At 43.3% G+C, this 288,358-nt stretch overlaps 2 protein-coding genes across 21 annotated transcripts in view; both read right to left on the bottom strand.

Annotated features, from left to right (window-relative positions):
* Positions 1 to 126,148, bottom strand: part of RIMBP2 (RIMS binding protein 2) — a 598,797-nt gene extending 472,649 nt beyond the window's left edge. For 17 of the 18 annotated variants that reach the window (XM_033956341.1, XM_033956346.1, XM_033956345.1 and 14 more), the window contains exons 1-5: positions 126,056 to 126,148; positions 84,777 to 84,887; positions 47,280 to 47,384; positions 18,348 to 18,536; positions 11,531 to 11,665 (exon numbers count right to left, since the gene is read on the bottom strand). In XM_033956341.1, the coding sequence (XP_033812232.1) occupies positions 11,531 to 11,665; positions 18,348 to 18,536; positions 47,280 to 47,384; positions 84,777 to 84,887; positions 126,056 to 126,058 (543 nt within the window). In that variant the 5' untranslated portion in view covers positions 126,059 to 126,148. Of the gene's footprint in view, positions 1 to 3,465; positions 3,577 to 11,530; positions 11,666 to 18,347; positions 18,537 to 47,279; positions 47,385 to 84,776; positions 84,888 to 126,055 lie in introns of those variants that run through there. The other variant, XM_033956356.1, reaches the window with a different exon arrangement.
* Positions 126,149 to 147,882: 21,734 nt separating this feature from the next.
* On the bottom strand, positions 147,883 to 257,781 carry STX2 (syntaxin 2). Of its 3 annotated transcripts, none has more exons than XM_033956379.1 (11): positions 257,426 to 257,780; positions 234,618 to 234,695; positions 218,773 to 218,872; positions 191,966 to 192,040; positions 191,207 to 191,280; positions 185,565 to 185,673; positions 177,001 to 177,074; positions 176,740 to 176,877; positions 170,361 to 170,471; positions 155,063 to 155,191; positions 147,883 to 151,225 (listed from the first exon to the last, which is right to left on the bottom strand). In XM_033956379.1, exons 1-10 carry the CDS (start codon positions 257,453 to 257,455, stop codon positions 155,108 to 155,110), a joined length of 873 nt encoding a protein of 290 aa, XP_033812270.1. In that variant the 5' UTR covers positions 257,456 to 257,780; the 3' UTR covers positions 147,883 to 151,225; positions 155,063 to 155,107. The 3 variants fall into 3 exon arrangements, with proteins under 3 accessions (XP_033812270.1, XP_033812272.1, XP_033812271.1); XM_033956380.1 differs by lacking the exon at positions 147,883 to 151,225 and adding an exon at positions 152,512 to 152,650 and having other exon boundaries at positions 257,426 to 257,781; XM_033956381.1 differs by lacking the exon at positions 155,063 to 155,191 and having other exon boundaries at positions 257,426 to 257,779.
* Positions 257,782 to 288,358: the final 30,577 nt, after the last annotated feature.

Genomic DNA, 288,358 nt, shown 5'->3' with positions numbered 1-288,358 from the left:
GATCATGGGTATGTTTTAGATGTAGGCACCTGTTTTGGACTTAGACACCCTCATTTAGGCCAAGAAAACCTAGGATATGCCTAATGTTAGGACACCTATCAACACCTAGGACAGGGGTAGGCAATTCCGGTCCTCGAGAGCCGGAGCCAGGTCAGGTTTTCAGGATCTCCACCATGAATATGTATGAGATGGATTTGCATGCACTGCCTCCTTGAGATGCAAATCTATCTCAAGCATATTTATTGTGGATATCCTGAAAACCTGACCTGGCTCCGGCTCTCGAGGACCGAAATTGCCTACCCCTAACCTAGGGCCAGTTTAGGTGCCACTAGGTATGATTCTATAAAGCAGGGGTGTCCAACCTTTTGGCTTCCCTGAGCCGCATTGGCCGAAAAAAATGTTTCTGGGGCCGCACAAACGCGCAAACGCTGCAGCAAAACAGAGGAGGGAGCTGGTAAGATGGTAAACACCCGGAGGCAGCAGAGGAAAAACTGCATCGCCCTCGACCGGGGCCACACAAAATACTTCACGGGGCCGCATGTGGTCTCGGGCCACAGGTTGGACACCCCAGCTTTAAAGTGAGCCTAACATTTATAGAATCATGCCACACTATTTGGTGCCTGAGTTTTAGGAGCCATCAATAGAATCAGGGCCTAAGGGAGCAATTCTATGCAACCAAAAAGGAGCCGCTGTTTTCTCTTCCATGGTACCACATAACTCAATTCTTTCAGTGTCTTCTCTCCTCTGTACAGTGTTGTACAGAGAGACAGAAAGGAAAGGCCAAGATAAGACAGACAATTCCAGGATATTTATTTACTGGAACAAACATGATTAAAATACACAAGGTTATGATTAAATTATGCAATCATAAGAGCCAGGGATAAAGATATAAAAGCAGCCTCAAAAAGATGGGGTTTTAGATGGGATGTTGATGTGGCCAGAGAGAGGACATGATAGACCAGGGTTACCAGACATCCGGGAAAACCCGGACACGTCCTCATTTTAGAGGACTGTCTGAGATCCCGGATGGACTTTCCAAAATCTGATGTTTGTCCAGGTTTTGGAAAGCACCTACAAGGCCTCCATCTGGAGGGCCTCCGAGCATGCACGGATGACGTAACATGCATCCACACATGCTCCAGGCCCTCCAGATGCGGCTGGAGCTCCTCGCAAAGAGAGGAAGCTTTCTGGGGCGTGGCTGGAGGGCAGAATGAGGCGTGGCTAGAGGCGGAACAGGGCAGGGCTGGAGTCAAAATCAGGCGGGGTTATGTGTCCGGGGTTTGTTTGTTTGTTTAATATGGTAACCTTATGATAGACCAGCTCAGGAGGACTTTTCCAGGCATATACACAGCAATGTGGAACATGCAGTCAGAAGTTGGCAATGGAGGAGGAGGGTGGCATAAGTAAGAACCACTTCCCAGTGAAGGAAGCTGCAAGGAGGGCTGCTGGGGTGGAGGGTTGGGGTGGAGGGGTGGGGTGGAGGGTTGAGATATGAGAAGGCTACCTTCATGCCTGCTGCACTTTAATTTTGCAGAGAGAGTTCACATCGAGCTCTTGAGAAAACTCCTTGAATAGACTGAGACGGGTTACCAGGTATAAACAAGCCAATGACCAAAGTCACCAAAAAATGAAATTTTAAAAAAACCCAGAATTCAGATTCTTCCTTCCTTAATGTCACTCCCATGGCTGTCCTTGTTTCTAAGGAACGTGCATTATGCTAACTGCTGTTAACTTTTCTTTCACATGAATATCGGACTGGCTTAGTTATTCTCTGGTGCCGAGACATTTAGCTTCACTTGAATCATTTGTCAAGTGACTGCATCAAAGGGAAATTTTCTTTATTTCTTGGCATTTCCTGCCACAAATTATCTTTTATTTTTCACACCGTATTTAAGAACATAAGAACATAAGCATTGCCTCCGCTGGGTCAGACCCGAGGTCCATCGCGCCCAGCAGTCCACTCACGTGGCGGCCCAACAGGTCCAGGACCTGCACAGTAATCTTCTATCTATACCCTTCTGTCCCCTTTTCCAGCAGGAAAATGTGCAATCCTTTCTTGAACCCCAGTACCATACTCTGCCCTGTTCGTATAATTTGCCTTCAGTTTAGCCCCCCATCTATTTAGCCCAATGGTTCTGTACCACTGATCTTCTCCTAACTATACATCTGAACTGTACTTACCTCCTTGGCTATCTACTAAGATATTTAACTGCATTGTATAGACAGCGTTAATATCACATCTATGTTATATGACTGTTATAATGCATGCCTATTAAAGTATTCCATTTGTATTGTGTTGACACTGTGAATATCATAATCTATGTTATATGAATGTTCTTCCATGCTGTCTATTATGGTATTATTTGAATTCTGCTGACATTTATCATATTTCTGGTATATGGTTGCTTTACAGCACTATTAAATGAGTGTATTTCTGATACTGTATCATAGTAGTCTTATTACTAGGATTCAATTTACCATCTCCACATTTACCTCGTTTATTGAATGTATGTTTATATTTGGTCATTTTATTATCGTCACGCTGTTAATAAAATTATGCGTTTTATGTCAGGTCGTACCTGCTGTACACCGCCTTGGGTGAATCTCTTCATAAAGATGATTAAGCCCCAATAAATAAATAAAATCTTATATTAAGGACCTACTTCGTAGTCTCACAGTCCCATACTTTACGTTAGGATTATAATTGGGATTATTAGCATTTAGAAGCGGGTCTTGTCTGGAACGACAGAACAGCGAGTCCCATCCTTATTGTGGACAACCACAACTTTAAACAGAGGTGAGCAACATTACAGCCAAGTTGTCCTCCTGTGCAGTGGCCATGGCACATTACACTCCCATGAATAGCCTGAAGAGATGCTGCTGTATACCAAAAGCAATTCTTTTTTTTTAAAAAAAGGTTTATCAACAGTCCCTTACACCTTTATCAAGATTATTCCTAGCAAACAGGTTTCCCCAAGCATTTCTTCTCCAGATATCACCTTCTGTAGACAATGAGAAACACCGACAACCATAATTTTTACCCCCACACTGAAAAGTCCTTAACCTAATTTTCCAAACCATGATCAGAAGTAACTTTGCCCTCGAGCCATTTCGCAGCACAGAAATGAAACATTCAGCAGCTGCAGGGCCCCGACTGCCAGTCTGTAGTCTATTTTATACCACATCATCACAAGGCAAAGCCATCAGAGCAGAGGCCAGAATAATCTGGTTTAATCCCCTCACCTCTGTGATCTACCACTGTGCGGTAAGGCCCCTGCTATTACTCCCGGTACCTGAAAACCACAGACCCGTATCCTGTCGTCCCGAAGTTCCTCTTCCAGTGCTAACCTGCTCAGCTATTTCTAACATTTTTCTTCCCCACAGAGACAAGCTTGTCACCAAAAGTTGAGGCACATCATAATTTGTAGGTTGGGAGGCAGAACAGAAATAAACGTTTTCACGTACCTTAGAACGGAGAGCTTTCTGATAGCTGGGAAGGACTGCAGTCTGCTGTGTCAAATTGCAGCCTGGCAGAGAGGCGCGGCGGCAACGGCAGCAGTCAGAGCACTGGTGTGCCCGCCTCGCTTGTGCTTAGCTGAAAATGATTCATTAATTGTCTGCAGGCAGGCGAGGAAAGAAAGAGGAGAATGAGCAGCCGTGCAGCAGCTGTTCAAGCCTATGAAATAGCTCTCCCTCTCATACACACACAAACACACACGCACGCGCACACACACACACAAAGATGGCCTGTTCCTTTATTCACCAATTCCTTCTTCTTGCTCTCAGTGCCCCAGCTTGCAGTTCAAGAGAAATCATCAAGAAGCAGAGAGAGCGTCTCGTAACTGGATTTCTCTATGCTGTAGTTAAAAAAAAAAAAAAAAATTGTCTGATTTGTTTTATCTCCAGCAATGACAGGATCTCTGCAGCAGGTCATCAGTGACCTGCTGGGATGAACCAATCAGCTGGAAACGTGGGCTGTCAGTTCTTTCTTCTTCACTCTATCCAATGGAGGGCTCTGAGACACCAGTGCAGAAGGGCATTAAGAGGGATTACCCAGTCCAATTTAGGCATTCTGACCTGCTCTTCTTATTGATTTAAATGAGACTGCATCTCTGATGCAACCCTGTTCTCATATGTAAAAATAATTACAGAAACTCTAGCCATGGCATAGATACGAGACTCTGAGTTACCTGGCACCAGAGCAGCATAGATAAAAAAAATACTATGACTTTTATTTTATGATTTATACCCTGTTTTTCTCACAAAAATTTAGAACAGTATACAAAATCAAAAAATTATAATTTGCAATAACATTATGAAACCATAAAAAAGTCAAAATACTAAAAATAAATCACATTGATTGCAAGGGGTTTTTTTTTTTTTCTTTCTTTTTTTAATATCCTCATCAGCCTTAATTTAATATGCATAATCTGAAATCATGCTGTGGGAAGGTATCTACAGACCCCTGCTCTGTAGGTTGGGAGGTAGGGGGAGCAGAATGGTTTTCCAGGTAGGAATTTTGCACTTGCTGTTATGAGATCCAACACAGTGACAAAATTCATCACTGTTCCCGTCCCTGCGGATAACCATGGGACACCATCCTATATCATTCTTTTGGGTCTATCTCAACCTCAGTCCTACACCAGCATTCTTCAATACAAGGCTTGAGGGTCAGTGGTTGTGACCATTCAGAATAACATGGAGATGGTATCTTTGGGGACAGGAACGGTGATGAATTTTGTCACATAGAAACATGGTGGCAGATAAAGGCCAAATGGCCCATCTAGTCTGCCCATCTGCAGTAACCATTATCTCTTTCTCTCTCCAAGAGATCCCACGTGCCTATCCCAGGCCCTTTTGAATTCAGACACAGTCTCTGTCTCCACCACCTCTTCTGGGAGACTGTTCCACGCATCTACCACCCTTTCTGTAAAAAGGTATTTCCTCAGATTACTCCGGAGCCTTTCACCTCTTGCCTTCATCCTATGCCCATTCCAGAGTTTCCTTTCAAATGAAAGAGACTCGACTCATGCGCATTTACATTACGTAGGTATTTAAACGTGTCTATCATATCTCCCCTCTCCTCCAAAGTATTCAGATTGAGATCTATAAGTTTATCCCCATACGCCTTATGATGAAGACCACATACCATTTTAGTAGCCTTCCTCTGCACCAACTCCATCCTGTGGTCTCCAGAACTGTACACAATATTCTAAATGAGGTCTCACCAAAGTCTTATACAGGGGCATCAATATCTCCTTTTTTCCTACTAGCCATACCTCTCCCTATGCAACCTAGCATCTTGCTAGCTTTCACCGTCACCTTTTCAATCTGTTTGGCCACCTTAAGATCATCACATATAATCACACCCAAGTCCCGCTCTTCTGTCGTGCACATAAGCTCTTCACTCCCTAATCTGTACCGTTCCCTCAGGTTTTTTGCAGCCCAAATGCATAACCTTGTATTTCTTAGCATTAAATTTTAGCTGCCAAATTTCAGACCATTCTTCACGCTTTGCCAGGACTTTCTTCATGTTATTCACACCATCTGCCATGTTTACTCTATTGCAGATTTTGGTATCATCCGCAAAGAGGCAAATCATACCTGACAACCCTTTAGCAATATCGTTTATAAAAATGTTACCATGTCATTCTCTCAGGATCATTTTTCACAAATCAGATACAGTGGATTGTAGAAATGCACCTTTTGCTCACATATCCTAGCAATATTTCTAAGACAAGTTATGGGGGTCTTAAGACTCAATGCGCAAAACTTACTGCGCCTGTTATGTTGAACGCTAAACAAGTGCCCTAACTGGCCAGCTGACCAGTGTAGGGATCAATGTCCCCCCTCTCAGCCCCCCCAGATGTGACAATAAAAGGCTGTACGATAGCTCCAAATATTACAGTCATTCCTAAGAAAGCAGTAGCCTAGTGACCAGTGAATAAGGGTACCTAGGTTCAATTCACACTTTAACTTTCAAATTTCAGTACAAATATTTGATCCCTCCTGGAACATAGAAATACTTCCTGTACCCAAATATATAAGTGACCTGCAAGTCTGAAGGCTACTCTAGTGGTGGATATTTAGGTATAGCAGGTTTTCTCACCATTCAATGTAAAGAGGTTTAGGTAAGTTTTATACCTAGGACCCTTTATGCGAAGACCACTTCTGTGATGTCTGTGGGACCAGTTTACTAGGAATGCTTCCAGACTCTTTTCCCTGGGTCTTTTTTTTATGGTACTTACAAAGACTAGAGGACACACGATGAAGTTACAGAGTAATACTTTTAAAACCAATAGGAGGAAATATTTTTTCACTCAGAGACTAGTCAAGCTCTGGAATGCGGTTAATGTAGCTGGTTTTAAAAAGGGGTTGGCCAAGTTCCTGGAGGAAAAGTCCATAGTGTGCTGTTGAAACAGACATGGGACGGTAGCATGGAATGCTGCTACTGATTGGGTTTTTGCCAGGTACTTGTGACTTGGATTGGCCTCCATGAAGATGGGCTACTTGACTAGATGTACCATTGGTCTGACTCAGTAAGGCTATTCTTATATTCTTATAATCGACGTGCTGAGCCTGAAACCATTTAGCTCAAAACCATAATTGAACCAGAAAGTTAGACATTTTTCTGGTTCGGTAATGGTTCTGATCTGCAAGTTGATTGCTGCTTGCAACATTGTATACATAGCTGATTACAAGTTTGAAGGTTATTGCAACTTAATGGTTTAATGTATCCAATCAACTCCACTATAAAAATTCTCGGAGTCATCTTGGACCGATGCCTCACTTTGGCAATTCACACCAATGCCCAGGTCAAAAAATGCTTTTCCACCCTTTGGAAACTCCGTTCTATCAAACATTACTTTGATTTCCCCACCTTCAGTTTGCTGGTCCAATCCCTAATCCTAAACACCCTGGATTACTGTAACATCGTATACCTGGGCTCCTACAAGAAAACCATTAAACGACTAAGATTCATCCAGAACACCGCCGTCCGCCTCATCTATGGGCTCAAAAAGTCAGACCATATCAGCCCTTTCTACAGAAAACTTCATTGGCTACCTTTTGAAGCAAGGGTCATCTTCAAATTCGCCTGCCTCTGCTTCAAAACCCTAACTGGCTCAGCCCCGATATACCTGTCACGCCACTTCGTCTTCCCAGGCTCTAACCGTACACGCAATGCCCACCTGTTTGCCTTCCCCTTCCCAAAAGGATGCATCTACAAAAGATTCTTGGACAAAACCCTCTCTTTCCAAGCTGGCAAATGGAATGACTGCTTGACCACCCTCATCTCTCTTGCCCCAACTTATCTATCCTTCAGGAAATCTCTCAAATCCTACCTCTTTGATAAATTCCTCTAAATCCCGCCCTCCCAACCAAACTACTAATCTCAACCTCACCTCCCTCCCTACCCTTCCTCCCCCTCTTCCCTGGTTGTTTTTCCTTTTCCCCTTTCTGCACCCCCCCTTGCAACAGTTATTGGATCATTTTGTAATTGCCACTGGTTTATACCATACACATGATAACTAATTCTCTGTACCTTCATTGCATATGTACAGTTCTCATCTCCTGTAAACCGCTCTGAACTGTTTTGTGGTATTGCGGTATACAAAAAATAAAGTTATTATTATTATTATTATTGTTCTCGGATTATTTGACGCCCGACAGGCATCATTGCTGAAACACAGCTGTCTCGCGTCTGTGCCACCCACTTGTGTATATTATTTGTACTTTGCTCAATAAAGGCTCTCTTGAGAGCACAAGGCCCTTGTGTTCTTTATCGCCATAGGGTCCGTCCTCCCCCCCCCCCCATTCTCTTTGTGCTTCTACTCTCTCCTATAACCATTTGTTCAGAACAGGTGTATGTAAAATTTAATGTTTTACATAAGACATGCTTTCTTTTGATGCTGTTTTCGGGACTTGACCCTATGTTGAGGGACCCGTCCATTGTCTGATATTTTGTTTCTGTTTATTAAAATTCTTGCTATACCGCTTAAACTATAAATAAGAACAAAGTGGTTTACAAAATAATATAATATAGTAATAAAAGAATAAAAGAATCCCATTTAGATAGGAAAGCTCAATCATACACAGCAGGAACATTCATATGCAGACAATCTAATCTAATCTAATCTAATCCTTAGGTTTGATTACCGCATCATCTCCACGTTTGTAGAGCTCGACGCGGTTTACAGACAATACCAAGGAATTCAGACTGTCAAGTCTAGAGAGAAGGCTAGCTTAAAATAATGTCTGCATGTTGTGACAAATCTAACTCTCTTCCTAGTTTTGGCACAGGATTTATGGAAGAAGAGCAGGAAACCCTGAGGCAGGAGAGTTGTCCAGGGTGGCTCCACGGTTTGCTGAAAGCGCTGACTTCACTCGGGCTAGCTCAGGGGGGTTAAGAAACTACAGCTCCCAGAAGGCCAGCCTCAGCACAGGAAGTTGTCACTGAGGCAAGCTCAGCTGCAGAAAGTTTTCTCTCCCTTCCCCCCTCTTCAGAGCAGGGCGGGGCGAGTTGATTGGGGTTAAAAGTGAGCAGCTGAGACAGAGATGGGAGGAGCCCAGGAGGCAGGAGAGCACCCTACTGTTTTACCTTAGGCGGTTGCCTAAGAAGGCCTGAAGGATTCCCTTGTTAAAGGGTTCACGCTGGGAACAGTTAAAGTCACGTGGACCACAGCTCGCTGCAATGATCAGGAGCTCGTGGGTTGTGACAAAGTTGATTGTTTTCTTGTATGAATGATTCTTTTCTTTTAATTTGTTGGGGTTCTTTTCTATTTTATTATACAGTATTATATTTAATTGTATACTGTTTTGATCTGCCTGGTCATTAAAGTTGGTACAGTCCAGACATCCGGATTTCCCTGAACATGTCTTCTTTATGATTCAAGTGTAAGTGCCAATGCTAAAAGTCCAAATCACAATTAATAGTTCATTGGTTAACTTTATCTAAATGGCAACAGATGGTTATCCCAACTCAAATCACAATTCATTCAGAGGAATTCAGTGTAATTCAGTATATTTCAATATCCCAACAAAAATAATCACAATTCAGGTCAAATCACACTTGAATTTTTCTATGAATGAATTTTTGAATGATAAATCATTTTTTACATACATTTATATATATTTTTTTATTTTTTGCACTTTTTGATTAATGCACTTTATGGGCGGGCTTTGTGAGCCATTTTTTCCATCCCTTTATTATTTTTTCTCAGAATTTTTCACTGACCGCTTGTGCATATTAATTATTTGTGGTAATTGAGACCAAATGATGTACGAGGCAGAGCTTATTTAGGTCTAAAACCTGGTGCTGGTCACCTATGGGTTCTGCCCAGGGCCAAAAAAAGCCACTTGATATACATCCAGGCCTGTACTGAGGTGTCTCACATTTATTCATTTATTTATTTATTATTTTCATTTGGACCTGTGAATATTCTTTGAGAATCTAATAATGGACACTGTCAATTTTTGTTTTATAACATAGTTTCAAAGCGAATTACAAATGTAAAAAAAGGGGTAAGAAAAACAATTTTTGTACATATCTTTACAAACAAACAGACTTACAGACAACGATGGGATAGGGGGTGGAACTACATAATTTTTAGAAAAAGGCAACTTTGAAGAATCACATAATGGGAGGGGGATAAAAAGCAGGAACAGAATGCTAAAAACAGGAAGTCTGCAGAGATACATTCGATTAGTGAATTTTAATTTTCAAAAGCATCTTTGAAAAGAAACTTTTAAACTTGTCTAGAGCAGTGGTTCCCAACCCTGTTCTGGAGGACCACCAGGCCAATTGGGTTTTCGGGATAGCCCTAAGGAATATGCATGGAGCAGTTTTGCATTCCTGTCACTTCCATTATATGCAAATCTCTCTCATGCATATTCCTTAGGGCTAGCCTGAAAACCCGATGGATCTGGTGGTCCTCCAGGACAGGGTTGGGAACCACTGGTCTAGAGCAATTTCTCCTCTGATATATCTGGGCAGTGAATTCCATAATTGAGGCGCTGCTACTGAATATATTTCTGCTCGTCTCGCACCGATAACAGAGTTCTGGATGGAGTGTAAGGAATCGTTAACCTGTCTAAGAAAGAAGGAAGATTAGCTTGGCGGATCTTAAATGAGAGTAATGCTATTTTATAGGTGATGTGGTGGGATATTGGCAGCCAAGAAGTGTTTTTTTAAAAGACGTGTTACATGGTCATACTTTCTTGAATTTGTTTTGATTTTTATTGCAGCATTTTGGATAAGTTGAAGTCTCCTTATTTGTTTTTGGGTGATGCCTTTTAGTAGAGAATTACAGTAATCAAGTTTTGAAATAACAATATAAATAAGTATATTGAGTGCCAACGGTTCCAATACATTTGTTAGTGCCCTGATCATGCGTAATTTGTAAAAGCAGCTTTTTACTGTTTGGCTTATGTGATCTTCGTATATTAAATAGAGGCAACCAAACCAAAGAAATTGACCCTGAAATATCCACAGAGAAGAAATTCCAGAAGAAAAACCAAAAAACACTGTGGAGTGACGATGTTCCTGAAATGGACTTTATTGAAAATTTAAAAGTTCCACAAGTCAATATAACCAATCCACACAGAAATAAAACAATCCACATAGAAACCTTGAGAACCTAATCCACTGAGAGAATGGGACCTAACACGGTCCGTGTTTCGACAAGATAATCTTCTTCAGGGGTCCCTGATAGTCCTAATGTAGTAGATACGTGGAATAAACAGTCCAAAAGTGCAAATGTGGTCTCTGTAATTAGCATGTCTATGTCCACTCTCCGCCCATGACATGCCTCCTCAAAAAATAACTTTATAAAATAATTTATGCGTAATTATTATGCGCAAACAGGGAAATTACCACAAGATGCTTTAGCGTGTCCTGCAGTAAGCCTTTTTTTTTGGCATGCTAAGCCTGTGTTAGGGCTTAGCACATCTTAGTTAAAGGACACCTTAATGTGTACAGCACTGTACTGAGCTATAACTGGCCATATGACTCGTCCATGGGCATCCCAAGCACCCCTCCACATTTGGGCCCTGTTCAGCCACACCATTAACACCACCACTGGCTATGTATAATTTTCATATACCTCCAGATTTCATAGAATATAAGCCTTTTATTCTGGTGTGCCCAAATAGATAAGCAGACGGGTGGAAACTTTTGAGGAAAACCCTTACAGCTTGACCGCATGGTAGATATGGCTTTATAATGTGGTGTTTTCTGTTGAGCACGCCCTCATTGATGCAGTAGGTTAAAAATTTGGGAACACTCACATTGTTGGCTTTATACAATATTGTATTATCTTACAAAATCAATAAAATACTTTGAACTAAAAAAAATAAAAAATAAAAAAAATTTAAATAAATATATGCAGCCAAGTCTCTGAAGGGGGTACAAAGATTTTCAGGCTCCAAAAAATACAGTAAAGTATATCCAAAGAAAACCAAGCGTGATTCCTTTTGGTCTTTGGCATAAGAATGCAAATAAGCCAGAGTTATTGGCATGAACAGGACTCACCTTGCTTGAAGGCAGAATACAGGTTGGCCCTCCGGTTGAAATGAAGGACAGCTGTCTCTGAAGCCACAGTAACTCTTTCTGGGACTGTTTCAGCAGCTGCTCCACATCACTTGGCCTCTGGCCCATCAACCCTTCCTGCAAGACACAATTAGCTTTTCTTTCAGCGCTTGTTCCCTTAGGAGTGTGCTAATAAGCTAATTCTTAATCAGCATTACTCAAAAACGGTAATCTATTACAATTTATTAATTGCCCGTAATCCGGTCAGTTTTCCCAGAATAAGTTACAGAAATGGATACTTTCTGAAGTCAGCTAAAATGAAATGTCCCACCTCCCACAAATCTCCCAAAAGAAGAGAATGGGATTGGTATTCAAAGTGATTTACCTGACCAGAAACGGCTCCTTGCTGGTTAAATTGTTTGTTTGGGCTAACCGCTAATTTTCAGCAACGCTTAAACTGGTTAGTGCCAAACTGAAAACCAGCTATTTGGGGAGGCATTCTGGGACAGAGTTAGCACTTGACCAATTAAATGCTGATATACTGCATAAAATGGAACAACATAACAGTCATCCCTATCTATGGCCCCCCTTTAACTAAGCATCAAAATGAAGTGAAAAATTTGATTAACCAATCAAAATCAAGATCCACACAAGGTTATCCTACATATATTGGATGACTAAATGAAAGCAAGAATCTCAGAATTACCGCTCCAAATACTTAAAAGAGATATTGGGTTTAGTAAATTCTGATACTTTTCCTGTACAAAATTGTTACTATATTCCACAGAAAAAGCGGGTATCGCTAGATCAAGGAGTAGACCAGTTAGTTTTCACCAAGTTTGATTTAATTCATTTTCATGAGGACTCTCAGGAGGTAATTCAAACTAGGGCTATCCTTTTAATGACTTGCCTAAGTGAACTAGATAAGAATTTAATTCTGAAGCTATATTTTAAAAATAAAGCAACAAAGTTCTGTGGAGACAATGTTCTCATATTTCCAGATGTAGCTAGAGCAACTCAGATGCGTACAAAGCCATTTTTATTGTTAAAACCTAGGGTGTTGGCTCTGGCAGCTACATTTTTTCTAAAATTTCCATGCAAATGTATAATTAAATTACAGGAGAAGGAATTTATTTTTGGGGATCCTAAACTAAACTAAACTAAACTAAACCTTAAGTTTATATACCGCATCATCTCCACAGAAGTGGAGCTCGACACGGTTTACAGGAATTAAAAAAAGAAGGGAACTCCAATAGAAAGAGGAAGGGAATTGGTAAACAGGAAGGAAATGGGGGACTTAGAATAATGGAGAGGGAGGGAGTTACATTTTGGAGAAAAGCCAAGTTTTCAAATGTTTTCTGAAGTGCTGGAGGGAGGTCGAACTCCGAAGATGGGCAGTAAAGCTGTTCCACAGCTCGGTGATCCTGAAGAGGAGGGATGTTCCAAGTTTTCCTGTTTGGGATATGCCTTTTAAAGAGGGGAAGGATAGTTTGAAATTTTGAGTGGATCTGGAGGAGTCAGGACTCGAGGAGAGCCAAGATAGTGGAAAGAGGGGAGGAAGGATGCCGTGGAGAGATCCTACACAGCTTCAGCAATTTTTAAGTTTTCGTGAACAAGGAAAGAATATAGAGAAATAATTTGAAATAGGTCTTTACAGAGAGTCAAAGATATAAAAGGCACTAAGGAATTTTAACTTGAGTTTTCTCAAGTTAATTTAGTTATTATCTGTATTATTTGAAGTAATTATGGTAGCTCCTCCAACTTAGGGATCCTTTTACTAAGCCGTGTTAGGGCATTAGCGTGCTAAATTGCCAAGTGCGCTAGACGCTAACGCCAGCATTGAGCTGGCATTAGTTTTAGCCGCGTAGCGTGGGTTTAGCGTGCTCTAAAATGCTGCGTGCGCTAAAAACGCTAACGCAGCTTCGTAAAAGGAGCCCTTAATGTGGGCTAGAAAGATTTTTGGTAGAGTTTAAATTTCCTTTTCATGTATGATGTATATCTTTATCTTGTACTGTTTTGAAGAATTGTATATTGAATAAATTTAAATAAATAAATAAAAAAAGAATTACCACTCCAAGGATCATAATAATATTCTCCTTTTAGGAATTGTGGCACGGGTGTCTTTCATAGATCCAAAACCTTCATATTATTTTGACTTATATAATATCAAGTCTATTTCATTTTAATACTACTAAAAAATTTCTTTTATATTTTATAATTTTTAGGTTTTTTTCTTTTTTTTTCAATTTTTCTTATACGCATAATTTAACAAAATGTAAAATCTCAACCATCCTTAACGGTTGTAGACAGAGAAACACTTGGCTCTTGCTTCAAATGATTATCTGTGTCTCCTATGAGAATAATTTAACACCATACTGTAGGATATACAAGCTCAACCAGCATTAACAGTTGTAGGCAAAAAAAAAAGCACTTATCTCATGCTTCGGATGATAGTATGTGTCAGTGAAGCTGCATGAAAGATACCCGTGCCACAATTCCTAAAAGGAGAATATTATTATGATCCTTGGAGTGGTAATTCTGAGATTCTTTTCTTAATTTAGTCATCCAATATACGAGTACATAGGATCCCCTTTAACTAAGCCACAGTGAGTCGGCGTTTTTTTTTGTAGCAGAGACGCCAACGCGTTTACACGCACCGTTTGCAGCATATTACCAGTTTACAATTGTCCCCTGAGGAAGGCTACGGAGTCGCTGAAACTTGGATCCTAGTTGGGACTTTGTTTGTTTAGCATTTTAAGGATTCATCATTGAATTTTAGTACAAACTTTAAATAAAGCATTGGTGACTGCAGGTTGGATTTGACATCTCCGGTGTCTCTTTGTTCTTTTGTTTTGCCCCGAGGTTTGGCATCTTCTTTTCTTTTTTTCAGACTATCCTTTTGGCCAAGCAGAAATTATTCTTCTAAAACTTGAGCAATGAATAACACTGACTTTAAAGGTAAACTGAAGAGAAAATTGGTGCTCCCCACCACTACGGCATGCCGTTGTCTCCTGCTCTGAGCTGCTGCCTCTGTTCTCATGCAGGGCTGCCCTTGTGAAAACAATCCACATATAAGCTTTTGTCTATAACAGATTATTTTCTAAAAGACATTAGCAGTCTCGCAGCACACTTCATTTCTTTCGTAATACAAGGAAGCAACACTTCACCGACAGGATGATGGATGCACAGAAGAGCCTCCCAATTGAGACTGGGTAAGCCGTGCAACTGAACACAAGTAGGCATGCTTCAAGCGCACAGGATCCTGACAGTTGAAAGAAATCAAAGATGGAGTTGGAAATCAACAGGGTCTGCATGATTGCTGCAGATACGAATTTTTTTTTTGTTTTTTTAAAAAGCAGATAGCTAGGTGCTGTGATCATTATCTGCCATCCTCGTGTATACAGGTCACTTTAACTTGCTACTTTGAGAGTTGGCAAGCATAAAAGCTACTTTTGAAAGTTCCTTTCCAATAGGTAACCCGGACATGTCCTCTTTTTAGAGGGCTGTCTGGGCTCCCGGACAGACCTTCCAAAACCCGGCATTTGTCTGGGTTTTGGAAAGCCCCAGTGAGCTCTGGCTGCATCTGGAGGGCCTCTGAGCATGCGCGGATGACGTCACACACAGAAGAGAGGAGGCTTTGCGGGGGAGGGGGGCAGGGCTGGAGGCAGAACTGGGCAGGGTCATGTGTCCGGGGTTTCCCAGAGAAAAACAATGGTAACCCTATATAAAGTGCACAACAATTGAGGCACCAGAATGCAGTGTTCTGAGTGTAAATTCTACAACACATTCTGAGCACCCAGATTCCATTACAGAATACTAGCGTGATGGCATTTATGTGCTAACGTTAGGTATGCCCACTTATGTATGCCATGTCAATAGCAGGTATCAATTTGTGCACCTAACTGCAATATTTATCATGTTGTTGTTGTTTTTTTTAAATGATTAAAAGTATTGCCTAGCCTGCCAATTGGCAGTTAAGCCATTGAATGTATATTTGTGATATTTTTTTATTATTATTATTATTTCTGAAGAGTCAACAACAATTAACAGATGTTTTTTGAGAACTGTACTTAACATTTCGACATTAGTATTGGAAATACTATGCCCTGAGGAAGCCTTGGAGGTGAAAACGGCTGAATCACTGTAGGGTGAAAGCTTTTATTTCTGAAATTTCAATTATGCAGATGTTAATGTATTAGTTGAGTACCAGTATTTGGACATTTATTATTTATTTAAATTTAAATTTTTACAATGGGTGCTTTATGTCATATAACGAGGTTTTTTTAAAAATAGGATCAATGATAGTATACGTTACCGAGGGCTGGCTCAACCATCGACCAGGTGAGGCTCTGGCCTAGGGTGTCAGAGATACAGGGTGGCAAAATCCCTGGCTCCTGAGCTCACTGTCAGTGCTTCACTTAGTTCAAAGTTTTCTCCCCCTTCTCTCGCAGTCCAACATTTCTCCACTTCTCTCTCCAGTTCCTAGTCCGGTATTGTTCCCTCTCCTCTCTCCCTCCATCCTCCTTCCCTCACAGCCCACTAAACATTACCTTGCCTGCCGATACCTTGCACAGCCGGCTGATTTCGCTCAGCCCTAGGTCTTCCCTCTGCCAAATCTCTCCTGCAATTTCCTGTCAGCAGGACATGGTAGAGGGAAGACCCAGGGCTGACTGAGCTTGCTTTGCATGCTATTGCTACTGGCAAGCAGGGTAATCTTTATGAGACTGCAGGGGAAGGAGGAGGGAGGGAGAGGAAGCAATGCCAGACTAGGGGCTGGAGAGAGAAAGGGGGAAAGCTTAAGCTTTGGGGGCAGGGGCACCACCATCAAAGTTAGCTCAGGGTGCCATAACCCTTTGAGCTGGCCCTGTAGTTATCCCAGTAATAGGTGACTAGTTCAGTGTCTGGGAAGAGAAGATGTGAATCGCTTGTTTACTCTTTCCAAAAATACTAGGACTAGGGGGGCATGCGATGAAGCTAAGTAGTAGATTTAAAATAGACCGGAGAAAATATTTCTTCACACAACGTGTAATTAAACCCTGGAATTCATTGCTGGAGAATGTGGTGAAATCAGTTAGCTTAGCAGGGTTTAAAAAAGGTTTAGCTAATTTCCTAAAAGAAAAGTCCATAAGCCATTATTAAGATAGACTTTGGAAAATCCACTCCTTATTCCTAGAATAAACAGCATAAAATCTGGATTGGCCACCACGAAGACAGGCTACTGGCATCGATAGCATGGAATGTTGTTCCTTTTTGGGGTTTGCAGGTAATAGTGACCTGGATTGGCCACCGTGAGGATGGGCTACTGGGCTAGATGGATCATTGGACCGACCCAGTAAAGCTATTATTATGTTCTTTACTTTTTGGAATCTTGCCAGATACTTGTGATCTGGGTTGGCCACTGTTGGAAACTGGATGCTGGACTTGATAGACCTTCAGTCTATCCCAGTATGGCAATTCTTATGTTCTTATGTTCCTCATTTGTGTACAATACCTTATATAAGTACTTCCCTCTAACAATTTTGCTTTTGGTATTTGAGTATGCTATAACCTACATGTGTACACTTTCATGTACCTCCCCCCATTTATGCCCTCTTTGATTTACGCACTATGGACTGGATTCTATAAATGGCACTCAAAATGGGTGCCAGAAAAGATCAGCGCTAAGTGCAGTTCTATAAAGGGATTACTGTGAGCACCAATTCCCATGCCCTAATTTTGGGTTCCAGATTAAGCCTGTCGAATCTGGTATAAATGCTGGTGGCCAAGTTGGAAGCACTGACTCATTACTCAAGAGCAACGCTTGCAACGTTTTCAAACACCCTTAATACACTAATGCCCCTCCCATGGCCACACACCCCTTTTGAGTTGCGTTCTATGGGATTTGGGCACCTGGCATTATAGAACAGTCAGATGTGGATGCAAACCCCAAATGGTGCCAATTAATGTCAATAATCGGCTGTTAGCATCCAAATATTAAGATGTGTGCACATCTCGGAAGTACCTCCAAGTGTGGGCACTCAAATCTGGGCACCATATATAGAATCCGGGGATATGTGACTTGCTTGCTGATATTACTGTTACTAACAAGAAGAGTGGCCAAATCCAACTTGGGAGAATGGAGGCCGACGTCGGACAGATGTGTACAGCCTGTGTTCCGCACATGGCAAGGCACAGGAGAAGGTTCGACAACTCCAATGTGTTGATCATTTTACTGTCACATACTACGAGTGGGGGGCAGCAGCTTGGGAGGGAGGGGGAAGGCATCTTGACTGTCAGCAATACACCATATATCATCCCCATCATGTTTGGCTGCATATACTGTATGGTTGGCATGGCAGTGACTTCACAACCAGCATTTAAGCATGGGTGACCTGAGCCTACATGGAATGATAGGTGAGGCTCTGGCCATCTTGTTGGGCAGACTGGATGGACAGCGAGGGTCTTTTAATGTCATTTACTGTGTTACTGTGTAACACTGCTGAGCACACACTTAGTACTTATATGTGTTAATTTTACATTCATGTGCGGAAGTGGTAGCATTCTAGAATCTTAGCATGCAAATGACGCCTACATTTATGTGCTAAGCTTATAGATGTAGTAGGGAAAGTGACTACATACAACCAGTCACAAAAGGAATGAATCCAGAGATTTCCTGGAACAGGCTTATGACCCTATCCTGCTTTTACTTCATTGCATCTACAAACTTGTAGTGCTTGTTCTCAGCGTAAGAGTAACTGGCGCTAGATGCAACAGAAGAAAAACGAAGGCTGGCCTCTCCTGCTGCTTAAGACATGGAACATGAAAGTAGATTTAGATTTACCTTCAGACAGCACAGCCGGTTTTTGAGCTCTTCACACTCCACTTGCAAAAGTTTAATTTCCATGTCTTTTTCAGTAGCCAGATCTTTGTTGATGCCTTGGAACTGTCCTGGCCCCCCATTGACGGAACGCATCCTCTGCTTTGCTGAAGGCTTTTTAAGAGCTGCTGCTGGTGAAATACGGCTTTCTGGCTGAAAAACACATAGTCCATTTTTTTTTTTATTCTATTCTACCAAAAACCTACTCTTCTTCTTATCTCATCTCACCACCACCTTGCAGTAGACACCAGGATACTGGATCCTTTTGTCACACATGATACTAGTGGTATAGCCAGAGAGCCAATTTAGGGTAGGCTTGAGCTCTCTCTGCCCCCACACCCTGCCCTCCACCTGTCAAAAATGAATACTTGAGCTGGTGGGGATTCCTAAGACTCGCTAGAAGAAGACCTGCTCTTCCTTTGGCAGCCGAAGCTTCCTCCGAGTGGCAGTGAGTGGAGGTTTTTCCTCATGCACAAAAACTGAGCCATGCATGGAGGGACTGGTGTCAGCATTGGTTTGGGGACACTGATGTTGGCTGCCTCTTAGAAGAAGATCTGGCTGCCAGAGGGGAAAGAGACTTTCAGCTGATGGGGATCCCCACCAGCCACAGGAAGAGTGCTACACTTTCAGGTGGGCCTGAATCCAATGGCTACATTACTGTGAGACACACAAAGACATAACTGTTTCGTATTCATGTAATTTTAATTCTCTTTCCTTACTCCCCCTACATTTCTTCACAGTGCCCTTTTCCCCTTCCTTCCATCCCTTACCTTTCATTCATTGGCAGCAAAATGGAGTAGGCCACAGGGACCATGGCCTCACCAATATTCTGCCCAACACAGCATCAATAGCTAGAGAACTTGAGGGCGGGATTGATTTGTTTGGCCCCCTTCAACCAAAACAATGTCCTGCTGTCTCTGTCTTTTCTTACTGGAGCTTTTTACCCCTCCCAAAGGAGCCTTTTTCTTCTCTTCTAACTCTTCTCCCTGTTCTAACTTCGTCTCTCCCCCTTTCAGCCTCTCTTCCCTCTTTTTTCTGCAATATTTAAACATCTGCTATATCCTGACCAGTAGCGTAGCAAGGGAAGTTGGCATCTAGGGTGGAGGCATCCAGCATCACCGCGCCATGGGCCCCTCAATGCGCTCTTCCCTGCTGCATCAACTCCCTCCCCCCCAATCCCCTGTATCTCTTCAAATCTTGACCAGCAGCAAACATGTTCTCCTATCTGCTGCTCGCGCTGGCTGAACATTCCTTCTGACATCGCTTTCTGTTCCTGCAAACAGAAAGTGATATCAGAAGGAGGGATGAAGCTGGCATGAGCAGCGAGAAGGAGAGCCTACTCACTGCAGACAAAGATTTGATGAGGTGGGAGGGAACAGTGCATTTCAGAGACCCCCCCCCAATGCTGGAGGGTGGACAAGAGGAGAGGTGCTAGCTCCGCCCCCCTTCCGCTTATTACAACATTGGTCCTGACCATAAACAGACTACTTATATACTGCCTCTCAAGGTTTATCTAAGCAGTTTTTACAATCAGGTACTCAAGTATTTTCCCTATCTGTCCTGGTGGGCTCACAATCTATCTAGCACCTTGATATTCAGAATAGTTTAACTAGGCAGGAAAGACACCAGCCCAGTCAAACTACTCTGCCCATTCCAGTTGCTGTTATTTAGTGACATGTAACCAGATAATGATCTTAAGGTAGCCAAACAGGTTACAAAGGTGACGGTGAAAGCTAGAAGGATGCTGTGGGTGCATAGGGAGATGAATGGCCAGTAGGAAAAAGAGACATTGATGCCCCTGTGTAAAACTCTGGTGAGACTCCATTTAGAATATTGTGTACAATTCTGGAAACCGCACTTTCAAAAAGATATAAACAGGATAGAGTCGATCCAGAGAAAGGCTGCTAAAATAATTGATGGTCTATGTCATAAGGTGTATGGGGACAGATTTAAAGATCTCAATATGTATACTTTTGAGGATAGTTGGAAGAGGGGACATTTGATAGAGATGTTTAAATACTTACATAAATGGACTTTATTTGAAAGTGTCAAAGTTCCAAAGGTACACTGAAATCATCCACATAAAATAATGTCATCCATATAAAAATAAATCATCCACATAAAAGCCTTAAAGGACCTAGTCCGCTAGGGATATAGGACCCAACACGGTCCGCGTTTTGACAAAAAGAATTCTTCAGGGGTCCCTGGGGGTCCTATAAAGGTGAATACGTGAGAAACAATTGTGTGGTGAGCCGGAAGTGAGACACTGCTTGCATTTGCAATAGAAAAGGCAGTGTCTCACTTCCGGCTCACCACACAATTATTTCCCACGTACTCACCTTTATAGGACCCCAAGGGACCCCTGAAGAAGACTTTTTGTCGAAATGCGGACCGTGTTGGGTCCTGTAAAGCTTTTATGTGGATGATTTTTTTTAATGTGGATGATTTCAGTGTACCTTTGGAACTTTGACACTTTCAAATAAAGTCCATTTAGGAACATCGTCACTCCACAGAGTTTTTTTTTGTTTTCTCTGGATTTTCTTCTATGTGGATATTTTGGGGTCAAATCCTTTTGTTAAATACTTACATGTCAAGTCTCTTTCAATTGAAAGGAAACTCCAAAGTGAGAGGGCATTGAATGAGATTAAGAGTTGATAGGCTCAGGAGTAATCTAAGGAAATACTCTTTTACTGAAAGGGTGGTAGATGCGTGGAATAGTCTCCCAGTAGAGATGGTGGAGATAAAGACTGTGTCTGAATTGAAGAAAGCATGGAACAGGCATATGAGATTTCATAGGGAAAGGAGGCGATAGTGGATGCTGCGAATGGGCAGACAGGGTGGGCCATTTGGCCTTTATCTGCTGTCATGTTTCAATTGATTTATTTTAAAAATGTATATACCATCTACAACTAAGCAGTTTACAAAATACAAACATTAAAAAACTTAGGAATAAACATTACAAAGCAAAATCCTAAAACCAACTACTCTTAAAATAGCCCACCCTGGCACTCTTTGCTTAGTTCCTTTCCTAAGGTTAGGTCATGTAGTCTAAAGAGATTTTGGACTACATGAGCTAAGCTTAGGATAAGAACTAAGCAGGAATGCCAGGGTTAATTTCTTTAATATATTACCATGATTATAATACAACAAAACATCAAAAAACAATTAAAACCTCAGAAAATCATAATGAGCCATATGTGAATCAAATCATCTCATGGAAGCACCTGGTCTCCATCATAGCCCCACTGTTCTTTAATTTTCTCAAAACCTATTTATTTTATGATGGAAACCAGGTGCTTCTGTGAGATGATGATTCACATTCGGCACATTATGATTTTCTGAGCACATGTTTCACACAAATTTTTTAAATTTTTTGTTTTATTATAATCATGATAATATATTAAAATAAATTCGATTTTAGATTATATGGCCTAACCTTAATATAACACATATAGCATCAATAGGCTTCACTTTATCAATAAAAATAACCACTTCTCTTTACACAATAGTTCAAATGGTTATAGACTTGAATTTATTATTCATATAGATTTAAAAAAGACCTCAGTGACAACACTCAAAACACTATTGACTTGCGGGGTTTGTTTGTTGGTTTGTTGTTGTTGTTTTTTTTTTGGGGGGGGTTGTATCAACATTTTATTGAAATTTTTCAAAAAGTATACAAGAAATTATAAGACAAAAACAATGCACTAGTAAGCTACAAACTCACAAGTCAGAGATATAAAGGAGTCATATGAGATTAACATTCAAGACCTTACAGAATGCATCAAAAGGAGCCCAAGTCCCAGTAAAACTGGCAGTGTTATTTTGTTTGAACGCTATTATTTCTTCGTATTTTCTGATAGTGCAGAGATGATTCCACCATTCGTGAAAGTTAAGTTTAGAATTATCTTTCCAATTACATATACAGTGGTACCTCGGAATCCAAACTTTTTTGGGGAGTAAATTTTCTCTTGGAATCCGAACTCTGCTTTGGAATCCGAACACCCTGCACATTGTATGTGTGTGTTTGTGCCCCAGAATCTGAATGCTGCTTTGGAATATTTAATATTTTACCTTAAAACCCAGTGTATATCCTGTTAAAATTTGAGTTTGTGGGACCCAGGAACGGATTAATCCAATTTCTATTATTTTCAATGGGAAAAATTGTCTTGGAACTCGAATGCTTTGGAACTCAAACGGGGTTCTGGAACGGATTCCAAGGTATCACTGTACAGTCAAACCTTGGTTTGCGAGTAACACAGTTTGTGAGTGTTTTGCAAGACGAACAAAATACACGAGCAAACTTTAACTCGCAAAACAAGTGTTGACTTGATAAGCGAGCGCGGCACACCTCCAAACCCTTACCTCCAGCAGACACCACCAATCTACGCCGGCACCACCGTCTTGCATCCAACTCCGCCAGAAATGGGAAGTGCAATCAAAAGGGCGTGGAGCTTGAACGACAGCATGGATGCAATGGCGGACTGGGATGCAGAGATCGACAAGGAGGCCGGGCACTGGGGGTCCTCTGTGGGAGAAAGCCCTTCGTCGTCCGCTTGGAGAAGCAGCGAACAGTGGCAGAGTCCTCCTCAAGAGAACTGGAGGAGCCGCACGGATAGGTCTGTGGCCGAGGCCGCGGTGGAGGCGTTGCTAATGGTAATTAATCTATTAAAGTTTTTGGGTTGTGGAACAAATCGTCCGAGTTTCCATTACTTGCTATGGGTAAAGTTGCTTTGGTATACGAGCATGCTTCTGGAACGAATTATGCTCGCAAATGAGGTAATGTGATGAATAGCTAAAGCATAAAGCAATTATCATATCAAAAATTTTTGATATGGATTTGAAGAGCGCAATATGATGGATTTATAGGACATAGGTAAATTGCTATCCATATGAATTCTAGAGAGAAGTCTTGTCCATATGCCCAACCAATACATTTGTAGGTTAGGACATGCAAATCGCCCTGAAGATGAATGTGAAAACTTGGCAATTTTAGTAGGGGATGCAGTAGGCCCTATGCAAAGTAAAATATGTAAATTGACATAGTGGGTCGAGCTGAGAATGACCAAAAGGAATTCCAATTTATTACTCCAGGATTTAGATTCAGTTCTACCGGCCAAATATCATCAAAAAGATTGCCTCCTCACTATGAATTTCACGTGTAATTTTATAAAGCTTTGATGCTCTTTTATTTCCCAAGGATAGAGAATGTGCAAACTTAGAGAAATTAGATAGAACAGATGCCCCCATAGAGACAATAAGGAATAAAGAGATTCTGAAATCATTTGCCAAAAATGTGAATCAATACCAGGATAATCCAAAGTATGCTTCGGGTCATTCACAGAAAATATTTTACCATCTGTTTTGGAGTTAGACAACGGTATTTAGGCCACGAAAACCCTGACATAAATATGGTACGCCTCAGGTTCGGGCACCTAAGTCCACTTTAGGCACCATGAGGCCTGATTCTATAACCAGCGCCTAACTTAAGATTGGCATGTGCTAAGCACGGTGTTCCTACTATGGTTTAGGCGCCGTTTATAGCCTCAGGCCCTCTGTTTATAGAATAGCGCCTGGCACTTACACGCATAACTGCCAATTGTTAGTACCAATCATGGCACATTCGAATATGCTATTGGTTTCCTAAATTTAGACACCCTTTACAAAATTCCCTTTCACCTGCCTTAACCTCCACTTAACGGAGGGGGAGATAATTGAACCGTGGTTTTATGCAGGTAAAACACGTTTGGTCACATAATAATCTGTGAACATTGTGATTTTGTGAATATTGTGATTTAAATCATTCCTGATTGCCAGTCAGCAGTCCCTTGACAATTAAAGTGCAGTTTTTGTATTTTAGTAGGGTTATGTGTGATGTGTTGTTTTTGTTGTTAACTTCCAGTGGTTCTTAAACCAGTCCTGGGAGACCCTCAGCCAGTTGGGTTTTCAGGATATCCACAATGAATATGCATGAACTTGATTTGCATACACTGCCTCCATTATATGCAAATTTATTTCATGCATATTCATTTTGGATATCCTGAAAACCTGACTGGCAAGGGGGTACTCAAATTTCAAGTTTCAAGTTTCATTAAAATTTTGTTATACCACAGGACTGATTTGAGAAACACTGGCCTAGAATAGTAAATTGTGTGGTCTAGAAATGTCTAAATCAATAAGAATCATTTGTTCAAGTACCTTTGAAGTTTGTAGTCATTTTGTCTGTCCATTGCAGGATGTTAGCGCTGGCTTTTGCAAGTTCAGTCCTTAGGGCTGCATACAGGCCAGGTTGTCAGGATATCCGTAATAAATTATGCATGAAAAAGATTTGAATGTCCACTACCTCCATTGCATGCAGATCTCTCTCATGCATATTCATTAGGGATAGCCTGGAAACCTGGTCTGCTTGCAGCACTCAAGAACTGAACTTGGACAAGCCCACGCTAACTAATAAAATTCAATTATATGAAGCACCATCTGCAAATCTTCAGCCATCCAGCTCAAAACCTTCCCCTGAGATTCTGATCATTAAACTCAGCAAATATAAGGATCCTATCACTACTCCTCCTATAATGGTGCTGCAAAAGAACATGTCATTGGATTTCGAGAGCACAATTTTCAAAAGCCATTTACCCAGAGGAAAAATGATTTATTTATTTGTTTCTTTGTTTAATTAGGCCGTTCTCCCAAAGGAGCCCAGAACGGGTTACAAGTTACAATCACAATATGTTCGAGACATGACAGAGATGACATGAGTGACAATATAGACATCCACAAACCCTTTAAGGAGGTTTATTAATCTATACCAATGTTCAGAGGCTGTGACAACTTTTTCACTGTCACTTTATATACCCCTTATAAATCCTTCCCCAGATCCTCTATGGCACCAATTTGGGTTCAAATAGTTTCACTGCCCAAAGCTTTGCGTGTCAAATCGTCACCGGATCTGTTAACCTTACTATAATGGTAATTTTAAGCTGTCTGATTTAACTATTCTTATTTAATATGATCTTAATTAATTTCAAGCAAATACTTAACATAGTGGTCTCTGGCTGGGGATACTTGCACCAACATGTTTCACAATAATGCTTTATCAAGGCATGACCCTCTACCACATCCGCGTCAGTTTCTGGTGATTATGTGGCCACGGAAACTGATGCGAATGTGGGGCTGAGGGGTGAGGCTGGGGCGTGACTTGGGCAGAACAGGGTGGCGCTGAGTGGAACTGGGCAGGCCTGGGGGGGGCGGGGCCATGGGTAACCCTAGCCATTGCCAGATCAAAGGTCAGCCCAGTCATTAGGTATAACTAGGCAGTAGCCTAGGATGTCAGCTTCTTGGGGGGTAGAAAAGGAGCAGCTGCAGTCCAAGAAAGCAATATGTCCTGACTGCCAACAGCATATATTTTAACTTGCATTTTATAGGATTTTTGTGTGATAATTGTTGAGCTTAATTATCAAAACCTTAGGGGGAGGCTGCAGACTAGGGATCTGGAAGTTATTTGAGAAGGGTGTGAGGCTCAGGATTTGTCTGGGATACCCAGTACCCTTGTGCCAGCTCTATTCAAATCCAGTTATAAATCTAATCTTTTTGAAGTTACTTTTAAATCTTACCTACTTGTCAATAAGAAACACATGCTTGTGGACTCTCCTGTTTGCCACGACCCCCTGTGTATATATGTTGAATACTGGCAGATAACTGGCTAGGTGCCACTCGTATTTAACTGGCTGGGAGCCGTTTCCAGCCTGCCAAATAGTGCTGTATATCAGGCCCTATTTGTTTTAATACTAGTGAATTATATTACTATTAAAACAATGAAGAGCAAATACTGTATTACAGATGAAAGACAAATTCACTTTGCATTTTCAATCACTGAGCATTGCTTTGTGAAATGTCAGATGAAGACCGCTGGAACTGGAAGTGGCCACCCAACAAGAGAAGAAAATCTGAAATGGGTGGTGATGGAGGTAACCCAACTTGGTCTTGTCTCCCTTCTAAATTAATATTTAAAGGCAGCATGAATACTCTGCGCTTCTGTCTTGTCTTTTTAATATAAATTGTTAGAAAGAAGCTGCAGTTGTTCTGCAGCTGAGAGTCGCGAGGCTGATTTTCTAGTAAAGTTCTTTGCAAAACTGGTGGCATTCACTCTGTATTTCATTTCTAAGGCACATTTTTGTTGCATCTGGTTGCACTATATGTGGTTGCCAAATTGCAAGATCTATGCAGTTAACATATTCCTGTTTTCACCCTGCTGAGTCAGTGAAATCCATTTTGCTTTTCACTGAGGGACGAGAGATGAGGCAGCAGCAGAGAGGGTGGATATGAACCTGTAGCAGTTTCCATGGCAACTTGTTCAAGTCAATGCAGAGTTTGGGTTGCAGGGGAGGAAAGGCCGCAGTCGGAAAGCAGAATCACCAATATCCCATTCAAAAGTCCATTAATAGAATCCATTAAGCACTTTACCCCTTGCACTCATTCAGTTCCATCTTCCGGATTCAAACATGCCCAATCGTTGGATAATAACCGTCCTTGATATTAGTCTATGCTGGAAAATACACTTTGCTGTGGAATCATCTCTGTAAACTGGGGCCTTCATCCCTAGACTAATTTTGTAGCAGGGAAATCTGGAGGATAACAAACTCCAAGTTCTAAGTTCCAAGATTATTAAAATTTGATATTCCGCCTTATCAAAATTCAAAGCAGTTTTACATAAAATTTAAAGCAAAACATAGAAACAGCATACAATTTAAAAGATTACAGGAAAACAACAAAAACGAGATTACAAGACTAACAGGCAGACCTAGACAAACTGGCATGGGAGGAGAGGGGAGAACTACAAAAGTTTGTATAGGAAAGAACAAAGACAGGGAAAACCAGAAGGGAGGGGGAATACAGGTTTTAGCCAGAAAGGCTAGATTGGCATTGACCTAAAACGTCCTTAAAAGGACGGTCATAATTCAAAAGCGTCTTTTAAAATAAATGTTTTTAGGCTGGACTTAAAGTTATCTAGCGATGTGATGTCTCTTATATAGTTTGGAGCCGAGTTACAGATTAGCAGCTTACAGTTGTATGGGTGGGTTTCAGTGCGTGAAGACTTACTGTATACTCAGATCCAGTGGCATAGCCAAGGGTTGGCCCAGTAGGTCTGAGCTTACTAGGGTTGCCAGATTTTCTAAAAAAAAAAAAAAAAAAAGAGCACATCGACATCTGCGCATGTGCACAGGGCCTCCAGACACAGCCCCAAGCTCAGGGACTTCCAAAACTCAGACAAACTGATGGGTTTTGGAAATCCCTCCGGGTACCCAGACAGTCTTTTAAAAAGAGAACATATCCAGATTTTGCTGGATGTTTGGTAACCATAGGGCTTACTTACTTTGGACTCAGGCCCATTCACAATTGTGGCACCCTTGTTAAGGATGGCGAGGATTCCCAAGCCTTACCAGCTGAAGAGGTCTTGCTCTGGCAGCCTAGAACACTCCCATACTCATTGCAGCTTGCAGTACTCTCTATGGGCCACTGCAGCACTGGCTCACCTCCCTTTGCACATGCTCAGTTTATGTTCAAACACAGGAGGGAGGAGAGTTTGGTGATGGCCCATAGAGAGTGATGCTGGCGGCAGCGAGTACAGGAGCATTCTGAGCTGCTGGAGCAGAAGCTCTTCATCTTAGAGGGCTTGGGAATCCCTACGAACACAGGTATTTATTGAATTTAGGGTCATGGAAGGTGGGTGAAATAGTGTGTACTCAGGACCACCCAACCTGGCACGTCTGGCTATGCCACTGCCGAGATCTAAATGATCAGCCAAGTCAGGATTTTAAATTAATGGGTTGAAATACAAAGTGAATTAACTTGCCAGAAATTGCTCCTGGCTGGTTAAATTGCTTGTTCAGGGCTAATCAGTCATTTTCACTGGCACTTAATCAGCCGGTGATGCTGAAAATGTCTGGTTAGCGCCTAACTCAAAACCGGCTATTTTGGGGGCGGAATCAGCACTTGGCTAGTAAAGTGCCAGTATTCAGCCATTTACTGGCCAAGGTAACCACATAAAGAGGTCCAATCTAAATGCAGTGCCCCATAGCTGAATATCGTACTTCACTGGCTATGCTTTTGTGGGCCCTGCAAACCTGGAAATTCAGTGCCGAAGCCTGGACATGCCCTGGGATTGAATTTTCGGGCATAACATGAGTGGTGGTCAGCAAATCACTGAGAGATACCAGCTGAATATCGACCCCTAAGGAATTTAACTGCCCTGCTCATTCCACCATGATCCAGTATTACAGTCCTGAAAACAATGGGTCCAGCGTGGGTGAGGCGGGCAGTGCTGAGATTAGAATGGTCATATGTTCACTGTGAACCCAAAGTTATATAACTGCAAAGATCTCTGATAGCAGTTCTTACTCAAGAAGTCGGCAAATTAAGATCCTTAACAATACATCCAACAAAGATCCGTTACTGAATGATTGATGGTAACGAAAGATTATGGCAGATAATGACCTAAATGGTCCATCCAGTCCTCTCAACAGTCACACTCATTATCAGTTTACAATTAAACCTTACCTGTACATGATCCTGGTATCCTTTTGCCATTTTTGGGACCAAGACAGTAGGTCAGCTCAACATCGTTCTTACATTTTAATAATAATAACAGTTTATATACCGCAATACCGTTAAGTTCTATGCGGTTTACAATAGATTAAGCGAGGTACAAATTGATTGAATTTAAGAGGGGAGAAGAGGAGAGTTAATAGGACCGGAAATGCGTTGTTGAGGAGAAAGAGATTAACAGGACAGAGGAAACACTATAGAGGAGAAAGAAGATGAGTGGGTCAGTTGTCTAGATACTTTAAGAACAGTTGAGTTTTTAGACGTTTTCTGAATTCCTCATAAGTAGTGGGCGAAAGCAGTTGATCTAGGTCTTTACCCCACAATGCTGCTTGATGTGAAAGAAAGTGTTCATGGTGTTTTTTCACTTTACAACCTCTAACTGGGAAGGAAACAAAATAGGAATGAGAGCTTCTCTTGTGTCTGTTGGCAGAGAAGGAGAAAAGGTCAGTTATCAAGTTTCAAGTTTCAAGTTTATTCATATTATTTGATTGAATGCTTTTCCAAATTACAAAGCGTTGTACAGAAGATAAAATAAGATTTAAAGAAATCACTTATACATAGTATATTAATCAAACATACAAGGGTAACTACTTTTAAAAACCACTAGAAACAATAGGAAAGTGGGGAAGAAATACAATTTTTAAAGAAAAAGTACATAAAAGGGAAGTACATTAGGGGGGTATGAGGAAAAGGATTGGTGACAAAAAAAAGATCAAATGAGAGAGCTATTAGTAGTCTTGATTTAAGGGAGGTTGGAAACTATAAGATTTTACCGTGGAAATGAACTTTCAGTTAAAGGCTTCTTTAAAAAGAAGGCACTTTAAACTTTTCTTAAATTTTTGCAAATCCTGTTCGAGTCTTAAGTATAAAGGAAGATAGTTCCAAATCGTTGGAGCAGTTACAGAAAAGACAGAAGCACGGCGTGTTCCGATAATTTTTAAAGAGGGAACATTAAGAGTAAACTGAGAGGATGATCTAAGAACTCTTGACGAACTATGTGGAATCAGAAGCCTATCTATAAATGCAGGTGTATTTGTCTTTATTGTCTTGAAGACTAAAAGAGCTATTTTATATGTAATCCTATATGTTATTGGCAGCCAGTGAGCCTTTTGAAGTAGAGGTGTGACATGGTCAAATTTTTTTGAACCTGAAATTATCTTTATTGCTGTGTTTTGTATAAGTTGAAGACACCTTATATCCTTTAGATATGCCCCTTTTAATAAGGAATTACAATAATCTAATTTTGATATTACTAGGGAGTGAACTAAAGTATTAAGGGAAAAAAGTATCAAGAAGGGGGACAATTGAACGAATCATTCTCAACCTATAGAAACAGTTTTTGACCAATGCACTGATGTGTGAACGGAACGTGAGATTATTGTCTATTAGGACTCCCAAAATTTTTGTGTTGGTAGTTTGATTAAGGGGTTTATTGTCGATTACGATTGGGTTAATGAGTTGTACTCCTTCTTTCCCTGAAAAGAGCACAGTAGTAGTTTTATTGATGCTTAGAGATAGCTGATTGACATTAAGCCAGTCATGGATTTTGGCCAGCTTTTGGTTAATATTAGATATGTCCTGGGAACTTGTGGGATCAATGGTATGCAAAAGTTGGAAATCATCTGCATAAGCATATACTGTGAATCCGATGGATTGACAAAGGGTTAAGAGAGGGGCCAAATAGATGTTAAACTGTATTGGAGACAATATAGACCCTTGTGGTACTCCGTAATTTGTTTGATAAGGTTTTGAAAAATAATTTTTAAAGCACACTATAGAGAATCTATCTGTAAAATAAGATCGAAACCAATCTAGTACTTGGTCTTTTAGACCGATGGAAGAAAGTCGTTGGAGTAATAAATGATGGTCAATTGTGTCAAATGCTGCTGCTAAATCTAAGGAAATGAGAATGACAGATTTATGTTGGTCCATATAGTAGTGGATAGATGTGACGAGACCTACTAGTGAATGTTCTGTTGAATGATTTTTACGAAATCCTGATTGGTTGGGATGCAAAACCTGAGTTTTATCAATGAAATCTGACAGTTGTTGAAATACTACTTTTTCAGTAATTTTTGCTAAAAATGGAAGACTAGCTATTGGATGGTAATTTGAACAATCGCAAAGACTGATTTTTGAATCCTTAATAATTGGAAGGAGAACAGAGTGTTTCCATTCAGTCGGGAGAGATGAAGTAGACAGACTTTTATGAATAATTTGGAGAATAACTGGGCCAAATATTGAGAAATAACGTTTAAGAAGGAAAGGAGGAAAGGATTCAGTTTTAGAACCTTTTAGTTTTATAGTTTGAAATAGATGTTCTATTTCTGTTAAAGTTGGAAGAATAAACTTAGAACATGAAGCTTGTAATGACATATAACTTTTTTGATCTTCATCTGAGATATCAGTAATGGCGCTGGATAAGGATATGCTAGTGCTATGCTTGTCTAGACTAGTAGAAACATTATTAGTTATATTTGCTCTAATTGACGTAATTTTAGTATGAAAAAAACTTGCTAAACAGTTGGCAGAAGGAGTGTCTTCTATTGAAATTGCTGGTTTATGTTTGAAAATTGTTAATTGTTTTAAAATTTTGAAAAGTGATGAGGAATTCTTAGTCATAGAAATTTTTTTAATGTAGTATTTTTTCTTTGTCTTGTTAATCATTTGACGGTAATGTTGAGAATGTTGTTTATAATTATCCAGGTTGTTTTGTGTAGGTTTGGAGCGCCATTTGCGTTCTGCTGAACGCAACTGTCGTTTTAGTAAAGCAAGAGAAGAATTATACCAAGGGTTTTTTTGCTTTTTAGGAGAGATAGTTTTGATTGTTATTGGAGCTATTTTATCTAAAAGAGATTGACAAGTATTATTCCAAATAATTAATTGGTCATTTATTGTTAAAGATTTAAATTTATCTAGATCAAGTAATGGTGAAGTAATAAGCGAGTCATCAATATTTTGGAAGTCTCTTACCTTGATAACTTTGGGTGACCTAGGGGAGTCTTGATGAGGGTGTAGTTCTAGAGTTGTTTGGATAAGACTATGGTCGGACCAAGGAACTTTGAGTATTTCAGGTTCAGAGAAGTTAGAAAGTAATTCACAAGGGGCAAAAATCATGTCTAGTGTATGACCTTTTATATGTGTTATGCCGGTTTTTAATGGTATAAGGTTGAGATCATTTGTATAGGTAAGAAAGTCAGAAGTATATGGGTTAGATTTATCATCGAAATGAAGATTAAAGTATCCTAAAAGAGGAAATGGAGATGTGGTGACAAAGTTTGAAACAATTGATAATAACTGAATGAATGTAGACTGGTTGATTGGTGGTGGGTTATATAATAAAAGTAACTTAATGTTTGGGTTTGTATTAATTTGTAATCGAATATATTCAATGGAACTTACGGCTTGGGTAATTTCGACTACTAGTGATAAATTTGATTTGTAAATGATAGCGAGACCACCACCCTTCTTACCTGTGCGATGGTTGAAACAAAAGTTGTAGCTAGAGGGGCTAGCATAAGAAAGATATGCTTCGTTGCCCTCTGTGAGCCAGGTTTCTACAATGCAGAGAAGATCAATTGATTGATTAGTTAAAAGATCTTTGATAATATGATGTTTGGTTCGTAGAGATCTGACATTGATTAGGCCTATTTTTAAAAAATTGGGTAGTGATGGAGTGATGCATTTAGATGGGGATAAATTGGACAACTGAAGAGAGTTGTTTGGGGCTAAGTTAATCAGGTTAGTAGGGTTAAGAGTGGATAAGGTGACTGCAGGGGGAAATCTGCGGCCCCATAGAGCAGGGATTTGAGATAAATTTGGGTCCATTGACAAATAATTGGTAAGTGAGCAAACTATTATTAAATAAATGTAAGATTTAAATTGAATCTTTCTGAAAATGAATTGTGAATTTAAATTAAAGAAGAAATGTAATAAATAAAGAGAAATGAAGATATTGAATAACTCATAGAGTTGCCCGCAAAGTTATGCACAAAGGAGCGCAATAAGGAGCAGGACCTGCTCCTTATTCGCGCTCCTTTGGCGCGCGCCTTTGCGGTGTGCGCCACAAGAGGGGGAGAATTTATCGGCATGTACCAGCTGATGTGGAGGTGTGTCCAGCGGGCCGCCGCTTTGCGGCGGCGATTCAAAATGGAGGGGAAAGACTGAGGGAACCAAACACAATAAAATTATACATTAATCAGATAACTAAAATAAAATCAAGTAGTTGATAATACAACTTATAAATTAGCAGTAGAAGATAGACATTGAAATTTCAAATTATTTAAAAGAAACAGCGTTGATAAAATCAATTAAAACAACTAAAACAGATAAAAAGGTTAACTTACAGAACATCAGTTAAAACAGATGAAAAAAAAAGGATTAACTTATAAAAAATCAGCTAAAACAGATAAAAGAAAGCAAAGACTTACATACAGACCAGTAAAGTAAACGTACTCTAAATTAGAAAGTGCTCTCTACAGCCAATAGTGGAGCAGTGGATTTAGCGATATTGGTTTAAGAGTTAAGTGCCTAAAGCATTAGCAATACTTTGGTGAGACAAACTAAGGTCCTTATGCGGGATAGGCGTGTGCCGCAAGAGGGGGAGAATTTATCGGCATGTACCAGCTGATGTGGAGGTGTGTTCAGCGGGCCGCCGCTTTGCGGCAGCGATTCAAAATGGAGGGGAAAGACAGCTGATGTGGAGGCGTGTCCAGCGGGCCGCTGCCTTGCGGCGGCGATTCAAAATGGAGGGGAAAGATCTAAATTAGAAAGTGCTCTCTACAGCCAATAGTGGAGCAGTGGATTTAGCGATATTGGTTTAAGAGTTAAGTGCCTAAAGCATTAGCAATACTTTGGTGAGACAAACTAAGGTCCTGTATTTAGGGGCAAGTCCATTTAGCGCTTTAAAGCAGAAGCAGGCGAATTTAAACTTTATGCGTGCTTCCATCGGTAGCCAATGTAACTGCCAGTAGTAGGGTGATACATGATCGAATTTCTTTAGTCCGAAGATTAATCTGACCGCTGCATTTTGCATTAGTTGTACACGTCGCATATTTTTTTGGGAAATGGCTAAGTAGGCAATTTTACATTAGTCAAGTTGACTTAGTATGAGGGATTGGACCAGGGTTCTGAATGCCGACATATCGAAATAAGCCTTAATGGATCTGAGTTTCCAGAGAGTGAAGAAACCCTTTCTGATTAAGGAGTCCACTTGGTCTTTCATGGTTAGGCATTGGTCTAGAGTTACGCCTAGTATCTTTATGGTGGGCTGGATGGGGTGATTAAGTTCATTGATGCATAGAGGTGTTTTGATGTCAAACGGAAGTGGTGAAGCAATGAAGAATTTTGTTTTTTCTGAATTAAGTTTGAGCTTGAAGTATGTCATTCATTGCTCCATCATGTTTATGGCTTCTGAAGCCTTGGGAATAGTTTCCGAGATAGAGTCAGCAAATGGGATTATAATCGTGAAGTCATCTGCATAACTGAATAGTTTTATCCCCAGCTGAGTTAATTGCAAGCTCAGTGACAACATGTAGATGTCAAATAGCAGTGGAGACAATGGTGACCCTTGTGGCACACCGGATGGATTGCTCCAGGTATCGGAAAGCTCATAATTGAAGCGTACCTGATAGGTGCGGGATGTAAGGAAGCCACGAAACCAGTTCAGCACCTCGTCTTTGATACCAATGGCGTCTAGGCATTGTAGCATTTTCCTGTGGTCTACCAGGTCAAAGGCTGAACTCATATCGAATTGCATAACCAATGCATTGAGGCCCCTGCTAAACAGTAGGCGCAGGTTGTCTAAAATAGCTGCAATTACTGTCTCTGTACTGAATAAATGTCTGAAACCGGATTGGGTTTTGTGTAGAAGAGAGAACTGATTAAGATAGTCCTTCAGTTGGGTGTGCACTAGTCCCTCCATGATTTTTACAATAAACGGAATGGATGCTACCGGTCTGTAGTTGGTTATTAGGGCTGAGGGTTCTTTGCAATTTTTTAGAAATGGGGTTATTATTATGTGACCGTTATTAGAGAGGAACTTCCCATTTTTTAGGTTGTGGGCCAGGTATTATAGCAGCGATAGTTTGAATTATAATGGTGCCACTTTCATAATATCTGGGGGGCATGAGTCCAGAACGCAATAAGTTTTAGAGTATTTGTTGTATAGTTTGGTGTAATCATTCCATTTTAGGTCTTGAAAGGAGCTCCAGATCATGTCTGCTGGTATGTCATTTCCTTGGGTGTTAGCTATTTGATGATCATTAGGGTCGTTTGTTGAGCAGTGGTTTCTAAGGTTTTTAATTTTTGAATCGAAGTGCAGCGCTAAGTCATTCGCAGAGGATAACTTAGTGTGGTGTGTGGGTATGGTGTATTGAGTGGTGTCGAATAAATTTGTGACCAGGTTGAATAGCTCTTTTGTATTGATTCCTTGCGAATCATTGCAAGATGAATTAATTTTAGTGGAGAATGCTTTACGTTTGTCTTTTATCATTTGTTTGTAGATTTTTATATTAGCTCTAACTACTGGAGTTGCCGCCCAAGTCTCTCCTACATATCCTAATCTGTCTTGCCATACAAGGAACACAGACCGTAGAAGTTTGGTTAAGGGGTCAGGGCCAATGCATGAGATTTTTCTGCCCTTGCCATCAAAACTGGATAATTCTCTCTCCTATGACCTCTACTGCCTTGACCCTAGCACACCTTCTTTTGCTTGCAAGACAACAGGTCCCAGTCCCAGTCCCATCTCCATTGCTAAAAGAAAGCTCTGTGAGGAAGCACCTCTTGACTGCTTTTGTGATGTTATCCTTCAGATTCTGTTCTAACCAGGCCAGTCAGAGAAGAAACAGAGAACCAGGAGGTCACACTACCTCATAAGTCCCAGCCTATAGGGAGGAAGGCAGTCATCAAATCACCCCTTAAGTACAGCAGCAGAGTCCTTGACAAACATGGTATATTACATTAGTTTTTTTTATTCGATCAATACATTGTGGTTCTAGGCGGATTACAAAAGGATGAGATTATGGTCATATCCAGAAGATTACAGGGAAGTTATTGGTCGGAACCTTTACAGTTTGGTGATGGAATGAGGTAATTGGTTGTTATCAGGAGTTTGTCTTGACATATTTCTTGAATAACCTGGATTTTATTTCCCTCCTGAAGGCTTTGTAGTTTGGTGCTGAGATCAGTAAATTGGAGATGTGGCTGTCTAGTTTTGCTGCTTGCATGGCGAGTAGTCCGTCATCTATTTTTTTACGCTGAATTTCTTTGATTGGGGGTTGGGTGAAGGGTGAGTTCTCCTTGGTCTGGAAGAGTTGTTCCGAGTTAGGCAAGTGTTCAGGTAGGATGGCCCGTTGCCATATAGGGTTTTATAGAGCATGCAGAACAGTACAGAGGGGCAGCAGAGACAGGAGAATAAGCTTAGAGAAAGTAGACTAAGGCAGAGCCACTTGGAGGAGCAGAAGTAATGAAGTCCCACAGGAATCTTCTTGCAACCAAGAAAGTCATCTGTGCTGCCTGTTAGGAAGTGTCAGCTCTGTCCAGGACTGGAAAATGACCTTTCTTTTATTACTTTGAGTGGAAATTTTTCTTAGGTGAAGATTCTAAGTGCTATAAAAGGGAAGGTTAAGGAAGCAAGCACAGAAAACCTCTCACCTTTCTTCTGTGTGACACTTTGATTTATAAATGGGAAAACAGCTCATTTTTCTTATTCGCCTTACACCATAGCTGGCCAATTAAAGCATCAGAAAGCCAAAGTTCAGTCTGGCAGATAACTGTGATGAGATGGATTCATTTTAGAGAGGTAAGCCAGCTTAAAACACTAGAACTAATAAATATGTTAATGAGACCAAGTATGTTCAGCCAATCAGATTGCAGACCTGGTTGCCTAGCCATCATGTTTGTTGATTTATGGAATGAAAGTGGTACAGCAGTAATGAGATGACATTTAGGAAGAAGAGAATCTCTGTGATCCTCCAATTTATTATACAACAGTGACTGCTGCAAAGTGAGGGGGGGGGGAGAGACAATCGATGGAGAACTTTACAGATGACCCTTCCTCAAAATCTTGCCACTCATCTCTGCTGAAGACAAGTGTTTGGGTTACATGGTATTCTCATGTTCTTGCGCTCTTGAACTGTTCAGATCCCATTAAGCTTTCATCCCAGTGTCTGTTCTAATACCTGTGGTTGATGCCAACAGTTCGACTGCTCCTGAGCCACTGTAAACCATCCTGCCTGTTGCGACCAACTCACCCCACAAATCTTCCCAACCCAAGGTTTCATAACACCTTATTAACTGCATTGTACCTTTCCTCACAGTGTTATGTCACTAGTCCCAGGTTTCCATGAATCACTGAAATATCCAGCTCAGTCTGTTATCAGTTTGAGCTGAACGTTTTTGTATATTGTTCTACTTTGTATGGAGCTCCAATAAAACCTGTCACTCTTCACCCATTGCAGGGTCCTGCCATCTAGTGGTCAGTTTTAAGAACATAAGAATAACCTTACTAGGTCAGACCAACGGTCTCAGTCTGCTTTTGGGATTCCTGACTAAAATAAAGCGGCTGTAAGAGCAAGCGTGAAAAGCAGTTATGCCCATTTCAGGATAAATTTTCAATGGGCCAAACACAGAAACAGAGAAAATAAAGGCAGGTAAAGATCATATGACCTATCCAATTTGCCCATCCATACCATCTACTATCTCTTCCTCTCTCTAAGAAATTCTACAGGGCCGATTTTCAGAGTGCAGGAGGCAGCCCAGCTACCTCACACGGTCAGCGATGAACCCGGAAATTCAATGCCAGGACTGTACTAGGCGACTAGCATTGAATATCCAAACTATTTTTAGTTGCGGTTGACATTATTGGCCAAGCCAATATTCATTGTAGGTCGTGAATTGTGAACTTTTGAATCCAAACGTTCATATATTTCAGCATTCAAGAAGTTGAACAGCATTTCAGGACTTTTGCATCTTATAGCTTAGCAATATTGTTTTGAAGCTTCAGATTCCTTTTAAATAGGGTTGTCAGGCGTTTAGATTTACCCGGACAATCATGACTATATATGGACTGGAGATGATATAGTTTGTTTCAAAAAAAAATTTAACAGGAAAAATATGGTTCTCTAGGAAATTATTGCAGATTTTAGGTAGGGTCAGTAATATGTGATATGTGATTTATATTTCTCCATTTTAAGATAATGTATTTTGTATGTTATAATTGATGAAAATAAATTATACAGTAAATTACTGAAATGTTTCTGTAAATATTAAGCTTCTATTTATGTGGAATGAAACTCTAATTAATAGCCAATTATTTAAGTTGTGCTAACCCCCCAATTCTACATATGATGCATAAAATATTGGCGCTGATCAGGATGTGGCTTGGCATGATACTATACAGTATAAAGCTCCCAATATATATAGAATCATCCTTAGTGGCCATATACAGAATAACCTTTACAATCACCAAATACTTAAGCCCTATATATAAAACTTATCTTCTGAGTGAAGCAAACACTGTATAATAGTCTCATAAATAGCCACACTCTTGTATCTAAAAAAGTTGAAATGAAATTCTTCACAATTATATCATTTATCATATTCACCACAGTTCAGCAGTGACCTCAGCGGCTACACTCAAACATCATATTTCATGTAAAGTTCGAGTATTCAGTGGCAAGCCTCCTCATCGGTCAACTTTCATCTTTGCTTCATCTTTGCAACTTAATGCCATCAATATCTTATCTTAGTTAGCAGACTGAATGGGACTCTGACGTGAATTCGTGTTTTGCAAATGAGCTGTCTCAAGGAGCATTCCCATTTAGAGCATATTACTACATTCTCCGTGCTGTTTACGCACACCCATTTAGGCCAAGAAAAACCATGCGTAAATACTTGCGCCGAAGTTGCATGCAGATTGGGCATATTCCATTACAATACACCTAACTTTGAGAAATGCCTATGAACCACTCTTGCTCCTCCCCTGGCCACGCCTCCTTTTGCAATTCATGCACTAGAAGTGACGTGCACCAGTTGTGCGTGCAACTTTTAATTAGTGGCAAATAGCATTGATTGTTAGCACCAGTTGACTTGTTAAACGATTAACTTACATGTGCAAATTGACTGTGCATAACAATTTGTGTGCACAATTTATGGCGCTGTATAAAAAATTTAAGGCTAAGTGTAAAGTTGAGAGCTCATGCTTATACAGAATTAGTGGACTGATGTCTAAATTTAGGTGTAGCTTATACAATTGCCTTTTTTTGTTCTACAGACATTAGGTAAGGCTCACATGTATACTTTGGAGAAAAGGCAGGAGAGGGGAGATATGATAAAGATGTTTCAATACCTACGTGGCATAAATGCGCATGAGGCAAGTTGCATAAGAATTGCTATACTGGGACAGACTAAAGGTCCATCAAGCCCTGTATCCTGTTTCCAATAGTGGCCAACCCAGGTCTCGAACACCTGACAGAAACTCAAATAGTAGCAGATCTGAGATTGTGATATCATAATGCCTCATTCCACCAATGTCTAAGCGCCAACCTCACCAGTGATGTCACAATGGCTTGATTGTCCTGCACTTGGCTCACATAAAAACATAAGAATTGCCATACTGAGACAGACCAATATCCTGTTTCCAACAGTGGCCAACCCAGGTCTCAAGTACCTAGGCAAAATCCCAAAAATAGATTTCATACTGCATATCCTAGGAATAAGCAGTGGATTTCCCCAAGCCATCTCAATAATGACCTATGGACTTCTCTTTTAAGAAATTATCCAAACCATTTTTAAACCCCGCTAAGTTGATTTCAACACATTCTCCAGCAATGAATTCCAGTGTTTAATTACATGTTCTGTGAAGAAATATTTTCTCTGCTTTGTTTTAAATCTACTACTTAGTAGCTTCATCGCATGCTCCCTAGTCCTACTACTTTTGGAAAGAGTGAGCAAGTGATTCACATCTACCCTTTTCACCCCACTCAGTATTTTATAGACCTCTATCATATCACCCCTGAGCCGTCTCTTCTCCAAGCTAAAGAGCTCTAGCCACTTTAGCCTTTCCTCATTGGGAATTCATCCCAAACCTTTTATCATTTTCATTGCCCTTCTCTGTACCTTTTCTAATTCCGCTATATCTTTTTTGAGATACGGCAACCAGAACTGCACACGGTATTCAAGTTGCGACCATACCATAGAGCGATACATGGGCATTATAACCTATTCCTCTTAGTTTTCCATTACTTTCCTGATAATTCCTAACTTTCTATTTGCTTTCTGAGCTGACACTGCACATTGAGCTGAAAGTTTCAACGTATCCTCAACCCTAGATCCTTTACCTGGAATGAGGGGGCATAGGATGTAGGTGAAGGGGAATAGATTCAAAGTAACCTTAGAAAATACTTTTCATGGAACAGGTGGTGAATGCTTGGAACGGCCTCCCAGTAGAGGTGGTGGAATCAAAAAAATGTATCTAAATTCAAGAAAGCTTGGTACAAGGATGTTGGATCTCTAAGGGAGAGGAGGGGATAGTAGAATGCATGGTTAGGTAGACTTGATAGGCCAAATGGTCTTCATTTGCCTTCATTTAAAAAAAAAATATATTAAAAAAAATGTAAGAATTGAAATGTTCCATTCTTTTTCCACACATTGTCTTTTTTTTTTTTTTAATAAATTCTTTATTGTTTTTCAAACTTTAACAGTGCATTACAAATAATATAACATTAGAAGATTACATAAAATGCACCACAATACACAAATAGAATAGCAAAAACAACCATTTCCCCCACCCCCTCTCAATTATGAATACATTAAATCATATTATTTATATAGCATTACACTCAATTAACTCCTCAAAATATCCTAACCTCCCCTCCCCCCACCCTGGATGTCTAATGAACGGTGCTGCACTGCAAAGATGAACAATCTCTTCTCAACCACCCTGTTCCTGCTAGTTACCTGTGTTAAAGTTTCACTCTCTGCTCTATCCTCTCAGATCCCTAGACAATGTGGAACTGAATACTAGTGACCTGGATTGGCCACTGTGAGAAGGGCTACTGGGCTTGATGGATCTATGGTCTATTCTTATGTTCATAATATGTAGAATAGCTATAAACAGTCTCACCATTTTCAGATCCTACTTCATATAGTGTGGTGTAAGAAAGTTTGAACACATAAGAACCTAAGAATAGCCTTACTGGGTCATACCAATGGTCCATCAAGCCCAGTTGCCAGTTCTCACGGTGGCCAATCCAGGTCACTAGTACCTGGCCAAAACCCAAGGTGTAGCAATAGTCCATGCTACCGATACAGGGCAAGCAGTGGCTTCCCCCGTGTCTTTCTCAATAACAGATTATGGACTTTTCCTCCAGGAACTTGTCCAAACCTTTCTTAAAACCAGCTACACTATCCACTCTTACCACATCCTCTGGCAACTCGTTCCAGAGCTTAACTATTCTCTGAGTGAAAAAAAATTTCCTCCAATTGGTTTTAAAAGTATTTCCCTGTAACTTCATCGAGTGTCCCCTAGTCTTTGTAATTTTTGATGGAGTGAAAAATCGATCCACTTGTGCCCGTTCTATTCTACTCAGGATTTTGTAGATTTCAATCCTATCTCCCCTCAGCTGTCTCTTTTCCAAGCTGAAGAGCCCTAACCATTTTAATCTATCCTCATACAAGAGGAGTTCCACCCCCTTTACCATCTTGGTCACTCTTCTTTGAACCTTTTTTAGCGCCACTATATCTTTCTTGAGATAAGGAGACCAGAATTGAACGCAATACTCCAGATGAGGTCGCACCATGGAGCGATACAGGGACATTATAACATTCTTAATCTTGTTAACCATCCTTTTTTTTTTTTATAATTCCTAGCATTTTATTTGCTTTTTTAGCTGCCACCACATATTGGGCAGAAGATTTCATCATATTGTCTACGATGACACCCAGATCCTTTTCTTGAGTGCTAATCCCCAAGGTGGACCCTAGCATCTAGTAACTGTGATTCAGGTTATTCTTCCCAATGTGCATCACTTTGCATTTGTCCACATTAAATTTCATCTGCCATTTGGATGTCCAGTCTTCCAATTTCTTAAGGTCTGCCTGCAATTTTTCACAATCCGCATGCGTTTTAACAACTTTGAACAGTTTAGTGTCATCTGCAAATTTAATCACCTCACTCGTTTCAATTTCCAGATCATTTATAAGTTAAATTGCACCGGTCCCAGTACAGACCCCCTGCGGCACTTCACTGTTTACTCTCCTCCATTGAGAAAGATGACCATTTGACCCTACCCTCTGTTTTCTATCCAATAACCAATTCCTAATCCACAATTGAACTTTGTCACCTATCCCATGACACTTTAATTTTCTCAGGAGCCTCTCGTGAGGAACTTTATCAAAAGCATTCTGAAAATCAAGATACACTATAGCAACCGGCTCACGTTTATCTATATGTTTATTCACACCTTCATGGAAATTTGTGAGGCAAGATCTCCTTCGGCTGAACCCATGCTGACTCCATCTCATTAAATCATGTTTGTCTACGTGTTCCACAATTTTATTTTTTATAATCGTTTCTACCATTTTACCCGGCACTAAAGTAAGGTTTACCGGTCTATAATTTCCCGGATCTCCCCTGGAGCCCTTTTTAAAAATCGGCGTAACATTGGTTGAAGAAAGTCCAGTGGCTACCTGTGCGCTCACGTATTATTTTCAAAACATTAGTACTGGTGTTCAAAGTCATTTACCAAGGGATTCCCTGGTATTTATCGCAGACTATGGCAATCTACCGGCCGCTTAGAACTTTGCAGTCTGAGGGCACGATATGATTGTTGTTGATGGACTTCTCAAAAGTATGCTATGAGAACACAAAATCTACTGCTATTTCCATCATAGGAGTAACTCTGTGGAACAAATTAACTGGTCTGCAAAGAGCTCTTCCTGATATTCAGAAGTTCAAGAAAATGCTTAAGACTACACTTTTTTGTAGAAGCATTCCAATGAATGATGATTCTGGTTTATTTTTGGTTTTTGGATTGACATATAATTGAGCGCTGCAAATTAATTGTTCTTATTGAATGCTTTGAAATGTTTGTTGTTTGTATTAGTTTTGTTTTCCTATATGTTTTTATTTTCTGTATGCTGCTATTTGTAAAGCCGCCTAGGAATAGGTGGTTGAAAATTTTTTAAATAAATAAATGCAGCCATACTTTCAATGTGTTGATATCCACACTAGTCCTTGGGGATTTCTTTTAGCCAGTCATGTTTTTTATAAAATCCACAAAGAGCTTTTAGGCCTGGATTGGCCACCGTGAGAATGGGCTACTGGGCTTGACGGACCACTGGTTTGACCCAGTAAGGCTATTCTTATGTTCTTATATGAGCCAAGTATAAGACAATCAAGCCATTGTAGCATCACTGATGAGTTGGTTCTGAGGCACTTTGGAATGAGGCATTATGACATCACAATCTGGAATGTTGCTCTCATTGGGGTTCCGGAATCTTGCTATTCTTTGAGATGCTGGAATGTTGCTACTCTTTGGGTTTTGGCCAGGTACTAGTGACCTGGATTGGCCACCATGAGAACGGGCTACTGGGCTTCATGGACCATTGGTCTGACCCAGTATAATTATTCTTATGTTCTTATATGAGCCAAGTATAAGACAATCAAGCCATTGTAACATCATTGATGAGGTTGGATCTGAGGCACTGTGGCATGAGGCATTATGACATCACAATCTCAGTTCTGGAATGTTGCTCTCATCGGGGTTCCGGAATCTTGCTATTCTTTGAGATTCTGGAATGTTGCTACTCCTTGGGTTTTGGCTAGTGACCTGGACTGGCCACCGTGAGAACAGGCTTCTGGACCATTGGTCTGACCCAGTATGGCTATTCTTATGTGAGCCAAGTAGAGGACATTTAAGCCACTGTAACATCACTGATGAAGTTGGTTCTGAGGCACTGTGGAATGAGGCATTATGACATCACAATCTCAGCTCTAGAATGTTGCACTCATTGGGGTTCCGGAATTTTGCTATTCTTTGAGATGCTGGAATGTTGCTACTCTTTGGGTTTTGGCCAGGTACTAGTGACCTGGATTGGCCACCATGAGAACGGGCTACTGGGCTTCATGGACCATTGGTCTGACCCAGTATAATTATTCTTATGTTCTTATATGAGCCAAGTATAAGACAATCAAGCCATTGTAACATCATTGATGAGGTTGGATCTGAGGCACTGTGGCATGAGGCATTATGACATCACAATCTCAGTTCTGGAATGTTGCTCTCTTCGGGGTTCCGGAATCTTGCTATTCTTTGAGATTCTGGAATGTTTCTACTCCTTGGGTTTTGGCCAGGTACTAGTGACCTGGATTGGCCACCGTGCAAACGGGCTACTGGGCTTGATGGACCGTTGGTCTGACCCAGTAAGGCTATTGTTATGTTCTTATGAATATAAAGAAATCTAGCATTGGCAAGGTCCAGTGCCTCACACAACAGAGCCGCTTCCAGCTTTAACACTGTACAATCTGACAAACATACTGACACACGCATTCTACAGACTGAAGCAGCTACAACCCAAACATACTCTCTATCTGAAGAAGTGCCTGCAGTCAAGCAAAGCCCAGAGTTGCTTTCTCTCTATTTGCTTCTCTCCTGAATTTGTATTTCTCGTTTGTGATGTCAGTTTTCACATGCCATGTGTTCAGAAGCGTTGCGTATGGCATCCGATATGAGCGGTGAACTCTAAGCTGATATGTTGTATAACAGAGGGATATATTGGTAGCATGTGCAAATGAAGCTTGCGTGATAAATCGATTATTGACAGTGCTGCGTAGTGGGGGGGGGGGAATGTTTTGTTTCATTTCTTTTTAGTTTCACTGGTTTACCAAGCGAAAATTCTAAATCATGTTAAAAGGAAACAAAACAAATGTTAGAGATATTTATGGAAAACGTTCCAAATTCATTCTCAGGTCTTTTTGAATTTTGGCTCATTTCACACATTTGTTTGAAGAAAAAACAACAACAGTTTAATACTTATAAATCCATAGATTAGCGCCTGCTAATCTGATGTAGTGCACAATGCAGTTTTAAAGACATACCAATGTGTACTACTACTAATAATTATTTATTTTCTTATATACCGCCCTACCAGTAGGTCTGGGCGGTTCACAACAGGAAAAAGCCGAAACATTTCAGCACATGATACAATTTCAAAACACACAGACTAATATTATAAAAAAATTAAAAGATTAAAACATGCATTAAAAAGAATAAGAACCGAAACACCTCATTCTAATATCAAAAACAGCATTCTTGTTTTTCAAATAGTTGGGTTTTTAATGTTTTCCTAAAGGTAAGGTAAGAGTAGGATTGAACAATCATCGGACTTAACCAGGAGTTCATCTTCCCTGCCTGGTACGCCAAAGTCCTGTCCAAGAAAGTCTTATAACTACAGGCCTTTGGGGTAGGGAAGATAAACTTACCCGAATTTCTAGTACCTTTCGTTGAATAAGAGAATTTCAAATAGGAAGTCAGATATGAGGGCAGTAATCCGAAAAGCGCCTTATAACAGATGCACCCAAACTCTGGCCCCAAAAGGCAGCCATTTCAGTTTGGTATAAAAAGGACTAACATGGTCGTATTTTTTAAGATCAAAAATCAGACGAACTGCAGCATTCTGTACCAGACGAAATCTTAATAGAATCCCTCGTACTGAGTCAACTTGATTACTGTAACATCGCCTATTTAGCAATTTCCCAAAAGAATATGCGACAATTACAATTAGTGCAAAATGCAGCGGTCAAACTGATTTTCGGGCTGATGAAGTTTGATCATGTGACACCTTACTACCGACAGCTGCATTGGCTACCGATGGAGGCACGCGTAAAGTTTAAGTTAGCCTGTTTCTGCTTTAAAGTACTATACGGTCTAGCCCCTAAATACATAACTGACCTTTTCTCCTTCTCAGCCAACAGACATAAGAGAAGCTCACATTTGAACTTCGTTTATCCCCCCAGTTAGAGGATGTAAACTCAAAAGACACCATCAACACCTTCTCTCTCATCAAGCAGCATTATGGGGTAAAGATCTAGAACAATTGCTTACGCCTACTACTTATGGGGAATTCAGGAAACGCCTAAAACATATCTGTTCCTGAAGTATCTAGGCAGCTGACCCGTACAACTCTTTCTCCTCAATAACTGATCCCTTGAGCTGTTAATCACTAGCTTCCACCCTGTTAAGTTCAATCAATTTGTACCATCCTTTAATCTTTGTAAACCACATAGAACTTCACGGTCCTGCGGTATATAAACTGTTATTATTATTATTTTTACAAAACTGCAGAAGCAGTTTTTAGCGCAGACTGGTGCACTCAATGCTCTGCATTGCTTCCAACATTCATAGGAACTCTATGAGCATTCAATTGTAGGCGGCGATAGGCATCCTACCGCTGTCTAACCAGCCAGTCGGGATGCACATTAAAAAAAAAAAAAAACAGGCAGCCTACATTGTGGGCATTTTCGTGAGCCTAGGGAGGTGCGTAGGGCCGCTTAAGCTTGCACAAGGCTAGGTATAGGCATGGTTTTTCCCGGAAGTAGTCTTAGGTGAGCTTAGGCAGCCCTAGGTCTCTCCCTAGGGCCGCAATAGGTGCCCAGGGCAGGATTAACCAATAAGCCAAGTAGGCACGTACCTAGGGCCCGGAATGGTCATGGGGGGGGGGCCCGATGAAGGAAGGCATCAACACTGTTTTTTTCCAAACGGCGATGGGTCACTCCAGCATCGATCACCAATGCGGCCCCCCCTCCCCAATCGACAGAAAGTAAGACAAGCAAGCGACGTGGGTAAGAAAGGCAACGGGAACTCTCATTGTGCAAGCGGTGCTGCTTGCCCAAAGCTTCCCTCTGACGCAGCTTCCTGTTTCCGCCTGGGCGCATGGTGGGGTGGGGTGGGGTGGGGCAGGGGGGCCCAGTGTACTTGGGTGCCTAGGGGCCCTCGACAAATTAATCCTGTCCTGTAGGTGCCTGAGATGTAGGCCAGCAAAACAGACATGGACGCTGAGACTATTGTGGCAAGGGAACCTCCCTGCTGTGATCAGTTTAGTGGCCATAGCACGGAACCCATCCCCCTGCAGAGATGACCAGCAGGAGGGATGTCCACTCCCTCTTGCTGGAACTCCCGAATGTCTACAGCAGAAGGAGTGTCCAATTATACTTATTATAAAAAAAAAATTACAGACCTTCAACGGTAAATAGACATCTCATATTTGAATCTAATGGGTCTCATTATCACTAACCTTGATCTCTTTCCTTAACCTCACTGCATGTGGTTTCTGTGGGATCTTGGCTTCTGATCTGTGGTTCCGCTCTTTTTTTGTGAAGTCAGTTCTCTCTTTCTTGTGCTGCAAAACAGAGTAATCACTGGTTAGAAACCGTGAGCGCCATCATTTTTTCCAGCTACATTATGACCTCTGGTATGCCTCTAGGCATTAGGGTCCTTTCTGAAGTTACAGGTACAGTTATTTTATTTGATATATCGCCATTTGTAACAAGTCCATAGTCTGTTAATGAGAAAGACATGCCCTGTATCAGTAGCATGGAATATTGCTACACCTTGGGTTTTGGACAAGTACTAGTGACCTGGATTGGCCACCGTGAGAACGGGCTACTGGGCTACATGGACCTCTGGTCTGACCCAGTAAGGCTATTCTTATGTTCTTATATGAGCCAAGTATAAGACAATCAAGCCATTGTAACATCACTGATGAGGTTGGTTCTGAAGCATTATGACATCACAATCTCAGCTCTGGAATGTTGCTCTCATCGGGGTTCCAGAATCTTGCTATGCTTTGAAATGCTGGAATGTTGCTACTCTTTGCGTTTTGGCCAGGTACTAGTGACATGGATTGGCCACTGTGAGAACGGGCTACTGGGCTTGATGGACCATTGGTCTGACCCAGTAAGGCTATTCTTTTGTTCTTAAAAAGTCAAATCAAAGCGGTATACAATTAATAAAAACAGTAGGCAATATTTAAAATAAAAAACATAACAAGGGGGAACGTATACGAACAAATTAACCAAACTAGACACAAGAGGACAAAAGGGCAGGAAAGGTTTACAATGTCTTAAGGGAAGAAAACCCCAAGCAGGATAGGAACAAAAGGGTAGTATAGAGTAAGAATAAGGAAAAGAAAAGTAAAGATAGTGACTACCTGATCACTAGTAATATGAAAAAAGTTACAAGGAAATCAACTACCGAGTCAGAATTATGGGAAAATATTGCAGAGATAAAGGCTCCCTAGTCTCAAGTCATGGCAAAAGTTGTGAAGTGACAAGTTCAGGGGACAGTGGGAATCCTTCAGAAATTACAGCATGGGGTGGGAGAAGAGAAGTCTATGCCAAAGACGTACCATGATCACCAGGCAGTTGACCACTCTAACTTTTAATTGGCCTTCCTTAAAGCGTCACCAGTGGGGTGCCGCAGGGCTCGGTGCTTGGACATAGGTACGACGAGCAAGGTGATTAAATTTGCGGATGATACGAAGTTATTCAGAGTAGTAAAGACGCAGGGGGATTGCGAAGATCTGCAACGTGACATCATCAAGCTCGAGGAATGGGCATCGACATGGCAGATGAGGTTCAACATGGATAAATGTAAAGTGATGCATGTCGGTAACAAAAATCTCATGCACGAATACAGGATGTCCGGGGCGGTACTTGGAGAGACCTCCAGGAAAGGGACTTGGGAGTTCTGATCGACAAGTCGATGAAGCCGTCCACACAATGTGCTAGGAATGATAAAGAAGGGGATCATGAACAGATCAGAGAAGGTTATCATGCTGCTGTACCGGGCCATGGTACGCCCTCACCTGGAGTACTGCATCCAGCACTGGTCGCCATACATGAAGAAGGACACGGTACTACTCAAAAGGGTCCAGAGAAGAGCGACTAAGATTGTTAAGGGGCTGGAGGAGCTGCCGTACAGCGAAAGATTAGAGAAACTGGGCCTCTTCTCCCTCGAACAGAGGAGATTGAGAGGGGACATGATCAAAACATTCAAGGTACTGAAGGGGATAGACTTAGTAGATAAAGACAGATTGTTCACCCTCTCCAAGGTAGGGAGAACAAGAGGGCACTCTCTAAATTGAAAGGGGATAGATTCCGTACAAACGTAAGGAAGTTCTTCTTCACCCAGAGAGTGGTTGAAAGCTGGAACGCTCTTCCAGAGGCTGTTATAGGGGAAAACACCCTCCAAGGATTCAAGACAAAGTTAGACAAGTTTCTGCTGAACAAGAACGTGCGCTGGTAGGGCTAGTCTCAATTAGGGTGCTGGTCTTAGACCAGAGGGCCGCCTCGTGAGCGGACTGCTGGGCATGATGGACCACTGTCTGACTCAGCAGTGGCAATTCTTAGGTTCTTATGTTCTTGTTACCTTCTCAACACTGAATACCCTTTGGCAGAAGCTTTTTTTTGTTAAATGAGGATATCCAGCCTTGGAAGCATCTTCCAAGGGGTTAATTGCTCAGAGGCTGACACAGGAGCCAAACAGGGTCAGCGCAAGTCACCCTAGGCAAAATTTGTGCTTTGCCACCCTCTCAATACACTTTTGGACCCCTTGCCCCCTACGTTTCGTAAATTAAGCTCAATAATCTTGATTATCTCAACACCATCCCTGTTAAAGTGCCTAAATGGACACCTTGCTTTTAAATGTTAAACCCTGCTATATATTTATCACGGTAGTTTCCAAAAGGGCAAAGAGTTGAAACCAAAGTGGTTTACATATTATGTCCAGGTACTTTCTCTGCTCCTAGTGGGTTCACAAATCAAGGTTTTGTGTCTGGGGGGCAATGAAGAGTTAAGTGACTTGCCTGGGATCACAAGGCACTGCAGTGGGAATCAAGTCTGGTTCACTGGTTCTCAGCCCACTGCTCTAACCATTAGGCTACTCTTACTCCAGGGACATGGGCTGTTTGAAACTTCCCACCTTCCCTGTGGGTTCAGGGATGGGCTGATGAGTCTTTAGGGAGTGTGTGTATCAGGATCTATTGTTTTACTTTGATTGCTGCTGTTTTATTGCTCCACCCTCAATAAATTTTTTTTAAAAAACCTACCACCCTAGGCAATAGCCTAGTCTTCCTGATGGTTAAGCCAGCCCTGCCTTCAGGATACAGAATGAGACAGAGACATATTGTCATCCTCTTGCATTAGGAATCTGTACAGCCTCCACAGGCTTAAAACCTGGTAAGGTCAGCTTGACAGTAAATAAAATAAGCCTCTGTCATAAATGGATAATAAAATAATTATGCAGCCATCACATCACACCTTCTTTCTTCACAATAATGATCTGAAAATAAAAGCCTGGTTTATAACTTGAGTGCAAAAGAAGGGATTTGCTCATTTGCTACTGTATAGTATTTTTGCCCATTGCTACCCTCTAGTGGTTGCTTTACTGCACTGCATATGAAACAAAGACGACATAATGTCTCATCACAAGAGCTTTGTTGGAAGAGCCCAGCTACACCTTCTCTTCCAATCAGTAGGCAGAACTGATATAAGGCATGGTGGGACTCAGAGTGACAGGGGGACTCAAAGGCTATAAGCAGGTTGTGCCTCCTTTGTGTTTGGGCTTACAGCCTCACCTGTGGCTCGAAAGCCTTAATGCCAGGCAGTAGGTGTCAGCTTCATGATTTAAGAGTGACTGGAAGTCAAGTTGACTATAAATAAGGAGAGGCAACAGATGTAAATCATATCTCTGCAAGACAACTCTGACATTTATTTATTTATTTATTTATTTATTTAATTCGTTTTCTAACCCGTTGTCCCCAAAGAGCTCAGAATGGGTTACAGGTTTAAATAAGGAGATTTTCTGTGTAGCAGAGTAAATGATAGTAAAAAAAAAAAAGCTCAACATGGCCCATCTAATTTGTCCAGTATGGTTTTTAAGGTGAATTACTTTTCCGTACAATTATTCCCCTTTTTTATTTGGGATTGTAACTGCCACTCTGTATAGGCTACACCCCTCTTCTGTTTGGTACCACTCCATGTGTGAAATCTTATGTGCTACAAGTAAGCAATAATTCAAATCACTGCACTTTATCTGTAAGGTAATGCTACACATTCATTCATCAATAAACATATCTGAGATCAGTGGCGTAGTAAGAGGCACCGGTATCCGTCCTCCTCTCCACTCCCCCACTACCCGGCACGCGCGCCCCTTCCGTTCCCCTGTACCTCTTTCTTTAACATTCCCGGCGTAAGCAGCAACCCCCAACCTGCTGCTCACACCAGCGTCGGCTCTTCCTCTGACATCACTTCCTGGACACCTGACCCCTGATACAGGCATTTTGTGCCGAAACACAACTTACATGTAAGCTGTGTTATTCATAGTTACTGGAAACACTGGGTGCTAAGCTGAAGCCCAATCCTCCCAAGCATGTCTTAAAGTAGGCCTGCACAACTTCGGCCCTCACCAGGCCAGGTTTTCAGGATTTCCCCAATGAATATGCATGAGATCTATTTGCGTGCATTGCTTTCAATGCATATTCATTGGGGAAATCCCCGAAAACCCGACTGGATTCGGCCCTCGAGGACCGGAGTTGTGCAGGCCTGTCTTAAAGCGTAAAACAAAACAGTTATTACAAACTACACTTAATACGTTCCATATCACATCTTCTGCTTCCATCAGCCATTAATATTCTTGTTCAGTCACTCATTATCAGTACACTTGATTACTGTAATTCTTTGTACTACGGTATCAAACAAAAGGACGTAAATCGTCTCCAACTGGTGCAAGATACTGCAATAAAAATGATCGCCAGGGAAAAGAAATTTGATCACATCACCCCCTTATTAAAATCTGCGCACAGGTTGCCCGTCAAACATCGTCTAACATATAAGATCTTACTCTTTGTTTTTAAAACCCATGTTTACGGATCCCCGTCCTGTGTAGAAAATTACCTAATTCCCTAATTTTTCATGTTTTTAAGATGGAACATAATATGGCCATACATCAGGGATATTATAAGAAGTTTCTGAAGATTTGGGAGCCATTGACAAAATTTTGCGAAGAGTGATTGCTGATTATGCCCTTTGGTCATACATGTCCAGGGTGGGTGGGTGAGAGGGCGGGTTGGAATGTATTTTTCAATTTCTCAATTTGAGTGTAGTTTTTGGATATAATTATGGGGGGAGGGGGTGATATATCTTTTTGTCATAGATTATAATTATAATTGTAATTGTATTTAAGTGCTTTTATAGAATTATATGATTGTATTTTATTTTGCACTTACTTATGGCTTTAAAATGAATAAAAAAATAAAATTACCTAATTCCCTACACACAACCTCGTACCCTTCGTTCCCTCCAACAGAATTTACTTACCGTACCATCTCAAAGACGTATTACTTATACATCCATCCGAGATCGCATCTTTTCAGTTGTTGCTCCACAATTATGGCATGCGCTTCCAAACCATTTTCGAATTTGAAAGATTTTAAAAAAATCACTTTTCTGCTATCTATATAGATATTAGTGTTATGACTGAATGCAATAATATACTGTTCTTATATTTATATAACACTGTTCTTGTTTAAAAATCAATAAAGAATTATTTTTTAAAAAAAAATAAAATTTCACTTTTCATGGATGCTTATAGATAATGGGCTAAAAACTTCGATATGACTTCGAACAGTCCTGGACTGTTCCTGTTGGGAACAGTCCAGGACTGAGCAAAAGAAACAACTTTGAAACTATTTCTTTCTTTCTTTCTTTCTTTCTTATTATCGATTGTATTTCTAATTTCTATTAGATTTTTTAAAACTTTATTTTAATATGTAAATCGCATAGATGTTATTACTAATGTGGTATATCATAAGTAAATATAACTTGGAAACTTAAAGATGCTAGCACAAATTTAGCAGCTGCCCCCATTCTCTCTTCTCCCCTCCAATGGTCTCCCCGCACATTTCTCTTCCCCTTGACCCCTCCCCAAAGACCCCCTCAATGATATTTCCCCAGCCCTAAAGACTCCCACAGTCACCAAAAGCACCCCCACTTTCCTGAAGGCCCCCCCCCCCCTCCAGCCTGCGTTTAGTAATTCCAGATGTCTAGTGGGGGCAGGGCAGGGCAGGAGTTAGCCTTAGTCACTCTTGCCCCTTGCTAGCACTTGGTTAAAAATGGTGCCAGGGACCCCGAGTAGGTGCTACATAAGGACCACAGTTTGACCCCCAAGAAGTAATATCATCAGAATCATTTTGAACCTGGGGGGTGGAGGTGACAGGGAAGGGCTATGCAATTAGGGGGTATTGAGGAAACGAAGAGGGTGTAGCATCCGATTTTGAGCGCCATCTCCTTTAAGAAGCGCTGGGAGCATTGGGCATTAGACCTAGATCAAGTTCAGCACCTGCTTATAAGGGTCAGCCATGATAAACCCCTTTTACCATGAAGAAAATGAATAGATACTAGAGATTTTAGAAGGCAGGAGCAAGAATCTTAACTGTATTTGCATTAGCAGCCCATGATGTTACTGGGATCATCTCAAGCAAATAGACTGATGATCAAAACATTTTTATTTATCATGGAAGAATTATTTATGCAACTTAAATATAAAAATTGCCTCAGGGATGTTTTTAATAGCTGAGCAAGATGTTAAATTTGATGCCTCCCACCAGGGCATTGAGGCCTAACCACTAAACATGCAAAGTGTATCTTAGCGAAAGCAATATAGACCTACTCACTATTTTGTTTTATTAAACCTTGAAAAGACTGTCGCATAATATTGAGAAAATGTAAAGCATATTCTCAACAGTATCTGTACTAAATTTTTTATAATCGTTAGTGTATATTTTTCTGAATGTTCCACAGATTTACATAGACACCCATTATTTCAATCCACTCAAAACATCATTATATTTTTGATTTTTCAAAATGAAATAACTTACTTTGGAGACCCTTTTACTAAACGGTGCTAGTAAACGGGCTTAGCGCATCCTTACCCAGGTCCGTCGCATGCGCTGAGCCCATTTCTAGCATGGAGGTCAATTTTTATTTGTTTTATTTTTGACTGTGCACTAATGTTGTCAATTATGGAACTCCGTGCCTTCTCCCCTTAGAAGTGTGTCATCTCTGGATAAATTCAAGAGTTCCCTGAAATCTTTCTTATATAAAGATGCTTTTGAAGTCTAAATTTAAGATCTGTGCTTTACTTTTTCAAAAGGATAAGTATTTTTAAGATTTGAAGTCAAAAGAGGCTCACGGTTTTTTCCCCTTATAATCTTAATTGTACTTTCTCATATATTTTGCTTTCCTATAATTAATGTCATTCTACCCAGTCCCTTTTGTATCAAGTTAGTCCTAGTCCGACTCTGTCTACCGTGTTTCCCCGAAAATAAGCCCTAGCAGGATTTTTGGGGTAGGTCTTAATATAAGCCCTACCCCAAAAATAAGCCCTTGTCCCGGGATTGACCAACAGTTCCCCTTCCCTCCCTCCCATCCCTTGTGAAGCAGAACCCTTGAGCGAGCACCACCCTACCCTTCACGAACACCCCCACCATGCAACCGAACCCCCATCCTTCCCTCCTTCCCATTCGAACCCCGCCAACTACAAGCGAGCCCTATTACATACCTCCCTAAGCAGCTTTGGGCCGGCAACACTCTAAACAGGCTGCTTTGGCCTTGTCCACCCATGATGTCATCAGTAACGTGTCAGAGTGAACTCACGGGCGTACAAGGCTGAAGCAGCCTGTTTAGAGTGCTGCTGGCCCGACGCTGCTTAGGGAGGTATGTAGGCTCGCTCACGGTCACGGGATTCGGATGGGAGGGAGGGAAGGATGGGGGTTCAGCTGTGAGGGGGTGCTCAGAAGGGTTGCTCGCTCAAGGGTTCTGCTGCACAAGGGATGAGAGGGAGGGAAGGATAGAAGCTAGGTAAGGGTCCTGCTGCATAAGGGATGGGAGGGAGGGAAGGGAAGCTGGGCAAGGGTCCTGCTGCAAGAGGGAGGAGAGGGAGGGAGGGGAGGAAAGATGCTGCACATGTGGAGGAGAAAAAGGAAAGAGGAAGAACTGGGGCGGAGGAGAGTAAGGGAGAAATGATCATGTACATACCCCGAAAATAAGACCTAGTGCGTTTTTGGGGCCTAAAATTAATATATGATACTGTCTTATTTTGGGGGAAACACAGTAGTTTTTAAGCTGTAATGTAATGACTATGTTTAAATCATGTACATCGCTTAGAACTGTTATAGGTGATATCAAATTTTAAATAAACCTGAAACCATTGGTTCCAGTGGTACCGTTGAAGATTAACTGTGGGAAAGGATAAACAATATTGCAGTTGTCTAACCTAGTTGTAAAGAGCGAAATAAAAAAACGTGTGAAACAAATTCTTATTGAAATACGTCCTAATAGAATGAAGCTGTCTCAGAAAAAAGAAGCCTGGCCTACATATGACAGACATTTGGGGAATAAAAGAAAGTACAGAGTCCAAGATAATGAAATGAAGTGAATGGGATAATAGAAATGCCAAAGAGTGATAGTGTATGGTTAGTCCTCGAGTTACAGACACCCGACTTAAGTATGACTCGTACTTAAGAACGTGGTTGCGGCTTCATTTGATTTCACTGAGCAGTATTTCCAGTGGCCTAGACTCCTACATTTCTTCTGCAGAAGATTCAGGAATGATGCACAGCCACATTAAGAACAGTGTGGTTGTGCATGCTTAGGGGTTTGTTTTTTTTAAAGAGGACATGTCAGGGCGTCCGGACAGCTTTTCCAAACCTGGCATGTGTGTGTGACATCATCCCATTGCATCCATGGATGCGAAGGTGCCCTCACGACACGGGGCTGAGGATAAGAATAGGTTGAGGAGAGGCAGGGCTGGGTGAAACTGGGTGGGCCTGGGGCGTGCTGTGTGGCTATGGGTCTTAATTTTACAGGAGTAAAATCTGGTAACCCTAAGCATGCTGATAGGGACAGCTGACCCTTTTGTCAGTTGGGAGCAGAGAAGTAAGCAGCAAGAATCCTAAAATCTACAAGTTCTGAGTTACATACAAATTAGAGAATGACACGGTGACAAAATTCATCACCGTTCCCGTCCCTGCAGATAACCGCGGGAAACCATCTTCATGTCATTCTTTAAGGAGAGAGGGAAGAATCAGAGTATGAATGGCCAAAACCACTGACCCTCAAGCTTTGCTTTGAAGAATGCTGGTGTAGAAGGACTGAGGTTGAAACAGACACTACAGAATGACAGTCTCTGGTATCCAGAGCAGATATTGTGATGTCATAATGCCTCATTCCACCAGTGCCTAAAAGCCAATCACATCAGTGATGTCACAATGGCTTCATTATCCTTGGCTCACATAAGAATCAGAGTATGAATGGCCACAACCACTGACCCGCAAGCTTTGCTTTGAAGAATGCTGGTGTAGAAGGACTGAGGTTGAAATAGACACTAAAAAATGACATGGGATTATTTCCCGTGGTTATCCGCGGGGACGGGAACGGTGATGAATTTTGTCACCGTGTCATTCTCTAATACAAATCCGACTTAAGAACAGCTTTAAAAACGTAACCCGTTCTTAACCCGGGGACTGCCTGTATATTGTGAGGACAGTGAAGATGAGCGACACATCTGGAACCCGCTGCAGCACACAGTTTACGATATACTGCTTTACGTGCTAGCTGACTAGGGTTACCAAATGTCTGGATTTCCCCGAACATGTCCTCTTTTTTGAGGCCATGTCGGGGGTCCGAACGGCTTTTCAAAACCTGGCACTTTGTCTGGGTTATGAAAAGCTTGGAACAAATCACTGTTGGGCAGGAGGGCATCCACGCTTTATGAAAACTATATTGTTTCAGAGCCGACTTATTGTCTCAATGTGAATGAATGAAACAGAACCCTACACAGTATTTAAAAGACTCACGACCAATCAAGATTCAGCACATCTGTTATCCTGTTCGGCCAATCAAGTTACGTCGTACCTGCCAAGGTTAAGTCCCTGTGGCAGGAGAGAGAGATTAGTCAGCTGTTTTTAAGATGCACAACATTACAAATAGTTGAATTTTGATTGTTCGTGGGTCTTTTAAATACTGTGTTGGGCTCTGTCAATTTGAGGATACATCCCTGAAGCAGATTTCACAGTGAAACCCACTGTGTCAGAAGTACTGTCTGCAATTGTGTGAAATTAAATAATTTTATATGTATTTTGAAAAATCATTTTAAAAAGAATTTAATAAAGTTGTCAGAGGATTGGGTATCTGTCTAAACTTATGAAACATTTATTACATTGTGAAACAATGATTATGAAAATTATCGTAAGTGCAGCTGGTGGTGAGAATCTGACACATGTTTATTTAATATTATATGACAAAACTTTCAAGATTTAATAAAATAGTAGTGAGTAGTGACTGTGATACAATTTCAGTAGCGAAAAGGTTCTCAGGAGAGGTCTATATTGCTTTTTTGTTTTACTTTAATCCTGCCTTAACATTTTGAATTTCATATATTTTAGTGTCATACTAAAATCAGCATTTGCAGCAGAATACCTAAGAATGCCTAAATTAATTAACCCTCTCCTTTACAAAGCCGCGCTAGCGTTTTTACCACCGACCGCCATTGTAACAGCTCAAACGCTCATAGTGAGCATTGGAGCTGTTACCATGTCGGCTGGCGCTAAAAACGCTAGCATGGCTTTGTAAAGGAGGGGTCTATGCAGTGTGAGCACATGACAAAGGCCCAGAGTAAAGGGATTATGGCAGCGATTCCCAAACCTGGCCCTGGACGCACCCCAGCCAGTCAGGTTCTCAGGATATCCACACCAGGGTTACCGTGTGGCTCCAGAAAATGGAGGACGGATTGAGACATCCGGGTTTTACTTCCACTGAAAGCAATGGAAATAAGGAGGACAGATAGAGACAACTAGCAATTGAAAGCAATGGAAGTAAAACCCGGATATCTCAATCGGTCCTCCTTTTTCTGGAGCCATATGGTAACCTATGAATATCCATGAGGGAGATTTGCATGCACTGCCTCTACTGCGTGCATGTGTCTCATGAATATTCATGGTGGATATCCTGAAAACCTGACTGACTGGAGTGTCTCCAGGACTAGTTTTGGGAATTGCTAGAATATGGCGTACATATGAAAATCCCCAGGAAAGGATATAGGATTTGGTTAAGGTTACCAGATGTCCGGATTTTCCTGGACATGTCCTCAGGGTCGGGAAATTTCATGGCGACACCAGGAAATATTTCTTCACCGAGAGAGTGGTTGATCCTTGGAACGAGCACCCGGTGCAGGTGATCGAGGCAAACAGCGTGCAAGAATTTAAGAGCAAATGGGATGCCCATGTGGGATCCCTTAGAGGGTTAATCCAAGGGAACCTGTCACCAGGAGTGGGATCCCTAGGATAGTAGACTTGGGGGTGGGTCAGTAGAGTGGGCAGACCTGATGGACTATGGCCCTTATTTGCCGTCATCTTCTATGTTTCATTTTGAGGACATGTCCGGAAGTCCGGATGGCTTTTCAAAGCCCAGCATTTTGTCCGGGTTTTGAAAAGCCTCCTCAAATCGCGTTGGGCAGGGAGGAAGTCCGTGCATGCGGAATTAGTGTGTTACAGGGCGGAACTGGGTGAGCCTGGGGGGGGGGGCGGGTCTAGTGGTCCGGATTTTCCAATTGGAAAATCTGGCAACCCTATATTGGGTGGTACAGGGATCTCTCCCCCTATTCTTCCCATCACAAAATAAAAGCCTTTCCAGAATACCGCCTAATCTTCCCCCGCCCTCCTCTTTCAGGGCAAGAAAAATCCCCTTAGGATACCACCCAAATCCCTCTCTTCTCCAACGCAAGACAAAACTGAGTCAAACCCCCACACCTTCTGAATGGTCACTTGCTATTCTGAAGATCTCCTCCTCCCTCCCCTTCCCCCCAAATCTCCGCTAGCAGGAAGGAAAGGAGAGTTTGCCTGCTAGTACCTGGGCTGCATGTTCTACATTAAATGGCGCCACCTGCTGACATATCATTATATATCAAGTCATGCAAGTGACCCCAGGAGAAATTTTTTCTGTATCAATAAGGTGAAAAGGAGATTTGGAAAGGAGAAGAAAGGGGCTTGTATTGGAGCAGGTCCCGAGGGCACATCTTTCCCTGTGTTAACTGCCAGAGGTGCACGTAAAACTTTAGCAGCCAGATGACACCTTCCATGCTGATCCTCTCTCTCCCCCACCCCCCTTCTTTTCAGATCATGAGGACATGAGATCAGATGGATAATGATGATGATGAGCTAAGCCTACGATGCAAGGCTCTGGAGCTGGAGTCATGGTGTCAAGAGTCAGAAGCAACTTCTAATCTAATCTAATCTAATGCTTGACTTTATATACCGAATCATCATTCAAGGAAAGCTCGAGTTGGTTTACAATAGTTAAGTTATTGAATAAAAAAACCATAAAAGAATAAGACTAAGTTTGATTAAGTTAATTTTCAAAGTGTTTAGCAAATAAAGTAGTTTTTAGGGATTTGCGAAAAGGTTGAAGTGAGCCAGAATTCCTTAGTATCAGGTCAAAAGCGCGCCGGGACAAAGGCGCGCGCAGACAATTGAGCGCAGTGCGGAGGCGCACGCCGCAGAAAATTACTGTTTTTAGGGCTCTGACGGGGGGGCATGGGGGGGAACCCCCCCACTTTACTTAATAGAGATCGCGCTGCATTGTGGGGGCGTTGTGGGGGGTTTGGGGGGTTGTAACCCCCACATTTTACTGAAAACTTCACTTTTTCCCTGTTTTTAGGGAAAAAGTTAAGTTTACAGTAAAATGTGGAGGGTTACAACCCACCAAACCCCTCACAACGCCGGCGCGATCTCTATTAAGTAAACTGGGGGGGGCTCCCCAACAAAACCCCCCGTCGGAGCCCCTAAAAACTGTAATTTTCTTCGGCACGCGCTTCCGTCTTGCGCTCAATTGTCAGTGCGCGCCTTTGTCTTTCGCGGGGTTGTCTATGAACCGAATTCCTTAAAAGAAGTGGAAGGTCATTCCACAGTTGAGATAGCTTAAAAATCAGAGATTGACTGAAAAATGTAACTCCCTTAATCCCTTTTTTGGAAGGAACAGATAATTTGAATTGTTGATCACCTCTTGCAAAAGAAAATCTATAAACATTCCAGGATAGAGGAAGGAGAGGAGTAAAAATACCAAGTAAAATTTTAAAAACAACACTGGCACACTTAAATTGAACTCTAAAACAAACTGGGAGCCAATGAAGACTCTGAAGCAACGGCGTTACGTGATCAAATTTACGTTTCCCAAAAATCAATTTCGCAGCAGCGTGTTGCATTAATTGCAATCTATAGAGGCAAGTTTTTGGTAACACCAAGGTAATTGCAACTTCAACTTCATAATAAAAACATACAACTGTTTATTGCATATTTTTATATGACAGCACTCTTCACTTCATCGGAGGCAGGCAGCCCCCGCAGCAGTCCCGGCGTCCAGCGCGATGGAGGGGTCCTTTGAGGCTCTATAAAAACCATGACAGCATTTTTTTTGTTTGTTTATGTTCTTCATACTTCGAATAAATGTATTTTGTGGTCTTTTAGTCTTAATTTTGTACATAAAGTAATATCCTATGTTTCTGTAATTACGGTAATCAAATTTCTCTTAGATTTACTATACATAATGGGAATTGGAGATGAAGTTGGGATTGGAGAATAGAAAAATAGAGGAGACAGAGTCAACAGTTTGGTACGCTGACTCCACCCCCCTGGTACAATAGAGAGGGGAATGCTGGGTATAAGGAGAGAGATGAAGAGAAAAATTAAGTGCAATATGGCGCTGAAGCACTTGCCATCATTAAGAGGGCAAGAGGTGCCAACTTCAGTCTCCACACAAGGCACCAGACTGGTTGAGCGGCCCCCGAGGACTAACTCCCTCAGTAAAGATTAGGTAAATGCTACAGTCAAGCTAACGCAAAGTGAGAATGTGGCTTTTTTTGAAAGTATTGTCTTCCCGTGGTGGCTGTTTCATCTCACTGCTTCTATTTCCCTTTACATCGGTCTAGCCATTGTGGAATCCTTTTGTAAGACATCGTTTCATTATTAATTACTTTACAGCACTTCTGATGAGCAGCAACTTAAGAACTCTAGCTGTGAGCTTGGCTCTAATTGACAGTGATTTCATACATGAAAATAATTTGTGAGTAATGCAGTTCAATCGTGCGTCAATTTCCTTTAATGAAGATGGGCTTACTGCTCTCCACTGTCTTCACAGCAAATGTAATGGGCTCTTTTTCTGTTGGAAGCATTCCTCATTTACTTTAGCTCTAGATGTAGTGTCCGTCATTTTAAACCCCTCTGAGGTCAACCTTTGAGGTCAACCACACTCTACCTAATAGAGACCATTTTGCAAAAGAAAAGCAGTGGAGATCTGGGCACGTGGAGTGGTTGCCAACTCATGCAGCATCTTCTGATCATCACTTGGTAATTCTGCTTAGTATATTTGTGCTACCGGTTTGGGGGTGGGGAGTTATTAAGGTGCGGTAAAATCTGGGCTTTATCTGCACCTTAATTTTCCACAGGAGTGACTAACCCAGGGGTGGGCCACTCCAGTCCTCGAGGGTCAAAATCCAGTCGGGTTTTCAGGATTTCCCCAATGACTATGCATTGAAAGCAGTGCATGCAAATAGATCTCATACATATTCATTGGGGAAATCCTGAAAACCCGACTGGATTCCGGCCCTCGAGGACCGGAGTTGCCCACGTCGGGCAGGTTAGTCATTCCCACAGTGTGTGAATAATGCCTGCTTGCAATCAACCTCACAAGCAGCATCCTTCAAAGGGCCAGGGAATATTCGACTGCATCTTAAAGGGCTCTGAAGAATTTTCTTTTCAGAGATACCTTTGAGAACTGATCTGCTTGTCTCCTAAACCGTATGCCACACAAGTCACAATATTGAAATTTGCATCTCGGACTCCAAGCGGCTGTTTTTAGCCCTTTTTTGTTCATCTTTACTATAATGATTTGTAGTTCTATCCCTCCTTTCCTGAGCCTGATGTCAGTCTGCATATGTTCTTTTACCCCAGTTTTTATTATGGAACTCGCTTAGAAATTTTATAAGTGTTGTATCAAAATTTTTAATATAACTTGAAACTAATCAAACTGTTGATAACTGATAACTCCCCCCTCCCCACAATGGCCCCAGTCCTTTTCCCCCAGCCTGTCCCAAAGCCCATCCCCCACATCCTCCTGTAGGCCCAGTGACATCCCTACTCCTGAGCCTATCTTAATCAATCTCTGTCCCTAGTTGCTTCTGCCAGCACTAGATTCAAAATGATACCAGCAACCCTTAATGATAGTCTTATATGGCAGCTTAACCACGAGTGATAGTACCACAAGATTACTACTAGGGGTGGCTGGCACCAGAGATCCTGGAAGGAGGTCTTTAAGGAAAGAGCTGCCACCCTGCCCCAAGGTGCCAGCTGTAGGCTTACACCAGCCCCTTAAGAAGCTTCTGAGAGCCTCAGACCATACCTTTGTGGTTCAAAGCTTCTGGTACAGAAAATATAGAAACATAGAAGCATAGAAGATGACGGCAGATAAGGGCCATAGCCCATCAGGTCTGCCCACTCTACTGACCCACCCCCAAGTCTACTATCCTAGGGATCCCACTCCTGGTGGCAGGTTCCCTTGGCTTAACCCTCTAAGGGATCCCACATGGGCATCCCATTTGCTCTTAAATTCTTGCACGCTGTTTGCCTCGATCACCTGCACCAGGAGCTCGTTCCAAGGATCAATCGCTCTCGGTGAAGAAATATTTCCTGGTGTCGCCATGAAATTTCCCGCTCCTGAGTTTGAGCGGATGCCCTCTTGTGGCTGAGGGTCCTTTGAGAAAGAGAATCTCTTCTTCCATCTCGATACGGCCGGTAATATACTTAAACGTCTCAATCATGTCTCCTCTCTCCCTACGTTCCTCGAGTGAGTACAGCCGCAAATTTTTCAGCCTTTCCTCGTACGATAGATCCTTGAGCCCCGAGACCATCCTGGTGGCCATCCGTTGCACCGACTCTACTCTCAGCACATCTTTTCGGTAGTGTGGCCTCCAGAATTGCACACAGTATTCCAAATGAGGCCTCACCATGGTTCTGTATAATGGCATTATGACTTCAGGCTTCCGGCTGACGAAACTCCTGCGGATGCAACCTAACAACTGTCTTGTCTTAGATGAAGCCTTCTCCACATGATCAGCAGTTTTCATGTCTGCGCTGATGATCACTCCCAAGTCTCGTTCTGCTGAAGTTCTAGCTAAGGTCTCACCATTCAAGGTGTAAGTTCTGCACAGATTTCTGCTGCCGAGGTGCATGATCTTGCATTTCTTAGCATTGAAGCCCAGCTGCCAGGTCAAGGACCAAAGCTCCAACAAATGTAGGTCCTGTGTCATACTATCGGGTGAATTGCCATCTCTCACTATATTGCATAGTTTGGCGTTGTCAGCGAATAATGTTACCTTACCTTGAAGCCCCTGAGTTAGGTCACCTATGGATGTGTGGTATTTTTCCAGGAATAATGTGGCTTGTGGTATTTTCCACAAACCATGCTGTTTGAGTTACATAATGATGAGATGTTTTGCAAACTTATTTTAATGTGTGTTATGGTAATATAATCACACATTATTATTGCCCTTTAATAAGTTTTAACTGCCTTGGCCATAATCACACATCCATAAGAATCTTATGTCCCTCTTCGCAAACATCACTGAGGCGCAGATGCACTAAAGTCAGCGATCGTCTAAGCCAGGGATAGGCAATTCCAGTCCTCAAGAGCCGGAGCCAGGTCAGGTTTTCAAGATATCCACAATGAATATGTATGAGATGGATTTGCATGCACTGCCTTCTTGAGATGCAAATCTATCTCATGCATATTTATTGTGGATATCCTGAAAACCTGCCCTGGCTCTGGCTCTCGAGGACCGGAATTGCCTACCCCTGGTCTAAGCTACACTAGTTTTGACTGGTTTAGTGATGATCAGATTTGCCGACCCGATGCAAAAAACGGCTCACTGCATGGTTTTCTACATGATTGTTCATTCTCCGATCTGGCCATGCACATAAGGTCATAAATATTGAAATGCCTGTAAACTAGCAGAGCGAGTGATGCTCTAACATGGCTTCATGATGCACATAAAAAAGTGATCGCTTTTAGCGATCTGAAAAAAGCAACTGGTCAAAACCAGTTGCTTACCTGTCCTACTGATAGTTCAGCTCTGAAATTAATATATTTATAATATACCATATCTCTTTTTTTAATGGGTACAGATGCTGTGCGTGTGTTACACATGCACAATATTTGCCCCATTAAAAAAAAAATATGAACTGAGCTACCCCTCCCCCTATGATGACCTGCCGCATCCCTCCCCCCAACAACCATGGGTCCCCGAATTCCACAACAATGATGGACGCCCCTGTGACAGTGCTGCACCCATTCCCTCCTGCCTCAACAACCCCTTTGTGCATCTGGGCCACCTGGACCCCCCAACACTTCCCTGGCAGTGCCCCACACTCCCCTGACACCTCCCTACATGAAGATCACCCCTTCCACCAACCCACCAACAAGACCCCAAAAGACAGGTCTGGTGGGCTGGGAGGTCAGCTCAGGAAAACAACCCCATCCCCCCCTCCAGTTCAAGCAACTCCCCCAGCCCCTCCCCATACCTTGTTGTAGAAGCCAGCAAGAGGGATGCCCACTCCCTCTTGCCAGCAGGCCCACCTCTTCGAAATGGCAGGCCTTCTACTTCCCTGATTGGCCTGGATACCTTAAGCCCCTTCTATGGGATAGGCCTTAGGTACCCGGGCCAATCAGAATCATAGGTCCCTCCCTAGAAAATGACATAACATCCAAGATAATGAGAGCTAGAGTTGTCCAACAGAAAACACAAATGGCCTTCTTGTACCCCTGTGATAGATTATTCCACCTGCTGATAGCCTGCTGGTCGCTTACTGCTCAGGATCAGGGATGTGGCCAAAGCAAAAACTGTCAGCTCATTTTCAATTTGTTTAACTTATTATTATTATTATTATTATTTTTAAAGGTCTTTTTATTGAGCCCCTATGATGCTCGATACAACAACAAGTATTTACATGTCAATAAAATCATATGGGCTTCACAAATGTGAAAAAAGTTAACAAGTCCTATTTCTAGTAGTATAAACCCAAACAAATATCCTCAATCCAAACCCCAGCAAATTCCACACTACTAATACAAGAAAAGAGAAGGAGAAAAATAAAAACAAAAAAAATCCCTTTGTTACATCCTCCCCTTATGAATATTTGAATTGTGCTGGGCCATTAACTTCTGCTTTTCACAAATGAACCATATTTTAGTAATCCAATATTTGGCAGGTTGTTTGGGGTTTTTTTTTGTTGAAAGGAGAGGAGTTGTTTCACATATTTATTGTATCAAAACTTATTTAATCCATATTATAACTTTTAGTGTGCCCTAATCTACTTAATGAACATCTATTTATAGTTTAATGTGTTAAATCAATTTACAGTGCACACAATTTTTTTTTTTTTGAGGAAAGCTAATATGTGTACACCATATGTGTACTAACAAACGCATGTCCCTACTCAGAATCAATTTCAACTCACCAGATGGCTGCAGGTCATAAAAGACATCTTTTAAAAGAGTATTATTTTTGCTTCATTTCATGTATGGGGCTGTCGCCCACCTTCTCATAAAGAGAATGGAACTGTTAAATGCATGCACGCTATTATGTCCTGAATAAGAGCTTCAAAGAGAACTAATAAAACCGAGAATGAGACTGCCTGCCTTGAATAATATAATCCGGAGCTAATGAGTAATCCCAGCTGATTACCACTTGCTCTTTGTGGGATGTGCACATGGTACCATTTCAACTGGAAATCTTTCTTGTTGACTCTCGGTAGTAATCAGAAAGCTGCTTTCTCATCTCCTACAGAAAGAGCAAAATTGCTCGTCCCAGCCATTGCTATGCTGCCAGCATCTCTAAATCATCTCATTAATTGTTTGCTGTCTCCAGTTTATAGGTAATTAACTCTCAGGCCAGCACTATGGCAACAGCCCGGCCTACTCAAAAAGGCTGCAAGTCTGTGAGATTTGCTGTTCAACAAGTGCAAGACTGACTCATTTCCTTGTAGCGTTACTATGCAACTATAAAATGGGTTTGGGGATCTAGTAGAGAAAGAACACATCCTGAGCTTTGAATTCCGTTTTCTCCTTGCAGTAACCGAGGATGTAAAAAAAGTGATTGTAGTAGATATAAACTGTGATTCATGAATAACTTAAGGAGTTCATTTTTATCCCATGCTTTTTACTGCCAAAAAAGCTTTTCGAAGTGTTTTAGGTAACACATGAAAAAAATGAGAAATAAAAAATAAATAACTTGAATCTTTCGAAGCAATACAAGTCATAATACAACATTTAATTTTAAAAATGTATTAAAGTGTTAGAAGACAACATACAAAACTAATAGACAAGATTACTTGGCCCACTCAATCTGCCCGTTATGGTGCTGTTACAATTTTTGTCCAATAGGTATTATTTTTAAAAACATTAAAACCAGAATTTGATACTAGATAGTGCAAACACTTAACTTTATTGAGATGACCTACGAGTATCAAGGGGCCAAACACACATTAAACACACCAGCTGTGTACCTTTTTGGAAATTCTTTAACCCCAAGAGCTAAGTTTCCAGGAAAAAGGTTCATCAAGTTTCAAGTTTATTGAGTTTTTAATATACCGACCATCAACAGGTATCTGGCCGGTTTACAATAAAATTATAAAAAAGAAAAGAGTCATAAATATAAAAAGCAGTTGGGTGAACATCAAAAACATAACTTGACTAACATGAAAGTGAGGATAAAGGGGAAAGGAGGGGGAAAGTTACATATTTTGGAGAAGAATGGGAGAAAACATATTGGAAAGGGTCGTTTTTTTAAAGCGGTTGGTTAAATAAATTAGAATCAGCGGAGTGAAGGAGAGAAGAAAATAAAAAAAATTAAAAAAAAAAAACCCAAAGAAGGGAAATAGAGAGGAAGAAAAGAAGAAAAGGAAGAAGGCTTTAAGGATAGGCGAAAGCGTCACGAAATAAGAACGTCTTCAGGTTAGTCTTGAATTTATCTAAATGTTGTTCTTCTCTAAGTTGTTGTGGTAGGGCATTCCATAATATAGGGGCGACAACTGTAAAATTTATTTTCCGGGTATAGTAAAACTCTTTTACGGAAGGAATTCGTAAAAGTTTTTGGTCTGTTGACCTCAAGGCACGTGAGGAACATTGAGGAATGATGACCTTGTTGCAGAGCAGTGGTTAATGATGTCGACATGTAATCCCTTACCCAGGGGCAATGCAAGGGTTTCAGGTTCTGTAGGCAAACCCTTTGGGCTAGATTCACTAAGTAAACCGATCGTGTACCGATCGGTTTGCGACCCCTTTGTGACCCCGACCCGATTCACTAACTTTGTGGTCAATCCGATTCCGGTCTGTGCATGCAAATGAGGGTAAACGGCATGCAAAGTAGGAAGGACATGATTCACTAAACTTTTCCAGGAACACCCACTGGGCTGGCCGATATAAAAAGGAGTGACTGGTGGGGACTAATCAATCACGACCTTTCCTGCTCTCTGCCGACTTCTCCTGCCTTTCAGCCCCAACTTCTCCTGCCTTGCCGCCCGACTTCTCCTGCCCCGATTCTCCTCTCTCTGCCCTGCGCCCCAAATCTCAAGTCTTGCCGCCCTGACTCTCCTGCCCTTCCCTCACAGTGCGAGCCCGTGGTTTTAACCCGTGGGTTTAAAGCGGGTTAAAACCACGGGCTCACAGGGGGTCACGTGATGGCAGGAACCTGAACAGATGCCTGAACGCGGAGCTCCGTCCTCCCTACACCATTCGGCTCCCCGATCGCCTGCCGCCGCCGGTAATTTATTGATTTTTTGCGGCTCCTGCACTTCCGGGTTCGCTCCCGCCGGTCTGAAGAGCGTTCGACGCGTGACTCACGGTGGTGGCGCGGGGGATGCCGACAAGAGCGTCGAAGGCCCCAAAAAGCAGCGTGGCGCCGATACTTAAAATGGCGGGGACCCAAACGGAGGTGACGGAGATGCCGGCGGAACGCACCTCGGATGAAGTGCTACAGGTATCCATGCGGAACTTATCCCAACTACTGGACGACAAGCTGACTAAGCTGCATGCTTCAATGGACGAGATTAAGGATGTGCTGGCTGGACACGCGACGCAGATTCACCAGGTGGAGGAACGTGTTTCGGCGCAGGAAGACAGAGCCGTGGTCGCGGATAGCAGGATTGATTCCTTGGAGACCCGAGTATGTCAACTGCTCGAGAGAGTGGAGGACCAGGAGAACAGGGCCCGCAGAAAGAACCTGCGTCTGATAGGGCTCCCGGAGTCAGTGAAAGATTCTGACCTTCTCCACATGGTGGAAAGATGGCTGCCGAAGGAGCTGGGTCTGGCGGAGCAGGCTGGCCCTGTAGTGGTAGAGCGGGTCCATCGTGTTGGTCAACGTCGCGATGGAGACGGGCCGGGCCGCCCGAGGCCGGTGCTGGCCAGATTCCATAATTATGCAATCAAAGCGCGCCTGTTGGACCTGTTCAAGAAAACCAGATCTCTGTCCTATGAGGGGGCCAAGCTTATGCTATTTCAAGATTTCTCCAGCAAAGTTGCGGAGCAGCGCAGGGCCCTTACGCCGTATTGCTCACAGCTGGTCACGAGGGGAATAAGATTTGCATTTCTTTACCCTGCTAAGGTGAGACTGACTCATGAAAATCGGACTGTCACTCTGAGCACGGCGGACGATTTGAAAAAGTTCCTCGAGAAGCTGCCGGCACCTTAGGAGTGCTGCTGGGCGCCGGCCGTGAGATTTCTGGTGGTTTTTCTTCTATCGAGCTGTTTTGGTCATCCGACAGTGTGGTGTTGATCCTGTTCTACCCGGGGACGCTGGGGGCATTTGCTTTGCCTCCGCCTGTGTGAACTGCTTGCGTGGCACGACTCCAGTCTATACAGTCTCCTTGAGTTAATAGAAGCCATGCTGCCTTGACTTCCATCGGGAGAAGGGGACCTGCACGGCAAGGATTTCTGGCCTCTGGATACTTGGTTTGAGAGTATGATGAACGCCTGTCTGAGAGTTTTGCCAGTTTGATGATTATGTAGTTCTTTTTGCACTGTTTTGCTGTGTTTTCCTTATACCTGGGCGTTTTAGCCCTTTGGAGTTTTTGTGAGGGTTCTTACTCTAGCGTCCAGTTGGGAGGCTGGGTGGTGGATTGGGGGGACGAGAGTGTTCGTGTGAGAAGGGAGAGAGTGGGATGGAGGTGGTGCTGGGGTGTTGGATGTGTGTGTGGGGATTGATTGGTTTGAAAATGGTTGAGATGCGAGGGGAAACTGGGGGTAGGGTTGGGGGGACGAAAGAAGTCGGGATCGGGGTGGGAGGAGGGTTTTGGTGGGGCGGGGGTGGGGGGTGGAATGCACCTGGGGGTCTCTGATCGGTAAAGTAATGACAATTCAGTGGGTGGCGAGCTGGTTTGGCTGGGAGACCGGCGCTGCTGCCCCACAGGCCGGTTGTCTTTGGGGAGACTTACTTCTTACCAACTGCTCTTGTGAGTTCTGTTAAGATTGCCAGCTTCAATAGTGATGGCTTGCACTCCCCGGTGAAGCGCAGCAAATTACTTCAATACTGTAAGAACTTAAAAGTAGATGTTTTAATGCTGCCGGAGACTCACCTCAGCGTGTCAGAACATATTAAATTAAAGAGAGACTGGGTAGGAGAAGTTGCTTTTGCTTCCTATAACTCCAGACAGCGAGGTGTTGCTCTCCTCTTCCATAAAAAGCATCCCTGTAGTATGCACAAAGTGATCCAGGACCCCGAGGGGCGATATGTGATATGGGCAGGAGTTTTCCTGGGGAAAAAGTATGTGTTTTGTTCTCTTTATGCACCTAATGTATACTCTCATAGATTTTTTTCTGTATTAGTAGCGGCTCTGATGCCTTTTTCTGAATACCAATTGGTCTTAGGTGGGGATTTTAACATGACTGCAGACCCACTTGTTGATTGCAGGCCGCCTAAGCCTCGATTGAAAGGGGGTGACCACAAGGGGGTGAATTTTGTGATGCAACAACTGGGTCTGATTGATGTATGGCGCACACTGCATCCTACTGAATCTGATTTCACTTTTCACTCTCAAGTTCATGATGTTCACAGTCGCTTGGACTATCTGCTGGTGGCTCCTTCTCTGCTGGCGGGTATTCCACGAGTGGTGATTGAAGATGGTGTTTTGTCAGATCACCACTTGGTTTGGCTGGAACTCATTGATAGGCCGGGGTCACAGGGGTCGACTATTAGTTGGCGTATGAATCCCACGCTCTATGAAGATGCTGAGTTTAAGGATTTCCTGGAACAACAATGGGATTTCTTTGTGAACGAAAACCCTGCTTCTGATGTATCTGAAGTGGTGTTTTGGGAGGCAAGCAAGGAGGTCTTGCGTGGTAAAATTATTGAGTATACTACCCGCAAGCGCAGAGCCCAAGATAAGACACTGTTGGACTTGGTACAACGTTTGGCCGCGCTGCGTGGGAGTTTACATGCTCCGGGTGCCACGTCAGCTCGATCTCAATATTTTGACCTACGTAGACAAATTAATGATTTATTGGCAGATAGAGCCCTTAGAGATATCAAAATGTATAAATATCGCCTACATCGCTGGGGCAACAAAGCGGGTAAACTGCTTGCTTCTTTGGTAACCTCAAGGGCTCCGAAGCGTATTATTTCAAAGATTCGGGCGCCTGATGGTAGAGAGGTAACTGCCCAAGCAGGGATACAGCAGAGTTTTGTTAATTACTATAGGGCTCTATATGACCGGGGGACTTGTGACACTGCACAGAGGACGACTTTCTTTCAGGACCTACAGATTCCGTCCTTGGGACATGAGCAGCGAGAGTTATTAAATGCCCCGGTGCGAGGGTTGGAAATTCAACAAGCTATTCGGGCCCTAAAATTGGCTAAAGCCCCTGGGCCTGATGGGCTGGGTTCTGAATATTATAAGTTGTTGGGGGCACGTGTGGTGGGCCCATTTCAAGCCCTATGTGGGGCTCTTTGCAGAGGCGACCTGCCTCCACATAGACTAACTCACGCTAATATTGTGGTTCTACCGAAACTGGGTCGGGCGGAAGATCAGCTGGGATCCTATAGATCTATTTCTCTGCTCAATCAAGATATCAAGTTGTTTGCTACTATTATGGCAGCTCGCCTGGGTCGGGTTTTGCCCAGCTTGGTTCATTCGGACCAGGCAGGTTTTGTGCCAGGCCGCTATTCATCTGCTAACGTGTTGAGGGCGCTTTCGGTGCTGCAGAATCCTGGACTTGTTGGGCAACACCCGGGACAGAAGAACGCTCTTATAGTTAGCCTAGACGCGGAAAAGGCGTTCGATAAAGTGTTATGGGATTATCTTTTTGGGGTTCTTCCTCAGTTCGGCATTCTGGGGAGCTTTCTGACTGGGATTCGATCATTATACGCTCATCCTACGGCCTAGATTCTGATCAACGGGGAGCTTACCTCCTCTTTTGAACTCGAGAGGGGGATGCGCCAGGGCTGTCCCCTCTCCCCGATGCTCTTTGTCTTGGCGCTAGAGCCACTTGCGGCTAAGCTACGTCAGAGTCCCAATGTGCGTGGTATTCGGTTGGGTTCCCAGGAATTTAAAATTAATTAATTTGTTTGCGGATGATATGCTCATCTTTCTGGGAGACGCTGAAGTGGGGGTTCCTCGATTAATAGATCTTATACAGAGATTTGGAGCTTTTTCTGGGTTGCGCATTAACTTTGATAAGTCGGAGGCTCTGGCGATCCGCCCCCCATGTGCTCTGTGGCATGATTCTTCCTTTCCCCTGCAATGGTCTAAGGGTACGCTCAAATATCTGGGAATATATCTGCATGCGGACCCGGGGGTGGTTTACCGGAAAAACGTACTTGATAAATTAGATGCAGTCCGAGCTTTGTGTAAGCGGTGGATGGAATTTCCCCTCTCATTCCTGGGGCGCGTTGCCCTTATTAAAATGGTCCTCTTGCCGAAGCTCCTGTACCCTCTACAAATGGTGCCCCTTTGGATCAAACAGAAAGATGTGCAGGCTTATAGGGGGGTTGTTTCGTCCTTTATATGGTGCTCCCGCCGGGCGAAAATTGGCTATAACAAACTGATTAGGGGGCGCGAGCAAGGAGGTGTGAACTTGCCCGATTTGCGTCTTTATAATGTTGCTGCTTTGTTGAGATGGGTGCATGAATTATGTACGGGTGTTGACAGGTTTGCTCCGGCTGGATTCTGGTACCTTTTGTCAGCTCCGGTGTCAGTTTTTAACCTCCTGTGGCATGGGGCGGGACCCTGCCCTTCTTTGCTTCGACCCTTGCGAATGGCCTGGTGCTGGTGGCGGTCTTCATTGGGGGGAGCGGTGGGACCTTCGCCTTTCACGGAATTGGTGGGCAACCCTAAGTTTCCTGCTGGATCGTTACATGCATTTTTTGCTTCGGTTCGGACGTCTGGGTATCGTTTTGTGGGGCAGGTTGCTGAAGTTGAGTCGGGATCGGTTCCCTCTTTTCTGGCATGCCGGGACCGCTGGGGTTGGACCGCAGGGTCTCTGTTTGCATACTTGCAGCTGCGTAGCTATTGTTTGGCGCTTCGTTCACCAGAGGGCAGCTTACCCACTTTCACTTCCCTGGATCAACAGTTTTTGTCCGCCCCATCTGAATTCAACACGCTCTCGGAGTGGTATAAAGTGGGGAGGGAAAGACGGTCTAGTAGGTTTCTTGATGCTATGGCAACGGATTGGACTCTAGCTTTGGGAGAGCAGGTTACTGCCGATGAATTAGTTCTGTGTTTTCAGGAATGTGCCTCTGCCTCCCCTAATGTGAGTCTAGGGGAAGTACATCTGCAGATTCTGCACCAATCTTATTTAACGAGATGTAAGGGGCGACAGACGGGGTTATGGCTTGATGACTGCTGCCCCCGTTGCCCGGCTCGCCGGGACACCTTGGTACATCACTTTTTGGAATGTTCACATGTAGGGTCCTTGTGGATATTTGTGCTTCGGGAGCTGGAGAAAGTTATAGGATTATCTATAGACTGGTCTTATAAGACGTTGCTGTTGGGTGTCACAAGTCCCCTGGTGGAAGCAGGTGTTGGCGAGCCTGGAAGGTGCTTTCTTTTAGTGGCCTTAGGAATCACAAAGAAACTAATTCTTCGCTACTGGATTGGCACCACGCGGCCAACAGTCCAACAGTGGCGGGCCAATATGTCTTTGATGGCTGGTTGGGAGCGACAGCACCGCCGGGGTGTTGCGAGCTGGAAATCTAGGACCTATTTGGATTATTGGAGTTCCTTTTAGTGCTGGTTAGAGATCATGGGTGCTGGGGGTGGGGGGGGTTGGGTTGGAAGGGGTGGGTTTCACTTAAAATTGGATCTGCATGGGAGCTGATATGTTGTGGATTTGTCTATGTTTATTTCCTTTTTACATGTACCTTTGACTTTTGTACATGATGTCTTTCTTGGATGGTTGCATTTTGTATTTTCTCGTATGCATTGATCCTTTAATAAACACATTTTCAAAAAAAAAACAAACCACGGGCTCACAAAGTAGAAAAAAAAACAGAAAAAAAGCAGCTCGCAGCTCTGTAAGCATGTGCAGCCCATTTACAGATGGTCTACACATGTTTCAGGCTCACTCAATCGATCCGTGTGGTTGGTGGGGGGGCATTCCTCCGATCGCCCCAATTTGCATGCTGGCCTTTAGTGAATTCGTCAATTTGCCTGCAATTGCCCACGGATCGGAAACGGATCGAAGGTTAGTGAATCTAGCCCTTAGTCCTTTTCCCCAGCTCCTCCCATCCCCCTCCTAGATTCTGATGTTTAACCTCAAATATCAGGATCTTACTAATAGTCCTTTAAAGCCACATGTGGACAATCTGGACATAAATATTGTGTTCTTATATATAGACTAGTCTTTAAGCCCGTTACATTAACGGGTGCTAGAGATTCCTCGGCTTCCTTCCCCTCCCTTTCCCCTTCCCGTCCCGTCAACCCCCTTGTTTCCCTTTGCACAGTCTCCCTGCTTCATCCGCTCCTTCTCCTGCGCGGGCCACAAGAGCAGAGAGGACTGGGCAGAGGGGGCTGCCAGCCGGGACCAGCGGAGAGGAGCTAGGCGGCTGGAGGAGTAGCAGCAGCCGCTGCCGATTGCAGCCTCCGTCCCGCCTTCGCCTCCCTGGATTTGCTAGAGCGGCCTGCAAGGTTCACTACAGTGGCTTTGAAGAGGACCGGCAGTGGGAGGGAGAAGTCGCTGGCACTTGCGCGATAGCGCAGGCGCTGTGAGCACTGGCACGTGAGCTCACGCCACCAGGACTCACGGATTTTCGACAGCGTATGCGCGCTTAGCCTTTTATTATTATGGATTTAAGGACCCTTTTAATAAACCATATAAAGTGCTATTTATTGTGCGTTTAACTTGGAAAACAAGGCTTACCGTAAGATGCATTAAAGCGTTTTGCAGTAATATGCAAATCACATATTATTTACTTTTTATAATTTGGGGGGGAGGGGAAAGAGGCGTGTCATGGGCAGGGATTGGGTGTGGAAGTGTTAGCCAGTTAATGTACTGACAACAGCAAACGCGATGACATGCAATTTTACAGAATCATGACGATCTTCATGTCATTTAGACGTGAGAATTTGCACCATGTTTTACTTGCTGTAAATCCTCACGCCCAAAGCTGGACACTGATCCCGGCACCAAATGCTATTCTATAAATGGTGGCCAACTCTGAGCGCCTTTTATAGAATAGCGCTTGGCGTGATATTTTATCCGTACTGATTTTTCAGTGCCATGCATAAAATTTTGGTCTTAGTGGATAATAAGCCACTTCGACTTCTCAGTATGAATGCAATTACCAAACCATTTCTGGTTACAAAGGAAAAGTTTGCATTAGTCCTGGGTTTTGACCCTGGATGGACACTTATGCTTACACTTAACGGGGGGAAAAAAAAATCAAAGCTGCATGGGCATGCATAATTACAAAATAGACAAACACAGGACTATAACCTGTTCCAGCAAATAAGCAAAGACAGAGACTGTCTGCAGATCCTCCGCAGATTTGTTTCTAAATTCGACTTGGCCACATAGATTGGCATCTCACCCTCTTCTGTTCCCTTAACCAGCAATAATAGTTTCTTGCTCTTCCTCCCCTCCCACCTCCAGCTCAGCCCATCGCCCACCTCAAATATGTGAGCAATAAAACAATTCTGGCAGTGCGCTTAATTGAAATCTATCCTATCTTCCTCCTTTTGCAGCCTGTAACAGAAGTAGGCACCATATGGCAACACAAAGATGTGGGCAAGAGGCAGCGCTCAAATGCTTACAGAGTGGCTGCTTGGCTGAACTCCAGACGTGCAGGGCAGGATTAATTCATCGAGGGCCCCTAGGCACACAAGTACACTGGGCCCTCTGCCCTGCCCCACCCCACCATGCGCCCAGGCGGAAACAGGAAGCTGCGTCAGAGGGAAGCTTTGGGCAAGCAGCACCGCTTGCACAATTACAGTTCCCGTTGCCTTTCTTACCCGCGTTGCTTGCTTGTCTTACTTTCCATCGATTGGGGGGAGGGCTGCGTTGCTGATCGGGCGGGGGGGGGGCATTGCCGATCGATGCTGGAGGGGCCCATCGCCATTTGGAAAAAACAATGTTGATGCCCTCCTTCATCGGGCCCCCCTGACCATTTCGGACCATAGCCACGTGCCTACTTGGCCTATTGGTTAATCCTGCCCTGCGTAGGTGCTCTTTTACTAATGGGTTTAGCGCAGTGGTCTCAAACTCAAACCCTTTGCAGGGCCACATTTTGGATTTGTAGGTACTTGGAGGGCCTCAGAAAAAATAGTTAATGTCTTATTAAAGGAATGACAATTTTGCTTGAGGTAAAACTCTTTATAGTTTATAAATTTTTCCTTTTGGCTAATTCTTAATAATAATATTGTAATTTATAGCTAAAGAGACATATGATCAAGAAACTGTTTTATTTTACTTTTGTGATTATGATAAACACACTGAGGGCCTCAAAATAGTACCTGGCGGGCCGCGACTTTGAGACCACTGGTTTAGCGTGTATACTAACAATTCATGCACACCGAGAACCTGATCCTATAAACAGTGCTATACATTGTACATGCAAGAGACGGTCCCTGCTTGGAAGAGCTTACAATCTATTTATGACAGACACATGGGGGTGGGGTGGGGTGGGGGGGCTTATGGTGGTAGGGAACTATTAAGGCAGGGGTAGGGAAAGCCGTATTTCAGTCGGGTTTTTAGGATTTCCCCAATGAATATGCATGAGATCTATTTGCTTGCACTGCTTTCAATGCATATTCATTGGGGAAATCCTGAAAACCCTACTGGAATACGGCTCATGAGGACCGGAGTTCCCTACCCCTGTATTAAGGGAATGACAGACAGATACGTCGGTTGGGTCTGTGTTTAAATGCAGCTTCAAATAAGTGGGTTTTTAGTCTGGCTTTGAATACCGCGAGAGACGGAGCCTGACGTAGCGAGCCAGGCAGGTTGTTCTGAGCAAGTGGCGCAGCAAGGCAGAAAGGACGGAGACGGGAGCTGGCGGTAGAGGAGAAGGGTACAAAGAGGAGGGACTTGTCTGACGAGTGAAGAAATAATTTTATATGGACTTAGGCACCGATAGGGTTTCATGGCTTAAATATTGGCACCTAAGTTACATGAGTTCCAGTGCCTGAGTCTAATTTAGGCACCTGCACACACAACACGCTCATGATCCATCCAAAACCATGCCCACCTTCTGATAAGCGCCTTAGACTAAGCACCTACCTGAAAGTGGTAGGTGCCTACCATCCAATTAATTTTAATTTTTGCCAATTATGAGTTGCTAATTACTTGTTATCAGCACCGATTAAGCTTTTCATAACTTTTCATAACTTTCATAACTTTTCATAACTTTGGTGCCTAGATCAGCTAGGCCGTTGGGAGATGACCCGGTACATAAATTGAAGACTGGATTACATTAAGTATCAAAGAATTGACGACAATCCAGCTTTTTTATTTTCTTTTATGCTCAAGTTCAAGTTTATTAAGATTTGTTATCTACGCAATATCATATATTTCAATGCATATAACAATTTAAAAAATAAAAATAAAAAAGGGGGAGGACAAAACAAGACATTACATACAAATTATATACGTTCTAATACAAACTGGTACAAAAGGCAAGGGGGATGAACTACAATCTTTAAAGAAAGAAAAAGAAACATTTAGGGTAGAACACATATGGTGGGAGCACATAAGAAGAAAATAAAGTAAAATAAAGAATAATTTGGCGACCTACTCATAAGATTCATTAAGGTCTAAAGATTTAGTACTTGGTAAGTTATGCTGTCTATGTTTTGAATGCATCCTTGTACAGAAAGCTTTTTAATGAGCACTTGAATTTTTCTAAGGAAGGCACTTAGACAATCAGTGAGACAAGTCGTCCAAGTGCCGATAATCGAACCAGGTTTTAGACGTTTCTAAAAATGACTTAGGACTTCACAGTTCTGCAGTACGCCCAGAGCTAAAAAGGGGCATTTCAGGAGGAGTGATGAGGACGGGATTTGGGCGGGATGTGGGCCATCCTAGATTTAGTCGTACTGCATGTATAACCGAAAGTTTAACAACACTGCCTAGACCAGGGGTCTGCAACCTTTAAGACATAAAGAGCCACTTGGACCCGTTTTCGAAAAGAAAAAAAAAACTTGGAGCCGCAAAACCATTATAAAACAAATCTAACACTGCATATATTGTTTCTTATCTTAATGCTATATACAGGATCACTAAATTGAAAATAAAATCATTTTTCCTACCTTTGCTATTTGGTGATTTCATGAGTCTCTGGTTGCACTTTCTTCTTCTGACTGTGCATCCAATCTTTCTTCCTTTCTTTCAGCCTCCTGTATGTTTCCTCTCCTCCAGACCTCATTCTCTCCCCCAACTTTTTCTTTCTGTCTCCCTGTTCCCCCTTCTTTCTGTCTCCGTGCCGTCCCCCAAGCCACTCGGTTTGCTGCCACCGCAATCGGGGAACAGCCCCCAAGCCACCACCGTCCCAAGCTTTCCCTGCAGAAGTGTTGCGCTGACCAGCATTCCGCTCCATGACGTCAATTCTGACGTAGGAGAGGAAGTTCCGGACCAACAAGGCATTTCTCCTCATTCCATCCAGCCTGAGCCCCATCTCTCCTTGATCCAGCATTTCCCTTCTGTGTCTGTCAGAATTACCATTCCACCTATTTTCCAGCATCACCCTTCTTTGTGTCCATCTCACCTATATCCCTATCTCACCACTTTTTCAGAATCTTCATTTGTCTCTGTCCTTATCTTTACGCCATGTTCACCATTTGCCCTTTCAATGTCTTTATCTCCCCCCACACACTTTTTCAGCATTACTTCTATGTCTCTATTTCACCTCCTCTTCATGTCCCCTCTGTATCTCTATCCTTATTCAGTAGGTCCTGCTTACCCTTTCTCTTCTTTGTGTCACTATCTCCATTTTCAGCTTCCCCCCCTTTTCCTTTGTTACTGCACCCTGTAGCCAGAATCTTTCCACCCTCCCTCCACTCCGGCCCAGCCCAGTATGAAATATTTCCTTTTGTTTCCCTCCCCTCTCTCTTTCTCTCTCTCTTCTGCTCCCTCACCCACGAGTCCTGCATCTGGCCCTCTCCCTTCTACCTGCACCTGGCAACACCCCCCTGCTCCGCGGCTCTCTTCAGCAACTCGTCAGCAGCGGTGATCAAGACAAGCTGCCGACATCGAGGCCTTCCCTCTATGAGTCCCGCCTTTGTGGAAAAAGGAAGTTGAAACAAGCGGGACTCGCAGAGGGTAGGCCCCGACGTCAGAAGCTTGTGTCGATCGCTGCTGCTGAGTTGCTGAAGAGAGCCGCGGAGCAGGGGATGTGGCCGGAAGCAGGTAGAAGGGAGAGGGAGATAGGAAGGCTGTAGATCTCCGGAGCATGACACCGACCCCGGCCAGGATGATTTCTTTTTCAGGCGTGCAGCTCACAAGTCCGGCGTCGCGGCGGGAAATAGCCATGCTGAGCAGTGAGCTCAGCACTACACAGATGAAAGCCTTGCTTGCTGATTGGTCCGGCGGCACGGCGGGGCGGGGCCGCCGGACCAATCAGCAAGCAAGGCTTTCATCTGTGTATGTGCTGAGCTCACTGCTCAGCATGGCTATTTCCCGCCGCGACGCCGGACTTGTAACTGCATGCCTGCGTGACACACTACCGGAGCCGCAGCAAAGGTGGAAAAGAGCCGCATGCGGCTCTGGAGCCGCAGGTTGCCGACCCCCGGCCTAGACGGAACTTGGACGTTGTGACTTAGGCCCTGTAAAACCAGGTCTAAGTCGTAAGAAGGTATCCAAAGTGACCGGATAACCACTGCAGGACAAAGTACAGACCCCTATACACTCCCCCAGGGATCACTGACCCCCCCCCTCCAATGCCATAAAAATCGTAATAACAACTTTACATATCTGCATCCAGAATATCAGCACCTGACAGCTTGGCACAGGAAAGCCTAATAGAGCTGCAAAGAGATGGCTTAAGTGGTCTGGGGTGTGGGCTAGCGAGCCATGGAAAGGAAGACCCAGGCCCATAAGCCACTCTAACCACTGCATGCATGGTGAAACATGTGCACCCCCCAAAACTCTTATGTAAGTGGCACCTGCAGCCATAAGGGCTATTGGGGTGGTAGACAGGTGGGTCTAGTCAGTTCTGGGAGGTGTTTTGGGGGGCTCACTATGACCTATAAAGTTGTTGTGGTGAGATGTGTATGTGGCACCCTTTTTGTGAAGTTCACAGCAGTGCCCTGTAAGGTACCCCACTACTCTGGTGCAATGTTTGGGTGTCCAGTCCATCACTTTTGCTGACCCCGCCCCACGTCCAAAAGGTCTTTTTCTAGGCATTTTTGACTTGGACAAATTTTGGGACGAAAATGGGGTATAAAGATAGACAACTTAGCAGTCTGGACAATCAGATGGCTGGATGTACAGTTAGACGATTTTCGGGAAAAAACAACATGCTGGACGTATTTTTCGAGCATCAATTACAATCCTAATCAAAGCATGAAGGGGGCATATGTATATGCTGCGATTTCTGGAGGGCGAAATACTCACATGGATTAAAAACTAGCTGGCAGATAGGAAACAGAGAGTGGGAGTAAATGGACAATACTCGGACTGGAAAAGTATCACCAGTGGAGTGCCGCAGGGTTCAGTGCTTGGGTCCGATCTGGAAACTGGTACGATGAGTGAGGTGATTAAATTTGCAGATGATACTAAGTTATTCAGAGTAGTGAAGACGCAGGAGGATTGCGAAGATCTGCAACATGACATAAACACACTCAAGAAATGGGCCGCAACATGGCAAATGAGGTTCAACGTGGATAAGTGTAAGGTGATGCATGTCGGTAACAAAAATCTTATACACGAATACAGGATGTCCAGGGCAGTAAGAGACTTCGGAGTACTGGTCGATGAAACCATCTGCACAATGTGCGGCGGCTGCGAAAAGGGCGAACAGAATGCTTGGAATGATTAAGAAAGGGATCACGAACAGATCGGAGAAGGTTATCATGCTGCTGTACCGGGCCATGGTACGCCCTCACCTGGAATACTGTGTCTAGCACTGGTCGCTGTACATGAAGAAGGACACGGTACTATTCGAAAGGGTCCAGAGAAGAGTGACTAAAATGGTTAAGGGGCTGGAGGAGTTGCCGTACAGCGTCGAGATTAGAGAGTTGCGCGGGGACAGAAATCCCACCCGTCCCCACCCGTCCCCGCCAAAGTCCCACCCGTCCCCACCCGTCCCCGTGAGGAATCCCACCCGTCCCCACTCGTCCCCGTGAGGATTCCCTCCGTCCCCACCCGTCCCCGCGAGGAATCCCCTCCGTCCCCACCCGTCCCCGCGAGGAATCCCCTCCGTCCCCGCCCGTCCCTATAAACTTCAGAAATAGTTATTTCATTTAATTATGCTACTGAATTAAAGGCTCTGGTAGAAACCCATTTACAAATAAGCAAAAAGACTTTATTAATTTGAAAATATTAATTGGGAAGAATACATACTTTGCAAATGGGTTTCTACCAGAGCCTCTAATGTTTATAAATTTTTATCAACACAACTAATATACTACTTTATCCTGAAGCAAAATAAAAAAAAAGAAATATAATTATTTTCCTACCTTTGTTGCCTGGTTTCTGCTTTCCTCATGTTCTCATTCAATTCCTTCCATCCACTGTCTCTCTTCCTTCTGCATCTTCCATTTGCTCTGTTACTGTGCCTCTCCCTTTCTTCCCCCTTCCAAATTGGTCTGGCACCCATCTTCTTCTCTCCGCTCCCCCCATAGTCTGGCATCTGTCTTCTTCCCTGCCAGCGTCTTCTCCCTACTCTCTCTTCCCCATTTCCTTTCAGCGTCCTTCTCCCCCCATCTTCCCCATGTCCTGTCAGCGTCCTTCTCCCCCCTCTGTCTTCCCCATGGCCTTTCAGTGTCCTTCTCCACCCCCCCCGTCTTCCCCATGTCCTTTCAGCGTCCTTCTCCACCCCTTTGTCTTCCCCATGTGCTTTCAGCATCCTTCTCCCCCCTCTGTCTTCCACAAGTGCTTTCAGAGTCCTCCCCCCCGCCCTTCCCATGGCCTTTCAGCGTCCTTCTCCACCCCTTTGTATTCCCCATGTGCTTTCAGCGTCCTTCTCCCTCCTCTGTCTTCAAGTGCTTTCAGAGTCCTTCCCCCCCCTCCCGTCTTCCCCATGGCCTTTCAGCGTCCTTCTCCCCACTCCTTCTCTACCGCCCCGGGTGCAGCACAGCCGGCCAGGTCCCCTTACTTTTGTGGCACTTCCCCGACCGACTGACAACAGCCCCGGTCCGACAAACCTCCCTGCCCTTAACTGCGAATCTAAATTACCTTATTACAGCTGCTGTAAGAAGATAATTTAGATTCGCGGCTACAGGGCAGGGAGGATTGTCGGACCGGGGCTGTTGTCGGTCGGTCGGGGAAGTGCCACAAAAGTAAGGGGACCTGGCCGGCTGTGCTGCAACCGGGGCGGGGTGTGGCGGGGCGGACCGCCCCCTCCCTTGGTAGCCACTCGAACCGCGAGGCTACTCTACTCCTTACCTGCACTGCCTGCAGCACAGAGCCAAACGGAAGTCTTCCCGACGTCAGCGCTGACGTCGGAAGGAGGGAGGGCTTTGTTTAAGCCCTCCCTCCCCTCCGACGTCAGCGCTGACGTCGGGAAGACTTCCGTTCGGCTCTGTGCTGCAAGCAGAGAAGGTAGGGAGAAGAGCCGCGCGACTGAGTACATCCAGCCCCGCAGGAACCCCGCGACCCTCGGAGGCGTCCCCACGGGATCCCCGTGACCCTAGGGGGCATCCCCACGGGATCCCCGCGACCCTAGGGGCATCCCCACGGGATCCCCGTGACCCAAAGGGGGAACCCGCGGGATGCCTGCGGGTCCCGCGGGATTCCCGTCGTCCCCGTTCCCGTGCAGCTCTCTAGTCGAGATTGCCGTACAGTGAGAGATTAGAGAAACTGGGCCTCTTTTCCCTTGAAAAGAGGAGACTGAGAGAGTACATGATTGAAACAGTCAAGATAATGAAGGGAATAGACTTAGTAGATAAAGACAGGTTGTTCACCCTTTCCAAGATAGGGAGAACGAGAGGGCACTCTCTAAAGTTGAAAGGGGATAGATTCCGTACAAACGTAAGGAAGTTCTTCTTCACCCAGAGAGTGGTAGAAAAATGGAACGCTCTTCCAGAGTCTGTTGTAGGGGAAAACACCCTCCAGGGATTCAAGACAAAGTTAGACAAATTCCTGCTGAACCAGAACGTACACAGCAGCGGCAAGTCTTATGTTCTTAATTATTGTCATGTATGTGTTTTGGATTATGTATGTGCTATGTTGTAACCCGCATTGGGATAAAAATAAATAAAAACAAAGAAACAAGTGGAAGTTGCAGTCCTAACCATCTCACTGGACATTCTGGATGGGCGATTTCTGTCTTTATCTGCTATCATCTACTGCATTTCTATAAAATACACTGTTTAGGAAATAATCGAGGAAATCATTCAGTTCATTATTTCAATACATTAATTTCATGAAAGTGATTGAGCGAGGTCAAAACACCATTCAGTCACCTTCCAGCCAGCCATGGCTGGTTCAATTTTTCATTAAAATATCGGAAGCTCATCCCAGTTACGCGGACACTAGTGTATTTATTAGTTTGATGTGAGGGAAGTAATTACATTTTGACTGACTAATGTGAATTCAATAATTATCATAACCATTACAGACAACTATTACTTCTGCATGGTTTTCCTCTGCTTAGCTTCCTTCATCTGCTTTCTCAGTCCTCATCATACAGCCATCAAGTGAAGCTTCCGGTACTTTCCATGTCCTCCAATACACTCTCCCAATTTGTGACATTGCAGGTCAATTTCTCAGCAAAAAGCACTTTGATCAAGTACAAAAACAATAGTTTTGCCAGAAAAGATTGCTCTAGAATTAGGGGCGTGCAAGAGAAAAATTTTCATTTCATTTTGCTTTGTGCTCTGTATTAGTCCGTTCCCCTCCCCCCTTCATTTCCTTTACTCTCTGGGGTTTCACTAAAACACAGAAACTAAGAAAGAAAAAATCTCCACTTTGTGCGTGACAACAAATTTGTTTGCACGGGCTTTTGTGCTTTAATTGTAAAATTGTAGCTGATTTTATGTACTAGGGGGGTAATTCTCGTCAGGCTACCTAAAGTTGGGCACTGGGATGATTCATGCTAGGGTTACTATACGTCCGGATTCCCCCGGACATGACCGCCTTTTGATCTCGATGGCTTTTCAAAAATGGCACTTTGTCCGGGGTTTGAAAAGCTTCCCACAAAATTGTGTAGGGGCAAGAGGGCATTCGTGCATGCGCAGATGCCCTCCTGCCTGACCAGAGCAAGCAGTGGGGGCGGGGCTAGGGTGGGAATAGGGACAGGAATGGGGCATAACGGGGCAGGGATGGGCGGGTCTAGGGGGTCCGGATTTTACTCATGTAAAATCTGGCAACCCTAATTCATGCAAACCACTGGATTCTATATTTGTACTGAAAGTTGCGCAATGAATTATGGGCATATGCACGAGGGCCTTGATTCTATAGAAGATGCTTAAATTTAGTCGCCTAGTTCAGAGTGTCTAGCCTATCTAGGTGCCTAGCTTTATTTTACTTTTAATTGGCTTAATCAGCACTGATAATTGAAAGCACCATTTAAAAAACAATTAAAAATGATTTTAAAAATGAATTAGCCGGTAAGCATCTACCACTTCAAGGTAGGCGTCTACACTGAGGCACCTACGGGCAAGTAGACATTGTTAGGGGCGGATTTGGGCATGGATTGACCTAGGCACAATCATTTAGGCCAGGAAAACCCTGGAATAAATGTCAGCATGCCCAAGGATTTAATGCCTACTGGTGTCTAAGAATGTTTAGGCGCTACTGGCACAATTCTATAAACTGCGCCTAGCAGATGATTAACAACTGCGCCAAAAAGTGCCTAGGAGTTAGACGCTGTTTATAGAATCAGACTCAAGATGCACACACAACTGAATTGATTAACAAGCTCCTAACTATAGGGTTACCAGATGTCCGGGAAAACCCAGTCATGTCTTCTTTATAGAAGACTGTAGGAATGCTGTCTAACCTTGGCATGCCTGACGTCTACTGAAGATGACTTGACTTACCAGTTTTCCCTCTTCCTCTTGCTGTTTGCTGCTGTGGTTTTCCACCTTGGTAATTGGTTGAGAGATTTTGGAGGATTCTTGGAGGACGCATTCATGGTCGTCGGCTTTTTCCTACGGCAGAGCAGGACAGTACTGTGTATCACTTCAGCATTTCTCTGATTCCTTCTCCCAACAGACAGTGAGTAACAAAGGAGATTAGACAGAGAGATACTTCCTAGTATCACTAGCCACTGATTATGTTTTAATGATTTTTGCTTGTAGCAATCTCCAACATCTCTCAGATATGAGATCAAGTAAAAATAAACACAAAAGTCGACCCATATCACAGTACCAGTGGCGTAATAAGGGGTGCGGTCTACCCCGGGTGCCATCTTGGTGGGAGCACTGGCACCTGTCCTCTCTGCACCCCCCCCCCCTACTACCACACACGTGCTCCTCTTCCCCATACCTCTTTAACGTTCTCAGCATGAGCATCAACCCCAACCTGCTGCATGTGCCAGCGTCAGCTCTTCCTCTGACATCACTTCCTGGACCCGCACCTAGGAAGTGACATCAGAGGAAGAGCCAATGCTAGCGTGAGCTGCAGGTTGGGTTTGCTACTCATGATGGAACATTAAAGAGGCACGGGGGATGGGAAAGGGCATGTACACATGGCAGGAGGGGGTAGGGAAGGAGCGGATGAAGGTGGAGAAGAGGGCAGGGGAGGGGCAGCACTTCCCTGGGCGTCTCTCACCCTTGCTACGCCACTGCACAGTGCATTACACCAGTGCTTCTCAACCTTCTTCTAGAGATACACCTAACCAGTTGGGTACTCAGAATTACCACACTGATTAAGCATATACAGAAGACTCATTGTATGCAAATCTATCTCATGCATATTCATTGTGGTAGTCCTAAAAACCCAACTGGCTAGGTATGCCTCTAGGCAGTGGTGTAATAAGGTGGGGGGGGGCGATACACCCCAGGTGCCATGTTGGTGGGGGTGCCAGCACTCCTCCCCTCACCACGCACACACACCCTTCCCACGTACCTCTAGTTGTTCACCACTGCGAGCAACAACTTTAACATGCTCCTCATGACCACATTGTCTCTCCCACTGATGTCACTTCTTAATGCCTCACATAGGAAGTGATATCAGCGGGAGAGGCAATGGGGTTACGAAGAACTTGTTGAAGTTCTTGTTGTTTTCAGTGGTGAACAACTAGAGGTATAATAGAATGGGGTGCACATGTGGTAGAGGGGGATCGGGGAAGGAGCAGGGTAGAGTCAGAGATGAGGGTGGGGGAGGGGTGCCACCGTCCTGGGCGCCTCTCTCCCTCGCTATGCCACTGTCTGCAGGTGGAGACCCACTGAGATTACTGTGACTTTCTAGTAGGGCTGTACCAAATATTCGCATTCAATTCTGCCATGAATAGTGCTCCAAATACATTACAGTGTTCCCCCGCGAATTCGCGGTTCGCGGACTCGCTCATTCGTGGCCTGCTCCGACCGCCTCTTCCTGTAGTAAAGTCGGGCTACACCAATCAGGAGCTGCGTGTCAAAGCAGCTCTTGATTGATGTAGCCCGACTTTACTACAGGTAGAGGCGGTCGGAGCAGACCACGAGTGATTTTCTTCACCCGCCGGTGCTCCAGCTGCCCTCTCCTGCCTCCCCTGCCTTTTGACAGGCGAAAAACCGCATTTGTGGTTTTTCAAAATTTGCAGGGGTTCCTGGAATGGAACCCCCATAAATTTCAGGGGAGTACTGTATTTGTATTTGGTAGAACAATGGTTTCAATTTGAATATGAATAACCTTAGGCTCTAAAGTGCTAGAGAAAGGTTATTTTTCTGGTTAGCACCAAATGCTCTATCCAAGGAAATTAGAACAGAAGTAATTTTTTTTTTAAAGACTCTTATAAACATTCTTTTTTAAGGTGGCATTTGAAGATTGAAGAATGATTGGAGGGGAGGTCAGCAGAAATCTCCAAGAAATGAGGGGATACATTATATTCTTAGTCTTGGTTATACCTTAAAAATGTTGACAAGTAATACTGCTCACATTTATTGAACGCAGTTCCCCAATAGTGAGATCTTCCTCTTTCTCTTAAATTTTTGGGTGGTATTAATTTACAGTGTTTTACCTTATCTCCCCTTGTTTTACATCAAATGTTTGAGCTTATTGGCTTTTTCATTCTATGTTCATATATTTACCAATTAACACGATATTCTATGAAACAGGTTTGGTAAATCTTGGGTTAGGTTTAGGCCACGTAATAGGAGCGTGAATGGATTTCTGGTTGAATGCCTATCTTTCTGGATATGGTTAGGTCTTTCCTATTATTTTAACGCAGTTCTTTTATTTCTTTTGGTTTTTTTTGTTGTTTGTTTTTTGAAACTGTAAACTGCCCTGCTCCAATATGGCTTGGCAGTATATCAAGCTTTTAAATAAAACTTGATCTCTGATTTTACGTTGCTTCTTTTATTATTTCTCGTCCGTTATTTGTAATTGGACAAATAATATTTTCCATTTTTCATATTTTGACAAACAGTAAAATGTGCTATTTGGTACAGCTCTACTTTCTAGTCCATATTGACAACTACCTCCATTCTTTCCAGGTCTTAAAGTCCTGCCTTCTTACCAACTGAAAATACTGTATATCAGTTAAAAGTTGCACACATGGAGATAGTCTGTAAATGGCACCCGGAGATAGGCATAGCAATGGTGTACATTAAGCTAATATTCTGTAAAGGGTGCTCTGCATGGAATAGCTGTTACAGAATACTAGCTTTAGTGCAGTGGTCTCAAACTCGTGGCCCAGGGGCCACATGCGGCCCGCCAGGTACTATTTTGAGGCCCTCGGTATGTTTATCATAATCACAAAAATAAAATAAAACAGTTTCTTGATCATATGTCTCTTTAGCTATAAATGACAATATTATTATTAAGACTTAGCCAAAAGAAAAGATTTATAAACGATAAAGAGTTTTACCTCATGCAAAATTGTCATTTCATTAATAAGACATTAACTATTTTTTTCTGAGGCCCTCCAAGTACCTACAAATCCAAAATGTGGCCCTGCAAAGGGTTTGAGTTTGAGACCACTGATTTAGTGCGTGTTTTGTGCTTAACTAATTTATTTAACATTTTTTATTCTGCATATCCTACAATTCTATGCGGATTCCAAGATAACATACATAATAAAATCACAAAAAAAAACATGACAAATGCAATTAGTACCTCAATACAAGAACACATAAATCATTTCAGCAAACTCACTCTGTCCCCAAACTAATTTACACATATTACTGGGAGAAAAGAAAAAAAAAAAAACAACAACAACAACCCAGTTAATAAAGCCTAATCAAACCACATGAAAGCTCATGAACAACAGTCTTCAATTCCGTCCTGACCTGCAACACACTGCTCGCCTGCCTCAAATCCAACGGTAGCAAATTCCAACAAGCAGGCCCCTGGGTACGAGTGTGTATGCCTGCCAAAGGCTGGTGTAAATGCTGGCACCCAACAGAGTCCAATTTGTTTGGACTCTAGATTTTTCTGACTTCCACTAGTTTTTAACTAGTATTACCCCAGTGATATCATAAGGCACCCAACAGATGGCATTTAGGCGCGCAAAGGCAAGTGCTTTATAACATTGTGCCTAATTTTGGGGAACTCCCCTGACCCACCCATGTCCTTATCCTACTGGGGTGGTGCACTATGAAATTTAAATGCCAGCAGCCTGAAGATTTTAAATTATAGCAATGGGGTGGAGCTCATACCCTATTGCTATTTTAAGTCGGTTTTTAGAGACCTACTGGTATTTCACATTGGCTTTTCAAGTTTTATGGACCCCTGAGGCAGGCGTTTCCATGCCGAAACACAGACTGTGTCGGGTCCGAGAATAAAACTTTTCCCAGATTCTGGAGTGCTTTTTTGTGTCTGTTTGGGAGTTTTGTACTTTGACCCTCTCCTATACACTACCACTATAGACTAGTTTAGGGCAGATATGTGCATAACACCAAATTACAATAAGTGCTTGTTAACACCAATAATTATCATCTAAATAGCTCATTAATTTGCACACAGAGCTGTAATCTATGCCCAAAAGTGATCATCCAAACACCGCCCCTCCCCTGCCGCATGCATGCACCCCTTCCCTCATACCTCTTTAATTTTTCTTGCGTGGGCAGCATTATGAACTTGCTGCCCGTGTTGGTGTTGCCTCTCTCTGATGTCACTTCCGGGCCCTGCACCTAGGAAGTGACATCAGAGGGATAGCCAACTCGATGCGGACAGCAAGTTCGTGCAGTTGCTCTCGCCTGGAAAATTTAAAAGGCATAGGGGAAAGGAGCACACACATGGCAGGGGGATTAAGAAGGAGTGGGGGGGGCAGAGAAGAGGGTAGGTGGGGCACCAGTTACCCTTGCTATACCACTGAACTGAAGGTCTATCAAGCCCAGTATCCTGTTTCCAACATTGGCCAATCCAGGTCATAAGTTCCTGGCAAGATCCCAAAAAAGCAAAAAAGCTGCTTATCCTAGAAATAAACAATGGAATTTATCAATGAAATCACAAATAGTAGTAGTTCAAAAATGATTTGTAACACTATTTTGAACCTTATCCAATCCAACTATTGGTGCAATCTCTGTTATTAAGTATTAATCTCTGTTATTACGTATTACAATATAATATACTTAGGGGTCCTTTTATCAATCTGCGTAGGGGTTTAACGTGCGTAATACTACATGACTAATGTAGTAAACCACCTGCTGTGCTAGCCGCTAACGCCTGCATTGAGCAGACGTAAGTTTTTTAGCTGGCCGCGGGGGTTAGCGCATGATAAAATGTCCGACGCACTAACCCCGCTAGCGCGGCTTGATAAAAGGACCCCTTAGTGGGTTCCTATAAAAATTTCTGAAAGTTACAAATTATCCAAAATTCTGCAGTGTGTCTGATATTTAATCTGAAGAAATTTGATCATCTTTCTTTCTTTCTTTTTTTTTTTTTACCCGAAATTACATTGGCTCCCAATACAGGCCAGGGTATTATTCAAATTGGGATATATTTGTTATAAGATCATGTTTGGTTTAGTTCCTTCTTAGCTATAAGCTCATCTTTTATTTTCTTTACCATAACTTATTTTGCTTTTCTGTCAGTAAAGAAATGCAAATATAAAAGATATGTAACCAATCAATTTTCCTACCAAGTGACCAAATGGGAGTCTATAATTCGACTGTTAATTTCACTATTATTCTCTTACATACATTATAGAAGATTAATGAAAACTTGTATAGTAAATTTGGAAAATGGTTATTGTATGGTTTTAATTAATTGTAAATTTAACAGTTAAGGTGCTCTTTTTATCTTTTGTAAATCACATAGGACTGTGCGGTATCTGCGATTCATAAATAAAATTTTATGTTATGTTATGTGGATCTTAATAATGGCTTATGGACTTTTATTTTAGGAAATGATCCAAAACCTTATTTAAACCCGGCTATGCTAACTGCTTTCACCACATTTTCTGACAACAAATTCTAGAGTGTAATTACCTGAGTGAAGAAATATTTTCTCCACTTTGTTTTAAATTTGATGCAGTCTACTGTGCTATCTCCAGCTGTATCTTTGAATATGCATTTGAATGCCTTTTTATTTAAGCAGCACCATCTTTTGAGGTCCAGTGTGCAAAGTAGTAATTATGAGCCAGTGAATTGCTTGCTCAGAAATGAGTAAAGAGGAAAATGAAAAAATAGGTCTTGAATTTTTAAAACTGAATTAAGGCCCTCTTTTATCAAGCTGCATTAGGTTGGGGGGGGGTTTTTACACTTTAAATCTTTATTAAGTTTCAATTTTTTATGACAATAATAATCATACGAAATCAACAGTATCCAACTTATATCAAATCAGAAAAGAAATATAATAATAAGGTAAATTGGTCAAGTTTCAACTGTTTGTTAGTCCACAATAATATCAAGGAGGAGTTCTATAAAAATCAAAGATTAATTTATTCCCTCACTTATTAAGGAAAATGATGGTTGTCTGAAGTGGACCTAATCTAAACTTCTTCGAGCATTCATTCCTGAATATTGACAGGGGTACTTGCAGACCTTACCTCATTTTCTAAAATCTCGTTATCTGTGTAGAGTCAAAAAAGGTATACCTGGCCCTCTTGAAATTAATCAGACATTTGTAGGGAAACCTTAATACAAAGGGAGCTCCCAGTTTAAAAACCTGGGGTCTCAATAGCAAAAATTGTTTCCTCTTTTTTTGCATTAATTTAGACACATCTGGGTACATTCTTATTTTTTGATTCAGAAACAAAACATCTTTATCTTTAAAAAAACAACTTCAATAACCAATCTCTTTCTGAATCTAAGGCTAATTGCACAAATAATGTAGCAAATGTAATCTGTTCTGAGTCTGATTTTTCTATTAAATTCGTCAAGTCCAATAGATCTAATTCAGGTTCCTGATGCTCTTCCAGAGTTTTCTTCTTTCCCAAGGAAATATAGTAAAGCTTTAGAGGTTTTTTTTAATCATCGGCTGTGGCAGTAAAAGCTCCGACGCTCATAGGGATTCTATGAGCGTCGGAGCTTTTACCGCAACGGCTGGCAATAAAAAAAAAACGAATGCAGCTTGATAAAAGGGGGCCTAAGTGATTTTTTTTTTTTAAATGTACATACTATGGAAACTGTGTGCTTAAATCTATTTTCTATACATGAAGGACTGAAATCGATAAATGGTGTGAAAAATCAGAGCCAGCTAAAAAAAATATGTTAAGCATTCTTCTTTAAGTGGCACTCAAAGTTCGGTGGCATTTATAGAATAACGCTTGGTGCCAGGAATCATGCCTAATTTTAGGTGTGACCATTTACACTAACTAAACCCTGGTGGAAATCCTCATGCCTAACCTCCCGCACCCCACCCCCTTTTTACAAACCGTGCAAGAGGTTTTTAGCGCCGGCCAGAATGCTGAATGATCTGCGCTGCTCATACAGTCATAGAGTTCCTATGAGCATCAGAACAGCGCAGAGCATTCAGCGCGCTGGCCGGCGCTGAAAACCTCTTGCATAGTTTTGTAACACGGGGGAGTAAATTAAGCACAGATTTCTTTTATTCTATAACTTACTATAATTCTATAAATTACAGGAATGCCCTCCAACCCCACCCCCATCCACCCATGACCCTCCCAAGGCCACATCCTCTTTTGGGGGCTGCACGCAGATATGCGCGCGTGACTTTTGTTTCCAATTAGCACTGATAACGGATTGTTAGAGCCCAGTTATCATACTGTTTGGGAAATAGCTCTATAATTTGACATTCAAAACCTAAATCGTTCATTAGAGAGCCCAACTATCAACACTAAGGGGAGAATTCAACAAGAGGCGCTAACCAGTTTAGTGCACGCTAAACACTAACCTCCCTCGACTACGAAACTGCGCTAGCAGTTTCTAGCGCAGAGAGCCGCGCTCAATGACCCGCGCTACTCCCGACGCTCATAAGAACTCTATGAGCGTCGGGAGCCGCGCGGGCCATTCAGTGCGGCTCCCCGCACTAGAAACTGCTAGAGCAGTTTCGTAGAAGAGGGGGTAAGATGCCAATTAGGAATATAATGGGTGTCTTAGCATTTAGCGCATGCTAATCATTAGTGTGTACTAACACAGTTAGCACGCGCTAAATCGGTTTGCGACTCTTGATGAATTCCGCCCCTAATTGACTATTCAATTAAATTGTGCTCACAAATTGAGCATGCTCCCCAATTTCTGAACACACTATGTAGAGCCACTTATAGAATTTGTGGGACAGGAGGCAATTCCAGGCCCATAATAAGCACAGGGCACATAGGAGGCGGGGGTTCCAAAATTGCGTCCCATCCATTGGCTTCCCCACTTGAGTACGTTGCCGTGGGTGAGATAGGAGCTCTAGGAGTTCTGTCACAAGGGGCATGTTTCTGGCTCGGGATGGTCCTGGATAATTCTGTAACTGTGCACCACAATTTAGACACATTGATGCTGCACATTGAATGCCAATTCCATAATGGTATCTGTGTGCCAAGATGCCATTATCAAATTTAGGTACGCCCACGTATGCCAGGTCTATGGCGTTTTCTGCAAGTCGTCCACATAGGCCCTGATTCTATAAAAGATGCCTAAAGTTAGGCACCTAGATTAGCACTCTAGCCGATCTAGGCACTTAACGTAATTATTTGATAAGCCTTAATCGGCTATTAAAAAGCAATTAAATTGCCGAGCTCCACAACTATGGAGATGGTGCGGTATACAAACCCAAGGTTTAGTTTAGTTTAGTTTAAATTACAATTAATTTGATGGTAGGCACCTAACACTTTGAGGTAGGCGTCTACTCCAAGGTGCCTACTAGAAAGTAGGCATAGTTAGTGGTAGATTTTGGGTGGGCCATGGGCATGCTTTGACATAGGCATCAGTAGGCATCTAACTTAGGCGCACTCATTTAGGCTAAGAAAACCCTGGCATAAATGGAGTGCGCCTAAGGTTTCAATGCCTACCAGCACCCAAGACTGCTTTAGGCCACTTCAGGTGATTGAGGCCAGCAGCGTGACAGATTTTAAAAGGAAATGGGATACACATGTGGGATCTCTACGGAGGTAAAATTAAGGGAGGTGGGTCATTAGAGTGGGCAGACTTGATGGGCTATTGCCCTTTTCTGCCGTCATCTTCTATGTTTCTATTCTATAAACGGCGCCATAATGTCCTGGATATTTGTTTTGCAGTCAGATAGTTTAAGCTAATGGTGCTGAAATAGTGCGCGTGTTACTCCTTTTCCTTTTCTTCTGCGTTTTTAAGGAACCCATGATTAGAAGATTATCGTTGATTACGTATCAAAATTATCTTCTTTTTTTTTTCCCAGCAAGCTAGTTATTAGAAGGGAACTCATTGTAACATATTAGAGCCAATGAGATCAAAGGGTGCAAGCTATGGGGCTCATAATAATAATAATAAAAAAAGTCTAAAAACCCACCTAAATCGGTACTTGGATGATCAAAAAGACAGGTCGTCCAACTGCCCATAATCGAAACGGGTTTTAGACATATCTAAAAACAGCTTAGGCCTTTTCAGTGCTGCTGTACGCCCAGAATGAAAAGGGGTGTTTTTGAAGGAGTGGTTAGGGCGGGAGGTTTGCGGGATGTGGGCCAACCTAGACTTAGTCATACTGCAAGTATAACCAAAGTTTAACGAGACTGCCTAGACGGAACTTATACGTAGTGACTTAAGCAATCTAAAAACAGGTCTATATGCCCCGAAGGTATCCAAAGTGTCCAGATAACCACTACAGGGACAAAGTACAGACCTCCACACATTCCCCCCAGTGATCAATGACCCCCCCCCCGCCATAAAATCAGAATAAAAATGTACATATCTGCCAGCAGAACATCAGCACCTGGCATAGGAAAGCCTAGTAGAGCTGCACAGAGCTGGCTTAAGTAGTCGGGGGAGGGGGGGGGATTAGTGAACCATAAAGAAGACCAAGGCCCATAAGCCACTCTAACCACTGCATTCATGGTGAAACATGTGCACCCCCCAAACCCTATTGTACTGCCATATTGGTGCCACCTGCAGCCATAAGGACTATTGGGGTGGTAGATAGGTGGGGGGCTCACCTTGACCTATAAGGCAGTTGTGGTGAGACGGTTATATGGCACACTTTTTGTGAAGTTCGCAGCAGTGCCCTATAGGTGCCCCACTACTCTGTTGGCATGTCTTGGTGGCCAGTCCATCATTTTGCTGGCCCCTCCCACGTCCAAAAGGTCTTGTTCTAGGCGTTTTGGACTTGGACAAATTTTTGGATGAGAATGAGGTATAAAGATAGAAGACTTAGCAGTCTGGACGATCAAACGGCTGGACATATAAGTAGACAATTCTTGAAAAAAGAAATATTTTGGACGCATTTTTCCAGAATGGACTTTGGACATTCCCAACTCTGGCGACTAGCGACTTAGGCCCAAAACGGACATAGACATTTTTTTTTTATTATGCCCCTCCACATATTTCTTTTTATGTAACAGTGAGATTTTTTTGATTTGGGGGATTTTTTTGATGGGATTTTAAAGTAGTATTGCACCTCTGCCAGTAGTAAATCCTGGCCACCCTTGAGGTAGATTATGGCTGGTTCCATATTGCAATGCTGGTTTTTATGCCCTGGAAAAGAGGTTGGCACTATTGTAGTTTATGGAAACACATAGCAAAGGAAAGTGATGGCTATAGCCACTGAAATCTGTAGCGATCAATAACTTAGGAGCCCTTTCAATAGGCCACGGTATGCGCTACTGTGCACGCACTACGGCTTACAATGGCGTACTGCAGGACACACATCACAGATTTACCCGGACATGTCCTCTTTTTACAGGACTGTCCAGGCATCCAGATGGCTTTTCAAAACTCGGCATGAGAAGAGGTTGGAGGGCGGGGCTGGGACAGAATGGGGTGTGACTTAGGCAGAACTGGGTGGGGCTTGGTAGAACAGGGAAGGCCTGGGGAGGGGGGCAAGGCCATGGGTCTGGATTTTATGATCATCAAATCTGGTAACCCTACACTTAGGGATCCTGCAGTAATTTCCAAATCTGCCCGTGCTAACCTACAAAATAAGTGTTGGTAAGTACCCATGGGGTAAGTTTTTTTTTTAATGGCAAGATTAGTACATGACCATTAATAATCTGCTATAATAAAACTCTTAGCGCGCATGCGCAGTTGAAACATCGTGCGGCCGTGATCCCTGATCCGTGGCTCCGTGTTGCTGCATGCGCAGTAGGAGCCTTCGGCGGTTTGCAACGCGTGCAGCGGTTTCCCCAGCAACGTTCCTGCCCTGATCTCTGACGCCGGCTGACTTCTGACGATGTCTCTCCTTCTCACCCCGGGACCGGCAGCGACAGCAGCCGAGGGGCATATGCTATGCCGGCCCACTTTGATAATGCGAGGCGGGCTGGCCTAGCAAAAGCCCCAAGGCTTCCCGGCCTAGCAGATGCTGGTCAGTGAGCAGGTAAAGAGAAGGGCTACTGCTGGACAGGGGGAGCAGGGAAGGGGTGCTGCTGGACATGGGGGAGGTAAAAGTAAGGGAGAAGGGAAGACAGACAGGGGGGCCGAGAGAAAGAAAGAAATGCCTAAGTTTACACATCTATTCTAGCACCCGTTAATGTAACGGGCAAAAAAACTAGTAATAATAATTTTTAAAAAGGTGGGTTGTTTTGCTACTGTGGTAAAAATGGCCTTAGCACATGGGAAAACCCATACAAGGGTGCAATAAGGCCACTTTTTACCACAGCTTAAAAGCTGGACAGTGATCCTGTTTCTATGCAGGTATCACCTCTTGAAAAGCATGTCAGATCCGCTACAAAGTCTTCCCAATTCTCCTCTGAAAAGAATAAACCTAAGGGTGCCCACTTTTATTTAATTTAGAGCTCAAATAAGTTGGTGTTCACCCATTCATTTTCTTGAAAGGGCAGCTGGGCAAAGCTAAGAAGGACATCTCTTAGTGTGACAGCGAAGGCAAGGCATTTTTACAAGACAGAGAGGCAAATCTGTGCTCACAGAAGGAGAGCTGAGCACTTGGCAGCCGGGAGAACCGTTTCCACCTGCACTACAGCGGAGCCAGGGTGACTGAGCTCAAAAGGACCGTGATAAAACCCAGCAGAATGAGAGTTAAACTAGGCAAATGTTATGGCTCATGAGGCTATAATTGCTATGTTTTTGTGTTACTATGGAACAGTGTATCATATTCCTACAGTATATGGTTATTAAGTGACTCAGCAAAGAAAAGGCCTAACATCTTTGTTCCTCCCTCCCCCCCCCACCCTTCTTGCTGGCCGAGCAACAGACTTCCTACTCCTCCGTCCTCATCCTGCTCGTAGTCTGTCATGGCCAGGATCTTATGGACGGGACCGTGTGGTTTTGCAACCTGAGTTATTTCACTGGGCTGTTGTATTTGTTCGATTTATATCAGCCTTGCAAAAGCAAAATGCCCAAATTAGAGCTTGTCCCAGCTATGCCGCCTAATATCCATGAAATGCCAATGACGTTTCTGGCTAGAGATGATTTTTTTTTTTTCCTTTCATCAAACCAGAAATAAGAGCTGAACAGCGGGACAACAGGGATCAGAAGAAAGTTCATTGCCCTTGTAGATCAACTCGACTCTATATTCCCAGTTGCGGAGGAGAAGAGAGGGCTATGGTTAAGATATGGCATCTGCAAGTTACATTTTAATTGTAATTCTGTTTTCCAGATGCACCTTGCAGTGTTTGATTCCCCTTAGAATAAGAACTGGACAGGCCACCACTTACCTCCGTGCTCCATCGTGAACTACAGGTGCACTGTCCCATTTACAGACAGAAGGGCTGAGATCAAAAAGGCTTCGTATGTACTGTGACATCTCACCCTGCATCTGAGAAACGAGCCCTCCTCAAAGACACGACAAGCACCTTCCATTCTTTCCATATTATGGAAACCAAAGCCAAAGATTTTGCTCCTCAATTTTAACATTTGTTTTATTCAATACTAAATACCTTCCCCCCCCCCCCACACACACACAAAAAAGCTTTCTCACCCTAAAGATGAGCAACAGCGGTGGAATTTCAAGTGCCCAAGTTAACAGAAACTGGAAAAAAATAATTCATATTTGATTCATAATTATAGAACCCCTTAATACTTCAATGTTGTTAAAAGGCAGGACAATCATCCAGTATCCATGAGTCTCCAATGCCCTACCTCCTTTTTTCGTCTTTGCCAAGTTCTCTTTTTCTGTGCCAGATAAAATTCCCAAATCACCGATGCTTCAGTCACTACCAAGACAGAAGAGTCTCTTCACTTGCTTTGGAAAAAAGATCCGCGCGGGGCACTTGTGTTATGAAGAGTGGCTGCTTCACCTTCAAGGCCGTGCCAAGCTAAGAAAGGAAATCAGAGGCCTTTCGGTGAGATGTGTCGCCCTGATCTGCTTGACTGCAGAACCCCCTCCCTGAGCTCCATCTCAGACCCTTGTGTGCACGGAAGGAGACGAAACATTGGAGGCAGTCTAAAAGCTCGTTGGATGCTGTGAGCAATTGAACTGAGCAGAACAACAGATACAGCTCTCTGACTAATGCATTTCTGGATGCCCATATGGGATTAAAAAACCTGATGACTGTGGGATACAAATTAAAGACTCACTCCAAGGATACAAGCTCACTAATACTTTATGTCAGAGAGTGTGGGTGTAAACACACTTACTGAGTTCCATCTGCAGACACTGTTTAGAATGCATAAATATAGGTTGAATCCATTATTACATGAAAATCAGCAAAGGCTCAGGTAAGGGAGAATAATTTTATTCACAGACTCCACCAAAGGGGGAGTCTTCCAGAAGCCTAGATGAGGGATGGGCAACCTCGGTCCTCGAAGACCACAACCAATAAGGTGTCCTGGATTTCCTCAATGAATATGCATGAGATCTATTTGAATGCACTGCCCCCTTTGCATGCAAATAGATCTCATGCATATTCGTTGGGAAAATCTGATTGGGTCGCGGCCCTCGAGGACCTAAATTGCCTGCTTCTGCCCCAGATGCTAAAAAGAGAAAGAACGAGGAAAATCATTTTCATTTCATCTCTTCTGGGAAGCTGAGTTAAATGATTTTATTTTTTTTAAATTTATCTTTATTGATTTTCATATTAATATTATTACAACTGAATGACAGGAATATATAAATTCCAAAAAACAACAAAATATTAACAAAAGGCAATGTCAAAACACGTGTAGTCCACAAAAAGAGCCATACAAAGAAACAATAATGAAGTATAAAAAGGGTCAGTGAGGGAGGCATGTCATGAAAGCCGGCATGCATCAATATCTTTTAACATCTGGACCAAAAAGACTTGGAATCACTTAAGTAAGTAATTAAGGACGCCTCAGCCCCACCACTCCACCGCTGTAATTTTGTTTAGTATTACACCGGGAAGGCTGTGTGGTGCCTCATCATCGGCAGTCCATTAATATTTATTTTTTAGCAATTTTATTTTTTGTAAATTTTTTTCAATCCCTTATTTGTGTAAATGTTAAATTTAGTAAAAATATAAATAAATATTTTTATTATATTTTTACTAAATTTAACATTTACACAAATAAGGGATTGAAAAAAATTTACAAAAAATAAAATTGCTAAAAAATAAATATTAATGGACTGCCGATGATGAGGCACCACACAGCCTTCCCGGTGTAATACTAAACAAAATTACAGCGATGGAGTGGTGGGGCTGAGGCGTCCTTAATTACTTACTTAAGTGATTCCAAGTCTTTTTGGTCCAGATGTTAAAAGATATTGATGTTTGATTCAGTTACACTGGACTCAAGTGTTTCTATAAACAAAGCCAGTGTTATTAATACTAGATGAAAGCCGGCATGAGCAGGACTAAACTGGGCTGTCCATTAGACTGCACTAAGGGACAAAAATTTTAAGCTGGTCTTTTCTTCTTCAGTTTCTTATCTTCATTATAGGAAACACCTTAAGACATTCTTGTTCTCTAAGGGCTCCTTTTACAAAGGTGCTTTAGGGCTTTAATGCGCGGAATAGCGCATACTAAATTGCCGCCCATGCTAGACCTTAACGCCAGCATTGAGCTGGCGTTAATTCTAGAAGCGTAGCGTGAGTTTAGCACGCGCTAAAATCCTTCCTGCGCTAAAAAGCTAGTGCGCCTTAGTAAAAGGAGCCCCAAGGTTTTTGGTTCTTAACAGTAACGTATTCATCATTCTGAATTTTGTTTAGTAGCTAATCTTTTGTAACCCGCATTGAACTTTAGGGTAACTACAATCAGGGCAGGATTAATTCGTCGAGGGCCCCTAGGCACACAAGTACACTGGGCCCCCCCTGCCCCGCCCCACCCCCAACATGCGCCCAGGCAGAAACAGGAAGCTACATCAGAGGGAAGCTTTGGGCAAGCAGCACCGCTTGCAAAATTACAGTTCCCGTTGCCTTTCTTACCTGCGTTGCTTGCTTGTCTTACTTTCCATCAATGGGAGGGGCCACGTTGCCGATTAGGGGGGCCCGTGTTGCCGATTGGCGGTGGGGGTGGGGGGCCCGCATTGCCGATCGATGCTGGAGGGGCCCATCGCCGTTTGGATAAAACAATGTTGATGCTCTCCTTCATCGGGCCCCCCCTGACCATTTCGGGCCCTAGGCACGTGTCTACTTGGCCTATTGGTTAATCCTGCCCTGACTACATTACCTGTTAAGGGAAAAGAGGGAGGAAATGATTTGGTATATATTATCCAATTTCAGACCCATAGCAAACATTCCCCTTTTCACAAAGTTACAAGAAGGATTGGTCAACCTTCAACTAGTAAACTACCTGGACAAATTTAACATCCTTAGTGAACACCAATCAGGATTCAGGAAAGGATACAACACAGAAACTGTCTTAGCCTCCCTACTAAACCACCTTTATGATCTCTTTAGCAAAGGCAAAAGCGCACTAATTCTACAATTAGACCTCAGCAGCGCGTTCGACCTGGTAGACCATGATATCATGCTACTGTGCCTTGAAATAATAGGAATTTCTGGAAAGGCAAAGAAATGGTTCCAAGAATTTCTATCAAACAGATCCTACCGAGTAATCAGCAATGGAAATTATTCCAAACCATGGAAAAACCCATCAGGCGTGCCTCAAGGTTCCCCCCTATCGCCCACACTTTTCAACATCTATATCGCCTCCTTAGGCCACCTCCTACAAAAACTAAACTTAATACACTACATTTACGCAGACGACATATCCATCCTAATCCCCTTAAACGACATCACAAAAGAAATTGTAGACAATCTCTCAAACGTAATGACCGAAATCGATAAATGGACCACCAATTTCAAACTAAAATTAAACGCAGAAAAAACAAAAGTCTTTCTGGCTAGTCCTAATGACAAAATTACGAGAACATCGATAAAAATAAACAATCACGAATACCCAATTTCTAATAACATAAAAATACTTGGTATCACCCTAGACACACACCTAACTATGGCTGACCACACAAACTCACTAGTGAAAAAATGTTTTTACACGCTATGGAAACTAAGGACCATAAAAAAATACTTTGACCCAACATCATTCAGGTTACTGGTACAGGCACTGATCTTATCCATTCTTGACTACTGCAACATCATCTACCTGGGCATCCCACAAAAAACAATAAAAAAAAACAACAAAAAAACAAACAAACTGAGATTAATACAAAACACCGCCGTTCGACTAATCTTCGGACTAAGAAAAAACGACCACATCAGCCCCTACTATAAAAAGCTGCACTGGCTTCCAATTGAAGCGCGAATACTATTCAAATTTGCTTGCACCTGTTTCAAGCAAGTCTGGGGACTAGCACCTTCATACCTACAAACTCACTTCATCCTACACAACCCCACACGAGCGACCAGAAACAAAAACATATTTGCATACCCAAAGATTACGGGCTGCAGATACAAATCATTCCTTTAAGTTCCAAGCGAACAGACAGCAAGTTTGGCTGAAAAACTACATAAACGAACCCAACCTGTCTTACAGTGCATTCCGCAAATCGATCAAAACCGCCCTATTCGAAAAATTCACGGACTAAAATCGTCCCCTCCCACACTAGGACTCCCCTCCCTTTAAACGCCTTTCTTTCTTTCTCAAGATGCCCCTCATGTACTCAGATATTCGCTATCCATAGTACTCCAATTCAAATGGAAGTTCTAAAGAAATACTCAGTTACTCATTACCCATTGAACCCCAATCTGTAACTTTCCCCTCTTCACTATTGTATTATATTTAGACTCATTGTACGATACTGTATTAGACTTATGTATGGTGTTGTCTTTAGACTTATTGTATTGTATTATATTTAGACTCGTTGTATTATATTGTACGGTGTTGTATACACTCATTGTATTGTATTGTATTGTATTGTTTTGTTTTGTCTTGTATTGTATGTTGACTTATTGTATTGTATTGTGACCTTGTTATTCGCTGAATGTCCAGCCTTCTTACAGTGTGAACCGCCTAGAAATCACCTGACTATGGCGGTATAGAAAAATAAAGTTATTATTATTATTATTATTATTATAAAGTGCTTTTACTGCTTTGTTCTTGTTAATTCTTTGAAGTGCACTGTTATTATTTAAAAATCAATAAAGAAGTATAAAAAAAAAAAATTTTTATGCTATGCTTATGTTATGTTATGCCCACAAGAAAATCCAAAAGCTGTTTGGGATCAAAGAACAAAAGTTGATTTTCCCCAAAACAACAGATAACATTGGCAAGGAATTTTTTTTTAACTTTTATTTTTATTCAGTTTTTACATTTTCCAATCCTTTTATCTACGGCAGGAAACTTTTAACATGGAATTAGTACCTAAGGCCAGGACTTGGCTTCAACCTCAAGAATTCTTTCCACCTTTTCTCCACGTCATGGGAAAAGTCAGGAAAAATTTGAACCTTAGCACTCAACAGCAGCTCATTCATATTCCTAAATTAAAGATACGGTATAGTATTCTAGTCTGCTCAAAGGCAAAGCCATCTACTAAAGCAGTTCTGTTATGTCAAGGGAACGCTTCAACAACCCAATAAGATTCGTGGAGGGGCATAATTAAAAAAAACGTCTAAGTCCCCTTTTGGCCTAAGGCCTTAAACGTTGAAAGTAGAAGCAGGGAAAATGTCCATTATCAAAAAAAAGGTCCAAAAGGAAGATTTTTTTGATAATGGCCTGCCTCTATGTTCAGCTGTTTAATCGCCCAGACCACCACTACGTCTAAACTTATACCATATAATCAACCTAAAAAAGCCTAAGCCCCAAACGCCCAAAACAAGGGCTTTTAGGCGAAGGAGGAGCCAGTCCTTCACCTAAAAGCTGGATTCTGTAACCGGTGTCTGTCAAAAACAACACCGGTTACAGAATCCATCCCCCTCCAACGATCCAGGCAGGAGGGAGCCCAAGCCCTCCTGTCCTGTTGAATTGCGACCCTCCCCGATGACATTGGGGCAGGAGGGAGCCAAGCCCTCCTGCCCCACGGCACCCCGACTCCCCGATTAGGTTAGGGGCAGGAGGGAGCCCAAGCCCTCCTGCCCCACGGCACCCCCAAACCCCCGATTACATTCGGGACAAGAGGGAGCCCAAGCCCTCTTGCCCCGCGATCCTCAACCCCCCCCCCCCCCCACCAAGTCCGATGGGGCCAGGAGGGAGCCCAAGCCCTCCTGGCCCGGTGACCTCCAACCCCCCTCCCCACCCACACGATACAGCCAGGAGGGAGCCGAAGCCCTCCTGGCCCGGGGACACCCTCTAACCCCCACCTCCCACTAAAATACGGCCAGGAGGGATCCCAGGCCCTCCTGCCCTCGACGCACCCCCCACGACCGCCCCACTGAACCCCTGATCGCCCCCCCCCACTGATCTGCGACCCCCCGCCCACAGGAGGAGCCTAAGGCTCCTGAGCCTATTCTGGTTGGCCCAGGCACCTCAGGCCCCACCTGTGGGTGGGGTTTGAGCAGCCTGGGCCAATCCAGCCCTATTCCTGGATTGGCTGGCCTGCCGGGCGGGCGGGCTTACACCTGTCCATCTGGCCAACGATTGCAAGGTATGGGGGTGGGATTGGGGGGGTGTCGTGGGGTCGGCGGGGGTGTCGGGGGTCGGCGGGGGGGCAGTCATGGGGTGGTGCATCGAGGGCAGGAGGGCCTGGGATCCCTGCTGCCCATATTTTAGTGGGTGGTGGGGGTTATGTTCTTATGTTAGATGGTGTCCCCGGGCCAGGAGGGCTTGGGCTCCCTCCTGGCCCCATTGGACTCAGCGGGGTGGGGGGTGGGTTGAGGATCGCGGGGCAAGTGGGCTTGGGCTCCCTCCTGCCCTGATCGTTGTGGAAGGGGGGGTGGATCGCGGCAGGGGAGATGAGCCATCTCTTCTGCCGGGATCATTGCTGTAGGGGGTAGGCAGGTTGCTGGGGCCGCTGAGCTGTTCGCAGCAGCCACGATCAGCTCAGCGGCCCCTTTTCGGCACTTATACCTGTTTTGACTTGGTCTAAATCAAAACATATAAGTGCCGACTAGGCAACCTGTCACAATCTTTGGTTATATGTGTTGTACGCCTAGATGTAGGTCGGCCCACCTCCCGCCCACCGCCTGCCCTTTCCCCTCCTCTAAAAATGCCTCTTTTCTCTCTGTGCATTTAGAGGCAGGGGAAAGGCCTAAGCTGGTTTTAGATACATCTAAAACCAGCTTTGATTATGGGTACTTGGACGATCAGGCTTTTTGATCGTCCAAGTACCCTTTTAGGCCACTTTTTAGAATTTTTTTTTTATCATGAGCCCCATACTGTCCGAGTCCTGTTTTAATCCTCTACTGCAGGGGTGTCAAAGTCCCTCCTTGAGGGTCGCAGGATTTCCCCAATGAATATGCATGAGATCTATTAGCATACAATGAAAGCAGTGCATGCAAGTAGATCTCATGCATATTCTCAACCAAAAATTTGTCCAAGTCTGAAACATTCAGAACAAGACCTTTTGGATGTGGGAGGGGCCAGCATTGTGATGGACTGGCCATCCAGACATGGCAACAGAGTAGTGGAGCACCTTATAGGGCACTGCTGTGAACTGCACAAAAAAGGGTGCCACATAAACATCTCTCCACAACTCCCTTATAGTTCATGGTGAGCCCCCCAAAACCCACTATACCCACCTGTCTAAACCACCAATAGCCCTTTTGGCTGCAGGTGGCACCTATATGGAAGTACAGTAGGGTTTGGGGGGATTTTGTTTGGCTCACATTTTTCACCATTGATGTAGTGGTTACAGTGGCATATGGACCAGGGTCCTCCTCTCTATGGTTCACCAGCCTCCCCCCTCCTCTGAGTACTTAAGCCACCTCTGTGCAGCTCTTCTATGCCAAGTGCTGATGTTCTTTAGGCAGGTATGTACATCTTTATTCTGAACTTTGTGGGGGTGCGATGGGGTCCCTGGATACATCTAAAAAGCCATTTCGATTATGAGCACTTGGAAAACATAGAACTGACTGCTGAACATCCATTCCAGGCCCATGTGAGAGATTCTTTCTTTCAAGATGAACCCTTTCACTAAAGCACCACAGCATCAGCTTATATAGGTTAAGGGAATCCCATCTACTCAAGCCGTAAGCATGTTATGCATCATTACTCTTCAGTTGCTATAACAGTGCTAATGAATAAGCCAGATGTTGAGAACCAACTGAGCATGTTTCAAGTGCAAGTAAAGCCTTTTGGGATCCCTGTGTTCAGCAACTGGATCAGTGCTCATTAATCGGGGACACTCTTTCAATCAGCTGACAGGAACATGACATCCACTAATATGGAAATATCATTTAAATGTTAAGCTTAGAATGTTTGGGGGTGTTTTAGCCTTTATTATCTACTATTAGAAAAAGCTTACAGCCACTATTCTGTATCTATTCATCTGACAACATGGACATTTGTCTTAGTAAGCTTATGCCTCAATAAATTGATAAGGCTATAAGATACCATCAAGCCTCTATATCTTCAAGAAGCATGAGACAAGTAAAGATTATGCTGGATGAAGGATTATAGAGCTAAACTGGTGTGATTGGACAGACTGTGTAACAACATTTTATTGAAATTTTTCAAATACAAAAATGTACAAATAAACAATGCAATAACGCAATACAATAAGCTGCATATTCTCAAGTCATATATAATAGAGCCATATGAGGTTATCATTTAAATCCTTACAAAACTCATCTAGAAGGGCCCTGATCCCAGTAAAACTGGCAATATTATTTTGCTTGAACACTATTATTTCTTTATATTTCCTGATGACACAGAGGTGATTCCACCATTCATGAAAGTTAAGCTTAGAATTATCTTTCCAATTACAGACAATATGATGAATAGCTAACACAATCATAAAATCAAAATTTTTTGGGAATCATTATGGTAACAAGCTAAGAACCCCTCACATTCAATCACATAAACCAGTGTTTTTCAACCTTTTTTGGGCAAAGGCACACTTGTTTCATGAAAAAAATCACGAGGCACACCACCATAAGAAAATGTTAAAAAATTTAACTCTCTGCCTATATTGACTATATATAAAGTAATTCTCTTGAATAGGAATCAAATAAACACAAAGAAAGTATTTTATAATTACTTTATTATGAAATAAAAATTATAAAATACTTTATTCAGTGCGAAACCTGGGCCTGTTTGGCTGAACACAAAGCTGATATTCTGGCTGGAATCGAAGAAAGACACACACGTAGCTCTTCGTCAACAGCTCTCAGTCTCTCTCTGTATTTGGTTTTTATAGCATACAAAAATAGACAAATATACCCTCCATCCTTTTTATTAAACCACAATAGCAGTTTTTAGCGCAGGGAGCTGCGCTGAATGTCCAGCGCTGCTCTTGACGCTCATAGGCTCCCTGCGCTAAAAACCACTATTGCGGTTTAGTAAAAGGTGACCATATTGTAAAATATAGACAGCAGATATAAATTCAGAACTGTGCATAGTAAGTGAAGGGAAGTTTTCATCTCTGGGAATTTACCCAGTTAACTATTAAGTTATTTGGGCAAATTCCTTTGAAAACTGTGGTAATACTGCCTCCACTTTGCTAAATTTAAAATAAAATCATTTTTCCTACCTTGTCTGGTGATTTCTGGTTGCACTTTCTTCTTCTGACTGTGCATCCAATCTTTCTTCCCTTCTATCAGCCTGTATGCTTTCTCTCCTCCACACCTCATTCCCTCCCCCAACTTTTTCTTCCTCTCTCCCTGACCTTTCTTTCTTTTTTTCTGTTTCTCTTCTTTCCTTCTGTTTCCCTGCCTGCCCCCTTTCTTTCTTTCTCCCTGCCGTTCCCCAAGCCACTGCCACTGCCATCGGGGAACAGGACCCACCAATGGATAACAGGCCCCAAAGCCGACGCCGACGCATGCTCTCCCTGACGTCAATTCTACAATCGGAGAGGAAGTTCCGCCCAGCCAGGCAGCGATTGGCTGGCCCGAACCAGGCAGCGATTGGCTGGCCCGAACTTCCTCTCCGACTGTATAATTGACGTCGGGGAGAAGAAGACTTATCGGCTCCATAGATTAGATCGCCAAGACAAAGTGAGTCCTGGGTGATCGACTCACTTTGCCTTGGCGAGCTACTGGCGCCCCTGCCTCAGGCCCCCTGTCAGCTCCGGGCCCGGCGGCCCTGCGGCACACCAGGCAACATCTCGCGGCACACTAGTGTGCCGCGGAACAGCGGTTGAAAAACACTGACATAAACAGTATAAGTGTAACAAGCGTTGATAACAGACAAAAAATATATCTAAATGAGCTTATAAACAATTATCAAAACTTTTATTCATCTCAAAATATCACAATATAATATAGATTTATATAAAATCAATTATCATCAACATATAAACATATAAGACAGACTGGAGAGGCCATATGGTCTTTGTCTGCCATCTTGTTTCTTTTTTTTAATACAGTCAAACCTTGTTTTGAGAGCATAATTCGTTCCAGAAGCATGCTTGTAATCTAAAACACTCGTATTATCAAAGCGAATTTCCCCATAAGAAATAATGGAAACTCAGACGATTCGTTCCACAACCCAAAAACTTTAATACAAAATTGCAAGACGTTTAATACAAAATTGCAAGACCTCACTCGTTTAGAACAGTCACTACACTCCCACAGCGTCAGAGAGAGAAGAACCATCAGCTGAGTTGTGATGACGTGACGCGTGTATACCGTATGTACTCGTATTGCAAGACCTCGCTTGTTTAGAACAGTCACTACACTCTTGCAGCGTCAGAGAGAGAAGAACCATCAGCTCAGTTGTGATGATGTGACGCGTGTATACGGTATGCACTTGTATTGCAAGACATTGCTTGGGCGACACATTGGCCTCCAGTGACCACAACATGGTATGGTTCAATATCAGGAAAGGTTTCACTAAATCTACTACACTAACCAAAGTCCTCAAATTCAAGGACACAAATTTCAAAGAAATGGGAGACTTCGTTCACCAGGCGCTACAAAGCCAAGAAGAAACCGATAACGTGGAAGACATGTGGTCGACCACCTTTTCTTATTGGACAATTCCACTTGTTTCTACTATACAACTTTGAAAGCAACCATACAAGAAGCAACAAACCGCTATGTAAAATCATTAAGTAAACGGCGAAGGAACAAGAAGCCACAGTGGTTTACTGCGGAGATCTCAGACCTGATCAAGGAGAAGAAAAAAGCATTCATCTCTTACAAACAATCAGGGAAGCAGGACTCTAGAGCAGACTACCTGGCCAAATCAAAAGCCGTCAAAACAGCAGTCAGGGAGGCTAAATTCCTCATGGAGGAGTCTCTAGCAAAGAACATCCAGAAGGGAGATAAATCCTTCTTCAGGTATATCAGTGATAGAAGAAAAAACTCAGGCGGGATTGTACGTCTTAGGAAACCAGACGGAGACTATGTGGAAAAGAATTCGGAAAAAGCCCAACTATTAAATGAATACTTCTGCTCAGTCTTCACCCGAGAAGCGCCAGGGCTCGGCCCTCAGCTACAGACAAGGGTTGGCTCAGTTGACCCGTTTAGTAACTTTGAGTTTACGCCCAGCAGTGTCTACGGTGAGCTGTCAAAGCTCAAGGTTAACAAAGCAATGGGGCCGGACAACCTGCACCCCAGGGTGCTTAGGGAGCTGAGTGATGTCTTGGCGGAGCCACTGTCCGCGCCCTTCAACCTCTCCCTTAGTACAGGCAGCGTCCCGTTGGACTGGAGGACGGCTAACGTCATTCCACTCCACAAGAAAGGCTCAAAGATGGAGACAGCAAACTACAGACCAGTGAGTCTAACATCGATAGTGAGCAAACTAATGGAAACTCTAATCAAACACCAATTAGATAAGATCCTGGATGAGGAGAATCTACGGGATCCCCGACAACATGGATTTACTAAGGGGAGATCCTGCCAATCCAACCTGATCAGCTTCTTTGACTGGGTAACGGGGAAGCTGGATATTGGGGAGTCCCTGGACATCGTGTACCTGGACTTTAGCAAAGCATTCGATAGCGTACCACACCGCAGGTTACTGAGCAAGATGAGTTCTATAGGATTAGGTAACACATTGACGAAATGGGTTGGGAGCTGGCTTGGAGGTAGGCTCCAAAGGGTGGTGGTGAACGGCACCCCCTCCGAAATGACGGAGGTGATTAGTGGAGTACCACAGGGCTCAGTCTTGGGCCCAATCCTATTCAACATCTTTATAAGAGACTTGGCAGAAGGGCTTCGAGGTAAAATAACATTATTCGCCGATGACGCCAAACTGAGTAATGTAGTGGGCAAATGCACAACAGACGAAGATTCAGTGCCCGACAGCATGATGCACGACCTACTCCTACTGGAGCGATGGTCTAGGACATGGCAACTCAACTTCAATGCCAAAAAATGCAAAGTTATGCACCTGGGCAGCCAGAATCCATGCAAGTCTTATACCCTTAATGGCGAGATCCTAGCAAAAACGGTAGCAGAACGAGACTTGGGGGTAATCGTCAGTGAGGACATGAAGTCTGCCAATCAAGTGGAGCAGGCTTCGTCCAAGGCAAGACAAATCATGGGCTGCATACGAAGGGGTTTCGTCAGTCGTAAGGCGGAAGTCATTATGCCATTGTATAGATCCATGGTGAGGCCCCACCTGGAATACTGTGTGCAATTCTGGAGGCCGCATTATCGCAAGGATGTGCTGAGACTGGAGTCGGTGCAAAGAATGGCCACCCGGATGGTCTCGGGACTCAAGGATCTACCATACGAAAAACGGCTTGACAAATTACAGCTATACTCGCTCGAGGAGCGCAGAGAGAGGGGGGACATGATCGAGACGTTCAAGTATCTTACGGGCCGCATCGAGGCGGAGGAAGATATCTTCTTTTTCAAGGGTCCCACGACAACAAGAGGGCATCCGTTGAAAATCAGGGGCGGGAAACTACGAGGTGACACCAGGAAATTCTATTTCACTGAAAGAGTGGTTGATCGCTGGAATAGTCTTCCACTACAGGTGATTGAGGCCAGCAGCGTGCCTGATTTTAAGGCCAAATGGGATCGGCACATGGGATCTATTCACAGGGCAAAGGTAAGGGAAGGGACATTAAGGTGGGCAGACTAGATGGGCCGTGGGCCCTTATCTGCCGTCTATTTCTATGTTTCTATCAAGTCAAAATTTAATAAAATGTTTTGCTTTTCTTGCAAAACACTTGCAAACCAAGTTACTTGCAATCCAAGGTTTTACTGTATATATCTTTATTCATTTTCATTCTAAAAACAGTGCATACAAAAATTGCATAACAAGTTACTTGAAAAAAAACAGCACTTATATCCATCAGTGAAATACATAAGAATAATTTTCACCCCCTCCCCCCTGATTTCAATATATTCAAGATACCCATACAATAGTACTAACAACTCATAAATAAACCAGTCCTTATACATTATCCTTCTCCCTCCCACCCACCTCCCTTCCCTGGATGTAAAAAAATATAACCAAAAGTAAAGGGAAAAAACCAATCAATTAGAATCAATAAAATTGATCAATGGACCCCACGTCAGATTAAACCACTTAATATTACCCCTTTGTTCAGACATCATTGTCTCATAGCGATGACACAAGCATATCGAATTCCACAAAAAAGTGAAATTTAAGCGGTCACAATTCTTTCAGTTTTTCGTAATAATTTTGGATGGTTACCCCAGTCATTATACCCAATAACCTGTTTTTATGCCTGTCTACTGGAGATGTAGGAGATAACAGCATCCCACATAATACCGCTTCATATGACAGCGGAACCACAGTCTCCAGAATCAGAGTAATATGCCATCTTGTTTCTAAGTTATTCTGCAGTATCCATCACTCTGCTTCTTAACCTACTACAGTATATGTATAAGGTGCTTCATTGGATGTGTAATTCCTTTAATATTCCCAAGATGCATATTCAGCTGCTCCTCTGGCTGGCTAAGGCTGGCACTTTTGTAGCAAGGATACTCACAGCCTAGTAGAAGTGAGTTGAGCTCCTCTCCCACCCATCCCCTCCCCTCCCAATTCTGTCAACCAACAGTAGGTCAAAAAGCAACAAAGAAGGAAGCTGAAATTTTCTCTGTCCTCACAAGGCGTGAGATTTAGCTCAAAAATGGGAGTGGGGAAAAGCAGAAAGGCTGGGCTAGATTTTTCCAGGGCCCTTTTGATGAGAGATGAAGAACAGAGTGCATGCAGAGGAAAAAAGGCTGTAACCAGTTCTGTACTCAAGTATTCTCCAGCTACCTAGATGCTGGGATTTGTCTAGGTTACCATATGTCTCCAGAAAAAGAGAGTTCAAATTGATATATCTGGGGTTGGGGTTTACTTACATTAAAAGCAACGGAAATAAGGAGGACGGATAGAGACATCCAGTTTTACTTCCATTGAAAACAACGGAAATAAGGAGGACGGATAGAGACATCCGGGGTTTACTTCCATTGAAAGCAACGGAAATAAGGAGGACGGATAGAGCCCAGATGTCTCAATCCGTCCTCCTTTCTCTGGAGCCATATGGTAGCCCTAAATTGTCTTAGAGATATGCGACACATTACTCGTCTGTTCTGCAGCATGTTTAGAACAATATCCAGATTAGAATCCAGTGCACACTGATTCTTTTATATATAATCTAATTTTTTTTAAAAATCACAAAAGGCATTCTGGTATACCTGCTAAGCAATCTAAATTTAAGACCAAAAAAGTATGTACAAGGCACTTTATATATTTATTTAAGTATTTAGATACCACTTATAGCCTAAGAGGTTTACATTCAGGTACTCAAGCACTTTTCACTGTCTGTCCTGGTGGGCTCACACTATCTAATGTACCTGGGGCAATGGGGGATTAAGTGACTTGCCCAGAGTCACAAGGGGCAGCATGGAATTTGACCCCACAAACTCAGGGTGCTGAGGCTGTAGCTCTAGCCACTGTGCCACACACTCCCCAGGATATTGAAGCAGGGCCAGTTCAACCTATTGAGTGGGTGACACACTGACTCAGGGTGCTGGTGATAAAATGTGCCAAAATTCTGGTTCAGCATCCCTCCCTTTCTCTTCCCTTGCTGCTGCAGGGAAGGGGCAGGAAAGGAAAAATGCCAGACCCAAGATCTGGGATTTTGGCACCCTTTATCACCAAAATAGGGGAGTGGGGAGATATCTGATCAGGAGAGTGCTCATGCAAAACTTGGCTTTACAGTCCCTTCCTCAAACCCTGGTCATGAGATAACATCATTGGTAAAGATCACATTACCAGATGCAGATTTAGGCAGTAACTTCGTTACAGGAATCTTATGTGCCTTCCTGTGCTTTGAGATCTCAATCTAAGAACTTGCTGGTTGTTCCCTCTATTCGACTCATATCCAAGGCAACCAGCCATTCTTGTGTTTTTAGTGTAAACAGACTATCAATTATGGAATTCTCTTTCTGAATCAGTTCGTTTTATTTCCACTTATCTTTTCGGAAAAGCTTGAAAGCTTATTTTTCATTAAGGCTTTTTATGATGTGTGATAACTAGCTGTGATGCTTTGTTTTAAATGTATCATGGGTCTTAGAAGTTATGTATGTATATATTTTTTACTCTGATTTATAAATGGTTTTTATATCACCCACATAGAGGGATCCTTTTATGAAGGCGCACTAACCAATTTAGTGTGCACTAAAGATTAGCGCGCGCTAAATGCTAAGGTGCCCATAGAATATAATAGCATTTAGTGCGCACTAAATCAGTTAGCACGCCTTAATAAAAGGACCCCAGAATTATGGATATTCAGGATATAAATGTTTTAAATAAATAAATATCAACACAATAATCTGAGGTGTTACCATTAAGTATTCTGTGATGCTATATGGTAATTCTCTAATATCACAGTTTTAAATAATTTAAATAAATAAGTAAAGTACTCAGACCCTACAGCCAAGAGGTTGCAGCAGCTATTTTAGAAGGCAGCTGCGAGGAGGCAGGAGCGAGAGGGCCACACTTCTGCCCCCAAAACATCCACTAGACCAGGGGTGCTCAATAGGTTGATCGCGATTGACTGGTAGATTGCCAAGGCAAAGTGAGTCGATCGCAGAGCCCATCCCGTGCTCCGTGATAGATTCATTTTGCCTTGGTGATCTACCGGGCCGATCAGCCTTCCTGTCCCTGACGTCAATTCTGCCGTCGGAGAGTAAGTTCAGGCCAGCCAATCGCTGCCTAGCTGGGCTGGAACTTCCTCTCCGACGGCAGAATTGATGTCGGGGAGAGGAATGCTGGTCAGCCCGACACAGAGAAGCAGGGAGAGCTTGGGGGGGGCGGCGGTGGCTTTGGGGCCTATTACCCGATGGCGGCGGCAGCTTGGGGGGCCTGTTCCCCGATGGAGGGCATAGAATCATCTGCCTTGACCTCTTTGAAAAAACCCCAGAATAGGAATGATAATTAACATTTTCTCAGGGTACAGTGTGCTTTGTGTTTTTTTAACATTTTATTGTTGGTAGATCATTTTGACTTGGTCATTTTAAAAGTAGCTCGCAAGCCCCAAAAGTGTGGGCACCCCTGCACTAGACCATCAGGTACCTTGGTAGGCCCAGGAGGGGGGTCATGGGGTTGGGTGGGAGATTAAAGAGTCAGAACCTGGAGAGTCGCAGCCACCTGTACGAAGAGTCGCATGTGGCTCACGAGCCGCAGGTTGCCAACCCCTGCCTTAGCCAGTCAGGTTTTCATGACAATCATAATGAATATGCATGAGATAAATTTGCATGCACTACCTCCATTGTATGCAAATCTACTGAATTATCATGCATATTCATTGTGGTTATCCTGAAAACCTGACTGGCCAGGCATGTCCCATGGATTGAGAACCACTGCTTTAGAATCAGGCACGTTTAAAAAAGGAGCCATTATAACACTATGGTTGTCATCTGTTCCTTTTTCAGCTCGCCAAGCTTTTGGATCTCCGACATTCTCCCTCCACTTGGGTGCTGTTGTCTGGTCTAGCCTAGAGGTACCAGCCCTTGTTAGCCTCTTGGTGCCCATTATTACTAGAAACCAAACATTCTGACGCAGGATAGGACATCCCATGAAAGATTCACGTCCTGAACAGTGCAGTGCTGGCGAAATCAAACATTCGGCAAGTTAATGCACAAGTGTGTGAAAAAATGATATAAAAGGACACCAGCAAATAAGTTACAGGAGCAGAATGATTTACTTTTCTGGAACATGAGAAAGCATTCATCCATTTGCACAGCTCAGGAATGAAGACAGTAAAAATGGGGTAGACAGGAATGACCGTTATGAACTCTTTGAACCTGCTAAAGATTCAAAATATGTATTATTTTGGTTTCTGAAAGGGAGATTAAGGGAACAGGGGGTTCATTATGAAATAGTCAAGCTAGTTATTCTGGATCCATTTCCTCCTCTTCCTTCTAGCCAGACATATCCAGATAAAAGGGATTGGACAACTTCTCTATGAAGAAAGGATAAAGCTGCTAGGGCTCTTCAGCTTGGAGAAGTGCCAGCTCAGGGGAGATATGTCAGAGGTCTATAAAATACTGAGTGGAGTGGAAAGGGTAGATGTGAATTGCTTGTTTTCAAAAATACTAGGACTAGGGGGTATGCAATGACGCTACCAAGTAGTAGATTTAAAACAAACAGGAGAAAATATTTCTTCACTCAATGTAAACAGTGCCATTATCGACAGCTGCCTAAAAAAAACGGCCGATCGCCTGTCATGAAAGATGAACATTTTGAAAGAAACGAACTTCTGATAACCAGCCAACATGGTTTCTGCAAGGGGAGATTGTGCCTAACAAACTTATTGCACTTCTTCGAAGGAATTAACAAACGGATGGACAAAGGAGACCCCATAGACATCCTATATCTAGATTTCCAAAAAGCCTTTGACAAGGTGCCCCATGAACGCCTACTCCGGAAACTGAAGAACTATGGGGTGGAAGGAGACGTACATAGATGGATCAGAAACTGGTTGGCGGGTAGGAAACAGAGCGTAGGAGTGAAAGGCCACTACTCGGACTGGAGGAGGGTCACGAGTGGGGTCCCGCAGGGTTCGGTGCTCGGGCCACTGCTATTTAATATATTCATAAATGATCTAGAAACAGGGACAAAGTGCAAAATAATAAAATTTGCAGATGTCACCAAACTATTTAGTGGAGCTCGGACTAAAGAGGACTGCGAAGAATTGCAAAGGGACTTGAACAAACTAGGGGAATGGGCGACGAGATGGCAGATGAAGTTCAACGTTGAGAAATGTAAAGTATTACATGTGGGAAACAGAAACCCGAGGTACAACTATACGATGGGAGGGATGTTATTAAATGAGAGTACCCAAGAAAGGGACTTGGGGGTAATGGTGGACATGACAATGAAGCCGACGGCACAGTGCGCAGTAGCCGCTAAGAAGGCAAACAGAATGCTAGGCATAATCAAGAAGGGTATTACAACCAGAACAAAAGAAGTTATCCTGCTATTGTATCGGGCGATGGTGCGTCTGCATCTGGAGTACTGCGTCCAATATTGGTCGCCGTACCTTAAGAAGGACATGGCGTTACTTGAGAGGGTTCAGAGGAGAGCAACACGTCTGATAAAGGGGATGGAAAATCTTTCATACACTGAGAGATTGGAGAAATTGGGTCTCTTTTCCCTGGAGAAGAGGAGACTTAGAGGGGATATGATAGAGACTTATAAGATCATGAAGGGCATAGAGAGAGTAGAGAGGGACAGATTCTTCAAACTTTCGAATAATAAAAGAACAAGAGGGCATTCAGAAAAGTTGAAAGGGGACAGATTCAAAATGAATGCTAGGAAGTTCTTCTTTACCCAACGTGTGGTGGACACCTGGAATGCACTTCCAGAGAGCGTAATAGGGCAGAGTACGGTACTGGGGGTTCAAGAAAGGATTGGACAATTTCCTGCTGGAAAAGGGGATAGAGGGGTATAGATAGAGGATTACTGCACAGATCCTGGACCTGTTGGGCTGCCGCGTAAGCGGACTGCTGGGCACGATGGACCTCAGGTCTGACCCAGCAGAGGCATTGCTTATGTTATTATGTTCTTAAGAGGCCGATAATAAAAACGAATGCATAGTTTTAAAAAAAACATGTAATAAAATAAACATAAAAACAATCTTCAAGGAGATACCATGATGTGGCTAAAAAGATCATGAAGAGTTCATCAACTTTATCAAGAGTAACTAAAAAAAGGCATCTACAAACAGCTGCGTCTTTAGTCATTTTCTGAAGCTCCCCTTTTCACTGCAATTTCGTATCTGACCCACCAAGGAGTTCCACAACTTAACTCCTGCACAGCAGAAGGTCATTTTACCGGTCTCCACAAGTCTTGGGTTCGAAGACGTTTTCAGTAGCGCTAAATTCTCAGAATGCAAAGATCTTTTGGGTATATAACTGGCTATATTACTTTTAAGCAATTCTGGGATGTTGCCACACATAAGTTGATGGCAAATCATCACTGCTTTATACTGGACTCTGAATTGGTTTTTGACGCAGCCATTAGTGCACCGATTAAACCAATTAAGTTAGGTGGCGGTAGGGCACCTACAGTCACCTAATTTCATGCGCCGTTTACAGAGACAGGGCCAATAGGTGCCCACATCACATTTTGGTAAATAAGAAAGCAAAGCCATGAATTTGGAATTGGAGGATGAGATGTACAGCGTCAGCATCTATGAGACAATCCTGGTTTTTCTTGTTATATAGATCTTTATGGACCCCCTGTTAGGTTACAAAAGTTAGACAGTTCTAAATCTAATAGATGCTGGCACTGTCATCTCGATATAGGGACACTGGATCATTTGCTATACTATTGTCCCTTGATACTTAAATTCTGGAAATCCGTTTGGCGTCAAATTATTGCGATATTGGAAGTCCCATTATCATTATCATATGACGTAATATTGTTTGAAACGATATTATTCCCCAAGAAACCAATCAGTGCAAACCAGAATAAACTGCTCCTCATCATGACAGGAGTAGCCATGCAGCTGATAATGAAAAATTGGAAAAGTTGGGATATCTTATAGTTTCTGGTGGGAATCCATATGCCAGATATATAAGTTTGGAAAATATTAATTCTTTACAGAGGGGACACCATAGCAAATTCAAGGAAATTTGGGGCCCATTAACAAGGTATTGTAAGATATAAATGTGAATTATTAACATTATTTCCCTTTGATTCATGAAAGATTGTTATATACATCCAGGAGGGGTGAGGGGAGTTAAACAGCTGTGTATCAATTTGTTGGAATAGAGTGCAATAATTTATTACACTTGATTGTTCATCTGTTTTGCACTACGTAATTGATTTCAAAAACGAATAAAGAATTTATATAAAAAAAGGGCAAAGCTTTTGTGTGCTTTCATTTTATTTTAAGGTAGCACACTGTCGCTCTATGAAGCACTACTCGGAAAAAGTGATAAGACAGGATGCTTCTAACAGCAGGCTGTTCAATGACCCAGCTTCCTATAAATCAATGGATCCATCCTTCATAAACATAATTGCCACACCTTTGTTATGACTCTGCTTTAATGCTAAGTGTATGTGCTGTATCCTGTGGTTTTGTACTTACAGATTAGAATTGCAAGAATGACCTCTGTTGAATACTTTGAGGCACTTAAAATATAAATTATATATTCAATTACCACTATCGCAGTGTCTTCTTAAGAGGAAAAACATCCATTTGAAACTTGCTATTCCAATAAAGGAGTCCAAGGCTATGGAAAAGACAATACCAAAATTCGACCCTTCCTCTCAGAGCATACCATCAAAACCCTCATCGCCTCATGCTTAGACCACTGCATCTTGCTACTCTCAGGCCTTCCGCTTAGACATCTTGCTCCCTTCCAGTCCATCCTGAATTCAGCTGCATGACTCATATTCTGTGAGAGCCGCTATATTCACGTTACCCCTCTCTTAAAGTCATTTCATTGGTTTCCCATCCATTTCCGAATACAATTCAAACTCCTCTTACTGACCTACAAATGCACTCACCCAGCTGCCCCTCATTATCTCTCTTCACTTACCTCCCCTTATGTTCCCTCCCTGTGAGCGCCACTCAGCTGGTAAGTCCCTCCTGTCTGTGCCCTTCTCGTCTTCTGCCAACTTGACTCCATCCCTTCTACTTTGCTGCGCCATATGCTTGGAACAAGCTGCCCGAATCCCTATGGTGGGCTTTGTCACTGCCAGTGCTCAAGGCCCACTTAAAAGTCCACCTCTTTGAGATTGCTTTCAACTCCTAACTCCTCTCACCTTCGGTTCTGCATCCTTAACCCTATATGTTATGTCTGTCTGTCCAAGTTAGATTGTAAGCTCTTCAGAGCAAGGACCATCTATTAAATGTCAAAATGTACAGGGCTACATAAGTGATAAATAGTAGTACTAGTATTTGTGGAAGAATACATTCAGCACATCCTTGCATACCTCAAAGTATCACAATGCCTAAGTTTCTAACCCCATCTTTCCATAAAGATAAGAGAGCAAAACCACTGAATACCTTTGGATGAAAAATATTGTTTGAATACAGAACTGGAAACAATTATGCTATTGACGAAGCACAACTATTAATGGTCTCAGATGGAAAGAAAGCCAGAGGCTTTAAGGAAAAAATTACCCCTACCTGATAATTTCCTTTCTTTGAGTCCTGCCAGTCCAAACTGACAGGTTATATGCCCTTACCAGCAAATGAGGCAGAGACTTGAAGTTTCCAGTGATACCATCATACCTAGTGCAGCCAGGAGTATTATTGGTATTCTAATGAGAAAGCTAAGAATTAAAGGATATGGAAGGATGTTCCTTAGCAGTAGTGCCACGGGACTACCACTAGAGGTCATGATTATCATTTTGGATGCCAGTGCGGATGATCTCCACCCCCTCTTCAAATCTGGGACCCCTGAACTACCAATGATGTCCCAGAGGGAGGGGGAAGTACGCTTGGTATCAGTGGGAGCCTTTCCAGGGGAGCTGAGGGCCCAGAGTATGTATATGTGAAGGGCGGAGGAGCACAGCTGAACTTCCATTTACAGTACATTGGACTTACCACTGCCTCTTGAAGTAGCAATGAGTTCAGCTGTACTAAATCAGCAATCATGACTAGTGCCCCAGTGCCAATCTGTGTGCTGTCACAATTTGCCACACCCATCTCCCACCCTCTCCCACATTAGGCAGCTAATAGGGAACTTTTACCACATGCTGCTTCTTATAGCACAGCAGACAGTATTGCAGGCCTGTCTACCATGTGTTAACTGTGTTAAGCTGTTAATACAGCTTTTATTAAAAGGGCTCTGTGTGATCTGCTGAATTGTTAAAATAATGAATAGAAGCTCAAGAACCTGTATAGAATGGCACATGTAACTCAGGGAGGGGAGGCCCGCGTGCACATTTGACGGCAGGCTCATGTGGGTGACGAGGGCTCCGGCAGGACTTTCCTCGCTGAAACAGATTGGGTGGCCACAGCCATCGGGGGATGATGGGAGGGAGGTTTCAAAAGCCGGGACCCTGGAGGACTCAGAGCTTACCTGGTCCTCCGAGGTGGCTTTTCCTGCCCGCCCTCCCTTTTTTCTTTTGGGTTGGATGGCTGGGTGGGTCCTGGAGGACCACCAGCCAGTCAGGTTTTCAGGATAGCGCTAATGAATATGCATGGAGCAGATTTGCATGCCGTTAACCTCCATTATATGCAAATCTCTCTCATGCATATTCATGAGAACCCGACTGGCTGGTTGTCCTCCAGGACAGGGTTAGGAAACATGGGTTAGAGTAAGTCTTGGGAGTGGTATCCTTAGTTACTGGCTGTCGGGCTCATCGGGGGGGATGAGCTGCGGGCTGGTGGGGAAGCTGTGCCGGGGGGGGGGGGGGGGGTCAGGTAACCCTAGTGAATGGGGCATATGGGGTACATGCAACAAATAAAGTCAATGGACTCCATATTTTTTTAAATAAAGCACTAAATCCTAAACATTCCGCGTTCATTCTCTCATACTGATATGTATTACATACATTTGTCCACCAAAATGTATAATTTACTCTATCGTGGCTTTTCCAATTCTTTGTAATCAATTGAATCGCAATTCCAGTCAAAATCAAGAAAAGACGGCTTTTAAATTTATCAAGGAGAGGTTTGACTTGTAACATAGTACCACAAATTATTACTTCGTATGTTAATGGAATATTCGATTCTAAAACTATATACAGTACTGTATATTTGTTTTTATATCTTAAACTTATTTGCATATTTTTGTATTTTAATCTATCTGTGGATGTTCTTATTCCAATAACTATGGACTCCTTTTACAACGGCGCGTTAGGGCCTTAATGCCACTTGCGCCAGCCGCTACCGCCTCCTTTTAAGCAGGTGGTAATTTTTCAGCTAGTGTGCACTAATAACACTAGCGCACCTAAGTAAAAGGAGGCTATGGAAAAGACTATGTGTGTAATTTATTTGCAGACTCCTGAAGAAGGTGCAGTTTTCTGTAGTGAAATGCCTGCAGTGTTGAGTCTTTTTTTTACATTTATAGACCTGAATCTCTACTTTTAATAAAAGTTTGGAAAAGGGATTTCTATACCACCTTTTTTGTAGTCATGCAACCACATTCAAAGTGGTTTTATATACAGGTACTTCAAGTATTTTCCCTATCTGGCCTGATGGGTTCACAATTTATCTACTGTGACGAAATCAGGGGAGGGAAATTTCAGGGTGATGCGAGGAAGTACTTCTTCACTGAAAGGGTGGTAGATCATTGGAACGAGCTGCCTCAGAGGGTAATTGAGGCCAGCAGCGTGTTAGATTTCAAGAGAAAATGGGATATTCATGTGGGATCTCTAGGAGAGTAAGAATCAGGGAGTGGGTCATTGGTATGGGCAGACTCGATGGGCTATAGCCCTTTTCTGCCATCAATTTCTATGTTTCTATGTTTCTAAGTTCAAAGAAGCGTGGGATGAACCCAGAGGATCTAGAATCAGAAAATAATAGTAAATATTGAACTAAGGCCAGTACAGGGCAGACTTGCACAGTCTGTGTATGTATATGGCCTTTTAGTTGAGGATGGGCTGGGGAGGGCTTCAATGGCTGGGAGGGTGTGGATGGGCGGGAATGAGCTTTGACGGAGACTTCAGCAGTTGGAACCCAAGCACTGTATCACAGGAGTGTCAAAGTCCCTCCTCGAGGGCCACAATCCAGTCAGATTTTCAGGATTTCACCAATGAATATGCATGAGATCTGTTAGCAATACAATGAAAGCAGTGTATGCAAATAGATCTCATGCATATTCATTGGGTAAATCCTGAAAACCCGACTGGATTGCAGCCCTCGAGGAGGGACTTTGACACCTCTGCTGTACCGGGTAGAGCTTTGGATTCTTGCACAGAAATAGCTAAGCAGAAAAAAATTAAACTTGAATCAGGTTGGGCAGACTGGATGGACCATTCGGGCCTTTATCTGCTGTCATCTACTATGTTACTGTTCCTGTGGCAGTGGAGGATTAAGTGACTTGTCCAGTCACAGGGAGCAGCGTCGGATTTGAACCCGCAACACCAGGGTGCAGAGGCTGTAGTTTTAACCACTGTGCTACACTCTCCTCTCTTGTTTCCCTCTTGTTTTTTCTTTGATATACATTTTCATGGGAAAATTGTGATGCTTTGTGGGCTTACCCTAAGTCTACATTGATAACAGTTATGGGACTGTTTCCCCAGAATTTGTCTAGATCTCTTTTTAAATTCAGCTATGGGCAAGATGGACCTTTTTTTTTTTTAATCAAAATCAGATTTGTAATTATGTTATGCATCATCATGGTTTCACTCATCAGCTTAGCTGATAAGAATAATGAGCAGATGCTTTAAATATGTAAGGGACGAGGCAGGAAGGAGAAACCTGCCTGTCCTGGGCCCGAGGGCTCTTTCTCTAACCAAAAATACCAGTATGCACCATAAACTAATCTGTGAAAGGTGCTCCAAACCACAGCTGAGATCTACCAAGTCAGAGAGGAATAAGACGGTTGCTGGTGCCATGATGGGCCAAGCCCCTTTCAATTTGCAGTCTGGCCTCCCTAAGTCAGCATGCAACAAGCAACATAGGCTAATCAAATGTGGAGTAGTCGCCTGTTGCATAGAGCAGCAGGCTGAGATCCAGGGAAAGCCCATTTCAAATGCCATGCACTGCAGCTACTTGTGGTTTGGGGAAAGTCCTGTAAGCATCCATTGCCTCATGAACAGATTGTGAACCCTTCAGAGCAGGGCTGCCCAAATCCAGTCCTCTAGATCTACTGGCAGGCCAGGTTTTCAGGATATCCACAATGAACATGCATGAGAGAGATTTGCATACCAAGAAGGCAGTGCAGGCAAATCTCTCTCATGCATAGTCATTGTGACTATCCTGAAAACCTGGCCTGCCAATAGATCTCAAGGACAGACTTGGGCAGCCCTGCTCCAGAGAAAGAAAAATACCTACTATAAGGCCTTAATGCTCTCCATTTCAATAGCTTTTAGGTAAGAAAAATAAATATGCAAACAGAACTAGAGGATGGTACCAACAGCCACAGTATCATCTCTATAATAAAACCCTAAGCCGCGCATGCGCACTTCCACTTGCATGTTCCATATGTCCGTGGCCTGAAGAAGTGCGCATGAGCGACTACAACTGCCCCACACTCGCGGCCCTGTGGGGCAATGGCAGCAACTGAGTGGTGGAGAGCAGCCCCGCTCCGCCCGTTGACCCTCCACAAACCTCCCAGCTCCAGCAGCGTAGGCAGCACTATAAACATGCTGCTTCGCGCCCTTCTATTGCCGATTTCCTCTGCCGAGTCTCTGATGACATCATCGGAGACAGACGCGGGAGAGGAAATCGGCAGTAGAAAGCCGCGAAGCAGTGTGTTTAAAGTGCTGCCTACGCGGCTGGAGCCCAGAGGTTTGTCGGCGGTGGAAGGGTCAGGAGCAGGCCAGATCGAGCAGAACAACGCCACTAAAAGAAGGGGGGGGGGGCCGAAAGGAGCAGCCCAGATCACGGTAAGAGAAGTGAAAGGGGGTGGGAGAAAATGCTGCTACCGCTATACAGGGACTTGGAAGGGAAGGGAAATACCGCTGCTGCTTCTGCACAGGAAAGGGGGGATAGGAGGGAAATGCTGTTGCTGCTGCATAGGGAAGTGGGATGGAAATGGGCTGCACAGGGAATTGGGGAAAAATGACAGACAGACAGCGGGAGGGAGGGAGACAGAAAGAAAGAAAGACACAGGGGCAGGGAGAGGGACACAAAGACAGACAGAGAAAGGGGGCCAGGGAGAGAGAGAGAGTCAGTGGGAGGGAGACAGACAGACATATATTCTAGCACCCGTTAATGTAACGGGCTTAATGACTAGATAATAAAACCCTAAGCAGCGCATGCGCACTCCTACCTGCGTGTTTCGTATGTCTGTGGCCGGAAGGAGTGCGCATGCGCACCTACAACTGCCCCACACTCGCGAAGGGAGAAGATACAGAAACAAAGAAAGACTGACAGACAGCCAGGGAGAGAGACAGTAAGACAGGGGGCCAGGGAAGAGACAGAGACACACAGGGGGACAGAGAGACAGAAAGAAAGGGGGGCAGGGAGAGAGATAAAAAAACAAAGTAAGAAAGAAAGAAACACCTCAGCGACCCATTGTGCTAAAAGTCTACACATCTATTCTAGCACCCGTTAATGTAACGGGCTTAAATACTAGTAATAATAATAATAAAAAATTTATTATTATATACCGCCCAACCACAAAGTTCCAGGCAGTTAACAACTAAGAAGATCTGTACAATCAGCGAAAAATACATCAGATTAAAAAAAGATAAAAAATGATAAAAGAAAATTACATAATTATTTGACCAACTACCAATTAGAGAGATAAATTTCTTAGTAATCTGTGACACTATTTACTATATACTATTATAATCACAGCTACATAATTATTTGACCAACATAATTATTTGGCAAACTTATCAAACAAGTGAGTTTTTTAACATGTTCTAAAAACATTATAAGAATCTGTTTGACAAATAAGCGGAATTAACCAAGAATTCAATTTGCCTAACTGAAAGGCAAATGTCTTATTCAAAAATTTCTTGTAACGACAGCTCTTGATTGAAGGATACATAAACATTAACTTATTGCAAGTGTTTTTTTTTTTTTATAAGATATAAAAATTGAATTGAGAGGCTAGATATCCTGGAGCCAAGCCAAAAAGAGATTTAAAACAGACAATTTGGGACCCCTATATACAAAAAATTATCCTCTAGAGCAGGGGTCTCAAAGTCCCTCCTTGAAGGCCGCAATCCAGTCGGGTTTTCAGGATTTCCCCAATGAATATGCATAAGATCTATGTGCATGCACTGCTTTCAGTGCATATTCATTGGGGAAATCCTGAAAACCCGACTGGATTGCAGCCCTCAAGGAGGGACTTTGACACCCCTGAATTACAGAATTTGAGCAAATGACCCCATATTTGGTCAGATCTCTTCAAATTGTCACACTTAACTGCAAACATTTTTTCATATTTAGCAAATCGACACACCAATTATTGTATTCCAGAGATCTCAAAGTCCCTCCTTGAGGGCCGCAATCCAGTCGGGTTTTCAGGATTTCCCCAATGAATATGCATGAGATCTATGTGGATTGCGGCCCTCAAGGAGGGACTTTGAGATCCCTGCTCTAGAGCAAGAAGTATGATTCTTAATACTTTACATTGAAGCTTTGGAATCGTTCTTTGCATTTTTAATACTTGGTAATTGATGTCACCTTTCATTCTAGGGTTGTGGTGGGAATAGGGGGATGATAGTAATATATGTGGAGTTATTTGAATTGTATTTTGTTTAATTCATTTATTACAATGTTATAATTAAAAATAATGGGGGAGGGAGAGGTGAATAGGGGGAAAGGAAATAGGGGAAGGTATTGAGAGATGTAATGGGTAATTTGGAAATATATTTTGAAGAAATGAAAGACATTTGATGGAAATTAATATGGTGAATTTAATTGTAATGACTATTTTATTGTATTATATTATTGTATATTTACTGGATTTCTTCAATAAAATGTTATAAAGTAAAACAGACAACCAAATTTTTTAAAAAAAATGCATGCCTCAAAGCCCACCCACATAAACTTTGGGCCTCACAAAAAAAAAAAAAAATCATTTCAAACTACTCCAGTGACTGGTGCTTAGCTACCAGAAGACACCTTTTGTCTGATCTAGTCCAGACACTGCTGCTCCAGCTATAGGCTGGTGTTCTAGTTTTGGTCAGTTAATTCCGCTGTGTTGCGGTACAGTTCTTAAAATGCAGCACTTTGCACACATATCAAAAGCCATTAAGAAGAAAAGAGCATCTTTCCAAATTTTGGAATTGAAGCTAGAAACATCAACTGCTTCCTGCAATAAGTGAACTCTTGTTTCTTGTACACTTCTCCCTCCATATTCGCTGTGATAGGAGATTAACAGAACCGCAAATATAGAAAAACCACAAAAACCATTATGAATATAGTGAAACCGTGAATAACATGGTGGGAGACCTGGTCTGTTCCTGAAAGAGAGGCAAAACACGGTGAAGAAAGTGCTGGGAATCAGCAATTTTCTCTGTAAACACTTGGAATCAACAATTTCTCTATGCAAGCTGATGTAATTTGGGGGAGGGAGGAGCCAGCATGCTAAAAACCATGAATAATTGAAACCGTGAATATGGAGGGAGAAGTGTACTTCTCATTCACAGCCAATGAGAATCTCTCACTTATCTGTTTAGACAAAAACCAATGTATCCAATACAGCAGAAAAAATTTAAAACAGCAAGAAAAATGGGAAAAAAAAGTCAATGAAATTTTTTATTGTGCCCTTTATAAGTCATCAATCTAAAACTGCTCATTCACTCTTCTTGCTGTTTTGAAAGAACAGCAACTTCCAGAAAACTGGTCAAATATCTTCAACATTCATCTATCAACATTGTACAGCAGAAGTACTGAACTTGCTCCTGTCCACAAAATATGTGGAAACACAATCTCTGAACAAACATTTTGGAATCTGATAGCTCTGAGGACAAAAAAACAACAACCCACCACCACAATGCCCTTTAATGCATAGTATAGAGCTGTCAAAACAAACAACAAAACCTCATACAGCACACCATATGCCATCTGAACATGCAAAGTTTTCAAACCGGAACTCACCAAAGCAGTAACAAATTCATGGACCCATCCAGCTACTGCTCTTCATTATACACTCACCGTGTAAGAATTAATTTTATAGCACTTACCATTTAGTCTGTAGATTTATCTTCTGAAAACAGACCGTGATGAAGTAACAGAGTTTGGAAGACGAGAGAGTTGTGCTTTGGTGTTACTGAAATAGACTCACTCATGCCCTACAACTGAATAGCCAATCACAATCTATCACCCCTTCCCCCCATCCCAAAAAATAATTTGAGCTACTGCACAGGTGCAAAGCCTCAGCAGTTGACCTACACACAGGGAACAGTGTCACCCATTTAAGAAGAGATTTTTGCATACATGCAGACATATACAGAAGCTAAAGCTGGATTAAAGCATTGTTTGAAGACTGAGGTGATTCTGGTGTATCTTTGCTCTTTTCGAGCTACGAACAGTGGAGATGACTAGAGCAGTGTCTCTCAACTGTGTGCCAGGGCACAGTAATATGTCCCTAAGACATTCCAGGTGTGCCACGAGAGATTCCAGAATTTTACTTTATTTTTTTAAAAAATTCCCTTCATAAGTGTACATTAGAATAGGCAACATATACGTCACGCATGCAAGAGTCTGTCAATGTTACGAGCATCTGTGTGTGTAAGGATACAATCACCCAGACAAGCATCGTTCTTTGACATGATTGGTCCTTGAAACTAATGGCAAGTAAATCTAGTTTTATTTTTATTTTTTATGCAGTAGTTATCCTAACTAGCGCAACAAAGCAATCAAGGCTTTGTTACCGTTTGAATTGTCTTATCTTTGCGAACTTGGATTTTCAGCGCTGACAAGACTTAAATTAATAATAATAAAAAAAAGATGACTCCAGATGGTGGATAATGAAATGCATGAACCTTTGAGCCATGTTTCGAGTTAATTGGCACTCAAAAAACAAGCACATCCATCGCATTGATTAGCAATTCTTTTCTATCTACTTTAGTTTCACCATTGTTACAATTATCCATAAGTAGCTTAAAGAACTTTAAACAAATAACTCTCAAATTTAATTTTCTGTTGGTTTTTCCATTTTATAATTCCAATTATAATGTGCCACAAAAAAACAAAACATTTGTTCCCTTTAGTGTGCCCCACTAAAAAAAGTTTGAGACACTGGACTACAGAATAGTTGCAAAAGCAGCTTTGTCTCAGCTCACATTGCTCTCCACAGATGCAGCTCTGACCATAACCCCAGAAAATTTCCCTGCAAAACTGTGGTAGTGTATTTTGGTCCTGGTTTCTCGCAAAATGTTTCTGCTTCATGTTGGAGTATCTCAATGTGAACTCATAGCTGGAGATGAGATTCGTATCTCATAAAGCCATTTCAAAAAAACAAAACAAAAACAACCCAGTTATTACTGATATATTCTAACTGTAAAAGTACTCTTAAATACTGAAAATATACTTCTTTGATGTGTACTGATCTCCTGGTATTAATTTACCTGGAATATCATTGATATTTTGTTATTGTTATCATTACCTTATTGTATTTTTTTATGAAAAAATCAATAAAATTTCATGGAGAAAATAAAAAAAAGATTAATTCAGTGATCAGTTTCAGGGAGACTGCAGTAAAGTGCATCTTTAATACCCCTGTATTTTTCCAGTGGCCTATTTAATACCCCTGTACTATTCCAGTGTACTTTTCCAGGGGCCTATTTAATACCCCTGTACTATTCCAGTGCACTTTTCCAGGGGCCTATTTAATACCCCTGTACTATTCCAGTGCACTTTTCCAGGGGCCTATTTAATACCCCTGTACTATTCCAGTGCCCTTTTCCAGGGGCCTATTTAATACCCCTGTACTATTCCAGTGCACTTTTCCAGTGGCCTATTTAATACCCCTGTACTATTCCAGTGTACTTTTCCAGGGGCCTATTTAATACCCCTGTACTATTCCAGTGTACTTTTCCAGGGGCCTATTTAATACCCCTGTACTATTCCAGTGCACTTTTCCAGGGGCCTATTTAATACCCCTGTACTATTCCAGTGCACTTTTCCAGGGGCCTATTTAATACCCCTGTACTATTCCAGTGCCCTTTTCCAGGGGCCTATTTAATACCCCTGTACTATTCCAGTGCACTTTTCCAGGGGCCTATTTAATACCCCTGTACTATTCCAGTGCCCTATGCCAGTACACATACTGCTGAAAAAGCAATGTTACTTACCGTAACAGTTGTTATCCAGGGACAGCAGGCAGCTATTCTCACTAGTGGGTGATGTCATCCGACAGAGCCCCGATACGGACATCTTGAAAGCATGTCTTGCTTGAAGAAACTTAGAAGTTTCGAGATGCCCGCACCGCGCATGCGCCAGTGCCTTCCCGCCCGATGTACCGGGCGTGTCTCCTCAGTTCAGGTAGCTAGCCTGAGAAGCCAACCCAGGGGAGGTGGGTGGGACGTGAGAATAGCTGCCTGCTGTCCCTGGATAACAACTGTTACGGTAAGTAACATTGCTTTATCCCAGGACAAGCAGGCAGGTATTCTCACTAGTGGGTGACCTCCAAGCTAACCCCAATGGGATGGTGGGAGAGTTGGCAACTTAAGAGAACAAATTTTGTAATACAGTTTGGCCAAACTGTCCATCCCGTCTGGAGAAAGTATCCAGACAATAATGAGAGGTGAATGTATGAACCGAGGACCAAGTGGCAGCCTTACAAATCTCCTCAATCGGTGTCGATCTGAGGAAGGCTACAGAGGCTGCCATAGCTCTGACCTTGTGGGCTGTGACCTTACAGGGAAGGGATAATCCAGCCTGGGCATAGCAGGAAGAGATACAAGCCGCCATCCAGTTAGAGATGGTGCGCTTCGATACAGGTCGTCCCAACTTGTTTGGATCAAAGGAGACGAAAAGTTGAGGTGCAGTCCTGTGGGGCTTTGTGCGATCCAAGTAGAAAGCCAGAGCACGTTTACAGTCCAGAGTGTGCAAAGCAGATTCCCCAGGATGAGAATGAGGCTTTGGAAAAAACACTGGAAGCACGATGGATTGATTGATGTGAAATTCAGAGACCACTTTAGGTAAGAATTTTGGATGAGTACGGAGAACCACCTTGTCATGATGGAATACAGTGAAGGGTGGATCTGCCACTAGGGCCTGAAGCTCACTGACTCGGCGGGCTGACGTGAGGGCCACCAGGAAAACCACCTTCCAGGTGAGATACTTAAGAGGAGCCGTTTTGAGAGGTTCAAACGGAGGCTTCATAAGATGAGACAGGACAACATTGAGATCCCAAACCACAGGAGGAGGTTTGATAGGAGGATTGACATGAAAAAGTCCTTTCATAAATTTGGAAACCACAGGATGAGCAGACAAAGGTTTCCCCTTTAGAGGCTGATGGAAAGCCGCAATAGCACTCAGATGGACTCGTATAGAGGTAGACTTGAGACCAGACTGGGACAGGTGTAGAAGATAGTCCAATACAGACGATAGAGAAGCTTTCTGAGGTTCTGTAGCATTGGAAATACACCAGGTCGAGAATCTCGTCCATTTTTGGGAATAGCATTGTCAAGTAGCAGGCTTCCTGGAAGCCTCCAAGACCTCCCTCACAGCTTGAGAGAACTGGTGAGGGGTCATGTTGAAAGGAACCAGGCTGTCAGGTGGAGAGACTGCAGGCTGGGATGAAGCAGTGAACCTTGATGTTGAGTAAGCAGTGAAGGAAACACTGGAAGAAGTATTGGCTCCCTGCTGCTGAGTTGAAGTAGAAGGGAGAACCAAGGTTGTCTGGGCCACCGAGGAGCAATCAGGATCATGGTGGCATGGTCTGATCTTAACTTGACCAGAGTCTTCTGAATGAGAGGAAAGGGAGGAAACGCATAAAGGAAGCGATTCCCCCACTCCAGTAGAAAGGCGTCTGCCTCGAGGCGGAGAGGAGTGTAGATCCTGGAGCAAAACTGAGGCAGGTTGAAGTTGTGGGGCGCTGCAAAGAGGTCTATCTGAGGCATTCCCCACTGAGCGAAGATCTGATGAAGGGGTTTGGAATGGAGCGTCCATTCGTGAGGTTGGAGAAGACGACTCAATTTGTCTGCCAAGACGTTGTCCTTCCCCTGAATGTAGACAGCTCTGAGGAAGGTGTTGTGGCGAACCGCCCAATCCCAGACTCGAAGAGCTTCCTGACAAAGAGGGGCCGAGCCCGTGCCCCCTTGTTTGTTGACATAATACATGGCGACCTGATTGTCTGTGCGAATAAGGACCACCATGTCGTGAAGCAGATGCTGAAAAGCTTGGAGAGCATTGAAGATGGCCCTGAGCTCCAGAAGATTGATTTGATGGCGTCGTTCCGTAGTGGTCCAGAACCCCTGAGTTCGTAGGCCATCCAGGTGGGCCCCCCAGGCATAGTTCGATGAATCGGTCGTGAGAACTTTCTGATGGGGAAGAGAGTGAAACAGCAAACCTCTGGAGAGATTCGAAGAGGTCATCCACCAGAGAAGAGACTGCCGTAGAGCAGGAGTGACGACAATGTGACGGGACAACGGGTCGGACACCTGAGTCCACTGAGATGCCAGGGTCCATTGAGGAATTCTGAGATGTAGTCTGGCAAAAGGCGTCACATGAACTGTAGAGGCCATGTGGCCCAAGAGGACCATCATGTGTCTCGCCGAAATGGACGGGCGAGAAGACACCGACTGGCAGAGTAGAAGGAGAGCATCCATGCGTTGAGGAGGAAGGAATGCTCGAAGTTGAATGGTATCCAGAACAGCCCCGATAAAGGGGAGAGACTGAGTGGGCTGAAGATGTGATTTGGGGAAGTTGATCTCGAAGCCCAGACTCTGCAGAAAAGAAATTGTGGTCAAGGTCGCCGAAATGACCTCTGGAGCCGACGGTGCCTTGATGAGCCAGTCGTCGAGGTATGGAAATACCTGGAGACCCATGTTCCGGAGTGCAGCGGCCACCACCACCAGACACTTTGTGAAGACTCTGGGAGACGAGGAAAGGCCGAATGGAAGCACTCGATACTGCAGATGTAGATGTCCCACCCGAAATCTGAGAAACTTGCGGGAGGCCGGATGTATCGGGATGTGAGTGTAGGCCTCCTTGAGATCCAGAGAGCATAACCAATCGTTCTGCTCGAGTAGGGGGTAGAGAGAGGCAAGGGTCAGCATGCGGAACCGCTCCTTGACCAAAAACTTGTTGAGGACCCGAAGGTCCAAAATGGGACGCAGATCGCCCGTCTTCTTCGGAACCAAGAAATACCGGGAGTAGAACCCCCGGTTTTGCTGATCTACTGGCACCGGCTCTACGGCTCGAAGCCGAAGCAGAGCCTGCGCCTCCTGTAGAAGAAGAGCGGTCTGCATCGAGTTGGAAGGATACTCTCTTGGCGGGTGGTCCGGGGGGACCCGTTGGAAATGAAGAGAGTATCCCTCTCTTACGATGGTAAGGACCCAAAGGTCCGAGGTGATCGACTCCCATTGATGATAAAAATGGTGGAGTCGACCCCCGATGGGAAAAACAAGGGAAGACAGAACGTCGGTTATGCTCCCTGGAAGAGAGTCAAAAGGGCTGAGTGGCCTTGGGTGCAGCCGGCATCTGAGGCTTCTGCTGAGACTTCTGTGGAGGCTGCCTCTTCGCAGGCTGTCTCGCTAGGGGAGCCTGTCTTGGTTGATAACGCCTCTGGTAGATTTGAGGCGGTCTAGATGGACGAGACTGTTGAGGCTTAGGCTTAGGACGCAGAATGGATTGAAAAGACTTCTCGTGGTCCGAAAGCTTTTTAGTGACAGTCTCGATAGACTCATCGAACAGATCCGCTCCCGCACAAGGCACATTAGCCAATCTGTCTTGGAGGTTCGGATCCATATCAATAGTGCGAAGCCAGGCCAGGTGACGCATGGCGACTGAGCAGGCCGCAGCACGTGCTGAGAGCTCGAAGGCATCGTAGGAGGATTGCATCAGCTGCAGCCGCAACTGGGACAGGGTTGCCACCACCTCCTCAAACTGGAAACGAGCTTCAGCATCGATGAAAGGGACGAACTTGCGGAGGACCGGCAAGAAGAAATCCAAATAGAAAGAGAAGAAAAAATTGTAATTGAGCACTCGAGTCGCCATCATCGAATTTTGGTAAACTCGTCTACCAAACTTGTCCATCGTTCTCCCCTCCCTGCCCGGAGGCACAGAAGCGTAGACCTGGGAAGGGTGAGAACGCTTGAGAGAAGACTCGACCAGAAGAGACTGATGAGAAAGTTGAGCTCCCTCAAACCCCTTGTGGTGAACAATGCGGTATCGAGCATCCAGCTTACTGGGAACCGCAGGGATAGAATACGGTGTCTCAAAACAGCGCATGAAAGTCTGGTCCAGCAATTTATGCAAAGGAAGCCGAAGAGTCTCCGCCGGAGGGTGAGGCAAATGCATCGTATCCAAATACTCTTTAGAATATTTAGATCCAGTATCCAAAGTCACATCTAAGTCATCCGCCATCTGTCGGAGAAAAGATGAGAAAGACAATTGGTCCGCCAAGGCCGGCCGCCGAGATGGACTAGACGAAGTGGAAGCCTCCGGGTCTAGGGAGAGCTGAGACCGGCATGGAGAATAAGAGGTAGATGGTTCCTCATACTCTGGTCCCTCCGGTTGGGAAACATCGGACGATGAGTATCCCAAACGTTGCATCTTTTTCTGTGGGGACACTTCCGAATGACGTGAGGAGTGTCGAGATGAGTGACGAGAACGATGCCCCTCCCGGTGCCGGGATGGGGAGCGAGAACTTCTGTGCATCGCACGATCCCCCGAAGCCTCTAAGGAATGGATGGGGCTCGAAGCGGTGGATCGCAGAGGTGGCAAGGACGCGGACTCACGCAGCGCCACCCAAGTCTGGTATGGAGTGCGGAAGAACTCTTCCTGCGATGCAGTATGCCCAGGACTCCGAATATCAGGGACCGTCCCAGCGCCCTGTTGCCGTGGAGGAGTAATGGGCTCTAAAGGTGGCATATCAGGAAGGGAAGCCCTCTTGGAGGCATCCGCCGCCCTCCGCCGATCCCCCTCGTCGAGCAGCGAGATCGAACGGCGAGGGGGAGGGGGCGGACCGCCCTCAGGGACCGGTGCTCGGACTTCACCCTGAATGTTGGCGATAAGCCGGGGTCCCATAGTTTGCATAAGCTCGACAAACTGAGCTTCCAGCAGGGATCGAAGCGAAGCCGATATGGAGGGATCCACACCGAAAGGGGGTCCTCCTGCACGGTCTTCGCGCTCCTTCGCGGCCAAGTGCTTCTGCTTAGTAGCTTTGGGCACCTTGATGACCACGGGAGGGACAGTGGAAGGCGGTACCTGAACCGAAGAGACAGAGGCAGGCGCCGCAGCGGAACTGGAAGCCGCAGCCGGTGTAAACGATGCTGGCTTCACGATGCTGGATGCGGAAGTCGTCGATGCAGGTTTCGAGCGGACCGGCGAAACCTCAGCAGATGTAGAAGCAGACAGATCCTTGGCAGTCTCCATCTTGAACATCGACTCCCAAAGTAAGCAACGCCGCTTGAACGAGCGCGCAGTGAGCGTGGAACAAGGCCTGCACGATTTCGGAACGTGGTCCGGACCAAGACACTGGAGGCAGCGTCGATGCGGGTCCGTCAACGAAATCGCACGCTGGCACTTGCTGCACTTTTTAAAACCGGTGATTGGCCGTGACATAGGCCGGAAAATCGACGCTGCAATGTCGAAAGAGGTAGGCCGCAGCCACGAGGCCGGGCCGGCCGAACCGCCGGAAGAAATAATTTTGAACTTTTTTTTTTTTTTTTTTAAATAAAGTAAAGTAAAGTGAATTCAAAGAAATAAACCAAAACGCGGGTAAAGAAGGCAAAGAAAAACTGAAATTCAGTCAGCGCAGATTGAAGATAACTTCTCAGCTCCGCGGAAAGAAAAGAACTGAGGAGACACGCCCGGTACATCGGGCGGGAAGGCACTGGCGCATGCGCGGTGCGGGCATCTCAAAACTTCTAAGTTTCTTCAAGCAAGACATGCTTTCAAGATGTCCGTATCGGGGCTCTGTCGGATGACATCACCCACTAGTGAGAATACCTGCCTGCTTGTCCTGGGATAAATTCTCTTTCCCTTGAGCCTAATGGAGGACTGGCTGAAGTTATTTTAAGAGGTTTGCTGATTGTAATACAGCAGTATGTGTACTGGCATCCTGTTGGGTAAAACAGATCTCTGATTTTAGGTGAAATTAGTTTAAAGACAGAAACAGATGTGTGTATCCAAAAATTAACAATGGGATAATCTGAACATTCAGCAGCAATAGCATAGTGACCATCCTCATGTGTTACATTGTGATAAAACTGTGGCTTGTTGGCTGTCATTACAGCAGTCTAAATTCTGATCTTTAATTATTACAATTACTCCTGTTCACAGCTTCCATAATATTGGTGATAGTTTTGATTCTGAGCTGTCATTTCTCTCTCAAGTTTTGTCAGTTTTAAATCCAGTTTCTATATTTTGCATCAGTTGTGGTCAATCCGCTCCCTCTTTGACCATGAGGCATTCTGGGGCTCATTTTCCAAAAAGAAAAATGTTCAAAATGAGGCATAAAGGGGACGTTTTTCTCACCAAATCCTTCCAATTCACTTCCCCCCCCCCTCAAAACCTATTTTCTAAATCAGTGGTTCCCAACCCTGCCCTGGAGGACCACCAAGCCAGCCAGGTTTTCAGGATAACCCTAATGAATATGCATGAGAGAGATCTGCATATAATGGAGGTGCCAGGCATGCAAATCTGCTCCACGCATATTCATTAGGGCTATACTGAAAACCCGACTGGCCTGGTGGTCCTTCAGGATAGGGTTGGGAACCACTGATGTAGTCAAAGAGTTGGGGGACCCAGGCCCATATCCTAGTCCTAGGGTAGGCAATTCCGGTCCTCGAGAGCCGGAGACAGGTCAGGTTGTCAGGATATCCACAATGAATATGTACGAGATGGATTTGTATGCTCTGCCTCCTTGAGATGCAAATCTCTCTCATGCATATTTATTGTGGATATCCAGAAAACCTGACCTGGCTCCGGCTCTCGAAGACCGGAATTGCTTGCCAATGTCCTAGTCTAACTACTTCCAAAAGCCCACTGTACTTATAGGTCACACCCTTAGGCATAAGGACTATTGGTATGGTGCACAGTTGGATCCAATAGGTTTTGGAAGGCTCGCCATACCAGAGATGTCAGAACATTGGAGGCCACAAGGGCCATGGCCTCCCCAGAAATTGGTGTCTGCCCACCAACCCGCCCACCTTCTGGCATTGTACCTTTAATTTTCGGGCAGCTGTTGAACAGTATCAAGGAGCAGGCCTGCCCCAGAACCTCTATTTTCGGGGGCAGGTCTGCTCCTTGACGCTGCCTAGCAGCTTCATGAACATTTAAAACTACAGCGCTGGGAGAAAGTGGGCAGGTGAGCTGGGAATTTATAAGAGATGAGACAGGATTCTGCTGAGGCCAGGGTGGAGCTTCTGGCCTTTCACCCCCCAACCCCACACACAGGACAGTGTGCTGCTGCCCATGCACCATACAATAGAAGGGGGATTATGATGAGATGTGTACCTGGGCTTTTTTATGTGAAGTTCACTGCAGTGCTTCCCTGCTCTGCTCAGATGTCTGTTTGGCCAGTCTATTAAAACTGACTTGTTTTGTGTGATTTTCTTTTGGAATTTTTTTAATGGTTGAAAGTGTTTATTTACCGGTGGATCCTAGAGTGTTATAGAAAATTAATGTCCCTATTTTGCTCAATCACTCTAAACAAAAATTACAAAAATGGCAGAATATGCCTTTATCTTTGGGTGGTAGGGTAGCTTTATTTAAAATGATTCTTTTTCCCAAATGGCTTTATGTTTTTCAGATACTTCCTTTGGAATTCAATAATGGAGATTGGTGGACGTTACGAACAAATCTTACAAAATTTTGTTGGGCGGGTAAAAAACCAAAATTATCTTATGATCTATTATTGGGAACGGGGATGAGGGGTGGACTAGGACTTCCAGATCTGCGTATCTATAGTTGGGCTTGTTTGTTAAGACATATAAGGGATTGGGTTCTTGAAGATGACAAGGCATTTTTTCATCCCTTTCATTTATTGTATTTAATTCAAGTGCCTAGGTCAAGATTACCAGATCATCTCAAGTGTAATTCTATTTCGATTCCTTTGAGGTCAGTTTGGGGTAGAATGTTGATAATATGGGAGTACCATTCGAGTATAACGGATTTTTTACCTAATCAAGGAAATGGAGATTTTACCCCGGGAATGACTAATGGGATTTTTCGATACTGGTGAAATAAGGGGGTTCGTTATATTGCACAGATTTTGGATGCGACGGGTAAGAAGAGATTTCCAGACCTTTCCTTGACGGTAGGAAGTGGACCAGGGTCATTATATGGATACATGCAGTTGGATCATTATGTTAGTCAAATACGAAGATTAGGTCTTTCTTTGGGAGTGAGTGAAAGGCTTCTCAATTTTTTTAATCAATGTAAGGATGTTCCAATTTCTGTATCTTTGTTACATAAGTGGTGGTGGAATTTACTTCCAAATCTATCATATGATAGCATTTTACAAAAATGGTATGATGAGTTAGGGATACAAATATCGCTTTCTGATTTTAGTCAAGCTATTCATCGGTTGTCCAAAATTATTACTGGCTATGTTTGGAGGGAATGTACCTATAGAATGTTACTTAGGGCATATTTTCCACTGGTGCAAGCTTTTCATGCAGGCTTAATTAATTCACCCAATTGTATTAAATGTGATAAAGCTCTTAATACGCTATCTCACGCTTTGTGGCAATGCCCTCTTATTAAGTCATTCTGGTCTACCATCCTATTATATTTTCCACTACTCTCTGGGTGAAGAAGAACTTCCTTATGTTTGTACGGAATCTATCCCCTTTCAACTTTAGAGAGTGCCCTCTTGTTCTCTACCTTGGAGAGGGTGAACAACCTGTCTCTATCTACTAAGTCTATTCCTTTCATTATCTTGAATGTTTCGATCATATCCCCTCTCAGTCTCCTCTTTTCAAGGGAGAAGAGGCCCAGTTTCTCTAATCTCTCACTGTACGGCAACTCCTCCAGCCCCTTAACCATTTTAGTCACTCTTCTCTGAACCCTTTCAAGTAGTACCGTGTCCTTCTTCATGTATGGCAACCAGTGCTGGACGCAGTATTCCAGGTGGGGGACATACCATGGCCCGGTACAGCGGCACGATAACTTTCTCTGATCTACTTGTGATCCCCTTCTTAATCATTCCTAACATTCTGTTCACCCTTTTCGCAGCCGCCACACAGACGGCTTCATCAACTTGTCGACAAGTACGCCCAGGTCTCTTTCCTGGGGGTCTCTCCGAGTACCGCACCAGACATCCTGTATTCGTGTATAAGATTTTTGTTACCAACATGCATCAACTTACACTTATCCATGTTAAACCTCATTTGCCATGTCGTGGCCCATTTCTCAAGCGTGTTTATGTCACGTTTCAGGTCTTCACAATCCTTCTGCGTCTTCACCACTCTGAATAACTTTGTATCGTCCGCAAATTTAATCACTTCGCTCATCGTACCAATGTCCAGGTCGTTTATAAATATGTTGAAGAGCACGGGTGCAAGCATCGAATCCTGCGGCACTTCACTCATGACGCTTTCCCAGTCTGAGTATTGTCCATTTATGCCCACTCTGTTTCCTATCTGCTAACCAGTTTTTAATCCACATGAGAATTTCACCCTCGATTCTATGGCTTGCAATTTTTCGTAGTCATTCATGCAGGACCTTGCCGAACGCCTTCTGAAAATTCAGATATGACAACGACTGTGTCGCCTTTGTCTATCTGCCTGTTTACTCCCTCGAAGTAGTGCAGCAAGTTCATCAATCAAGATCTTCCCTTGCTGAAGCCGTGCTGGCTGGTCCTCATCAGATTGTGTCCATCAAGGTGATCAAAGATACGGTCCTTTAGCAGCATCTCTACCATCTTTCCTGGTACTGAGGTCAGACTCACCGGTCTGTAGTTTCCAGGAGCTCCTCTTGAACCTTTCTTGAAGATCGGCGTGACATTCGCCACTTTCCAGTCTTACGGAATCCTTCCCGATTTGATCGACAGATTGGCTATTAGTTGAAGCAGTTCAGCTACAGCCCCTTTCAGTTCCTTGATTACCTTGGATGGATGCCATCCGGTCCCGGGGATTTATCATTTTTAAGCCTCTCAATCTGCCTGCGTACCTCTTTCTAGGCTGACCATCAATCCTGTCAGTTTCCCATCCTCATTTCCTGCATATAGCCTGTTGGCTTCGCATATGTTGTGTATATCCTCTTTGGTAAATACAGACACAAAAAATGTGTTCAGTTTGTTGGCGATGGCTTTGTCCTCCTTTAGCACTCCCTTTATTCCATGGTCATCCAACAGCCCCACCGCTTCCTTCGCAGGTTGTTTCCCCTTAATATATTGAAAGAATAGCTTGAAGTTTTTCGCCTCCTTGGCTATTTTTCATAGTCCTCTTTTGGCCCTTCTTACCGCCTTGTGGCACCTGCTTTGTTCTTTGTGCTTTTTCCAGTTTATGTCCGTTTTTGACCTGTTCCATTCCTTAAAAGAAGTCTTCTTGTCTCTGATCGCTTCCTTCACCGCTACAGTGAGCTACGCCGGTTCCTTGTTCTTTTTCCTCTTGGATCCCTTGATGATACGCAGTACATATAGATTTTGTGCCTCGTTGATCGTGTCCTTGAAATGGACCATGCTTGCTCTAGTGTTTTTACAGTGCTTATCCTTTTCTTAATCTTCTTTCCCCACCATGCGTCTCATCCCTTCGTAATTCCCTTTTCGGAAGTTCAGTGCCATAGTCAACGTTCTGGATCAATGTTTTGCCCCCGTATCCAGGCATAATAGAATTTGTGCTTAGCGCAGATAACCCCAGCGCCTAAATTTTGGTGTTTATTGAATGTAACTCAAAATGTATTATGCAAGTGTATAGCTTTCAATTAAAGGGTAATAGTTTAAAATGGTTTTGTATAATTATTATTTTTAAAATGAACATAATAGTAAAGTGTGGAAATGGAGAATACAGTAGACGCTCCGTTAACCGGAACTCTCAAGCCACCAGCAAAAATAAATCAAAGAAATACTGCAATATTTTAAATAAAAATGAAAATAAAATCAATTTCTGGTGGAAATGTAAGTGCAAACTTGGCACACCGAGTACAACCACGCTTTGCCTACCACATATCTGGTAGTTTGTCTGGAAAAGTTTATGATATGGCATAGTATTAGTTAGGCCTATTTTTAATTGTAAATCTTAAGCAACCAGAAACTACATTTATCCGGCATCTACCAATCCCCATGGATGCTGGTTAACTGAGACTACTGTATGTAAAAGCCATCTGCAGAATTAGAATAATCCCAAAAATGCTCTGGATTGCATTCCATTATGCTGGTATTGAGTGCTTTCTTTTATCTGGCTAGATTCAGTCATAAGCTGAAGTCAAATCACTACAATGAGGGCACGATGAAAGCAAAAGTGCAAACAAACATTTGTCAACTACTAAAAGACTTCCTGCTTAACAAAATATGAAAAATGTTTTGGCTGGAATCCAAGTGCAGGTTCTGAGCAAAGGGCTGAAAAGAGGCCCTTTCTAGTCTTGCATCACAGCGAGACCCTGTAGAATATGCTGAGTTGATATTCCATCCACATGCATAGCCTATATTTGACTCTACATGAAGGTCTTTCCTCCTTTTTTCATGTTTTTTTTCCATTTGCATTCTTGATTTATGTTTATCTTGGTGTTGATTCTGAAGCTCCAACTCCCCCTCAACTGGACTCTCTGAGAATATGATAACCTAAGAACTACTGCCAAAGCAGGAGGATAAGGGGCTCCTTTTACTAAGATACAGTATGCATTAGCTTAAAAGTACTTACTGCAGAATACACCGAGACAGCCCCTGATCTTGAGGGCCCATTGGTCTGACCCAGTAAGGCTATTCTTATGTTCTTAATGTGCATACAGAAACCATGAACTAAAAAAAAAGTATGCGTGCGTGCGTGTGTGTCTGTGTAGGAAGCGGGAGAAGTGACATCTGGTGATGAGTAGGTGTTTCTGTGTTAGTCCATGGCATTAACACTTGAGCCCTCACTACCACCTATTTTGGGGGTGGTAAGGGTTCACATGTTAATGGTAACATTAGCACATGGCCATTAATTTGGAAAATGTAAAAAAAACAAAAAAAACAGCCATTTTCGAACAGCTGTAAAAATGGCCATAACACATAGGAAAGCTCCACATAGACTTGATTACTGCAATGCCCTGTACACCTTAGAATAACAAAGGCAAGGTGCAGAGCATTGCAAGTTGCACAAAATGCAGCAAGATTGATAATGGGATGATGGGAAATATGATCACATTTCGCCTCATCTCCAACAATTGCACTGGTTACCAGTTGTTTTCAGAATACAATATAAAGCAGTAATGATTTGTCATCAATTCTTATATGGAATCATACCAGAATTGTTTAAAAATAATATGCTTAGTTACTTACCAAACAGATCATTACATTCTGAGAATTTAGCTTTACTGAAAACAAATGCTAACCCGAGGCTTGTGGAGACTGATAAAATGACTTTCTGTTGTGCAGGAGTTAAAATATGCAACTCCCTTGTGGACCAAATACGAAACTGCCGTGAAAAGGATTCATTTAGAAAATTACGGTACTCAAGACACAATTATTTGTAGATGCCTTTTTCTAGTCAATAAGTTCTCTCTCTGGCAGAGTTGTTAAATTATTAATGATCTTTTTATATAAGTCTTGATGTTAAGTTTGCAGATATGATCTCAGAGGATTGTTTGTGTTTTATTTTTTTTTAATTTTATGTATGTAGTGGCTTGGAGCGCGCACGATATGGCAGCCTAACCGCAGCGCTCCCGTATCCAGGCAACAAACGGAACAAAAATAAAACTTTCACTTTTTCAAATCGCCACTAAAAATATATAAAACAACGTCGGAGATGGCAAGCATGAAGCAGGGGAAAGCTGAAAAACCTTCAACTTCAGGAATATCAGCAAAAAGAACAAAAGTTACTCCCCTGTCACCATCGAGTGTACCGTTCCCGATGGAGACTGAAGAACTGACTGAAAAATCTGATATAATGACTGAACTCTTCAAAATAAAACTAATGCTGACTGAAAATGCCAATAAAATAAATGAAGTAAAAGAAGAACTTCTCAACATGAAACAAGAGATCCAAACGGAGAGACTGAGAATGACAGTGCTGGAAGAAAAAATGGAGAGGTTTGATTCCTTCACACAGGAATATGACAAAGATAAAAAAGAAATAACAGCTTTAAAAAATCAAATGGTGGACATGGAGAATAGAGGAAAAAGAAAGAACATCAGAATTTTGGGGCTGGCTGAAAATATTGAAGGGGGAGATCCTGTGCAATTCCTGGAAAATCTTTTGCCTAAACTACTTCAGCTCAATTCAAAATGGCCGTTAGAAATTGAAAGAGCCCACAGAATCCCCACAAGAAAGCCAGTAAATCAGGCTGCTCCAAGACCTTTGATATTCAAGGTTTTAAGATATCAACAAGCTCAAGAAATATTAAAAATGGCAAAAGCAAATAAAAACTTGAACTACAAAGGATCAAAACTGATTTTAGTTCAGGATTTTGCTAGATATACAGCAAACATAAGAAAACAATTCCTCACATACAGACAGCAGCTGAAAGAAAAAGGATACATATATGGACTATATTATCCATCTACTATGAGAGTATCCAGTGGAAATAAATCCATATACTTTCAAGACCCTGCAAAACTGAAAGAATTTTTGACACAAAAAGATCCTATATTCACATAAAAAAAAATAAATAACTATCCTGAAGAAAGATAGAAGAAAGAAGAAAGAAGAAACAAGAAAGGACATGGAAAAAAAAATAACTATGCTGAAGAAAAAAAAAGAAGAAAGAAGAAAGAAGAAATAAGAAAGGACATGGAAAAAAGGGAAAAGAAAGAAGATTATTAAAAAAATTAATTAAGAAATAAGAAATGATACTAACTGGAAATATTTATACTGATATACTGAATGCAATAATATAATATTATTTTATTAAATTAATTATTAATAATATATTAGCATCTATATTCATTAATATTAATAGGAAAAAATAAAAAAAAAAAAAAAAATTTAAAAAAAATATATATATATAAATATAATATAAAAAATTATTAAATTATTATAAATTTATTTATATAATACATAATTTAATCAAATATAGAATTTATTCAATTATATAGCATATTAACTTATTATGATTAATGAATAATGAAACGAATTACAATGTTTTTATTATTAAAAATATTGAAAAGAAAATTAGTTACTGTTATATTGAGAATAATATATAAAAATGAAATATATTAATTTATTATAAAAATAATATTTTAATTCTATGTAAGAAAATTATAATTTTATGAAATATATACAAGAAAAAAAAAATTTGAATATTGAAAGGATTAATTAATAAAATAGATATCTATTATAAAATTTTTTATTAAATTCAAATATTCAGTCATATTAACTTATTATGAAAAACAAAAAATTAAGTAATTGATTGGTAGATAATTAATAAAACATGAATTTATTATAAAACTTATTTATTGAGATAAAATGTTTATTTTATTCAATTATTCATTCAAATTAATTCATTATGAAGAAGATTTATGAAAATAATTGAAATGCATTATTATTAATATTAATATTTATATAAAAATGGATATATTTAATTTATATGATGAATTACAGATATATATGATCTATGAAAATGATTGAAATGCATTATTATTAATATATCAGATATATAGAGAATAAGAACTATATTTGTAATATGTTTATTTATTAAGAGTATTATATTACATGTATACATGATATTGAATTTAATTTTATGAATCAAATATATATAATTCTCAGTAAATTTATAAAATTTTATAGATTAAATGAATATAATTTTTAATAATATAAGGGTGGAAGTATAAAGAATGTATTGAATTTAGAAATTTGTTTTTAAATAATATAATGAATTATTAGTTGCCTGGGGATGGAGATGTAGGTTTTGCATGACCAATGCGTGTTCCAAATCAGAATAAGATAATGGGTGGGAGGGGAGGGAAAATAATGGGTGGGTTAGGGGATAAATTTTCAATGAATGTGCTAGGAGCTAATCATGTAAACAATCATAGAATATTGATTAAGTATAATTATTAATCAGATGGATCTAAAAATGTATTCGCTGAATGTCAATGGTTTAAATCATCCTATTAAGAAGAAGAAATTATTATCGTTCCTTAAAAATCAAAATGCGGATATTTATTTTATTCAAGAAACTCATCTTTCGGAAATTGAATCAAAAAAATTATCTGGAGGTTTTATTTCTAAATGTTTATTTGCACCGGCTTTAAAGAAAAAGGCTGGAGTGGCTGTTCTAATAAATAAAAAATGTAATGCAGATTTTAAACTAATTAATTATGATCCCTTAGGAAGATGGGTGCATGTCGAAATGGTTCTGGGAAATACTACCCTGAATTTATTCAATTTATATGCTCCTAATACGAATCAAATGGAGTTTTTTAAACAAATTCAACAATTGCTCTTACCACTGGCTACATCTAATTTAATAGTAGCAGGGGATTTCAATGCTGTAATGGATCCGATATTGGATAAAAAACCAAGTAAAGTTATGAAATCATTAGGCTTAGATAATTTGATACTATCTTGTGATTTAGTAGATATATGGCGAATTCTTCATTTTAATGATCAGGAATTTTCTTTTTGTTCTCAGGTCCATAAATCCTTTTCACGAATTGATTATATATTTGTTTCTAATAATATAGCGCAGCGTGTCTTAAAAGCAGTAATTGATCCCATTATAATTTCAGATCATGCTGGTGTGTGGATTAATCTTCAAAATTATGATGCTGAAAACTCTGATTTAATTTGGAGATTTAATAATGATTTATTAGCGGATTCAAAATTTCTTGAAGATTTCAAAATAAAAATGCAAGAATTCTTTCAATTTAATGAATCAGATGATATTAATGCTGAGATCTTATGGGATGCTTTTAAAGCAACTATGAGAGGAAATATTATTTCATATTCAACATTTATTAACAAACAAAAAAAAAAAACAATTTATTGAGATGGGAAAGCAAATTAAATTATTAGAAAATAAATTAATTGAGAAATGGGAAAATAATACATTACAAGAATTATTAAAATTAAAAGTTAAATACAATGAAATTTCTTCTCAAATTGTGAGGAAAGACATTTTCAACAAACAAGTACAATATTATGGAAATTCAAATAAAGCTGGTAAATTATTAGCAAACTTTCTAAAAGCAAAGAAAAGAAAATCTAAGATTATTGCAATTAAAGATACAAAAGGTAACACACATACCAACACAAAAGATATTATAACACAATTTCTTGATTTTTATAAAGAATTATATACTTCCAATTCTTATAAAAATAAAGAACAAGACGGATTAACTTTTTTAAATTCATATATTGGACCAAATATTCCAGATCATATAAAAGGAAGTTTAGAAGAACCTATATCTTTAAAAGAATTAGAAACAGCATTGAAGTCTCTTAGAGTTGGATCCGCTCCAGGTGGAGATGGGTATACTGTTGAATTTTATAAATTTTTTCAAAATATCATATTACCACATCTGTTAAATTTATATCAATATCAATCAAAGAATGGAAAAATTTCTGGTACTATGGCAGAATCAATAATTATAGTCTTACCAAAACCAAACAAAGATCCTACTCTGGTTTCAAATTACAGGCCTATTTCATTATTGAATGTGGATAACAAATTAATGGCTAAAGTATTAGCATTAAGATTGGCAAAAGCTCTCCCTTTCATTATTGATGTACATCAAACAGGATTTATTGCTAAAAGACATTCATCAAATAATACTAGATTAGCATTCCACTCATTAAATTTAGCAAAAAATATAAATGATCCAGCTTTTTTAATATCTTTAGATGCAGAAAAAGCTTTTGACAGAGTGGAATGGAATTTTATATACCAAGCTTTACAATGGTTTGGTATAGGATCCGGTTTTATTGAAATGATTCAGACATTGTATAGCTCTCCTGGAGCAAGATTATATATTAATAATAATTTATCAAATAGATTTAACTTGCACAGGGGAGTTAGACAAGGATGCCCTCTGTCTCCTTTACTTTTTGATATTGTCCTAGAACCTTTATTAATTGCAATAAACAAAACTAAGGAGATAGAGGGAATATCATTTAACAATTTTGAATTTAAAATATCTGCATATGCAGATGATATATTATTATATTTAAGAAAACCGGAAACTACTATTCCATGTATACTTAATTTAATAGAAACATATGGTACTTTTTCTGGATATAAAATTAATTGGAACAAATCTGAAATTCTCCCAATAAATGTTCATTGTACCAAAGGATTATTTGACCCATATTCATTTATTTGGAAAGATGATGGTATAAAATACTTAGGAATTATGATCAAAAATACAATTGAAGACACAGTCAAAGAGAATGAAAAACTTTTATTGAAAAAAATAACAGAAATGTGTGAGCAATGGAATCCATTACATCTTTCTTGGTGGGGAAGAATTCAAACAATTAAAATGATGATATTGCCTGTGGTTTGTTACCAAATGAGTATGATTCCAATATTTTTTCAGGGGTCATTTTATAAAAAACTTAACAATATTCTTACAAAATTTGTTTGGTGTGGGAAAAGATCAAGAATCGCTTTAGTATCATTACAAAGACCAATTATGGAAGGGGGGTAAATTTTCCAAATTTTTATAGGTATCATCAAGCCTATATCTTAAGACAGGGTATGTATTGGATTCTCCCAGAGCTTCTAGAAAATGTACCAGATTGGCTATATTTAGAATGGCGGCTCCTGTTCCCTTTATATCCAGAACAGTTAATAACTATAACAATGCCTAAAAGATACAAAGACCACAGAATTTTATTTGACACTTGGAAAACATTGAGATATATTAGTAATTTATCACCTGAACCTATTGCTAAATCTCTAAATCAATCAATATGGATAAACTCCAGGATCAGAATTGGCGGATTTAAAATCGTCTGGAAACAATGGATAAATGCAGGAATAAGAACATTGAATGATATCATATCAGAAGGTTCACTGCTTAGTTTTTCACAATTGCAAAATAAATTTGGATTAAATAAATCACAATATTTTAAATGGATGCAATTGAAGCAGGCCATTCAGGTAGGGTTCCCTGAATGGAAAAATCTAAATAATCAATATAGTTTACAGGTTCTATCTTTCCAGACGGATTTGTTGGGTCACCAAGCCGCAAAATGGTACAAATTGATATATGGATTTTTAAATAAAAAAAAGAAAACAGGTCTTAGGGATATTTGGAGTATTGAGATAGGTCAGACAATTTCTGAATCTCAATGGCCACGATTTTGGTCCTGGAGATTAAGATCTACAAGGTCAGCATCTATGAATCAAACATGGTTATTTTTATTACATAGAGTATTCTGGACCCCAACGCGCCTGCAAAAAATAGATAGTACTAGATCTAATAGATGCTGGCATTGTAAATTGGAAATAGGGACGTTAGATCATTTAATCTTTTTTTGTCCCTTTGTAAACGCATTTTGGAATTTAATTTGGCCCCAAATTAATAAGTTACTAGAGAATCACGTAGGACTCTCGTATGACACCATATTATTTGGTACTGCAATGAGAACTAAGAGTCCGATTTCAGCAAACAATAATAAGCTATTACTGATACTAACAGGAGTCGCCATGCAACAAATTACTCAAAATTGGAAAGATTACACCAAATTAAATTATACGTTCTGGTGGAATTCTGTTTGTCATATTTATAAAATGGAAAAAATAATAGCGTTACAACAGGGAAATCATCTTAATTTTAATAAAATTTGGCAACCATTGACAAAATATTCTAATGATTAGTTCTTAGCACAATGATAAATAATTATATATGAATGGGGTGGGATTTGACTAATTAATGGAAATATACTATATAAAAAGGGGATGGGAATTATATTTTATATGCTAATGTATAATCTTTATCATATTATATTTTAAATACGATGTATTATTAATGATAATATTTTAAATATGTAAAAAAACTTTATTGTATATTATATTACTCAAATATTGTAAGAATGGAAAACTTATAAATAAAAATTTAAAAAAAAAAAAAAAATTTTATGTATGTAAAATTATGTAAACCGTTTAGTTCTAAACAGTATAGAAATTTTTAAAATAAATAATAAATCGCCTTAGCGTGCTCTTATCTCAACTTTGTCAAAAGACCCCTAAATCTCCTGCTAAAAAAACTCTCATCCCCCCATGATGCAGATTTTATATACTTAAAATAAGAAAAATTGATTAAAAATACTAGAGATGACAAACTGGAGAGCACATTTCCTATGCTACTTTCTCTGGTCTACTGGCCAAAGCATACTTTGTGTTACACAGTGACAAGGGCAGAAGCTCAACTTTAGCCAGTAGCAATAATCAACCACCAGTTCTCTACGGACAAGCCAGTTAAGATCTGTAACATATGGGTGATGTCACCATAATTTCAGTTTAGATCTGTTCTCAAAAAGCCCAGAAAAAGCTAAGAAGCTTTCTTGACACGCAGGTGATCAACTTCATTCCACTGCCTTTATTGTTTCTTTTAAAAGGCCTGCCCGTCTGATATAATACATAACTTATTCTAAAGCACGGCATCACTACCCATACTGGCTTTTTGTCTCTACCACTCTCCTTTACCTTAAAACCCAATTCTTCAGTGAAGTGTTTCAAAACTTTGCTAACTCCAAGTAGTCAAAAAAGCTAGGATGCACAAAACAAACAGTTCAAATAAATCACAAGATAATGGTCAAAAAGTGCTTTATTATTAGCAAAAATGAAATTAGTACATAAAATGGAGAAGTTTTCTTTCCTTTAAAACCTGTTCTGAAACCAAATTTCTGGATGCTGATATGGTTAGATGGCAGGCATGTGTCTCTAAGAAGAACCTTTTCTGATTTTTTACACACATGGTGTTGTACATACTTATATAAATGGGGCTTTGCATCCCCCTGTGTGTTTCTTGGAGAAAAAAGACTTTCATAAATTAGGCCCATGGCATTCCTTTTGTAAAACATTATCTTAATGTGGAACAATGGCCAAAATATGTCAAATAGATGTGTCCAGCTCTGACAAGTTCTTTGGATTGCTTTAGAACCATCACTATACTTTGCTTCAATCACCTGCACCCCAGCATTCAGCATGCCCAAAATAAAACTAGCCTCAAATATTCTGGAAAAAGGTTATAAATAAGATTCGTACAAAAAAAAATGTAAAATTAAAAAAAAAAAAATACATCATATAAAACATTCTTCAACATTAAATAAAAAGACCTCTTACCTATAACATGTTAAAAAAAATGAACCAACCTTGTTTTTGGTACATTAAAACAAAACAATAAAAAAAAAATCTAAAAAGACTGTCCAAGTCTCATTTGTTCAAAAATATTTAAAGCAGAATATTCTAGGCCCATTCAATTTAGCAAAATCTGCTCATCTGAGAAAATGAGACTGACTGGAAGGTTCACTCTGAAAATAAGGCCTTGAAGATGTTTATTTGTGCATATTAGATGGATGTACAAAGTCATTTGGTAGTGTTTCTTTATTTTTTACACAGTGAAGTATAGTTGCATCAAACTCATAATGTGCTGCTTCTCATATTATATTATGAAGCATCTGGGGACAATCAGTTAGTCTGATGCTCGGGTATACCCCTTCCTTCCCCAAATGCTACTCTGGTTCTACGTTGAGAAGATGGGGCAGACAGATCTATAAACTAACCAGCGCTGGATTAAGTCACCTTGCTTCTTGTATTTTTTTTTATTTTTAACATCGATCAATATATGTAAACAGACTTTTTACTTGTACAGTGACCAAAGGCTGTGAAGGAGAATTTCAAAGAAACACCATAAACAGACAAGTCTCATTTCCCAATAAGTTACCACCATACAGATGTATTAATGCTATGTAAAACACTACAGATCTGAAAAGCCTTCACAGTATATTGTACATTGCACTGGAAAAACCCTTAGAGAAGGGAATATATTTCACAATGTAGATATTGTTAAAAAAAAAAAAAAAGATGCATACTTCACTGATTATACTTTGATACATTTTCATTAAAAAACGCTGTATACATAAACAATATTGTATATTTTATGCAGCTATGTAAGTTGTAGTAACAGGATAGACAGATCTAACATACAGATTTACATGGCACAATATGGAACATATAACTATCCTAATAGTGATGAGAAAATAAGCCTAGCTTTTGGACTGCATTCAAACAACCTTCATTGTATATTCTACATTGTCTGTGGGTGAACCATTTACAGAATGGGTAGTCAAAAATGCTATTTCAGACAAGGGTGTTTTGTAGAAAAACTGGATAAATCTATATATGAAACATAAGAATCATTTAAGCCTCAGGGGTCAGTCAATAACAGAACACACTAAAATCATCATTACCCACCAAAGGGCTAGGTGCACAGAATAAGCCCTGTGGTAGCTAATGTGTGAAAAAAAAAAAAAAGCATTAGTGCACACTTGGTAAATAACCCCTCTTAATTTGGTTATAAGTAAAATGTTTACTGTAACTACAGTCACTACAGTCACTAGCATAACACTTCAGGTCCCTTCATTTAAAAATGCATTACAGATTTCATGTCAAAATATAGGAAACCCTATTAAATTTAAAAAAAAAAAGGTATTTTAAAGTTGAAGAAGCTTCTTCAAAGTTTGGCTTCTATAGCAAATCTTTATTCACTGTGGACTATCTGTACAATCAAACCTTTCAAATACTTAAAACAGATTATGAAATGTAAGCTTCATTTTACTTAGATTATACAGGTATACAGAAAAAAAGTTAGCTTTAATCAATTTGTAAATATTACAGGAAATGCACACGACAAGATGCCCTCAAGCAATGGGGGAAAAGTCTTTATTGAACAAAAATTATGGTGACAGACTCTATCCCTGGTAAGTCTCTCTCCTATAACCCATCTAAGACTTGAACAGTCAGGGAATGTAAGCAAGTGGATACATAAGGCTGAAGAGATCAGAGTTCATTTGCAGCTTCGCAGAAAAGAGAAATGACATTCTGATTATTACACCACAAAACCATGTGGCATTAAAAAATATCCCAGGAGGAGGAGCATGAGGAAAGAGCTGAAATATTAAGCTCAAAAAATTAAGCTTGGAAAGAACTCCAAATATAATGTTTACACTTCCAAAGCTAGGAGCTTGGATTGTTATCATTATAAAAGTTAATGCTACAGATGGAAACGGATGTTTTAAGTATAAATAGTTTATCTTTCTTAGAAAGCTTTGTCTGATTTCCGAGTCGTTTTGGTCACTATTAACAAGCAAATTGTTTTGGTTGCTACAAGTAGCACTGTAAACCAGAAAAAAATATTCACATGCTAAGATTTCACATTGCTGTTAAAAACAGAACTGTGCAAAGATCAATATACAAAAATGGTTTTTAGGAGTAAAACCGCATCCACTTCCACCTCTGGGGGTGAGGGGAGCAAGGGAGGAAGACATATATAGCAAAAAGAATTGAAGACAGACAAGCCTTCAGTGTTTCAAATACAAACTGTGGACTCCCTCTCAAATGCTATCTTCAATTCCTCTTCATTATAATGACATACAGCTAATACCAAATCACACTAATTAGTAACATAATGGTAGTGAAACATTAATGCCACCCAAATCCAAAAAAAGTCTACTGCTGTAGAAGTGCTGCTTTCATTAAATTCATTATTTTACAAAAATTCCAATTATTCATGGTTAAGACCATCCCTCATATCAAGTTACTTAAAAAATGTAAATTTTAAGTGGCGGTTTATTTGGAAGAACAACAAAATACCTGTAGTCAAATTTACCACACACATTCTGTGCTGGAGTCTGTTAGTTTTTTTGCACCTTGGCATCCCTGATGGCAGATTGGTGCAGATCTGTTATGACCTGATATGTGGAAGAGAGCCTTTGCTAGGACTGTGTCCAATTTCATTTTTGATATCTTCTGGAGTTTCCGGAGAACTTGTTGCCTCTCCTGGGCCATGCCAGCTAGGACAATGATACTCCAAGGATAATTCCAAGGATCACAATCAATATAATTATGCAAATAATTATGATCATCATTTTCTGCAAGATAAGAAAATTGAAATTAGCTTTCCATCAAGTTCTCTTGTAGATCTCACTGTTTCCAGAATCTGGCAGGTCTTTACTGAAATCCTGCAACATAAAAGTAATCATTCTCCAATACATGCCTCAAGTACTTTGGCAATCTGAAAGATTGTCTGTGGGTGAACCATTTATAGAATGGATAGTCAAAAATGCTATTTCAGACAACGGCATTTTGTAGAAAAACTGGATAAATGAAGAAATTGAGCCTGCAATGCTTACATCCCTCCCCCCACCCAATCGTGCACAAAGTGCCAAATAAACTTATGAATCGTTTATTCTACATGTCGTAGCATAGGCAGCAGAACGTTGTTTTGTTTGGGGAGGGGGGCCCCACAGGCTCCACCCAAGGCCCTAGTGGAATCCTGCAGAACAACTTCTCACCAGCTCCCAACTCCTCGGCACACCTTCTCCCGGTGGTGTACTTTTAAATTTTCAGGCAGCTGCAGCGCAGCATCAACAAGCAGGCCTGTCCCAGAACCCTTTATTCTACTTGCAGGGGTAGGCCTGTTCACTGACACTGTACGGTGGCCAGAAGCTTTAAAAGTACAGCGCTGGGAGGAGGTAGATGGGAGAGTAGAGCCATAATTGACCGGCAGCTGCAAATTTTGGGGGGAGGCTGTGTGGCCCCTGTGGCCTCCCCAATTTCTGTGTCCATGGTGCCCCCAGTGCCTCCTTCCTGTGTCCATGGTGCCCCCAGTGCCTCCTTCCTGTGTCCATGGTGCCCCCAGTGCCTCCTTCCCGTGTCCATGGTGCCCCCAGTGCCTCCTTCCCATGTCCATAGTGCCCCCAGTACCTCCTTCCCGTGTCCATAGTGCCCCCAGTACCTCCTTCCCGTGTCCATAGTGCCCCCAGTACCTCCTTCCCGTGTCCATAGTGCCCCCAGTACCTCCTTCCCGTGTCCATAGTGCCCCCAGTACCTCCTTCCCGTGTCCATAGTGCCCCCAGTACCTCCTTCCCGTGTCCATAGTGCCCCCAGTACCTCCTTCCTGTGTCCATGGTGCCCCCAGTGCCTCCTTCCTATGTCCATGGTGCCCCCAGTGCCTCCTTCCTGTGTCCAAAGTGTCCCCTGTGCCTCCTTCCCATGTTCATAGTGCCCCCAGTACCTCCTTCCCATGTCCATAGTGCCCCCAGTACCTCCTTCCCGTGTCCATAGTGCCCCCAGTACCTCCTTCCCGTGTCCATAGTGCCCCCAGTACCTCCTTCCCGTGTCCATAATGCCCCCAGTACCTCCTTCCTGTGTCCATAGTGCCCCCAGTGCCTCCTTCCCGTGTTCTTATGGTTTGTAGCATCAAACTTTTAGTGGAGTTTTTGACTGGAAGTCCAGACTCTTGTGGCTTAGTTTTGCTAAAAACTTTCTCTACTCTACACATATCCTGAAAGGGGCTGAACATAAATTAATACAAAAAAAAAAGTATTATTTGACAGGACTCTGCTTCCACCTCTTTAAGCACAATTTATTGCAAAGGTGAATGACTGTAATAACCTGAATTTACATAGCACTTTTTATCCAAATAGGAGAAAATACATTTCAAAACACAATAAAATTATTACATCAAGTTTATAATAGTAACTTGTTGAAAATTAAGGTCATAAGAGTCTCCTCAAATTGCTACATCATAAATAAAACAAAGCAAGACCTTATCTTTCCTGCTTGCCTAATGTACCTATTCAATAAAATATCATAAGATTCTCAAGACAATTTGTGAATGATTTTGTCAGACCAATAGCTAAATTCTTCCATAACTAACTGTGGGTGCTTTGGTACTCAGGGAGTATCTTGTTACTGTAACATTTAAGTCATATTATATTGTCCTCATTGCAATGCAGGAGTGATAAGAACTTGAAGGCCTCAGAAAGTGGTTACCAAAACATTAATAGATGGCTCAGCAGATGTGGAGAACACTAGTCTCAAAACCTGAGGTTAATGTTATGTGTTAATGTTATATCCCCAAAAAACAATGGAGTCACAACAATGCTCCAACCAGGAAAGTGAAGGAAACTCAGAAGTCATAAATATTCCTTGGAAGGCTATTTATGCAAATTGATTTGATCTGACACAGTCCATGTTTCAGCTATACCAAGCCTGCCATCAGACGTCAAAAAGTCAAGAACATGTGGAGTCCAATACATAATAATGAATGTGGCAAAACAAGCCTTTTTCAGTAGAGCCAAAACCAGGGACTGTGTCATGTCAAATCAATGTGCATAAATAAACACTCCTTTCAAGGAATAGTTACGAGTGAGTTTCCTTCACTACCCCTGTTGGAGCATTGACGACTCCACTTTTTTTGTTTTTCTGAATGCTCTTGTAGAGATTTGGTTCCTTTTTTTTTTTTTGACTGGTCTTATAGCCTGCCAAATCCTCACTAAGTGGGAGTTCAAGGCCGGTTACAAATCAGCAGTAATTAGTGTTAGATAGGAGGGCAGTGCACTGCAAAGTCAAAATTAGTTTCAGAATCCTAACACAGATTCGTAAAACATGGAAGACAGTGCAGATGCATATAGCTGTACTTTGTTCAGGTCACACAGAAGATGCAGCAGGTTCAGAACTCATGGACTTTGCAGATAGTCCCGACAACAAAAAGATCTACGATTCACTATGTGAAAAAAAAAATCAACCACCAGATGGTGCACTCTAAAAGTACAAGTGCTGTTTCTACAAACATTTACTGCCCTGATACTGTGCATGTTATCAGGTGTGAATTTATCCACTGTGTATTACCACTGTTGCAACTGACCTTCTATTCACTTAATGGAGAATGCTCTAATTTTGGAAATACTGTCTTGTTTCAGTTACTAATATTCCTTTAAAAAAAAAAATCAGGTAACTATTCAGCTGAGGTAGTTGGCAATTTGTTTTAAATGCCAGATGCAGCTGCTGAAAAATATCCGCATATCCAGTGCTTATATCCAGATAAGTGAGAGCACTCAATATCTGGGCATAGCAGTCAGTGCCAGCACTAGTTCAGCCCATTATCCAGACCACTAAGCACAGAGTTAGAATAGCCTTTTTGATATCCTAATGTTATTCAAATAGTCAACCAGTTAGCAAGCTGAATATCACTGCTTACCAGATAACTCTGGAGACCACCTTGGTGCTATCTGGGATAGCAGTGAAGCAGTCTAAAATGCTTTTCAGTGGCATTTTGCAGATAATGCCACTGAAAATCTATAATGGTCCCTGTTAATGGCAGGTGCTGCTCTCCCCAGGCAAGTGCTTCTGACTGCAATGATTCAGCAGGAAACTCTTGGAATAACAAGTCACATTTTTACTGTTAAAATTACCATTAAAAAAATACCTTTAAGCAGATGCTGTTACCCAAAAAATTACAACAGTTTCTTATGATGATAACTACAATGTTCATTTGTGGTAATATGTTTAAGAAATTCACCACAATCATCCTTCAAAGCAAGCAAGCAATGCCATGCATTAATTAGGGACAGTGTTCTATGGTAAATGAAATAATTCAATGCACATTTTGGGATTTATAAATTCCATCTTTAATAGTTAAAGAAACCAAATTTTTATTTTTACTGCACAAAAATTTGGATGAGCATAAAGGTAAACACACTCTCCTGTGTATTAATTTGGCAGTAAATATGTCTGGAAAGGAGTTACAAATACTATACAATTTTTACTAAATGGTGGTAGAAGATTCTACTGCGGGCCAGTGAGGTAAATGCTTCAACGTTCATAGGAATTCATGTCCTAGGTTTTACTATAGACCAATGTCCCAGTACTATAATGAAATAGAAATTGAACTAAAAGAAGCAAACCAAAATGTCGTTACTTACTGCCACATTGGCAGAGATGCATACACACTGGAAGCAATCCAAGCATCATTTAAGGCCAAATGACAAACCAATAATCAAGGCAATTAGACCAATCAGCACGAGCACTAAAATGGCAGCTATCCATTTTTTCTGTCAAGAAAAGCAAGATTGTTATAGCATGCATGATGCATCATTTAAAATTCAGAGCTAAGCAGCTATTTAGACTCTTTATTTAGATACAGTTTAACATGAAAATGACTTGGTATTCCTGCAGGGATGGATTGCAGTATCCTTTGGTACTGTCCATACTGGTCCTGTACTGCCACCTATCCTCCACAAGGCTTCAAAAGCCCTTCCCTCACCTCCAGACCTCTGCTCTAGCAGCACAATTATTAGAATGCAGTTAAAGTATGGGCAGTATGCCTTCATTCACAAACCCCATCCTACACATGAAAACCTGCGAGCTTGATCAAGATCAGAGCACACTGCTAAAGGATGGTGACAAGACACATGCACATTTACATTACGTAGGTATTTAAACGTCTATCATATCTCCCCTTTTTCCTACGTCTGTTCTCATATGCCTTATCATGAAGACCACACACCATTTTAGTAGATTTCCTCTGGACCGACTTCTCCATTCTTTTTATATCTTTTTGAAGGAGCGACCTCCAGAATTGTACACAATATTCTAAGTGAGGTTTCACCAGAGTCTTATACAGGAGGCATTGATACCTCATTTAGAATATTGTGTACAATTCTGGAGGCAGCTCCTTCAAAAAGATATAAAAAGGATGGAGTCGGTCCAGAGGAAGTTAACTAAATGGTCTTCATCATAAGGCATATAGGGACAGACTTAAAAATCTCAATCTGTATACTTTGGAGGAAAGGTGGGAGAGGGGAGATATGCTAGAGATGCACGTTTGAAGCTGGTGTGAAACTTTCTGGCTGTTGGAAGCTGTTTGGAAAATTTCTTAAGGAGAATTTTGTGGCTGTTGGAAGCTTTTTTGAGAATCCCTGAAGAAACCAAATTTGTTGGTGAAACAAGTGCTTGTTGGAGGTTTTGGCTCTGTCGTGGACTCGGCTGTGTACTGTGAGAGGCTTATGTTTGCCGTTGGAAAAAGAAGTCTGTACCGGTGGATCCTTTCCAGTTACATCCTCTGACGCCAGAGCTAAGTATTTTGCCTCCTTTTTCAGTGATTTTGTATTTTGAACTTTTTATTTCATATATTTATATATAAAAAGTTTGAAAAGTTTGAGAATTCCAGAAACTACCATTCCATGCTTGCTTGAATTGATTGAGAAATTTGGAAAATTTTCAGGATACAAGATAAATTGGAGTAAATCAGAAATTCTTCCACTTAACGTGCATTGTACAAAGGGCTTGTTTAACTCATTCTCTTTTATATGGAAGGAAGATGGATTAAAATATTTAGGAATTTGGATTAAAAATACGCTGGAGGACATAGTGAAAGAGAATGAAAAATTTTTGATAAAAAAGGTTACAGAATGTGTGAGCAATGGAATCCTTTACATCTTTCTTGGTGGGAGAGAGTTCAAACAATCAAAATGATGATATTGCCTGTGGTTTGTTATCAAATGAGTATGATACCAGTTTTTTTTAGAGTCTTTTTATAAAAATTAAATCGTATTCTTACAAAATTTATTTGGCTAGGTAAAATGCCTAGAATTGCTTTAGTATCTTTACCAAAAAAGAATTTTGGAGGGTGGGGTAAATTTTCCAAATTTTTATAGGTATCATCAAGTCTATATTTTATGCCAGGGTATGTACTGGGTTTTCAAAATATAGTAACTCTTTGTGAAATACACTCTTGTCTATTAGAATGGGCATGATGAGGTTGTTTCCCTTTCTAGTGCGGCTGATAAGCTGACTGCTGGCAGCGCATGGGGATCTGAGGCCCCTCCTCTTATAAAAGAAATTAATTAGTTCACACTTTATTTGGTTTAGAGATCGGGTTGGTGTATTGAGCACTGATCACTGGTCCATATTCTAATAGACAGAGTGTATTTTACAGAGAGTTATTATATTTTGATGCAGTTTTTTCTCTCTGGTTCCTACATAATACATATTGATATGTATCAGGTCCTCCCAGAGCTCATGGAAGATACTCCAGATTGGCTATGGTTGGAATGGCGACTCATGTTCCCTTTATGTTTATGTCATGTTCTCAGCATTAAGATGTCTAGAATATATAAAGATAATAGAATATTAATAAATAGATGGAAAACATTACGCTTTGTTAGTAATTTAACACCTATACCAATTCATAAGTCAATAAATCAAACGATCTGGCTAAACTCCAAGATTCGAATTGGCAGATTTAAAGTCATTTGGAAGCATTGGATTACTGCAGGTATACGAATTTTAGGTGATATTATTTCAAATGGTAAACTGCTTGATTTTTCACAGTTGCAACATAAATATGGCCTTAATAAATCACAAAGTTTTAGATGGTTGCAGCTGAAGCAGGCTATTCAGGAAGGGTTCCCTGAATAGAAAAATCTTAATAATCAGTATAGTTTGGAATTCTTGTGCTTTCAGGCGGACTTTCTGGGACACCAGGCCGCACAGTGGTATAAATTGATATCTGGATATATGAATAAAAACCCAAAGACAGGTCTTAGAGATATTGGACATTGAGATTAAGCATCAAATTAATGCGTCTCAGTGGCCACGAATTTGGTCTTGGAGGATGAGATGTACAGTAGAGAATGACACGGTGGCGGTTTACCCGCGGCCACCACATTTTAGCCGCGGGTCACCCGCCGAAAACGGGGAAGAAAACTAGCAGTCGCTGCGGCGACGGGGACAAGGCCATTCACCGCCCGTGGGGCGGTGAATGGTCTTGTCCCCGCAGTGAGGCATGAAGGATCGCGCGGTCCCCGCAGCTCACACCCGCCTGCCCAATCGATTTTAGTGTTTAGCCAGCTCTCTCCCTTCTCCTCACCTTAGTTTGTAGATTTTCTTTTTCGGCGACCCGCACACTGTCAGAGAGCCGTACACCTGCTGCTGCTCAGTTTCGATCTTCTGCTCTGACGCAACCGGAAACAGGAAGTTGCAGCAGAGCAGAAGATTGAACACTGAGCAGCCGCGCGTGCGCGGCTCTTTGGGAAAGCGTGCAGGTCGCCGAAAAAGAAAACCTATAAACTAAGGTGAGGAGAAGGGAGAGAGCTGGCTAAACACTAGGATCGATTGGGCAGGCAGGTAGTGGCTGCGGGGACCATGCGATCGCTAGTGTTCCCGGCTCAAATTGGAAGGAGGGAGTGAAAGGGAAAAGGATTCTGGGCCAAGGGGATGAAGTCGGAAAGAAAAACCCACAGCAGGAAAGAAAGGGAAGGACTGGCAGGTGAGCCAGATGCTAGAAGCAGGGGGGGGGGGGAAGAAAGAGGGGAAAAAGCTAGATGGGGTTGAAAAGAAGAGACACACTGGTATGGAAGAGGAAGATAGGGGAAATCTGGACACAGGAAGGTAACAGAAAGAGGGGAAATTATGTGCATGGGGCATAGGGACAGAGACATAAAGGGGACATGCCATGGGGATGGTATATGGACACAGGGGGGGCAATGACAGATACATAGGGGAGATATTAGAAATGGAGAAAATAGGAGCACAGAAGCGAGATGGTTTGTGGGGATGGGACAGGGACCGAGCTTGCAGGCTCCAGTGGCTTGCACAAATTACATTGTAACGTGCCATGAAAATAAGAGGAAGGAAGGTAGATAGGCCACGCGAGAGGAGCTGAAGGGTAGTAGAAAGGAACAGATGGTAAAGGAGGGAGGGAAGGGTGGTGGTGGAAAGGAATAGAACAGACATTGAAGAAGGGTGGAGAGGAACAGACCCCCAAGGGAAATGTGGAAGACAGAGTGGGAAGAAGACAGATGCCAGACTATGCGGGAGCGGAGGGAAGAAGATGGGTGCTAGACCAATTGGGGGGGGGGGGGGGGTTACGGGAGAGGCACAGTAACAGCAAATGGAAGACGCAGAGAGAAGACACACAGTGGATGGAAGGAATTCAATGAGAAGATGTGGAAAGCAGAAACCAGACAACAAAGGTAGAAAAAAAAATTATATTTATTTATTTATTTTTTGCTTTAGGATAAAATAGTATATTAGTTGTGTTGATAAAAATTTATAAACAAAGCCCTGCCAGCTGAACATCTCTTTCTCTAGTTCAGCAGCAGGAACTTTGATTTATAAGAAAGGAATAAGCTAAATATTACAGTACTAAGGCTTATATGGATGCAGCGGGGACGGTGACGGGGCGGTGAATGGGATGGCAGTGGCGGTGACGGGGCGGTGAATGGGATGGCAGTGGCGGTGACGGGGCGGTGAAGGGAACGGCGGTGACGGGGCGGTGCAGAGGATGGTGGGCCGGTGACGGGGACAGATTTTTTCCCCGTGTCATTCTCTAATGTACAGTGTCCGCATCTATGAAACAAACTTGGTTCTTTTTGTTATATAGAGCATTTTGGACCCCAGTTCGATTACAAAAGTTAGATTCCACTAAATCTAATAGATGCTGGCACTGTAATCTTGAAGCATGGAATTTAGATCATTTATTATTCTATTGTCCCTTTATTATGACTTTTTGGAAATCAATTTGGCCCCAAATTAATTGTTTATTGGAGAATCATGTGGCATTATCCTATGATACGATTTTATTTGGTATGGCAATGAGAACAAAAAGCCAAATTTCATCAAAGAATAATAAACTTTTAATGATTATGACAGGAGTCGCCATACAACAGATTACAAGTAATTGGAAAAATTGGAATAGACTTAATTATAATTTCTGGTGGAATTCAATGTGTCATATTTACAAAATGGAGAGAACAATAGCTGTACAAAAAGGGAATTTTAATAAATTTAATGAGATATGGGGACCATTTACAAAATATGGCAATGAGTAGATACCATTTTACATTATAAATACAATCTAAGGTAGAAGGGATGGGAGGGGGGAATTTGAATTTATTAAATGATTAGATCATTAGGAAAGATTATTGATGTGAAACATTTGATTGAATGTAAGAAAAAAAGGGAGGGTGGGATGGGATAAAATTATATACTAATATCATAAATGATAGAATTTCAAATGATGTTTTAATTAACAAATGTTTAATATATCTATATTTGTTGTAAGATGAAAAATGAATAAAGAATTATAAAAAAAAAGAAAAGTTTACAGAAAAACATATAAAAATGAATTAAATTTAAATATATAAAAAAAGAATTAAAAAATACTGTGCACAGTAATGGGGTTTTCCCCTTTTAGATATTTTTACATTGTGCTGCGGGTGTGTGTTTTTTGCCCATGATAAGAAAAAGAATGCCAGCTGTGAATCATCAATGATTGCTGCATGCTAAAAACGTTTTTGAAGCTTTTTCTCCACCTGTTTTTGAATTTCAATGTTGGATCTTAGAGAGGTAGTCCACTGCTGGTGAGTGATTTTTTTGTAATTTTTTGGTTTTATTGTCACTACTTTTTTGATCTTGAGAGATGTTTAAATACCTACGTAATGTAAATGCGCATGAGTCGAGTTTCTTTCATGTGAAAGGAAACTCTGCAATGAGAGGGCATCGAATGAAGTTAAGAGGTGATAGGCTCTGGAGTAATCTAAGGAAATACTTTTTTTTTTTTTTACAAAAAGGGTGGTAGATGCATGGTACAGTCTCACAGAAGAGGTGGTGGAGAAAGAGACTATATCTGAATTAAAAAGGGCCCGGGATAGACACAAGGGATCTCTCGGAGAGAGAAAGATAATGGTTACTGCGGATGGGCAGACTAGATGGGCCATTTGACCTTTATCTGCCATCATGTTTTTATGTTTCTATGAGGGAAAGTTTTAGAGTTCCAGAGCAGGACTAGGTCTGCAAAACAGGAAATTTACCATCCCAACAAATATTGCCTCCCTACATCCAGACCTATTAGGCCCATGCTTAAGTCCAGGTCTGCATTTCTGCCAGCAGCATGACATGAGTAAAGAGTGATATCAGGAATCCTAAAGTGCTTTTGCCACTTACTACACGACCTCCAAAGGTCTGTGCTCAGAATTTGCAAGAAAGTGATTTATCCTCTAGCACAGTATATCGCAAACTGTGTGCTGCTGCACACCAGTGTACCGCGACACACTGGCGAGGAGGAGAGTCGTCCACGCCGGCTGACTCCATACAGGACGTGCTTATCAAGGTGAGCGGCACGTCCTGTAGAAAGTCAGCCAGGGAAAATCTTTGCTGAAAGCTTAACTTCTATTATTAATAATTATATATATATATTGAAGGAGGGTGTATGATTTATAGTTGGCCAATACTACCTGCGATGTTAAATATTGATGGATTTAAGTTTCTAATTGATACTGGTGACCATTATAATGTGGACTTTATCATTGTTGATTAATTTCCTTTATATGTTAAGTTATATTTTATATACAGAATTCAGTGGATATTTCTGAATATTTGTTATTGTAATGAATAATCAAATAAAGAATTAAAAATTAAAAAAAAAAAGAAAGTCAGCAAGATAGATGACTCTCCTCCTGTCCGGCATTTCTCCTCCTCTCCCTGCAAGTCCCGGATCCCTCCACCGAAGCGGGTTGTGGCCTGATGGGCCTCCGCACAGTTCCAGGGCACTGGATTTAGTGTGCCGCAAGCCATAAAGTTTGCAATACACTGCTTTAGTACAATGTATCTGGATTCTACTAACTAATTACATGCCATTGCGAGAACATTGGATTGAATTAGAGCAACAAACATACATTAAGGGCTCCTTTTACTAAGGTGCGTTAGGGCATTAACGCGTGGAATAGTACGCGCTGAACTGCCGCATGCGCTAGACCTTAACACCAGCACTGAGCTGGCGTTAGTTCTAGCCGTGTAGTGCGTGGTAATATCCTGCATGCACTAAAAATGCTAGCGCACCTTAGCAAAAGGAGCCCTAAATTTCTTGTTAAACTTGGCAAGAGTGGAAGCAAAATGTTAGTCCAAGTTTATGGGGCTAATGCCATGAAGAAAACAGCAGTGTACAAATTGATTAAACATTCTTATGAAGGGAGAGAAAATGTCACTGATGATTAACAGTCAGGGCGGCCAGTAACGAGCAGAACCAACGAAACTATAAAAATTCATTGAATTGTGCGTCAAAATCGTCAGCTGACTATGAGAAGCATAGGAGACCAAATAAACATTGATAGAGAAACAAGAAAATCTTAACTGAAATCTTGGCATGAGAAAGGTGCCTGCTAAAATGATCCCTCATGGCTCTTGCATCACGACAATGCACCAGCTCACACGGCACTGTCTGTGAGAGAGTTTTTACCAGTCAACAAATAACTGTATTGGAACACCCTCCCTACTCATCTATCTGGCCTCCAATGACTTTTTTTATTTACTTGAAGATAAAAGAAATATTGAAAGGAAGACATTTTGTTGCATTCAAGATATCAAAGGTAATATGATGACAGCTCTGATGGCCATTCCCGAAAGAGTTCCAAAATTGATTTGGGTGGATTAGGTGCTGGCATCGGTGCTTCCCAAGGGGTGTACTTCAAAAGGTGACCAAAGTGATACTCAGCAATGAGGTATGTAGCACTTTTTCTTGAATGAGTTATGAACTTAATTGGCAGATTTTGTATTTCAGCAATGGAGGCAGATACTTAACCTGGGATTACTTATACTCTTAATCCCTTTTATTACTTAACTTTTTAATTTTATGCAACTGGCAACTCTGTCTCAAGTTTCAAATTAAAGATGATCACTTTCTAATGAGTCTGGGTAATTACTTCAAGTGCATTATGGATTAGGTGGTGATGCAATTGAATTCCTTTTCTGAACTGTATTTTTATCTACTGCTACACATGTAAAATTCTACCTGCTTTCCAAAGTAAATATATGAACTGAGCTGCACAAAGGGGAAATGAAAGAACTGATCATAGCCAATGATGTCAATAGATGAATGGTTTCTATAGTGCAAGCTCAAAAATTTAGAGACCCAAACAGACGTTCAGAATCAAAAGCTCACATCCTTCAAAGAGCTATAATAGAGAAAATGTTTGAAGTACCTGAATGTAAACCATTTTGAGTGTGATTGTAAAACTACAAAAGGTGGTATACAAGTCCCTTTCTCTTATAATAAAAAATTCTTATAAAATACACGTGAACAAACGGGGAATGCAGCGTGTCACCTCTGCTCAAATTTTGAGTTCTCAGTTCTGCATGTGAGAATAAAATGTTAGCACCCAGCCAATCAGCAGCCAGATAGAGCAGAGGTACAAACTTGTTTAAAAAACCCACCAAATTCAAAAAGGCCAGATCATAAGGAGGAATTTTTTTTGGGGGGGTATGGGGGACAGTACATTCATATCAAACTAAATTCCTTTTAACTTTTCAGTGGCTTTGAATATATTAACTACTGCCATTTATCTCATGTTAATGTTCATTGCCTCTTGGTATTGCTGAAACATCACAGCTGACAAAGATGAAAATCATTTAGGCCCCAATTCACTAAAGTCAGCGATCGTCGCTAAACCATCGACCGATTCACAAAATGGCCCACCGTGTGTTTTTCACCTTGATCACCCATTTACCAATCTGGCCATGCAAATTAGTAAAAACTCCATGCAAAATAGCCAAGTGTTGATTCACTTACATTGCTTGGCTATTTTGCATTGGGTTACAGAGGGAGTCTAAGGGAGTCCCTGATTGGCTCAGACAACTAAAACCCCCAAAGGAGGGGCTTGAGGCATATGATCCAATCATGGCCTTAGGCCCCTCACTGTGCATCAGATGATGCACGGGGGAGGGGCCTAAGGCTTGCATTGCAGACAGTGGCGGCAGGTGGAGGAGCAGGAGGGACTCCTGCTCCCGACTAAAGGTAACAGAGGGGGTAGTGGTGTGTGGCTGAGGGGGGTGGCATCCCTCCTGCCAAAGGTTCAGCAGCGGCGGTGGGGGGCGTCTGGTGGCAGGAGAGAGTGGGCATCCCTCCTGTCATACTTAAGATGTCAGGGCATCTGGTGGCAGGAGGAAGTAGGCATCCCTCCTGCCATATTTAAGATCATCGGGGGGCATCTGGTGGCAGGAGAGAGTGGGCATCCCTCCTGTCCTTTTTTTGGGTTCCGGGAAGGAGGGAGGAAGAGGGCTTTGTCGTGGGTTGTTGTGGAGGGCTTTTCATTTTTTTTATTGGGCAGATATTTTGCGTGTATAATCTGTGCCATTAAAAAAAAAAGAAAAAAAAAATCCCAGCAGAAGCCCTGACAGCAGTGACAGCAAAACTGCAAAACTTAACTCCAAGTTTAGTAAACAGTCCTTTGAAGGCGCTGGTGTTTTTAAAATAATTCCATTTACTTTCTATGACCTTAACTCAAATTCTGGGCATCAAATTTTGATCACAATTATCTCATGGTGAAGATTCATATCTATTTTCTATTTATGTCATGCTTTTATTCCCTATATTAAACCCCTCCCTAGTTAAACCATTCCTCCCCTTTTCACTGTGGGACAGGAAATTTTAGAGATAACCATCCAATTCAAAATATAGTATAATAAAAACACAGTAAAATATCAATATATAAGCAATTCAAATCATATACAATCAGTTGCTATTTCCAAGGACCTATTTGACTTCCTATGAAGGAGAAAGCTAACTAATCACATCAAGAACTCTAAGAATATGAGAATGTAGCATAAGCCATGCTGAGCCATCGAGTCCAATATTGTCTCTGACAATAGCTAGTCTAGGTCATGAGAAGCTAGCAGACCCCTAAAAGGTAGATTTATTTTTTCTTACAGTTTATTTTGATTTGGGAAAGCATTACTTATCCCTGAAAATAAAGTTGTTGCTTAAAAATAAACTTGAAACTCAAAACCCTTCTCTGCACATGTCCTAGTTTAGAACACATTACTCCAGAAGTGGTTAAATTAAGAACATATACACAGGCATAAAGAATAGTATATATATCTTGATTACATTTAAAAAAGGCTGAAACATTCCTACCAATCAGATTTTCAGGACGTCCAAAATGAATGTGTTTGAGAAACTACATATAATGCATCTCTATTTATGAGCGAGTGAGTTCAAACAATCATTGTGAATATTCTGAAAATCTGGCTAGTTGAGGTGTTATGAAGTTCTGAAAAGCAAAGATTTGATTTAACATATATTAATATAGTATTGTGGGTCTCAATTTCAAACCATAATTTTTTGTCCCTTGGAGAAAAAAAAAAAAAAAGCAAGATCGTTACCACATAAAAAGTGAAATTGTCTACCACAAGAAAACCACAAAAATGAGAAAATTCAGACCTGTGCAGCTAAAAGATATTCTCTGTTTTATTTTGAATCAGAGCAGTAATTATTGAAATGCCAAATTATGCTTCCTTTCTTAGGTTCATGGTAATTTAAGATGAAATTAAGTGGACAAGTACAGTAGTACTGTGTATTACAAAGTATGTCTGATGGCATATCAGCAAGTCCAGATCAGAGGATGACAAGAAATGTTTGCTTTTTTGCCAAAACTGAGCAATGATTTTTGGCCACTGATTTGATTTTAATTGAAACTGAAGCAGAAACGTAAACTAGCAAAGCCCGCCCTGAATGTTAGCAGCCTCCATTCTGTCTTTCTTCCCATCCCCCCTGAACAAAGGTAGCCCCCCAACTGACCCATATGCCTCTCCAGGCCTACCTTACAGTCCCTGGTGGTCTAGTAGCATAAAGATTGCTCCTGTCCCAATTATTTGCTCTTGCCCATGCCATCTCTGTCATCAAAATAGCTGCCATGACTGAGGATTGCTCTTATACCTTGTCAACTGTGAGAATGCCGCTGGAGTCCACTGTAGTCATTTTGACAGTAAAGATGACATGGGCAGGAGCAAATTAAGATCATTCCTGCTCTATGCCACTAGACTACCAGAAGCAAGGTAACCTAGAGGGAGCACTATGGGGACAGACTAAAGTTTCAGTTTCAGACAAAAGTGCACAAAACATGGCCAATTTTAGCACTGAAATAGAAATTTGCTTGGTCTCTAGCCTAGATTTCTCCAACATGACTGTACATATACCCATGCAATATTGCATAGGGCTATTTTATTATCTGTCAACTCAATATACTGCGAGTCGAACAGCAAAACTAATAATTGTGGAGTATGATAACAAACCAGGGGAGTGAAGCCATTATGATCGAACAATGAAAATGAAAAGGGGGGAGGGAAGTGTGGGGGTTATCTATAATACAACAAAATTTCCAAAAGATGAGATTCAAATACCAACATAAAAAAGGAAAGGGGAAAGAGGTGCTAGAACAACTGATGAAACACTTACCCCAGAATTTAAGGAAGCCTGACAAAATATCTTCATTTTCACACCCGTTTTAAATTTACAGTAAGAATTCTCAGAATGAACATAAGTATAACATTCTGCAGTGTGATGGCAAAAAAGCTAAAGGCAGAATTTATTCTTAGCCTTGATGGAGAAGGAAATAGCCAATAAATTTGCTTCAGATATCTCCAGGAATGGAATGGCCAACAGGGAATAACTAGGGAACATAAACATAATAGTAAACCTATGCAAAATGCATGACATGCAAGATCAGAAGTTTGAATTTTATTCGACACGAACTGGGAAGCTGGCATTCAGGTATCAGCAGTAGTATTCCATGAACAAAGTGCTTTGGACAGAATAAAGTTTCATGGCTCTGTTTTGTAATAACTATAGTTGCTTTATGGTTACCAAATGGCACACCAGCTAGCAAAGAATTATAGTAGTCAAAATTTAAAACAAACACATGATGGAGAACCAAAGAGCTTCAGAATCCAAAACTATTCTAAAGTGATTTGATCATCCTTATAGTGAAGTTTTCTTTACTAGAGCAAAAATATGAAGTGAAAAGTACAAAAGTACCCATTCCTGCTTTTTTACTCAGTCTTCTACTCTATATTGGAGAGGATGTGCGCTTGTACATACATGTCTGGTGTCTGGAGGGAATGCCCCAAAATTGATCAATTCTAGGGAGAACTGGGTCCAAATTTTTCTTACAGTACTGCAGGTTCAACTCCTTTTGAATCCCAAACATTTTTCTATTACAATGGTACCTGCCAAGGGTACACCAACCACCTAAAAGTGATTATGCTTTGTCTGGCTATTATACATAGGGCAGTAGCTAGATGCTGGAAAACTATAGTAACCCCCACAGTGCAGTGTCCTAAGTCAAAGTCCGGCATGTGTATTTTTTGTGTAATCTAACTGCAATTAAGCATGGTTAGGTAGAATCTTTCAATAAAATGAGAACCCCTTTTGTAGATTGGCTTAATTATCTGAGTTGTGCTCCTGGGGTTATCGTTCATAATATGCAGCTAAGAAAGCAAACAGAACATTAGGAATTATCAGGAAAGGAATGGAAAACAAAGATAAAAATGTTAATGCCCTTGTATCACTCTATGTTACGGCCGGACCTTGAATACTGTATACAGTTCTGGTTGCTGTATCTCAAAAGAGATATAGCGGAATTAGAAAAAGGTACAGAGAAGGGCAACAAAAATGATAAAAGGGATGAAACGACTTCCCTATGAGGAAAGGCTAAAGTGGCTAGGGCTCTTTAGTTTGGAGGAGACACAGCTCAGGGGTGATATGATAGAGGTTTATAAAAATAATGAGTAGAATAGAAAGGGTAGATATGAATTGCTTGTTCATTCTTTCCAAAAATACTAGGGCTAGGGGTATGCAATGAAGTTACTAAGTAGTAGATTTAAAAAACCAGAGAAAATATTTTTCCACACGTGTAATTAAACTCTGGAATTCACAGCTGGAGAATGTGGTGAAATCAGTTAGCTTAGTGGGGTTTAAAAAAAGGTTTGGATAATTTCCTAAAAGAGAAGTCCATAGTAGAGAATGACACGGTGACCTGCCAAAACGGGGAGGAAAACAACTGGTCGCCGTGGGTACAGGGACAAGGCCATTCACCACCCTGTGGAGCAGTGAATGGTCTTATCCCCACATTAGAATATCTGCTGCATTGCTTCCCTTTCCACCCCTCATAGTCAGCAGCCCTCCTCGCAATTGTGACACTTGCAACTTCCTGCCGGCGGCAAAAAAAACCCACCCATCCGGGCATCTCTTCCCCTCGTCTAGCCACCTCCCTCCCTTCCCATGCACTCTTCAGAACTTTCTCTTTCTGAGGTGTCCGAATGTGGTAACCATTCTCACAAGTCCCATGTGGCTGCCCCAAAGCTTCTCTTCTGACGCACTTCCTGTTTCTGCCTGGGCGACTTGCATCAGAGGAGAAGCTCTTCCGGAGTCTGTCATAGGGGAAAACACCCTCCAGGGATTCAACACAAAGTTAGACAAGTTTATGCTGAATCAGAACGTACGCAGGTAGGGCTAGTCTCAGTTAGGGCGCTGGTCTTTGACCAGAGGTCCGCCGCGTGAGCTACTGTCTTCTCCAATGCTTTAGCTAAGACAGACGGTGGTTCACAATGGACCACAATGGTTCACAATGGTTCACAATGGACCAATTATTGGCCAAAACAGAGTGGTCAATGGGAGTTGTACCGATTCTTTCCAGACTTGGGGGACAATGCCTTTGGTCAGATTATAGTCCCACAGATCCAAGCTCTTATCTGAAATGTACAGAAACAACAAGCAGTGTAAACAGAGGAATTACATCTGCTGATGATGGAGCTGAGTTTACAGAATACATGGTCCTCTTAAATCCCAACTTGGAAACAAAAGCAAGTTCCAAAGAGAGCTTTGATTAGCAGAAAGAGGACTAGTATAGGTTATGGTTTATGCATACTTGATACACTGCTTCTCTTAAAATATACAGCAAAGAGATCTGCAACAAAAAATACGAAATTTGTTAGAAATAAGAAAGGAACACCATCAAATGACGTGACAGGATAGAAATAAGAAATCAAAAAAGAGAAAGATCTGGGCAAAGGAAAGTAGGGGTATTAAGAGGAGGTGGGCAGGGAGAAATGTTAGAAAGGGCAGAGATTATGTCCCAGCATAACACTCAAATTCTACTGTATATTTGAATAGGGAAAGCCTGAATAAAAAATAAATGAATGCTGCTCTCAAAACCCGAGGGCTTCAAATGGAGGAAGCGAATTCCAAAGTGGAGATGCAACAAAATAGAATGCACGCAATTAAGTCTACTCGAGCTCGAAGGACTTTGGGTGGGGGTAGAAAGAAATAAGTGAACATCCAGCAGTGAATGTGAAGCCCTAGATCACTGTTAAATAAAAGGCCCAGGGGCCTTAGATATTAGCACAGGATCAGGGTCAGGAAGACAGAACTCCTCTTTGTAAGACTGAATGCTAATGGCCAACATCCTTCTAGAACAGATACCCCTATCATACCAAGGCCTTGTAAAGAAGCAAGGGTCTATGCTTATCTAAAGCATCATATCATGAAGTCCACAGCCCAGCCATCCTAAGATAATACAGAAGAGTCTTCAAATGAGATATCAAGTCCTTTGTCAATGATTCTACAATGGGCGAGTTAAGATTTCTTGTGAACATAATAAATTGGGGGAACCCAGATGTTGATAAGAAGCAGAAACAGACAAGAAAATGGTGAGACCAAAGGACTGGTATATTATAGGGGGAAATTCCCCAAAAGTTGGGACCCTCTGAAGTAGGCCAAATCAAAGCAAAGACAAACCGAGTGATTAGACTGTAGAAAGGAAAGAGTGGTCTCAAGTTGTCTAAAAAGAAAAGAGAATCACTTTCAGTTCTGAAGGCGAACTCTTTAGCATGACATTATAAGTTTATGAGCAACAAGCTAAGTTCTACTAATAATTGAAACCAGAAGCCTGTTCTTCCTCTTTTTAACATGTGGCAATAATTCGCTGAAGTTTGTAATGGCTGAGTAGATTTTGCATGTACTGCTGAAAACTCCCTGCACATAACCAAAGCAAAAAGATGTCACTGAACACATTTACAACTTGGGAATGTGTGTTACTAAATTGAGTAATATAGCTTGCCCATCAGTCTAACTGGATACACAGAAATCCAAGTCACCAGCTATTGATAATTTATTTGGTCCTCTTTAGATTCTTGCCAGGATTTCTTACTAAACATTTTTTTAAATATTAGCATTCTGAACATTACAAAAACATGCAATAGATGCTCCCCAAGTGGTCACTGCTGGAGTCAAAAATGGAAAGATTTAAAAAACAAAAAACATAGAAACCAAAGAGCCCATAACATCTGTTCACACCTTTACTTCATATGTTTGTAAATACCTCACTAAATTAATGCTGTAACATTTCTGCATATTCACTTTAAAGGTAAAATTTAACCAATCCTTACCCTTCGTGCTTTGCTCTGATATCTAACAGCCTTTTTTGTCTCCTCTTTGGCATGTTCTACATAATCTGCTGCATTCATTACATTCTTCTCTATATTGTTAATCATTTCACCCTTAAAAATACAATTAAAAATGATTATTAATATATTGTACAACTTAGAAGGCTGATGAAACTGGACAATGGTAAACCAAGGGCTCAGCGGGGTATGTATAATATGAAATGCATAGGTAGAAATCTTGATTTTGCATCCACAGGTAAATGAAGGGGGAATGGAGACACTTTTACAGAAACTTCCAACCTAAGGGATAAAATGGTAACAGGGAAGAGTGAATGCAGATAATTTAAAACATATCTTAGTAAGATATATTTTAAACTCCTCGATTAGGACTGGCATCCTAAAAAGGTCATTCAGGTCAAGAAGTATCTGATATTGTTCTCTCTTTTTGACAAAATTAATAGGTATTTCAGGCCTCAATAAACAGCCCTCTTGTGTAGGTTTTTTTGTTGTTGGTTTTTTTGAGTAAGTTTTCTAACTCTTTAGAATGCCATTATAATGTTTGGACAATGCATGAAATAATGCAATAAGAATAACTGTAGGAGCAGATTACCTGGATTTCTGTCCAACAGCAGACAAAATCAGCAGCAATGAATAGCAAAGTGTTAAATAATGTCCATTTGCACCAAGAATTAGCTGTCACAAGCTAACATTTTTCAAAGTAACATTGTAAGATATTGTATTTTACAAATTCAGACAAATGCCTCATAATACTTGAAATTAACTATACATAAACTATGGGCTTCTTTTACTAAGGTGCGCTAGCGGTTTTAGCAAACGCACGAAATTACCGCGCGGTACGCTTCTAGAATAACACCAGCTCAATGCTGGCGTTACGGTCTAGCGCGCGCTATTCCATGCGTTAAGGCCCTAACGCACCTTAGAAAAAGGAGCCCTATGTTACACAGATACCAATAAACAAAGACAGAAAAGCTATCGCCACATTTACATCTTTCTCAAAAAGTGGATTCAAGTGACAGGAAGCAACCTCACCTAACCACATTTGAGATTTCTGGCACCAGCATTCTATGAACCACCCACAGAACTTGCATATGCTTTGAAGACAGCAAGATTTTATTTACAAAAAATGTCCTGGATTCAGGTTCTACGACCAATATGTGCTGCACACAAGCTTTCCACTTATACTGAATATTATTTATCACTGGGTTACCGTATTATCACGCATATAACGCTTGCGTTATACACAATTTTATAAACCGTGCATAACCTTGCGCGTTATACGCGTGAGCGCATTGTACAAATTTTTTTTGACATAGTTCCCCCCCCCCCGACGTCCGATTCACCCCCCCCGCAGGACCGCTTGCACCCCCATCCCGAAGGACCGCTCGCACGCACTACCACCCGCACCTCCACCCTAAAGGACCGCTCGCACACCCACAGCCTCCCGACCCCCCCCCATCATGTAGAAGCTCCTACCGGTGTCCTGCTGCTTCCTCTTGTCGGTCCCGGCCCTTCTGTGAGCCCTGCGCCTGCGCTGCTTCCTCTTCCGGCGGTCCCGCCCTCTCTGATGTCAGAGAAAGGGCGGGACCGCCGGAAGAGGAAGCAGCGCAGGGCTCACAGAAGGGCCGGGACCGCCAAGAGGAAGCAGCAGGACACCGGTAGGAGCTTCTACATGATGGGGGAGGGGTCGGGAGGCTGTGGGGGGTGCGAGCGGTCCTTCAGGGTGGGGGTGCGGGTGGGAGTGCGTGCGAGCGGTCCTGCGGGGGGGGGGTGTGAATCGGACGTCGGGGGGAGCATCAGGCTTTCAGGGTGGGGACAGGACTTCAAGGGGGAGAGGAGAGTCGGGGCGGGCGAAAGGAGAGTCGGGGTGGCCAGAGGAGAGTCAGGGCGGGCGAAAGGAGAGTCGGGCGACGACGGGAGAGTCGGGGCAGCATGCGCAGTATACAAAATTTTTTTTACATATATTTCGGTTTCCCGCGCACTATACCCGTGTGCGCGTTTTACACGGGTGTGCGTTATCTATGTGAAAATACGGTACTTCTGAGGGATTGTTATTTATTATTGCTCACAAAAAGGGCACTTGCTGTTGCACCTCTTGCTAGCCATGGCTACATCATTTTGGTGGGAGGCTTGGGTGCTTTTATGGCACCTGCTGGCTATATTAAGAGGTTGTGTTAGTATCTAAACTAAATTTTAGAAGATTGGATAGTAATTATATCCCCTGCTCTTTTTCAACCTTCTCTTTTCCCCTTCTCCAGTTCCTCCTATTCCCATCCCAAGAGGGTGGCAAAGTAAGAGAAAGCAGTCCTTACCTGTACATAACCTTAGTTTGAGGAAAATATTAGCTGTCAAACATTAGGATGAAGATACTTAGTAAGAAAGAATAGGATGTACTGTTTCAGATATTAAAAAATTGAATTATAAGCTTGGGTTATGTAGTTTTATTCTGTGAATTGTTTTCCAGTTTCTGTGAGCAGTAATTGAGTATTTAAACTTAGTTATCAGATTTGTAAACTAAAAATGTTATATTAATGGAGAGTTTAATTAAAAAACCTGTAAATGAGGTAATGAGAAACAAAATTATGCCTAACAGTTCATCAGCTATTAGTACAGTGAAAGTACACAAATTATTTCACAGATGCATTAATGCAAAAGACTAAACTACTATGTTTCCCTGAAAATAAAACACTTATATTCATTTTGGGCCCCCAAAAAAAGACACTAGGTCTTATTTTCGGGGATGTCTTATTTTATTTTCTTTCATGTACAATGATTATCTCTCCCTTCCTCTCCTCCACCCCAATTCTTCCTATTTCCTTTCTCTCCCCCACATGTACAGCATCTTTCCTCCCCTATCACCCATCCCTTGTGCAGTAGAATCCTTGCAGCTTCTATCCCTCCCTTCCTCCCATCCCCCATGTAGCATCTTTCTATCCTCCCCGCCGCCGCACCCCACCCGCCCCCCCATTTCTCCCTCCCATCCGAACCACAAGACAGAAATAAATACCTTCTAACAAACTAGCAGCGTTGGTAGCAATCTAGGAAGGATGCTTCGCGGCCTTCTATCGCCCAGCCGTTCCTCTGCCACATCACTGATGATGTCATCAGCAACGCGGCAAAGGAACGGCCGGGCGAAAGAAGGGTTGGAAGAATTCATGCCAAATATTCCCCTTCCTTTAAATGAGATTCTGGCAGAATGAAGGCTGTGTCTGGGTAATCTCCAGTCCATACTGAGAAATTTCTAAATGCACTGAAGAGAAGATAACAGTAAACATGCCTTCCCTACCGTTCAGAAACTGAAGCAGAGCAGAGATTTTGGGATAAAAGTTTATCTCTGCTCAGTGGTAACTCCTATAGAAATACATTTACTGGAGCAGAATCTTGCAGAAGTTCCAATCATTATTACATAGATGACAGTTTGGATGTATGCATAGTCACAATGTTCTAGGATAGTCAACTGACTTTTGTGCAAGTGATTTTCTTTTCCTCTGTACAAAAGGGAGTCTTTTCAACACTTCAAAATGACTGCAGAACCAATTGCTATGATATTTTCATAAGAACATAAAAATAGCCTTACTAGGTCAGACCAATGGTCCATCAAGCCCAACAGCCCATTCTCACAGTGGCCAATCCAGGTCACTAGTACCTGGCCAAAACCCAAGTAGTAACAATATTCCATGCTACCAATCCAGGGCAAGCAATGGCTTCCCCCATGTTTCTCTCAATAACAGACTATGGACTTTTCCATCAGTAAATTGTCCAAATCTTTCTTAAAACCAGCTACGCTATCCGCTCTTACCACAGCCTCTGGCAAAACGTTCTAGAGCTTAACTATTCTATGAGTGAAAAATTTCCTCCTATTGGTTAGAAAAGTATTACCCTGTCTTTGTATTTTTTGATAGAGTGAAAAATTGATCCACTTGTACCCGTTCTACTCCACTCAGGATTTTGTAGACTTCAATCATATCTCCCTCAGCCGTCTCTTTTCCAAGCTGAACAACCCTATCCTTTTTAGTCTTTCCTCATACGAGTGGAGTTCTATCTCCTAACATTTGCAACTGATCCTTTTAGCTTCTTTTTAACCATTTTCCTCATTTTATCATAGTCGCCCTTTTGAAAATTAAACACATTTACTGTAGATTTCTTATGCGACGTCACTCCCGGAACCAGCTCAAATTTGACCACGTTATAATCACTGTTTCCAGCTAGTGGAATTCAGATCAGCACCGAGACAAGACAAAATGAGGCATCTGGAGCATGCCAACATTGTAGATCTTTCTACAGTACTAGAAACATGGCCATAACCATGATCTGAACGCAGCTTCTTTTTTCTTTCTTTTTTAAGAGGGAAGGGAAGAGAAGAGAGACAATATTACTTGAAATGACATACTGTGAGACAGAGGAGAAAGTACTCACTAACTGGAAATCTTAGTTTTTTTGTTTATCATTCAGCAAAGCAAAAAATATAAAACTAAGGGACTGAAGAGACTTGTATGTACAAGAAGTAAAAATTGTTCAAAACTATACACTTAGTTCCGAGCTCTGGAGAGTTGTTCCATTCTGGTGCCCAAAAATGCCACCCATTTGTGTGTCTGATTCAGTCTTGCTCATCAATGAAAAATATGCAGTCTAATCATAATTTTGATACAGTTTGATCTCAAAGGTATCCCACTTGAGATTAGGTTGGGCTCTACTTCATGACTGCTTCCTTGGTTTTGAAATCGGCGAAACAGGCAATTATATCTCGCGGCCAATTGCCACGGGGTACTGTGAGGGCTCGATGCACCCTTTCAATGCCAATGGTATCAGGAGAAACCAAGAGGTATCGGTGGAGAGTAGCATGCTAGCCACCTGCTGGACCACCCACTCACACTTGACATATTCGGCCAGTTCAGGGACACCATGCACTCGAAGATTTGAGCGATGTCCCCGATTCTCCAAGTCCTCTAGTTTATCTAACATGTATGTTTGCTGCGCTTGAAAGTCTTTTGTGCTCATATCAAATTCATGAAGCTGGTCCTGGTGTTCATCCAGGCGCTCTTCCATCTCTCTTATATGGTGCCTAAGTGCCACAATCACACCCCGGAGATCAGCAGCTAACATGGAGAGCTCAGCCTGCACCAATTTTATATCAGCTCTGATTTTGTGCAGATCTTTCACTTCTGCCATTGGCTTCAGCTGGGCTGTTGCAAATATCGTTACTTACTTCCTGGGGAGGGTGCCCGCTGCCCGCCTTGCACCACCATCTTGGAGGATCCCGTGCTGCAAGGCACAAATGCAAAATCTTTCAAAGCTTTACAGATGGTTGAGGCCATCCAAGCTTTACAAACATGATCCGCAAAGACACGTTCACACTTCTTTTTTGCACAAATTGTATGTTTTAGACAATGAGGGCGCTAAATTAAGGCCTGAGCATGAGGAGCTCCGCGTTCAGCTGACCATCGAAGACTGACAGCACTTCCTCCCAATCATAATTTTGCAGTTTCAAAGATAGTCTTAAATCTGATCATAATAAAGTGGAAGGGTACGTACAATGTTTTACAATAACATTCTCTAGCTAAAAGAAGCTTTCAAGTCACAGTTTTTATCTTGAAAACTTTCAAAGGAAGAAGTTATGTTTTCTCATTCCTTCATTCATGAACCGCTTCTATGGACTTACATTACAGTAAAAATCTGGAAAATAAATCATTTTAGGCTCTTTTTTTAATTCATTTGTTACGGAAAAAACTATACAACGGACTACTGGCCACTCAGGCAGCGAAGATAGACAACCAAGTCTCCAACCTGTTGACAACAACCCCAGACTACAAGATATTCAGAAAGGAAATAAAAACTATACTCTTCAAGAAATCCCTTAATAAAGCTTAATACCATGATAAAGCTTAACCCCTCTCTTACCATCCCCTCCCTAACCCCAGATCCTACTTTTCCCTCTCTTGGAAACCTTCTCTGATATAACGTTGCAACCCTTCTTCCATAACTCTTTTTGTAATCCGCTTTGAACCGAAAGGTAATGGCGGAATAGAAATCTGTAATGTAATGTAATGTAAATTACATAAACTCAGAAATATCTTGGGCTCTTTTTACAAAGCTGCGGTAGAGGTTTCTTCCACGGGCTAGCGAAGTAAATGTTTTGATGCTCACAGAATTCCTATGCATGTCAGAGCATTTACCTTGCTGGCCTGAGGTAGAAACCTCTACTGCAGCTTTATAAAAGGAGCCCTTTATGATATTAGAATCGTCTATGAAACAACTTAAAAAGGTAGCTTTTTCTAATGGATAACAAAGTTTTCACTCGGAAAGTAAAATTACATAGACAAAAAAAAAATCACAGCAAGTAAAATTAATCCCAGAATTTGCATACCTGAGTCTCAACTAACATAGCCATATCCATGAACATCTCATGTAATTCCCGTATGCTGGACTCCAGTTTCATAATATCTTTGTGACGCGACTCAATCTCATTCAAAGCTTGTCTAGTAATCTGGGAGTCTGAAATAATCTGAAAAGGTGGGGGGGGGAGAAGATATCTTTAAAAGGATACAGATGTTTTAAAGAAAAGCAATAATCAAAACATGTATAACAACTATAAAAATGAGCACAGCAGACAGTTGCTATAACATACATCAGAGGTGAAAATAGAAGGATTCCCACTCTCCAACATTTCTTCCAGTTCATCATCAGTTGTAGATTTTCCAGCTAACAAAAAAATAAAATATATTAGGAAATGATAAGCAGCTGTAACAACCAATATGAATTCAAATTCTCAACCATTAACAAAACCTGCAAAATAATATAAATATTGATAACACATGGAATAGTTCATCTGATTGAGAAAGGAAGTAATAAAAATATGCTCACTGTGAGAACCAAAACATCTAGATTATTTATAGATACTAATAAAATACACCCAAAGCTGGATAAAACTATGGTAAAATTATGGTCATACCTGTTAATTTTCTTTCCTTTAGAAGCAGCAGATGAATCCAGAGACTAGTGGGTATAGCTCACATCGACCAGCAGGTGGAGATAGAGAACTGATTAACAGTTGGCCTTAAAGCCTGGTGTTCTTTCTGTTGATTCAGTTATGCACTTTGCCCAAGCATCCCGAAAGGAGAATGAGCAGCCACAAACTCCATTCCAGTAAAAAATGTGTCTTTCTCTTCTGAATCCCATTGATATTTTCTCGTTTTACGTTTCATGTTTTTTTTTTGTTTTTTTTTCAGTCATGAAATAATACACTTACCAACCATAGCCCCGGCTAACCTAATGACCTAAACACCCTACACACAGCCCGTGCACTTGGGGAGGGGCTCTGGATTCATCTGCTGCTTCTAAAGGAAAGAAAATTAACAGGTATGACCATAATTTTACCTTCCATAGCAAAGCAGCAGATGAATCCAGAGACTAGTGGGATGTAGCAAAGCAAACTCAAACTGGGTGGGACGCCAATGCCGCCTCTGCCAGCACTGCCGCGCCAAAACTCGCCTCTGAACGGGCTGCTACATCTAACCGATAATGCTTTGAAAAAGTATTCCCTGACGACCAAGTGGCCGCCCGGCAAATCTCCTCTAATGACATCCCCCCGGACTCCGCCCAAGATGTAGCCAAAGCCCGAGTGGAATGAGCATGAAGGTGCTCCGGTACCTTCTTCCCTGACAACACATACGCCGAAGCAATAGCGTCCTTGACCCAACGCGCAATGGACGCTTTAGACGCCGCCATCCCTTTGTTTTTTACCCGCGAACGCGACAAAGAGATGGTCCGACCGGCGAAAAGCATTCGTCACCTCCAAATAATGGAGAAGCATACGGCGGACATCCAGGAGCCGTACCGACAAAAAACGCTTCCCCCAATCCTCCTTCCTGAAGGATGGCAGAAACAGACTCTGGTTCACATGAAAGGACGAAATAACCTTAGGCAGGAAGGACGGCACCGTACGCACCGTCACCCCAGACTCCGAGAAACGCAAAAAGGGTTCCCTGCAAGAAAGCGCTTGCAGCTCTGATACTCGCCTTGCTGAAGCCATCGCCACCAAAAAAACTGTTTTTAGTGTGACATCTTTCAAAGTGGCCGCTGACAGGGGCTCAAAAGGTGCCCCCTGCAATTTCCCAAGGACGAGTTTAAGGTTCCAAGTTGGACAAATTCGCTTAACCGGCGGCCGGATATGTTGAACCCCCTTGAGGAAACGTACCACGTCCGGCTGTGATGCGAGAGCCGAGCGAGCCACCCGGCCCCTGTAACAGGCAATGGCCGATACCTGAACCTTTAAAGAGTTATATTCTAACCCTTTCTCTACGCCCTCCTGCAGGAACGCTAGAATAGCCGGCAGAGAAGCATGGAAAGGCGCAATTCCGTGTCTGCCGCACCATGCCTCAAAGATCCTCCAGACCCTCGCATAGGAGGCTGACGTTGAAATCCTCTTAGCCTTGAGCAGGGTGGAAATCACCCGTTCTGAATAGCCCTTCTTTTTCAGCCGTGACCTTTCAATAGCCAGGCCGTAAGACCAAAGCGGCCCGGATCTTCCATTAAGATTGGACCCTGAGTTAGCAAGTCCGGAGTTACCTGGAACGCTACCTGCTCGCCTACCGACAGCAGCATCAGATCCGCGTACCACGGCCGCCGTGGCTAATCCGGAGCCACCAGGATTACTCTGCCTCGAAAGCGAGCGATGCGTTGCAACACCCGCCCTATCATGGGCCAAGGCGGGAATACATACAGAAGGGAATTCGGAGGCCACGGGAGAGCTAATGCGTCCACCCCTTCCGATCCCTGTTCCTTGCGTCTGCTGAAGAACCGAGGCACCTTCGCATTGCGGGAAGAGGCCATGAGATCCATCTCTGGCAACCCCCATCGACGGACTAGCAGGCTGAACGCTCGAGCCGACAACTCCCATTCTCCCGGATCGAGAAGAGTTCTGCTGAGGAAGTCCGCTTGCACGTTTTCGTGCCCTGCAATGTGGGCCGCCGACAGAAGCGGAATCTGCCCCTCTGCCCACCGAAACAAAAGTCTTGCCTCTTCGGCTAACTGCGGGCTCCGGGTACCCCCCTGACGATTGACATACGCGACCGCCGTGACACTGTCCGAAAAGATCCTGGTCGGTCTGTCCTGAACTAGGGCCTGAAAAGCCCGCAGCGCCAACCGGATCGCTCTTAATTCCAGTAAGTTTATGGGCCATTGAGCCTCCTGGGAAGACCACCTTCCCTGCACCGAGGTGTGCATGCACTGGGCACCCCAACCCTGCAGGCTGGCATCCGTTGTAACCACCACCCAATCCGGTGTGGCCAACGGCATGCCCCTCCAAAGATGCCCGTCCTGGAGCCACCAGCGCATGCTTTGAGCCGCTCGAGGACTCCACTGGAGACGCACATTGTAGTTCAAAGAAGCTGGAGACCAGCGAGAGAGCAGAGACTGCTGTAAGGGTCTCATGTGGCTCCGGGCCCAGGGAACCACCTCCAGAGTCGCCACCATGGAGCCCAGCACCTGCACATAATCCCAAACTCGAGGTCTGGGCGACCCGAGAAGGAGGCGAATTTGCGCCTGCAATTTCTCCCCCCGATCTCGGGGTAGAAACACCTTCCCCAGAGCCATATCGAACCGCACCCCCAGATGCACCAAAGACTGCGATGGGGACAAAACACTCTTGGGAAAGTTGACAATCCACCCCAACGACTGAAGGAGAGAGATCACTCTCTGCGTCACCGACAAACTCTCCTGCCGGGATGAGGCGCGGATCAACCAATCGTCCAAGTAAGGGTGTACCCGAATCCCTTCCTTGCGTAGAAAAGCGGCTACCACCACCATGACTTTGGAAAACGTGCGGGGAGCCGTCGCCAGGCCAAAGGGCATTGCCCGAAACTGAAAATGTTGGCCCAGAATCGCAAACCGCAGATACCGCTGGTGCGGAGGCCATATCGGAATATGGAGGTATGCCTCCTTGAGATCGAGAGACGTGAGGAACTCTCCTGGTCTTACCGCCGCAATAACTGAGCGCACCGTTTCCATTCGGAAATGGCGCACGCTGAGGAATCTGTTGACCCCTTTGAGATCCAGCACTGGTCTGAAGGACCCCCCCTTCTTTGGTACAATGAAGTATAGGGAATAGATCCCGCGGCCTACCTCTTCCGGGGGCACCGGTACCACCGCCCCCAGATCGAGCAGCCCCTGAAGAGTCCTGCGGACCTCGGATCCCTTGGCCTTGCCACGGCACGGGGACACCAAGAAAGAATCTACGACGGGAGCGGCGAATTCTAATTTGTACCCTTCGTGAACAATGTCCAATACCCATTGGTCGGACGTGACAGTGGCCCACTCCGCCCGGAATGCCGAAAGCCGACCCCCTAAGGGCAGGGCGGAGGGAGCCAAGCCCCCGTCATTGTGGAGGGCGACTGGCTGGGGTACGGGCTGACTGCCCTGAAGAGGGTCTCGCCGCACGAAAGGAACTTCTCTGCTGAAACCGAGGTCTCGAAGCAGAGAACGGGCCAGATGCAGACCTGGAAAAAGGTTTACCAGCCCTGGCCCGCCTAACATCCCGGAAACGCGGTCTAGACGATGCGGCCCTTACCGGGGGCCTAGTCCTGTCCTCCGGTAAACGCTGCGTTTTGGTATCCCCAAAATCTTTTACCAGTTTATCCAACTCCGCTCCAAACAATAAACCCCCTCTAAACGGGAGTCTCACCAGCCGGAGCTTGGACGCTGCATCGGCCGCCCAATGACGGAGCCACAAGGACCTGCGGGAAACCACAGACAGAGACATCTGTTTCGCAGACGCCCGAACAATATCATACAAGGAGTCCGCCAAATAAGCCAAGCCGGACTCCAAATTAGCCAGTTCCGAAGGGATAGTACCTCCAGACCCCAGCAATTTATCGGTCATCCCTTGTGACCACTGCAGACAAGCCCGCGCCGCGTAAGAACTGCAGATTGCGGCCTGTAAGGTAACTGCAGCCACTTCAAAGGACATCTTTAGGGAAGCTTCAATCTTTCTATCCTGTGCATCCTTGAGTGTCACGCCCCCTTCTACCGGCAAGGTAGTTCTCTTAGTCACCGCTGCCACCAGAGCGTCCACCTTAGGCAATCTAAACCTGTCCAGTTCGGACGGTTCGACCGGATACAAGAGCCTCATGGCCCTTGCCACCCGCAAACTGGCCTCCGGCGCCTCCCATTGCACCGAGATCAGCTCCTGCATGGCCTCATGTACCGGAAAGGCCTTAGACGGCCTACGGGTACCTGCCATCAGGGGGTTACCGGACCCCGTGGCATCTTCCTGAGCAATGTTCAAACTCTGCAAAGCTTTTGAAATAAAAGAAGAAAGCTCCTCTCTATGGAACAACCGGATAGCCGTAGGGTCATCCCCCTCCCTACCCGGGATACTCTCCGTGTCCCAATCCAATAGCTCCCCTTCCTCCAATGACTCAGGCAGGGAGAAAGGAGATCTGGGCAACATATCCACTGCCTCCGCAGACACTAGCCTGCGCTTCTTAGCCCCCTGCGACTGCCCCGGGGAACCTGCTGCCCCTGCCGTGGGTCTAGCCTCTGTCCCCTCCCCCCCCCGAAGAGGTAGAGGGCACCGCAAGGGACCGCCCGGCCCCCAGCCCCGGCTGGGTAGGCTGCGAGCGCTGTAATTGAAATGCCTGATGGAGCAACAGCACAAAGTCGGGCGAAAATGCACCCCAGCTAAGAGGCACTCCCCCGCCCTGCTCCGAGCCGAGGGGAGGGGCCGTGCCGGCCTCCAGCGCTGACGCCTGTTCCCCCGCCGCCTCACTCTTGTCCTCCGTGGCCGAGTCATGCAGCAACCCTGCATCGGCTCCGAGCGGCGGGGACATTGCGCAAGACTCCCGCACCCGGGACATGGCCGCCTCGCAAGCCGCCAAAAACGGGTCGTCTGCCTGTGCTTCCAAGCACCCGGCAGAGCAAAGACCCGCCCGTGTTCGGCGCTTCCCACAGCGCAAACACAGCTGACTAACTTCTGCAGCCATCCCCCCTCGGCCTGATCAAACAGCTCCGACGCGGTTTTTCTTTTTTTTTTTTTTTTTTTTCCTCACACACGCGGCGAACGCCGCCGAATGACGACTCCGCCCCCCAAGACGCCCGGCACCCGGGAAAACGCGACCACACTCGAGAAGAAAAGAAAACACTCACCCGGTCAGCCGCTTACCCCCGAAGCCAGGCAATCATTGGTAAATGTACTGCATGCCGAGTGAAGCACAGCACGGCTCAGTACAAGCAGGAAGGCCCTTTTTTTTTTTTTTTTTTTAAACTGGAATGAAGAAGCCAGCCACTCCTGCACCTGGAAAGGAACCCCTCTATCCAACGGAGGGGAGGGTGGAGCAGGGACCTGGGAGGGCCCAGGTGTACCTCCCAAAGCCGGCACCAAACAGCCAGGCACCCCCACCTACTGAAGAGAACTAGTCTCAACAGAGGAATCCTACCGGAACACCACTTCAATCTATCCTGCAGCAGGCAGAGACCAGGAGCTAGAAGGATAGCTCCCACCCTGCTGGGAGATAGAGCAAAACTGAATCAACAGAAAGAACACCAGGCTTTAAGGCCAACTGTTAATCAGTTCTCTATCTCCACCTGCTGGTCGATGTGAGCTATACCCACTAGTCTCTGGATTCATCTGCTGCTTTGCTATGGAAGATAAAAATACTCTAAGATGAGGACCCATCATTACTTTGTGAGTCTTTTCAGTTTTGTTCCAGTGTCTACAGTAGAGGTTGCAAGTATGCACAAAGGTGTTGCAATCTCTTCCATTCACAAACCCCTCCTCCCTACCTGCCAGATTTTAAGATAGTAGATTGTGGTTTTATTGTATTAGGTACAGAAAATAGATTAAAAAAACAACACAAAAAACCTCAAAACACGCACATGACACTATTGCTAATTATGTTTATTGCTACATTTTATCAGGGCTCCAAATCTGTTAACCTCAGAAACAGATGATCAGCTTGATCAGCTCTCTATTATCAGAGTAGTCTGCTCTTTTTTCCCCATCTGAATTATTTGCTGCTCTATGCTGTTGGTGGTGTATTAGCCTCATCCTTCCCCGTGACATTACCAGCGTCAATCATGTTTTAACCAGTTTTAAGCTTGTTTTGTTTCTGGCCACCAGAGCAGAGAATGCTGAAGGTCGGATGTTATTTGTATCTTTTTGAGATGTTTTGGAAAATTGAGACTATTGGGACGACAGAATCATTTCAGAAATTCCGAGGTATACACGGGCAAATGAGGTAAACTGTGGATCCATTTGGCCCAGAAAACGCATGGCAGATCTGAAGGTGGTTTTGAAGTCTCTGCTGCGGTAGGAAGTCACAGGTTTGAATAGTGTCTAGGAGTGCCCCAATGAAATCTAGAACTTATGTAGGCTACAAGACTTTTTGTAACTGACTGCAAAGCTGAGAAGTTTCAGAAGACACACCATTGAACTGATTGCTATCTGCACAGCTTGCAAAATTGGGGCCTTTTTAGTTTATTGGTACAATGAATGGTCTACCAGCAAATCTATTATGTCAGGTGTTCTGAAAGGATCTTTATTACCACCAACTCTCTTTAAGTTATATCTGGTTCCTTTAGCAAAATTACTAGTCATTGAACATCAAATTTCACATCTTTGCTAATAATGAGGAAAAATAAACAAGGAAAGAAAGAAATGTGTGAGGTCCTGCTATAAGAAAGTATTTAATGATTTATCTGGAACATTGCTGAATGATGGTGATTCATTCCCTGATCTCCTGAGGAAGCTTAGGGCTAAACAGACCCCGTTGGGATCAGAGACAAGCAGTTTGATTATGAGCATCAATCTGAGCCAAGTTCCTGTTTTTTGATGTTTTATTTTGGACTCTATGCATAGTACAGTATATAATTGGAGGTGGTGGTAGACCAATGATTGATGAAATAAACCCATTGAATAGATCAGCATGAGCTGCTCTGTTGTGAGTTGGGAAAAGGGAGTCTGAGGTCTTTCCATCCTCCGAGGGTGCAAGATATATTCAATCGGCTATATTTGGAATTTTTTGATTATGACTATGAAACTGTTGGAAGGATGAATTTTTGAGATTTACAAGAAAGATTGTTTAATACTAGAGAATGACATGGGAACTCATTTTCCCGCGCTATCCACATGAGTTCTTTTCCTGTCCCTTCCTCATTCCTGCAAGCTCCATCCTCATCTGCACAAGCCTCAAACACTTTAAAATCATAAGTGTTCGAGGCTTGTGCGGTTAAGGCAGAGCTTACAGGAATGGGACAGTGACAGTGACAAAAGTGGTAGGGATTTGAGAAGTTTTAGTTTATGTATTTCTATTACTATCTAGCACTCATATTGAAGGCAGAAGTATTATGGTTCGTGGGTGTGGCTGTCATAGATCAGTGGTTCTTAAACCTGTCTTGGGGGATCCCCAGCAAGTTGGGTTTTCAAGATATCCCTAATGAATATGCATGAGCAAGATTTGCCTATAAAATAGGTAGTAGACATGCAAATTTCCTTCATGCATATTCATTACGGACTGGCTTGAGGTCCCCCAAGGCAGGTTTAAGAACCATTGTCATAGATAAACCAATTCAGCTTTGCTTAGAAGAAACTCTATTACATTTCTTGCTCCCATTTCGACAGATCCAGGAATGTCTGGTCTATCTCACATAGAAGTCCTACCTTTAATTCAATGCAGTTGTTTCCCAGAATTTAGACTTATATGTATTCAATGATTTGTTATCAGTGAAAATTCCCCAGTGGGATAATGGAACTCCCAGGATAAACAAGCATCTGATATTTTAGAGGTTATGTCAGAAAAGAGGATTTGGATGGTAGCCCAACCGATTGCTAGGAATCTATCTATTCAATCTATTTTAGTTACAGAGTGCAGCCTTCTACCCAAAACTCTTATCAATATATCTAGCTGATCTCTTTCCTCCTTAAATTCAGTAGGTATGAATTTATTTGCCCAGATGCTTGGGTTGTAGAGGACTGCTGACTTCACATGTAGCCTCTCATTTTTATCACCTCTTTCAAACGGTTCATAGTCATTCGCACGCGAGACACCAGTGCGCCAACAATCGAGTGCAGACAATTCAGCGCAAGACACTAGCGCACATTAAAATAAAAATCATCATTATGAAATTAGGCCAAGATTATGAATTGCCAAAAGCAAGAAATATGCATTAGAGAGAGAAGTCAGGTCCTTTTCTTACTTATTTCCAGCTGACGCTGTATCCGTCCTTTGCTACGTTCTCGAAAAAGGGTCTGTGTTTCATTATATTCAGTCATAACCTCCACAAATTTCCTTGATAATACCGAGTGCTGTAACAAAAAGAAGATTATACCTGTGTGCAACATTTTCTAGCACAGGGTCGGCAAAACTGAGATGGAGCCCAACTATAATACATTGAGCAGAACAAAGCTGCAGAGGACTCTCTTTTTCTCATAAACCTGAATTGAAAGCCTCAGTGATTATTTAAAGAAAGCACTAAATGCTACATAAATATCATCATTATTGTTATTAATAAAAAGAGAGGCTTTTAAAAATCAAAATTGCAAAGAAAAGTAAAGATTAGGTTCTCACCTCGTTAATCTTCTTTCTAGTAGACATACACTCTATTCCTGAACTTGTGGGTAGTCAACCTCCTCTCATTAGAACTCATGTAGGGAGCTTCAGTTGCATTCTTTTGCTCTGCTTCTTATCCCTCTGGGCTGTCCTTCCTCTGTTCATATCAAACAGTCAGTCAGCCCTAGAGAGGAAAAAGAAGAGGGAGGGGTGCAGGGACTCTCCTTGAGAAACTTGTCTGTTCTGCTCATAACATAACAGATAAGGTGAAAGACAAACAAATCACCAACTTGAGTGCAACTTGCACTAAATGTATGGGAGATTTGTATAGATACTCTCTAGATACCTCAATGTGGCAGTAGCAGCCTCTATTCTTGTCAAGGCAGGACAAAAGAAACAAGATGTCTGAATTGTCAGGTCTTGAGGCAAGAAGCAGGCAAATTCACAGCTGACAGGATAGGCTTCAGACGGCACTCCTGAGAACTGGCGGTATTGCCTGGATGCTTGGAAATTACCGTGACCTGTCCCTCTAGGGATTTGAAGCCCACTGCCCTGTAAGGATTTCAGCTTTCAGTCCTGCATGCTGGTCATATCATTCAGGCCTTTCCAAAAACGTAACTGTCCCTTGAATGGCAGTTGACCTCAGTCTGTACTCTTCTGCAGCCAGAACTGTCCCACAAAGGGGATGCTCTGCAGCACCAAAAAGCCTCGCAAACAGTTAGCAAAAAACAAAACAATTTTAAATGAAAATAAACGAGCAGAAAAGGCAAGTTTCTGCTGTCTCACTTGCAGTAAGGCAACTGAGGAACTGAAGGACAGCCCAGAGGGATAGGAGAAACAAAAAAATGCAAATGAAGCTCCCTACAAGAGTTCTCATGAGAAGAGGAATAGTATGTCGTACTAGAAATGTTTTTATGCAGCTGCATTCTGGTCAGTATTTATAATAAGTTATTGCAAATTACCGTATTTTTCGCTCTATAAGAAGCACTTGACCATAAGACGCACCCTAGATTTAGAGGAGGAAAAGAAGAAAAAAAACAAACCCATTCTGAACCAAATTCTCCCTGCCAGGCTCTGCGCCCAACCTTCCACACTCCTTGCCAGGCTCTGCACCATGCCCCCCCCCTCCCTGCTAGGCTCTATACCCTGTCCCCCCTCTAGTGGTCTAGTGCAGAAGTTCCCAACCTTGTCCTGGAGGAGCACCAGGCCAATTGGGTTTTCAGGATAGCCCTAATGAATATGCATGGAGCAGATTTGCATGCCTGTCACTTCCATTATATTCAAAACTCTCTCATGCGTATTCGTTAGGGCTAGCCTGAAAATCCAATTGGCCTGGTGGTCCTCCAGGACAGGGTTGGGAACCACTGGTCTAGTGGTAGGATGGAACAGGGCAGGCAGGCAGGCAGGCAGGCCCAGTGACAGGCAGGCCTAGTGACAGGCAGGGCCCCCCATCCCAAGCAGGCAGGGACCCCCCCCCTTTATGGTAGTTTAGTATGAACCCATATTATACCCCTTTTACAACCCCAGCCCACAAACACGCACCACTGTCACCCTCCAATTCAAGAACAATTCTACCCTAAACCAGCTCACACTCCTTCCCATTGCACAATACCCCAGCCTAGACCTTCTGCACATCATACCAGTCCCACGATTGAGCAGTCAATGTCTCAATGCTAACCAATGCTTTACCCCACTCGACCATTGTGCTACCAGGTCATAAACACCCCAGAGATCCACAGTGCCTTTTTGCACCCTCAACCCCCTCCCCCCGCAACACAGAAATTGACCTGAAAGCCTTGTCAACTAAACAGCCCAATCACGCCGGGCTAATGTGAATGGGCAGCACATCACCCACCGCAAGGGGTGGGGACACAGAGAATCATCGAACAAAAGCTAGAAGCAGCACATCCAGCAGCGGCTCTGCGTCACTCCTATCCGCACAGCACGAATCTTCCCACCCCAGCAGCTGCACAGCCAAGGAGGCCCTGCAGCGCCACTCCGGTCTCCACACAGGCCCACATGCACACCCACAGTGGACCGACAGCAAACCCCCAGCGCTGCCTCTATTCTCCCCCCCCCCCCCCCAGACTCAGCACACAAACACCAACACCTACCCGACACCAACCGCACCATGCCCAATACTGTCCCACTAAGCCATTCTACTGATGGCTAGTTCGGGAGTCAGCCAGAGGGAAGGGAAGGGCAGGACCACCGGAGGAGTTAAGTAAGGTAACGGGTAGGGTATTAGCTCCATAAGATAACACCCTTATTTCCACCCTCTGGCTGGCCCAGAACTTCCTCTCCGATGTCAGAATTGACATTTGGGGGAGGGGGGAAGTCTTGTGGCCCTGCTGCTTGTGCAGTCACTGCACACCTGGCCTGTTGCTGCATCAGCGAAGCAGGAAGAAATCGGTGGCGGTGGCTTGGGGGAGGGAATGGAGTGTGTTGGGTGGCAAGGGGCAGGCAGGGAGAGAGGAAGAAAAAAGTTTTAAAGTTGAGGGAGGGAATGGAGTGTGTTGGACTCATGTAGGGACAGAAAGAGATGTTGGTTGTGGAAGAGGTCTGGAGAGGAAGCATGCAGGAGGCAGAAAGAAGGGAAGAAATATTGGATGCACAGTCAGAAAAGTGCAACTAGAGACTCATGAAAGCACCAGACAACAAAGGTAGGAAAAATGATTTTATTTTCAATTTAGTGATCAAAATGTGTCAGTTTTGAGAATTTATATCTGCTGTCTATATTTGTCTATTTTTCTATAGTTGTTCCTGAGGTGACATTCCATATTTTAAAATCATCTGTCTTGACCTCTTTGAAAACCCCCCAAATATAAATGATAATTAACATTTTCTGTGCGTACAGTGCGTTTTGTGTTTTTTTTACATTTTTATTGTTGGTAGATCATTTTGACTTGGTCATTTTAAAAGTAGCTCACAAGCCAAAAAAGTGTGGGCACCCCTGGTTTACAGGCTGCAGCAACGGCAGCAGAGAAAGCAGCAACTGAGTCGAAGAGAGAGAAGCCAACCTCACCTCTCCAGGCTATCGATGACCCCTTGTAGCAGTGGGGCTCCGGAGGAAGAGAAGACAATAATTTGACAATACGGTAAGTGAAGGGAAGAGATATGGGACCGGAGGGGGCCTGCAGGAGATGCCGCATGCCAGGGTCGTGATGGAGTTAAGGAAAAAAAGAGTGGGACAGGAGTATTAGGAAAGAGACAGTTGATGCTAAATGTAGGGGGAGGAAAGATAGACAGGGTAATGCTGAGGATGAGAGACAAAATGGCATTGTAGATGGGGAAAGAAATAGAGATGATGTTGGATTGTAGGGGTGTAAGAGAGGGAGAGACAAAGGAGATCCTACATGGCTGTAGTGGAAAAGGGTGATGGGGAGAGAGGAGATTCTGGATGAAATGGGGGGGGGAGGGAGACATGGGATAGAAAAGGGGCAACACTGAATGGAAGAGGGAGACTCTGGTTGGAAGGGAGAGAGAAGAAGGAGATGCTGGATGGAATAGGATAGAGTTAGTGAAATTCTGAGAAATATGAGTTAGAGGTTGGCCAGGGTGAGGGAAATAGATGGTGCTATTTTAGGTAAATGTGGTAAAAACAGGGAAATTTAAGGACTGTGTAGTAGCAATGAAATCTAAACAGAGAGGCAGAAAAATAAATGGAAGAAACTGAAAGGAAAAGATCAGTACTGGAGATAAATGTAATGGAGGAAATGAAGACAGGAGAAGAAAGAATGACAAATGGACAGGAAACCTTGGCAAGACAGAGTTAAGAGAAGACAGAGGAAGGCAGAAACTGGAATCAATAAGATTAGAAAAATTAAATTGCCAGACAAAAATAAAGTAGGATCGTAGCTGTGCTATTTTGCTCTAAAGGTTAATAGATAAAAATACAACATATGTAGACAAAAATTAAATGGAACCCTTAAGAAGTCAGACACTGCACAGAATGCAGCACCACAGAAAGAGAAAAAGTGATTTATTTCTTCTTGTACTGTGGAAAATATAAAAATAGCAGGTATAAATTTAAAAAAAACTAACATATTACAAATCATATATTATAAATTAAATATAAATAAAAAATGGAAAATAAGGTGATAGCTTTTAATTGGAATAAATTACTACATTTTTCAGACACACAGTAGAAGGTTCCTTCCCTGCTGTGTTCAATGACCCTATTGTACCTTTACTGTTGACGTAGGTGTTTCCTCCCCCCACCATAAAGAATTAAAGTTATATTATGCATGGTAGTAACGGTGGGAAGATCACGAGGGGGAGGGGAGGGGGCCCCCTTCTTAATTTCTGCCCCAGGCCCCACAGTGTCCTGAAGAGGACAGTGGCATGGCTAGGGGAAGAGTCCTCGCTGTCAGGAGAGGGAGCACAATGAAGATGTAGAGAAGGTATAGCTGAACAATCACAACATCAGCATTATTTACTCTATTGTAGTACAGTGGAGAACAGGAAGAATAGGTTTTATTTATTTTAAACATTTTTAACCCATTGAAACCTAAGAAGCTGCAGTGCATTCTTTTGTTTTCTAGTATCAAAGGTCTGTACTTGGTCAAGGCTTAATTTCTGGAGGAAAACTCTGGAATGCAGTTCTACCATTTCTTTCAGACTCTTGGAGCAAGAAGAATATTCAGCTCCATTCCCATCCTTCCTAATAGTCTGCTCCCCAATTTAGCCCTTGCTGCCTACGCTCCCATTTCCCTGCTCCTTAGTTCAAATGCCTATCTACAAATTAAGCCCTGATTTTGGGTACAGATTTGTGCTGGATGCGAGACCTTTGCTAATTATGTTGTCACCAGGGTCAAACACAGCATATTATTAGGCTGGTAAAAATGAGGAGACAATTGCATTTGAAAATACATACATATAAAAATAATCTTACTGGGTCAAACCAATGGTCCCATCTAGCCCAGTATCCTGTCATCATGGTGGCCAATTCTGGTCAGAAGAACCTGGTAATAACCCAAATAGTAGCAACATTTCATGCTACCAATCCAGAGTAAGCAGTGGCTTCCCCTATGACTGTATCAATAGCAGACTATGAACTTTTCCTCCAGGAACTTGTCCAAACATTTTTTAAACCAGCTACATTAACGGCTTACCACAGTCTTGTGGGACAGTTTGGCCCTGTTGGCTGCAGTCTGCCCACTCCTTTTCTATCTAGTGAAACACCTAAGGATGCTTACCGAGATAAAATTTACTCCCTCATTAACAAATTAATGGTATTCAGTACTTGTCCTTTTCTTTTCAACACTTCAATACTCTCTATAATCATACCTGAGTTTTTCGAATCCTGAGATCCACTGAAGTCCTGTTAACATTGTCATCCTGATCAAAACTTTGCTCAATTGCTGAAAGAGAGATAATTATGATTTGTAAGATAAATACAATGCATAAAATACTACTTCTAAATATTCTGATGTCAAATCATTTGTGTTATGAAAGTCATGCTTCAATTTATTTCTTAGTCTTTCTACTAGTCTCTGGCAAAGATGCTCAAGAGAAGCAGAATAGTCCAGAAGCTACCTGGAAGAGCTCCTGCCTCAGCACCACTGCTCCAGTGCCCTAAGAGAAACAGTGGAAGGGATGCAACAATGTCCACCAAATTAAGAGGATTGCAAATTAGAGAATGACACGGTGACAAAATTCATCATCGTTCCCGTCCCCGCGGATAACCGTGGGAAAACATCTTCATGTCATTCTTTAAGGAGAGAGGGAAGAATCAGAGTATAATTGGGCACAACCACTGACCCGCAAGCTTTGTTTTGAAGAATGCTGGTGTAGAAGGACCGAGGTTGAAATAGACACTAGAAAATGACATGGGATTATTTCCCGCGGTTATCCGCGGAGACGGGAACGGTGATGAATTTTGTCACCGTGTCATTCTCTATTGCAAATGAAGGTTCATAGCACCAGATCTGCATACTGGTTCTGACTGAGCTCTGGAAGTAGAAGAAAAATTGAACTACTATCCTCCTTTCCCACCCCTGCACTCCCACCCCAACTCAAAAAACGGTAAAAAAATTTTATACTTACTTTTTAACTTTGCACGAACTTTATTAGCTATTCTCTTGATTTCTTTGTTAAGGTCCTCAAGCTCTTCCTTTGTTTCTATATGAGAAAATAAATTAACTGATAAAGCATCGTGTCCTTTTGTTGTTACAATAAATCGTGAGATGAACTGACAAGCATTCTTTAAGATGCCCAAGCTATGTTCTCTATAAAGACCCTAAAATGATCTGAAGTAAAATTATAGGTGTGCTACAGGGTTTAATGTGATCCTCAAATGGGGGTGAGGAGAAGAATATAAATTTCAAGCATATTCTTTTAGAGGTTGGCAAGATAAGACAGGAATGTTCCAGTGATATCAACTAATGTATGAATATTACAACTGTGCACTGCATAGAATGGCCCTACACTAGTTTTATAGGTTATATAATGAATGCACACACACAAAATATATGCATGGCTATTAAACAAAAATAAATTTTTAAAATTATTCACAACAGATAAGATTTGCAAATCCTTAACTGCCACAAATAAGCAACACAGACATCATATCTAGTAAATCACTTATCTTCAGAGGTTCACTTTAACAAGTGCATTGTCCTCCAGAAATGTACAGTCAAATCTCGGTTTGCGAATAACGCGGTTTGCGAGTGTTTTGCACAGGACTGGTGCCCGAAGATCCTGCCTCTTGCCTGGGCTGGGCCTTGAGCATCTGCGCATGCTCAAGGCCTTCTGGTTCCAGCTCTCGCCGAGTGGTCTTAATTAATTTCTGAAAACTGCAATAGGATAACATAGCTTGCTGAATACATTTACCTAACCAAGATTGTTGCCTACCAGCTTGAAATGCTAGGGTCCTATCTAAGAAAGTCTTATATCTACACCCATTAATTTTTGGAAAAGCATACAAGTAGAAGTTTCTAGTTTCTCTTGATGGTCTATGCAACACAAAATGAGGGAAAAAGGTAAACTGGAGACAATCTCAATATCAGCTTAAAGCAGATATAGGAAAATTTGAATAATACTCTTGCCTCCAAAGGCAGCCAATGAAGTAAACGATAATATGGACTAATATGGTCGTTCTTTTTTAAACCAATAATCAATTGAATATCTGTATTCTGAATTAACTGTATAACAACATAAATCTTTCGGTTCAAGGAGATTTACAGGAAAAATGGCTGAGGAGAATCAGCAAGCTACAGCAATGAAAAGAACTGAAAATTGTATAGATTGCATAGAGGGAAGTCAAGCAAGGTTTTATAAGGAGGGAGATAAATACTATAAATAGATAAAAATGTTTATAGTCTTAGAGCAACAACTTGGAACAGAGAGTCAGTGGGTCGGGAGTCTTTTCATGGAAAAATTTAAGGTGGGTCATTCTGTTTGTGGAAGAGGAGCGTTTTTAGGAGCTTTCTGAAGTGCACGTAAGAAGAGGTTGATGTTTTGACCAGTTGGCTCCATTCGGGATCTTTGGAGGCTGCTTGGTAGGGTAGGAGTCTGTACCGGACCATGGTGCGCCCTCACCTGGAGTACTGCGTCCAGCACTGGTCGCCATACATGAAGAAGGACATGGTACTACTCGAAAGGGTCCATAGAAGACCGACTAAAATGGTTAAGGGGCTGGAGGAGTTGCCGTACAGTGAGAGATTGGAGAAACTGGGCCTCTTCTCCCTTGAAAAGAGGAGACTGAAAGGGGACATGATCGAAACATTCAAAATACAGAAGGGAATATGCTTAACAGATAAAGACAGATTGTTCACCCTTTCCAAGGTAGGGAGAAAGAGAAGGCAATCTCTAAAGTTGAAAGGGGACAGATTCCGTATAAACATAAGGAAGTTCTTCTTCACCCAGAGAGTGGTAGAAAACTGGAATAAAGAAGATAGGGATCATCGTTGGAGATTCCATCATACGCAATGTGGACAGCCACACTGCAGGGAGCTTTCCAAGCTTGAGCACTAGCCGGGTCAGTTCTATCCTCATTTGTGTGTCTGAAAGATCATCTGTCCACAGAGAACTACCGTTACAGGTAAGCAACTTCTATTTCTGAGGAAAGTTTGATAACAGCATTTCCCATTTCCTGCAACTACAACTCTTGTCAGGAAATTAATAACTGCAATATTATAATACATTGTGTGAGCAGTTATGATTGACTAAATCAGTTCATAGATTTTATGTTAAACCTTTCTATCAATGCATACTAATGTGTAGTAACGGGTCAATTTTGAAATGGCTTTCTTTAATATCAACAAGGTCTATGGGCTAGATTCACAAAGCAAACCGATCGTGTACCAATTGGTTTGCGACCAGATTTCCCTCCGGCCCGATTCACTAACCTCTCCTGCGATCCGCTTCCAATCCATGCATGCAAATGAGGGGAAACACATGCAAAGTAGACAGGGACGCGATTCACCAACAAAATTTTAAAAACCGACTGGGCTGGCTGATCAACCCAAGAAGCGACTGCTGGGGACCAGTCGCAAACTTCTTTTCGACTCTCCAGCTCCACTGAAGCCCTGCTCTCTGCACACCCTGCTCTCTGCTGCCCCGATGCTCTTCCCCAAACTCTCTGCCTGCTCTGCCCCGAATCGCCGCCCTGTTCTTTCCAAAATTTCTCCTGCCTGCTGCCCCGAATCTCTCCTGCCCTTCCCCGCACTGCGAGCCCGTGGTTTTAACCCACAGGTTTATAGCGGGTTAAAACTATGGGCTCGCTGGGCTAAAAAAGTAAAAAGGTGTTTTGTTTTTTTTTAAAAAGTCATGGCTAGGACGGGCATGAACAGACCATCTACAGATGGTCTGTGCATGTGTCAGGATCGCACACTAGCAATTCGTGCTGGCAGATGGGGCGTTCCTCTGATCGTCCTCATCTGCATATTGGAGTTTGAAGAATCCATCGGACCTGCCCAGATCAGACACGGAGGTCCCGATTGAGCAGGTTCGTGAATCTGGCCCTATGTGTATTAAGTGTATGTTATTGCCATTAACAAATAACTGCCTTAGTTTGCTCTGAACATGCCCACTATCATCTCTCCACAAGTATGTTAAGATAAAGAATGTTTCTGATAGAATAACCACAAACAAGAAAACACAGACAAGATAATACTCATCAGTATTCTTTCTGGTTTCAGCTCAAATGGAACCACAGCTGAGAAGAAGCAGTATAAGATCTCACTTCGAACTAGCCAGGGATTTGAACTCCCTCCCCCACACATAGTTAGCCTAAGGGCTGATGCTCAAAGCCATGTGCTGATGGGCCCATATTGCAACAGCAATGTTAGAAAAAGCAAAAAATTGATGCAATGCTTAAAGTAAGCCTTAATTAAAATTTTTAGGAGTGGTAACTGTACAATTAAATGGAAGATTTGCAGCTAATGGGAGGGGGGGGGCACAACATGCCCAATACATGTGAACAAAAGGTTTGGTAGTAAGCGCAACTCTTATGCACATGCCCAGACAAAAGGAAAAATTATGTTCTTACCTGCTAATTTTCTTTCCTTTAGACACAGCAGATGAATCCAGAGACCAATGGGATAGCACACATCTACCAGCAAGGTGGAGATAGAGAAACTGATTAACAGGTGGACCTACTGGCTGGCATGCCTCCTGCATCTTTAGTATTGTTCCTTGCCCAAGCATCCATAACCATCAATATGCTTAGCATGTAAAAAAAAAACTTATTTTCCATAACAAATTTCAAAAGGTAATAATACAGAATACAACTATTAATAATAACAGACTTCGAAAGTTGCAAAAGAAAAAAAACGACAGTCAATATCCAGAAAGGGTGGGGCTCTGGATTTATCTGCTGCGTCTAAAGGAAAGAAAATTAACAGGTAAGAACATAATTTTTCCTTCCTTAGCAACAGCAGCAGATGAATCCAGAGACCAATGGGATGTAGCAAAGCAATCCTCAATCTGGGTGGGAAGCAAACGCCACCTCCACAACAACTGAAGCAGTAAACGCAGCCTCCGCATGCGCCCCCACATCTAACTGATAATGCTGAGATAAAGTATTCTTGGAAGACCAAGTAGCCGCTTGACAAAACTCCTCCAAGGAAAAAACCTCTGGATTGAGTCCAAGAAGTAGCCATCGCTCTGCTGAATGGTCATGAAGTTCTTCCGCCAACCGCTTCCCTGCCATCAAGTAAGCGTAAAGAATGTCCTCCTGGACCCTTAGAGCAATGGAGACTTTGGACGCTGTCATACATTTGTCGCGTCCCTTGAAGAAAACAAAGAGGTAATCTAAACGATTAAAAGTCATTAGAAACCTACAGATTACGGAGAATGTAGAAGAAAAGTTTGCCTCCCCATTCCTCCTCCCAGGAAGAAGGAAGGAAAAGTGAGAGCGGCATAAAAGAAAGGATGACACCACCTTAGAAAGAAACTGTGGTACTGTCCGAACTGACACCCCAGAATTTGTAAATCAGAAATCAGAATCCCTGCCGTACAAGGCCTGCAACTCAGAAAACTGCCGAGCTGAAGCTATGGCCACAAGAAACACCATGTTCAATATCACAGCCTTTTAGAGAGTCTCAAAGACAAGGTTGAAACGGAGCCTTGTATAAACTGAGAAGTACCTTAAGACTGTACTCTGGACAGAGCTTCTTAAGAGGTGTACGAATATACTGTACTCCTTTTAGGAGCTGAACTACATGAAGCTGAGAAGTAAGTGAAGAGGGAGATACCTAACCCTTGTAACAAGCTAAGATCGTCACTTGAAGCTGAAGGGAATTAAACGCTAGGCCCTTGGTAATACACTTGTGCCAAAAAAGAAAGAATAAAAACACAGAAGTCTGGAAGGGTGCCAATGTTGAGAAGTACCCAAGAAAGTAAAAGCCTCCAAATGGTAGCATAAGCCACAGGTGAAGACATCTGTATCGTCTAGAAAAGAGAAGAAATAATCTGCTTCGCATAACTCTTACACGTCAGCCATGACTTTTCAAAAGCTAGATCATAATACCAAAGTAGGACGAATATCCATGTTGATCGTACCTTAGGTGAGTAAATCCAGAGATACCAGGAATCTCAACAGTTCGGCCGTCGAAAGACTCATCAGATCTGCATAGCAAGGATGGCTCAGCCAATCCGGAGATTCTCCGATTACTGTGTCCTGAAAGCGAGCTTGAGATGGCAAATCCATCCAATCATCAGCCGGGGAAAACACTTAAAAGAGAAACCAGAGGTGAGAAAGAAGCAATAATATTCCAATAATTAGTACAGGAGAAAAGAGCTCTTTGGAAATTTGAAGATTCACATCCAAAGAATTGAAGAAAAGAAGTGCAAATAAAAGAAATCACCCGTTTGTGTCTGACAAATTGACTTGGCTGGAAGACATCCAAATCAAGCAGTCTAAGAAAGAAAGTACCTGAATCTTCTTTTTGCGCCAAAAAGCCACTACTGCCCTCATTTTCTAAAATGTTCATGGAGCTGTGGCTAGGCCAAAAGGCATCTGCCAAAACTGATAGTGCTGCTCAATATGAGCCAAGCGAAGATAGTGCTAATTCGGTGTCCATAGGGAAACTGTAAATATTCTCTGGAAATGTCTAACTCTGAGAAACTAATTTACTAGAATGAGATCCAGCCCCTATCTGACCAATTCCCCCGTCTTAGGCACTATGAAGTAAATGGAATAACTTTCCTTAGTTCCGGAAGAACTAAAACTACTGCTCGCACAAACGTAACCTTTGGAAGCTCAATACATGGTGACTCCAAGAAAGAATCTGAAATGGGACGAGGATTCAAAGTTGCAAGCATTCTGAAAAATGTCCAAAGCTCCCTGACCTGACATCATAGTGTCTCTCCCCCCTCACAAGAAAGCATAAAGAGTTACCAGAGGAAGTGAAGACCCCTTCAGAATGAAGAGCAGACAATCGGGGAACGGCTGGGTGAGAGCTGTAAATTCTGGAAGAAGAAAGAAACTCTCACAAAAAATCCAGCTTTGAGATATAAGATGGAGTATGTTGGAATTCTGAAAACAGTACTAACTCCATGCAATGTTAGCCAAAAACTTACTGCCTTTAAAGTGAAGACGTACTATATGTAATCTAGAAGCTGCATTGACCACCCCATGGGGAACAATCTTCACCCTAATTGTTATCAGACAAAGCTCACATCCCTAAAGAGAGGTTCAGGGATGATTCCAACAGCCACATAGCGTTTACTACTCTGTGGGTTTGGGAGAATAGGTAACTTGTCCCTGGTTAGAAGGAGCCACACAGCTCTTCCTGCCAGTGTGAGGTACTGTCTAGCAGGTGCCATGAGAAGATGGTGACCTGAGAAATCTGTGCGAGAAACTTTGAAACTTGCAGTTCTTGGCACCCTAGAATTAGAAAAGACAATTCTGCCCACAGAAAGATGTGAAGTGCTGTTATGACCCTAGACACTGCCCCAATTCGTAATCTATTCGTACTATGTTCAGGAATCAATTCTATAGCACTACTAGACACACACAGCGCTTTAGCACTACCAGACACACACAGCGCTGCACAGAGGCACAAAGAATAAGAAAACCTCTAAACCTCCATAGACTCACCCTTCAGGGACCCCAAGAGAGACAAGAAGATACCCGTATGAAACACAGGGTACTCTCATGCCGCTGACATCACTGTGCAGCAATTTGCCTTCTGCCGACCCATAACAGCAAAAAAACGAGATTGGGCGACTGAGCACAGGGCAGAATCTCTTTCTTAAGCACCATGAGGCATTACAGTACAGTCCCCATTAAAGTAGTCTTTTCAAGTAGAGTAGTTAAGTCTTTTCAAGTAGGGGAAACACACACACAAGGTATATCACCGCAACAGTGGCAAAAGCTGTTGAAACACTCCTGACACATAGAACCCCAAAAACAGGGAAGCTGCAGAATACAGAGACCTAAATCAGCTGCAAAATAAACCCCATAAATGCTGCGGTGCTCCCGCTAGCACCGGAGACCCAAGCATGTGCCTGTTTCATGCCGAAATGAGCCAGCTCTATCAAAAGTGCATTTAAAACCTACCCGGAGCCAACCATTAAAATATTTTTCTCACTGCCATGGCATAAAATGAACATTGGAGAGAAATAAATAAATGCTGCTTCGTCCTCTTCAACTTAGGAAAATAAGTGTGCACCTCTTGCGCTCAGTCAGGAACCGGATATGTGAAGAACACACCCGGAGCAGTCCAAATATTCACCTCCACCCAGCTGCAGGAACTGCCAAGCAGAGTTTGCCTCGGGGAGAAATCCCACTACCGCTGTGGCGCTGCTGCCAGAGAAAGAAAACAAGCGTGCACCTACAACACGCAGGAAGGTACTAGTCAATGGAGCTCTATCCATACACCCGATGCCCTTTATTGAATAAACTTCATACAAATGTAAATTTACTTGTCAGTCACTAAACCATTTCCACAACTCTACAAAATATAGCGTTTGATAAAAAACATTCCTTATGTAGACTCACACCGAACCCACAGCTCCACCACAACCAGAAACCAGAAAAGAAGTTCAAATAAAGCACAGTTACTTACCGTAACAGATGTTATCCAGGGACAGCAGGCAGATATTCTCACATGTGGGTGACGTCATCCACGGAGCCCGGATGCGGACAGCCTCATGAGCAGACTTGTTTGTAAAACTTTAAGAAAGTTCACGACTTACCACACCGCTTATGCGCGAGTGCCTTCCCGTGCCAACGTAGGGCGCACATCTCTTCAGTTCAGATAGCTAGCTAAGAAGCCAACCAGGGGAGGTGGGTGGATTGTGAGAATATCTGCCTGCTGTCCTTGGATAACACCTGTTACAGTAACTGTGCTTTATCCCAGGACAAAAAGACAGCATATTCTCACATGTGGGTGACCTCCAAGCTAACCAGAATGGGATGGTGGGAGTGTTGGCAATTTAGGAAAATAAATTTTGTAAAACTGCCTTGCCAAAATGGCCATCCCATCTGGAAAAAGAATCCAGACAATAATGAGGTGAAAGTATGAACCGAGGACCAAGTGGCAGCTTTGCAGATTTCCTCAATCGGAGTAGATCTAAGGAAAGCTACTGATGCCGCCATGGCTCTGACTTTATGGGCTGTGATTCGACTCGACTCTGTAGATGCAGTCCAGCCTTAGCATAACAGAAAGAGAAGCAAACAGCTAACCATTTGAAGTTGGTGCACTTGGAAATCTGATGTCCCAACTTGTTTGGATCAAAGGTGACAAAAAGTTGAGGAGCAGATCTTTGTGGCTTAGTCCTTTGCAAGTAGAAAGCTATAGCACGCTTACAATCCAAAGTATGAAGAGCTGTTTCTCCAGGATGAGAATGAGGCTTTGGAAAAAAAAACACTGGAAGTACAATGGATTGATTGAGATGAAATTCTGAAACCACTTTAGGTAAGAATTTAGGATGAGTACAGAGGACCACCTTGTCATGATGTAATACTGTGAAAGGTGGGTCCGCTACTAAAGCTTGAAGCTCACTGACTCTGCGAGCAGACATGAGAGCAATGAGAAAAATCTACTTTCCAAGTTATATATTTGAGATGAGCCGAAGCCATTGGTTCAAAAGGAGGCTTCATCAATTGAGCAAGAACAACATTGAGATCCCAAACCACTGGAGGCGGTTTGAAAGGTGGTTTGACATTGAAAAGTCCTTTTATAAATCTGGAAACCACAGGATGAGCAGAGAGGGGTTTCCCTTCGATAGGCTGATGAAAAGCAGCAATTGTACCGAGATGGACTCGAATGGATGTGGATTTGAGGCCTGATTGAGATAAATGCAACAGGTAATCTAAAACTTAAGACAAGGAGGTAGATTGAGGCTCCTTGTAATGAATGGTGCACCAAGAAGAAAATCTAGTCCATTTCTGGTTGTAACATTGCCTAGTGATAGGCTTCCTGGAAGCTTCCAGAATGTCCTGTACAGACTGAGAAAACTGTAGAGTGGTGGTTAGGTTGCGAGGTACCAAGCTGTCAGGTGTAGAGACTGCAGGTTGGGATGAAGCAAAGATCCCTGACTCTGTGTAAGCAGAGACGTTAAAACTGGTAGAAGTAGTGGCTCCCTGCTGCTGAGTTGAAATAGAATTGAGGCAGTTTGTTGTTGTGGGGAGATGTAAATAGATCTATCTGAGGAGTCCCCCACTGAGAAAAAATGTGATGGAGAGGCGAGAAATTGAGGGTCCATTCATGAGGTTGCAGAAGACGACAGTTTTTCTTCTCCTTGAATATAGACAGCTGTTAGAAAGGTGTTGTGAAGGATTGAACAATTCCACACCTTTTGAGCTTTCTGGCAGAGAGGGAGAGATCCTGTTTCTCCCTGCTTGTTGACGTAGTACATGGGGACTTGATTGTCTGTCCGAATGAGTACTATTTGATCGTGGAGAAGATGCTGAAAAGCTCTGAGAGCATTGAAAATCGCTCTGAGGTCCAACCGATTTAAATGACACTGATGACCTGATCTGTAGTAGACCGATGGCCTTGAGTATTGACCATAGACCATTGAGATAAACCCCCCCAAACATAGGTCGAAGAATATGTTATGAGGAGCCTTGATGATGTACACAGGCAGATAGAAAAACTTAAAACTGACAAATCCCCTGGTCCGGATGGAATCCATCCAAGGGTTTTGAAAGAATTAAAGGAGGAGATAGCTGAACTACTGCAGCAAATTTGCAACCTATCCTTGAAAACAGGCATGATCCCGGAGGATTGGAAGATAGCCAACGTCACGCCCATCTTTAAAAAGGGATCAAGAGGTGACCCGGGAAACTACAGACCGGTGAGTCTGACCTCGGTTCCGGGGAAAATGGCGGAAGCACTGATAAAAGAAAACATCGATGAACATTTGGATAGAAACGAACTTCTGAAAACAAGCCAACATGGTTTCTGCAGGAGGAGATCATGCCTAACTAACTTATTGCACTTCTTCGAAGGAATTAACAAAAGGATGGACAGGGGAGACCCCATAGACATCATATACCTTAATTTTCAAAAAGCCTTTGACAAGGTGCCTCACGAACGTCTACTCCGGAAACTGAAGAATCATGGGGTAGATGGAGACGTACATAGATGGATCAGAAACTGGTTGGCAGGTAGGAAACAGAGGGTAGGAGTGAAGGGCCACTACTCGGACTGGATGAGGGTCACGAGTGGTGTTCTGCAGGGCTCGGTGCTCGGGCCGCTGCTATTTAATATATTCATAAATGATCTAGAAACAGGGACGAAGTGTGAGATAATAAAATTTGCGGACGATACAAAAATATTTAGTGGAGCTGGAACTAAAGAGGAATGCGAAGAATTGCAAAGGGACTTGAACAAACTGGGGGAATGGGCGGCGAGATGGCAGATGAAGTTCAACGTTGAGAAATGTAAAGTATTGCATGTGGGAAGCAGAAACCCAAGGTACAACTATACGATGGGAGGGATGTTATTGAATGAGAGTACCCAAGAAAGGGACTTGGGGGTAATGGTGGACATGACAATGAAGCCGACGGCACAGTGCGCCGCGGCCGCTAAGAAAGCAAATAGAATGCTAGGTATAATCAAGAAGGGTATTACAACCAGGACAAAAGAAGTTATCCTGCCGTTGTATCGGGCGATGGTGCGCCCGCATCTGGAATACTGCGTCCAATATTGGCCGCCGTACCTTAAGAAGTATATGGCGTTACTCGAGAGGGTTCAGAGGAGAGCGACACGTCTGATAAAAGGGATGCAAAACCTTTCATACGCTGAGAGATTGGAGAAACTGGGTCTCTTTTCCCTGGAGAAGAGGAGACTTAGAGGGGATATGATAGAGACTTATAAGATCATGAAGGGCATAGAGAGAGTAGAGAGGGACAGATTCTTCAAACTTTCTAAAAATAAAAGAACAAGAGGGCACTCGGAAAAGTTGAAAGGGGACAGATTCAAAACGAATGCTAGGAAGTTCTTCTTTACCCAACGAGTGGTGGACTACTGGAATGCGCTTCCAGAGGGCGTAATAGGGCAGAGTACAGTACTGGGGTTTAAGAAAGGATTGGACAATTTCCTGCTGGAAAAGGGGATAGAAGGGTATAAATAGAGGATTCTGGACCTGTTGTGCCGCCGCGTGAGCAGACTTCTGGGCATGATGGACCTCAGGTCTGACCCAGGAGAGGCATTGCTTATGCTTATGTTCTGATGAGGGGGCGTTTGAAACAGTAAACTCTGGAGAAATTGGAAGAGAGCATCCACTAGTGGAGAGAAACTGTTTCAACGAAGGAGTCACTGTAAAGTGCTGAGAGAGTGGATCTAAAGCCTGTGCCCACAGATGCCAGGGTCCACCGAGGAATCCTGAGGTGAAATCTGGCAAAAGGAGTCACGTGAACTGTAGAGGCCATGTGACCTAGGAGAACCATCATGTGTCTCGCTGAAAGTGAGTGAGAGATGACACTTGGTGACAAATTTGAATGAGAGCATCCCAGCTCTGCTGAGGAAGAAATGCTCTGAGATACACAGTATCCAGTACTGCTCCGATGTACTGTAGGATTCTGAGAGGGTTGGAACTGGAATTCTGAAAACTAGATTTTGCATTCCAAGTGTCGAAAGAACCAAATAATCCGTTGGATCGCTACAAGAACCCCCTGAGATTTTGAAATGTTGATAAGCCAATCGTCCAAGTATGGGAATACCTGGATATCATGGCTGCGCAGAGCTGCTGCCACCACTCTCAGACACTTGGTGAAAAACTTTGGAAGATGATCCAAGTGAAAAGTTAGCACTCTACTGAAAATGATGATTTACCACCTGAAATCTGAGGAGCTTGGAAGAGTCTGGACAAATAAAAAAAACATGCAAGCCTCTGAGATTCAGGGAGCATAACCAATCGGTGCAATCCAGAAGAGGATACAATGAAGCTATAGGCATCATTTGAAATTAATCTCTGACAAGGAAATTGTTCAGGATAAGTCGCAGATACCCCGTCTTCCTCGGGACAAGGAAGCAATGGAAGTAAAAACCCCATAGTCTGATGTCCCACTTTGTCTTGATGAAATGGAGACAAAGTGGAGCTTAAGCTGCATGAAGAAGAAGGGTGGTCCAGAAAGATGTCAAGGATACTCTTTTGTAATCGAAGAAAGTGTAGAGAGGCGCCTTCCCAGATAAGTGAGGTCCCATCGTTGGTAAAAATGATGGCCATGACCTCCTGTGGAAAAAAGAAATGAGAGAGGTAGAACAAAAAAGGTTATGCTCTCTGCAAGTTGGTTAAAAGACTGAGAAAGCTTAAGTGCAGCAGGAGCCTGAGGTTTACGCTGCTGGCATTGCTGCTGCTGAGGTTGCTGTGTCTTAAGAGGCGGCCTTGAATCAGGTGCTGCCTTTTGAGGGAAATGCCTTTGGGAAGATGAAGAAAATGTAGAACCTTATCTGTGGAAGGGTTCGGGTTTGAACTGATGATGGAGGCATATGACTTCTCCTGCTCAGACAAGCGCTTTGTAATTGCCTCAATAGAATCATCAAACAAGTCACTGCCTTGGCATGGGATGTTGGCTAGTTGATCCTGTAGATTTGGATCCATATCTATGGTGTGGAGCCAGGCGAGACGGCGCATTGCTACCGAGAAAGCAATGGCCGTGGAGAACATCTCTAAAGCATCATATGTAGCATGGACCATATGTATGCGAAGTTGTGCTAGAGTGGAATGCATATGCTGGAACTCTGTTAGGCGATGCTCTGGAAGGTACTTGAAAAAAGTGGGCATAGCATTGACCCAATATTTGCGATTTGATATAAAGACAAAGTTGTAGTTTAAAAATTCTATTTGTCATCATAGAATTTTGATACAGGCGTCGGCCAAATTTATCCATGGCCCTTCCTTCTCGGCCAGGTGAGACTGTGGCATAGACCTTGGCTGGATTGGTTGTTTTCAAGGAAGACCCAATAAGAAGAGATTGATGGGATAGTTGAGACTTTTCAAACCCTGTACAGTGAACCATTTGATATCGAGATTCCAGGTTCTCTGGCACAGCAGGAACAGAATATGGTGCAGCAAGATTTCTTTTGTAAGTTTTAGTGAGAATGCTATTCATGGATAATTTTAATGAATCCGCGTGAGAATGAGGTATACCCAGTTCTTCCAAATACTCCTTAGAGCAGTGTTTTTCAACCTTTTTACACCCGTGGACCGTCAGAAATAAAATAATTATTTTGTGGACCGGCAAACTACTAGGACTAAAATTTTAAAACCCCGTTTCTGCCCCATCTTCGTGAGCTCGGTCACCTCAGTAACTATAGAAAAATAGACAAATATAGTGCAAAATATAGACAGCAGATATAAATTCTCAAAACTGACATGTTTTGATCACTAAATTGAAAATAAAATCATTTTTCCTACCTTTGCTGTCCGGTGATTTCATGAGTCTCTGGTTGCTTTTCCTTCTGTCTATGTATCCTTTCTTTCATTTCTTTCTTTCTACATTCAGGCCCAAGAATTTTCCCTTTCTATTCCCTCCCTCTTTCCTTCCTATGTCCTTAGTGCCCCCGGTGCCTCCTTCCCATGTCCTTAGTGCCCCCGGTGCCTCCTTCCCATGTCCTTAGTGCCCCCGGTGCCTCCTTCCCATGTCCTTAGTGCCCCCGGTGCCTCCTTCCCATGTCCTTAGTGCCCCCGGTGCCTCCTTCCCATGTCCTTAGTGCCCCCAGTGCCTCCTTCCCATGTCCTTAGTGCCCCCGGTGCCTCCTTCCCATGTCCTTAGTGCCCCCGGTGCCTCCTTCCCATGTCCTTAGTGCCCCCGGTGCCTCCTTCCCATGTCCTTAGTGCCCCCGGTGCCTCCTTCCCATGTCTTTAGTGCCCCCAGTGCCTCCTTCCCATGTCTTTAGTGCCCCCAGTGCCTCCTTCCCATGTCTTTAGTGTCCCCAGTGCCTCCTTCATATCTCTTTAGTGCCCCAGTGCCTCCTTCCTATGTCCCTCTTACTGCCTTCAACATTTTGTCTCACCCCCACCCCCGAAGCCAGCCTGTCTGCCTGTCTACCTCTCTCACTGGCCAAAGCCAGCCTGCTTGCCTGCCTACCTCCTTCCCTCCCTGCCCCACAAAAAAAAAAGCTTCCCTCCTTCCTTTCCCCTGCTCTTACCACCCTGCTTCTGCTAAAGCTGAAAGGAAGTCTTCTTTCCGACGTCAATTTTGACATCGGAGAGGACATTCTGGGCCAGCCAGGCAGAGATTGGCTGGCCCAGAACATCCTCTCCGTCAGAATTGACATTGGAAAGAAGACTTCCTGTCGGCTTTAGCAGCAGCAGCAGCAGAGCGGTAAGAGAAGGGGACCCAGGGAAAGGAAGGAGGGAGGGAAAGGAAATGATCGCCTGTCCCGCTGTCCCGAAGCTGTGTGTCTGGACAACGGGACAGGAAGTCTGAAAACGGACCTATGGTCACTTTAATCTTGCTGGCCCTGTGCGAACCAGCAGAAATTTCCTGCGGACCGGCGGTTGAAGAACAGTGCCTTAGAGTATGTTAAATCAGACTGCAAAGTGATGTTAAGATCTTTACTCATATGGCATAAAAATTGAGTAAGGACATCGAAGCAGAAAATGGGAGATCTCGTTGCGTCAAAGACAACCGGAAACCCCTCGAAGTATGTCGCAAAGCAGAGACAGAGGGTGAAGCCACTGTGGAATATTGACACCTGAGATCTGAATCCATAGACAAAAAAAACCAGCAGGTGATGAAAAAACACACAAGAAGGACTCAACTGACGAAAGTGGTTCTGCCGTAGATTTCCTCGAGAAGGAGGGTGACTGTCTTGAGGATTGCCTATGCCTCGAGAAACAAGGTCTGTCTTGAGAAGAGGACTTGGGTCTCGATGAAAGATGGGTAAGGCAAAAGCTGCGATTAAGCCCCGCTGCGACACGAAGAAAATAAGAAATTAAATTAAAAAAAAAAAAAAAAGAAACGTGCAATTAAACACAGCGACCCTGAAAAAGAAAATGTACGAGCCGCAGTGAGAGAAGGCACAAGCAGAACTAAGTCTAACGCAAAGCGTCAAAACGAGTGGCTTATAGGGTATGCGGAAAACTGAGAAGACGCGTGCCCCATGTCAGGCGGGAAGGCACTCATGCATGCACGGTGCGGCAGTTGCAAATTTTCTTAAAGTTTTACAAGCAAGTCTGCTTGCGAGGCTGTCCGCATCTGGGCTCCGTGGATGACGTCACCCACATGTGAGAATATGCTGCCTGCTTGTCCTGGGATAAAACATACTCACAATTTTGTTGATAGTGACGGCAGATGCCGGTTGCTCAGCACTATTACATTACATTATTGACTTTATTCCGCCCCTACCTTGCAGTTCTGGGAGGATTACAAGAGAGACATCTGGACATTTCCAGGAGAATTACAAAAAGATATCTGGATATTTTCAGGAGAATTACAAGAAGATTGGTGAATTACAATTTAGGGAATGGGATACAGTAAGGAAGATGGGCTGTTTCCAGGGGAAATTACAAAGAATCATCTGGGCATTTCCAGGAGAGTTACAAGAAGATTGGTAAAATTACAATACAGGCAAGGGGAATGGGTTACAACAAGGAAGATTGGGCTGTTCCAGTAGATTTACAATTTGTGGTGATGTACAGATAGGGGATGGTGCAGTTCCTGTATATATACACAATTGGGGAAGCAGCAGTTGTCGTGCTTGAGGCTTTGGTGAGTAAGGGTAACTGGTAAGGGGGAGGGGTTGGGGGAGTTACCCGGAGGGGAATCCAGGGTTGGATTTATGATATCTGTATACATTTTTTGAATAGTTGGGTTTTGATTTCTTTGCGACAAGATTTGAAGTCGCTTGTTGTTATCAGCAGGTTGGAGATGGTATGGTCCAGTTTCACTGCTTGCGTCGCTAGTAGACTGTCAAACATCTTCTTGCGCTGGGTGCCTTTGAGTGGGGGGTAGGTAAATGGAGTCTTGGTTCTTCTTGTCTAGTGGTAAGGTTTTGGTTCAGGCGGTTGTTTAGGTAATTGGGGGCTGTGCCATTTATTGCTTTGAATAATAGACAGTATAATTTGAATTGAATTCGCGCTTGTATTGGTAACCAGTGTGAGTCTAGGTAGGCCGCAGTGATGTGGTCAAATTTTCTTAGCGAGTAGATCAATCTGAGTTCAGTGTTTTGGATTGTTTGTTGTTGTTTTATCATTGTTGCAGGGCATGGCAGGTAGAGGATGTTACAGTAGTCCAATAGACCTAGAACTAGGGATTGAACTATGAGTCTATAATGCTCTTTGTTGAAGAATTTTCTGATTTTTCGTAGATTGCGCATGGTTAGAAATGCTTTCTGGGTGGTCTGGTTGATTTGCGCCTGCATTGTGCAGCATCTATCTATTGTTACTCCCAGGAGTTTAAGGGTGGGTTGTATAGGGTATTTGGAGGTGTTTATTTCTAGTTCTGTGATGGAGGGGGTTTTGTCCTTTTCTAACCGTAGAAATTTTGTTTTATTTGTGTTCAGCTTCAATTTGTGGTCTGCCATCCATTTTTCCACTGCTTTTAGAGTTTTTTCCAATTTTTCTGTAGAAGTGGGGTCGGGAGATTCGAAGGGTAGAAGTATGGTGATGTCGTCAGCGTAGCTAAATGAGGTGACATTTAGGTTATCTAGGGTAGAACCAAGGGAGGATAAAAAGAGGTTGAATAATAAGAATAAGGGCAGAATGCGGGCAGAATGGTTTAATAGTCACTGTAATCTCTTTTTTTTTTTTTTAACAGTGAAGGGAAAGAAGAAAATCAAGACCCCAGTCAGACCCTCTATCATTGGAGGGAGGTTGAGGCAGGGACCTGGACACCCCTGTGTCTCACTGAAGAGAAACCTCAACAGGAGAAATAGAATTGCTGTCTCACTGAAGAGAAACTTCAACAGGAGAAAATAATTGCCCAGTCACAGCCAGAATCCAGGAGCTAGGTGAATAGTAACCATCACCATGGGACCCTCGACCACCAGAGGGCATCCGCTGAAAATCAGGGGAGGGAAGTTTCATGGCGACTCCAGGAAGTACTTCTTCACCAAAAGAGTAGTGGATCATTGGAACAGACTCCCACTCCAGGTGATAAAGGCCAGCAGCGTGACGGATTTTAAGAGAAAACGGGATACTCACATGGGATCTTTAAGGGAGTAAATTCAGGGGAGAGGATACTTGGAATGGGCAGACTTGGTGGGCTATAGCCCTTTTCTGCTGCTTTTTTCTATGTTTCTATCACCTTCTGGGAGACAGAGCATACTGAAGATGCAGGAGGTGTGCCAATCAATAGGACCATCTGTTAATCAGTTTCTCTATCTCCACCTGCTAGTAGATGTGTGCTATCCCATTGGTCTCTGGATTCATCTGCTGCTGTTGCTTATTCTTCAGCACCTAAATATGAGCCTCACAAATAATACAGCACATGGAATTTTTGCAATTTATGAGGCACAGAACAAGGATAAATGTGTGCTTTTGCTCAGACATGTGGACATCTGTTAAAACTTTAACAACTTTAAAACTTGCAGGAGCCTCCTCAAACTTGTAAAGTCATAAACCAGCATTTATCATAATTTGCAGCCATTTGTACCACACACATTAAAACCCGAGCTCAAGCCCTCTGAGCATTTGGCACACAATAATGTGTATGCATGCCCGTGGTAAGTCTAAGCATTGGGGTCCTAGTTATTTCAGTGATTGTCTTGGCCAGGGTCATTTACCAGAGCTCCCTTCAGAACTCCGAAGACCCACGATTACAATCAGGCCACTAGATGCTACTGTTAAGTAATGACCACAAATGACCCCTCCTTAGCAGCATCCACAGCCTATCCAGGATGCAGAAGATTAAACTTGGAGATTAAATAAGGGGTTTTCCACTCAACTATCATGCCAGTCCACACAATATGCAGTTGTGAAATTACAGAAATTGGTAATCATATAGGAAACATCTAGGACTAATTTGGCTTGATATGCTCCTCGTCCCCAATATGTGCATCAAAAAAGTTATTTTCTCAAATTTACTTTGCTTTCAATGTATAGAATTGCATTTTATATTTGAGCAGTAGCTAGGAGCACCTGTGATCTAAGAATTAAGAAATCAGGGTTCAAGCCCAATGGATGCCTCTTGTGCAAGTCATTTAAACCTCCAATTATTTAAGGTACAACTTACATCGGAACAGGGAAATAACTTATGTAGCTGAAAGATGCCTTGAGGCTAGATTTGGAAAAAGTAATTAAATCTAAAATACAAATGCAAACAAGAACATTTACAGTTTAAAAAAAAACCAAACACAACTTGAAGAGATTTCTTGAGACTGAACTGTTTTTAGGCTCAAATAGCACTTTTTTAAACCAGAAAGGACTTTGAAGACCTTATAATTTAATCATCTTTGCTATCACAGTCTAGCAAACATCACATAGCAAATGTTATTTTCCCCTTATAAAATCACATTTAGTTTGCTGTGACCATTTATCACCAAACCACTGTTTTGCTTTTATCTAATCATGGCATCGTACCAGGCACTGCCTATATCCCACTGGAGAATCGAGATTAATAAGGAAGGCTTTTTGCTGCATCGAGTGCCTGTAGTGCATGCTGCTGCAAACAGCTATAATTAGCTTATGAAGACATTCTTTCTAAGACAAAGGCCAGAACAAAAAAAAGGGCATTAAGTATGAAAGAATAATCCTTGCACAGAGCTAACGTCATTAATGAAATAAAATGAACCAATCCATCCTGTAACCACAAGTCAACTGCCCTTCAAATAGTCTAGAAGCACAGTATTGAATCTGACAGGCTTTTTTTTTTTTTTTTTTTTTATTAATATGCTTCCTTACATAATAAATAAATATGGCAGTTTTCAAACGTTTTAGATCTGCAACCAGGTGCTCCACAATAGCTAATATCTGATATTCACTAATTCAAAAAAGTAGTTGTATAATATCTGAAAGGCCTGCAAGGCACAGGTAGCAATCAGTTGAGGCAGGATCCAACTTATCAGCCCTTTCCCTCTAGTGGTGCTTTATTATGTAACAGGAAATAACTTTAAACAGCTGTTTATTATAGAATTATCCTATATCAGTCTGCAAAATACCATTTATTTTTAAAATGAGTATTACAACAAAGTCAAAGTAGGTCTACTTGATCAAAATGAAAGGCAACTTGAGAATGCCTTTATGAACTGGACCTGTCGAAAGATAGGTCACACCTAAAGTTATTATAAACTAACCTCTCTACTGATGCTGTCAGAGAGATAAGGAATCTCAACCCTTTCTGAGACACAGCTCGATTGCACTTATTTTCTGTCTGTAACAGTGATAGCTAAATAGAGCATTCTTCATGCTCAACTACTTTTCAATCTGCCTCAGCCTAAAACTCAGTATCTTATACTTTCACCTGCTTAACAAATGAGCCTTCCTGGATTTCGAACATGGATCTCCTAACATTAATCGTAAGATGATGCAGATTCGTTTTTATAGCTTTAAAATTATTTTATTCTGATTTTGACTTTCTGAATCTCTTACAACATTGGCACCACCATAATAAATATTCACTTCCTATAAAAATAAGGGTATAAATTATAGAAAAAATCTGGTCTGAACTGCAATTAATCTGTTTTCTCTTAACAATTGTACATTTTGACAAGTTTTATTCCAGTAAAAGGACAGGACATCATGAAACATCCAAGGACTGCATGACTGATTAAGTCACGGGGACCCATTTTTATTAATTCCTAGTTTAATTTTGTCTGTTAAGAGGGGGAAAAAAAAAGGGGGGGAGACTATTGCTGAACAAAAACCATGCTTGCTGCCCATCATCTTCTTTATTTCCCCTTTGATGGATGGCAACATATAGATATGGGGTTCCAGTCATGAAGACTACACATTCTGCTTGACCTTGGAGAAAGCAAAGCAGACTACCAGTCTTCATAAAACACTGGCTTTCTCCTTGGAGCTGTCTTCTAATAAAAGGTAGTCCCATCAAATTCAATTATACTTCACTTCTCATATCCTCTTCTATCTTCTCAATATTATCAAACTTTACTCATAAACATTCTCTTCAATAATTCATAAAAATTACTCATAAACAAGACCTCAGTGGCTATACTCAAACATATTGTTTCATTAGAGTTCAAGTTTACTGTAGCAAGCCTCCTCATTGGTCTGCCCGAAAGCCTTAATCATACTTTATTTTAATATAAATCACTTATCTTAGTCATCAAGCTGTTCAGAGCCCACAGAAAACTGAATGTCCTGCAGCAGATGTCAGGCAGGATGGCACCAGCATGCATGCAGTACGGGTGGTCTTAAAGTTTTAAAAGTGACAGTACCCTTGCTGTACTTCTTTGAGGGAATAAACAGCCAGATGGATAAAGGGGAATCCATAGACATCATTTACCTTGACTTCCAAAAAGCCTTCGACAAGGTACCCCATGAATGGCTGCTAAAGAAGCTGTGGAACCACGGGGTGCAAGGGGATATCCACCGATGGATCAAACACTGGCTGGCAGGCAGGAAACAGAGGGTTGGAGTAAAGGGCCATTACTCAGAATGGCAATGAGTCACGAGCAGAGTTCCACAGGGGTCGGTGCTGGGACCGCTCCTGTTCAATATATTTATTAACGACTTGGAGACGGAGACGAACTGTGAGGTTATTAAATTTGCGGACGACACCAAACTCTGCAGCAGGGTTAGAACCACGGAAGACTGTGAAGACCTGTAAAGGGACCTAACGAGATTGGAAGAGTGGGCAAGAAAATAGCAAATGAGTTTTAACATTGAGAAATGCAAGGTCATGCATGCAGGGAAAAAGAACCCGATGTACAACTATAAAATGGGGGGATCATTGCTAGGGGTGAGCAACCTTGAAAGAGACCTGGGGGTGTTGGTGGACACAACATTGAAAGCATCAGCGCAGTGTGCGACAGCTGCCAAGAAAGCGAACAGAATGTTGGGCATCATTAAAAAGGGTATCACGACCAGGATGAAGGAAGTCGTCTTGCCGCTGTATCGGGCAATGGTGCGCCCACATCTGGAGTACTGTCTCCAGTACTGATCGCCATACCTCAAGAAGGACATGGCAGTGCTTGAGGGAGTCCAGAGAAGAGCGACAAAACTGATAAAAGGTATGGAAAACTTCTCATACGCGGACAGGCTGGAAATGCTGGGGCTATTCTCCCTGGAAAAGCGGAGACTTAGAGGAGACATGATAGAAACCTTCAAAATCCTGAAGGGCATAGAGAAGGTAGACAGGGACAGATTCTTCAGACTGTGGGGAACCACAAGTACAAGGGGGCACTCGGAGAAATTGAAAAAGGACAGGTTTAGAATAAATGCCAGGAAGTTCTTTTTTGCTCAGATGGACACATGGAACGCGCTCCCGGAGGTTGTGATAGGCCAGAGCACGCTACAGGGGTTCAAGGAGGGTCTAGATAGGTTCCTAAAGGATAAGGGGATTGAGGGGTACAGATAGAAGTAGAGGTAGGTTATAGAAATAGTCAGAAACCACTTCACAGGTCATGGGCCTGATGGGCTGTCGCAGGAACGGACCGCTGGGCACGATGGACCTCTGGTCTGACCCAGTGGAGGCAACTTCTTATGTTCTTATGATTGTCCGTGCTGGGTTCCGTGGATGACATCACCCACATGTGAGAATATAATGCCTGCTTGTCCTCAGAGAAAATGCACACAGTACCATTAGGAAATAGACTGGGGGGAAATAAACAAAACACCTTCCATCCAAATGCATTTTGTTCCATTCTCAATTCTCTAAGGCTTGCAACATTTTTATTAGTAATACAGTGGTACCTCAGTTTACGAGTGCATCAGTTTGTGAGTGTTTTGCAAGACGAGAAAAACATTCGCAATCTTGGTGCCTCATAAACCGAGCTTGCCTCGCAGTACGAGTGCCCCCCCCCCGCGATCCGGCATCCCCCCCGCTCGTGTTGCCCCCCCTCCACCGCGATCCTACTCCCTCCCCCCCCGAGCAGTCAATGACACCCTTTACCCAACTTGGCACCAGTGCTGGTGCCCGAAGATCCTCCCTCTTCTGGCGTGGCCTGAGCTGGGCGGTGCATCGGAGATCCTCCTTCTTCTTGTCTGGGCTGGGCTGGACTGGCTTTGAGCATTTGCGCATGCTCAAAGCCTTCTGGTCTCGCTCTCAATCTCAGAGAGAGTGAGACCAGAAGGCTTTGAGCATGCGCAAATGCTCAAAGCCAGTCCAGCCCAGCCCAACCCAGAAGAAGGAGGATCTCCGACGCACCGCCCAGCCGCGCCAGAAGAGGGAGGATCTTTGGGCACTGGCACTGGTGCCAAGTCGGGTAAAGGGTGTCATTGACTGCTCGGGAGGGGGGAAAGTAGGATCGCGGTGGAAGGGGGCAACGCGAGCGGGGGAGGAGGATGCTGGTTCGTAGGGGGGGGGGAAGCTGGATCGCGGGGAGGGGTTTGGAACAGCGTCGGATTCCTCAAGGGGGAGAGAATGGAGCAGCGCTGGTAGCCTCGTGGGGGGGGGAGGAGGTGGAACCAATCAAAGCAGTTTCCCTTACTTCCTATGGGGAAACTTGCTTTGATATACGAGCAATTTGGTTTACGAGCATGCTTCTGGAACGAATTATGCTCGTAAACCAAGGTTCCACTGTATTTCAAAGTGCACAGAACAAAAGGATGATTAAAATGTAAGATACATAGATATATATAAAACACACAAAACAGAAGCAGACATTAGAAAATTATTATTCCAAAAGAGCTTCTAATATAGAAAAACCATGGCTATAGGCACGATTTGTTTCTATAAAATGTAGTGCTTGCAAAAGATGCCAGACAAAGGTGGAAATGATCTCCCTAGTATACATTGCTGCTGAACATGCCTTGTTATCTCCTATACAGTGTCCTGTCAAAGTGCCTAGGGCTTGTGCAAGATCATGCCTACAGACCTTCAGTCCTGTGTCCGCCCACTCTTTTCAGAATAAACTGGGCAAATGGGCTAAGTGAAAATTGCCATGCCTAACTTCCCTGCTGCTATTGCTTTGCTTATTCCTGCTGCCCTAGATGACTGACTAGTCCTGACTAATGGTTGATTTAGCCCTGAATGTGCCTTAGCTCTGTTCTGAAGGCAAGCAATGTTTAGATAGGGAGGGTGTTTGCCTCTCTAACATGCAACCTTTGGTTTAAAAGATGAGTGACAACAGCGATGCCTATTAGAATCAATTTATGGTATGGTCACCTGTACACTTGAAATGAAACAGAAACCATATTTTAGATTTTTTTTCTTTTTTTTATAGCTTAGGCAGCTATGTATACCCACCAGACACACGTTTACAATACACAGCCACTGTGTGGCGCAGTGGTTAAAGCTACAGCCTCAGCACCCTGGGGTTTTGGGTTCAAACCTATGCTGCTCCTTGTGACCCTGGGCAAGTCACTTAATCCCCCCATTGCCCCAGGTACATTAGATAGATTGTGAGCCCATCGGGACAGAAAGGGAAAAATGCTTGAATACCTGAATAAATTCATGTAAACCGTTCTGAGCTCCCTTGGGAGAACAGTCTAGAAAAATTGAATAAATAAAATAAATAAAAATTGCTTACTTTTATAATAATAATAATAATAACAACAGTTTATATATCGCAGGACCGTGAAGTTCTATGCGGTTTACAATGAATTAGAAAGATTCTACAAATTGAATGGAACATTCATAGTTAGAGATTGGTGGTTAACAGTTTACAAGATCAGATTTGGGGGTGGGATTGTGATGGGGTCTATTGTCCAGATTCGTTACCTAGGTATTTCGAGAACAGGTATGTTTTTAGGTGTTTCCTAAATTCACCATAGTTGTTTGTGTGTGTAATTAGTTTTTCCAGGTCTTTGCCCCATAAGGCTGCTTGATACGATAGAAATTGTTGATGGTGTCTCTTAAATTTGCATCCTCTAGCCGGTGGGGAAACGAACTTCAGGTGTGTTCTTCTCTTATGTCTTTTGTAATTCACAACAGTCTGCTACATAGCAGAACATAAAAATAGCCATATTTGGTAAGACCAATAGTCCATTTATTTAATTTTTCTTCTATTCAATTTTCCCCAAAGAGCTCAGGACAGGTTACAGGTCAAACATACATAACAGCTATTGTTATGTGCCATTGACTCATGCTCGAGTCCTAGCGACTTCACGAATTGCAGATCTAAAAAGAAATCGGTTTTGTGCTAGTCCGGAAAAGGTCCTCCAGTATCATCCCCATGGTTGTTTTCAACATGTCAAGCCATCTGATTGCAGGTCACCTTCTTTGCCTAGTCTTTCAATCTTCCCAAACATGATGTCTTTTTCCAGTGGATCTCTCTTTTCTGATGGTGTGACCAAAATAAGGCAACCAAGAAAAAACAGGAAAAACTACCAAAACTATAAATAACAAAAAAAAAATAAAATTGGCAGAACCCTACATTAACCTCTCAAAAGGCCTGTGCTGGCTTTATTTAAATAAATACGGGGCCAAAGTTCGGACACTTTTGGCACCTCAGTACGGGGCCAAAGTTGGACACTTTAATACTGCTATGTAACTTTTATAGCCCCGGGCAAAAAACTTATGGGTGACCAGCACCAATTAGAAAACCTCAATAAGTTGGTCTCCGTGATAATAAATAGTGAATAATACGGAAAACTAAGAATAAACGCTCAGCAAGAGGCTTTGAGAGGAGAATGGAGTGGGATAAAGGGATAAATGGATAAAGGGATCGTGGGATACTGAGAGAGGTGCTGGGAGAAACCCAACCAGGTCGTGCATGTGCAGGACCGGAGGGTTAGGACTTCGATGGAAAGATAAGACTCAATGGGAAACCAAGGTGGCAAGGGGGCCCCTTCTGGTGATTCAGACAGGTCGTGACCTGTTTGGGCTGCCGCGGGAGTGGACTGCTGGGCGGGATGGACCTATGGTCTGACCCGGCAGAGGCACTGCTTATGTTCTTATGAGTGCCAAACACGAACGATTCAAAAGCCCCATCCGTTGAATAAATATTTTCAAAAGTGCTTATGTGCTCAAAATATAAAAAGATAAGAAAAAAGTCATAATTCATTTACAAAATTTATGTAAATCCCAGCGGGCAATAAACAAAGGTCACAGTCCATTCACAAGACTTAACTGAGTCCCAATAGGTGATTGTCTCGGCTCGACAGAGCTCCATTTCGCAAACTTCTTCAGGAGCTGAAACATCCTGTTAAGTCCCGGCTGGAAGCCTGATGCAGAGAAAATCTTCTTAACAATAACTCCAACCACAGGCAAAATAATGCCGAACACAGGTCTTTTGAGAGGTTAATGTAGGGTTCTGCCAATTGTTCTTTTTTTGTGACCATCATAAGACAGTTGTAACTTCATCATTTGGGCTTCGAGTGACAGTCAGTTTGATCTCTTCCAAATTTGATTTGTTAGTTTTTCTGGTGATCCACGGCATGCCTAAAATCCTTCTCCAGAACCAAAGCTCAAATTAGTCAATTTTCTTTCTGTCTTGTTTCTGTATCGTCCAGCTTTCACATCCCTAACTGACCACTGAGAAAATGAGTGCGTGGACAAGTCTGATCTTCGTTTGGAGCTTTACCTCCTTGCCCTTGAATACTTTGTTGAGAGCCTTCATTGAAGAATGACCAAGTGCTAGTCTGCGGAGTATTTCCTCCCTGCTAGTTGCTTCTTTGTTTACAAAAGAGCCAAGGAGATAGAATAGAAGTTGTAAAGGATTCCAACCACCTTCAAGCTCAAAATCTTCAACACTTTCCAAGCTCATGATCTTCGTCTTGTTTATGTTCAGTTCTAATCCCATGTTATGACTTTCGGCTTTGTCTTTTCTCAGTAGATATAGTCTTCTTTGCTGCTGGTGATGAGCAGTTAAAACAGGTTTCAATTAGACAATTACAGAACAAGTTTACGATACAAGGAGGAAGATTCTCAAATGGTCATGGTAAAATCCGATGGGTTGCTGTTGTGGCTGCTATTTGTACCAATTTAAAAAATGCGAGTCATTCTTAAATTTTATCTAGCATCCTGTTTCCAACAGTGGTCAACCCAGGTTACAAGTACCTGGCAGAAACCCAAATACTAGCAAAATGCTACCAATCCTAAGGCAATTAATGGTTTCCGTTATGTCTGTCTCAAAAGCAGGCTATGGACCTTTCCTCCAGGAACTTGTACAAACCTTTTTTTTAAGCCAGTTATGCTAACCCGCTGTAACCGCATCTTCCAGCAATAAGTTCCTGAGCTTAACTATTAACTGAGTGAAAAAATATTTCCTTCTATTTGTTTTAAATATATTTCCATTACAGCTTCATTGAATGTTCCCTAATCTATGAAATTTTTGAAAGATTAAAAAAAATTTGATTCACTTATCCTTTCTACACCACTCAGGATTTTGTAGACCTCAATCATCTCTCTCCTCAGTTGTCTCTTTTCCAAGCTGAAGAGCCCTAACCTTTTTAGCCTTTCCTCATATAAAAGGAGTTCCATCCCTTTTATCATTTTGGTCACTCTTCAAGTCTTTTCTAGTTCCGCTTTATCTTTTATGAGATACTATGACCAAAATTGAATGTAATACTCAAGGTGAGGTTGCACTAAGGAGAATTACAGAGGCATTATAATATTCTTGGTCTTATTTACCATCCCTTTCCTATTAATTCCTAACATCCTGTTTGCTTTATTGGCCGCCGCCTCACATTGGGCGGAAGATTTCAGCATATTGTCTACGATGAGACAGAGATATTTTTCTTGGGTGCTGGCCCCTAAGGTGGACCCTAGCAACCTGTTAACTATGATTTAGATTATTCTTTCCAATCTATTTCTGAAGGTATTCATCAAAACCTGCTATGGCTAAGCTGTCCAGAAAGCAGCTAGCTCAATTTAACCAGTTATCTGGATACTTTGACATACATTGCAATCCATTTACATTTATGTTAAAAAAAAAAAGCCTTACTGTCGCCAGGATTTGGTGCAGAAAGGATTGTACTGTGTTTCTTCTTTACTTCTTCCACAATTTGAGAAATTTTAGTTATTGAATTTCTAAGATCTTCTACCTATAAAAATAGAGAGGATAAAATATTCCCTTTTAATCAGGCAATAAAACTGTCAATACAGAACAGCAAAAAATTATATACAGTTATATAAATCATTTTGCTTAGAATGCAAAAACAGAAGAGTAATTTTGGCCTGGATTCCCTATAGGGCATTGATACCAGGCGCCCTATGGAGAATCATGACTCTAAGAAAGACAAGCGCCGGAAATGTAGGCCAGGGTTTTCTGGCACTTCTTTGTCGTGAAATGGAACAGGGGAAACAAAACCACAAACTCAAAAGTACAGAACCAGAGTGGAATTGTCCCAATCCTAATGGTGTACACCAAAAAAAAACATTCTTCAACTCATCTGATAAATGTAAATACTTTAATTCATCCAAAGTCTTAAATTCATCCAATGACTCAATGATCCGACATGTACATGTTTCGGCCTAACCAGCCTGCCTCAGGAGTCTACAAATACATACATGGATATAAACAAGTTAATAACATGCAAAATATTTATATAAAAAAATAATTAACAGCAAAGAATAATAATAACTACATATAAAAGCAACTACATTATAAGCATAAAAACCTCATACATCCCATTAGATCAAGTACATACTGAAAATAGCAAATTCACTGATGCCTTATATACCATGTAAATAATTGAAAATATAATTCATGTACATGAGAAATATATATTTTTTTGTTGTTCACCTTTAGATATATGTTTCTTAATTGTTTTGATTTATTTTAATTTTTATTCATTCCCAGTATAGAGGCCGTGCTTAGAGGGTGCGTGTATCTTTATGCTTCATACGATTTTCTAATATACCCGGAGACTCACAAGGTATGCTTGATATCCATTATGTTTTATGGGTCTTTTTGACTTGAGTTTTTGAAATAGTCCCCTTTTTCCCTATCGTACATTGTGAAGGATTAGTTTTCTCCATTGTTTAGTAAATAATGTACTGCTTGAGGACTAAGTTATTCCTTTCATGCATTGTTTTATATTGCTACATGTTTTGAAAGCCCTACATCTTACTCCTGCATAGTTTTATATGTGCGTAGGAGTTTGAAGTCTGTAGAAGATAGATTGCTCATTAAAGACATTGAGATATGTTTGTTTTTCCCATTTCCTAGTGAATAATGCATTGTTTTATGACTAGGATATTTTAATCATATTTCTTTTATGCGTTTTATATTGTTATATTTTATATTCAATAAATTTTTATATTTGTGTATGAGCTTGTAGTTTTTAGAAGGCACATGATTGTTGTATGTCTTCTTTTAGATGGCTAATGAGTATTTAAACATGAATTCTATTTTCAATTATTTACATGATATATAAGGCATCAATGAATTTGCTATTTTCAGTATGTACATGATCAAATGGTATGTAAGAGGTTTTTATGTTTATAATGTAGTTGCTTTTATATATATTTATTATTATTCTTTGCTGTTATTATTTTTTATATAAATATTTTGCATGTTATTAACTTGTTTATAACCATGTATGTATTTGTAGACTCCTGAGGCAGGCCGGTTAGGCCGAAACATGTACATGTCGGGTCATTGAGTCATTGGATGAATTTATGAGACTTTGGAAGAATTAAAGCATCTGCATTTATCAGATGAGTTGAAGAATTTTTTTGGGTGTACACCATTCTGACTGGGACAATTCCACTCTGGTTCTGTACTTCTTTGTCGTGAACTGCACTTACTTAGGCACTTGAGGTCACTTAATGTTACTTTTGGTGTTAGCCATGCCAATAGTGGCATTTGGCGGCCTAAAGCGCCTACATAGGCGAGATTTCAGCGCATATTATTTAGGCACCAATAGGCATTTAACAGTGCCAGTTTTAGCTGTTTTAAATGGCATTTGTAAATTAACTTAGGTGCCGTTTCTAAAATTCCCTCTTTGTGATTTTGCAGGAAAAACACTTTATGGAATTAGACTTCAAGGAGTGGAGTTCCCCCTGGAGCTCCAAAAGTGAAGCTGAGGGTGAGGGGAAGATGAGGGAGGAGCTCAACAAGATTTGCAGAAATGACCCCCATTAACCTGCATCATTGAAAAGCACCAGTCTGGGACTGGTGGTATTTAACTTGTTTATAAATGATCTGGAAATTAGAACTACGAGTGAGGTGATTAAATTTGCAGATGGCACTAAACAGTTCAAAGTTGTTAAAACGCATGCAGACTGTGAAAAACTGCAGGAAGACCTTAGGAAATTGGAAGTAGAGAATGACAGGGTGACTGTTACTCACAGCCATCTGCGGGTAACCCGCCAAAATGGGGAGAAAAAACTGGTCACTACGGGTACAGGGACAAGGCCATTCACAGCCCCGCACTAAAGTATTTGCCGTGTTGCTTCCCTTCCCTCCTCGCGATCGCGCACTTACTCCCTCCTGCTGGCGGAAAAAAAAAATAAAAAACAAAACCCATCTGGGCATCTCTTTCCTTTGACTAGCCACCACCCTCCCTTCCCCTCATCTTTGCGGGCGCTCTTCAGAATTTTCTCTTCTTTCTGAGGTGTCCGGACATGGTAAACCATTCTTACAAGTCCTGCACTTGACTGCCCCAAAGCTTCTCTGACGCACTTCCTGTTTGCGTCAGAGGAGAAGCTTTGGGGCAGTTGCGCAGGACATGTGAGAACATTGATGCATCCAGACACCCAGAAAGAAAAAAGTCTGAAGAGCACCTGTAAAAGGTGAGGGGAAGGTAGCCCGAAGAAGGGAAGAGGCGAGTGGCACTAAAGGGAAGAGGAGGGAGGGGGGAACAGATTATAGTTGAAGGGGAGAGTGAGAGGGAACAGATGATGAAAGCAGAGAGAGGGAGTAGACACTAGAAGGAAGTGGGGAGGAGAGAAAGAGGAGCAAACGCTGGATCATAGGGGAGAGAGAGAGGAAAAGACACTGGATGGGAGAGGATAGAGAGGGGAGCAGAATCTGGAAGGAAGTGGAGAGGAGAGAGCAAGCATATACTGGATGGAAGGAGGGGATAAAGAAAAAGAGCACATGCTGGATTTGAGTGAGGACAGAATTAGTGAGATACTGAAAAGGGTGAGGGAAAGAGGTGGCAAGCTGTAGGTAGACACAATGAAAGAGAAATTGAGGACTGGAAAGTAAGTAGACAAGAAGAAGAAAACAAATTGAAAAGGAAGAGCAGAAAAGGAAGGGAGAGGAGAGAGAGAGAGAGAGCTAGGGAAGGGGGTCAGGCGACAAATACTAGATCTGAAGGGAGGAAAGGAGAGAGAGATGCTAAAAACCACCTGGGGGAGGGAGTGAGAAATGGAAGGGAAGAAGACAGATGCCAGACCATGGGGGGAACGAAGGGAAGAAGATGGGAGCCAGAACAATGGAAGGGGGAGGGAGAGACAGACAGTTTCTGGTAGAGGCATAGAAATAGAGCTGATGCCATAAAGAAGAGGCAGAGAGAAGGCAGACAGTGGATGGAAGGAAGAAAATGAGGAAAAGATGAGGAAAGCAGAAACCAGACAACAAAGGTAGAAAAAAATTTGTTTCTTTTTTTTTTTTTTTTTTTGCTTTAGGATAAAATAGTATTGCTTTAGGATAAAGTAGCATTGTAGCTGTATTTAGTATAAAATTATTCGAGACTTGTGTGGATGGGATCAGATGGCTTGCGGGAACGGGGACCAAGTTCGCAGGGACAGGGACAAATTTTTTCCCTGTGTCATTCTCTAATTGGAAGACTGGGCATCCAAATGGCAGATGGAATTTAATGTGGACAAATGCAAAGTGATGCACATTGAGAAGAATAATCCAAATCATAGTTGTGGATGCTAGGGTCCACCTTGGGGGTCAGTGCTAAAAAAAAAAGATCTGGATGTCATTGTGAACAATACACTGAAACCTTCCGCCCAATGTGTGGCGGTGGCCAAGAAAGCAAAATAAGATGCAAGGAATTATTAGAAAAGGGATGGCTAACAAGATTAAGAATGTTATAATGCCTAAGTATCACTCAATGGTGCAACCTCACCTTGAGTATTACATTCAGTTCTGTTTTTCTTATCTCAAAAAAGATATAGCGGCACTAGAAAAGGTTCAACGAAGAGTGACCAAGATGATAAAGAGGAAAGACTAAAGAGGTTAGGTCTATTTAGCTTGCAAAAGAGATGGCTGAGGGTAGATGTGATTGAAGTCTACAAAATCCTGAGTGGTGTAGAACGGGTACAAGTGGATCAATTTTTTTACTGCAACAAGATTTACAAAAACTAGGGGACACTCGATGGGAAATACTTTTAAAACCAATAGAAGGAAATATTTTTTCACTCAGAATAGTTAAGCTCTGGAACGCATTGTCAGAAGTTGTGGTAAGAGCAGATAGCATAGTTGGTTTTAAGAAGGGTTTGGACAATTTCCTGGAGCAAATGTCCATAGTCTGTTATTGAGAAAGACATGGGGCAAGCCACTGCTTGCCCTGGATCAGTGGCATGGAATGTTGCTACTATTTGAATTTTTGACAGGTACTTGTGACTTGGATTGGCCTCTGTGAAGACAGAATACTGGGCTAGATGGACCATTGATATGATCCAGTAAGCCTATTTTTATGTTCTTAAAAGCATGAGATGCAGAAAACTGACTGCCTGATCATTTAAATAACTAAAAAAGTTGATGCTTGCTTCCTGAACAGCAACATGTAGTGTTCAGAGCTGCAGGTAAACAAGAAGCCATCATCTCTTGTCCTAGGTGGGTTATAATGGAAGCAGACAGGATGCAGCGCCTTCCTCTTTATCCTCACTTTGTGAACAAGTATAAGTGAGGTTGTAGGGAAAAAAAATGTTGGAAAAGTAAGACCCATATTTAAAAGCAGTCAACCCCCAACAACAAAAAGAAAATCATAAAGATAAATAAAGCTACCAAAAGTCATACTTAAATTTAAATCATATTTGTCTTGGCTCCTAAAAGCTTTGGATTTTTTACAGGTCATGCTTTTACTATGGTAGATAAGGGAATTTTTTTAAACTTATTGAACTTTGAGGCAGTTTCTACTTGTTTGTTCATGCAATATTTAGGTAGCTGATATGCTAGAAATAGATATTTTTATACAAAACAATTTTGATTTGCTAAACCCTTGAAACAAAAAAAAAAAAATAAAAGCTAGTTAGACCTACAAACATTTAATAGCACTGTCAAGGTTAATCAGATGGGCAATTTCCTACCCTGAGAACATGCACATTCAACTGCATGTATGTGTTTAAGGGCCAATGGAAGAATATGAACAAGAATTCATAATTCAGTTCTGTTCTCAATGATTAAAACTACAATATCAGAAATGTTAAAAAATGAACTAAGACACTACCACAGCCAATATTTCCTTTAAGACAACTATCTCTATATCTAGATCAAACCCCAAAAATATCAGGTCATATGCCTAGAGCAATGATGGCCTTTCATAATCACACATCATAGGAAACAAACTCTTGGTCAATATACACACTGCAGCATGTGAAATCTTACACTATGCTATGAAGTACTTTCCTTTAACGATCAAGTCCTTGTAATTAGTACATCCTTCCACACACCTATCTATACTAAAAATCCACATAGCTGCAGTTTACCAATATGACTTGAATGTCCATTATATTCAATGTTTCTTATTAAAAGCAAGTAAAGTAATCAGATTTAGACCATTTAGTTATCACAGTTTTGTGATTATATATTTTTGGAAAGAGAAACAAGACAATATAAAAAGACCACATTTGCTTTTCCTTCACCCTCAACAGATTTTCCATAACACAAAACTAAAATACAAATGAACAAATATCACTATAATTGTACACACATTGGTCATGCTCAGCTAAATTAATTCAAAAAGCACCAATCCACTCTTTCCAGCCCAGGTTTTATCAACTCAAGCTGCAAATTCAGTATTTAAAAGCAATGATAGATCATCAGGAAATGTCTCCTACACAATAGTGCCTGTGTTTCTCCAAGGTCAAAAATTCCCCAGCAGATGGGGTTCCAGAGGTGAGAAAAACCAACATGTAGTGCTGCTGTCTAACTACCTAAGTGCTGTGCATGTGATTGCTCAGGAATGCAAGACCAACATTAGACTTATAATACAAGTCTGGACCTAAAAGATGGAAGGAAAATTCCTCAAGATGTTACTCTTACTTGAAACATTTAGAAAAGTACTACTACTATATCATACAGCAGCCATAAACAGCACTATACTATGACAGAGCACCTATGTAAAATGCAGGACCGGCTCAAGGGATAACAGCACACTGAGCCAACTTGCTTTGGTGGTGCCCACTTCCATCTCATTGCTTCTGTTGCCTCCTCCTTCCCCCTCCCCATGTGTTTAGCATCTCTTGCACACACCCTACTTTCCTGGCCCAGTATCTCTTTTCCCCTCCCTTACCTCATTTCCCGGCAATACGTTGGTTGCTGGCAGTACCAGCATGACAAGCTGTCTTTGGTCAGCCCCCCCTTGGGTCTTCCCTCCGCCATATCCTGTGGGCAGAATATCCAGGGGCTGGCTGAAGGCAGTCTATCATACTACTGCTGTTGCCCAATGTAAATTTTGCAGGACTATGGGGGAATGAGAGGTGAGGGAGCAATGTTGGAGCTATAGGGAGCAGAAGGGGAGACCCTGGATTGGGGTGGGGTGGAAAAGGCTTAACCCATACAACAGGTGAAGTCAGTCAGAGGCTGGGTATTTTGGTGCTCTTGATTGCTGGCCTTCTAGTTTAGCGTTGATCGTTAAAGGTACGGTGAGTTTTGCGCATATGAGCCTCAGACAACATAAGCAAAAAAAATATTTATGTAATTTACCAGCATAAAATCAAACTGAATAGGTAGTAACAAAGGTACTTCATCTGCTGATCTCAAAGAGTGAACAGGGGCATAACAGTCTGGTCTTTTGATCCAATGTCTTGAGGCATATTGTGCCTGGAACAGCATACCCAAGTTAGTGCATTCATTCCATCTCAGGCAGTGTTCAAGTCCAGCTTAAAGATCCATCTCAAAACTGCTTTGGAATGCACTAACTGTTTCCAAGTTTATTTAAAATTTTCTATCCCACCCTATGGGTAAACCTTCAGAGTGGCTTACAATTCAAAACATATTAAAATTCACAATATACAAAATAATCCATAAGGAAGGGTCAAGGGGAAAAGCACAAAATCTAAAAATGAAAATTAACATTAAAAATTTTCTTCTGTTTTCCATGATCCCCCATACCTGAGAATATGAATCAGAGAAAAGATAGGTCTTTAAGTTCTCCTCAAACTTATCTACTGAAGTTATTGTTTTAAATGCCAATGTTATTGAATTCCAATATTTAAAGCAAAAATTGCGTCTTACATGTTCATGTACAATATCTTTGAACAATGAAATTATAAGCAACTGCTTATTTAAAGATGGTCAAATTCCTACTCGCTACATAAGGATTTAACCGCTGTGCTAGATATAATAGCTCATCTGCTTTCAATATCTTAAATGTAAGAAGTAGTTTGTAACCAATTGGAAAAACTGGGATAGGTTAAATTATACTTTCTGGTGGGAATCTCTATGCCACATTTTTAAAATGGAGCGTATGATGGCCATATAAAAGGGACATTATAAGAAATTTATGGATGTTTGGGAGACACTGATAGAATTCTGTAAGGAGTGATTGATTTTGCCCTTTGATCATACATGTCCAGGGTGGATGGGAAGATACTTTTAATTAGAGTGCAATTGTTGGATATGTATAATGGGGGGGGGATGATATATGCATTTGTCATAAATATAATTTGATAAAAGTGTTGTTAAAGTGTAAAATGTTACACTTATTTTTGGCTTTAAAATGAATAAAGATATTTTTTTTAAAAATTCAGTATTTTACAGGGAGCCAATGAGCATTTTTCATAAATGATGATATATGAACAAATTTATGAAAATTGTGGATTACTCTAATAGCTGTATTCTGTATTATCTGCAATCTTTGAATATCCTTCTGACAGAGAATTGCAATAATCAATTTGTTGAACGCATGTACTAGGATATTCAGAGCCTCTGGAAATAACAAGGAACAAATTGATATGATCTGATGTAATTTTAAAAAAGAATTTTTTAGAACCCTTGAGATTTGTAAACAATATGATGTTAGTATCCAAAGTTACTTCCAATATTTTGGTACTAGTCACAGATAGAATCAAAGTACATCCTAATTTAATTTCTAACAGCAAAGTTATTGGATCTCGACGGCTAAACATTATAGACGTCGACTTTTCCGTATTAAGTTTCAATTTCTGAATATGCAGCCAGTTTGCAATACGATCAATAGTCTCATTGAGAATCGAGATTTCTTATGGGAAGCCAGATTCAAAGATACACAGTAACTGGATGCTGTCTGTGTACACAAACAAGCTTAGTCCAATAGACTGTCCCAATGTTAAAAGTGGAGCCAGATAGATGTTAATCAGGAGTGGTGACAAGATCAAACCTTGAGATAGACCCACACCCATTTCAAAAGAGTTTGACTTTAAAATTACCCTTTTTAATAATACTATGCCTGTCCTTGAAATACGATTTAAACCAATCCAGGGATACATCAGTGATGCCAATTTCACTCAACTGAGCTAGTAAGACTGTGATCAATGATGTCAAATGCCGACAAGAGATCTAATGAGATCATCAGTACGGATTTAAACAGCCCAATCCTTTCTGAATATGTTGTTAGACCAAGTAATGCTGTCTCAGTATTATGATGCTTACGAAAAGCGGTTTGATGGGGGATGAAGAATGTTTGTACTATTCACAAAATCTTGCAGTTGGAAGTGCACTGTTGCTTCCATTATTTTTGCTAAAAATGGAATATTAGCAATTGGGTGGTAGTTACTGGGATTTGAAATTGCATGCGATGCATTTTTCAGTATAGGCCTCAGGTATGTTATTTTTCAGTCCTCTCATAAAGATACTTTACTAAATGTTTGTCCAGTCTGTGTTCAACTGAATTGCAAGCTCCATGAAACAGAGACCATTTGAGAAGCGCTAAAGAATGTTACGTAGTACTAGTAATATCTGGTCCTAAATCTCTTAGAATCTGAAAATTAAGAGCTTCAATTAAACTGCTACTGCAGCTTTTAAACAATTACCTTTTACCATTTTTATTCTGAAGAGGTTCAGATTACGCCATATATACTCGAATATAAACCAACCCAAATATATACCGAGGTAAACTTTTTTTCCTCCCAAAAAGGAGGGAAAAAAGGTTGATGATAAATATAAGCCAGGGAATTTATATTCAAGTGCCCTGCCCAGCTCTGCACCCAATCCCCCTTCCCTCCCTCCCCTGCCAGGCTCTGCACCCTGACTCCTCCCTCCCTGCCAGGCTCTGCACCCTCTAACCCTCTCTCCCAATGCCTTGCAGGCCTTCACTGGGCCTGCCATAAGCCCTGGTGGTCCAGCGGTGGGCTGAGACACGATGAATCTCTCTCGCCTCCTGTCCCAGCTGACTAACAACTCTCACCTCCCAGATTAGTAAAAAGCGTATCTCTAAAATACCTGGTGGTCCAGCGTTGAACTGGGGCAGGAGAGATCTTCCTAAGCTCCTGCTCCATGCAGAGTCGCAATCTGAATGGCTGCCGTGAGTTCTTGTGGCAACCTTGCAAGATCGCAAGAACTCGCAGCAGCCATTCAGATAGTGAGTTTGCACAGGGCAGGAGCGTAGGAAGATCACTCCTGCCCCAGTTCACCACTGGACCACCAGGGATTTTAAAGGTACAATTTTTACTAATCAGGGAGGCAGGTGAGAATTGTTAGACTAGACTTGATCACTTTCTCTTCTAAAGTATCAAGTCAATCCCAAGATTTGCTGGAAGCAATCTAAATGGTCTGACTCGTTGTCAGACCACTGATTATGTGATTTTGAATTTGACTGGCGAATAAACACCCAATCAAAAGTTAAAAGAATTAAAAGAAATAAGAAATTTCAAGTTAGCAGAGGCTTGATCAACCCAGTTGAATTTTGGTCTCGCTTCGATACACTTCCAAATCAAGATAGCGATATTGACGATGTGAATTCCTGGCCTGATATTAGTACCCATATTTTAAATGAAATGGCCCCTATTAAACTGAGAAGAGACACAAAAATCTGGATAGATGGTATGATATTGGTAAAAAGGGAACTCAGAAAAATGGAAAGACAGTGGTCAAAATCGGGAACTATGGAAAGAACTTACAGAAGATTTGCCAGTTGGAAGCTGTAAAATTGTTCCCATACATGTCAACTCTAGAGTACACTAAACACTGAAGGACTGGAAAATACGAATGATTGTTAACAGGAACTACTAAAGAAGTTCTCAAATTTTTTATTTTCATATTGAAAAAGTCAGCCGAACCAGTAAACACCTCTATATCATAGAGGTCGTTAACCAGATTAAAAAGAGCACTACTATTAGTTGAAGAGTTACTGATTTTTTTGAGCATAGAAATTTTTATATTCTTTTAATTTTGTCTTCCAGGTTAATCTATGATACTAAGTATGTCAACTCATACTGTAGGCTTGACAGCTGTCCTCCGAATGTCATGAAAATTGCCCCTGTTACTTTTAAGGCCAAATTGTTTAATTGGGATAACTTTTTATTATCTAACGGGACTTTCCCCAGAGGAATTGGGTCAGATTTTGATCACACCAATTATTAAAAATCCTAAAGAATCTTCTACCTTACCTTCCCGACTACAGACCTATTGCCAGTATCCCTTTATTTACTAAACTGTTGGAGGGTCTGGTTAACGCAGAACTAACTGCTTACTTGGATAAGTTTAATATATTACAAGATAGCCAGTCTGGGTTTCGATCAGGTTTCAGTACTGAAACTGTCATGGCCTCTCTCCTGGATAATCTTCATTTATTGTTCAGTCAAGGTACAAGTGCTTTGATTTTGCAGTTAGATCTGAGCAGTGCTTTTGATCTGATGAATCATACTATTCTTATTGACTGCTTGGAATCCATTGGTACCTTGGGAAAGATGTTAAACTGGTTTCAAGGATTTGGGGGTAACAGATCATACCAGGTGTTTAAGGACAAAACTTTTTCTTATTGTTGGGAAAGCAAATGTGGGGTTCCACAAGGTTCGCCTTTATCCCCCACTTTGTTTAATATCTATTTGGCTTCACTGGAAAATCTTCTGTATAATTTAAATCTTAAAATACTTGAGTACCTGATTGTAAAAAAACGCTTAGATAATCTTGATAGGCAGTATATAAAATCCTAATAAACTTGAAACTTGAACTTGATTTATGGGGATGACATTAAAATCATTAAACCGTTAACTTGTCTGACAGTCAAGATCACAAATTTCTTAGTGACCATCATGAATCAGATTGAATGTTGGATGATTGCTTTAAAGTGAAACTAAATCCAGAAAAAACTAAATTTTTTCTTGCAACCCCCAATGATAAGATTAAAGAAACATCGATACACTTGAATGGTCTCGACTATACTATAGAATAGTGTTTTTCAACCGCTGTTCCGCGGCACACTAGTGTGCCGCGAGATGTTGCCTGGTGTGCCGTACGGTGCAGACACTGATTAGGCCTCAGGCCGGGTCCCGCACGCGCTCCCTTGAGACTCCCCCGGTCCCCGCTGCTGTTCAGTTTCGATCTTCTGCTCTGACGCAACTGGAAACAGGAAGTTGCAGCAGAGCAGAAGATTAAACACTGAGCAGCCGCGCGTGCGCGGCTCTTTGGGAAAGCGTGCATGTCGCCGAAAAACAAAACCTACAAACTAAGGTGAGGCGAAGGGAGAGAGCTGGCTAAACAATAGGATCGATTGGGCAGGCGAGTGGTGGCTGCGGGGACCGTGCGATCGCTCGTGTTCCCGGCTCAAATTGGAAGGAGGGAGTGAAAGGGAAAAGGATTCTGGGCTAAGGGGATGAAGACGGAAAGAAAAACCCACAGCAGGAAAGAAAGGGAAGGACAGGTAGGTGAGCCAGATGCTAGAAGCAGGGGGGGGGAAGAAAGAGGGAAAAAAGCTAGATGGGGTTGAAAAGAAGAGACACACTGGTATGGAAGAGGAAGATAGGGGAAATCTGGACACAGGAAGGTAACAGAAAGAGGGGAAATTATGTGCATGGGGCATAGGGACAGAGACATAAAGGGGACATGCCATGGGGATGGTATATGGACACAGGGGGGGAGGCAATGACAGATACATAGGGGAGATATTAGAAATGGAGAAAATAGGAGCACAGAAGCGAGATGGTTTATGGGGATGGGACAGGGACCGAGCTCGCAGGCTCCAGTGGCTTGCACAAATTACATTGTAACGTGCCATGAAAATAAGAGGGAGGAAGGTAGATAGATAAGCCACGTGAGAGGAGCTGAAGGGTAGTAGAAAGGAACAGATGGTAAAGGAGGGAGGGAAGGGTGGTGGTGGAAAGGAATAGGACAGACATTGAAGGAGGGTGGAGAGGAACAGACCCCGAAGGGAAATGTGGAAGACAGAGTGGGAAGAAGACAGATGCCAGACTATGGGGGAGCGGAGGGAAGAAGATGGGTGCTAGACCAATTGGGGGGGGGGTGAAGGGAGAGGCACAGTAACAGCAAATGGAAGACGTAGAGAGAAGACACACAGTGGATGGAAGGAATTGAATGAGAAGATGTGGAAAGCAGAAACCAGACAACAAAGGTAGAAAAAAAAATTATATTTATTTATTTATTTTTTGCTTTAGGATAAAATAGTATATTAGTTGTGTTGATAAAAATTTATAAACAAAGCCCTTCCAGCTGAACATCTCTTTCTCTAGTTCAGCAGCAGGAACTTTGATTTATAAGAAAGGAATAAGCTAAATATTACAGTACTAAGGCTTATATGGATGCAGCGGGGACGGTGACGGGGCGGTGAATGGGATGGCAGTGGCGGTGGCGGTGACGGGGCGGTGAAAGGGATGGCGGTGACGGTGACGGGGCGGTGAAGGGAACGGCTGTTGACGAAGAGCTACGTGTGTGTCTTTCTTCGATTCCAGCCAGAATATCAGCTTTGTGTTCAGCCAAACAGGCCCAGGTTTCGCACTGAATAAAGTATTTTATAATTTTTCACTATTCTGTTTACTTAATATTTCATAATAAAGTAATTATAAAATACTTTCTTTGTGTTTATTTGATTCCTATTCAAGAGAATTACTTTATATATAGTCAATATAGGCACAGAGTTAAATTTTTTAACATTTTCTAATGGTGGTGTGCCTCGTGATTTTTTTCATGAAACAAGTGTGCCTTTGCCCAAAAAAGGTTGAAAAACACTGCTATAGAACAGTCTACAAAAATATTAGGAGTGACTAAAGATAAACATCTCACTTTAGAACATCATACTGATCACGACAAACCTGCCGATTCCAGCAGCGTCTGCAGCACTCTACACACGCTGCTTCAGAGCCTTCTACTACCCCGATTTACTCTGGCATGTCCCTGATGTCTACTGGTGGGGCCTAAGGCGCGTGGGCCAATCAGAATAGGCCCTGGAGCCTTAGGTCCCACCTGGGGGCGCGGCCTGAGGCACATGGGCCAAACCCGACCATGTGTCTCAGGCCGCGCCCCCAGGTGGGACCTAAGGCTCCAGGGCCTATTCTGATTGGCCCACGCGCCTTAGGCCCCACCAGTAGGCGGAGCTTTAGGACGGATGGGCCAATCCGGCCTCATTCCTTCGTTGGCTGCCTGCCGGACAGGCGGGTTTGGCTCCCGTCTGTCCGGCCAACTTCCAAAGGTACGGGGAAGGGGGGTGGGGGGGTCGTGGGGGTCGGCCAGGGGGGTCGCGGGTCGGCTGGGGGGGCGGGGGGTTTGCGTCGAGGGCAGGAGGGCCTGGGATCCTTCCTGCCCGTAATGTAGTGCGGGGTGGGGTTAGGGGGTCGCCGTGGCCAGGAGGATTTGGGCTCCCTCCTGGCCCAATATTGTCGGGGAGTCGGCGGTCCTTCGGGGTGGGGGTGCGAGTGGTCCTGCCGAGGGGGGAGAAGAATCGGACGTCGAGGGGGGCATCAGGCTTTCAGGATGGGGACAGGACTTCAAGGGGGGACAGGCAGATCTTCAAGGGGGACAGGCAGACCTTCAAGGGGGACAGGACTTCAAGGGGGGACAGGCAGACCTTCAAGGGGGGACAGGCAGACCTTCAAGGGGGGACAGGACTTCAAGGGGGACAGGCACGGAGAGGCGGGGCAGTGCACCGAAAGTCAGGGCGGGTGAACGGTGAGTCGGGGCAACCAGAGGAGAGTCGGGGCAGTGCACCGAAAGTCAGGGTGAGTCGGGGCAACCAGAGGAGAGTCGGGGCAGTGCACCGAAAGTCAGGGTGAGTCGGGGCAACCAGATGAGAGTCGGGGAGGGCGAAAGGAGAGTCGGGGTGGCCAGAGGAGAGTCGGGGAGAGCGAAAGGAGAGTCGGGGTGGCCAGAGGAGAGTCGGGCAGCATGCGCGTTATATGCCTGAGCGCGGTATAGAAAAGTTTTTGTACATATCATCGTGATTTCTGCGCGCTATACCCCTGTGCGCGTTTTACAATGGTGCGCGTTATATCCGCGAAAATACGGTACTGATCACAGATCAGAGATCACAGAACACGCAGGTAAGAGTGCGCATGCGCGGCTAGGGTTTTATTATAGTAGATGCTTAGTTGTGCTCTGGAAACTTTGTACTATTAAAAAATACTTTGATGAAGCTTCATTCCATTTGTTAGTGCAGTCATCCGTTTTAAGTATTCTTGATTATTGTAATGTTATATATTTGGGTGCTTTTAAGAAAATTGAGAGTGGTTCAAAACACTGTAGTTCGATTGATCTTTGGATTGAAAAAAATGGGAGCATATTACACCATATTATTTGAAACTTCACTGGCTACCAACTGAGGCCAGAGTTTTGTTTAAGTTTGCTTGTATCTGTTACAAATCTATTTTTGGCTTGTCACCTGGATATCTTGTTTCCCAGTTTTCTCTGAACCACCCAAATAAGGTCACATGCAGAGTTTGTTTATTTACATTTCCTTCTGTTAAATTATGTTGTTACAAAAGATTTCTGGAGAGAACTCTCTCTTTTCAAGCTGCTAAATTGAATGGTTGGTTCGGTAAAATTATGTTAGGATCTTCTTCTTATCTTTAGTTTAGAAAATGATTGAAGACCCAACTATTTGAAAAATTTGTATCCCAACTGGTTTTCTCTTAAAAATTCCATGCTTCTTTTATGTAATGCATCACCTTTTAAATTGCATTTTTACTGGTTCTTATTTGCTGTAAACCATTCAGAACCATTCTTTTAAATTGTACTTTTCTTTTAAATCATATTCTCCACTGTAGGATCAGTTTCTATTTATTGTACATTGCTTAGAATTGTATTTTCCTTTTAAATTGTATTCTTCACTGTATGACTAATTATTTGTTGTAAACCGCCTAGAACCATTTTTGGTTAGGATAAATATAAAAAATAAAATTATTATTATTAGTCAGCCAGAACAGAAGGCAGGAGAAATCATTCCTGTCCTGGCCAACAAGGGCTTAAGGCAAGCCCAGTGGAAGCCTGCAACATGTCCGGGAGGGAGGCGGATGGTCACTGACCTGAATATAAACCAAGACCCCCATTTTGAGGTCTCAAAATCTCGGGTTTATATTTGAGTATATATGATACCCTATAGTGAGTTTTACTAAAATAATTTTGTTCTTAAAGAGTTCAGAAAATTTGGCTAAAACTGTGAAGTAGGATATAAAGTACTTGCAGTAGTATATAACTATTCAGATAGCAAGAAACATTTATGTTAACTATTTGTTTCTTACCTGATGGAAAAATTCATCCATAAAATGGTCCTTTTCAACAACAACAGTAGTCTCACCATCTTCTTCATTTCCTTTACACTGTAAAATACAATATTAATTAAGTCAGTGCACTGGAACTTGAACTCCAGAGCAATAGGGCTCACAGAATGCATGTTGCAAATGCACACAACTCTGGGAGAGAAATTCTAGATATCTAAAAATCATTTTATGCATCTAAAATACTTCAGCTTGGGTACCGGGTCCAGATCAATAATCCATTAACCCTTTGTTTTTTGCAGGAGAAAGCTATATAAGTCCTGAAAAAAGAAAAATGCATACATTTTTCTTGTGTGCATATATTGCTCTGTGCTACGCTTCTTTCTGGAAATTATATTTGCTTAGATCTCCCCTCGGCATTCCATCACAGTTGGTTCTTTGTATCTTTAAAGGAAACAATGCAAATGTGTTTCACCTTATACATGCTTCCTCAAAGGTATAAACAAGAATATATAAAATGTATTTTTTTTTTTTTAGTTTGACCTCCATGTATATAGAAACATACATAACGTGACAGCACCTGTACTTTTACTAACTAACAAAAGAAAGATCCACACATTCAATTGTGCTTCAGATACAAGATTCCTAGTAGGGGAGAGAGGTCTGGAGATAGATGTGCACAGATGCCTTTTTGCCTAGCATTTGTTCAGGCCCTTCCTCTGTTTTCTAAACATATGTCAGATGACAAAGGCAATCTACCATATTTTCACGCATATAACGCGCGCGTTATACGTGTTTTTACAAACCGTGCATACCCTTGTGCGGTATACGTGTGAGCGCGTTGTACAAAATTTTTTTTACATAGTTCCCCCCCCCCCGACGTCCGATTCACCCCCCGCAGGACTGCTCGCACGCACCCGCACCCCCACCCCGAAGGACCGCCAACTCCCCGACACGATCGGGGCAAGAGGGAGCTCAAGCCCTCTTGCCCTAGCCAACCGCGGCACCCCCGACACGATCGAGGCAAGAGGGAGCTCAAGCCCTCTTGCCCCTCCAACTCCCCGACACGATCGGGGCAAAAAGGAGCCCAAGCCCTCTTGCCCCGCCGATTCCCCAACTCCCCGACAATATCGGGCCAGGAGGGAGCCCAAGTCCTCCTGGCCCTGGCGACCCCCCCCCCCCCGCTAGTTGTTCGGGCCAGGAGGGAGCCCAAACCCTCCTGGCCACGGCGACCTCCTACCCCTACCCCGCACTACATTACGAGCAGGAGGGATCCCAGGCCCTCCTGCCCTCGACGCAAACCCCCCTCCCCCCAACGACCGCCCCACCCAAGAACCTCCGACCGCCCCCCAGCCGACCCGCGACCCCCCTGGCCGACCCCCACGACACCCCCACCCCCCTTCCCCGTACCTTTCTGTAGTTGGCCGGACAGACGGGAGCCAAACCCGCCTGTCCGGCAGGCAGCCAACGACGGAATGAGGCTGGATTGGCCCATCCGTCCCAAAGCTCCGGCTACTGGTGGGGCCTAAGGCGCCTGGGCCAATCAGAATAGGCCCGGGAGCCTTAGGTCCCTCCTGGGGGCGGGGCCTGAGGCACATGGGCCCAACCCGACCATGTGCCTCAGGCCCCGCCCCCAGGAGGGACCTAAGGCTCCCGGGCCTATTCTGATTGGCCCAGGCGCCTTAGGCCCCACCAGTAGGCGGAACTTTGGGACGGATGGGCCAATCCGGCCTCATTCCGTCGTTGGCTGCCTGCCGGACAGGCGGGTTTGGCTCCCGTTTGTCCGGCCAACTACAGAAAGGTACGGGGAAGGGGGGTGGGGGTGTCGTGGGGGTCGGCCAGGGGGGTCGCGGGTCGGCTGGGGGGGGCGGTCGGAGGTTCTTGGGGGGGGCGGTCGTTGGGGGGAGGGTGGTTTGCGTCGAGGGCAGGAGAGCCTGGGATCCCTCCTGCCCGTAATGTAGTGCGGGGTGGGGGTAGGGGGTCGCCGTGGCCAGGAGGGTTTGGGCTCCCTCCTGGCCCGAACAACTAGGGGGGGGGGTCGCCAGGGCCAGGAGGATTTGGGCTCCCTCCTGGCCCGATATTGTCGGGGAGTTGGGGAGTCGGCGGGGCAAGAGGGCTTGGGCTCCCTTTTGCCCCGATCGTGGCGGGGAGTCGGGGGGGGCAAGAGGGCTTGAGCTCCCTCTTGCCCCGATCGTGTCGGGGGTGCCGCGGTTGGCTGGGGCAAGAGGGCTTGAGCTCCCTCTTGCCCCGATCGTGTCGGGGGTGCCGCGGTTGGCTGGGGCAAGAGGGCTTGAGCTCCCTCTTGCCCCGATCGTGTCGGGGAGTCGGCGGGGCAAGAGGGGAAGCAGCAGGACACCGGTAGGAACTTCTACATGATGGGGGGGTCGGGAGGCTGTGGGGGTACGAGCGGTCCTTCAGGGTGGGGGTGCGTGCAAGCGGTCCTTCGGGGTGGGGGTGCGAGCGGTCCTGCGGGGGGGGGGGGGAGATGAATCGGACATCGGGGGGGCATCAGGCTTTTTCAGGGTGGGGACAGGACTTCAAGGGGGAGAGGAGAGTCGGGGCGGGCGACTAGAAAGTCGGGCAGCATGCGCGGTATACAAAAATTTCTGTACATAATTTTGTGTTTTCCGCGCGCTATACCCGTGTGCGCGTTTTACACAGGTGCGCGTTATCTATGTGAAAATACGGTAGTTAATGGATATTTGCATATCTATTTTTACCAGAAAGCAAAATAGCTGCATAAAATCAGACTAAATAAAGTTAGAAACAGAAAATGACGGTAGATAAAGGCCAGATGGCTTATCCAGCCTGTCCATCCACACCAACTAATAATTTCTACTATCCCTCTTCCTTAGAGATTCCTATGTACTTGCTCCATACTTTCTTGAATTCAGATAGAGCTCTCGGCTCCACCACTCCACTGGGTAGCCATTCCACACCTTTTCATACATATCAATCCCGCATAAAACATGCCCTGCCTTTCCCTACAAAAAACTAATATAATTCAGGTAAATCTTGTAATTGTTTTTTTATGTAAAATTTAATCATGATCCACAGCCAGAAACACACAAGATAAAGGTATCATACACGCGCTCAAGAAGAAAAGTTGGCTTTTAACAAGCGCGCATGAAACATGCCTGTCTCTCTCATAAACTCAAAAGCAGCAAGATTTTATTACTCTCTACTTATGAAATATATAGATACACATTTTTTTTCATTAGCCACAGTCAAAAAAACAAGTGCTGGCACTGTAACGGCACCCCCGGTCCAGTCGCTACTTTTTGTCACCAAAAGCCAACGCTGCTTTTCAAAAATGCCGATTTTTAAGAATCCACCAGAGGGCTCATTTCAATGTTAAATAGCACATTTGCATGGCGTTGTCAGAGACTGCTAGAAACTTCGCTAAAGCCAGAGATAATCCGTCGCTAAAATGCGTGCAGGCTAAACTGTCGGAAAACAGTTTAGCGACCGCGTTAAAGTTTTGAGAATCTTGCCCCGAGTCCAATCTTTCTAGAGGCTAGAATGGCAGACTTAGATGGCCCGAGGAGACAGAGAATCACATAGAAACTTTCAGGGATAATGAAGAGCAATCCTATCCGATACAAGAGTGACATCACTTGGAAAGAGATGACCCACTTGGTGTAAAAAGAAATGATCCAATAGAGAGAAGACCCACCCTCTAAGTGAGATAGTTCACTGCATGTGTGTCTCCAGGAACCAATGCACTGGATGTATGAGTTAGGACAATCATTGCATTTGGTGATTTGACCATTACTTCTGGGAAATTCTGAAGTATTACACAATGTAAAATCTGCACAGAATTCTGTTCCTCTGCAGAATTCTGCATTTTCTGAGCAGAATTCTATATAATCTGCTGATGTACTGTTTCTGGTAGGCTCCATCCCTCCCTACCTACCTACCTACCTGCACAGATACTACAGCGCAGCAAGACAGAGGCTGAACATCTAGCTGCATGTCAGACTGCTCCATCTTCTCTGCTGCCTTGGTCTCAGGCTGTTCCTCTAAGCCAGGGGTGTCAAAGTCCCTCCACAAGGGCCGCAATCCAGTTGTGTTTTCAGGATTTCCCCAATTAATATGCATGTGATCTATTTGCATGCACTGCTTTCATTGTATGCTAATAGATCTCATGTGTATTCATTGGGGAAATCCTGAAAATACAACTGGATTGTAGCCCTCGAGGACCAACTTTGACAACCCTGCTCTAAGCTGTGCAGTTGTAAGGAGGCCCACAGGGCTCAAAACAACTGTGGAGCCCTAGACAACACAGGAGAAGGAAGCAGCCTGACGTGCAGTTGTGCAGATCTTGTCTTGCCAAGCTGTTAGTGATGCTTGTGCAGGTAAGGAGAGGATGCCTAGAAAAAAAAGTGGATGGGGGAATATTTAAAATGCTGAAAACTCCTGCTATATGACTCTACCACTTTGTTGCCTCACACAGCAACTAATCACCAAAGAGATTGGGATGGGGGAGAGAAAGCACACTTACTTACCGTAACAGGTGTTATCCAGGGACAGCAGGCAAATATTCTCTACATGTGGGTGACCTCCAAGCTAACCAAAAGGGGATGGAGGGAGAGTTGGCAATTTAGGAGAACAGATTACACAAAACCGACTGGCCAAACTGGCCGTCTCATCTGGAAAAGGTATCTAGACAGTAGTGAGAGGTGAAGGTATGAACTGAGGACCAAGTGGCGGCCTTGCAGATCTCCTCAATAGGAGTAGACCTGAGGAAAGCAACCGATGCCGCCATCGCTCTGATTTTGTGCCCTGTGACCCGACCCTGAAAAGGGAGACCAGCCTGAGCGTAGCAGAAAGAGATACATGCAGCCAACCAGTTGGATAAGGTGCATTTAGACACGGGACACCCCAACCGATTCAGATTGAAAGAAATGAAGAGTTGGGGGGCAGTCCGATGAGTCCGAGTGCGTTGCAAGTAGGAAGCCAATGCCCTCTTACAGTCAAGAGTGTGGAGCGCCACTTCTCCAGGATGAGAATGGAGCTTAGGAAAAAACACAGGAAGAACAATGGACTGGTTGAGGTGAAAATTCAAAACCACCTTAGGCAAGAATTTAGGATGGGTACAGAGAACTACCTTATCATGTTGAAAAACGGTGAAAGGGGGATCCGCAACCAAAGCCTGCAGCTCACTGACCCTGCGAGCAGATGCGAGAGCAATAAGAAACACCACTTTCCAAGTGAGATACTTCAAATAAGCCCGATCAATTGACTCAAAGGGAGGCTTCATCAACTGAGCAAGTACAACATTAAGATCCCAAACCACCAGAGGAGGTTTGAGTGGAGGATGAACATTGAAACCAACTGGGACACCACCGGATGAACTGGGAAACCACCGGATGAACAGAGAGCAGTTTCCCCTCAAGCGGCTGGTGAAAGGCAGCAATGGCACTGAGGTGGACTCGAATAGAAGTCAAATTGAGACCAGACCGAGACAAGTGCAACCGATAGTCCAACACGGAAGACAAGGAGGCAAAACAGGGCTCCAGGTGCAGCGTCAAACACCAAGAAAAAAATCTGGTCCACTTCTGAGAATAACACTGTCTAGTGGAGCGCTTCGGGATGCCTCAAGAAAAGCCCTAACAGAATGAAAGAACTGGAACGAGGCAGTCAGGTGCTGAGATATGAAGCTGTCAAATGCAAGGACTGCAGGTTGAGATGAAAAAGCGAGCCTCGACTCTGAGAAAGCAGAGAAGGAAAAACCGGAAGAAGCAGAGGCTCCATGGTACTGAGTTGAAGCAGCAGGGAGAACCAGGGTTGTCTGGGCCACCGAGGAGCTATTAGAATCATGGTGGCGTGAACAGACTTGAGCGCGACGAGTCTTCAGAATCAGAGGATATAGAGGGAACGCATAGAGAAACAGATCCGTCCAGTCCAGGAGGAACACATCCGCCTCGAGCCGATGAGGAGAATTAATCCTGGAGCAGAAATGAGGCAACTTATGGTTTAGGGGGGGATGCAAACAGATCTACTTGGGGGGTCCCCCACCGGGTGAACACCTGACGTAGAGTTAACGAACTGAGGGACCATTCGTGAGGTTGTAGAAGGCGACTCAGATTGTCCACCAAGCAGTTCTGCTGGCCCTGAATGTAGACCGCTCTGAGAAAGATGTGTGGCGGGTAGCCCAATCCCAAATTCTCAGAGCTTCTTGGCAAAGAAAAAGGGAACCCATACCCCCCTGCTTGTTGACATAATACATGGCCACTTGGTTGTCCGTCAGCACGAGGACCACCTAGTCGTGAAGCAGATGAAGGAAGGCCTTGAGAGCATTGAAAATGGCTAAAAGCTCCAACAGATTGATGTGACAGCATCGCTCCTCGCTGGACCAAGGTCCTTGCTTCCAGAGGCCATTGAGGTGAGCCCCAAGCGCAGGTGGACGAGACTGTCATCAAGATCTTCTGTGCAGGGGGTGCGTGAAACAGAAAACCTCTGAAAAGATTGGAAAAGCGCATCCACCAGCAGAGATCGTTTCAAGGAAGGAATCACCGCAATCCGGCAAGAGGCCAGGGTCCACTGCGACACACAAAGGTGAAGTCTGGCAAAAGGCGTCACATGAATGTTGGAGGCCATGTGCCCTAGCAGGATCATCATGCTCTTGGCCGAGACGGTCGAAAGAAGAGACACCTTCTGGCAAAGGCGGGCAAGGGTCTCCTGACGAGGCCGAGGCAGGAACGAGCGGAGACGAAGCGTATCCAACACCGCTCCGATGAACTGGAGAGATTGGGACGGACAAAACTGGGATTTTGGAAAGTTGATCTCGAAACCCAGACGTTGAAGGAACAGAATAGTCTGTTGGGTCGCTGAGATAACCTCCGATCGAGACGACGCTTTGATTAGCCAGTCGTCGAGGTAAGGGAAGACCTGAAAACCCTGAGTCTGCAGGGCTGCGGCAACCACTACCAGACACTTCGTGAACACCCTCGGGGAAGACGAGAGGTCGAAGGGGAGAACACGATACTGTAGATGGAGATTCCCCACCCAAAATCTCAAGAACTGGCGAGGCCGGATGAATCGGGATGTGCATGTAGGCCTCTTTCAGATCCAGGGAGCATAACCCTCGTCCATTAGGGGGTACAAAGTTGGGAGAGAGAGCATGCAAAACTTTTATTTGACCAGGCATTTGTTGAGAGCCCTCAGATCGAGAATGGGACGCAAGTCTCCGGTTTTCTTGGGAACTAGAAAAAAACGTGAGTAAAATCCTGAGTTCCGCTGGCACACCGGGTCCTCCTCGACAGCCCGGAGACGGAGGAGAGCCTGGGCTTACCGAAGCAGGAGAGGAAGTTCCGACCCGTTGGAAGGAAATTCCCATAGGGGCTGAACCGGAGGCACATGCCAAAAGTGAAAAGAGTACCCCTCCCGAATTATGGTGAGAACTCAGGAGTCCGTTGTCAGCAACTCCCACTGATGATAAAAATGACGGAGCCGACCCCTAATGTGCAGGGGGGAAGGCTGATGGACGAAAGACACTGGCATGCTCCGACTGGAATTGTGAAAAGGACGGCGCCGGCTTTGCCGCCGCGGACACCTGAGGTTTAGAGGGATGCTGCTGAGGCCGCCAAGGAGGCAGACGGGAGATAGCCAGGGTGGACTTCTGCGGATAGCGCCACGGAGGAAGCTTATACTGCTTAGCCGGGGGGGGGGGGGGGAGGGGGGACTTTTGCCTTAGGTTGCACCAGGGAGGCAAAGGATCGCTTGTGCTCCGAAAGGCGTTTCGTAGCCGCCTCAATTGAGTCGTTAAAGAGCTCGTTCCCAACACAAGGGAGATTTGCCAGGCGATCCTGCAAATTTGGGTCCATGTCCACGATGCGCAGCCAGGCCAAGCGACACATCGCCATCGCAAAAGCCATGACCCAGGATGACAGCTCAAAGACGTCATACGCGGCTTGGAGCATATAGAGGCGGACCTGGGACAGCATCTCCAGAAGTTGACGGAACGCCGACAGATGGCGAATGGGCACATCAGGAAGGAAAGACTGCAGAACCTTCAGGCAGTGAGATAAGAGGTGAAAGTAAAATTATAATTGAGGACATGGGTCACCATCATTGAGTTCTGGTAGAGCCGGCAACCGAATTTGTCCATCATCCTCCTCTCCCTGCCTGGGGGGACGGCAGCATAGACCCTTGATGAGTTAGACTTTTCCAGGGAGGACTCCACAACCAGGGACTGATGGGAAAGCTGTGCCTTTTCAAAGCCCTTACACGGAAACGTGCGGTATCACGATTCCATCTTGGAAGGGATGGCAGGATTGGCATAAGGGGTCTCCAGATTCCGGAAGAATATCTGTTTCAGAACCTGATTCAGAGGAAGACGCAAAGACTCCCTAGGAGGATGAGGGAACTCAAACTCATCCAGGTATTCCTGGGTGTACCGGGATTCAGGCTGGAGGTCCAGCTGAAGAGCCTTACCCATGTCCGAGACAAACCTCGCAAAGGAGGAGGTCCAAGATGAAGGAAGAACCTCGCGAGGTGAGGAAGACCCAGAACGTTGAGCCGCCGAAAAGGACGGGAAGGCTTCCCTAAAATAAAGAGCAGGCATGGCAGAATCTCGAGAAAGGGACAACGAGGACATCCTGCTTCGAAGCCCCTGGGAGGTAGAAGAGCGCCCATGCTGCATCCTGCCAGGGGAAGAGCCCGGGGTATGAGGAAGCGGAGAAGAGATTAACTTCCCCGATGGTTTCGAGGGAGGGGTCCTCGACCCAGAGAGATAGACATGGAGGGCTGCCTACGGGAAGGAGAGGTACGTCTCGACCGCACCGATGCCTTGAAGTGCCTTGAGGTCCGCGGGACAGCGCGTCGAGGGCGGGTGCATTGAGGATGAAGCGGCTTCTGTCAGGTGCTTCGAACGAGGCGCACGGGCTGGAGATCCAAGCCTCAAAGCAGCAGGAGAAGACCCACTAGAGGAGAGCCTGAGGGACCGTCGAGACCGACCCCGAGGGGCATCGAGCGGACACTCAGGCTGGCCTGCTGAGAGCAGAGTCGAGGCAGGGGCAAGCTGGCTCAGTACCGAGGAGATCTGCGCTTTCAGGATGGCCTTCAGCATGTCCTCGAACATCGCCACCGAGACCATTAGATCAGGTAGTACAGCTGCAGCAGTGCGCTCCAACAAGAGCAGCCTCGATGAAGAGTATTCCCGTTGTGTGGAGGCACGCTTAGAGGGAGGTCTCAGTGGGGCATGGCCCACCGCACCCCCCTGAGACCACAAGGTAGGCTTCTTCGCTAGCAAACCTGAGGGAGGAAGAGGAGACTTACCCGAGGTCACAGGTTTCGTCGGGGCAGCTACTGAAGCCTTGGTGGAAGAGGGTGACTTCGACGAGGTCGAGGCCTTCGAGGCCGAGGGTGCCCCGGCCGAAGGATCCATGGCTCCAAACAGTTCGAGGATATTTGCCCGTCTCCTATGAAGCTCCCGCGGCTGGAGAGTGGCACAGCAAGGGTAAGATTCAATCCGGTGATCAGCACCCAGGCACTCAATGCAACAATGGTGGGGGTCAGTAATAGAAATAACCCGACCGCACTTCTTAAAGCCAGTAACAGGCCGGGACATAGGGCCAAAACTGCCGCTGCAGCCGCACGAGGGTAGTTGGTCAAGTTGGATCTGGAGCCCTGGGTCAACAACGATAGTAGTAAAGTTATTTTTTTGTTGTTTTTTTAGAAACATGCCGCACAGCGACTCACCCAAAAACAAGAAAAAAAAAACAACAAAATAAGCCGCGGTGCAAGAGGCACTCCCTCTGCTCTGCGAGATCGAACAGGGATTCTGGCTCCGCGGAAAACGAAGAACTGAGGCCACGCTGAGGAGACACGCGCCCTGACTCGGGCGGGAAGGCACATGCCCATGCGCGGTACACTCACAAGCTTGAAGATCTTCAAGCAAGTTTGCTTGCAAGAGTGTCCAATCGGGGCTCCGTAGATGACATCACCCACATGTAGAGAATATGCTGCCTTGGGGGCGGGCTGCTGGGCTTGATGGACCGTCGGTCTGGCCCAGTAAGGCTAGTCTTATGTTCCACATGCTCCCTCCAGTTCTTGTCTTTCTCTCTGTATTTAGAGAATGAAATATCCACATTCTCTGAAGGAAAAGGGGATAGAAGGGGATAGAGGATTACTATATAGGTCCTGGACCTGAAGGGCCTCTGCGTGAGTGGACTGCTGGGCATGATGGACCTCTGGTCTTACACAGCAGAGGCACTGCTTATGTTCTTATGCTTGTCCTGGGATAATTGTTTATTTGGTCCATTCTAGATAAGAGATGTTTTACTAGTAAATCCTTAACCTAATCATTTAGAACAGCCACAATATCTTAAGACTGAGCAATGGCCAATTCAAAGCTAATTTTTAAAAAGAGCTCTAGGAATGATCTTGGAATCTATAAACTGGTGAACCTGACATTGATGTTGGGCAAATAAGACACTATTTTTAGAATACAAAATATAGAACCAATCATTTTGTACCTGTATTTGGGATACATTTTCTCTGTGCATCACTTTGCACATGCCCACACTATATTTTATCTGCCATTTAGATGCCCAATTTACATTCCTAACAGTCGTCTGTGGTTTTAATGATTGAATAATTGAGATGATTAAAATTTACAGATTATGCTCATTGCTCCTTTCTCCACATCATTCAGCACAAGTCCCAGTACTGACCCATGGACTTTCCATGGCTGACCTCTTTCCTTGCAGAAAATGGATCATTTACTCCTACTCTGTTTCCTGCCCACAACAAGGATTGCATTCTATTCCAGGACTCTTCTGTTTCCTGTGGAACTTCTATGTGGGAATTTGTCAAATGCATTTTGAAATTTAAATGCACTATATCAACTGGCTCTCCTTTATGTATGTTTGTTTACATTATGCTTTTTAAAAAAAAGAAAACTAATAGATTGGTAAGGCAAGAATTTGCTAAATCCATGCTGAATCAGTTCCATTAAGGAGAATCTATCCGCTATAATAAAGCCCTTAGCGGGCATGCACACTTTAAACTCTGCACACTTTAAACTCTGCTTTGTGCCTCCTCATGTGCAGAAGGAGAGTGCGGCTGTTTCATTCGGCAGTTTCCGCATGTGCAGTACAGTGTGCAGCGGTTTCCCCATCACAAGGAACCTGCGGCGGCTTAAAGATTGCCTTCCCTCTGCGACGCTGCAAGCCCAGAACCACTGCAGATCACCACGAAAACCGAGAGACTTCTCCGTGTGCTATATATTGCCTTCCATCCATGACGCTAGACAGGGGGAGCAGGGAAAGGGTATTGCTGGACAGGGGGGGAGGTGAAAGGAAGGAAGAAGGGCTACTGCTGGACAGGGGGCGCAGGGAAGGGGTGCTCCTGGACAGGGGAGGTAAAAGGAAAGGAGAAGGGCTGCTGCTGGAAAGGGGGGTGCAGGGAAGGGGTGCTGCTGGACAGGGGGGAGGTAAAAGGAAGGGAGAAGGGCTACTGCTGGACAGGGGCGCAGGGAAGGGGTGCTGTTGGACAGGGGGGAGGTAAAAGGAAGGGAGAAGGGCTACTGCTGGACAGGGGCGCAGGGAAGGGGGGCTGTTGGACAGGGGGGAGGTAAAAGGAAGGGAGAAGGGCTACTGCTGGACAGGGGGTGCAGGGAAGGGGTGCTGTTGGACAGGGGGGAGGTAAAAGGAAGGGAGAAGGGCTACTGCTGGACAGGGGGTGCAGGGAAGGGGTGCTGTTGGACAGGGGGGAGGTAAAAGGAAGGGAGAAGGGCTACTGCTGGACAGGGGGCGCAGGGAAGGGGTGCTGTTGGACAGGGGGGAGGTAAAAGGAAGGGAGAAGGGCTACTGCTGGACAGGGGGCGCAGGGAAGGGGTGCTGTTGGACAGGGGGGAGGTAAAAGGAAGGGAGAAGGGCTACTGCTGGACAGGGGGCGCAGGGAAGGGGTGCTGTTGGACAGGGGGGAGGTAAAAGGAAGGGAGAAGGGCTACTGCTGGACAGGGGGCGCATGGAAGGGGTGCTGCTGGACAGGGAGGAGGTAAAAGGAAGGGAGAAGGACTACTGCTGGACAGGGGGCGCAGGGAAGAGGTGCTGCTGGACAGGGGGGGAGGTAAAAGGAAGGGAAAAGGGCTACTGCTGGACAGGGGGGAGGTAAAAGGAAGGAAAGGCTACTGCTGGACAAGGGGCACAGGGAAGGGGTGCTGCTGGACAGGGGGAGGTAAAAGGATGGGAGAAGGCTACTGCTGGACAAGGGGCGCAGGGAAAGGGTACTGCTGGACAGGTGGGAGGTGAAAGGAAGGGAGAAGAGGTGTTGCTGGACAGGGGGAGCAGGGAAAGGATAAGGGGTATTGACGGACAAGGGAGGGAGGTAAAAGGAAGGCAGAAGATGGAGGAGAGAAGGAGGACCAGAGAAGACGCATGCAGGAGGCCCTGGAAACATAGTTAAAAGTACAGAAAAATAAAGTCACCAAAGGTAGGAAAAATGATTTTATCAATAATAAGGACATATGTACACTTGAAACTCTGTGCCTCCGTTCATCCGTGCCTTCGAAGAAAGACAGAGAAAGACACGCCTCTGCGCCCCATTGTGCTAAAAGTTTACACATCTATTCTAGCACCCGTTAATGTAACGGGTTTAAACACTAGTAAGATCAATAATTAGGAGTTACCATACAAGAAAATGATCTCCGAGTCATTGTGGACAGTATGTTGTAATTTTCAGACCAGTGTCCATGGCTGCCAACAAGGCAAAACTGAAGGATTCTTTTACTAAGCTGTGTTAAACAGCTACTGCAGGTTTAACCACATAGTAGACACTAATGCAGAACCATGCTAATATCTACAGCAGGCTTCAGCATGTTTTCAATGAATCTAGGAGCCAGTGGATGAAATCTTTCACTTCCCCTCCACCACACACCTAAAGTTGTTCACAGTGAAACTGAAGTGTTGGGGCTGAGAGCAAAATCCCCTCTATGATCACACACACAGTAAGCCAACAATGGTGATAATATAGAAGGAAAGGAGGAACAATATATTTTACAGTAAATACGAGATCTTACAACTCTCCATTACAAACACTGACAACTTAATGAGTGAAGGAAAAAGCATCAGATCTTCAAGCAAGTACATTGATAAAGCACAGTTACTTACCGTAACAGGTGTTATCCAGGGACAGCAGGCAGATATTCTCTACATGTGGGTGACGTCATCCACGGAGCCCCGACGCGGACAGCTTTCAAGCAAACTTGATTGAAGATTTCAAGTTTGCTAGTGCTGCACCAAGCATGTGTGTGCCTTCCTGCTCCACTAGAGGGTGCATCCCTTCCTCGTGATCTTCAGTTCAGATAGCTAGCAAAGAAGCCAACCTCGGGGAGGCGGAAGGGTTGCGCGAATATCTGCCTGCTGTCCCTGGATAACACCTGTTACGGTAAGTAACTGTGCTTTATCCCAGGACAAGCAGGCAGCATATTCTCTACATGTGGGTGACCTCCAAGCTAACCAAAAAGGGACGGAGGAAAAGTTGGCAATCATGAAAACAGAGTATGCAACCCCGACTGGCCAAATTGGAAAGACGTCCAAACAGTAGTGAGAGGTGAAGATATGAAATGAAGACCAAGTGGCAGCCCTGCAGAGCTCCTCAATAGGCATGGCTCTGAGGAAAACGACAGATGCCGCCATCGCTTGGACATAACGCCCCGTAACCCGATCTTGCAGCGAGAGACCAGCCAGAGCGTAGCAGGAGAAAATACAAGCAGCCAACCAGTTGGAGAAGGTGCGCTTCGAAACAGGGCGACCCAACCGACAAGGATCAAAAGAGATGAACAGTTGAAGAGCCGTCCGATGAGGATCAGTAGGACGCAGGTAAAAGGCTAACGCCCTCATATAATCAAGAGTGTGAAGCGCCCCTCGTCAGGATGCGAGTGGGGAGTTGGAAAAAAGACCAGAAGAACAATGGAATGATTGAGATGAAAGTCCGAAACCACCTGGGACAAGAACATGGGATGAGTACCAGAGCTTGCAGCGCACTGACACTGCGAGCAGACATGAGAGCAACCAGGAATACCACCTGCCAGGTGAAGTACTTCAAAAGAGCTTCATCAATGGGTTCAAACAGAGGTTTCACCAATTGAGCTAGGACCATACTAAGATCCCAAACCACCGGAGGGGGCTTGAGCGGAGGATGAACATTGAAGAGACCCTTCACAAAGCGGATGGATGGAGAGCAGCTTCCCATCAAGCGGCCGATGAAAGGCAGCAATCGCACAGAGGTGGACTCGAATAGATGTCGATCTGAGACCAGACCGAGACAAGTGGAACAGAGATCCAGCACTGAAGGCAAGGAGGCAGAGAGCGGATCCATGCGGTGCTCAGCACACCACGCAGCAAATCTGGACCATTTCTGGGAATAGCATTGCCGAGTGGAGCTCTTCCGTGAGGCCTCGAGAACATCCCCACCGACTGAGAGAAACAGAAGGAGGGAGGCACGTGGCGAGGAACCAAGCTGATAAGTGTAGAGACTGCAGATTGGGATGCAACAAAAACCTCAACACTGAGATAGCAGAGAAGGAAACACAGGAAGAAGCAGAGGCTCCCTGACACTGAGCCTGAGGAGCAGGGAGAACCACGGCTGCCGGGGCCACAGAGGAGCCATCAAGATCATGGTGGCGCAGACCGACAGGAGATGTACCAAATACCTGAGAATCAGAGGAAAGGGAGGGAACGCATAGAGGAACCTGCCCGTCTAAACGAGAAGGAAAGCATCCGCCTCGATGCGAACCCAGGAGAACATCCTCGAGCAGTATCGAGGCAACCAGTGAGTGAGGGGCGAAGCGAACAGAACTACCTGTGGAGTTCCCCACCGAACAACCACCTGCCGCAGAGTATGAGAATGGAGCGACCATTCATGCGGCCAAAAAAGGCGACTCAACATGTCCACCAGACAATGCTGCTCGCCCTAGAAATACACCGCCCGAAGACAGAGGATGTGGTGTAACGCCCCCAGACAATGACGAAGGACTTCCCTGCAAGTGACAGGGAACCTGTACCCCCTGGCATGGTCACAGAATACATCGTCACCTAGATGTCTGTACGCACCAGGACCCCGCAATCCTGCAACCAAGAACGAAAATCCACCACGGCATTATAAATGCCCCGGAGCTCCAGCAGGTTGATGCGGCAGCGATGGTCCGCACCCGACCAAAGACCCTGAGTCCGAAGGCCGACGAGGTGCGCCCCTAAGCCTATGCTGAGGAGTCTATCGGCAGAACCTTCTGATGCGGGGATATGAAGAGGTGGCCCACCAACGAAGCAAGCGTTTCAAGGAAGGAGGCATCACAATGTGCTGGGAAGCGGGATCCCGATCCTGCCACCACTGAGACGCTCGGGTCCAGTGGGGAACACGAAGATGAAACTAGGCGAACGGCGGGACATGAACCATGGAGACCCACGGTCCCAAAAGGATCATCATCATCTGCTTGGCCGAGACCGCTGAGACACCAGCCGAGGCAGAGGCAGAAAAGACCAGAGGTGGACCGAGGGCCCACCTTCCGGCAGAAACGAACAAGGGCCTCCCCCAGAGGCCGAGACAAGAAGGAGCGCAGACAAACTGGGTTCAGGTCCGCCCCGACGGACTCCCGAGACAGGGGCGGACAGAGGCGCTGAACCGCTCCCGGACTAGAAACTAGTGCAGGCACGAAGGGCCAGGCCAACCGACAGAGGCGAGGCTATACCCCCCCATGCATAGACACGAAGGAGACACCCCCCCCCTAAGGGAGGGGAGAAATCCCCAGAAGGAGAGCAGCCCGGAGGGTATGCTAGAATATGCAAAAAGACGGCCAGGAGTTGCCGAAGCCGGCGGCTGGACCGTAACCCGCCGCTGCTGCAGCTATTGCGGCCGCTGCGAAGGAGGCTGAGAGAACACAGGAAAGGTATCCAGAGGGCCCCTCCGGAGAGGGAGTCCAAACCGCCAAGGCAGAAGGGATTCAGCTGAAGGCGTCCAAATAGGCGAAGGACCAGCCGTGTTCTGAGAGGCGGTTAGTGGCCGCCGCAAGAGAGGCCTCAAGAAGCGCAGTACCCACGCAAGCAAAAGTGGCGAGACGATACTGTAGGTTCGGATCCCCAACCACACTCTGCGCCAAGCGAGACAACGCATGGCGGGAGCAATAAAGCCGGAGCAGGAAGAAAGTATCCTCCAGGAGACCAAACTTCGTACTACAAGACTCCAGCACGTCTGCCTGGAATGAACGAAGATAAAGCGGGGAACCCTCCTGAACAGGAGCCGGAGACGTCGAGGCATAGAGCCCCAGGCGACGTCGAGGCATTAAGCCCCCACCGGTACCGGGGCACAAAACCGCAGTCGACGCCGAGGCCCAAAGCCTCAGCCGACGTCGAGGTATAAATCCCAGCGACGTTGTGGCACCAGGCCACAGTCCACCAAGGGGCACAAAGCCTCGGCCGACGGCGAGGCGCAAGGCCCCAGCCGACGGCGAGGCGCAAGGCCCCAGCCGACGGCGAGGCGCAAGGCCCCAGTCGACGGCAAGGCACCGAAGACCGTCGAGTGTCGGAAGAGGGCACCGTACCAATGAAACTGGTAATGAAGGTGCAGCAGTGCGCTCCATAGAGGGCAACCTCGAGGATGAGTATTCCCATGAAAGGAAGCACGCTTCGAAGGACTCGTAGAGGCTGGCACGACTGCACTCGATGCCTGGAAAGCCTGAGACTCAGCCGGTGGCGTTACCGAGGTAAAGCACCTAGAAAGAAAGAAAGAAAGAAAGAAAGAAAGACTTACCGGGGATTGATGCTACGTCAGCCCGATTCCAATGAAGGAAAAAGGGTCACGGCCATTCTGCTCAAACGAGGCAAGCCCAGAGAGAGGCCAGGGAAGAAGAAAACACAGCTGCAGCCAAACGAGACCTAGCAGCATGGCTGAGACCCAAGAAGGGCCTGCCAGTGGAAAACCAGCAGAAACACAACAAAAAGTCCTTTTTTTTTTTTTTTTTTGAAACAAAGAAAATACACGAGTAATCAACAAACGCACAGCGACTCCCGAACAAAATAAAGAAGCTGTGGTGCTAGAAAGGCACTTAGAAGAACGCAGAGAAGAGAGACAGGGCTTTCTGGCTCCGCGGAAAACTAAGAACTGAAGACCATGAGGAAGGGATGCGCCCTCTAGTGGAGCAGGAAGGCACACACATGCGTGGTGCAGCACTAGCAAACTTGAAATCTTCAATCAAGTTTGCTTGAAAAGCTGTCCGCGTCGGGGCTCCGTGGATGACGTCACCCACATGTAGAGAATATGCTGCCTGCTTGTCCTGGGATAATACACTACTATTGTAATCCATCATTGGTCCCATTGCCCCCAAGGAAGTGGTATGTATATACTTTTTTTTTAAGAAAAGAGAATGGTCACTTTTTGTAGGAGTGAAAGCTTTTTTTATGCCAGTGACAAATTACTATAATGCAGATCTCTCACATGAAATGGCTCAAGAGACTATGGGAGCTCAAGGCAACCATTTCCTTTGAGCAATCTGCACTAGGTAGGAGCGTGGGAAGATCGCTCCTGCCCCAGAAACCCGCTAGACCACGTAGTCCACATTTTTTCCTTTGCATCTAGAGATCACCTTGATGCTGATGGAGAATTGGGAGGCACCAGATGTTCCTTGAGGGTTGCCAAATCCAAGACAAAATTGTACCTGATGGCTTCCAAGTTCCAGCAGTTGTTTGTGCCAATTAAGGTGGATTTACTGGAAGCACAAGTTACGAAGCATACATCATTTCCTAGTAAAAGTGGAATAATTCTAACGGATGCATAAGATCACAGGGTGGACTTAGTCCTCAAACAACAGTTTGAAGCTTTAGTGTTGGGTATGAAAGCAGAGGCAGCTTCCTTTGTGGTGTGCATCTGCCATAAGATGCTGTGCCGGGCTCCAGCTTTTTTGGAGGGTACATATACCACCAGGTGTTACTTTCAGGGGAAGGGGAAGGTATATTTGTCTATTTTTGTATAGTTGCTACTGAGGTGACTTTGCATATTTTAAAGTCATCTGCCTTGACCTCTTTGAAAAAACCCTAAATATAATTATAATTAACATTTTCTCTGCGTAAAGTGTGCTTTGTGTTTTTTTAAATTTTATTGTTGGTAGATCACTTTGATATGGTCATTTTAAAAGTAGCTCGCAAGCCAAAAAAGTGTGGGCACCCCTGCTCTATATGATGTGTTCAGGGTCATGAGCAAAGCATCTGCTTATTCTATCGCCACCTGCAGAATGCTCTGGATCAGACAATAGGCAGGAGACTCTGCCTCTAAAGCTACTTGTGCAGGCAAAAAAGGTTGGACGACCTTATGGCCAGTGTAGCAGATCATCACTCTAAGTCATTGCCAGACAGTAGACCACATGCTCCCAGGGAGGGGGGGGGGGGGGTGAGTCTAGTCATGGTTCCTTGCGTGGTTACAGGCAGTCTTGCCAGTCAGTCATCGACAGGCTCCTCTTCTCAGTGATCATTTCATGGATCTAGACAGAGGTTCAGGGGCTCCAGAAGAACTCAGACATCTGGTCTCAACTCAACAGTCACTCCTAAGAAGTCCCAATGATGTCAAGCCAGAGCCCAGGCTACCCCAAATAGGAGGAAGAGTCTTGAGTTCAGGAAGGCTTGGAAAAGATTTATTCAGGTGCTGGACATTATTTGAGAGGGCTATAACTCAAATTCTTCCATCTTCTTCAGGATTTCTTTGTGGATTCTCCAGCCAGAAGACCAGAGAAGGCGGTCAAAATCAGAAGAGACAGTAAAATGGCTTCTGGGGATTCAAGCCTTAGAGCCGGACCTCGATGCAGAATCAGAATAGGACAGATACTCCATGTACTTTATCGTGCCCTAGAAAGACTGACGACTGGAGACCAATCCTGGATCTGAAATCTGTCAATATAGCACTAAAGGTGCACAGAATCTGGTTGGAGACTGTGCAATGGTCATTATCTCGGTGGCGTTGAGAGAAATCCTAGCTGCACCAGACTTGACAGAGGCTTACCCACATATTCACGAACACAGAAAGTTCCTCAGGTTCCACGTCGTGGAAAAACATTTTCAATTCTCGGCACTTCAGTTTGGGGTGGCAACATCATCTCACACTTTTACCAAGGTGATGGTAGTGGGAGCAGCACACCTGCGCAAGGCAGGGATTTGTGTACACCCATACTTGGATGATTGGTTAATCAAGGCTCCACCCAAGACTAGTGAACACTGGGCAGTGACACAAGTTGTCCAGCTCCTGAAAGACCTGGGATAGATACATTTCTGAAGAATCACCTGGAACCGACCCAATCCCTAGAGTACTTGGGGATCCTCTAATATAGCAGAAAGCTGTATTTTTCTTCCAGAGTTGCACAAGCTGAAGCTACAAACCCAGATTTTAGAGTTCCTGGCAAGGCCAGCTCCTACGGCTTGGCACTACTTGCAGGTCCTGGGGATGATGGTAGTGACTACAGAAGTGGTATCTCGAGCAAAAGCTCATTTACACTCCTTCAGAATGCACCATTATACCACTAGACTCTACAGGGATTTTCTACAAATGCCATTGACCTGAAAGGCACATCAAAGCTTGCGTTAGTGGCTTCCGGCGGAGACACTGTCTAAGGGCTTGCCTCTGCATTTCCTCTTAGGTGATACAGATTACAGCCTCTATGGCTGGAGAGGTCATTGTTAGGGTTGCCCAGTTCAGCAGCGAGGGATGTCTTCTCAGAGAAAATGATCCATCAACAGATTGGAACTGAGAACCATTTGCTTAGCGCTGCAGTCATTTGAAAAGATCCTGGAAGGCAAAGGGTCTTCTAGATTGGAACTGAGAACCATTTGCTTAGCGTTGCAGTCATTTGAAAAGATCCTGGAAGGCAAAGGGTCTCCTTGGACAATGCTACAGCAGTGACATACATCAATATAGGGAGGAGCCATTTTTTGACAGGTCTACCTGGGTTTTTTTTATGGGGCAGATATTTTGCATGTGTAATACACACAAAATATCTGTGCCATGGAAAAAAAAAAAACCCCGCAGACCTGTCTACAGCAGTCGGGTTTTAAGATCGTAAAACCTGATGCAAAACAGCCAAGCAAATGTTAGTGAATCAATTGCTTGGCTATTTTGCATGGGGTTTTACAAATTTGAAAGGCCGGTACAGAAAATGGGCAATCGAGGGGAAAAAACAGAGACGTTCCATAAGACTGGTTTATCATATGTCTGTTTTGAAGGCTTTGCAAAACAGTATGCTTAAAACATACACATTTTGATTGACTTTATATTAAACAATGCTTAACACCTTTGAATATCCTTTACAAATACCAAATGTCATTTCCTTCACAGCAAAGTAAGCTAAGTATCTTAAATTTATACAAGTCTATATCCAGGTAACTTATGACTTCACCTAGATATACATCAAGGTCATTTATCATAATTTAAGAAAAAGCCATAGCTGCAGCTTTAACTTCATCTGTATTGCAGAGAAAACTACTTCCCACTATCAGTAAGTCAAATATTTATGAAAGCAAGCCAATAATTTTTACTAAAACTATTTAAACAACAACAACGTGTGCAATTTTATAAAGTTATTCAGTTTTATGACATTTCCTGAATCTGTTAAAAGGATAGTATATTTATATCTGCACCAGGAAATTACAATGATATGCTTGCTTTCTACACGCAATGCCTGTGTTTGTTTTCCCTACATCAAAAATCTTGAACAAGTTATTTCATATCAAAACAAGATGCTGATATAAAATACTAAATTTATCTTTAATGTTCTAAAATTTGCAATGACCCAGACACAAATTGGCATTAGAATAGCAACCGGGAGTACAAACGGAAACTAGAACTATTAAATGAAACTTCATTTCCCTTGGGTTATGTTGTAAGGTATATCTGTTATTGGGAGAAGCAGACATAAGACATGTTTATGCATGCTGAGGGTGCATTTAACATGCAGTCAACAAGGAAGAAACCGAGAATGAAATTAAAATACCTCTGGGTATTTCTTTATATGATGATAAACATCTGCAAGCCAGCAGTCTGATAGTAAAATAATAAAAGAATGCACTTAAATTTGATATTATATGTATACTTTTTTTAAAGGGGCAATACAACTACATTTATAAATGAATATGAATCATAGAACTTACAACACTGAATTTATCATGATGATGGTCTTAGCCCCCTCTATAAATGGCATGTCCTTTATGCATTATGACATTTCAATTCACTGCAAAAAGCACTGGGAACATACAGTACATCAAATTTAAGTGCACTTTTGTGTTTATTTTATTCTAATGTATGAACTACATTTAAGCAAAATGCACTCAATTAGCCAAGATTCTATGCATTCTGATTTCCTTCCAATTGAGAAGAAAAAAAGAATAAGTTAATAGCTTTAGCTAAGAGTCAACAGGCATAACAAACTGCCAAGGTGTCTATTGTCTAACAAGTAAGTGTGACTATCACTAAGAGAATCAGCAATTACCGTACTTTAAAAAATTAAAGTTCCTACAGTATCTATCTAGACAATTTGGAGCAGCTCCCACAGGAACCATCTACATCATATTTTCCTGTTGTTTAGGAAAGACATTCTTTTGCTACGGCTCTCCATCCCTTTAGACTTTGCACAATAATCAAAATGAAAGGATAGCTAATTCAATCACTTAGGTTTTTCAATGAGCCATGTATCCTAAAACTAACCTTTTAACTACATAAATTATTTGACCAGAATTCTGAGGGTGTATTTTTTTTTTTTCAAAAAGTAAGCAATCTGTACATTATGTACACACATGTATACCAGTAACTCTTCAAGACTATAGATTTCATAATAATTTCATCTGTATATATGTTTATGAATCACTACTTTTGAACTTTTCCTTCAATTAAATTGGTAAACCATATCTTAAATTGAACAGTAAAGGCTCTAAAATAAAATGCAAAGCAAGAGACCAAACCAACCTCTGATAGCAGTATGTTTAGTACCTTAAATTTCTCTATTTTTACACAAAGAATAATTTGAGGAAAATGCACATGCAAAAATAATATTAAAAACTGAACAACATTCTTGTGTCTTAATACTCATATTAAAACACTGGAACTATCTACTAGAAAAAAAAAAGCCATTCACAGCAATTCAAAGGGGGGGGGGGGGGGGGGAAGCTGCTTAAATGCCAGTACAGTATTCTCAACTAGGGGGAAGTAAAGGCGAGTTCCTCAAAGGAGCCCTGTTGCTCAGTGAAATGCTCACGAGCAAGTTTTAAGTCTACCTTGTAAACTGACTTTCACAAAACAAGCATCACCCATTGCTGATAAAGCTGCGAGAGAAAGAGGGAATGAAACAAGACCCGTTTCCGATAGTCTCTAGATGCATAAAGAAACATGGTAAGCTTATTGAGATCTGGAAAAATACTGTAAATAAATACATTTTAAACGGTATTTAATTTTGGGAGTGTTTCAAAGGATATTTTGACTTGGGAGCGGTTCGCGTTGCCATCTCCTATAAAAACTAAAATATACAAGATGACATATATAGAAATGTATTAATTCCACAATCGCACACATCCCTTCCACAGTTGCAACAACAGCTGCAAGAAGTATCCAAAAATGTCCTTTAGAAAGGATATTAAACAGCCCTGGAAATGAATTGTTCGGGGGGGGGGGGGGGTGTTAAGGTTTATCCACAATAACTCCAAAGGGAGAGAAGAGCAAACGGGGAGGGGGAAGATTGCAAATAAGCTCTAATGATGGCCGCCCAGAGGCGACTAACGGATCCTCAGAAAACGCCGTCTCCTAAACCGCTAAGTGAAACCTAGAGATAACGGGGCGCGGCCGAGCGCCGCCTCCCTCACCGCTGTCAAGTCGGCCAGCCGGTCCCTCATCCCCGAAGCCTCCTCGCACGCTCCGCGCGGCCACCGCTCCTAGCCCCCCGGCCGCCCGCGCCTCATGAACCAGCTGCAGCAACCTGGCCCCCGACACTCTAATTCAAGAGACTTCTGTTGCCAATGGCCGGGGGGGAAGTTCCTTGCGCCGCTCGCAGACACTGGGAAGAGGCGGGCCACACAGCAGGGAATCACAACGCGTAAGCAGCCTCGGCTCGCCACCTGAGCCCAATCGCGCTCCGTACCCGCCCCGCTGCCACGGCAACCGCCGCCCGGGCCCCTGTTCTACGCATGCGCCGGAGACTCAAGTCCCCGCTGTCCCTGAGGAAAGGGGGCTCAACTATGCAAAACAGGAGAAAGGGGGGGGGGGGTTGTGTAATTAAAAGACCGCCTACTCCATCGGGTGCCCAGTGTACGTGAATGATGATAATGAATACCCAAAGAATAACGTCAGAGCGCTTGGAAGGGGCGGGGTTGCTAACTGGAGGAGAAAACCAAAGTGGTATTTTCACAAATAATATCTGCCTTTGAATTAGCCGTAAAAGGCAAGTCTGTGGCCCTTCTGGGGGGGAGGGGTAATTTTAAAATAGGGTGCATAGCTGAGAAATCCGACTTTTTTTTTTTTTAAAGGCAGCTTTAGTAGAGCACAAGTTACAACTGCTTTGAGGACATGTGCCAATTTGCACATGTACTTGCCTAGTTTATAAAATATGTGCATTCTCATCACTATGCCTCTGAGAACTACATGCAGGTTACTTTAAAGCTACATGCAGGTTACTTTAAAGCAGACTACTACAGTATTTCCAGGCACCTACTTCTTACATGCACATACTTCCTATGCAATTGGGTAAGTGCCTCTTTCCCTTTCTATAGCCTTGCACAATTTTATAGGAATACTATTCTGCATAAAAAAGCTTAACACATGGAAAATACTTTTCAAACTGACCAACTGTATTCAAAAAGCCCTATCCATCCCACTCCTTTTCCCAGCCACCTCAGCTTCATCACTAGAACTACAAGAGAGGTTCCTGGGAAAATTAGAGTCATGAGACAGGAGACAATAGGCTAGATTCACTAAGCCCACCGATCAACTTCCGACCACTTAGCGACCCCTTTGAGACCCGATTTCCCTCTGACCCGATTCACTAACCTCTGTCCTGATCATCCTCCAATTCGCACATGCAAATGAGGGGGAACAGCATTCAAATGTAGGCAGGCAGTGATTCATCAAAAAGAAAAAAAGAGGGACACCGACTGGGCTGACCGATCCAAAAATAAGCGACTGCTGAGGACCAGTTGCTCAGGTCCTTTCCGACTGCCCTGCCTTCTGCCGCCCTGCTCTCTGCCCTGAACTCCTGCTCTCAGCCCCGATCTCCTGCCTGCCCCATCTCCTGCTGTCGCCCTGAATCTCCTGCACTTTCCCGAAGTGGAAGCCTATGGTTTTAACCCATAGGCTTAAAGTGGGTTAAAACCACGGGCTTGGGAAGAAAAAAAAAAATGTACTGCTCTGCCGGGCATGGAGGGCCAGTGCATGCGCAGACCATCTACAGATGGTCTGCACATGCTCAAGGATCGCTGTTCAGCGATCCGATTCAGTCGGATGGGGGCGTGATTCTGATCGCCCTCTATTGCATGAGGGCGATTCGTGAATCAGCCTCCTGGACATAGATCAGATCCCTCACGGATCCGATCTGATCCGATCCATGCCCTTAGTGAATCTAGCCCAATATTCAGTTGTGGATTAGAAATTGGCTATCCGACAGATAGAGGAGGGTAAATAGTGGAGTGCCACAGGGATATGTACTGGGACCAGTGCCAGGGCAGGATTAACGGATAGGCCCAGGAGGCACGTGCCTAGGGCCCGAAATTGTGAAGGGGGCCCACTCACCATCACCTTTCCAATTTTTTTTTTTTTTTTTAAATGGCCATGACAGCAAGATTGGCCCCCCTCCAATGACAGCAAGATCGGGCCTCCCCCTCCTCCGATAACAGCAAGATTGGGCCCCCCTCCGATGACAACAAGATCGGCCCCCCATGACAGCAAGATCGGGCCCCACCACGGCATCGACAGCAAGATCAGCCACAGCCCCTCTGATTCAGCTCCCTATTTCCGCCTGGGCAGTTCACGTCAGAGGGAAGCTTTGGGCTGAGCACTGCTGGCAGGTGCTGTGGCTGATCTTTCTACTCGCTGGCTGTACGAGCGTTCTTCGCTGCATCTATGGGATGGAAGCGGGAGCCTCCAAAGCAGGTGAGTGCGGTGGGAGGGGCGGCTCCGGGATGTGTGAAGAGGGAGTTTTGGGGGGGGGTTTGCTGCAGGTGTTGTGCGCAGTGGGGAAGGAGGAAGAGGAGTAGCTGGTAGTGTCAAGGGTGCCACAAACTGCAGCCCTCCGAGAAGTCCGTAGAGGGGTTGCAGGGCCTGGATGCAGTGGGGAAGAAGGAGCTGGAGAGGAGTGCAGGCTGCAAGCATCCCGAGGAGCTGAGGGGGGAAAAGTGGAGGAGCACAGGTCAGAAACCCTTGGAGGAACAGGAGAAGGTGGTGGTGGGGAGGGTTACAGGCCGCAAAGCCTCCAAAGAATAATAATAATAATTTTATTATTATATACCGCTAAAATCATGATAGTTCGAAGCGGTTTACAACAAGAAGCACTGGAAGTCACAATTCTAAGTTATCAATACAATCTTACATAATGGAAGAAGTGGAAAGCTATGTAGTTCTTAAGATTACTGGTTGAATTAGCAGAGCTATAAAAATTCTTAGTTTACAAATCGATTAAACAAACTTGTTTTTTCCAATTTTCTAAAATTGAAGTAGGTTAAGGAGTGAGTGATAACGTTGCTCAGCCAATCATTCCATTTGCCTGCCTGGAAGGCAAGGGTTCTGGCCAGAAATCCTTTGTAGTGGCAGGCCTTTATTGTCGGATAGGTGAACAGATGTATTCTTCATGTGGGCCTAATAGAACTTGCCAGTTTAAATTGGGAAACTAGGTAAATGGGGGCCAGACCAAATAGTGATTTATAACACAAACAAGAGAACTTAAACAGAATTCGCGCCTCCAGGGGCAGCCAATGGAGTATAATGTAAGTGGTGACCCGCGCGAAGGTGATGGGAAGGGAGGGAGATGGGCCTGGGTGGAGGCTCGGAGTGGTAGAGAGAGAGAGAGAAAGGGGCAATTGGGCAGGTGATGGAAGTGGGGAGAAGGGAGAGAGAGAAGAGGGCAGATGGATGTCAGTTGAGAGGGGAGAGCAAATGCTGAATGGAAGTGGGGAAAGAGAACACATACTGGATGGATGGAGGGAAGGAGGGAAGAAAGAAAAAGTCATATGCTGGATGGAGGGGAAGAAGAGAATTAGTGAGATAATGGAGGGGTGAAGGAAAGGGGTGGCAATCTGTGGGTAAGCACAGTGAAAAGAGGGAAATTGAGGACTGAATAGTAAGAGAGAATTTAATTTAGACAGAAGAAGAAAATAGAGAAGAGAGAGATGCCAGAGCATGGGGGGAAAGGGGGAAGGAGACAAAAATATCAGATCTGAGTGGAGGAAATGAGAAAAGAGAGGGAAATAAAAGGAGAGAGATACCAGACCATGAGGGGAACAGAGGGAAGAAGATGGATGCCAGACCAAGGGGACAGGGGGAGGGCAGGAGGAGAAATGAAAAGATGGAAGGAGGTTGCCAGACAGTTTCTGGAAGGGGCAGACAGTGGATGGAAGGAAGAAAATGACAAGATGAGGAAAGCAGAAACTGGGAGACAAAGGTTGTTAGGTGCCATCAACTCGTGCTCGAGTCCTGGTTCAATGTTAGATGAATATTGGAGAAGAGCAAAGAACACCAAAACCCTCTATACCTTTGTTTCATCAACTACAGCAAAGCTATTGACTGTGTGGATTACAATAAACTATGGAGCACTCTAGTGCAAATGGGAATACCCAAACATATAATTCAGCTGATAGCCTATATGAAAATCAAGACGACAAAGGTAGAAAAAAAAATTCTATTTTTTAATTTTTTTGTTATAGGATATAGCATTGTAGCTGTGTTGATAAATGTTTATGAATAGAAAATGGAAATTTGGTGATCGTTTTATTGGACTAAATTTAATACATTTTTGACTAACTTTTAGACTAAATTCTACTTCCTCAGGTCAGGATACTTCCTCAGAGGCAGGGGTGATCCATCAAAGGACCCAAGGCTGCCTAAGTGAATCGCTGCTGCAGGCAATTACTGAGAGCTGCTGGGAGGTGAGTGGAAAGAAGGGGAGGGGAGGAAACCACTGATGGAGACTGTGAAGCTGCTGGATAAAGGGAGAGCTGCTACTGGACCTGGAGAGATGCTGTTAGGAGTGGAGGAGGGAAAGGGAAGGAAAGGGTTACTGTTGAATAGGGGAAAAAGGAAGGGAGAAGAGGTACTGCTGGACAGGGGAGGAGGAAAAAAGGAAGAAAACAGCTGGCAGGGAGATTAGAGGAGGGGAAGGGGTCAGGGTGGAATGGAGATATCAGATGAAGGAAAGGGGAGAGACAGGAATGAGAAAGTAGAGAGACTGATGCTAGGAAGGGGGTCAGCAGAGAAATAAAGATGGTGGACAAAGATGCTAGATCTGGTGTAGGAGAGATAAAAATGAAGAGAGCAGTGAAGCTGGAATGAATCATGTAAAAAGGAGAGAGGGGGCGCAGGCTGGATGGAAAGGGGGAGGGGCATAGAAAGAAGGCAGATACCATATTGAAGGGGGAGAGGGCAGACAGTGGATGGAAGGGTCATATGCTGGATTGAAGAGACATAGAGAGCAGACGCAGGAAAGAAGAGAGTGAAAAGATGAAAGTAGAAACCAGAGACAACAAAAGGTAGAAAAAATAATTTTATTTTATGCTTTGTGATTACAATATGTCAGATTTGAAATGTGTATCCTGCCAGATGTGGTGTTAGACCGTGGAAGTGAGCTAGGATTTAACAGAGAGAGGAAAAGTCTTTTTTGTTTGTTCATTTTGTTTATACCACAGCACCAGTGTGGGTAGTAGAGGGCAAAGGGGTTGAAGAGGCTATAAAATAAACCCACTAGGATGTTTAAAAAAACACCCAATTGGGCAGGAAAATCAAATCGAATTGAAAAATCGATTCAATAGGCTGAATCAAATCAAAATTTTTATCCTGAATCGGGCAGCACTACTTTCAACAAAGTCCTGGCGGGTAGACGAAAATAACCCATTGGTCCTGGAATAAAGTGTGGATTTACAAAAAAGAAAATAGCAAAGATAAGAACCTAATCTTTCAGTATCGCTCCATGGTGCAACTTCACCTTGAGTAATGAGTTCAGTTCTGGTCACCTTATCTCAAAAAAGATATTGCAGAACTAGAAACGGTTCAGAGAAGAGCGACCAAGATGATAAAGGGGATGGAACGCCTCTCATATGAGGAAAGATTAAAGAAGTTAGGGCTCTTCAGCTTACAAAAGAGATGGCTGAGGGGAAATATGATTGAAATCTACAACATCCTGAGTGGAGTAGAACGGGTACAAATGGATTGATTTTTCACTCTGCCAAAAATTACAAAGACTAGGGGACACTCGATGAAGTTACAGGGAAATACTTTTAAAACCAGTAGGAGGAAATATTTTTTCACTCAGAAAATAGTTAAGCTCTGGAACACATTGCTAGAAGTTGTGGTAAGAGTGGATTGCTTAGCTGGTTTTAAGAAGGGTTTGGACAATTTTCTGGAGCAAAAGTCCATGTTTGTTATTGAGAAAGACATGGGGCAAGCCACTGCTTGCCCTGGATCAGTAGCATGGAATGTTGCTACTCTTTGGGTTTTGGCTAGGTACCCTGGCCCCTGACCTGGATTGGCCACTGTGAGAATGGGTTACTGGGCTTGAAGGACCGTTGGTCTGACCCAATAAGGCTATTCTTATATTCTCATGACATTGGCCTTGAAAGATTATGCCTTAATAACAACTCCTTCAATTCCCAGACAAGTTATAATGTAGCAAGAAATGCTATTCAAAAAATGACTCTTAGAAACCATTTAGCAAACCTATCAGACTAAAATTCCCAGAACTACACCAATATAACCCTAGCTTTGGAAAAGGTAACATTGTAAATATTACACTAGTCCCTAGAGCACCAATATCCCCTTCTATTGGAATGAGCTATTATTATCTTACTATGTACTTTCTGATTTTTCAGGTTTTTTTCCTACCTGTAGAAATTCACTGAGGTAGAAGGATTGAACTATTCACTGCAGATTATCTTTCCCCTATTGAATTGCATGCAGATTCCTTATCATACCGTATATAATTGAATATAAACCGGGATTTTGGGGCCAAAAATTGGCCATAAATGGGGGTCCGGTTTATATTCGAGCCAATACATCCCCTTCCAAAATTATTGCAGGCTGCTGCCGCCACAAGGCTCTGCACCCTGCCGTCCTCCCTGTCCTAACCTCATACCTATACCGCCGATCCCCAGTGGAGGTGCAGTGGGCAGGAGCGAACTTTCTAAGTTCCTGCCCCACTGTTAACAGGCTTCCATGTATGTCTTCGGCCGCTGAGAAGCACGAGCAGGCACAAGAATTTGCGGGAGCTATTAAGGAAACTGCTCAGCACTGAGCAGCAGTGCCAAATCGTGTGCCTACTTGTGCTTCTCAGTGTGGCCGAAGACACAGAAGCCTGTTAACAGCGGGGCAGGAACTTGGAAAGTTTACTCTTGCCCACTGCACCTCCACCGGGGATCGGCGGTAGAGGTATGAGGCTAGGGCAAGGAGGGGGAAGGATGCAGAGTCTAATGGGGGGAGGGAAGGAAAGGTGCTGGGTGCAGAGTCTGATGGGAGGGAGGGAAGGAAAGGGGCTGGGTGCAATACCTGTTAGGAAGGATGCAATGGGTGCAATGCCTGGGTGGCCTGGGTGCAATGCCTGACAGGAAGGGAGCTGGATAAAGTGGTTGGTGCAGAGAGAAAAGTTTAGCATTTCATCAAACCAGAGATATATGCTACCCATATCTGGTACAGTATTGTCTCTCCTTCAGGAACAGGTCAGGTCTCCCTCCATATTCACAGTATGGCTACAAAGCATAAGACTTCAAGTGCTACCGAAAATTCTCCCAAGAGGAGAAAAAAGTGAAGACCTTACTAGAAAAGGTTGAATTATTGGATATGCTTCATAGAGTAGTCAGCCTCTGCAGTTGCTCGGCATTAATGAATCTACCCTTAGGTACATAAAGAAGAAGGAAAACCAATCCGTGAAGTCATTGCTGTAGCTACACCGGCAGGTGTGACAACATTACATGTTGTGTGAGATACCAATCTCTCTTGTGTAGAAATCGCAACATTTATGTGGGTGCAGGATTGCTATAAGAAGTGAATTCCTGTAGACTCTGTGTTGATAAGAGGAAAGGCAAAGTCTTTGTATGGTAACTTGAAGAAAAGGGAAGGTGGATTGTCACAATCCATGGACTTTCTGGCCAATAAAGGGTGGTTTAATAAATTCTGACACAGGCATAGCCTACATAATGTGAAAGTGACAGGAGAAGCAGCATCTACCAACCAAGAGGCAGCTAGAGAGTTCTCTGCCACCTTTAAGGAAATTATTGAAGAGAAGGGATATGAACCAGGGCAAGCATTCAATGCTGATGAAACTGCTATATTTTGGAAGAGAACACCACAGAGGATTTTCATTAGCAAATAGGATAAATGAGCACCAGCTAAAAGGGATAGACTAACTGTGTTGCTTTGCACAAATGCAGTAGGCCATATGATAAAGCCAGCACTGATTTATAAAGCCGTAAACCCCCGAGCCTTGAAGGGAAACGATAAGTTCCAGCTGCCTGTTTACTGGATGCACAAGGATATTCAAGACTTAATAGACACCAGATCCAGCGAACTAAAGAAGATGACCTAATTGTTCCCGAAGGAGAGGCAATACCAGATGAAGAAGAGGATGGAGAAGAAGTGTTAGAAGACAAGTTTACATTGGACAGTATTACAGAGGGTCTATGCATGTTCGATGTTGTCATGGACTTTTTTATTACATCGACCCATCCATGGTATATGCCTTGAAGGTGAAGGAGGTGGCAGAAGCGGCAATGTCTACATACACAAAAATATATAAAGAAATGAAGAAGCAGAAGAGTCAGACGGAAATCAAAATGTATTTCCAGAAGATACCGAGAGTCCCTGCCTCTCCATCCACTTCTTCCGCATCAACCATCCATGAGGAGGCATCCCCTTTGTCTCCTCCTCTTCCTGTACCACATACTGAACCTGTAAAGGATGATGAGGATGAAGACACCTCAGATCCACTTCCACTGTTTGTCGTGGCACCTGGGCTCAGATTCTGCAAAGTGCATCCGATTGTAGGCAGCTGTAGGTGTTCTACAGCTATCTAATCAGCCAATCGGAAGGCACATTTTTAAAAAAAAATGCTCCCCAGGCAAGCCGCCTATATTAAAGGCACCTCCGGGAGCTTAGGGAGGCCCGTAAAACCGCCTAAGCTCGCCTAAGGCTAGGCAGTAGCCTTAGGCGAACCTAGGCAGCCCTACGCGTCTCCCTAGTAGAGCGGGAGATGCTTACAATATAAGCCAGCAAAATACTGGCCTACATTGTAAGTAGACGCGTCCGCTATACTTATCGTGGCAAGGTGCTCAACCCCTCCTGCTGGAAGGTCGCCCACCCACCCTGATCACCGGCAGGAGGGTGCCCAACCCCTCTTGCCAGATCACCCCCCTAATTGCCAGCAGGAGAGTACCCAACCCCAACTGCCAGAAGAAGACTCCCCACCACCTGATTGCTGGCTGGAGGGTGCCCAACTCCTCCTGCCAGAAGAAGACCCCCTCCCTCCCATCGCTGGCAGAAAGGTGCCCACCCCTCCTGCCAGAAGACCGCTCAGCCCCCAATCACCGGCAGGATGGTACCCAACCCTTCTTGCCGTAGGATGCCCCCCTCCGAACCCGTCCACACTAACCTTTCTACCCCCCCCCCCACACACACACACACACACATACACTAACCTTTCAACGTTGGCCAGCCTTTGTTGAACTGGATACTGATCTCCAGCCAAAAAAAAAAATCATTGATGCGTTTGGTCACTTTGAAGCAGAAATAAAGCTGAAGCTGGTTGCAATTCTTAGTGAGGGGTAATTTGGGGGTGAATGCTGCGCTGCTGATGGGTGTGTGAGGGAGGGAGAAATGCTGCTTCTGCACAGGGAAGGGAAGGGGGAAGAAAAATGCTGCTGTTGCTGCACTCAATTGGGGAGAGGGAAGGATGGAGAAGGAAAAGGGAGAGAAATGAGAGATGTCAAGTCCATGGGAGGGAGAGATGCCAGGACATGGGAGGGGAAAGGAAGGAAGGAAGGAGAGAAAGGAATGAGAGGGGATGCCAGATAATGGAGGGGAAGGGGGAGTTGGAAGGAGAGGAGAGATGCCAGGGCATGGGGGAAGGGAAGGGAAACTAAGGAGACAAATGCCAGACCAGGGGGAGAAGAGGTGCCATAGAGGAGGTACCAGGGCATGGGGGGAGGAAAGGAAAGGAGAAGAAAGAGATGTCAGAGCATAGGGTAGGGATGGAGACAGAAAAATGGAGAGGGGGTAAAGCTGAACTGAATCATTTACAAAGGAGAGAAGGGGCACAGGTTAGACAGTTTATGGAAGGAGCATAGATAGAGGGAAGATATCATATGGAACGGGGAGAGAGCAGACAGAGAAATGGAAGGGGCACAGAGAGAGGGCAGACAGTGGATGGAAGGGGCTGATGCTGCATGGAAGACAGAGAGAGGACAGATGCTGTCTAGAAGGAAGAGAGTGAGGATAAGATGATTAAAGCAAGTGGGATTTGTTCAGAGATGGGGTTTTTTGGGGGGGTGGGGGGGTATTAAAAGAAGTGCCATATCGGGCGTGGGGGGAGAGCTTATGGGACCAGAAACAGAGGACAGAGAGAGATGGTAGGCAATGGTCTGAAGGGAGAGAAGTTAGACCTGGGGTAGTGCGGAGGAAGAGGGAAAGAGATACTTGAAGGGAGAACTGTTGGGAAGAAAAAGAAAGAAATGGTGGACCTGGAGAAGGGAGGCAGGCAGGCAGGGGGAGAGATGGGATGGGGGACAGTTGGGAAGAGAAGGGGAGAGAAGTTGGATCTGGGGATAGGAGGGAGGGAGAAATGTTAGGCCTGTGGATGGAAGGAAGAGAGATGCAGCATCTCTCTCTTTTTTTTCCTCCATTTCATTGTTCAGCATCAAGGGGGGAGGGAAGAAGAAAAACAGAAGAGAGGGAGCAAATTGTTAGATCATGGAGATAGAGGAGGAGAGATGGAACCATGGAAGGGCAGGAGGGAAGAGGGTTGGGATAAGATGATGCTAGGGGATGGAAAGAAAGGGACAGCGTTATAGTCTGACCAGTGGAGAGAGGGAGGGGGATTCTGAAAGTGGTGAGCCATGTGGATGAGGTCAAAATGGAGATGACAAGATGAGTGAGAGAGCAGTGAGTATAGTGGCAGAAATGTGGTAATGGGGAGTAGATAGAAGGGAATAGGAGGCTGGGAAAGGAGTGAGATGGAAAATGGGAGAGCTAGAGACAGAGAAGATGGAGAATTGAGAGATAGCTGAACATTTGAAAAGAAGAAGGGTGAGAAAGAAGGCAAGATTTGAGTAGACAGAGGCAGAAAAGAAAAAGTTAAGAAAGCTGAAAGGGAAAAATCAATACGTTGGAGACAGGCATAAGAAGGAAATGGAACAAGAGAAGAGGAGAAAAAAATGGACAGCAGACACTGGAAAGAGAATTAGTTGAAGATAGAGAAAAAACAGAAAGAGAAACTGGGACCAAGATGATGGAAAAACAAAACATCCAGTCAACAAGGTAGAAAAAATGGTTTTATTTTGAATTTATTAACTGGAATATGTTAGCTTTGGGATATGTGCATCACAATTATTTTTGTATTCAGTTGATTTGGGGGAGGGATGAGCCTAAAATTAGTGGATGGGCACCAAAGTTCCTCCCTGCCTGAGTGCAATTTATAAATGAGCTAGTGGGGATTCCCAAGCCCTGCCAACTGAAGACATCTTCCTCCAGTCTGGCAACTCAAAATCTCCAAGCTGTAATAGAAGTGAATGGGAGAACCGGGAGCGCACATCCCTGCTCATCAGAGTGGGAATGTGGAAGCTGTGGCTGCTCCCACTGTCAGCAGTACACGTGGAGGATCATTCAGTCAGGGTAATTATTACTGCTTTTTAGTATTCCTCTCCACAGTGTCCCCTTAATGAAGGTTTATTATTAGATACATACATCTTCTATATTAGTGATTGCAAATTTGGGACCTGCTCAACCAGTTTGGAGACAATCCTTCAAAAAATACTCTAAGATAACCTCTTCTCATTTACTCTCTTTCATTTCTCATTTATCACAGTCATATTAGCTGATCTGCCATAGACCTCAGAACCACCACTCCTCCGTCCGTTATCTCTGTCCGGATCTTGTAATAGACAGATGTATGAATGAGTAAGTCGGATGACAGTGGTAACGAGTGGATCCCTGACGAAGCTGAGGCGAAACATGTTGGGTCCAACCGCAAATCGCTAAATTATAAAAAAATATATACTACTATAAGATAAGTGAAAAGCTTCAATTAAAATTCAAAATTTTAAAATCTAAATAAGTACTGTATAGTAATTGAGAACTTTATGTGGAAAGTCATATGAATGTAAAAAGCTGTAAAGCCTTTGACCAGTGAGGATTTGCACAGAAAACTTCCCAGTGAAATATATCATAACGGACGGAGGAGTGGTGGTTCTGAGGTCTATGGCAGATCGGTTAATATGACTATGAGAAATGAAAGAGAGTAAATGAGAAGAGGTTATCTTAGAGTATTTTTTGAAGGATTGTTGAAACACTCTAAATGAAGATTTAAAGCCATTCCCAGATAATATTGTCCAATTTGGAGACAGTATTCATCTTTCAAAAACAGATACAGAGCCAGATGCTCCTATCTGTTTTCAGCACCAGCACGATGGGGGAAGACCAGTTACTTGCCAACTCCTTGCTTTAATAACACTTAGCTCCAGCATGTCAGAAACTTCTCTCGCGATAGCCTATTGCCAGGCTCCCGGGATCCGATAGGGCCACTGCTGGACTACTACTTCTGGCTCAGTGATAATATTTATTTTAAAATGTTCTATTCTTCTTATACCCTAAGCGGATTACAATATTCACATTCATAAATCTAAATTAGAATAACAACAATACATCATAGAAACATAGAAACATAGAAATAGATGGCAGATAAGGGCCACGGCCCATCAAGTCTGCCCACTTCAGTGACCCTCCCTATCTATCTTTGCGGATAGATCCCACATGTCTATCCCATCTGGCCTTAAAATCTGGCACACTGCTGGCCTCAATAACCTGAAGTGGAAGACTATTCCAGCGATCAACCACCCTTTCAGTGAAGAAGAACTTCCTAGCGTCACTGTGCAGTTTCCCGCCCCTGATTTTCCACGAATGCCCCCTTGTTGCCGCGGGACCCTTGAAGAAGAAGATGTCTTCTTCCACCTCGATGCGGCCCGTGAGATACTTGAATGTCTCGATCATATCTCCTCTCTCTCAACGTTCCTCGAGTGAGTAGAGCTGCAATTTCCCTAACCGCTCCTCGTACGGGAGCTCCTTGAATCCCGAGACCATCCTTGTGGCCATTCTCTGGACCGATTCCAGTCTCAGCACATTCTTGCGGTAATGCGGCCTCCAGAATTGCACACAGTACTCCAGGTGCGGTCTCACCATGGATCTATACAGTGGCATAATGCCTTCAGGTTTACGGCTGACGAAACTCCTGCGTATGCAACCTATGATTTGCCTTGCTTTGGATGAAGCTTGCTCCACTTGGTTTGCAGTCTTCCCTGACAATCACCCCTAAGTCTCTTTCTGCTTCAGTTCTTGTCAGGATCTCGCCATTTAGGGAGTAAATCTTGCATGGATTTTGGCTTCCCAGGTGCATTACTTTGCATTTTTTGGCATTGAAACTGAGTTGCCAGGACCTAGACCAGTGCTCCAGCAGAAGTAAGTCATGCACCATATCGTCTGCCATTGCTTTTTTGTCTGTTGTGCTTTTGCTCACTACATTGCTCAGTTTGGCATCATCGGCGAATAATGTTATTCTACCTCGGAGCCCTTCTGTCAAGTCTCTTATATAGATGTTGAACAAGATCGGGCCCAGGACGGAGCCTTGTGGCACTCCACTTATCACCTCTGACATTTCGGAGGGGGTGCCATTCACCACCACCCTCTGAAGCCTACCTCCAAGCCAGTTCCCAACCCATTTGGTTAATGTGTCGCCCAAACCTAAAGAACTCATCTTGCTCAGCAACCTGCGGTGTGGCACGCTATCAAATACTTTGCTGAAATCCAGGTAGACGATGTCCAGGGACTCACCAACATCCAGCTTCCTCGTCACCCAGTCAAAGAAGCTGATCAGATTGGATTGGCAGGATCTCCCCTTAGTAAATCCATGTTGGCGGGGATCCTGTAGATTCTCCTCGTCCATGATCCTATCCAATTGGCGTTTGATTAGGGTTTCCATTAGTTTGCTCACTATTGAAGTGAGACTCACTGGTCTGTAGTTTGCCATCTCCATCCTGGAGCCTTTCTTGTGTAGTGGAATGACGTTAGCCGTCTTCCAGTCCATCGGGACATTACCTGTACTAAGGGAGAGATTGAAGAGCGCGGATAGCGGTTCCGCCAAGACATCACCCAACTCCCTGAGTACCCTAGGGTGTAGGTTGTCAGGCCCCATTGCCTTGTTGACCTTGATTTTTGACAGCTCGCAGTAGACGCTGCTGGGTGTAAATTTGAAATTACTAAACGGGTCTACTGATTTAATCCTTGTCTGTGGCTGAGGGCCGATTCCCGGCGGGTGAAGACTGAACAGAAGTATTCATTTAACAGTTGGGCTTTTTCCAAGTCTGTCTCTACATAGTCTCCGTCTGGTTTTCTGAGACGTACTATCCCGCCCGAGTTCTTTTTTCTGTCACTGATATACCTGAAGAAGGATTTATCCCCCTTCTGGATGTTCTTTGCTAGAGACTCCTCCATGCGGAATTTGGCCTCCCTAACTGCCGCTTTGACGGCTCTTGACTTGGTCAGATAATCTACTCTAGAGTCCTGTGTCCCTGATTGTTTGTAAGAGATGAATGCTTTTTTCTTCTCTTTGATGAGGTCCGAGATCTCCGTAGAGAACCACTGTGGCTTGTTGTTCCTACTCCGTTTGCTTACTGATTTAACATAGCGGTTTGTTGCTTCCTGTATGGTGGTTTTCAAAGTTGACCACATTTCTTCCACGCTGTCGGTGTCTGCTTGGATTTGTAGCGCCTGGTGAACGAAGTCTCCCATGTCTTGGAAATTTGTGTCCTTGAACTTGAGAACCTTGGTCAGTGTGGTAGATTTCGTGAAACCTTTCCTGAGATTGAACCATATCATATTGTGGTCACTGGAGGCCAAAGTTTCACCCACTGAGACCTCTGTGATACTTTCTCCATTGGTAAGTACCAGGTCCAAAATTGCCTGATCCCTTGTTGGCTCAAATACCAGTTGCCTGAGTCCTGCTCCATTCAAAGAGTTTAATAGCTTCCTGCTGCTGCCGGAAGCAGAGGAAAGCATGACCCAATCCACATCGGGCATGTTGAAGTCACCTACCAATACTGTGTCCTCCCGCAAGGTGATATTCTCTATATCTCTGATTAATTCCATATCTAGGTCTTCTTGATGCCTTGGGGATCTGTATACTACGCCAAGATACAGGCATTTGTCCTTCCCTCTGGCCAAATTTACCCAAAGGGATTCCCCAGTGTACTGTACATCTGTGATTCTGGTGACCTTAATGTCATCTTTAGTATATAATGCTACCCCACCTCCCATTTTGCCCTCCCTGTCCCGACGAAACAAGTTGTAACCTGGTATGACCATGTCCCACCCGTGGGAGTTTGTGAGCCAGGTCTCAGATATCGCCACCACATCCAGGTCGGCATTCCTCATTTCTGTTTCCAAGTCTAGGATCTTGTTTCCCAGACTGTGGGCGTTGAAGTACATAGCCCTCCATGTTGTGTGTTTGTTGTATCTCAGTGGGGACAATCTCTCTTTATCAACTAGGACACCATTAGTTTTTTTCGCGTGTCTCTTACACTCCCTAGACCCAGAGCTACAGCGTGTACCTATCCCGGACTCCCCATGACTACAGTGTGCTCCTATCCCAGACTCGGTAATGTGTGTACCCTGTGGGGGTATTCCCGTTTGGGCTACTTGAGCTCCTTTAGTGCAAGTATACAAATAATCTATTAAGCATAGCAGGAAAAGAGAAAATACATCCCCTAATCTAAAGGAATGATGTAACAAATAGATAAGTCTTTAAAGATTTTTGAAAAATTTCAGATCCTGACATAGCCTTAATGGACTATTCAGAGCATTCTATATCCATGGACTAACCACAGAGATTGCTGCCATCCATGCCTTTTTTTTTTATAGTGTATTTCATGTGTATGCTCAAGCAATAATCTCATTGTTGATTGCAAGTGCAGAGAGTGACTTGGTAAGTACTTCCTTAAAACTTGCACTAGATACCATGGTTCTCCTCCATATATTACATGATGTATAATTGTCAAAACTTTGTACTCAATACAGAATATAATAGGCAACCAATGTAACTATTTCAGTACTGGAGAAATATGTTGATAACGAGAAACCCCAGTGATCATCCTTGCAGCTGTATTCTGCATAACTTGCAAAGCATGTATCTTAGATTTAGCCATACCTAGAAATAATGCATTATAAAAACCTAATTTTGCAATGACAAGACTTTGAATTACTATCTGAAAATCTAATACAGACATCATCGGCTTTACTCTGGAAAGTATTTTCATCTGCATGAATGCTCCTTTAATAACATGAAAAATATCATGAGTTGCAAGGTGAATCCAGAGTGGCTTCCCTGAAAATATATCTTGGTTTTGGTATACCAATTGTTCCAGGGCTGCTGTGTAGTAGACATCTGCTCATTAAAGGGAACATATAGGGGTCATGGCTCGGTCAGGACCTCTGGGCCAAAGTCATCCTTCTGGACTGATGCTGTAGTCATGAGAGATCCATTTTTTTAATAGATTGAAATGGAAGACCTTTGCCTTATCTCTCTTGTCTAGTTGGACTATCTTGTAGTTAACGGGTCCCATCTTTTCCACTATTTCATTTTTCACTATTTCATATTTCACTATTCCTTGCCACTTAATAGCTTGCTTTTGGAGGATGGCAGGAGGACCAAGACACTGTCTCCTGGCTGGAAAGCTCTCTGCATGGCTTTCTGGTTGTAGGATTGGGCTTGCCCCACCTGAGCCTTCTCCAAGCAGAGTCTGGTTGCTTCTCCAGCCTTCTTCAGTCTCTCCTGCATAGTAAGCACATATTCAGCTAAATTCCTCCCTCAACTGGGTTCTTCCTCCCAGGCTTCTTAAACCATATCCAGAATTCCTCTTGGCCTCTGCATATAACAACTCAAATGGAGAAAACCCTATCGAGCATGTAGCATATACAGAAGGAGAGACTCTGTTTTTCCCATCCTCAGTCACAAGTTTTCTAAGAATTTGCTTTAGAGTTTTATTAAAATGCTCCACCAAGCCATCCATTTGTGGATGGTAGGCATCCATCTGTAAAATCTTCACTTTTAGCAGGGCACATGCCTGCTTCATGATCCTGAACATAAAGGTGGTTCCTTGGTCTGTAAGTATTTCTGTAGGGCTTCCCATCCTGGAGAAGACTTCCTGTTGCATAGAGTAATAGCCTATGGATATTGAGTGTTATAGTCCAGAATGAGTAAAATATATTTGTTACCCCACATGGTGCGCTCCAGGGGTCCCACAAAGTCCATAGCCTCTCTTTCAAAAGGAGTGTCAACTAGGGGCGTAGGCACAAGAGGGACCGGTGGAATCCTTGCAGGACTACTCAACTGGCATGTCAGGCAGGATTGACAGAACAATTCTAGTTGGTTGTATACACCTGGCCAGAAAAACCAAGCTAAAATGTATTCCCAGGTTTTCTCCTCTCCTAAGTGACCTCCTAGCAGGTGACTATGGGCCTGTGGTAGGGTTGCAAAACTAACAGCTGCTCTACTTTCTCCTCCTCCAGGGTTCCCTTGGCCACCCTATACAGCAGATCCCTTTTCCTCTGTTAAGGAAATTTTGACATTGTAAGGGATTGGTAGCGTCCTATATAGACTCCCTCACAAACGGTTCACCCGTCACCTCACAAACAGGTAGAAGTTGGTCCCTGTTTATTTTCTTTAACAAATTTCTATTCTGCACTATTGCTACAAGTTCTGGGCAGAGCACTTGATTATATATATAATAAAATCTAACACACATGATAAAATTCAACATACACAGAGTAAACTCATAAGGAGACTAACACAAACATGACAAAACCACGATACTTCTCCAAAAGGAGAAGATTAAACACTTGACTCATTTTACTCACATCAATAAGACTTACCATCGTATCTATTCTATAGCCTTCACAATCTCACCACAAAAATCTATATCACTAAGCCCCTTCATATAAAAACAAGAGTGTCTTAAGTTCTAAAATCCATTATGATGTACCTTGTTTTTGGAATGGGTTTAAAAATAAGGCTAGTTAATTAACTACTTATTTGTAATGGTTAGATAACAGTACCAATTACTATAATGGTTAGGATGAAACTGCAGCAATTGTGATAATGTTACATTGCCTTTGAAAGTGAATACACATCCCATTTAGGTAATACAACATGAACTGGAAGATAATTTGGATCAAGAGTCTCTAAAAAACTTGTTAGTATGGTTATGTGCAGTGGCTTTTAAGACCTTCCTAATTAAATTGCTATTGTTTATAGTAGTGTGCCACAAACCTTTTGAAGCCGTGACATACTAAACACAGGGCCGTGGCTAGAAGGTATCCAGAAATGCGCAGGTTACTACAATTAGAGGATAATTTTGAAGATAAATCTAAAGATTTGAAAGTTAAATGTGACAAGTTAAAATATATCGCCGTGATATAATACTGGATATTGTCACAAGTCTGACCCTCTCACCAGCCTTGTGCCAGTTCAAACCTGCAAAAACACTTCTAGTAAGATGGTTAGGGCTGATCAGTGTGAGTCTGATGTGCATAATCAGGAATCCAGTCACCATGCTGAGCACAGACAGAAATCATCACATAGAACACTGCCTTCATTACACACAAGGCAAAGCCAGATAAAACAGGACTCTGCCCCTTTAAGTTCCACCATTTTGAGATTGATGGCTAAACAGGTAGAAAGGCACTCAGAGCTGAGCATTGACCATCCCCTGCGCAGTGCTGGGTGTGGCTCTGCAGCTCTGCAGGATTTAGATGGCTGGAAACCTCAGTTAAGGAGGCAGCCCAGAGAAGCTCACATGCAGGAGGAGCCTCTGCTGTCCTCACAGCCTGAAGACATTGAAATGCAGGTGCCTGAGGAGGGAAATGAACTTACAGGAGACCATTTATCAGAGGCCATGGAACTAGGTAATTTACCTGAATGAACATTGTCTGAAGAAATGAAAGTTTGTTGAAACTGTTTTGTTGCCTTTGCCAAGGTTTTTTTTTAAGCAGGAATTTTGCTGCACAGTCTGCTGGGGGTAAATGTTTGCTTCTGAGGAAGTCTGAGACTGTGGGTTCTGCTGTGGTGGTGGAGAACTTGTTGGGACTTACAAAAGTGGAAAGCTTATGCCTTTGAACTTTCCAGAGAAGTTTAACCTTTTTTTCCTGGATTTTTTTTTTGCACAAAATGGCTGCCACTGCTGGCAAAGCACTACTGGAGTTAAGCAGAGTTAAGAACTGTGTTGGCCTGAAAAGTTTACTTTCTTTATGGAGCTAAGGAAACACAGAGATTGGTGCTAGATTCGCCCGTCATCACTGAGGTGGTATTTGAGGGTCTGCATTTTGGTGCTACAAAGTGCCTATTTTGGCAGATCTACCAATTTCTCTCCTTTTAGCATTGAGAGGTTGGAGAATTTTTAATGCTTGAACTGAAACATCCTTTTTGATAAAAGAACTGAGTGATAGTATTTTTCTGTTACATGTTTTTTTCTTTCCTGTGTTTGGAAATGACTTGAACTTACCTGGGACATGGAGTGAGTACTCTGAGTTTGGCCAGACCAGGCTGGCAGAAGACACTTTGCTTTTGTTTATTATTTGGTGTGCACAAGAATACAGTTTGCTTTGATTCTCAGCCAAGCCTGAATGAGAAATAAATTCTCTTTTGGAAAGCTTACCTGTTTTGCCATTCTATTATATTTTATGGTAAGCCCACCAGTACAGGGTCTTCCTCCCATTTGGGGAAGCATGTCAGGGCCTATATTGTTGCCGTGTGCCAGTCCCTGCCGTAGTCCAATTGATGGCCATGCTACAATATGTCTATGCATGGATGAGAAAAGATAATGAAGCTGGAGAGGGTAGATCAGTGAAGAAGGTAGCAAGATTTGTTTTATTATTTGATGGTTCAAGTGTGAGTGATAATACTGCACAGCAATCTGCCGAAGAGGAAGGGTAGCAATGGAGAAAGTTAACTGGCAATTGAGACAGAGGAAGAAGGAGGAGAGGTGCAAAAACCCAAATCAGATCACAAACATGACAAAATCAGTTGTGGTGAATCTGACTAGCTATCCACTTTTGGTATTAGAGGAGGCAGTGTTAGCTAGAGGTTTATCGTTTGTATCACTAACAAGGAAGGGAAGATGGTAAGTAGGATTAACTGGAAATAATACACAGATACAAAAAATCCCCACAAAGGAGTATCTGACATGAGAAATGAGGATAAAGGGTCTCAGAAACCCGCTTGATATCAAGACTGAATGGTTCAGAGTCTCAATCATTGACCTTTGTTTCCACCTCCTCCTAGTGCTCAACTTAAATCTTACTGAAATTGATATTCTTTATATTCCACTTTTTAATTGTTTCGACAGTAAGAAATCATCACTTATCTTTAGTATGCAGAGTTTCTAGCCTGCTCCAACGGGCTCTGTTTCGCCACTAGGTGACTTTGTCAAGGGTTCTCAGGACGCTTTATTTTAGCATTCTTATTTTGGGGCTAGCTAGAAACTCTGCATACTAAAGATAAGTGATGATGTCTTACTGTTGAAACAATTAAAAAGTGGAATATAAAGAATGTCAATTTCAGTAAGATTTAAGTTGAGCATTAGGAGGAGGTGGAGACAAGGGACAATGATTGAGACCCTGAACCATTCAGTCTTGATATCACACATTTGTGTCTCAAATCAAGCGGGTTTCTGAGACCCTTTATCCTCCTTTCTCATGTTAGATACTCTTTTGTGGGATTTTTTTGTATCTGTTTATCGTTTGTACCCACGAAAAATCATAATCTCTTTCAATTTCGGGCAGAATTAGAAAAATTCATTTTAAGATTGCAATTACAGTTTTTGTTTGCATACTTCTAGGACATGGATAGGTCTGTAGTTAGAGAACATTCATTTTGGGAGCCCTCGGGACCTTTGGACCCTGTTTTAGCAAGCTCCAAATCAGCAGTTTTACAGGAAACTGAGAAACTGCAATATTCACCTGTAAAGTATAAACATAATTAGAGTATGGAAGAATGTCAAGCTCTGTATAAATTGAAATCAGAAACTTCCATAGTTATTAGAAGAGCAAATAAGTGTGTGTGTGGGGGGGGGGGAGCTATTTTGTTATGGGAAAAAGAGGCATATCTTTGGGAAGCTAAGTATCAATTGGCAGAGGACCCCTCAGAATGTATTTATGAAGCAGTATTAACTGTGGTAAATGAAGTACTGAAGGCTGGATTTCTTACAATGAGAGAATACAGATTTTTGACGTACCAGTTCTGTAAGATACCAGTGTTTTGCTTATTACCAATTATACATATGAGTTTATCTGATCCATCTGGATGCCCAATAGTATCCGCGAGGAGTTCTCTGTCAGAAAGATCTTGCAAATTTGTTGACTGGCATTTGAGATTGTGTTTACACGAAGTGAGATACAACTCATTTCTTGCAATTGCTTCAGCAATGGGAACCTAGACTTGGAGAAGTTACCGAGCTTGTGATTCTAGATGTCTCATCGCATTATATATCCATCCCACAGGGAGAGGCACTGATGGTGTTGCAAGACTATTTGGTTGGATGTCCTCATCCACATTTGGTCCCTACAGGATTTTTGATAGATTTGAGTCAGATTGCCGGAGCGCGACCTGCATCTCGGACTGCGTGCAGGCAGGCAGGAGAGCGGCAACGAGCAGGAGAGGCCCGGAGGAGCAGGAGAGGGGAGCGCCGAAGGAGGCAGAAGGCGGGCAGACAGGCTAGCAGCAGGGGTAAGCGGCGAGAGTTAGCTCCGCCCCCCCACCGCGTCAGAAGCAGAGGCAGCGTCAGCGCCCAGGCTCCCCCTTAAAAGGGGGCGTGCCAACGGCGCACGGCCATTCGGCGCGCGGCGAAGGCGAGAGGCAAAGGCGCTCGCCTTAGCGAGAGCGCCTTTGCGAAGGGCCTTGAGAAGGGCCAAGGCACTACAGGGTCAGTACACGCCAGAGGGGAGTCGGGGAGAGGACACCAGCAGCAGACAGAGAGTGAGGGAGAGAGGACGCAGCAGCAGCAGGCAGAGTGAGAGACACCAGCAGGCAGAGAGAGAGGACACCAGTAGCAGGAGGGAGCGGAGACCAGAGTAGGAGAGCTGAGAAAGACCAGAGAGCAGAGCAGATAGACTGAAATGGAGGCAGCCGGATCACAGTGGAGCTTTCCAGTGTACTGCATGGACTGCCATATGCACGACTACATCCCCTCGGGAAGGCGGGAGTACATATGCAGTCGGTGTCGGGAACTGGAGATCCTGAAAAAGGAGGTCGGGAGACTGCAGGCCAGGGTCCAGGAGCTGGAAGGGCTGTACGCCCTAGAAGAGCCAGGACAGGCGTCTGAGGAACCAGACACAGCAAGCTCCATCGAGGATCAGGTGAGGGACCTTGAGAGATACATCGAAGAAGCCTACAGGAGGGTGGAGGAGAAGGACCAGCAGCATCACGGACAGGCGTCCCTAGATGATGAGAGCCACAACCCACCGGAGGATGGACCCAGTGGAGAGGACAAACAAACAGAGGGGGCCGAGGCGAACCAGGATCCCGAGGGAGGAGCACCAAGATACACCAAGGATACGGACCTGAGGCAGAGGAGGCTACTGAGAAAGGGGAAGACTGCAATTGTTGTAGGAGACTCGATCCTGAGGGAGGTGGACAGTCATGTGGCCGGAGGGAGAGAGGACCGGCTAGTGACATGTCTCCCAGGGGCCAAGACAAAGGACATCGCCGACAGAATCGAGAGGATCCTGGACGGAGCTGAAACAGAGGAGACAGCAGTAATTATCCACGTCGGACCAAATGATGTGAGCCGGAGGAACTTCAGCATGCCTGCGCTAACGGACCAGTTCAGGGTCCTGGGAAGGAAGCTGAAACGGAGGACACAGAGGATAGCCTTCTCGGAGATCCTGCCGGTCCCGAGGGCAGATGCAAGGAGGCAGGCCGAGCTCCAGGATGTGAATGCGTGGCTGAGAAAATGGTGCGAAGATGAGGGCTTCCACTTTGTGAGGAACTGGTCGTCCTTCTGGGGAAAGAGCAAGCGCTACAGGCGGGACGGCCTGCACCTGAGCACGGTGGGAACAAGAATACTGGCAACCAACATGAAGAAGGAGATCGAGAGGGCTTTAAACTAAAGAGAGGGGGAAAGCCGACAGCAGACCTAATGACGCTTCGGACAACGGTATCCAGAAAGGATGCTGAACAGGAAGACTACCACAGGGAAGAGGACGGGGAACCGATGGAGCTCGAGATCAGACAGCGAGGGAAGCACCAGGTAACAGCAACTTGCTGTGAGGGACTTAAGTGGCAGGGGGATTCAGGGGGGCGGGGTGGAACCAAAATGCAAGCAGAAGGCAATAAGGAGGAGCCACAAGGCAAGAGGGATCAAACCAAGGCCCAGGGGACAAGAACATGGGAGGGGGCTGGCAGGGCAGGAAATTTCCGAGGAAAAGCGGGGAAGGGGGGTGGAGGGGACACGAGGAGGCAGAAATTTGCGAGGGTAAAGGATGAGGGTAAAGCAGAGGCACAGTTAATGGGTGAACAGCCCGAAACTCAAGGGAAGGAGATCCAGGTAAACGCAGAGGTGGGGGACAAACGCCGGGACCTACAGTGCTTATACACGAATGCAAGAAGCCTCAGGGCCAAGATGGGTGAACTGGAAGTCATGGCCAAAGGGGAAGACCTGGATGTAATTGGAATTACGGAAACTTGGTGGACAGAGGACAATCAATGGGACGTGGCGCTGCCAGGGTACAAGCTCTACAGGAGGGATAGGACCCACAAGAAGGGGGGAGGCATAGCACTATACATAAAGGACTCTATCTACTCGGTCAGGATGGATACGGCGACAAAGGCAGAGGGGCTGGAATCACTATGGGTCAAACTGCCGGGAACCAAAGGTGCAGACATAAAACTGGGGCTGTATTATCGTCCACCTGGTACGCCGGATGCAGTTGGACACGACTTGGAAGCGGAACTGAAGCAGGAATGCAGTACTGGAAATGTAACAGTGATGGGGGACTTCAACTACCCGGGGATAGACTGGAGTACGGGTCACTCCAACTGCACCAGGGAAACGGAATTCGTAGAAGCTGTGAAGGACTGCTTCATGGAACAACTAGTCAAGGAACCAACGTGAGGGGAAACTACTCTTGACCTCATCCTTAATGGATTATGGGGGCCTGCAAGAGGGGTAGAAGTGGGAGGACCACTAGGCAACAGTGATCATAACGCAATCAGATTCACATTAGAAAGAGGGACACCCATAGTGAGGAGGACCGCAACGACTGTGCTCAACTTCAGGAAAGGGAACTATGTTGCCATGAGGGAAATGGTGGGGAGGAAGCTCAAGAACAGCTTTAGGATGGAGACTGTAGGAAGCGCCTGGACCCTATTCAGGGACACCCTGCAGGAAGCACAAAACCTGTACATCCCCAGTTTCAGGAAAGGCTGTAAGAACAAGCGGTCAAAAAGCCCGGTTTGGATGACAACTGAAGTAAAGAGGGCAATAAGTGACAAGAAAGTGTCCTTCCAGAGATGGAAAAAGGACCCAACGGAGGAAAATCACCAGAAGCACAGGAATTGCCAAAAGGAATGTCACCGAGAGGTTAGAAAAGCAAAAAGGGAATACGAGGAGGGTTTGGCCAGGGAGGCGAAAAACTTCAAGTCATTCTTCAGTTACGTAAAGGGGAGCAACCAGCGAGAGAGGAGGTGGGGCCGTTGGATGATGGGGATAGGAAAGGAGTGATTAAGGAGAACAAAGAGGTAGCTGAGAGGTTGAACACGTTCTTCTCGTCGGTCTTCACGTGCGAAGACACATCCAATATACCGGACTCAAAGGAGCTCATGAGGGGGGAACAGGCCGAAAAATTGGAGCATATAGAGGTAAGTCAGGAGGATGTCCTCAAACAGATAGACAGGCTAAAAAGCGGCAAATCACCGGGACCGGACAGGATCCACCCAAGGGTTCTAAAGGAACTAAGACAGGAAATAGCGGGCACAATCCAACATGTTTGCAACTTATCCCTGAGAACAGGAGAGGTGCCAGAGGACTGGAAACTGGCGAATGTCACACCTATCTTTAAGAAGGGATCGAGGGGTGACCCCGGGAACTACAGGCCGGTGAGCCTGACTTCAGTTATAGGGAAGATGGTGGAAGCGATGATCAAGGACAACATTTGCGAACACATCGAGAAAAATGACTTACTGCGAACAAGCCAGCACGGATTCTGTAAGGGAAGGTCATGCCTTACGAACCTACTGTACTTCTTTGAGGGAATAAGCAGTCAGGTGGACAAAAGGGAACCCATGGACATCATTTACCTCGATTTTCAAAAGGCTTTTGATAAGGTGCCACATGAAAGGCTGCTTAAGAAGCTGTGGAACCACGGGGTGGGCAGGGATGTACACAGATGGATCAAGCACTGGCTGTCAGGTAGACTGCAGAGGGTCGGAGTGAAGGGCCAATATTCAGACTGGCGGGGAGTCACGAGCGGTGTGCCGCAGGGATCGGTGCTAGGGCCGCTACTCTTCAACATATTTATCAATGACCTGGAAACGGAGGCAAAATGCGAGGTTATAAAATTTGCGGACGATACCAAACTCTGCGGAAGAGTTAGAACCAGGGAGGAGTGTGAGGACCTGCAAAGGGACCTGGACAAGCTGGAAGACTGGGCAAACAAATGGCAAATGCGCTTTAACGTTGAGAAATGCAAGGTCATGCATATAGGAAATAAGAACCCGTTGTTCAACTACAAAATGGGGGGGGGCACTGCTGGGAGACAGCGGACTTGAGAGAGACTTGGGTGTGCTAGTGGATGCATCAATGAAGCCATCTGCACAGTGTGCAGCAGCAGCGAAAAAAGCCAACAGGATGCTGGGCATCATAAAGAAGGGTATCACAACCAGGACGCGGGAAGTCATCATTCCACTATATTGGGCGATGGTGCGCCCGCATCTGAAATACTGCGTTCAGTATTGGTCGCCACACCTCAAGAAGGACATGGCGGTACTTGAGAGAATCCAAAGAAGAGCAACGAAGCTGGTAAGAGGGCTGGAAAACTGCCCATACGCTGAGAGGCTGGATAAGCTGGGTCTCTTCTCTCTGGAAAAGAGGAGGCTCAGGGGAGATATGATAGAGACCTTCAAAATCCTGAGAGGCATAGAGAGGGTGGATAGGGACAGGTTCTTCAAACTGAGAGGGACAACGGGTACGAGGGGGCACTCGGAGAAACTGAAGGGGGATAGGTTCAAGACAAATGCAAGGAAGTTTTTCTTCACCCAAAGGGTCGTGGACACATGGAATGCGCTCCCGGAGGAAGTGATCAGGCAGAATACAGTACAGGGATTCAAACAGGGACTGGACAGATTCCTGAGGGACAAAGGGATCGTAGGGTACTGAAAGGGGTGCGGGGACAAAGGGTCAAGAATTTGATGGGAAGATAGGACTTCGATGAGAAACCAAGGGGTATTTCAGACAGGTCATGACCTATTGGGCCGCCGCGGGAGCGGACTGCTGGGCGTGACGGACCTGTGGTCTGACCCAGCAGAGGCACTACTTATGTTCTTATGTTCTTATGTTCTATGACCCCCAAATTATTTTTTGTTTGAGGGTAGTTTTTTTTAACCTGCAATAACCTGGGGTTGCAGTGGGGGCGTCATTCGCTCTTATGGTGGTAAACATCTATATGAGAGATTTTGAAGAAAAGTGGATTTATGCTTCTAAATATTTTGAGTGCATGCTTTGTTGGGTTTGCTTTATCAACAATATTTTTTGTTTATGGACTGGCACTTTGGAGATGCTTGAGCAGTTCAAACTGTATGTGAATGCATGTCATCTTAAAATAATTTGAAATTCAGTATGATGTAGCAACTATACGTATTTCTTTTTTGGATGTGTTGGTGCAGAAAAGTGAGAGACATTTTACATATGAACATAAGAATTGACATTTTAGGACAAACCGAAGGTCCATCAAGCCCAGCATCCTGTTTCTAACAGTGGCCAACCCAGGTCCCAAGAACCTAGCTAAATCCCAAGTAGTAAAACAGATTTTATGCTTCTTATCCTAGGAATAAGAAGTGGCTTTCCCCAAGCCATCTCAATAATGGCCTATGGACTTATCTTTTAGGAAATTATCCAAACCTTTTTTAAACCCTACTAAGCTAACTGATTTCACCACATTCTCCAGCAATAAATTCCAGAGTTTAATTACTTGTGCGAAGAAATATTTAAATCTACTACTTAGTAGTTTCATCGCATGCCCCCTAGTCCTAGTATTTTCAGAAAGAGTAAACATGCGATTCACTTCTATCCTTTTCCCTCCACTCAGTATTTTATAGACCTCTATCATATCACCCCTGAGCTGTCTCTTCTCTAAGCTGAAGAAACTTGCTTCAGCCTTTCCTCATAGTGAAGTTGTCCCATCCCTTTTATAATTTTTGTTGCCCTTCCCTGTACCTTTTCTAATTCCCTTACATCTTTTTTTGAGATACGGCGACCAGAATTGTACACAATATTTGAGGTGTGGCCGTACCACAGAGCAATAATACAAGGGCATTATAACATTTTAATCTGTTTTCCATTCTTTCCTGATTCCTAACATTCTATTTGCTTTCTTAGTCACCACACATTGAGATGAGGTTTTCAACATACCCTCAATGATGACACCTGTATCCACAGTTTTTGTTTTCATTGCTGGCATCTATGTACCCTAAGCAAGGAATAGATTCTTTGCAAGTGCCTTGACAGGAATCCTCACACTCCATACAAGGAGCAGAGTCTTTGGGAGTGCCTCGAGATTCCTCCACCAAGCCTCCTGAGCTTCGATCTACAGCTTCTAGCCCTATCCATTCCTTGGTAGCAATGTCTGCTTCCATCTCCAGGGCGAAGTCTCCTCGAGACCTGCTTCCAAGCATCACTCTCATCGATCGAAACCTTTCTCAAGGCATACTTCCAGGCATAGCTCTTCTTCCAAAGAGCATCCTTCTTCAACTAAGCCTCGATCTATACCTTCCAGCTCTACCAGACCACCAAATCCTCGATTGAGGTCTCTGCTTCCAGATCCTTTTCCTGGGCAGTGACTCCTAACATAGAACCCAGCATCATGTAGCTATAGTTTGGGTTCATCTTTCACATATGCATCACTTTGCACTTGCTCACATTAAACATCACCTGCCATTTTGATGCCATCTCCCAACATCCTCTTGCAATTTTTCACAATCCTCTTGCGATTTAGCAACTTTGAACTTTGTGTCATCAGCAAATTTAATTATTTCACTAGTCATTTCCCTCTCTAGATCATTGATAAATATGTTAAAAAGCAGCGGTCCCAACACAGATCCCTGGGAAACCCCATTATTTACCCTTCTCCGTTGAGAATATTGACCATTTAAACCTACTCTCTGTTTTCTGTCTTTCAACCAATTCTTAATCCATAATAGGACATTACCTCCTATCCCATGATTCTTTAATTTCCTCAGAAGTCTTTCATGAGGTACTTTGTCAAATGCCTTTTGAAAATCCAAATACATGATATCAACCAGCTCATCTTTATCCACATGTTCATTCACTCCTTCAAAGAAATACAGTATATTGGTGAGGCAAGATTTCCATTGACTAAATCCTTGTTGGCTTACTCTCATTAAGCCACTCTTATGTTCTGTTATTTTGTTCTTTATAATAGTCTCTACCATTTTGCCCAGCACTGACATCAGACGCACTGATCTATTTCCTGGATCACCTCTGGAACCCTTTTTAAAACTCGGCATCATAACCACCCTCCAGTCTTCTCACACTATGCTGGGTTTTAGAGAAAAATTACAAATGACTAACAATAGCTCTGCCAGTTCACTTTTCAATTCTATCAGCACTCTGGGATGTATACCATCCAGTCCAGACAATTTGCTACAGTTCAGTTTGTCAAATTGATCCATTACATCTTTCAATGTTAGAGATTTGTACCTTTCTGTCTCCCTCAATTCCTCCAAGTCTGCTACTCTAGCTTCAAGAGATTGGAAACATTCCCTGAGTGCTAAGAGCTCTTTTCACACATAAGACCTCTCACCAACTGGAAAATAATCGAACATGTGACACTCGACGCATCTTGCTGCTGGACTGCTGTCTGCATCTTACTATTGGTGATTTCTTTGTTAAGTTGCTATGTTAGACTAGGTTAAGTTATATGTTAGGCTACGGTAATGTTTAATTTTTATTATTATTTTGTGATGTTGTAATTGGTAGTTTACCCTCCCAGGATTTCTGAGACTATTTCTTAAGAGCTAATTACTAGCTAACAGAGATTAGCTAATTACTTTTTTAACCTTTTAATTGGTTCAAGGGCCTATAAATCAGAGATTAAGTCAGGAGTGAGTAGGAGCTGGGGAGGGTGGGTGAAAATTAAACACTAGTCACTCTTCTCTGGACCCTTTCGAGTAGTACTGTGTCCTTCTTCATGTAAGGCGACCAGTGCTGGACGCAGTATTCCAGGTGGGGGCGTACCATGGCCTGGTACAGCGGCATGATAATCTTCTTCAATCTGTTCGTGATCCCCTTCTTAATCATTCCTAGCTGTGAAATGCAACCTAAAATATTAATTTAGACTAAACACTTTTTATATAAAAATCCCAACAGAGACTCTAAAGCAGGGGTATCCAACCTTTTGGCTTCCCTGGGCCGCATTGGCTGAAAAAAATGTTTATCCCAGGACAAGCAGGCAACCTATTCTCACATATGGGTGACATCATCTGACGGAGCCCCGATGCGGACGCCTCACAAGCAGACTTGCTTGAAAAAACTCGAAGTTTCGAGTCGCCCGCACCGCCCATGCGTGAGTGCGTCCCGCCCAGCACAGGGCATGTCTCCTCAGTTCTTAGTTTTCTGCGGAGCTGAGAAGTCCATCTTTGACTCTCTGCATTCAACTTCGTTCACTTTTTGCCTTCTCTTCAACCGCGGTTGGTGTATTTTCTTCACAAATCGCTGTTTTATTTTGTTTTATTTCCTTTAGTTAAAAAAAAATAATAATTTTTTTGTCTTCTTTCATCCGTTCTCTGGGATGGGCTGCTCGGCCGCAGCATGCGAGCTTCGACTTTGCAGCGGCTATTTTTCGGCCTATGTCCCAGCCTGCTACAGGCTTTAAGAGGTTTAGCAAGTGTCAGTGCACGATCTCCCTTACAGACGCTGCCTCAAGTGCCTTGGGCCGAAACATCATCCAAGGTCGTGCCTGCCTTGCCAAACACTTCAGCCTCGTGCTTTCAAGCGTCGTTGCATTCTGGTGGACAAGCTCTTGGAGATGGAGTCTCCGACTGATCCCTGGACTTCGAAGGTGTCTTTGGCCTCGACTTCCATTGAGGCTCCTTCTGCGCCTCCTGCTTCCACCTCGAGCCTCATCAAACCTTCATTGTTTGCAGCGGCTCTTGCTTCGACGTCATCTGCTGTATCTTCCCCTGTTTCCTCAGGTCAGATAGCTCAGCAGTCGGTTCCACCGGTGGTGATTAAAGTGTCCAAGACTACTAAGTTGAAACACACTCACACTGCCTTGAAGGAACCTCCAGCCAAGGCAGGTGGTCCGGTTTCAGACGCGGATCCATCCTTGCGGGCTTCTTTCCAGACCATATTAGAGAAGCAGTTTCTTCAATACCTTACTATTATGGGTCCTAAACTGCTTCCTATTATCCTGCCTGGGCATTCAGCAAACTCCCGCGAGGTCGAGCCGCTTCCTATGTCCCAGTCGAAGCTTCCACACTCTTTGCAGGGAGCAGAGTCTCTGCGAGTGTCTGGTCTGCCATCCAAGCACGAAAAGCAAGGAGTAGATCTCATGCGAGTGCATCGAAGAGAATCCTCACTCTCAGCAAGGAGCAGAGTCTTTGCGAGAGCATCGAGGTTCCTCCTCCAACCCTCTGGAGCTTCGATCTACAGCCTCTAGCCCTATTCATACATTGCCATTGGCTGCTTACGTCTCCAAGGCAAAATCTCCTCGATCCTCGAGATCTGGTTCTAGACACAGTTCTCACCACCGTTCGAGGCCTTCATCGAGGCATTCTTCCAGGCATCGTTCTTTGCAGGATAAACCATCTTCCTCGAAGCCTCGCTCTACTCCAACCTCAACCAGACCACCGACTCCTCATTCGAGGTCTCTGATGCTGGACCTCAAGGATATTCCGGTCTCGATTGCCTGGTCCAAGTCACCAGGTTCCTTTGATGCTTTTTTCCATGTCAAAGCTTCTTCTTCAACACAAGCTGCCTCGCCGTCCTCGAGTCCTTCTCGAGGCAAAGCATTGCCAGATCAGCTATCTTTCTCATCTTTCCTGCAACAGATGACTGTAG

The sequence above is a fragment of the Geotrypetes seraphini genome, chromosome 8, assembly GCF_902459505.1.
Source record: "Geotrypetes seraphini chromosome 8, aGeoSer1.1, whole genome shotgun sequence".
NCBI classification, from domain to species: Eukaryota; Metazoa; Chordata; class Amphibia; order Gymnophiona; family Dermophiidae; genus Geotrypetes; species Geotrypetes seraphini.
This window is presented reverse-complemented; position numbering and strand designations above follow the sequence as displayed.

Excerpts from the sequence above, each read along its gene's own strand:
- STX2 (XM_033956380.1), bottom strand. The coding sequence starts at position 257,455 with ATGAGGGACCGGCTGGCCGACTTGACAGCG. Across the intron at positions 218,873-234,617 it reads TGGATGAATTTTTCCATCAG|GTAGAAGATCTTAGAAATTC; the intron begins GTAAGAAACAAA and ends CTATTTTTATAG. Across the intron at positions 191,281-191,965 it reads AGTTCGTGCAAAGTTAAAAA|CAATTGAGCAAAGTTTTGAT; the intron begins GTAAGTATAAAA and ends TCTCTCTTTCAG.